Genomic DNA, 243,664 nt, shown 5'->3' on the forward strand with positions numbered 1-243,664 from the left:
AGACTCTGGCACCAATAAACAACTTCACCTGCAAGTTCACATTTCAAATGTGAGCACAGGGGCCACACTTTTAATCACAGCATTGAAGGCAGAGGCCGGCCTGGTCTGCATAGTTCAGGCGTCAGGGCCCTGTGTTAGATGATGAAAATGTTTCAGTCTCTGAACATCAGGTGTCTGGGTGGACAGTGGCCTGATTGGCTTTCTTAAAACTTTACATTGCGTCTGATTTTGTGTCCCGGTGACTCCTAGCCTTGCAGATAAAGGGCAAGTGTTACGTGTGTCCTTTTGGAAACCCATGCTTAGTGTCGTGTGCACATAGTCTGGGGTTGCTTCCTTCAGGCCTGCATGGTGGTTGGTCTCATCTAAAGAGATCCCTCTGGTCACCAGGAGTCTAGTTTCCAGACTTCCTTCGAAGGCAACGGCATGACTCCCTTACTTACCCGTACATAAGACACCCTTACTTACCCGTTCACGTTCTCCATCATTCACATCCTTGACAGTGGGGTGGGCTGGAGACACAGGCCTGTGTACTGCCTGCAGCAGCCTGGAGCACTCTAATGGAGCCTTAGCCCTGGTTGAAGTTAAGTTTGGCTCTATTTTTCGTTTGGTTTGGTTTTGGTTTTCTGGTGGGTTTTTGTTTGTTTGGGGGGAGGGGTTGGTTGATTGGTTTGGCTTGGTTTTGGTTTTCCTTTTTCAAGACAGGCTGTCCTGGAACTCTGTAAACCAGGCTGGCCTCAACTGGGATCCACCTACCTCTGCTGGAATCAAACACATGTTCCTTCACCACCCGGCTAAAGTCAAGATTCTTGAGGGGTTAGAGCAATGGCTCAGCAGTTGAGAACACTGGATATTCTTCCAGAGGACCCCAGGTTCAATTCCCAGCACCCATATGGCAGCTCCCACCTGTCTGTAACTCAAAATTCTGACACCCTCACACAGACATAAATGCAGCAAAATTCCAATGCAAATTAAATAAAAGTCATTAACACAGGAAAGAGTTTGAAGACAAACCAGTGTGAACCAGCTGGAGTTTATTAGACTTTAGCAGATTTACGCAAAGGTTCTAGGGAAAGAGCAGGGCACGTGTTGGTGTAGGTGTGACAGTGTGGTGTGATGGTGTGGTGTGATGGTATGGGTGTGAGCCTCTCAAATCAAAGCCTTGCCACACTCAAATATCGATCAAAGAGCAAATATGTGATATTGGTGTCTCCTTATTTTGGCTCTTTTAAAAATTTGTTTAAATGCATTTCATGTGCATCGGTGTGAGGGTGTCAAATCCCTTGGAACTGGAGTTACAGACAGATGTGAGCTGCCATGTAGTAGTGCTAACTGGACCCAGGTCCTCTGGAAGAGCAGGCAGTTCTAACTCAGCCGTTTCTCCAGCCCTGATAACTGGGTTACAAAAGAATCCACCCTCCATGTTATGTATGATAGCAGTTCTAGGGATGCCTTTTATAGGAGTATAGACTGAGAAAACTAAATCATAAATCACAAGAGCATTGAGACATCATTCTTTTTTAATTTTTTTCCCTTTTTGTGGCCTTTCAAGACAGTTTTCCTGTGTAGCCCTGAACTATCCTGGAATTCACTTTGTAGTCCAGGCTGGCCTGGAGCTCAGAGGTCCGCCTGCCTCTGCCTTCCCAGTGCTAGGATTAAAGGCGTGTGCGCCCACTGCCCGGCTTAGCACATGTCTTTCTTTGTAAATGAATTTCTTGTGACTGTCTTAGGAAATTACAGGTTCACAGCTGGGAAAGGAAAGCACTGTACTCTCCCCGTAGGCTTTACATTACGGTTGTAGCACACTTATTTGTATATGAGAGGAACTGCACCCTGACCTGGGTAGCCCTGGCCGTCGGGTCAGGTTCTGATGGTAGTGTTGGGAATCTGGCCTTGCGTATGAGAAACCAGGACCGAGTTAAGAGTGAAATGAAGCCGGCACAGCAATGGGCCCATCCCTGCACACGGGGTTTCATTTTGAGACAGCTGTGTGGCCCAAAGATGGCCTGGAATCCCCGGTCCGCCTCCGCCCACCTCCTGGGTGCACCACAGTGCAGGTGCCAGGTCTGTGTGTGCTGGGCTAACCCAGAGCTTCATGCATGCCAGGCAAGCAGTCTGCCAGCTGAGCCGCGCCCTGCCCCATCTGTTAGCTGTGGCTTCCTGGTCCTCGGGCTTTCCTTGAAGCAGGTTCAGAGCTCTCCCACAGGTAAGATCCTAAAGGGGAGTGGACTGGATCCGGGGAAGAAGTGCACCTATCCCCAGGAAGTGAGTGAGCGTGTGGATTCATACACCTGTCCTGTGAGCATCTGGCCCGTACTGGGCGGCTTTGCCTTTGCGAGACCTCAGGAAGGCAATGTGATAACTTCATTAACAGACAAACCCGTTTCAGACTTTTGATTTTCGAGATGAGGTTTCTCAGTAACAGCGCTGGCTGCCCTGGAACTCACAAAGATCCACCTGCCTCTGTCTACCTAGTGCTGGGTGCCACCGCCACCACCCCGCTCAGGTTTTATTGTGATTTTTTTTTTTTTTTTTTGAAACATGATCTTACAGTGTGGCAGAGTTTCAGAAGAGGGGGTGGGTTCCATGCCACATGTTTGGTAAGAAGTCCATAGTGTGGGCCTGCAGTGGAGCTGTCTTTGATTCCTAGGGGAAGGGGGAGGGTGGGAAAGGGCCCACATAGTTCATGCCTATCCATCACCATAGGTGTGTCACCAGAAGTCCCTGACACCTGTGTTTGTCAGCTGTGAAGCAGGCGCAGCTGCAGAAGGCGGGGCCTGAGCAGCAGCTGTTCTGGGTTGTAGCCGTGTGATTCCCACATGTCACCATGGGCTGTAAGTCCCAGCACAGTCTACTTGATTGGCCCAAACCCCCGTCATAGACTCGCTAGGGTGCTTGTCCAGCAGCAGTAGACTCTGGCATGGAGCCTGGAATAACAGGCAGTTCTAGAAAACAAGGTTCATTCTGATGTTCTCACTGACCTTTTCAAAATGCATGCAGGTGTATGTGTGTTGGTGTGTATTCATGAATGTGTGTATCTGTATGCCTGTGTACCTGTGTTTGCTCATATATGTGGATGCATGTGTATATGTGGGTGTGCATGTGTGTATTTCTATTCGTGTATGCATGCCTCCCCCCCCCAACACACACACACACACACAAGCATGTGGAAGCCAGAGGTCCACAAGTTTATCTTGCTCTGTCTCTATCACCCTTTATTTTTATTTACTTAGAAGCGGTCTCTCACTGAACTTGGAGCTCACTGATTTGTGCAGATTAGCCTTTTTTGAGACAGGGTCTCTCTCTGTGTAGCTCTGGTGGGCCTGAAATCTGTTGGGTAGATCTGGCAGGCCTCAAATTCACAGAGATCAGCTACTCTGCCTCCTGAGTGATGGGGTGAAAGGCGTGCACGGCCATGCTTGGCCCCATGCCTCGCCTTATGTGACTGATGGGGATTGAACACAGGTCTTCATGTTTGTATGACAAACGCTTTACCAAATGAGACTTCTCAGTCCCTCTTAGCTTCAGCTCTTCTATTCAAAGTGGATCTAAAGGGCTGGAGAAATGGCCCAATGGTTAAGAGCACTGGCCACTCTCACAGAGAACCCAAGTTCAATTCCCAGTATTCACCCAGTGGCTCACAACGTCCTGTAGTATTTCTGGAGATCCAATGCCGCCTTCTGGTACCCATGGACACCAGGCACATACATAGTGCACAGACAGACGTACATACAGGCAAAATGCCCATCCACAAAACTTACAGGGGAGGGGGAGGCCCAAGCCTAGGCAGAAAGCAACAAGCTGTCCCAACCACTCTTGACAAAAGGTCGAGAACTCCAGTCCTTTTTGCAGTTTGCTCAATGCTGAGGCCTGAGGACCATGGAGGTCGCCTCATTTTAGACAAGGAATTAAGCCCCACAGCTCCTACCAGAAAATAGCATGCTTTATTTTACTCCATACTTTCGGTTAACCTGACACCACACCATCTTTTGACAGAATGCATCAAGATCTAGGAAGACAAAAGAGCCTGTCCTAGATTATTGTCTGAGAGGCACAGGGCTGTTTGCTTCAGGGTGAGGGAGATGAACCAGGCATGAAGTTTAAAGATGTGGCCACGAGGGGTCAGTCTATCAACGTGAGATAGTGTATCAACCTTGCCCTGCCTCCGGCTTTGGAAGCAGAAAGGGCAAGGGGTGTCTAAGCCATGTAACGTATTTCCTTGGATATAGGAGCCATTGTGTGTCTGCAGCAGACTGCCTGGTTTCAGTGCCACTGTCATTTACTGGCTTGTGGTCTAGGGAAAGTAGCCCTCCTGCTTTCTCCCTGACCTTGCTTTCCCATCCTCCAGGGAAACATTGCAGTGAGCATCGAATTACAGCCACAGGGGCCATCAGTAGGGAATTGTGGCTAGAGGTGGTTCCTTGTAAATGATAAACAGTTAACAAGGGCTGGAGAGATGGCTCAATGGCTAAGAACACTAGCTGCTCTTCCATAGAACCCAGGTTCATTTCCTAGCACATGTCAGTTCACAACTGCCATAGTTCCAGTTACACGGGATCTGACACCCTTACACAGACACACATGCAATGAAATACCAATCACATAAAACATAAACCTTTAAAGAAGTAATTTTTTAAAAAAATGAACAATAGCTCTACTCCAATGGAGCTATCCAGAGAAATGAAGTGTGGCGATAGGCTGAGGAGAGTTGCCCATGTAAAGTCACACCAACTTACAAAACATAAACCCTGCAGGTGGCAGGCCACTGCGGCAAGCTGCAGCTCAGCGTGGCAGTGATCACCTACAGCCTTCCCTCCCATGAACCTGTGACTGTGACCATTTACATGGGCACTTACACTGGGCACCAACAATATGAAGATCGCAAAGCATTTTGAAGATGATTGCACATAGACTTTTAGTTAATATTGCTAATTAAAAACAGGAGGGGGGGCCTAGAGATGCTCAGAGGGTAAGATCACTGGCTGCTCTGCCAGAGGTCCTGAGTTCAATTCCCAGGAACCACATGGTGGCTCACAACTATCTATAATGAGATCTGGTGCCCTCTTCTGGCCTGCAGGCAGACATGCAGGAGATTGCTGCGTAGATGATAAATGCATCTTTTTAAAAAATGCCACCTATGGGATCTCTGACTATTTACACAGGGATTTACACTGGACACTGAGAAGAGAAAAAGTAAGAAAACAAAGCTTTCTGAGGCAGAATGGAACATACTTGTCTAATGTGTGAGGTGCCCTGGGTTCAAACTAGCTCCACAAAGCAAGCAAGCAAACAAATGCTTCCTCTCCATCCCTTCTCCTCAGCCCCTGGAGGATATGTATGTATGTATGAATGTATATGCTTTGTTTCATTTTAACTTTTAATTATGTACAAATGTGTTTGTGGGGAAGGAAGCAGGCAGGTGAGTGCAGTACTTGCGTGTGCCCGAAGAGGGCATCAGTTACCGGGGACTGAAGTTACACAAGGCTATGTATGAGCTGCCTGGCATGGGTGCTGGGGACCTCGCTGAGGTCCTAGGGAAGAGCCGTATTCAACCTTAAACACTGAGTTCTCTGCTCAGCCCCTGAATTTGCTTTGTAGTGGTTGTTGGAGCTGTGCGTTGCTCCTCCCTGGGGAGGAAATTAGTACTGACCCGTGCAGATTGCACAGCCCAACTGTGGACATGGGGTAGGATGAAACCCAAACACCTATTGCGTGTGGCCGGGGTGATGGTTCAGTGTAAGCGCACCTGCTACACAAATACGAGAACCTGAGTAGCCCCAGTGCCCTGGGGGACAGGGACAGAGAGCTCTGGGGCTTACGGGCTGCCAGCCTGACTCCGGGTTCAGTGAGAGACCCTGTCTCGGGGGCTAAGGCAGAGAGTGACAGAGCAGGACACCTGGTGTCCTCTTCTGGCCCCTCATACCTGTGCACACACACCCACATCCAACACACACACAGGTCTCAACTCAGACTTGGGGTTCATTGACGCAATGGAAGGGGAGTAGGGGAGGTGAGTCTCCACTGTAGGAAGATACAGCTGCCGCCCCACCAGACCCACTCCCAGCAGCCCCCTTGGTTTTGTAACCCCTCTGGTCAGTTTCTTAATCTAGGACCCAGTCAACCAGTTAAAAATCGTTTCAGTCCGGACAGCAGTGGCGCACCTCTTTAATCCCAGCACGCGGGACGCAGAGGCAGGCGGAGCTCTAAATTCAAGCCAGCCTGGTCTACAGAGTGAGTTCCAGGACAGCCAAGGTTATGCAGAGAGGCTTTGTCTAAAAGCAGCAACAACAAAAATCTCAGGAAATGAGAACAGCGTCGCACGCCTGTAATCTCGGCTCTGGGGGAGAGGAGGAAGGATGTGAGCTCCAGACCAGCTAGGCAGTGGTGGCACATACCTTTAATCTCAGCACAGGAGACAGAGACAGAGAGATCTGTATGGGTCTGAGGCCAGCCTGGTCTGCGTGGAGTGTTCCAGGCAAGTCAGGACCCTGTCTTAGAAACAAACAGAGCCCCTCTTAGCATTTATTTGTGTCACCATGCTGTGCACGGTTCAGGGTCCTGAAGTCACATGCTATACCCTGGTGTCTTCCTGACGCGTCTTTAAGGAAGGCGTGTGCTGCCACTGGACAGATGAGGAGAGCAGGGCTTAGAGACCTCTATGGCCCAGGGACAAGTGTCAAACACAGGCTCCTTCTGGACTGTCCCTATGATGGACTCTGGAGCTCAGGCTCAGAGCACTTCAGGTGCTACGAAGAAAGCCCACCAGAGATCAGACACTCTCAAAGCCTGAAAAGAGCTTTTATCGCCAGCTGGCAACTGTGTCCAAACCCCACAGCCCTGGGCCTTTCAGCTCTTCGTCTTTTATAAGCAAAAGCTATATCCTACTTGTCACACGTTAGTTATCAGGAAACAGAATTACAGAAGCCAAAAAGCACGGTAGTACATGTAGGGAATTTTTTTTTTTTTTTTTTTTTTTTTTGAGACAGGGTTTCTCTGTAGCTTTGGAGCCTGTCCTGGAACTCACTCTGTAGACCAGCCTGGCCTCTAACTCACAGAGATCCACCTGCCTCTACCTCCCGAGAGCTGGGATTACAGCAAACCTCCAACACCCAGGGATTTATTATTGTTATTGTTGTTGTTGTTATTATTATTATTATTATTATTATTCAGGGACAATCCTGGAACTTCGGACTAGGTCTTTGTTCTGTTTGACAGGGGTTGGGGCCGCATGCTGGGTTTTTAGGTCGGAATGGTGCATCTAACATGTCTGTCTGGGGACCTGTTGCGGGAAGCATGTCATCCTGCATTAGGATAGCCTCTTCACACCCATTACACCTCACCGGTTCTTCCCACAGCCCCTCCCTGGTTAACTGTAGACAGTGTGTGCAGCCTGGACCTCCCCTAGTGGCAAGCGAGTGCCCAGCATTCTTAGGATTGTCCCTGTCCCAACAAAGGAAAGCAGAGCTGGGGGAGGAAGGTAGAGATGAGGTGGGGGCGGGGCGACTGAAAGGGGCTCGTGTTGTCAGTTGGGCTCACTCAGCTGCTGCGGACCTGAGTCTAGTTCCCAGCACCCTCTTCGGGTGCCTCATAAAAACCTGTAAGTCCAGCTTGAGGTGATCCATGCCCTCCTCCGGCCTCTATACCCACCTCTACTCACGTGCACATCTCCACATACTTTTAAATAATGACCAAAATCCTTGTTTGCTGATCTGGCCAATGACCAATGCCCTCTTCCCTTCGAGGTGGAAAGATCCCTTTTCCTTTATTTGTGGAGTAACACTAGAGACACAAACTAGTTGAATCAGACCTGCAGCAAGCACAGACAATCTCCGGTAGCCGCGGCAGACAAAGCAATGTCTACATCTGGTTTTTAATACCACACCGCGTAAGAAGCTCTTTGAAGGTTCAATTTGCAAATCAAAATGATGACAGGCAGGTCCGCTGTGTTGCGAGACCGCAAGCTTGCAAAGAGGTGGTGCTGAGCGTGGTGCTCGCTGGCGGTGTCTGTAACGCCGGGCAGTGAGGGGCACATGCCAAGGAATCAGAGGAGCCCTGCAGGCCCCAGGGCAGGAAGCGCTCGAATTTATGAATATTCCAGACTGACTTCCAGGCCTGCGGGAGCAGAACCTGATCCTCTACAGGGCACAGCTGGGGCCTCAAGCTGGTGGGGTACAGAGGACATCCATACTGGGAGGCAGCAATCCCTCTTAGCTCAGTGCCGGGGAGGGGGCGGGGACTGAGCCTGGCAGGGGAGCGCAGCAGCCGGACACCCACCCAGCTTCTCTTAATGAGCCCCACTAGGAGCTCCAGCTGTCAATCATCCCTCCCGGCAGAGTCCAGTGAGTCTGCAGCCTTCGTCTGAGGAAAAGGCTAAATCAAAATGATGCCAGATATGGCCTGACAGACCTCGGGATGAGAGTCCTGGACTCCCAGAAGAGCTGTGGTCCCTCAACAAGCTGTTTTCTCTCCAGGGAGTCTAAGAAATCAAAGCCTGCCTCCCCTTCTCAGGGGCCCACCCAGGAGGAGCCTTTTGGGGGAAACAGAAACTGAAGGCTAAGAACAGGCTGGGCAGTAATATCACAAAAGGCAGAGAAGCTGGGCGAAGCTTGTTGAGAAGTTGTAGTCAGACTGGTAGGGGTGGGGTGTAGAGCAGAGCAGGGTCTCAGGAGCCACCGCAAAATAATTTAGTCTCTCCCTTTGGCCTCTCTCTGGTGTGTTAGTCCCTCTCTAACCGCTGGGACTAAGTCCCTGACAAAGGCAATTTAAGGAAGCTTGGTGGCGCACGCCTTTAATCCCAGCCTCGGGAGGCAGAGGCAGGTGGAGCTCTGTGAGTTTGAGGCCAGCCTGGTCTGCAGAGCGAGTTCTAGGACAGCCAGGGCTACACAGAGAAACCCGTCTCGATACGATAAACAAACAACTTACGGAAGGGGGGCTTATGTTGGCTCTTGGTTTGAGGGTCTTGGACGAAGATGTGAAAGCGCTAACAGCTGTGACTGTGGTGGGGGCGGGGTGGGGGCGGGGTGGGGGCGGGGTGGGGGAAGCTGCTCAGGAAGTATTTGTGAGGAGATGGAGAGAGGGAGAGGCATGGGGACAGAGATGAAGGAGGGAGTAGGGACAGGGAAGGGAGGGAGGGGAGAAGGGGTCAGAACCCATGGGATGGCACCACTCACATTCAGAGTGGGCTTTCTCTCCTCCATTAAACTTTTCTAGAAAATCCTTCACAGACAGGCCCATAAATGTGTCTCCTAGGTGATTCCAAATCCAGACAAGTTGACAACTAAGATCAGCTAGCCAACAGGGAACCATCTACTGATCACACAGGAACTGTCTACTGCAGAGTACGGCACTAAAACCACGGAGCCCAAGTCTGGGGTCCTTGGCATCTAGAAGTCTCTGCAGTTTCACAACTCAGTAAGAGGGGAGCATATGAGGTGTGAACCCTTAGGGTCCGGGATATTGGGGGCTACTTAAGTGAAGGCGGTCCTATCTTTGACCATCCCCCACCCATGCCCTTCTTATGTACAAAATGCATTCACTCGTTCCCAGAGAGGACCAGGGGCTCTTCAACCATGGCTACCGAGTCCCATCTTCATCAGCTCTGACTGTGGATGGGAGCCTCAGGTCCAGCTTCAACTCCAGAGTGCGGATGTGGACAGAGAAGAGCTCGTCCCCACCTGGCAAGCCGTGGTGACACTAACCTCAGCTGGGACATGTCCCACTCAAAAGCGGGGGAAACAGAGGTAAAGGAAACCCTTCATTCACAAAAGTTCTCCAAGCCAGCTGGCTAAACAATGGAGTCCCTTGATTAAGTCTGGAAGCCTGGGAATAATTTTCTGTGAGTTTTGGCTGCACCCTCGGGCTCTGGGTTCTGCCTCAGAGCACTACTTCCTGTGACGTGAGTGGCATTACATGTTCACATCTGAGCAGTTACCTCTACACACTTACACACTTCCTAAGTGAACTATGGGAAAGTCCAGCTGACAGCCCCTTTCCTTCTTCTTCCTCTCTCTCTCCCTCTTCCTTCCTTTCTCTTCCGTGTGTGTGTGTGTGTGTGTGTGTGTGTGTGTGTGTGTGTGTGTGTGTTGAGATGTGAATTTTGATTGACTTTTCAGCAGTCCTCCGGTCTCAGCTGCCCAGCTGCTGGGATCATGAATCGGCACACACTCCGTTTGCCTCTCAGTCCTGGCTGACACTGGTTCTGTTTATGTAGTTGTTCTCCGACCCTTTTCTGTTGCCATGGTAAACACCACAGCCAAGGCAGCTTGTAGGAAGAAGGGTTCTTGTGGGCTTCCAGTTACAGAAGGGTCAAATCTACCACGGCAGGTAATCTTGGCAACAGGCAGCAGACATGGCATCGAGAATCTGGGAGCTTTTAGCTTGAACCACAAGCACCAAGCAAAGAGCGATCTAGAAACGTTAGGTTCTGAAACCTCACAACCCAGCAAGGACACACTGCCCAAGCCTCCCAAAGCAACTGAGGACCAGTGGAGGACCAAACACCTGAGCCATGAGTGGGATGTGGTGGCACACACCTTCAATCCTAGCACTGGGGAGGCAGGCGGATCTCTGAGTCTGAGGCCAGCCTGGTCTACACAGCAAGTTCCAGGACAGCTAGGGCTACACAGAGAAACTTGTCTCAAGCAAATCAAACCAAAAAGAAAAGGAAAGAAATGCTTGAATCTGCAAGAGACATTCTGACTTTGTTTTGGGTTTTTTTTTTTTTTTTGTTTTTGGTTTTTTTTTTTTTTTTTTTTTTTTTTTGGTTTTGTTTTGTTTTGTTTGTTTGTTTGGTTTTTGGGTTTTTTTTTTTTTTTTTTTTTTTGGTATTTTTATAACAGGGTCTCCTTTAATCCCAGCACTCCAGGAGCAGAGACAGGTGGATCTCTGTGAGTTCAAGGCCAGCTTGGTCTACAGAGTGAGTTCCAAAACAGGCTTCAAAGCTACAGAGAAACAAACAAAACAAACAACAATAACAAAATAGCTCTCACTATGGCTAGCCTGGAATTCACAGAGATGCACCTGCCTCTGCCTTCCAAGTGCTGCGTTAAAGGTGGGCACCGCTGTGCCTGGCAGGACACTCATTCAAGCCACCATGATAGTTGTCTCTAAAACTAACTACATTTTCTGTGTGTCTTGTGGAGGCCAACAGCGTCCCCACATATTCATTTGTGATCAGCCCATCTTCGCTTGGAGCTTTGACGAGGGTAGGAGTTCTAAGTTTCATGGATGCTCTACTGTGTCCTTACAGAAGGATGCTCTACTGTGTCCTTACAGAAGGATGCTCTACTATGTCCTTACAGAAGGATGCTCTACTATGTCCTTACAGAAGGATGCTCTACTATGTCCTTACAGAAGGATGCTCTACTATGTCCTTACAGAAGGATGCTCTACTGTGTCCTTACAGAAGGATGCTCTACTATGTCCTTACAGAAGGATGCTCTACTATGTCCTTACAGAAGGATGCTCTACTGTGTCCTTACAGAAGGATGCTCTACTGTGTCCTTACAGAAGGATGCTCTACTATGTCCTTACAGAAGGATGCTCTACTGTGTCCTTACAGAAGGATGCTCTACTATGCCCTTACAGAAGGCATCCTTAGTCCATTGAAAGACATGCATGAGGCCACGCATAGTGAGAGGCAGAGGGAGGTGGACCTCTGTGAATTTGAGGCCAGCCTCGTCTGTATAGTGAGTTCCATGACAGGGCTACATGATAGAGACCCTGTCTCAAACAAACAAACAACAGCAAGATGCACAGTGGAATAGTGTGGGTGCGTCTCAATAACTAAGCATGTCTCATCTACTTGACCAGCTCAGTCTCCTTACACTTGCCTGCCTTCCACGTTCACAGGGCTCTTAAGGTAGCTCACAGTTAGGCCACAACGTATACCAAGGCGTTGAACGTTTTCCTTTTCAGTGCTGGGAAGTAACACAGACTCCATCGCTCTGGTGTATGGTGACGCAGAGTACTGTGACAGAGGGGACATGCTGGAGCAGAGACGATCAGCTCCGGGCAGTCGGAAAGCAGACGGTGGCAGACGGTCTAGGACAAGATATAGTTCCCAAGGACACAACTTCAGTGGCCTGTTTCCTCCAGTGAGGCCACACCTCCTAACGTTTTCCAGAATAGAGCCATCAGGCAAGCTTTCAACACACCAGCCTGGAGTATCATTTCATATTCAAACCGTGGCAACAGATATTACCTACTGCTGGATATTCCTTCCTAGTGTGTGTTTTTAAGCAATGTGCTTACATGCTGGGCACGGTGGTGCATGTCTTTGATCCCATCATTGAAAAGGCAGAGGGCAGGAGAGATGGGTTATGAGCACTGGCTGCTCTTACAGAGGACCCTGGCTAGGTTCCTGGCACCCACGTAGTGTCTCACAGTCATCTAGAACTCCAGTTACAGGACATCCATCGCCCTCTCCTGGCCTCGGTGGGTACTGCACACGTGTGGTGCACATGTATACCTCCCAGAACACATACACATAAAATACAATTTAAAAAAAGAAAAAAAAGCTCTCCAGCTCCTATATAGATACATTTTCACACCAAATGAGTAGAATATCTGTATCTTACTCTATGTTGAATTTTTAAGAATATTTGTTTGTTTGTATGAGTGTGTATATGTGTGTGTATGTGTATGCGTGTGCACACATGCTCTCGAGCACACTCTTACACAAATGGCACAGCATCCATAGGGCATGTGACAACTTTCAGGAGTCAGTTCTTGTCTTCTACCTGCTTTCTTCCTCTCTCTCTGTCTCTCTCTCTCTTCCTTCTTCTCTCCCTCCCTCCCTCCCTCTCTGTCTCTCCCTCCCTCCCTTTCTCCTTTCCTCCCTCCCTCCCTCCCTTTTATTTTAGATATAGTCTCATGTAACTCTGGCTGAGCCCAGTATGTGCTTCTGTCCATCTGCTTGATCCCTGTAGATGTGAGTGGTACCTCACTGTGAATTGACGCACAGTTGTTTCTGGAATAAGTGATGATGCTTTTTCTCAGACACACTTTTAAAGTGCCTTCTGCCTGATCTTATATCCCCAGATCCAGACTAGCCAGGACCAAACAGTGGGACTCTGTCTTAATAAATTAAATACGCTAAGTATTCTTCTTTCTTGTTATTTGAGACAGAGTCTCTTGCAGCCCAGGCTGCCCTTAAAATCGATAGGTGGTCAAGGATGACCTTGAACTCCTGATGCTCCTGTTTCCACCTACCAAGGGCTAGGATTCCAGGCCTGCACCCAGAGTACACTGTTCCCTGCTTATAGCGACATCCCTACGATGCTGTTTCAGGGTCACAATAGCTGTGATGAAACACCATGAAAAGCAACTTGGGGAGGAAAGGGTTTGCTTCATTCAGTTTTATATAACAGTTCATCGTCAATCGCAGTGAGGACAGGAACCGGGAGGTGGGGGCTGATCAGAGATTCAGGGAGGGATGCTGCTTCCTGGCATGCTCCCCATGGCTTGCTGAGCCTGCTTTCTTCTAGAACCCAGGACCACCAGCCCGGGGAGGGGGCCCACGATGAGCTGGGCCCTCCCCCATCAGTCCTTACTAAGAAAACGTTCTACAGACTTGCCTACAGCTCCATCTTACAGAGGTGTTTTCCAGGGTCCCTCCTCCCCAATGGAATAACTTGTGTTGTTGACATAAACTTAGCCAGCACAAATGTTCTGTTAGTCAGATTTCTGTCACTGTGGCGGAGTACCAGAGGTAACCATTGCTTTCTGTGTGGTTGCGGAGGTCTGAGCTTCTGGCCAGGTTGCTGTTGCTTTGGACTCTCTATCAGTGTAGTGCATTGCGGCAGGAGAGTCAGGAAGCAAAACTGCTTGTCTGGCAACTGCCAGGACACAAAGGCAGGAAGGGACTGAGCTCCCAATATCTCCCTCAATGACCGAATCCCCCCACACCGAGGAACAACTGATCTTCCACAGTGTAGGCGTAGTGAGTATTTTATTAGCTGCTTTTTTGTTACAGGTATCCTATGATGTACTCAGCACATTCATATAACGTTGGTTTGGTCAGACAATCTTGCCCATCTGTGAGCTGATGTGAGCATTCTGGGCATGCTTAAGTCAGGCCAGGCACTCCAGGCATATTAAATTCAATTCTTACAATATTTCACCCTACAAAGGGTTACAGAGACAGAGCCCCATCGATAACCAACTGTGCTGAACATCTAATACTGTAGACAGAGTCTAATTCCTGAGACTTCACAGCAGGGTCAACTACAACAGTTCCTGTTGAGTGGACAGGCGACACTTCCCACCTCACGACAATCTATGTGTGCCTCCTACATTTCAGGCCCTAAGAAAATCACCTGGGGTGCAAAAGAAAAGGGAACAGCCAGACATGGCGGCACATGGATGTGTAGGAGGCTGAGGCAGGGGGATGGGAGTTTGAGGCCGGTCTGAGTTACACTGGGAAACCCTGTCTCGAAAAAGAGGACAGGCTGGAGAAACGATTTGGTAATTAAGGGTGCATACTGCTCCTGCAGAGAACCTGAGTTCAGTTCCCAGAACCCAGGGGATCTGATGCCCTCTTCTGGACTCCAGAGGCACCTGCACTCACACATGCATACACCCCCAAATATATACACATACTTTTGAAAAAAAATATAGTCACTTATTAACTTATTTGTATGAATGTTTTATCTATGCCGTGCAACATGTGGGTGCCTAGTGCCCACAGAAGTCTGAAGAAGCATCGGATCCCCTGGAACTAGACTCATGGATGGTTACCGGACCTAGAACCTCTGCAAGAGCTGTAAGTGCTCTTAACTGCTGAGCTGCCTCTCCAGCCCAAAGAGGAGGAAGCAGAAACAGGGGGGAGGGGAGGAAGTGGAAGGCAAAGAAATTTGTAGATTCATAGAAATCTAGTTAGGTATCGCTTTATAAGAAACAATAGCACCTAATTCATTGGATTTTTTAAAGCCCACATAAGGGCTGGAGAGATGGCTCAGCCATTGAAGGCTAGGCTCACAACCAAAAATAGAAGAGCATTTACTGCTCTTCCAGAGGACCAGAATTCAATTCCTAGCACCCACACAGACTGTAGCTCCAGGACACCCAACACCTTCTGGCCTCCTCGGGACTGCATGTAGTGATGCTCAGCCAAGCATTGGGCAAAAACCCGCATGTTTAAAAAACCAACACATAACCAAGTAGAAAGTGCATGGACACTGGAGGATAGAGATGAGAGAGAGAGCAACAAAATCCAAAAAGTAAAAGTCACTTGTACTAGGTGGTTTTGTGCGTCAATTTTACACAAGCAATAGAGTCATCAGAGGAAGGAGCCTCAGCTGAAGAAACATCTCCATGAGATGCAGCTGTAAGACATTTTCTCAATTAGTGGTCAATGGGGAGGGCCCAGCTCATGGTGGATGGTGCCATGCCTGGGCTGCTGGTTCCGGGTTCTATAAGAAGCTGGACTGAGCAAGCCACCGGAAGCAAGCAAGCCAGTAAGTAGCTCCCTTCCATGGACTCTGCATCAGCTCCTGCCTCCAGGCTCCTGCCATGTTTCAGTTCCTATCCCGACTTCCTTCAATGATGAATAGCAATGTTGAAATGTAAGCCAAATAAACCGTTTCCTCTCCAACTTGCTTTATGGTCATGGTGTTTCGTCATAGCAATAGAAACTCTAAGAAGCCACTTTTAAAAGACTTTATTTTATTGTGTGTATGTTTTGCCTGCATGTATGTCTGTACCACCTGTGCCTGGAGGCCATGGAGGTCAAAGGAGGGCATAGGATCCTCTGAAACAGAAGTTATAGATGGTTGTGAGCTGGGGTAACCATTGGCGTGCTGGGATTTGAACCCAGTTCTCTGGAAGAACAAAAGTGCTCTTAATCGTTGAGCCCGTTGAGCATCTCTCCAGACCCAAACCATTGTTTTAAAAGAACAAGAGCAGAAATGGTGTCTGGCTGTACTTTTCACTTGTTTTTTATTACATATGTGAAGATGAGAGACAACCTGCAGGAGTGTGTGTCGCCTTCCACCTGTGGGCCCTGGGAATGAACCCCAGTCTTCTGTCTTGTCTCTAAGCCCCCTTCCCTGCTGAATCATCCGCCTTGTCCTCTGCGCTTCATCTCTCGTTCATCAGGAAATTGTTTACACCTGTGAGCCGTTCACAGACTCCTGCTCACGAATTTTAGAGCTTAAGTTTCTCAGCTCTTCCTGATCTGTGTAGTTACTGTTAACAAAACTTTCATTCTGGGCTGGTGACTTGGCACTTGCTGAGCTGGATGTGGTGGCCCACGCCTTTAGTCCCCTAGCGGCAGGCTGGTCTCTGTGCGTTCAAGGCCAGCCTGGTCTCCATAGTGTGTTCCAGGACAGCCAGGACTACATGGAGAAACCCTGTCTGGAAACAGACAGAAGGTCCAACGGTAGCTGGAGATGATGAAGTTGTGATTGCTCTCTCTCCCCCTCCCCTCTTTTCTTCCCTCCTCTCCAGAGGCAGCCACTGCTTTTATTTCGTCAATTACCATTTATTTCTATAGTTTAAAATCTGCCATCTTTTTTACTAGGTCTTATTTATTATTCGTTCAGTATTCACCAACTCCCCAGGGATGGAAAAACACTAGATCTTTCAATCCACCCCGTCTCTTGATCCCTTACCTCTAAATACATCAGTGTTTGCCAGTGGTCGGGGAATATTATTTTAAGGCATGTGACTTTTGCTTATGCTGCATATTTAACTCTGTGAAGCTGTGGTTCTTCGCCTGTCTAAAACACTCGATGGTCCTAATAAAGAGCTGGACGGTCAGCCAGTAGCCAGGCAGGAGCAAGGACAGGCGGGGCTGGCAGGCAGAGAGGATACATAGGAGAAACGAGGAGAAGATGGGGTAGGAGGCAGCCACCCGGCCATCCAAGGAGTAACAATAAGATTTACTGAAAGAAGACCAGGAAGAGCCCAGCGGCAAAAAGTAGATGGGTTAATTTATGATCAGAAAAGCTGGCTAGAAACAAGCCAAGCCATAACTAAGAATAAGCCTCCCTGTGTTTACTTTGGGTGCTGGGTTCCCTCCACCCCCACCCCAAGAAAAGCCAAAAGAGAAAAGGTCTCACTACAGCCAGTCCCATAGTCAATGTTCCCAGGATAGTACTCATCCAACACTGTTCCTAGCTAAGTGAGGTTTGTTTTGTTTTGGGATGAGGTCTCAATGTGCAACTATGTAGCCTGAATTGTCCTTACACTTGCTTTTGAAACATTTGTTTATATTTGTCTGTGTCTATGTGTGTGGGTGTGCACGCTATGCTGCAGTCTGGAGGTCAGAGGACAACTTGAAGGAGTTGGATTCTCGCTTTCTACCATGTGGCTTCTGGGGACCCAACTCCAACTTGTCAGCAATTGTCCTTACCCACTGAGCCATCAAACTTCTGGCTCAGTCTCCTGAAACCACACCTAGCCACTCAGCCTGCATTTCCTGTTTTGCTTTGTTTTGTCCTGAGACAGGGTCTCTTTCCACCGGGCGGGCAGGCCTGGAACTTGTTATGTAGACCAGGATCACCTCCAATTCACAGATATCTGCCTGCTTCTGCCTCCTGAATGCTGGGATCAAGGGCGCAGGACACATGCCACTCTGCTCCGTCTACATTTCCTTTTTAACAGAACTTTCTGTGCTTGACTCGTCATTAATTGTTTAGCTTTTACAGTCGCTAGCCAGGCCTCCCACTATGTCTCAGTCACCCAGTATAATGCCTTGGCATAGGATAAGCGTCCATCCCATTGCTCTTTTACCATAATATTCTGGGGGATTTCCTGCCTCCTGCACCCATCTGAAGTAAATAGTTTTTCTTTCTATTTTGTAGAGGTTTGGGGGGGTTGTCTTTATTTGTTTTTCTTCCTTTTTTTCCCCCTTTCTTTGGAGATAGGGTTTCTCTGTGAAATAGTCCTGGCTATACTGGAACTCACTCTGTAGACCAGGCTGGCTTCAAACTCACAGAGATTGGCTTGCCTCTGCCTCCCCAGTGCTGGGATTAAAGGTGTGAGCCACCATCCTTGGGTCTCTTGGACTTCCTCTTTTTTTTTTTTTTTTTTTTTTTTTTTTGAGTCAGGGTCTCAGTAGAGAAGGCTGTCCTCAAGCTCTGCATCCTCCCTCCTTTCTTAAGGCTGGGATTGTAGTCATGTGCCACTGTGCTTAGCAAACGGGGTAACGTCTATTTGTGACTTGTGTCATTGCTGAGAAAGAAAAGATCTATGCTGCTGTTGGTTGGCTCACTTTTTTTTTTTAATTTTGCAAAATTTAAATATATTCTTAAGTTTTGTATACACTTGGGTTAGAGTTTGGCCAAGGTTTGGGTGAGCTCTTGGATTAAAAAGCATCCTGGGGTTAGGAAAGATAGTTCTGTTAGTAAAGTACTTGCTGGGCAAGCATGAGTTTCTGAGTTCCAACCTCCAGCACCTGCATTGAACAGCCTGTAGTCTCAGTGACAAGATCTCCACAATTGCTAGCCCACCAGTGCAGCCGAATGGATGGGGGGAAATGGGCGGGTGCTGGGCAGGGTGGCACCCTTTAAACTCAGGACTTGGGAGACAAGAGGCAGGAAGATCGCTGTAATTTTAAGGCTAGCCTGGTTTACATGGTGAGACCCTGTCCAAAAAAAAAAAAAAAAAAAAAAAAACCATAAAAGGTAGGGAATGATTAAAAAGGCACATCATATATCAATGTCTGGTCTTCACATGCATCCACACACGTGTGCAAGCATACCTACGTACATACAGAGATGTGTGCACGTAAAATAATAAAATAGAATGTAAAGTTATCATGCATGAGGCTCTGAGTTACACCTCAGAAAAGAAAGTATTGTCACCTAAAACGGGGTCCGGCACATATCCATCTTTTTCAGTGTCAATTCTGTCTTCCAAATACTAATGTTAAGCTGGGAAGTGCTCTCCTGCTGGTCACAAAGCCCTGAGTTTGGTCCCCAGCACTGCAGAAAACAATGTAAACCCAGATGTGCTGGTGAATGCCTGTAATCACAGCATTTGGAAGGTAGGGACAGGGTCAGGAGTCCGAAGTCATTGGCTACATAATGAGTTTAAGGCCAGCCTGGGCTACATAAAAAAGCTGTGTCCTATAAATAAATACCAAGGTAAGTGTGACAGTATTTGCCTATGATCTCTCGTAATCTCGTAATCTATGACCTAGGAATCTATGATCTAGTAATCGAGAGGCTAAGACAAGAGTATTGCTGTGGCCCTGCAGTGGTGGCCTTTAAAGCCCGGCATTCAGGAGGCAGAGGCAGGCAGATTTCTCTGAGTTCAAGGCCAGACTGGTCTACAGAGCTAGTTCCAGGACAGCCAGGGATACACAAAGAAACTTTGTCTCAAAAAAACCCAAACCAAACAAAAAAAAACCCCACAAACAAAAAGAGTATCGCTGTGAGTTCAAGGCTAGCCTGAGCGAGACCCTGATTAAAACAAAACAAAACAAAACAGAAAAAAAAAAAAAAAAAAAAAACAAGCAAAAAATAAATAAAAAAGAAAGAAAACCAACAACAAACCAAAAATCAAAGAAAATTAAACATTGTCCTCTTGTAACTTAATGAACATAGTATTTATTTTTGTAACTTAATGAACATAGTATTTATTTTCGAAACTGTTAAACAGTTTTCACTGAGGTTTACTTCTGTCATTTTGACCTTGGTATTTTCTTCTTCCAAGATTAAAATTAGACTTTACAGAGGCAGGCAGATCTCTGTGAGTTGGAGGCCAGCCTGGCCTACAGAACAAGTTCCAAGACAGGCTCCAAAGCTACTGGGAAACCCTGTCTTGAACCCCGACTCTCTTCCCCTTCCCCCGAGAAAAAAATAGAGTTTAAGTCCAAATATTCCATAGTTATGTAGCATCCGGTAACTACAGCAGTGATATATATATGATGCCCCTCAGACTTTAGTGACCGTTTGTAAAAAAAACTGCATGTCCACACCACAGGAGCTAACATCCAGACAGGGCTGAGCTAGGCTCCTCAAACTGAGTCAACTAGAATTGTAACTCATGTGGAGCTCAGATCCCCTTTCTGCTTCCAGGCCTCAGTTTCCTTCCTGCCTCCCTTTTAGTTTATATATTTTGTGGACAGGGTCTCACTATGTAGCTTATGCTGGCCTTGACCTTTTGTTGAGCTCCTTATCCCTCCCTCCCAAGTGCTGGTGTTCAAGGCATGTGCCTGACCAACTGAGACATGTCTCCCCAGCCTCTCCCCAACCCCACCCGTGTCCTGTGCCCTCACTGATGGGGTGGCAGGGAAGTCTGGAAGCCAGCTGGCCCTCCCAGTGCCTAAGACAGGACTCTAATAGACCGGGTGCAGACTATGTCAGCCGGGACAGAACGAGCTGGGATGAGCGGCTAGTGAAATGATGGAGGGAGATGCATGATATCAACGTCTGATCTGCACATGCGGCCACGCACATGTGCAAACATACCAACACATACATCGTTCCAGTAGACAACCTGGTGGTAGGGTGTGTTCCCAGCTGAGGTCTGGAGGGAAGGTCTCCAATGTGCTGAGTGGCGCTTAGCTCGGGCCTCAACTTTCCTGATGATGTGATGCATGGTTTGGCCTAGTGGTTCTGGACCCCTGCTGGAATGGAGGTCTAGCTCTGGAGGTTCTGAGCCCATAGGCCTCAGGGCCCACAAAATTTATCTTTAAAAGCTTCTCTCTCTCTCTCTCTCTCTCCCCCTCCCTCCCTTTTTCCCTCCCTCCCTCCTGGGTCTTATGTATCTGAGGCTGGCCTCAAACTCATTATGTACCAGAGGATGACCTTGAACTTTGATCCTCTGGCCCCTGCCTCCTGAGTGTTGAGATTGCACATGTGAGCACCACCCCTAGTCTATACTGTGCTGGCAATGGAACCCAGGGCTTTGTGCATGCTAGAAAAGCATGCTGCTTACACAGCTACATTCCCACCCACCCCCTTAGAATGTTTCCTGAATGATATTCTCACTCAGCCTAGACCAAACCACGGGGTAGGTGATCTGGATGCCCCCTGGCAACGCTAGGAATAGCCTATAGCCTGCTGGGCATTGCTAGGCCACAGTCACAGATGGTGGTACCGGCTGGGCTGTGCCACTGTGGCAGTTCTGGGCCCCCCATCTCCAGCAGGACCCTCTCCCCAGCCAGCCCAGGGACCCGACTGGTAGAGACAAGAGTGACTCAGACTATAGGGTCAAGGCTGTGCACCTGTCGGGGGATTGTAGCACTGATCCACGAAGCCTTCTGAGATGATTAGTGGTGGCTATATGGTGGGGGAGGGGGGGCAGCTTTGCATGGAGGCAGCTTTGCATGGAGGAGGCATTTCCATCGAGGAAGAGTTGCATTTTCAAAGGTGTGTTTTGATTTTGTGTTTTTGTTTGCGTGTTTTTTTTTTTTTTTAAAAAAATCCGCGATTGTTATAAAAGCAGTCGAAAGCACAGAGCAAGACAAGAGAAGAGCAACAGGAAAGCACAAGCTATTTAGCGCACTGGGATAACCCTGGTGACCCTGGAATGCCGTCATGCACGGTTGATGCGGAGCATTCACAGAAGTACGCGGTTAGCGGATCTAATCACTGTGCAAACATCATAGTGTGCGTTCGCACAAAGATGATTATGACACCTGTCACGAGGCAGTAGTCTTATGGGACCACTGTCACACCTAACAGTCCACGGAGAATTGAAATGGCATTCTGTGGCCAATAACCATTTCCAAACGTGCATATGCTGACCCTGGTAGCTGTCCGGAGCTTGTTTCTGGGCAGATGAAAGCCAACTCCGGTATTTCTCACTTCTAGCATCGTCACAGAGCACAGGGAGGTAAAGAAAAACTGACAAGAACCCTGCCCATAGTCTGGTGCTGAAGTCCCATCCCAAGACTGGCTCTGATGCTGCACAACCAGCCACAAGGGTGGATGTAACCTCTGTCTTAGTCGGAATTCCTATGGCTGCAATGAAACATGATGACCAAAAGGCAAGTTGGGGAGGAAAGGGTGTGTTTGGCTTACACTTCAGCATTGCTGTTCATTACAAAACGAAGTTAGGGCAGGAACTCAAACAGAGCAGGGGCCTGGAGGCCGGAGCCCATGGAGAGGCCAAGGAGTGGATGTGCTTACTGCTTTGCTCCCCCTGGCTTGCTCATCCTGCTTTCTAATGGAAGCCAGTACTAGCAGCCTGGGAATTGGCACCACCCACCATGGGCTGGGTCCTCCCCTATTGATCACTACTTGAGAAAATGGCTTATAGCTGCATCTCATGGAGACATTTCCTCAACTGAGGCTCCTCCCTCTCTGATGACTCTAGTTTTGTCAAGTTGACAAAAACAGGCCAATACACCTCCCAGGATAAAAATTGGCCCCAGAGAGAGAGCTCAGTCTTATTTCATGACGCGTCTTTCTCTGTCTCTCTCTCTCTCTGTATTTATTATTTTATGTGCATGACTGTTTTGCTTGCATATATATGTATGTGTCCCACGTGTGTGTCTAGTACCCAGTGAAGTCATAAGGGGGCATCGACCCCCTGGGGCTGAAGTTACAGTTGACAGCCACCAGGTGGGTGCTGGGAAATGAACCTGGGTTCTCTGCAAGAGCGTCAAGTGCTATTAACCACTGAGCCAACCCCCCAGCCCCATGAAACATACCTCAACCAAAACACACTGAAGCGGAATCACCAGCAGCAAACCAGGAGAGGAATGTTTCTTTTACATATGACGTTTTAGAAACAGTGATCATTTCAACAGCGTTTCACTACATTTATCTTTTTACCTGTCAATTTGTTACGTATTTATATACCCATGTGTGCATGCCACAGTGTGTATGGAAGCCAGCTCTCCTAAACCAGATGGGCCACCTGGGATCAAGCTCAGGCCATCAGGGTTGACAGACAGCAAGCACCTTTCCCTGCTGAGCCATCCTGCCTGCCAGCATGCAACATTTTGAGATAAAATGCTATTGGGTGGCACAAGCCTACAGTTTCAACACTCAGAAAAAGTGGGTGAATTTGTGAGTTGGAGATCAGTCTGGGATAAATAGTGAAACATTGTCTCAATCATTCAATCAATGAATCAAAGTCAAGATATACAGTTACATAGAGGGAACTTTGAATGCCCAAATGGCTGGGTTCAGTAAATTTTTTTTTTTTCTGGAGACAGGGTCTTAAGTATCTCAGGCTGATCTTAAACCTCAAATTAACCTCTTAGCTGAAGATAACCTTGAATTTTTGATTCTCCTGCTTCTGCTTCCTGAACAATAGGATTCTGGGCAGCCTCCACCACACCCAGTTTACATGGTGCTAGAGTCAGAATCTAGGGTGTTAGGTGTTTTTGGCAATGACTCTACCAACAAAGCTGCATGCAAAGCCCTTGTGATCCCATTTTAAGGAGCCTGTGCTGAGGAGATAGAAAAATAGGTTTATTCACAGATACTCGCTGTGACACTGATTCAGAAGCATAAAAACCAATTTGAATGTGTAATGAGCAACTTCAGAAGCTTGGTTTAATAAATATGTTACAATATGCTTAATGGCACACAAAGATATCTAATATGTACACATACATAGCAAATAAAAGGCAGATATTAGCTCATTTGGTAAAGTTTGCACAATAAATCCATATAAAGAAACAAGTTGGTGGTGGCACATGCCTTTAATCCCAGCACTCCTGAGGCAGAGGCAGGCGGATCTCTGAGTTGATGGCCAACCTGGTCTGCATAGCCAGTTCCAGGGCAGCCAGGGCTACAGAGAGAAAGCCTGTCTCGAAAACCCAAAAACAAAAAAAAAAAAAAAACAAGCCTCACCCTAGGTTTGCTCCTGGGTGGCACAGACTGAACAAAACAATGTGTTTTCTTATTACCTGACAGTCAGAGCAGGGGAGGAGCTGAATCTCTAGAACACAGTGTCTGAGTTCCCTGGGGACTTGACTTGCTGTAGAGACAAATGAGCCAGCTATGCAAGTTATAGGAGAAGCCTGTGTGAGGGCCAAGCATCCAGGCTCTGAGTCAGGGTGAAAAACGGGCTTCAGATAAATGCTTAAAATTCACGATGCCAGGTCTGGATGGTGAACGGCACTTCTCCTTTGGGTGCCAGTGAGGTGGGGCTCCCTTGTGAGCCACAGAGCTATGTCTGCTTAACGGCGATTAGTGGCAGTCCTGAGCTATGTTGGGGAGGTAGGGAATGGGGGAAGGCAATGGAGGAAGAGCAGCCAAGACCAAGAGCTACAAATGCCAACCTGCAGAGCCTACAGCAGCCCAGTGGTGCCAGTTCTTCTCTGTATACCTAAGACCGCCCAGATGTTTTACAGTTTAATCCGCTTCTGTTGTTTTAAGTATTGTTCATACTGAATACATTCTACTTTTTAAAATTATTCTTTTTTTTTTTTTTTTTTTTTTTTTTTTTTTTGTTTTATTTTTGAGGCAGGAATTCTCTGTGTAACCCTGGCTATACTGGAATTCACTCTGAAGACCAGGCTCGCCTCAAACTCAGTGATCCACCTGCCTCTGCCTCTCCGGTGCTGGGATTAAAGAGTGTGTACCACCACCTGGGTAATTTTCAAGTTCTTAAGATAAAAGTCAATATTGAGCATGGTGATACGTCTTGGTAATTTCAACATGTAGGAGTCCGAGGCAGGAGGATCAGAAGTTTAAAGTCATCTTCAGCTAGTCTATAGCTAGCTGAAGACTGGTCTAGGCTACATGAAACCCTGCATCAAAAAAGCAAAGAGATCCAGCTGGGGATGCAGCTCAGTGGATAGAGAACCTGTCTGGTGCACACCACACGAAGCTCTGGGCACTCCATGACATCCCGATGTGTGCAGATGAGACTCCATCTGAAAAAGTCAAAAAGCAAAGAGACTTTTTAAAATGAATCCAGCTTGGGTCTCTAACTTGGTTGGAGAGCATTTGCCCAGCATGTGCAGGCCCTGGGTTGGGCCCTCTGAACCACAGGCAAAACAAAGCAAGCTTAGATCTTACACATGTAAAAGCAGGATGAATTCCACAAGCCTACCGCTGTGGAATCATTCATTCCTGGCATGTTGTTAATCATACAGCCGTAAGAGTCAGCCAGTTTCCAAACAGCATCCAGGTAGTTTGTCCCGAGAATCCCAGCCATGAATTACCTGGAGAACAAGCCACTTTCATTACAGAATTTACTGTTCTTTGGGTGCTTTAAGACAAAGTGTCACTCTCTAGCCTAGGCTGGTCTGGATTTTGTGGCAATTCTCCTGCCTCAACCTCCCAAATACTGAGAGTCCTGGTATGAGTCATCACACCTGGCTCACTTTCAGGTTTAAGTGGAGCATCACGTCTCCCTGTATATAAGTCCTGATATTGCAGGGCTGGAGCCCAATGCCGGGCGATCTCCAGTGTTTTCTCCCCTTTCCTTTTAAAAAATGCTCTCATTACATTTACTTTCCTGTTTATTTGTGTATGTGTGCAGGCACGTGCGTGCTACTGTGCCTATGGGGGTCAGAGGGTAAAGGTGATTCTCACCTTCTCCCGTGCAGATTCCAGGGATTGAACTCAGGAAGTCAAGCTTGGCAGCAAGCACCTCTACCCACTAGCCCATCTTGCTACCCTCCTTTTTATTTTTAAATTATAGGGGTTTATTGGTTTGTGTGAGTGCACAGGCATGTGTACCACAGCATGGCATGGAAGCCAGAGAGTGCCATGTGGAAGTCAATACTGTTCTTTCACCTTGTGGGCCCTGGGATTGAACTCAGGAAGTCAAGCTTGGCAGAAAGCACCTTTACCCACTGGGTTGAGCCCCACCCCCATCTTTTCTCTTATCTTTATTTATTTATTTGGTTTTTCAAGACAGGGTTTCTCTGTGTAGCCCTGGCTATCCTGGAACTTGCTTTATAGACCAGGCTGGCCTCAAACTCACAGAGATCTGCTTGGTCTGCCTCTTGAGTATTGGGGTTAAAGGTGTGTGGCACCCTCCACCCTGCACCCTGCACCCAGCAGTCTTGATAAAATAATCAAGTAAAGCTGGGCAGTGGTGGCACACGCCTTCAATCCCAGCACTCAAGAGGCAGAAGCAGGCAGATCTCTGTGAGTTCGAGTCCAGTCTGGTCTGCAGAGCGATTTCTAGGACAGGCTCCAAAGCTACATACAGAAACCCTGTCCCCCAAAACAAAACAAGCCTTGTTCTATGCAGCAGGGCTTGCTTGCAATTGGCCTTGCAGACTACTCTGGCCTAGAGAACCTGCAGCAATCTTCCTGCGTCTGCCCCCCCTAGTGCTGGAATTACATGTCTGAGTTACCACACCTGCTGGATTTTTATTTTGTTGAATGAATAGCTAAAGATTTCATTACACCGTTTGTGCTTCAGAAGAACTGAGGAGAAAGAGAGCTGATGAAGCCACAGACAACGGGGAAACAGCAATGTCCACCGAAAGCAACCAACATCTGATGAGTGCGCCAGTGGTTAAGATCGCCTACAGAGGACCTGAGTTCAATTCACAGCACCCACATGGTGGCTCACTACCATCCATAACTTCAGTTCCAGCCAACACTTTCTGACTTACATGAGCACATGTGTGTGTGTGTGTAATTTATACACATAAAATAAATCTTAAAAAGAAAATAAAAGAGATACCATGAGCAATAACTTTAGGGTTCACGAAGGATCTCTCTGTCTTTCTGAAACCCAAAAGTCATTTTAGGGGTTTCTGTGGAAAGGCTGGAGAGACATTAGTGGGTCCTGGAGTCTGAATCTCCATAGCTTATGTAAAAAGGCAGGCTTACTTGAGCATCTTTGGGAGGTGCGAGATGAACCTGGAGAGTTCGCTGACCCAGCAAGCTCTGGCTCGGTGAGAGTCTGTCTCAAGTTAACCGGTGGAGAGTGATGGGAACAGAGCAGACAGCCTGCCCTGGCCGCCTCATGCACACCCACACACTCGTGTGCACACACCACTCATGGTACACTCACACACCCCACCCCTGTGGATACAGGTATTGGGAAACAGGCTGTTAGTTATGCCTTCATTGTTCCTTTGTGCTGACGAGATATAAGCAAAATCATTGGCATTTTCGTATTTCTGTACATTGCGTTTTTGTTTTTTTCCAGACAGGGTTTCTGTGTGTAATAATCCTGGCTGTTCTGAACTCACAGAGATCTGCCTGCCTCCACCTCCTGAGTCCTGGGATTAAAGGCGTGCGCCACCACCGCCTGGCTCATTTTTTTTTTCCCCCATTGTTGGCCATGCACCCCATTGGGCAATATACCCTGCAATGACTCCCTGCCACCAGTTATATATAACACACCAGTCCCCTAGCTGCATTGGGTGGTTTGTAATCTTTTGTTGTCACAAGAAGTGTGGCCATGAATTGCCTGGATTGTGTGCCATGTGTTAAGCTCTGCCAGTGACTCACGGGGACAGATTCCTAGAAGCAACATTGCCAAATCAAAGGGTAAAGGCAGGTTCAATTCTGATGGCTATTGCCAATTTCCCTCCAGAGAGATGATGTCATTTTGCACTCCATGAATAATGTGTATAAGAGCCTGAGTCCTCACAGCATCTGGTGTCAACGGTTTGGCATTTTGCCAATCTGATAGTAGGGCAAAATGTTATCTCTGTGTGATTTTAATTTGTACATCTTCTATTATGTCAAGAGTCGAGCATCTTTGCCATTTATCACCCACTATCTATGTTCAGATCATCAGCTTATATAAACACAAGGCCCTGGGACTGGGGAGATGGCTCAGTGGGTAAAATGCTTGGGCAAGAACATGAGGATCTGTTAGATGCCCAAGGGAGGAGACAGGCCACTCCCTGGGGCTTGCTAGTTGTAGCTTGCTGCAGTAGTCTGCTGTCTTAGAAACTAAGGCTGTAGCTCAGTGGTACAGCACTTGCCTAGCACTCATGAGGTCCTAGACTACATACATATACACTGTGTGTGTGTGCGCGTGCGTGCGTGCGTGTGTGTGTGTGTATGTGTGTGTGTGTGCGTGTGTGCGTGCGTGTGTGTGTGCGCGCGCGTGCGTGCGTGCGTGTGTGTGTCTGTGTGTGTGTGTGTGCGTGTGTGTGTGTGCGTGTGTGTGTGTGTGGTGTCTGTGTGTGTGTGTGTGCGTGTGTGTGTGTGCGTGTGTGTGTGTGTGTGCGTGTGTGTGTACAGTTAAGGCACTGGACAGATGGTTTGGCAGTTAAGAGCACTTGCTATTCTTGTAGAGGACTCTGTTTGGTTCCCAGCACTCAGATGATGCCTCTCACAACTGTCTAACTCTAGTTCCAGAGGATTCAATACACCCCTCGGGCTTCTGAGGGCAGTGTTTACAGTGCTGTTACAGGATACGCATACACATGCACACACGAACACACACAGACACAGACACACACACACACACACACACACACACACACTACAATAAACAAAACACACATACAATAAGAAATAAGTCTTTTTTAAAATAAAAGAAACAGGGCTGGAGAGATGGCTCAGCCGTTAAAGGCTAGGCTCACAACCAAAAACATAAAATAAAAGAAACAATCTTAGATTTCAGTGTAACTCAGCTGGCAGAGTGCTTGCCTAGCATACAGGAAGCCCTGGGCTCAACACCTCAAAGATAAACAAGCAAGGCAGCAGGTGACAGCAGGCGAATCAGAAGTCCAGGTCATTCTTTACTACATATATTCTTGGCCCACAAGAGATGCATCCAGCATCGGACTACACGGCATGGTGTGAGCATGTGCTCAGAGCTGCTCAGTGTACACTGGATCCTGGCAGACCCTACCTAAAGTTTCCCAGGCCCAATAGCAGGTCATTATAAAGTTTAGTAGTGATAGACACAAGGATCTAGAGTAGAAAGCTAGCCTGGGCTACATAACAAAACCCTGCCTCAAAAGAAAACATACAGCAGCCAGAAAAGGGGGAGGGTTGAGAAGAAATGCCCAGTAGTTAGAACTATGGATGATACATCTTATTTTTGTTGTATAGAAAGGGAAGAGGTGAAAAATACAAATATGCACAGAATGGACAGATCTCTGTGAGTCTGAGGCTAGCTTGGTCTACAGATGGAGTTCCTGGATAGCCATGGCTACACAGAGCAACCCTATCTCAAAAAACAAAACAAAACAACAACAACAAAAAAAACCTGTACTATATATATATAGACTTACATGGGTTAATTGACTAAAGACATAAATGGAAGAACCGGTGATCAGATCAGAGACAGCGTTGGTTATACCGTCACTGAGTGCATGTGTGTGTGTGAGGTTTGTGTGTATTTGTGCAGTCATGCAGGTGCATATGTGGCGGTCAGAGGGCAGTTTGTGGGCTCTAAATGTGGGTCAATAGGATGGCTCAGTGGGTAGGGACAGCTGCTGTCAAGCCTGATAAGTCTATTCCGTCCCCAGGGTCCACAAGGTGGAAGGAGAGAGCCAACTCCAACAAGTTGTCCTCTGACCTCCACACTCATGCTGTGGGGGGTCTGAATGTGTTTGGCCCTCTTAAATTCATAGGGCAAGGCACTATTAGGAGATGTGGCCTTGTTGGAGGAAGTTTAGTCTTGCTGGAGGAGGCTGGAGGACACACGGCCTTTAATCCAGACCTTGAGGCTGGAGGACACAGCTTTCATCTGGGCCACACCTTCTGTTGGAGGCGGGTCACTGTGGGGGCGGGCTTTGAGGTCTTTCTTCTCAAGCTTACTCTGTGTGACAGTCAGTCAGCTTCCTGTTGTCTGCAAGATGTAGGACACTGGCTGTTTCTCCAGCACCGTGCCTGTTTGCACGCTGCCACGCTCCCTGCCGTGATGGATTGAACCTCTGAACTGTAAGTGACCACCATAATTAAATGTTTCCTTTATAAGAGTTGCCTTGGTCATGGTGTCTCTTCACAGTGACAATAAACCCTAAGACACATGCCATGGCACAGGACCAGCTACACACCTACACATACACACACAAAGCAATAAATGATGTACTAGTTTTTGCCAGGCAGTGGTGGCACACACTTTTGATCTCAGCACAATGGAGGCAAAAGCAGGCAGGACTCTGTGAGTTCAAGGCCAGCCTGGTCTACAGAGTGAGTTCCAGGATAGCCAGGACCACACAGTAAATAAAAAAAAAAAAAAAAAAAAAAAAAAAAAAAAAGAGTAATACTTTTAAAAAAATGAACTCTTACTCACCAAGCTTTTTGTTGTTGGTCAAGTTGCCTGTAATAGAGACTAAGATACTGCGTGCCCATTTCAGTACCTAAGCAGACATTTGGTACCAAAGTGATTACTGGGCCCCTGTTACTGGAGCAGAAGAAGTAATTCTTCATCCTCACTGGAGTTAACCTAATTTATAAGTATATTCTTATCTTTTTAGCCTACCAAGTATTGGATAATTCACAAGCCCTTTGGAGTAATCCACCAATATACAACTCTCCATAATGCTGTCTAGCCAAGAAACCAACTTATCACAAGCAAACATGACAATGACTGGGACAATAGTATCCATTGCTCTTCTTTTTTTTCCTCTTTCCAGTCTGGGTCTCTGTTGCCCTGGCTGCCTTGGAACTGGTTATATAAACAAGGCTATTCTTGAACTCACAGAGATCCTCCTGCCTCTTCCTTCTAAGTGCTGGGATTAACAGCCTGGGTCACTACACCCTGCTGGAATCCACTACTCTTAAGTTATTAGAATCCAAGGTCATATTTTGCTAAAAAGGGAATTTGTGGCCAGCCTGGGTTACATGAGACCCTGTCTCAAAATAAGTTGCAGAGTAAAATATACTATGTAGAGTAGAATGCACTTGGGTAGGTGAAGAGGGTCAGAGGGGGAAAAGAATTAGGCGAAGATGCCAAGAATGGAATTGGTAAGTTCCATCAGAACTTGGTTGTCCTTTGGATGCTCTAGAAAAACTCTTTTCCAGCCTGTGTGTGCATGTGTGTCTGCAGGATGTCCCATGTCAAAATGCTGGAGCAATTTTTACATTCTGATGGGAAGAAAGTGCTGGGGGGGGGTCACCTGCTCTTTCAAAATCAGACAGGAAAGACAAATCATGTTTGATTTTGCAAAGAACAATAACACAAATGAGTTGGAAAGTCAGAAAACCCAGAGCCCACTAAGGAAGGAAGCTTTGTTGGAAGGAAATAGTAAATAACAATTTATTTCATATTTTGTGTATCATGTTTTGCCTACACATATGCCTGCCTGTGCATCATTGACATTTACAGAGGCCAGGAGAGGGTGCCAGATCCCCTGGGACTGGAGTTTCAGAGGGCTTTGAGCCACCAGGTGGGTGTGGGAGCCACTCCAGGGTCCTCTGGAAGAGCAGCCAGTGTGCTCTTAACCACTGAGCCATCTCTCCAGTCCCCAATACCATGTCATGGATTGTCATTCCCCATTTGTACCAGGCGCTCTTCACAGCAGCCTCGTTTGTATAATGAGGACCACACAGGACGTTTACGACTCTGTCTTCTTGTCTTAAAGATGGAGAAACTAATTCCAGATGCTAAGCTGGTTTTTTTTCAGAGTCATACTGTAGTTCTCAGAACCAGAGGAGAGCTGGAATCCTCAGGACTTTCGGCTGACTTACACAGAACAGGAAAGGTGGCATATTGCTCAACTTGGTTTTTTTTTTAAAGTGTAAAGAATACTTAACATCCATTTATTGGGTGATTCGGCACAGCTCTTATAGATGGGAAAACCCTAACTCACAGCATACGCGGCTGTGTGCTCTCGCTCCAGTCTTCACCCAACCATAAAGTTAATTTGATATTTGGAAAAAGATGAAAGGACATGACTGGAAATGTTCATTGTGACCACAGTAGGTTTGTACTAAACACGTGGTCACCATACACTCCACCCTGCCTCAGCCTGGCACACATTTGGAAACATTTGCTGATACCTAGACATAGCCCTTCAGAGTTACCCCTCAAAATGCATTTGGGGGCTGCGGATGGCCCATTTGATAAAGTGCTTATCACGCAGACATTAGGACCTAAGTTTAAATCGTTAGTACAACTCATAAGAGGCATGGTTGCCAGACTTTTTAGTTCCAGCACTTGGGAGGCAGAGACAGGTAGATCTCTGGCCAACCTGATCTACAGAGCAAGTTCCAGGACAGCTGGGGCTACATAGTAACTCTGCCTGGAAAAACAAACAAACAAACAATAAGTCAGGCATGAGTGCTGGAAGGATGGCCTGGCTGATAAGAAAGTGTATCACTTTTGCATAGGACTCAAGTTCAATTCCCAGCACCTACATCAGACGACTCATAGATGCCTATAACCCCAGCTCCAGAGGATCCAAAACCTTCTCTGGCTCCCTAGAGCATCTGCATTCCTGTACACACACAAACACACACACACACACACACACACACACCTTTTTTTTTTTTTTTTTTTTTTTTTTTTAAGTCAATCATGGCAACACTAGCCTGTACTCTCCATCTCATATGTGCAGAAAGGCTAGAGACAGGCAAGTCCCTGAAGCTCACTGGCAGGCCAGCCTAGCCTAATGGATGAAATTCTGGTTATCATACATGTGTGGAGGACAGAGGAAAACATTTGGGAATCAGTTCTCTCCGTCCACTGTAGGATTCAGAAATTGAAGACTTCAGGCTTGCGCTGCAACGGTTTTCAACTGCTGAGCCATCATACTATCTCCTACTGGGTGCTGCTTTTAGTTTACTGTTGCTTATATTGTTACATTCTTCCTGAAATAAAAAAGCCATTGCTGGTGGAAGGAGAGTCCTGTTAGTTAAAGCCAGCTTCAAACAAAACAATAACAGGAATAACAAAGTAATAAAAAAATATCAAATTCAAAGATGATGGCAGAACCTCAGGGATTTCAAGCACATAGCCACACACACCACCTCAGGGTTATATATATGCGTGTTCTATAAACTTACACAAATACACATGCACACTACCACAGGTTATATGTAAGTAGACATAGTCACACACATATGCATACACATATATCCATCTATATGTAAAATCTTGGGGTTATGTATAAACTCAAAACCACATATGTGCACAGAGACATATTTCTGAATTTCTTCTTTGGTTAAAACTTACAAATTCAGAACAAGGATACTACATTGTCTTACTGAGCTTGGCTGGTCTGATGTCATCCCAGCATTCAGGATGCTGAGGTAAGATAACTACAAGCTCAAGCTCAGCCTTCATACTGTAAAACCTCAGCTCAGGAAGGACCAGAGGGAGGGAGGGAGGGACTGTGGGAGGAATTGGGTGGGAAGAGAGGGTGTGTGAGTGTGTGTGTGTGAGTGTGTGTTTGTGTGTGTGAGTGTGTGTGTGTGTGAGTGTGTGTTTGTGAGTGTGTGTGTGTGTGTTAGGCTTGACATATAACAGGCAAGCACTTTCACTGAGCTACACCCCCAGACCCTCAGTTTTTCTTTTCCGTTCCAGGGGGCTAGCCTCAGACACACAGCAACTCCCCTGCCCCAGCTGGGAGTGAGCGCACTGCCAGCCCCCTTTAAACTTTCATATTACTTGGTTTTCTAGTAAAAAAAAAAAAAAAAAAAAAAAAAAAAGTGTTGATCAACTTTATTTATTTTGGTTTTTCAAGACAGGGTTTCTCTGTGTAACAGCCCTAGCTGTCTTGGACCTTGTTTGCGGACTGGGCTCGGTTCAAACTCACAGAGCTCCACTTGCCTCTGGGTTTAAAAACCTACATGGCCAAGCCAGGTTGCCTGCTTGTTTTTTAATAAAGACAGAAAGGGGGAGGAGCTGGAAGGAGTAGAGGGAGGGAAACCAGAGTTCAGATAGATTACTCTAGGGGGAAAAAAATCTATTCTCATTGTAAGGGTTTTGTTTTGCTTTTGCTTTTGTTTTTTGAGACAGGGTTCATCTGTAGCTTTGGAACCTTTCCTAGAACTCGCTCTTTAGACCACACTGGCCTGGAACTCACAGAGATCTGCCTGTCTCTGCCTCCCGAGTGCTGGGATTAAAGGCTTGCACCACCACCTGGCTATTTTCATCATAGGGAGTAAAATAAAGTATTAAAGATGAGAAATTGGGGCTGTTGGGATCTAGAATGCAGAACAGTGATCTTGTAGGTGTTGGCCTGGGCCTCCGGGGAGCCTAGGGACATGGAGAAGGGTTGATAGACCTCAAAAGTCAAAGACTCAGAGGTAGCATGACAGGGGCAGGTGTGCTGGACAGACGGTGGCATTGGCACAGGAAGATTCATTCCAGGCCAGAGGGACTTCAGTGAATGGACTCTGTCTTGAGAAATTCCTTTGAGCTGATTTATTTCAGGGATGGAGTAGGGATAAACTCCATTGCTGATTACTGGAGCTGAGAGGCTGTGGTACTTGGGTTCAGTACACTGGAAAGTGCAAGCAGCTTTTCAGCCAGACAGAAGTTAGTTCAAACCTCATCCTTCCCCACAAGTTACTGGAGCTCTCAGGGTCACAGAAGAAACCATTTCCAGAGTTGTCAGGGACAGAGCCTGGATCCCAGGAGCCTTAACATGCTAATCCATTCACCTGTCCTCAGGACAAGAGTGAAAAGCAAATAAATAAGATTTATCCAATGTGACCACACTGGGAAGGGGAACAGGAAGGTCTGGGATTCCCCCAAGTCCATCTTTGGGGTCCTGGGATAAAATTTAGGTGCAAATAGGAGGGATCTGCATAGATCAGCAGTCAGGTCAAGGTGTCCTGGCCATCACTGGGTGGGCTCCAGTCACTCCTGCAAGGTGGTCTGGCGAGTCGTCAGCACTGCGTGAAATCTCCTGGGGGGAGACAAGTCCCTCCCCTGGCTACACCAGGCCTCTTCCTTCTCCCAGCGTGAGGTTCCTGGGGGAAATCCCCATATTATTTTTTAAATGTAGCTTTTATTATCATTCAGGTCCATGAAGGCAACTGATGAGGGTACAAAGGCCATGGAAAAGATAGTTTGTAACTAAAAGGAAGGGACAGGCAACACAACCCAGAGGCAAATGGGTGTCAGCATTGAGGTAGGAGGAGTGAGGAGAAAGCAGCGCAAAGCTTTATTGAGTTTTCAGGGCAGGAAAGGAGAGGCCAGGCAAACTGGTCCAGCAGGTTGAGTTGCTAGCCAGAGTAACTGCGGCAGCATACTCCAGTGTAGGAAGCTGTCAGGAGCGTGGTGCCTGGCTTTGCAGGGATTGGGACCGGGAGCCTTGCCTTGGGGAGTAAGAGACCAGTAAATGGGGTACTGAATGGGTTTGGGATTGCTTGTTTTGCATATGAAAGACCCCTCAGAATGCAGTCATTTGCAATCTCCCAGACCCTTAGGGCACCCTGGTTATCTCTCCCAGGTCATCAAAGATCCACACAGTTAAAAAAAGAAAGAAAGAAAGAAAGAAAGAAAGAAAGAAAGAAAGAAAGAAAGAAAGAAAGAAAAGAAAAAGTTTGCAATACACATAATTAAAAATAAATACTTAAGGTCGGGCGGTAGTGGCACAGGCAGGCCTTTAATCCCAACACTTGGGAGGCAGACGCAAGCTGATATCTGTGAGTTCGAGGCCAGCGTGGTCTACATAGTGAGTTCTTGGACAGCCGGAACAGAGAAGCCCTGCCTCAAAAAACCAAAAACTAAATAAATACAATAAAATATAAAAATTAATATTTAAAAGACCTGCAAAGTCTGCTTTTGGAATCGGCTGGTCAATACGAGCTTGCCCCCCCCCCACACGCCACACACACCTAAACCCCAAAAACAACAACAAAGAAACATCTGTGAAGTTTTTAACAGACTGAGATGTTTTCATTAACATTGTATTGTACGCATGTATCAATTTGGGGAGAACCAACATTTTGATGTCTTTCAGTTGGTGAAAATAAAACACACTACTTTGTTTTTCTTAGTTGCGGGAGTCATTAAAATCTTTTTAAAAACATATTGTACTGTGTTTTGCCTGAATGTATGTATGTGTGACAAGTGTGTGCCTGGCTTCCACAGAGGACAGAGGCTTCAGATCCCCTAGAGCTGGAGTCACAGAAGCTCTCAAAGCACCACGTGGATGTTAGGGACCAAGGACCACACCTGAGCCCTCAGCAACAGTGGCCACAGCTCTTGTTTACTGAGCCATCTCTCCAGCTCCAGGATCAGCCATCATTTGTTGATCTTATTTCTAGGAATTCTATAAATGTTTTTAACGATTAAAATTTTTTCTTTTATTTCCAGACAGGGTTTCTTTCTGTAACAGTCCTGCTGTCCTGGAACTCACAGAGATTCTCCTGCCTCTGCCTCCTGAGTGAGGGCATTAAAGGTGTCCACCATCACCAACCAGCAACAATTTAAAATTTTATTACATCTTTCTACCTACCAACCATCCATCCGTCCGTCCATCTTTATCGTCCATCTATCTATCTGTGTGTATGTGTGTGCAAATGGAGGTTGGAGGGTAACTCAAGCTCCTGGGGATTGAATTTAGGTCTCTACGCTTGCCTTCTTATCAGCCCTGATTGAACTTCTTAGTGATAAGTAAATTCTTATTCCTGGAATAGATGCAATTTATTATATTTTTTCTTTCCATAAAGAATGGAATTCAGAATGTTTTAGATAGTTACATTTGCTATCTTCCTTCCTTCCTTTCCTTCTTTTTCTTTCTTTCTTTCTTTTTTAAAGACAAGGTTTCTCTTTGTAGTCCTGGCTCTGTAGACCTGGCTGTCTTTGAAATCAGAGATCTGCCTGCCTCTGCATTCTGACAACTGGGATTAAAGTTGTGAGCCACCACACCTACCTACTCCCTCTCTCTCTTCTTCGTTTATTTTTTGAGACAGGGATTCTCTGTGTAACAATCCCGGCTGTGCTGGAACTTGCTTTGTAGATTGTAGATCAGGCTGGCCTTGAACTCACTGAGATCCACCAGCCTTTGCCTACCAAATGCTGGGATTAATGGCGTCTGTGTTCCTCTTCTTTTTTAATTCCTCTCTCATATATTGCATCCTGACCATGGTTTCCCCACTTTCCTCTCCTTCCAGCCCCTCCCCATCATACCCCCTTTCCCTCAGATCCACTCCTTTCCTTCAGAAAAGGATGGTGCCGTGGAATATTATTTGAAAGTGTGCTATATTTGTTTAAGCTGTGGAACATTTGTGTTAGTGATGCAAAGATGTGTTCCATTTGTTAACTCTGTGAAGCTGTGACTATTTGCCTGTCTAAAACACCTGATTGGTCTAATAAAGAGTTGAATGGCCAATAGAGAGGCAGGAGAAAGGATGGGCGGGGCTGGCAGGCAGAGAGAATAAATAGGAGGAGAGATCTGGGAGAAAGGAAATCAATGAGCAAGAACAAGGAGAGGAGGACAGTCAGGGCCAGCCGCCCAGGCACACAGCCAGCCACAGGGAAAGGGTGAAAGAAAGAGATATAGAAGTGACAGGAGCCTCAGACCTGGGAGCAGCGTCAGAGCCCAGAAGCGGTGTCAGAGGGAGGGCGGAGCTTAGGCCTGGAGCCGTGTCAAGGGAGCCACAAACCTCAGACCCAGGAGCAGTGGAGAGGGAGGTGCCAGCCTCAGCCCCAGGAGTGAGGAGTGATCACCGGGTGAAGCAACAGCAGCTTCCAGAAACTACCACAAAAACTTCCTCTGGGAAAGAGCACCTGTGTCCCAGCCAGCATCTACTGCCATTTCTCGGTGGGAGATACCCCTGTTACTTCATAAACTCAGCCCATCTATACCTCCAGTGGCAGGAGCGTCCACCAGAGCTGTAGTCCCACCTGTACCTCAAGGAGCGACCACCAGGGGGAGCCTTCGCTGGAAGCTCGGCTCTACCTGTGCCTGAAGGAACGGTCAATGGAGACACAGCCCCCAACTATACCAATTGGAGAAAGAGAGACCTCCTGAAGCACAAACTCCACCTACAGATTAGAGGAAGAGATGCATAGACAGCAAGGTAAGAACACACTCAACAATATAAAGAGCAATAGGACACCACCAGAAACTACAACAGCAATACCTCAGCATCCCAACACAGATGAAGTAGAAGAAAATGACCTGAAACACAACTTCATGAGGACGATTGAGGCCCTTAAAGAGGAAATGAAGAGAGAGACATAACAAGAGACACTGAGGAAACCCAGAGAATCATCAGGTCACACTTCAAAAACCTGTACTCCACAAAATTGGACAACTTTACGGAGATGGACAATTTTCTAGAGAAGTACCACATACCAAAATTAAATTAAGAACAGATAAACAAATACCTATAGCCCCTAAGGAAATAGAAATAGTTGTCAATAGTCTCCCAACCAAAAAAAAAAAAAAAAAAAGCCCAGGCCTAGATGGATTCAGCGCAGAATTCTACCAGATGTTCAAAGAAGATCTAATACCAATACTCCTCAAATTATTCCACACAATCGAAACAGAAAGAACATTGCCAAACTCTTTTTATGAGGTTACAATTACCCTGATACCCAAACCACACAAAGGCACAACTAAGAAAGAATTACTGACCAATTTCCCTCATGAACATAGATGCAAAATTACTCAACAAAATACTGGTAAACGGAATTCAAGAATACATCAGAAAAATCATCCACCATGACCAAATAGGGTTTATATCAGAGATGCAGGGATGGTTCAGCACACAAAAACCTGTCAATGTAATCCACCATATAAACAAACTGAAAGAAGAAAACCATATGATCATCTTACTAGATGCTGAAAAAGCCTTCGACAAAATTCAATACCTCTTCTTGATAAAGGTCTTGGAGAGAATAGGGATACAAGGAACATACCTAAACATAATAAAGGCAATATACAGTAACCCAACAGCCATCATCAAACTAAATGGAGAGAAACTCAAAGCAATCCCACTGAAATCAGGAACAAGACAAGGTGTCCACTCTCTCCATATTCAACATAGTACTCAAAGTCCCAGCAAGAGCAACAAGACAACAAAAGGATTGATAACATGAACAAAGAAGTCAAGACCATGATGGGGAAACCCACAGAATCAGCTGACCCAAGCTAGTGAGAGATCACTGACTCAGGTCTGACAAATGGGGAACCTGCATAAGACCAAACTAGACTCCCTGAATATAGGTGACGATGGTGTGACTGGGATAATATATGAGGCCACTGGCAGTGGGTCCAAGATCTAACGCTAATAACAGGCTGACTTAGTGGAGCCCATTCTGTATGGAGAGATACCTTGTCCAGCCTAGACACAGAGGTGTGTGAGGTGGAGAGATGCCTTGATCCTGATGGGACAGACTTAGTAGACTTCCTTGGGCAGGCCTTACCCTCTCTGAGGATCAGATGGGGGGGAGAGGGACAGGAGGAGAGGAGGAAGGGGGAACTGGGATTGGAATGTATAAAATAAATGTAAAAAGATATACAGAAGTAAGAAAAGGAAAAAGTCCAGAGGCAAAAGGTACACGAGAATAATTTAAGAAAAACAGGCAAGAAACAAGTCAAGCTAAGGTCGGGTAAGAAAGAATAAGCCACCAGGTCATGATTTGGGAGCTGGATGCCGGGCTCCCAAAAGACAAACAGTAAAAATCCAGCAACAACAGGACAGGACGTGGAAGTTAGGTCATAGACTTGATGGCAAGGGCCTTTACCTGCTGAACTATCTTGACAGCTCTTTAAATTGCTCTTTAAAATGCTCTCTCAAGGCGGTCCTTTACCCATGAAGCTGGTTGGTAATTATTTTATTATGCTTGTTGGCAGCTTCATGATCAGCTCTGGTCTGGAAACTCTGGCTGACAATTTCTCCTTGAAATGAATACCATCAAAATCCCTTTTGAGTCCAAGACAGTCGGTATTGGATTTCACATCTTTTTTCCAGCTCTAGAGAAAGTGCTCTCCGGTAGTACCTTACTTAGGACGTGATCAAAAAGAGTTTGGGGCTAGGAATGCGTTGGGACACCACAGGAGGAAGGCCGCTCAGCTTGTTTCAGGGTGTCATAAAATTCTCCAGTTTTTTTGCCTTAGGAATCCGGCTGGGCAGACGGGCCGGTGGGATGTGGGATCCCGCACTGAGGAACCGCGGGCGGAGTGGTTGTGAGCGGTGGATCTGCGAGTCCTCAGCTTTCCCGCAGGGGGCAGTGCCGTCTACCAGTGCGGTGGGAGCGGAGTGGGAACCCGCGCGGAGTTCTGGGGGTTGTTTGCAAAGAAAGTTAGGAGATGCGTTGGAGTGCGAGCCAGACTCTCGGGCTTTGCGGGAGGGCGAGAGAAGGACCTCCCAGGGTACTCTTGGGGTTCAGCCGAGGGAATCTGGATAAGTTTGGGGAGTAGGGCGGTTGCACGAGGAGGGGAGGTGCAGTCCCCGGAAGGTGCAGGCGAGCAGGACGCGAGTGTGAATGCGAATGTGCGTGCGCGCGCTGCAGTTCTCCCGGTTCCGCGAGGCGCGGGTGTCAGCTTGCAGCCGGGGCTCCTCCCTCCGGCCCCCCTGCCCCGCCGGGCGGTCCCTCCCTCCTTCCCCATCGCCCCTCCCCGGCGGGCCAGGCGCTGGGACGCCCCAGCCGAGCAGGCGGCGGTGGTGGCGGCGGCTAGCTGGGAAACCCTAGGTTCCGTGCTGCGGGACGATCGGGAGCCGAGTGTCTCCTGCCCCAGCTGGGCGGTGTTGGGCCCGCTTCCACGGAGCCACGCCCTGTCAAAACTTTGTCGCTGCCGCGGCCAAAGGATCGGAGCCCGGCCAGCGAGCGGGAGGGAGGGGCGCCGGGCCGGGCCAGGCAGGGCGCGGGGCTCGGAGCGCAGCGGCCCCGGCCCCTGGCCCCACCATGCCCCAGCTCGGTGGTGGCCGCGGTGGCGGCGCCGGCGGGGGAGGCGGCGGCTCCGGAGCTGGGGCAACCAGCGGAGGGGACGACCTGGGAGCGAACGACGAGCTGATCCCCTTCCAGGACGAGGGGGGCGAAGAGCAAGAGCCGAGCAGCGACAGCGCTTCGGCGCAGCGGGACCTGGATGAGGTCAAGTCGTCCCTGGTCAACGAATCGGAGAATCAGAGCAGCAGCTCGGACTCGGAGGTAAAGGGATTCCTAGGGTCAGCCCCTCGGGGGACCCGGGACTCGGGTCCCGCTCCCGCTCACCCGAGGCCCTCGCCTTTGTGTCTCCTCCGCAGGCGGAGAGGCGCCCGCAGCCCGCCCGGGACGCTTTCCAGAAGCCGCGCGACTATTTTGCTGAAGGTACGTGCCTTCTCCTCCAGTCTCCACACTCCGGCCGGCAGCGATCAGCGCCACGGGTCCCCATGGCCCCGGGTGGCAGAGCCCCTGATCTCCTCCCACCCCTGCAGCAGCCACTCTGGGGCTCACTCTAGGGGCACTCGGGTTCCAGATTCCCGCCTGGAGTTCCAGGTCGCTGTGCTGTCTGGGGGACCCCTGACCTCACTCCGCTTTGGTTTTTGTCCGCAGTGAGAAGGCCCCAGGACGGCGCCTTCTTTAAGGGACCTGCGTACCCTGGGTACCCCTTCCTGATGATTCCGGACCTGAGCAGCCCGTACCTCTCCAATGGACCCCTGTCTCCTGGTGGAGCGCGCACCGTAAGTGTCAGTCCAGCTGTGCCTGGACCGGTGGGCGCCGGGCCCCGGTTTGCGCCCCCAGGCTCGGCCGTGGTGTGGGGGATGGGGCCTCCTGCGCCGATCCGGGGCAGAACTTGTTTGCGGAGTTAAACTCCCCTGTGGCGGCCTAGTATGAGACTGCACTGGCCCGGGCCGGGATGAGAGTAAAGATCTTTTAACTTCTCGCCTTTGGGAGATCTCGGCCTGGTGGGTCCTCCTCCCGGCCTCCCAAATTCCTTGCTTCTTCTAAATGAAAACTTGGATTTGTGCCTACTTCTGGGGGTGCGGGTGGTGGTCTCCCTTTCCTTCCTGGAGACTGGTCAACTTTCCCCTTGGCAAGGGGGAAACTTGGGCAAAGGCCTGGAGGAGCCTGGCTTGAGATGTTGTCCACTGACCTCTGGGTTCCCTGGGTTGCTGTGAGCTGTGCAAACTCCTTATTTTGTGTGGGTTATTCACGACTCCTGTCCCCACCCTCAATCCTCACTCCAGGGTCTCAATTTTTCTGCAGAACTATGGGTTTTAAACTCCTCTGAGATGGTTTGGAGGGCGACCCAAGGCATTCTTACTTGGCTTTTTCCCCCTTTTGTTCCCGGCTTTTCTCATTTAAAGCGAGCGCTGCGACACTTTAAACCTGTTAATGGGAGCGCATTGTGTGCTGTGTGCCTGGCATTTAGAGCGGTGATTAAGCAAATTGACCCGGCCCCAGACAATGTGCAAATGAGGGCGGATTCCTTCACCCCTCTCTAGCTCTGAACTCCCGCCCCTCTTCCCCCGCGGAACGAGGGGGTGCAGTTTGGGGCTGGCAAGGCCTTGGAGCCGCTACTCCTCACCCAGGTTTCCTGTGTTGATGATGGGTCGGATGGTGGATCGTGGGTGCACACCTTCCTGCCCTGCGGCCGTTTGCGCTTCGTCTCAGCCTCCTGCAGAGCTTCCCAGAGTCAGCTAGTCTAGTTCATTCTCCGCGCTAAGCTCATGTAAAAGTTTATCTTAAATATGATTATAATCAAGGGCTGCCAGAGAAGACGTAGGTGCTCAGTGGGTCATTCCTGTTGTTATTTTAGGGTCCCTCCTTGATGGAGCCGGATGGTCTCCATAGTTGATGCAGTGTATGTGTGAATTATCTTAACTGATTGGAGTTGGGGAAAGTTCTGATGGATGAAGAAGGCCATGGAACTGGGATGGGGGGAAACCCCCACAGCTTTGGGCCTGCTGTTGCTCAGGGCACCCTAAGGAGTCCTTTTGAAAAGTGGATATTGACTTAGGCCTTTGCTTTTGTTCTTTCAAGGTGAAGGTGTGTGCAGATGTTGTGGGACCCCTCCACCCCCATCGACTTTCCCTCCCATGCTTGCAGGTGCAGGAAGTTCCCATATTTTTTTTGTGTGTGTGAGTTAGGCTACTTTAGACCTATTTTCTGTTTTCCAGCCAGGAGCCACTAATGCCCATATGTTAGCTCTGAGCCAGATGTTAGGAAGTTTTGTTACTAGAAATGTCCCAAGTAGGACTAATTTTCCTTTGGCTGAAGATTTCCTTCACACACCTATTTCTTCTTCTTTATGTATGTATGTATTTATTTTATGTGTTTATGTGTGCATCCATATGGGTGTTTTTGAAGCTTATGACAGGGTACTTGTGTGGAGGTCATAGCAGCTTTGGTAGTCAGTTGGATTCTCTCCTTCTGCCTTGTGAGTTCCCATGATCCAACTCAGGCCATCAGACTTAGCCAGCCAGTGCCTTTGCCTACGGAGCCATCTCTTAGCCCACTGGCAGGGGGACTTTGATTCTCATGTCACCCCGTGCCTGTATCTTATCTCCCTGATGAGCTGGCTGAACAGCAGAAGTTCAGCTCCTCCGCGTTTTGGAGTTCCTCACACGCCTTCCTGCTCAGTTGTGAAGTTCACTGATGTATTAGGAAAGTGTATTCATAGTTTTACTCAATCCTTGAGCATCATGGCCAATAAGCAACAAGCCAGTTAGAACACTTGTTTGGATGATGTGTCTGCAGTCACTGTTTTCTTGATAATCGTATCGATATAATTAACATGGTTTGCATGGGAGGCCAGGGGTCACCCAGTCAAAATTGGACCTCTGCTGTTTTCCAGCTGAAGTAGACAGTTGAGGGCTGACCAGGCAGGAGCTGGTCGGTTAGCAGACTCTTGGGATATGCCATTCTGTCTGTCTTTTGCTTTCCAGGTCTTTTCGGCTCTACACTATGCAGCTGCAGATCTTTGCTGTTTTATGCAGCTGCAGATCTTTGCTGTTTTAAGGCCTTTAAGTATTAAAGTGGGGGGAATCCCGTTCCCCTGCTGTTCTGATTTTATGGAAATAACCAAACCTGAAGTCCGAGTGGAGCCTGGCTGCAGTGTTTTCCAGTTACTTGTGGATCTTAGCATAGCAGGCAGGAGGCCTAAGCACCCTAACCCCCTGGCATCTTTACTGCTTGGACAGTAGGAGCCAGGCTGTCTTCTCCACTGGTCATCTCTGTTTCCACTCTGGCTAGGTTGGGATGCTGGAAAGCCATCTCTTCCTGAGACTCTTTAGGGGAGAGGTCACCTTACCCTGGGGTAAAGGCCAAGTTTTGAGACAGGGTCTCATTTGGTAGTCCAGGCTGGCCTTGAACTTGGATCCTCCTGCGTTAGCCTCTTGAGTGGTATGTTTACAGATGTGTCAGGTTCCTGGGGAACCTGAGGCTTTTGAAGAAGGGAATAACTGTCACATTTTGTACTGTTCCTAGTACTTAGAAACATTGTGAGCTAGGTCTTACTGCCTGTGCTGACCTAGAACTGCTATCTAGACCAGGCTGGCCCTGAACCTGCAGCGATCTCCTTGCCGACATCCCAGGCACACGTGTGCCACCTCAGCTGACTATACCTTCACCCTAGAGGAGACTTTGTACAGGTTTACAAGACCACGTAGGTGATGTTGGCTACAGCTGTGCTTAGAAAGTGTAAATTAAGCCAAGCGTGGTGACACTTGCCAATAATCCTAGAACACCAAAGATGAAGACAGGAGGCAAGTCTGCGGCCAGCCTGGGCTACCTAGCAAGAGCCTGTCCCCACAACAAAAACTGATGAGTGAAATAAAACAGTGTTTAAAAGAACAGGGTTGGGTGGCTCTGCAGGACAGCTTCACACTGATCGTTTGTGACTACAACGTGAGTGCTGATCACTTCTTGGAAAGGGATATGTCTAAGGAGAAGCGTTCAGGAGTCGCTGTCCTGAAGCTCACGTTTTTTTGTCAGGCTGTCCAGATCACTTCTGTATCACTGTCCTGGGTTTTAAGTGTGTGTTCACCTGAGTGTACTGTCTGTATTATGCTTCCTGAGAAGATCGATTGCCTACATCCTTGGTATGCTCACTCCTGTTCCACCAGTGGGGAGAGAAGGATGTCAGGGCCATTCACCCAGCTACCCAGCCACCCAGCCACCCAGCCACCCAGCCACCCAGCTACCCAGCTACCCAGCTACCCAGCCACCCAGCCACCCAGCCACCCAGCCACCCAGCTACCCAGCTACCCAGCTACTCAGCCACCCAGCCACCCAGCCACCCAGCTACCCAGCCATCCAGCCATCCCGCTGTGCATCAATTCATGGAGTAGAAGTAAGATTTACAGAAGTAAGAGAACAGGAAAAGCTCAGAGGCAAAAGGTGGATAGGTTAATTTAAGTTAAGGAAAGCTGGTAAGCAACAAGCCAAGCTAAGGCTGGGCACTCAACTAAGAGTAAGCCTCTGTGTGTGATTACTTGGGAACTAGGTGGCAGGCCTTTCAAAAAGAATCCTAAAAAGACAAACAGAAATAAGGTTGTTTGGAGGGAATTTATGTAACAACCAAGGAAACCCTTTTCTCTCTTTTTTAAAAGCAATTAATAATACACTGTTACATTTTATTTATTAATTTTTGGGGGGCACATGTACCATGTCAAGACAGTATGGGAGTCAGTTTTCTCCTGTTGTGCGGGTCCTGGGGATCAAACTCAGGTCATAAGGCTTGGTGGTGGGCCCCTTTAGCTCTGAGCCATCTAGCCAGCCTAAAACTCCCCTTTTTTGCAGATCAGTCTAAACATGCTGTTTTTGGTAAAATTCTTTTAAGTCATTTCATCTAAATATAACTTCTGTTCCATTTTTGCTAAATATAACTCGAGTTTAATGAGGGCTTTTCGCATAGAGTGAGCTTTTGGGAGCGCCCTGTCTGTGTTACTGAAATTTTGGCACTTGGGTTGCTGGGGTGACATTTGGTTTCAAACCCTGAGGCAGGACTTGAGTCTTGTCAGTCTTTGCTTTGGGTAGGTGGATCTGGCAGGGAATGGAGTATCTGATGACTTGTCTTGGGATAATTTTAGAAACCTATGGCTTAACCTCATTCTCCATTGATCTCATTTCTAGGGCTTCTCAAGGGGAAGGTGGTCTAATGTGTATGTGCATACACATACACATTCAGCCATATATACATGTGCACACACACATATAATCCAGTCATATACACGTGTGCGCATACACATACACATTCAGGCATATATACATGTGCACACACATGTACACATCCAGCCATATGCACATGTACAATCCAGTCATATACACGTGTGCACACATATGTACACATCCAGCCATATACACATGCATACACATATATGTGGCTATTAACAGTATTTCATCCTTACAGTAAACTAACAGAATTGCCGGGTTTTGTTTGTTGTTTGTGTTTGGTTGTTTTGCCTGCATGTATGTCTGTACCAAGTGTACAGATTGCCCTCGGATCTAGAGCTGGAGTTACAGATGCTTGTGAGCCACCATAGGTGTTGGGAATGGAACCCAGGTCCTCTGTAAGAGCATCTTAACCTCTGTAAGTGCTCTTAACCTCTAAGCCATCTCTACAGACCTGAAATGTTAACTAACAGAATCGTGGAATGAAAAAAATCAGCCCACCCGAAACCTTTTGTAATGAGAAGGTTGTACTCACAGTCCTAGTGGGAGGTGACTTTCATTTGCTACTCTGGGGATACTCAAGATTTGCATGCTTACTCTGTAACTCCTTGACTTTCCATCTGATGAGTGCTGAGTGCTTTCCTGGACAGTGCTAAGGGACTAGAGCAAGATAAGATGCATTAGACCAGATCTTTTGCCTCAAAGATGCACTTTACAAGGATACAAGAAAGTCTGTGTCAAGAGGCAATTAAATACCAAGGGGTGTTTTTTAGAATAAGAAATTTAGAAAATTTGCTTTGAATTAGGATGTTTCAAGGCAGCTTGTTTTAGTTCAAATTAATTCTTGTTATTTATAAAAATATTAAATAGCCATGATGTATTTTATTAAGGTCTTCACTCTGATTTTGAGATGAGAGCCAAAGAAGGAGAGTAGCCCATAGTTGCAATAGAACGTAACTCTGTTCTAGTTGCTTAGAATGATAAGGCCCATGTTAAGCCTTGAACGCCAAGAAAGAAATCTGTTCTTACTCAGGAGGCAGCAGAGAACCCTCAGAAGTTATTACAAGTTTACGGTAGACAACTTGCCTAGCATGCTTGAGGTCCTGGGTTTGAGCTCCAGCAACACACAGAACAGTTATGTCAGAAAGCATGGTGACTCAAACACGTCCTGCCTTAGATGATGATGAGGTGGAAGGAGCTAGACTCTGGGGGAGACTCAGAGGAGCCAGGCAGAGGCGAAAGGCTTGCACGTCCGAGGACAGGAAAGGATGCATTGGAGAGGAGGGGTATTGCTACCCAGATGGAAAGTAGCAGCTGTCACAGTTCACGGCTGGTATCTCAGACTTGAATTACTCCAGCAGGTAGGATATGGGCCTTCTGTCTGTCTTTGTTACCCTGCTGCCGGGCAGAAGCCCTGCAAATAGTTTGGCAACAGCAGAGTTGAAACAGGTTGTGAGAGGCTCTGGTTTGGAGGAACTGTTTGGTGTGGGCAGAGAGACTCAGTGGGTTCAAGGGGGGATGTTGCAGGATAAGTGGAAATAAGGGGAAGGATGTGGGAGAAGAGAGGGAAGGATGCACAGAGCAGGGCGGCATGCTCACTAGGGAGAGCCGTCACTGAAGGGGATCTCACCGGTAAGGGAGTGTGAGTAACCTTCCAGGGAAAGGAATGGCTGTCCCTTCCACACTTCACTTTAGTTTTCTTTCCCTCCCTCCCTCCCTCCCTGACCGTCTCTTAAGATTTATCTTTATTTTTATGTGTATGGATGTTTCTTGCTTGTATGTAGCTATACCATGTGCATGCCTGGTGCCCTGGGAGTGCAGAAGAGGGTGTTGGATCCCTTGGGACTAGAGTTACAGGTGCTGTCAATCAAACCCAAGGCCTCTGAAAGAGCATCCAGTGCTCTTAACTTCTGGTCCATCTCTGCGGCCCCACAATTCACTTTGTACCTAGGGTTACCTGAAAGATAACTGAAGAAGCCTGGCTGCGGAAGAAGAGGGAAGGGCAGCCTGCAGCCTGTTGGAGAAGAAAGTGTTTTGAGGCCACGGGGCAGAGCTTGTTTTAGGGTAGTCTAATAGGATGTAAAATGAGTAGAGGAGGAGAGATGGGGCACGGCGGCGGGACCCTCCCTTCATCAATGGAGGATGCTCTTTGTAGCATCCCGGTGTTACAGACTAGTTCACACTGAAGATGATGTAGAAAAATGCAGAGGGGGGGAGTCTTGCACTGTGTGGCTTTCCTAAAACAATTTAATTTGTTTTTAAATACGTGTATGTACGTATGCCCATGAATGCAGGTACCCACAGAGGTCAGAAGTGTCAGAGCCTCCAACAGCTGGAGTTTTGGGAGGTCATGAGCAATCCAACATGGATGCTGGAAAAAAACTTGTCCTCTGCAAGAGCGGCAAGGGTTATTAACCTCTGAGCCATTGTCCCAGCCCCTGGCTGGCCTTTTATACTCAGTAAAACCAATTGAAGTTAGCTGCAGGGAGGGTCCTGGAATTCAGTTGACCTGCCTGCCCGCCCGCCCGCCCACCCACCTACCTACCTACCCACCCACCTACCTACCTACCCACCCACCCACCCACCTACCTACCCACCTACCCACCCACCTACCTACCCACCCACCCACCCACCCACCTACCTACCTACCCACCCACCTACCTACCTACCCACCCACCCACCCACCCACCTACCTACCCACCCACCCACCCACCCACCTACCTACCCACCTACCTGTCTTCCTTCCTTCCTTCCTCCCTCCCTCTCTCCTTCCCTCCTTCCCTCCCTCCTTCCCTCCTTCCCTTCGTTCCTTTCTTTCTTTTAAGAACATTTTACTTTATTATTATTGTTCCACCCAATGCTACAAAACAATCTCTGGAAATTTATTCTAAAGTAAAGTGAAATCCTCTATTATTACACTAAATTTTTGGTTTGTTTGTTTGGTTGCTTTTGATTTTTCGAGACAGGGTTTCTCTGTGGCTTGGGAGCCTGTCCTGCAACTAGCCCTTGTAAACCAGGCTGGCCCTGAGCTCATGGAGATCCACCTGCCTCTGCCTCCCGAGTGCTGGGATTAAAGGCGTGCGCCACCACTGTCCCGACTAAATTTTTTTGTTTCTTTCTTTCTTTCTTTCTTTCTTTCTTTCTTTCTTTCTTTTTTTTTTTTTTTTTTTTTTTTTTTTTTGCGACAGGGTTTCTTTGTGTAACCCTGGCTATCCTAAAACTAGCTCTGTAGAGCAGGCTAGCCTCAAACTCACAGATTCACCTGCTTCTGTCTGCCAAGTGCTGGGATTAAAGGCGTGTGCTTCCACTGCCCTGCTTACACTAAAAATTATAAAAATAAATTACTGAGTGTGTGCATGAGATTTGGGAGTGGGAAGTACCACAGTGTGTATATGGAGGGCAAACAAGCAAATAAACAAATAATCAGAATAGGCAAACAAAAAAAATCATTTTGTCCCAACACTGCATCGCTGGCAAATACGCAGCAAGGGGCTGTTCTCGAAAGTGTGTAAGTGGCCTCACCCTATTTGGAAAGCGCTTGGCAATGGCTGCTAAAATCTCAGTGTTTTTCAGTTTCTGACCCTCTAGGAAGCAGGCACTTGTTCATCCCATTCTGCGGCTGTGCAAACGGGCTTGGAGAGGTCAAGTGTGTCACACGAAGCCACACTATTTATTGGCCATTCCAAGCACCAGGACTTGAACTTGGTTGGTTTCAAAGTCCAGAGCAGATTTTTCCTTTCTCCCCATGACTTCACACAAGCCTGGTGTCACTGGCCATCTCTAGGGAAGGGTGCTGGCTTGCTTCTCAGTGCAGAAACTCTGATACGGCTAACTGCTTGGGTGGAGAGAAGGTAGATACACCTCAGTCTCACAAACAGGCACTGGGCACATCTGTTGTCTAATCAGCAGTGTGTGGCCAGAAGCTGTCCGGCCAGGACTTTGCCGCCCAGGGGTCAGTAACCTTTAACCAGCTGCTCAGGGACTTCACCACCTGTGGCAAAGCCACTATCTGCTGACAATTTGGAAGCTGGAGACGGCTTTCTCCTTGCTGAAGTCAGTGAGAAATGCACACAGGTGTGTCTTCCGTGTGGGAGAGCATTGGAGGAGGCTCGTCTGCCGTCCTTGAAGTCTGGGTTACAGTATGATTGACTTAGCAAACCAAACCAGTATGATTGATTTAGCACTCCAAACCCTGAGAAACAAGCATGGAACTAGTGTTTCCTTATGGTGCCTTTTCTTTTCTTATATTTGTTATTTTTTTTCTTATTTTACATATCCATCCCAGTTCCCTCTCCCTCCTTCCGTCCCATGCCCCCTTTGCCCCCCCTCCTGTCCCATCCCCCCCCACTCTACAGGGAGGGTGATGCCTTCCAGGAGGGATCATCAAAATCTGCCAAGTCATTTGGAGTAGGGACTAGGCCCTCCGTCCTGCCTATAGGTTAAAGGAGTATCCCTCCATGGGGAATGTGCTCCCAAAGTCCTTTCGTGCACCAGGGATGCATCCTGGCTCCACAGCCAGAGGCCCCATGGTGCCTTTTCTAATGCTTGGTCAAGTCACTTGCTTCCCTTGTGCAGTCTGCGCAAATGAACCATCTGTCTCATGGGTGTATGACGGACTATTACAGCACCGATTTATTATTAAGAGATAAGTCCTGGGTATTTACACAGTGATTAATTTAGGAATTGCAGAAGAGGATGGCTCAGTGGTTAGGAGCACTGGTTGCTCTTCCAGAGGACCTGGGTTCAATTCCCAGCACCCACATGGTGGCTCACAAAGGTCTGTAACTCCAGTCCCAAGGGACCTGACATCCTTTAAGAAGAAAAGAAAGAAGCAATTACAAAGTTCCATATTTTTTTTTATCTCTCTCTCTCTCTCTCTCTCTCTCTCTCTCTGTGTGTGCGTGCGTGCGTGCGTGTGCGTGTGTGTACCCAAGTGAATCTATTATACCATGTATACAAGTGCCAGAGGAGGCCAGGGGGAGGGTTTTTAGGATTTCCTAGAGCTGGAGTCACAGGCAGATCTGTTGGTGTCGATAGTAGGTCTGGAGCTTGGAGCCTCTGGAAGATCAGGGAGACCACTGAGCACTGAGAGTCTCACCCCCAAGAGTTAGCATTTCCCCCCTCTTTCCAAACCTCCCTGGCAGGTGGCCTCCCGAAAGCCATGTGACCACGTGACGGCCTTTGAGTTACTGTTGGTAAACTGGGTTCCCTTATGAGCTGAAGACCGGACTGCTGCAAGGCACCAAATCTTATTTGTTTGTTTTTATTTTTCCAAACAAGAGTTTCCTTGTGTAGCCCTGGCTGGCCTGGAAGCTCTGTAGACCACGCTGGCCTTGAACTCAGAGATCTGATTGCCTCCTGAGTAGTAGGATTAAAAGTTATGGGCCACCATCCCCAGAATCTTAGTGAGGTTATCTTGAATCCCTCAAGGTGAATGGGGCTAGGGTTTGTAGAAATGACCACATGAAATGTGTGGAAAGCCAGGAAACAGAGGCAGGGGATTTCTGAATTCAAGCTACACAGAGAAACTTTGCCTCAAAAAGGTGTGTGTGTGTGTGTGTGTGTGTGTGTGTGTGTGTGTGTATCTGATCTGAAGCTGAAAAAAAACAAAACAAAACAGAAGAAGTAGGCATGAGCAGTGTGCACGTCAGATCTATTTACAAGCCGAGATTTGTTAGCCATAGTGAGTAAGCTCAGGCGATTATTGACCTGCCTAAAGCAAACGGAAGTGAATGAACGATAGCCACAGGCCTGGGATCAGGTGTGCTCACTGGAATGTGACCCTCTGCCACAGGGAGCCATACCCCAGAGTGTACCACGAAATCCTTGTGTATTTAAAATACAGCACCTACACATGCTAAGTGATTTGCTTGTTACATTTGGCAACACAAATATTTAAACATCAGGGTAAAAAAAAAAAAAAAAGGCTCTGTAGGCGCCTGCAGGGTTCCAGAGATCTGTTAAAACCCTTCCCACAGTGAACTCCTGTGGGTCTGATAGGATAATCTCCCTGCTATCCTCCAGGAAGCTGTAAGATGAAGCCAAGGAGCCTGCAGGTAGAGCCTTGGGGGTAGGGCAAAGGACCTTGTTCCCCAGAGGCTGCAGTTTTCCCCAAGGAAAAGTCAACTAAAAAATAAGCGTGAAAATGCCATTTGTAGCAAAATTAAAGAAATGCTTTATGCAAGCAAACCATAAGAACATCTCTGCATCCTTTCTCTGCAGTGGTGTTTCTATCCCTTTCACTTAAGGCTGACGGACGGACTGATTGGGACAGGGTCCCACTACACAGCTCCAGCTCACTTGGACCCCTGTGTAGACCTGGCTGGCCTCAAACTCACAGAGATCCACCCGCCTCTGCCTCCCAGTGCTGGGATGAAAGGAATCAAGTCCCTGGTCCCTGCTCACTTGTGCACCTTTAGTGCCTGGGGTGGTTAGAGCCTTCAAGCAGGTCCATTTACAGCCCCAGAGATGGTGTTAATTGCTACCTTAATCTTTCTTGATTCTGTGCTTTGTACTCTCTAATCTGCCTAGTCTGTTGGCTGGGTCAGTTGCCTACTTCCTACTTTGGACCAGCCTTACTTTCTTTTGTCTGTGAGCATTCTTGTGTTATGTAAATTGAATGTGATCACACTTTCTTTCTTTTCTTTGTTTTTCGGTGTCTCTTTGTAACAGCCTAGGCTGTCCTGTAAATTGCTTTGTACACCAGACTGGCCTGCAACTCAAACTCAACAGGGATCCACCTGCCTCTGCCTCCCCGATTACTGGGATTAAAGGCGCACACCATCACCCCACCACCCCAGCCTGTGGTTGCCAGTTATCTTCTTGGACTTTACCCCTTTCTAAGTGGGGTAATGAAGAGATCTACGGTGGGTTTGTTACGGTCTGTGAGGTGAAAACACTTGGCGCTGTTATTAATGTTTTCCAGCCTCAGAGCTTGTGTTATGATATGCTCGGCAGGGACAGACCATCCTGTCACAGCTTTGCAGCGGGAGAGGCTCATCCTCATTAAGGGGTTCCCAGATAACATCAGAGAGCTGCCACGGCACAGGGCTGTGATAGAGACACAAGCCTCCAACCCCAGCCTGCCTACCCACAGACAAAACCCGAGGCAATAGTATGCATCTAATCCAGGCACTTCTGTAGAGGCATAGGAGAAGGAGACAGGAAAATACCCTGAAACCCGAGGTCCAGTTAGCCTGGACTATGCAGTCACCGGAACAGTAAGAGAGGCCGTGCTTCAACAAGGAGGAAGAAGAGAACACATTCCTGAAAGCTGTTCTCAGATTTACACACACACACACACACACACGCACACGCACGCACGCACGCACACCAAACATGCATGGAGGTGTGTGTGGGAGGGGTTAAAACATGCTCTTTGGGGACAGTGCTTGCCCAGCGTGCTCAAGGCCCTGGGTCCAATCTCAGCTCTATCAGAGAACACAACCAAACGAAAAATAGAAACAACTACTGTTGATTAGGCTGCTTAAAAAGAGGAAGCCGAGCTTTCCTGGTGTGGGAGGAGCTCAGCGCCAGCTATGATTGATTATTATGGGATTTTGCCCTCTGCCACCCAAAGAGCACTTCTTGGGTCTACTTGTCCCCCTCATGCTGGAATATTCTTTCCTCTCCGGTGAGCGCTTCCGCCTGCCCCTGGGTTAGTTAGAATCGTGTGTGCCAGGGAACCGGACGCGGCATGTCCACCTCAGGGAGACCGAGGCAGGAAGAGGAAAAGTCAGTTTCACCCTGGCTCCCATCATCCCCACTCCCAAGCATGCTTGCCAAGTTTTCCCAAGAAGTCTACTGCATTTCTTTGTCTGTTTGTTTTTGCTGTTTTCTTTTTAATGAATGTGTATCTTGCCGGAAATGCAGAAGAGACCTAAGAGTCAGGTTCTCCACCAAACTTTCCCTGCTGGGTTTAACAGCCCCCTGCGATTCCTGCCACAGGAGATTGATTATTCCTGTGATAGCTGCCAGACAAATGGTCCGGTTTTTTTTTTTTAACTTGACTCTGTAGCAGGAACAATGATTTCTCAGGTCACTGGTGTAATTGTGAATCTTAAGATGAAGGGACAAGGCTGGGGTCTGGGTAGAAGTGGAGTGCTTCCCTAGCAAGCATAGTTGAAGCCTGAGTTCGATCCTCAGCACTCTAAAAAACCAAACCAGAAAACAAACAAAGCAAAACAAACAAACAAACAAACAAACCGAACAAACAAAGCAAACAACCCCCCACTCCCCCCCATCCCCCCCCCCACTCCAACCACACAGGAGGAGCCCGGCCTCTCTGTAGCTCTATCTTTGTTATATCTGGGCTGGAGTGGGCTTATCGAGGGGTCACGTAACAGTGATTTGGGAGGTTGTTTTGCCTAGTGAGACATTTGAATAGCAAAGGTGATGTTCTATTCTGCATTCAGCATGGAGTCTATCTGACATACTAGCTAGAATCCAGTTTTTATCTCGACGACTCCTATAGAATTTGTCACAGTCTAATATTCATTTTATTACTTTTGGGGGTGCAGGATCTTGCTTTTGTAGCCCATTGGGGTCTAGAACTCCACTCAGTCCTTTTGGATACTGACGGGTATTACAGGCTTGTGCCTGTGTGACCACCCAGCTCTACAGTTAATTTTGTTGTTTTTTGAGGTGGACCCTTAACTACATAGCCCCAGCTGACCTAGAACTCACAGTCCTGCTTCGGACACCTCCCACGTGTTGAAATTACAGGCAGGCTGTAAATTATATTCTCTAAAAATTTTAAGTTACATTTATTTACTTTATGTGTGTACACATGAAGGCCGGAGGGCAACTTGTAGGAGTTAGTTTACTTCTGCCACCTGGTTCCAGGTTTTGGGGCAGCGAGTGCTCTCTCTCTCTCTCTCCCCCTCCCTCCCTCCCTCTCCTCTACCTCCCTAACCTTGGCACCACACCCAGCAAGGTGAAGAAGTCCTCCCCCACCGTCAGCATCTTATTTTCAAGCTGTATTTCAAGGCTGCTTCCTACAGAGATGCTCAGGGGCTGCTCACCCGTCTCTGATTAGGTCTCACTGGCTTACTTCCTTAGCCAGCCCAAATGTCTGCAGTCTGTATTGTTTAACCTTCACTCATTACCTGTATTTTCTTTAAATGAAAGCATCTATCATCAACTATTTAGTTCTTTTAGATCAAAGGGCAATAAATTAACATCCACAGATGAAATCTAACCTGACACTCTTATAAATAAAGTTTTATTAGAACACAGCTATGCTCGTTCATTCACACAATTAGGACATCTTTGCGGTATGAGGGACCTACTCCTAGCAGAGATGGAGGCTGCATTGGCCTACAAAGTTACAAGATTGGCTCTTTATAGAGTTAGCACACCCTCACTGTGGATTATGTAAGGAGAGCAGAGTGATTTCGATGCTTGACTCTTCGCTTTATTATTCCTAGGTAGTTTCTCTTGTCCTGTGAAGTTTAATAACTTACAGTACGCTTACAGGTTTAAGCCTACCCACTCTCCTCCATTCTGCTTGCAAATGCCACCCTACTGATACTCAGATTGTCTCATCTTTGGCCAGTTGGTATTTCTTCTAAAATTGGTTACTGAATCCTTTGGACAAGTTGGGACATGGCAGGACATTCCAGGTCGGTTGTATTTATTCACTTTCTGCCCCAGACGTGGAGCCAGGCATTTCTAGAAGGAGTTGGCATCTTTTAATGGGAACAGTGTTTGCCTGCAGATACTCAAGTGCACCTGAAGAATACACAGGGCACCAGATGATACCATGGGAGTTAGAAGCGGAATAAGAGATACCCTTTGTATCTTAAAAACATCCAATAAACATCCTTTCTCTAAAAGACATCCTTTTCAGTATACTCTTTGAGAGCGGGTCTCACTTTGCAGCTCTGGATAGCCTAGCCTGGAACTTGCTGTATAGACTAAGCTGACCTCAAACTCAAGAAATCAGCCTACCTCTGTCTCCTAGGAATGCTTAGATTAAAGGTGTGCAGCACCCTGTGGGGTTTTAATATACTCTTGGTTTTTCAAGATAGGGTTTCTCTGTGTAGCTTCGGACTGTCCTGGAACTCATGCTGTAGACCAGGCTGGCCTTGAACTCACAGATCTACCTGCCTCTGCCTCACAGATGCTGGGATTAAAGATGTGGACCACCACCACCACCTGACCTTTCAATATACTCTCAATGCTGGGTCATTTTCTCTGTTTACATAATAATTGTAATTGTACATGGCAATTGTTTTGAGACAAAGTCTCTTTCTTATATTTTATTCTTTTGGTTAAAAAAAAAATTTGCTCTTTAATCCCAGCGCTTAGGAGGCAGAGGTCAGCTTGGTCTACAGATTGAGTTCCAGAACAGCCAGGGATAAATGGAGAAACCTAGTCTTGAAAAACCAAAAAGGAAGCTGGGCATTGGTGAGTTCAAGGCCAGCCTAGTCTACTCTGAGCTGCCTGTAACTTTACCTCCAAGAGATCCCACGCCCTCTTCTGGATGCCACAGGCACCTGCACTCATACATGCACATACCTGTATAGTCACACACATATGCATATAATTAATACTAATACAAAGAGAAAGGCTCACTGAAGGGGCTTCACTTATTTCCTGTAGAATGCCTACCTGGTTTTGAGAGGGCACATCCAGGTAATGAGGGTAGATCCAGTACCATGTCTCATCTCCTCATTCCTAACATCACCACCCTGACGACAAACATTTGTCAACTTAGAGAAGATCAGGTCATGGGTTAGATGGATGTTCAGTATTGAAGCTACAGCTCAGTGACAGGTTCAATGCTGAGGCCGAGGCTGTAGGACATACTCCATAGCTTTGCAGTTTGGATAAGGTTTAGGTGTGCAGAGGGTAGTGCCTGGCACACGGTAAAGAGTGGATAAGGTGAACTCTGTCAACTGAGGCAGTCCTGGGTCGTCAGGATCTCACTGGCTCTTTTTGAAATAGGCTGTCACTATGTAGTCTGGCTGTCTTGGAATTTACAAAGTAGATCAGGCTAGCCTCAAATTTACCTGCCTTGGCCTCCAGAGTGAGGGATTAAAAGTGTGCACCACCATGCCTGGCCCATGAAATTTTACTTCTGCACTGGATTTTTAGCATGTGTATTTTGGTTTTTAAATTCTTACCATATGTAATTATATGTGTATACATGTCATTTCCTGTGTGTGTGTGTGTGTGTGTAGTGTGCATGTGTGTGTACATGTTTCTGGGCACATGTATGTGTGAGGGTGCGTATATGTGCGCATGCACATGATATCTGGGATTGAAGCTGATGTCAGGAACCATCCTCCATGGTTCTTCCTCTGTGTTCTTTAAGGCAAGGCCTCTCAATCAAACCCAGACCCCACTAATATGGAGGACGACCTCTTGTCTCTATTTGAAAGACTGGATCACAGGCAGGCAGCCACTAACCCTTCTGACTCTCCCCTTCCTTCACCTCCTGCCTGGGTTATAGGCCTGAGCCTCACTGCCCAGTTTATGTGGTGCTGGGGATCAACCCAGGGTTCTATGCATGCTAGGCAAGCGCTCCGTCAACCAAGTTACATCCCAGCCCATCGAACACAGGTCTACCCCGTCCGTGATGTGCTCAGCCCCTTTTGTTTAAGTTTGGGTGGAATTTATGTTCTAAAGGACCCTGGCTATTAAATTTCGATTTTGATCAGTGTGACTCTGAGACGCTGCCTCGAATGTAAAGCCGGCCTTCAGTCTACACGTGTGGGAATGTCTGACATTGTCTATTCACATTTCTCTCTGTGCACAGCCTGTAATAAAATAAACACAAAGGCCCGTCTTCTCGCCATCTTTGGGTACCAAGAGCAATTGCTGTTTGCTTATGCTCTTTTCCACAGGGTGCTTCTGATAAGTCAATCATTGGTGGCTGATCATTTCATTTTGCTTATTATCGTAGTTTTTCTTTTCCCTCCCAGTTCTTCTCAGAGTTGAGGCTGCACAGCCTTTTAAAAACAAACAAAGCAGCGGTCTGAGCTGGAAATGGAACTTTGAACCTGGTCCTCTGGTTCATGTCTGTGGGCTTCTCTGTGACGGCGAATTTGTGAGCAGTTGTGGGGACCATATGTTTTTATAGGGCTCTGCCAATGAAAATACTTTAGAATTACATTAGCAACTCAAGGTATTTTGGCCTCCCCGAGAGGACACATGATAGTTTTCCAGTTATGTGAACAAGGGCTTTTGTTTCATACTGGATTTTTTTAAAACAGGCTTTGAGAACAATAGGCTTCTATCACTGCTTCCCAGAGGTCTTTGGGATGCTAATAGGTAGATATGGCCAGCCATCCTGTGCTTCTTCTGGGGAGGACTTCTCCAGCCTTTGACATGCCACTGTGGATTTCCTCCGGGGAGAAGTGGGCATGCGGATTGCTCTGCTCGTTCGGCCGAGGCTTTCCTTGTGTTTGAGATCTTAGCCTTCTCTGCGCCTCCTCTGCCTCTCAGCCTCAGTCACCCTGCTGCAAATCCTTCAGTACATTTCACTGTTGGTAAACACATACCCTCTTCATCCAAAACATACTTGTCTCCTGGATTCGAGACTTGCTGAAGATGCCAGGAAGTGGATCGGTTATTCCATATCTATTACAATCATAGCACCAGCCACATGGAAGGCCCTTTCTTGGTATTTGCTGAATGAATGAAGGGACCATAGAGGCTACCCGCCAAATAGCACCTAATGGGAACTGTCTCCCACAAAAGCCGTTTTCAGGGTGAGAGCCATACATGGGTTTGTTGGCTGTTCTACCGTTGGCACTTTGTGACTGGAGGCGAGAGGCCCCTGTCGCCTTTTAGTCCAGGTACTAGGCACATCCCAGCAGGAAGCGGTCAGTTATTTAAAGATGAGGCACCGTGCTTGAAATAGCTTGTGTCAGCGGTGTGCCACCGTGAGCCAGCCAGGATTAGAACCTTCATTTCCTGATACCTGTTCCGGGGCCGTTACCCAGTCGGCAGCCTGCACCCCTTTCCATGCTGTAGTTGCATCAATGGGAGCCAGTGTTTCCGACTGTGGGGAGGGGAGAAATCAGACTCTCCTTTGTACACTAATTAGCGCAGGCAGAACAAAAGGCCCAGCTTGGTTTTCGAGTTCAAGTTTGGCTCATAGGCAGTTCTCAGTGAAGATTATGATCTCGGATAAATTAAAAACAAATGTTAAAGAAGTCATAATGAGGTAGGAAGGGAATTCAGGATTCTTGTTTTTAAATAACACTGGGTAAACAGACTTCTCTCTAAGGCAGACATGCGTGTCCCCTCCTCCACCTTGACTGTCTATTTTTGAGCCTTTGGGTTCGATCTTCGTCCAGGTCATTCGCTCTTCCTGAACCTGGAGAGGAGAGGTGTTCTCTGGTCTCCCTTCAGTATGCATAAGCCGCATCCACCAAGCCATTCCTTCTTTGGGACTAGGACAATAGTCCACAGAAGAGCTGGGTCAGATCCACCAAGTCAAAGGGAATCGCACAGTTGGCAAAATGCCCCTTGCCTCAGGAATGACCGACACAGCCTGCTGTCCTGGCGTGGCTGGCTTCCTTTTCCTCCAGTCTGCTGAAGGCGAGGACCCGGCAGGGAGTACACAGAAACCCCCTGTGTTCTTTCTTCTCCTCCAGGCAGAGTTCCTGAGTACATTCTTGACCAGATGGGGGGAGCTGGGGGCCCAGCAAGCCACTGCATTCAATGGGACTCTCTATGTATATGCCAAATGGAGTCTACAGGCATCTTTACGAGCCCAGTGACCGTGCTGGCAGATGTAAAGAAACTCAGAAGGCCTGTGTGTGTGTGTGTGTGTGTGTGTGTGTATGTATGTATAGAGTCTTGATTCCTACAAAGTTTCCATGAGTACATTCATTGGCTGTGTACGTGGAAATTCATTTCCTCTACTAACCCTCACCCCCATCTCTGGAGGCCTAGAAACAGGGTCTCCTGTAGCCCAGGTTGGCCTCGAACTCACTGTGTAGCACGGGATGATCTTCTTTCCTGGTTCTCCTGCCTCCACCACGGAGTGTGCACCACCATCTCTAGTTTATGCACTGCTGGGAATTGAACCCAGGCCCCCCATGCATGTGAGGAGGGCACTCTACCTACTGAGCCACACTCCAACCTACCCCGTCCACTCTTCACTGTATCCATATTGCCGCAGGAATTAGTATGTGGGTATGCGCTTGTGTACCCACATAACTTTCAACAGACCTCAGCAGACTTTCGTCATGTCCGGAGAGATTTGGGGTGGTTAAGTCTTGAGTAGGGGACATGTTGCCAGCGTCTAGCTAGGAGAGAGACCAAGAATGCTTAGACTAAGCAAGCCTTCAAGACTGAAGGGGAAGGAAGCTCTTAACAAGAAGCCACTGAGGAAGCTTATGAGAAACCCATCGGGACCAGGACCCGAGCGTCTCTCTCTGTGTCTGTGACGCATGTGTACGTGTGTGTGCATGTATGCAGACGTCAGAGGTTGGTGTCGGGTTATCTCTCTCAGTCCCTCTCTGTCTTTCTGTTGTATGGATTTGCAAGCTGGGAATCCAAACTCAAGCCCTCATATCTGTATAGCAAGTACATCTCCAGCTGAGCCAATTGGCAGCCCTAGCCCCTGAGCACTTTTCTGCAGTGGTAATTTCATTCTCTCGTCTGTGGTGCAGAGGATTGTTGTATGTATGTATGTATGTGTATACACACAACATGTATGTATGGATGTATATGTATGTGTATATTCATCATTTCATTTCATCCTCAGACCGACCCTGGGGTGGGGACCAAGGCTATACTTGTTTTGCTCAAGACGAAATCAAGGCTCAGAGAAGCCGATATCCCTTCCTGAAGTCACACAGCAATTTAGGGGAAGGGACAGGCTTCGTTCACATTCAGATCTCCCTTACCCAGCCCCTGCTATGTGGCATCATTTCCCATGGTAACTTGTGTGAACCTGCACAGTGTGGCTTACATAGGAAAGATGCTGAACTGGAGACGGGTTATCACACTCTAAGGCTCCGTTATTGATATGGTTGTTTGTGTCTGCGCTTTGGGGGTCCCGAGCTTTAGAACTCACACACAGGGAGACTCTTGCTGAGGTTGCCGCTGGATCCTGAGGAGGAGTAGCTGGAGCAGCAGGCAGACTGCCTTCAGGTGACTGAGGGGACAAAGTGAGCTGGGCAGGATGGAGAGACCACTGTGGCTTTTCCCCTCTTGAGCCCCTCTACTCTGTGCAGGGGAGACCTTGGGGCAAGTGAAAGGTGAGGGGCAATTCGTATAATTGCTAATGACTTGGTTTGTGAGGGGAGGGAACATGAAGTTTAGAAATGACATCCGGGATAGAAAGGGCCCTGGAAACTTAGAATATCTGCAGCAAGGGGGCGAGGAGGAGGAGGCACCTGTGCCTCCCTGGAGGCTGGGCGCTCCACTGAGAACGCGGAGTCAGCCTTGGGTGTGCACCAGGGCTGTGGGGGCAGGAGGCAGACAGGACGGGGAGCAGGGTCCACCTAGAGGCCCCTCAGCATCTACCTGGAAACCCCACTTCTGCAGCCCAGAGCACAACTCGCTGCAGACAAACCCAGGGGCCTGGCCGACCAATGGTCCCTGTAACGAGCCCTGAGGAGACACTCATGCTTTTTAAAAACATGAGACGATTTAGATGTCCTCCGTCCCCACATCCGCCCTAAGGACATTCACTGTGCTTGGATCACTAAACTGTATATGGCAAAGCTTAGGGAAGCTTCCTGTTGCCTTTCCAAAAGGATTCCAGCTCTGTCTACTATTAGAGTATCTCTCACCCACCTGCTCTGCTTTTAGAAAATGATTATAGCGGGACAGTGGTAGCACACGTAACCCCAGCACCGGGGAGGTAGAGGCAGGTGGATCTCTGTGAGATTGAGGCCAGCCTGGTCTACAGAGAGTTCCAGGACAGCCAAGGCTACACAGAGAAACCCTGTTTCAAAAAAGAAAGTGATTCTGAGTCTGCTTCTCTGTAAGTGAATAACTCAACAGAGTAGCACGCTGGCTTCCCTCCCTCGGCCAGGTTTCCTCCAGTTGGCTGTGAGGCCTGTGGATGCACGATTGGGCTTCGGGGTGAGAAAGGTTTGCAGTGCCCTGGAAGGTGGGACCAGTGTTGTCTAAATAAATAGTGGTGGGCTTGGCCTCAGGAGGAGGGGGTCCCTGGAAGGTGAGAGATGGGCCCCGTTGCGGGACGCACTCCCTGGCGTTCCGGGGGCTTCTTTCAGCCTGCTCAGTTTTTTTTTTTTTTACTGTGAACACAGCAAATGTGAACACCGGATGCTCTGACAAAGGATAGACCCACATGGTTGGGATGGCTTCTACCACCTGTTACCAGCTCCAGGATGCCCCCTCCTGGCCTCCACAGACACTGCAGTTGTGTGTACACAACGTCATACACCTATACATAATTAAAAATTTAAAAAGTACAGACTGGAGAGAGATGCGTTAGTGGTCAAGAGTGCTTGCTGCTCTTCCAGAGGCTCCAGGTTCGGTTCCTGGCCTCACTCAGACAGCTCACAGCCACCTGGAACTCTAGACTCAGGGCTTGTGAACCCTCTTCAGGCCCCTGGGGACACCTGCATGCAGGCATTTCACATACGACAAGCAGACAAACACGCATGCCCATTTTTAAAAAAGTAAAATCTTTAAAAGTCCATTTGTCTTTTCAAAAATCTAAAATTAATATGTAGAAAAATGAGCATTTTTAGTATGTAGCTTTGTTTTTATCAAACACCTAGATTCATGTCACTTCCGCTGTGATTCCAAACACTCACCGCTCACCGCCATGGTGCCCAAATTCTTGTTGAAGGCACACAGATCAACGCCACGCTCCTGAAAGTGTCTCCTTCCCTTTGCCCTTTACTACTCTCTCTGCCCTGAAGCCCCTCCCAGGAGGGGACGGCCACTCTTTCAACAAAGGCAAACTGGGCTAGAGTTAAGACCCTGACCGCTCCTCCAGAAATCCTGGCTCTATCCCAGCACCCACCTAGTAGCTCTCAATGGTCAGTAACTCCAGTTCCAGGCGATTTAATGCCCTCTTCTGGCCCCTGGGAGTACTGCACACTTGTGGTGCACAGGCAAAGCAGCAGACAAACACCTGTGCACACCAAAAAAAGCAAACACAACTAACCATGGCGGGCCCCGCTGTCCACCCTGCCCACCTCTCAGCACAGCATTTTTACCAGCAGGCTTGGCTCAGACTCATTTCAAAAATGCTTCCCTTAGTTCGGCGCTTTGGAAATGTATATTATAAGAAGTAGATGGAGTGAATGCTGCTCCTAGTGGTCATTCTGAGGCTACAGAGTGCCTGAGGAGCAACAATTGTTTTAAAAAAGAAAAAGCACAGGACCCAGGTGAGGATGCACACCGGTCATCTCAGCACCTGAAAGGCAGAGGCAGGAGGATTACCATAAGTCCCAGGCTAGAGAGGGCTGCACAGGGAGGCCCTGTCTCAAAAGACCAAACAAGAACAACAAACAAACAAACAAAAATCTCCCAGTTTTGACCACAGATCTAAACCATTTATTTACTTGTTTACTCGCTCCCTGTGCGTGGCGTGGGCAAGGGTGCCCACGTGGGGGCCAGAGGCCAGCACTGAGATAGATATCTTTCTCGACTGTTCTCCGCCTTATGCTTTTTATAATTTATTATTATGGGGGCGCGCATGCCAAGGCACTCACGTAGAGGTCAGAGAACAATTTTGTGGAGACAGCTCTCTTCCTTCCCCTTTGGCAAGGTCCAGCTCACCAGACCTGAGCTACAAGTGCCTTTACTTGCTGAGCCCTCTTGCCTGCCCGTCACCTTGTTCTTGGAACAGGGTCTCTTGAGAACCTGAAGTTTGACCTGGGCAGAAAGTTCTGGGGGTCCACCTGCCTCCACCTCTCCAGTGCTGGGTTACACGCGTGTACTTCCATGCCCTGCTCTTTTGAGTCATGGGATCCAGGCTCAGGTCCTCATACTTGGGTGGTAGCCGCTTTATTGTCTGAGCTGTCTCCCCAGCCCCAGGTGAGTGAGGTGACTGCACCGTGTCCTCGGTAATTTTGCTCATCCTAATCTTCTGGGGGATTTTCAGATCTCCTGGTGCTCTGGAGCCACACATGACCTAGGATATTTCTTAAGGAAAATAAAGTCTATAAAATGTCATCTGGAAGCCTGACATATAGCTGACCTCTATAATGACAGCTCTTGGGAGGCTGAGGCAGGTGGATTGCTGTAAGTTCAAGAGCAGCTTGAGTTATATAGTGAGTTCTAGACCAGCCTGGACTATAGCCTAGCCTAGTGAAATATGACGTGTTTCAAACAAGCAAACCTGTCACCAACAGCAAAAAACGCTCCACATAAAATAAAATGTGGCTGTTTGGTTCAGTCCTTGTAGGAGGGGCTCGAAAGTCAGCCTTAGTATTCAGGCATCTGTACTGGCCTGTCCTTGGGGCTCTAAAGGATTCGCCCTCAGCTGCAGCCACTAAGAGCATCACCTGTGCACATTCACGGTTTAAAAGGCCCCGCCCACCTCCCATCCTTCTCCGTCTCTCTCCCTCTGTCTGCTCCCCTCTCTCCCTCCTTCCTCTCTTCTCTCTCCTGCTGTTCCTGTCTCAGGAGGCGGGTCTCCCCACTTCCCTGTCCCGCTTTTATGGTCCCTTTCCCTAATTAAACAACCACCACCACCTCTGCTTGAACCCTGACACAAGGCATCTTTCTCTCATCCACCGCTTTTCTTAAATTACAGCCGTCAGCCCGTGGGCTATAGTTTTCTTTAAGGTGTGGAAAGTGAGATCTGGGCTCTGAGTGAGGAGAGATGCATTGGCATGTGTGGGGCTGCTTTCCAGATCCCAGAGTTTACCTGCTGGCTTTTCCTGTCCCCTCGGGGTGGGCATGAATGCCTAAGAGGAAGGGGAAGATGTGTGGGGTGCCATGTTCTGTCTAGAGGAAGGCTGCAGGTCAGAGAGGCCGTTCCCACCTATACAAGTGTACGCATATGTATGTGCATAGATGTGTATACACGAATAAGTACTTTGTACATGCTTAGCCCGTGGTAAGAGTATGAGATTGTCCACACCGGACCCAGGCTTGGCTTTTGTTTACTTGCTACAGGGTCTGTACCATCTAGGCCAGATGACAGAGCTAGATGTAGCCGCGTCTCGAGAGGTAGAACTCAGGGTGGAGCCCAGTGGATAGCCTGGGGAACAGGCCTGGCATGGCAAGCCTGGTGTCAGGCTATGGCCTGGCTGACTGCCCTTAGGAAATAAGAGTTAGAGAGCTATGCCTTACGAGGTCCGCCTAAGGTTGAGAATTAATATTGTACAGCCCCCCCCAACTACAAGTGGCTAAATCTTATTCTCAGAATCTCTGGGTTGTGGGGCCTGGGCGCGTATTAGCTGAAATGTCTTGGGTTAGATGCCCTGTAGCTCTGAGGCTGCTCCTCACTCAGCTCAGCTAGAAGGTTGAGTGCTGGAGTGGAGGTTCTCAAGTGTTCTTGATCTTCCAAGGTGTGTGTGTGTGTGTGTGTGTGTGTGTGTGTGTGTGTGTGTGTGTGCGCGAGAGAGAGAGAGGGGGGGGGAGAAAGAAAGAGAGACAGACACACAGACAGAGACCCTTCTGTGCTCTTTGGTCCTAAGAGAGTTCTGGGCTCTCTTTTATGACTGCCTTTGGGGGTCCGTTGCTCTTTACCTCTCCGACTTTTGTGGCATTGATTGGTAATTCTTCACTTTGTTTGGCGGCATCTGCTTGTTTGAGGAATGACACCAGAGCCCTGAAATTTCTAAATGTTTGATTCTGGTTTATCTTTGAGTGTTTCTGGGCGACCAAAATTTACTGAGTTAGTGCTTTTAGTGAGTGGGGAGCAAAACTTTTTTTATTTTGCAACCAAACCTTGGGCATCAAAATTGTCCATCCAGGGGGTTGGGGGATGGCTCAGACCATAAAGAATGCTTGATGGTGTATACCTTTAATCCAAGCATTGTGGAGACAGAGGTAGGTGAGTTTCTGTGAGTTCAAGGCCAGCCTGGTTTACAGTGTGAGTTCCTGGACACCAGGGCTACACAGTGAAATCCTGTTCCCCTCCCCACAAAAGAGCAGGTGTGGTGAGAGACTTTATCTTGTCTCATAATATGAGGTGAAAGCAACTGAAGACAACACACCATGTCAACCTCTGGCCTCCACACACATGTGCATTCGTATGTACATACACACATGCATATAGGCACACACACACACACACACACACACACACAGAGAGAGAGAGAGAGAGAGAGAGAGAGAGAGAGAGAGAGAGAGAGAGAGAGAGAGGGAGAGAACTCTTCACCTACTCAGTTTCCCATAAAGGGCGCCTTGGAGTGAACCTGGAGGAAACAGACTCCAGCAGCCCTGGGGCATGCTCTGAGAACCACTAAGATAAACACGAAATGCACTCTCTCCAGATTCTGAGAAAGAAAAGCCCTCAAAGGTCAGAGGGTCCAGTGGCTCTCAACCCGGGATTGCACATTAGAATCATCTGGGGACCTTTTCAGAAATGCTCATGCCCAGCCCCCACCCCCAGAGATCATGGCTCAGCTGGGCTGGGGTGGGGCTCAGGCTTCACTGGAATTTCCTAAAAGCTCCCCAGGGGCTTCTGATACACAGCCAAGTTTGTGAGGCAAAGCCTATAGTTCAGAGTCCTCCCTGGATGTTTGAAAGACAGGATTAAAAAGATCCCCGCCTGGCAGGCTTGTACCCTTCCCAGCAGACATGGGCTGACATGGAATTGCCAGCCATTACCCCCAGATTCTCTAAAGCCCCTCCACTGTCCAGCAGGCCTTTGCCTCTTGTCATCCCTGCTGACCAGGTCCCAGAAGCATGTTCCAAACAGGCTGTCAGGTCCCTGGTACTGGAGTTAAAGATGGTTGTTGCGAGCCATCATGTGGGAGCTGGGAATTGAACCCAAGTCCTCTGGAACAGCAGCCGGTGCTCTTAACCTCTTTAGCACTGGGCAGTACTCTTAATCATGTTTAAGCTAGGGCATCAAAGAAATTCAGCATTTTTTTTTTTTTTTTTTTTTTTTTTAAGCCACTGACCTTGCGTTCATCCAGCTCCACTGTGAGGCCTAGTGATACCCACCTGCCCTTTCACTGGGATGACAAAACAGGTCCTTAGCTCTGCAGATATGCGCCCTACTGGTGGCTAGGCTCTTAAAGTGAACCCCTGTTTCATGATTTATTTTCAGGGTCAAGGAAATCCCGAAGCATTTTCACGCATCCCTGGAGGCTACCTACAGGGAGAGTTTTAAATGCCTTACTGCATTTCCCTGCGGTTCATTTCCTTCATAATGCCAAATGTTTAACTTACACATCTAACACCGGGCTTTCTTTGTGCTCCGTGGCACTGAAGACGCTGGGGCTGTCGGTGTGTGTGTGTGTGTGTGTTTGTGATAACTTGTGGCCTTGGTCAGTTCATAAGTCTAGAAGAGGTTACAGTCTTGGTGGCCACTTGATTTAGTTAACATTTATACCTTTCAATTTGAGCTCCTTAGGGCTACCTGTGTGTGCGTGCACGCATGCATGTATGTTTGCGTAGTTAACCAACACAGTCGCAACTAGAGAGTGGAACGCGTTTTTAGGGCTTGTTGTGAAACTGGAGAGGTGATTCAGTGGTTAATAGTGTATACTGCTCTTGAAGAAAAGCTGAGTTTGACTCCCAGCACCCACAGTGGGTAACTTCGGCACAGGGGATCTGACTCCCTCTTCTGAACTCTCAGGTATGGTACATACCTGCACAGAGGCATACACACATACACATAATCAAAGATAAAGTGAACCTTTAGAGAAGACCCTGTTTGTGAGGAAAATGGTACAGTGAATTCTTTTCATACCTATTAAACTGTCCTATAGCCTCCAGGTTCAGTGGGGCTGTAACATCTGCCTCCTGAGTAATCTGCCCTCAGGCTGGAGACAGTAATTTGGCAGCAGGACTGGGCGCCAGAGCCCAGCACGGAGGACAGCAGCATTTGCCCAGTGCTGAGCATGGTTGTTGAGAAGCTGTGATCTGGACCTGGCGTGCTCTATCTTAGGTGACCACTGTGATCTCACACACAGGCAGGCACTTTGGGACTTAGAGGCGGGGTCCAGAGAGATAGGAGGATATGGTGGGGGCAGCAGCAGGGCCTGGGCAGGCGTGAGGGCTGCAGAATGGTCGTAGGCTGACGGGCGCGGCAGGTACCCAGGGTTCTGCTTCGTACTTCCCATGTACTCCAGAACTTGGTGTACTGAGTACAGCGTCGGTTCAGCCGACGTGTGGCTTCCGGAAGCTGGGTGGGAATTGCATTTTGAATGAGAGTCCCCTCACAGTCTTGGGCATCTGAATATTTGGCCCCTAGTGTGCTGGGGGAAGTGTCACCGGGGATGGGCCTTTTGAGGTCTTCCCCCATGGCCACACCTTTTCCTTCACTCCCACAGTGAAAGATGTAAACTCTCAGCTTCCTGCCATGACTCCTCCCTGTTGTCGTGGTCTTTTATTTCTCTGGTCCTGCTATAGAAAATAACGGGTAGAGAAGTTGGAACCAGAGGTGGGATATTACAGGTCCGACCGTGCAGTTATGGGGAAGAATGCAGAAAATTTAGATTTTGGACTAGGAAAGCAATTACATGTTGTAAGCAGGGGTTTAATGGGCCATCCCATTAGAAGCCTGAAACAGTATTGCTGAGAGCAGTGTGGACTACGGAGGCTCAGCGGTTTTGGGGTGGGGGCAGTATTAGCAGCTGGGCTAGAGACCATTCTTGTGATATCTTAGCAAAGAATGCGGCTGCCTTTTACCCTTGACCTAAGAACTTGCTTTTAAAAGTAATGAATCAATGGATTAATTTCTTTGACAGAGGGGATTTCAAAGCAGCCTAATATTGACTCTGCCATGTGATTATTGGTAAACACTCATGTGCACAGTGAAAAATAGCAAGCAGAGCAGAAAGAAATACAAAGTGTATAGTTTGGAGAGAAAAAGGAGCCAACAGTTTAACAGTAAAGCAAGGCTTATGCTGGGGAGGTAAGGAGTCATCTTTTGCTCAGTCCTGGGATTAAGGGAATAGTGTCCTCAGGCCAGTACCCCACTCAACTAAGCTTCCAGCTTGTGAAAGAGTGGAAGGCATTTTTCTGCTCCTGAAAAGCAACTGCACCAAGCTGGCTGATGCGGCTCAAGGGACCCGGGCCATTTCAAGCTGGGAGCTGAATTTGGCTGTAGCATCAAGAAGGATGCAAGAGTTAAGGAATGCTGGAAATTTCCTCCATGGTTTCAGAAAGCCACCAAGCCCAGGCTATGAATGGCAGGGACATCCCTGTGTGAAGGCTCTATGAGGGCAGGAGGCCCGAGCGGTCATTGTATGGAGCTGTGGCTGTGTTGGAGTCGTCATGAGCAATGAGATGCTCAAGAAGAAGAAGTACACACAAGGAGTAGAACCAGCCAGAGAGAGAGAGAGAGAGAGAGAGAGAGAGAGAGAGAGAGAGAGAGAGAGAGAGGTGTAGGTTGCAGGCAGCGGAGCTGGAAGGGCCCTGGACATGGAGCTAGAGAATTTGGTGTTTGCCTTGCTGAGTTTCAATCTTGCTGTGGCCGGGTATTTCTTCTCTATGCCCGTCTTCCCCTTTTGGAATGGCAATATAACTTCAGCTCATTGTGTGTTAGAAGTATGTAAATTTTGCTTTTGTGGGGTGGGGCGATTACAATTAAGAGAGTGCCTTGAATCACAGAAGAGACTTCGGACTTTAGAAAGGGTTCAGACTGTGAATGACTATAGGGACCCAATGTTCTTTGTATTATAGTATGCAGTAGGGTCCCGGGTGAGTTCTCAGCACCCACCAGACAGTACACAATGGCCTGCAGTTCAGTTCTGGGGGATCTGGCGCCCTCTTCTGGCCTCTGTGGGCTGCTGCGTACATACACAGGGTGCATTTAAACACACTCGGGCCCACGCACAAGCATATAAATATATTTCTTAAAGTAAAAAGGGAGCTTGGCGTGCAGGTCCTGGGGCAGCCCCTGAGGGGACCTGTGAAGCCAGGGAGAAGGCACAGTCTGAAGTGAATGTCAGGGGCCGGGTGTGCCCCGCAGAGCTGGGTTTGAACACAACTGCAGGTTATCGACTGAGAGTTTGGGACTAAAATGGGCAGACAGCCAGACTTGCCACCATCATGGACAGAAGTCCGGTTTAGAACATCCCGTCTGCTCCCTCCGTTGAGCTTAACCTTGTCCATTACGATCAGATCTACCTTCCCAATTCTTCGTTTTTAGGAATCTATGGTGGCTCCTTGCTTTTTCACACCAACTCCCCCACCCGTTCTGAAGGCCCTTCCTGTCCCACCTAGCCCTTCACACCAGTCTCAGCTGCTGCCCGATCCATACCTTCATCCAGCCGCTTCCCGTCCCGCGGGTCCCACACACTCAGCGCACACCCACTTCCCCTCTGGGCCTCAGCCCCTTCCATAACAACATTGGCTCCCACGGCCTGAGTAGCGCCTGTTCTCACAGCCCACACAGCTGGTCTTCTTCTTCACCTTGTAACAAATGCGAATCGTTTATCTGTAGGTGTTGAGAAAACAAGACATGGCAGATGGTGTCCCACAGGCAGGTCTTGGTTCCCTAACCAGGCGGGAGAAGGACCTGCCCTCCCGCTACATAGCTGTGCCACCAACACCACCCCACTTGCTGCTGAGTGACAGGCAGAGCCAGCTCCCTGCCTTGAGTGTCAAGGCCACTGGCCTGGATCCTGGAGTGTCAGGCTCTTCCTGAGAGGACTGGAATTTATAATTACAGAGTCATTAGCCAGGAATGCAAGGAGCCCCAACCATCAATCAGGATGTTAGTTGGCGGTTTGGGTTTTGCTCGGGTGATAGTTAGACAATTAAACTAATTTTGAGTTTGAAAGATCAGAATTGGAAATTCTATTTGGAATCTTCTTCCCCTCACCCCCCCCACAATTAGTTTTGGGGGAGGGAAATACAAAGTGTATCTCTTACGTGTATGTGTGTACGTGTGATATGAAAGTATGCATATGTGTTCATGGGTAGGAAAGGGGTTGGCATTGGTGTCTTCCTTAAATACCATTTATACCAAAGCAGAGTTTTCAAGAGCTTGCTCTGGGGACTCCCATCTTCTCTTCTTTAGCTACAGGTAGGCCACCATTGCCAGCCTCACATTTACTCACTGAGCCATCTTCCTAGTTCCCAAAGGGTTTTTGTTGTTGTTGTTTTGTTTTTGTTTTAAACTTATTTATTAGAATTTTAGTGGCATCTCTCCCTTTGGCCTCTCTCTGGTGCGTTAGTTCCTTCTCCAAATGCTGGGACACAATCCCTAACAAAAGCAATTTAAGGAAGCGTGGTAGTGCACACCTTTAATCCCAGCACTTGACAGGCAGAGGCAGTTGGATCTCTGAGTTCGAGGCCAGCCTGATCTAAAGAGCAAGTTCCAAGACAAAGTTACACAGAGAAACTCCATCTCAAAAACCAATAAATAAATAAATACATTAAATATTTTACACGGTAACTGTATTTACACCCTTCCCTCTCCTCTAGCCCCCTCCATGTCTCCCTCACCTCAGATTCATGCTCCCTTATCCTTTAATCATCACACACACACACACCCTGCCGAATTCATTTAGTGGTGCTCACTTGTGTTTGGGGCTCACTGCTTGGCATCGGAGAACCTATCAGGGGCTCACCCTGAAAAAGAACAGCTCTTTCTCTCTCATTAGCCATTAACTCCTGTAGCTCTGCCTAGGGGTAGAGCCTCCCTTGGTGTAGCCTTACTCCTGAAACGGGGTTGTGGTTGAAAACCGACTCGATGTAGACTTGGCCCTAAGTGAGCAGAGCCAGGCTCACACCTTTAATCTGAGCACTTGGGAGGCAGAGGCAGGCCAGTCTTTGTGAGCTGGAGGCCAGCTCACTCCACAGTGGGTTCCTCGACAGCCAGGGCTATGCGGAGAGACCCCATTTCCAAAAAATAAAAAGAAGAAAGGAAGAAGGAAGAAAATTGAGCTTTGAAAACTGCTAGTTTTATTTTGTTTGTTTGCTTTGGGCTTTTTGTTTGTTTGTTTTGCTTTTGAGATACATCTCAGTATGTACCTCTGGGTGACCTGAAACTCACAGAGATCCCTCTGCCTCCCAAATGCTGGGATTGCCAGTGTGCACCCCCAAGCCCAGCCTTGTTTCTTTTCTTTTTCCTAATGACTTTGGTGTTGTGGCACATTTAATCCTGGGGGGAATCAAGCAGGGGGACCAAGAGTTCAAGGCTAGCTTGGGCAACTTGATGAGTTTAGGTCAGCCTGGGCTACCTGAGACCCTAACAAACAGATTAAGGAGTAAATGACGGGGCCTGTGGTTTGAAGTGACAAATCTTAGCTTGTTCCAGACTGCTGTGGTCCCTCGAGTGTGTTGGGTGGCTCTCCCCAGCCCCTGGGCTGCTGCAGAGATCTCGGGATCACGAAGGGAGAGTGTGCTAGCCCCTCCCCCCCCACACACTACAGTTGCCTCTTTCTCCTGTACATCTTACTTCTGAATTTCTGAAGAGATAGAAGTGGCGCCTGGAAACCCACCTAGTAGTGGCACTGTGAAAACTTGTTCTACCCACCTGGCCAGGAACCAGTGAATAGCGGGCATGGAGGTCCCTGCTGTGGCTGCTTCCCTGGAGCCCCTGCGGGAAGAGGCCAGGTGACCCCAGAGCCTGAGAACCCCCTTGGAGTTTCCTGCCTAGGGACAGGATGAGTTCTTTGTCTATTTGCTGAGGAGAAAATGGTTTTGCAGCCATTGGAAGGATTGTGTCAGAGGTGGGGGTGGCTGGGTCCTGGCTGTGATAGAGCCTTAATCCCAGCAAAGGCAGGTGCCACTGAGCCAGCCTGGTCTATAGAGCGAGTTCACTGCCAGAATACATGCTGAGACCCTGTCTCAAAAACAAAACAACCACAAAAGGCAGGCATGCCTTCCATCTTTAATGCCTGCTGGGCAGAGCTGCAGGACAGATCATTTCCTGGCTTGTCAGCCAGCCTGGCAGTAGCTAGTGAGCTCCAGGTTCAACCAGAGGCTCTGCCTAAACCTACAAGACAAGCCCCAGAGAGTGTTGTGGTGAGGGATGGTATAGCTTTTCTTCCCTCGCTCGAGGTAGAGAGTAGAGCTCTGAGACTTAACCACTCTGAGCTCACCTCTCCATGACCTTTGGCCTCTGTTCCCTCACTGGTTTTTATCTTTATTAATTATTTTCTTTTTAAGACACGATTTTGTAGCTGTGCCTGGCCTAGAGCTCACAGTGTAGATCAGACTGGCCTCAAACTCGCAGAAACCTGCCGGCTGGGCTTAATTAAGGGTGTGCACCGCCACACCCAACCTGTCACTAGTCTTTACATTTTCTGTATTTTGTTTACTTGTGGACAAGTGAATGTGTGTGTGAGTATATGTCCCACGTGTGCTGGTACCTGAACTGGCCAGAAGAGGGCGTCAAATCCCCTAGAGCTGAAACTATAGGCAGTTATGGGCTGTTCAGCATGGCTGGTGGGAACTGAACTCGGGTCCTCTGCAAGGGCAGCAAGTGTTCCTAACCACTGAGTCCCATTTCTTGTTCCCAAACCCCCTCGGCCCACGCTGGTCTTGGGCCTCTCGACTTGTTCTGTCCTTCCCCTAGAACATTCTTCTTCATAGCGGCATGCTGCCTTCCTCTGCAATTAGTCTCCTTTGGTTTATAGTCACGTTCTCAGTGGCCTCCTGTGACCACACTGCTTAAAACTGCTCCCAACCCTCTTCATCCCAGGCAGAGCAGGGGTCACCGCATTGGCGATAAAGTCACCTCCACCAACCTTGTTCACCGCCGCTCCAGCACCTGGACAGGGCCGGGCACTTAGCAGGAGCCCAACAGTCATGTAGCCCCGGCTGCTCTCGGATTCATTGTATCATTAAGGATGACTTTGAACTTTTGATCTTCCTGCCTCTACTGGGTTACAGGTGTGCCACCACCCTTGTTCTGCACTTGGAGATAGATAGGCCTAGTGCTTTCGGTGTGCTGGGCAAGCAAGCATTCTACCAGGTGAGCCATGCCCCCGCAACAGGACTTTTAAAATGCATACATGAGCATCGACAGTACACACCTCCCCCCCCCCCCCACACACACGGTCTCAGCATGTAGTCCTGCCTGTCCTGGAACTCACTGTAGACCAGGCTGGCCACGAACTCACAGAGATCCCCTACCTTTGCCTCCCCAGTGCTGGGATTAAAGAAGTGCACCACGACACCTGACTGATATTTTAAAGGCTCCAAGTGTGCTTCCTTCCCCCACATAAGCTTTGGTCCCAGAAGAGAGAATAAACTTCTGCAACAATTCTTCCTCTCAAAAGGCAAATGGAAATAACCAGTCAGTCTTCCCAGGCTAAGGGGACCAGGTGCTGGGAACTGTCCCTCAGCATGCCTGGGCTGTCTGCCTGAGTTTCCGGCCTCAGTGGGGGTGGGGAACTGGTCTTTGCTGACCCCAGAAACAGGGCAGAGAGGAACACAGGGCGCTATGAGAGCAGGTTGGGTATTGAGAAGTGCGTTTAGATGGGGCCACATACTGTTTCACTCACAAAGCACCCATTGGCTGGTGATCAAAACTACTTCCTTGAATTATTAATATAGACTAAATGGAATCCATATACACTGTAAACAAAAACAGGAAACTAGTTTGCATTTAGAAAAGTTACAAGCCAGTTTTTAAATAACAAGTTTATTGAGATTTGAGAATTCCCCCTTTTAATGGATGCATATGATTGAGTGGTTTTAACATGTCCGAGAGGCTGTGCAGCTGCTACTGCTGAGTTAATTGGTGACATTGTCCTCAACTCATTGGCAGCATCTCCCCATCCCTCCCTTCCCCCAACTCTTTCTCCCTGTTCTGTACACGTCACAAGTAGATGTGACTGTGATCGGCTTCTTTGTCTCAAGTTTCACCCATGTTGTAGCATGTATGGGCACTCTGTTCCCTTGGGTATGACCACCTATCAATCCACTGATGGATATACCACATCTTGTTTACCCAGTCTCTGGTCTATCAGTGTGCGGGTTCTTCCTGTCTTTTGAGCACCACTAACCCATCTGGAGGGAATGATGCTTAGTATTGATGGGTTTTAAGAAACGGAGGCAGCATGGCTTTCCTGGCAGCTGACGTGAAGCTTGGAGATGGTGGCTACATTGTCTTCCTGCTGGGATGTGTAATGTGTTTCTTTTTCTTTTTGGTTTTTCGAGGCAGGGTTTCTCTGCATAGCTCTGGCTGTCCTGGGACTCGCTGTGGCTGTCCTCAAACTCACACAGATCCACTTATCTCTGCTGGGATTAAAGGCATGCACCACCACTGCCTAGCGTGTGATGTGTTTCTATATGTTGACCTCCGTCTGAATCAAGTGTGAATCAAGCTTGCTCCTGAGAGCATCCTCATTTGACAACACAGTTCCCTGACCCCTCCTCTCCAGTCTGCTGTGATGTCCTGTGCACTGCCCACTGCAGCTTTCTGTGAATGCTGGCCGTTCCGCTGTGGGAGTTGGGAGCCCTTTGCCATGTAACTGGAGAGGATGCTGCTGTGAATGGCATCACCTGCTAGGGTGTGCAGTGGTCTGTGCAGGGGGATCGGGTTTAATCATTCCCAAGCTTGTTTTACTCCCATTATTGCTTCTGAAAGCACATGGCTGACCTCAGCAGGAAAAAAAAAATCCCCAAATTCTGATGAAAACATAAATCATGGACTTCCTTTCCTCTTAGAACAACAGGTGCCTGGCCCTGCTAAACAGGGCCTTTGAATATCCCCAGGCTGCCAGGAGCCCCTGGGGCAAATGCTTCCCCTCCCTGAGGGTCACAGCCTTGAGGCTTGATGAGGCTTGGCAAGGCTTGGCGGACAGGTTTTGGGGACAGGACAGGACTTGAGATAACAGGGAGGCCTCTTCGTTCTTTGTCTGCTTGTCAACCTCTGATTTCCCGATGATGATCGGGTGATCTGCCATTGGCAGGTAACTCCACCAAGTGTTTTCAGTTGCCTGTGTTTATTGTGTGCAGAGACAGTAGTGAACACAGAGAAAAGGAAATTAAAATGGGAAGCTGGGGAGGGCAGGAAGAGCAAATCCCTAAGCCCACCACACAAGAGGCAGCAGTAACTTGAACCAGGGTGACTGCTGGAGGGAGAGATTAGGCTCCATGGGGCTCTTCCCTGACATCACCAGACATGGTCAGCGGAGCCTTTTATCCACCGAAGAGAAAGAGAGATAAACAGATGGGGTCTCTTAGTTAGAGGTAAGGCTTAGAAGGCTTGGAGGCAGATTTGCCTCTCATATATCATTTATTAACACCCCACCCCTGAGCCATAAGGGGCTCCCAGGTGCTGGGATTCTAGAGCTCATCGATATACCCAGTTATTTACATTCGCTATGATGAGAGGAACTGCAGGAATGGAAACTAATGGTATTTGTAGGGACACTTGGGTGAGCCGGAAGACTGGAGGAGGCGTTAGACACCCCAGCTCATCCCAGCTCATGGTGAACCAGAGGATGCTCCACTGTGCGGGTTACCTCTCCCAGCCTGAGCCTTGAGAGATCCGGGATGGAAGTGCCCTTCCTCCCCTCACTGCTTCCCTCGTAGCCCATGAAGGTCAGAAGAGAGTTGTGGAAGGCTCTAAGCTCACCCATCCTGCGGATAGACGACCGTGTGGTTTCCCCTTTCTCTACGACGCAGATCCTGCTCAGGAGCCTGGGCCTTGGCAGTCTCTGGGCAGCTGCATTAATGGGCAACTTCTTCAGCTGTTAGCTTCTGCACTCCACCATCTGGACCCTCCCGGCCTTTCCCCGTGAGTCTGCACCCATCTCCATAGCCCAGGCGCTAGCTCCCGGAGTCTCATCCACCCTTCCCAACCCAGCAGAGTTGGGAAGTACTGTTGTTTTGCAGGTTGTAGTCTCTTGAGACCTCAGGGACTCCTGGAAGCCTCACTCACTCCATGTGACTCGCCGTGACAAGTACACAGGTGTGGTGGCTTATAAACCAGATGTTTATTTCTTATCATTTTGTCGGGTGGGTTGGGAATCTGACGGCAGGGTACCAGCACAGGATGGTTTGGATTGGTGGCAGGTTGTTGACTTTTGCTGCATTCCGGTGTGGCAGCATAGCTCTCTGGCCCCATCCGTGAGGATTTGCTTCCATAGCTTCATGTCCTCCCAGAGACTCACCTCCAGATCTCATCATCCTTGATTTCAGCCTGGGAATTTTGGGATAGGAACATGATAGAGTTACCATATGTTAATGTGTTTGGTTTGTGTGTTTCTGGGTCTCACTGTACAGATATAACTGGCCTGGAACTCACTATGTAGGCAAGGCTGGCCCTGAACTCATAGAATTCTATCTGCTGCTGTCTCCCAAGTGCTGGGATTCAAGGCGTGCTCCAACACATCTGGCTTTATTTGAAAAATTTAAATGTGAAATCAATGCCTTCACGTTACTTAGAAAAGGGGATGATGAACCTGCAGCCCAACAAGCCTGCTTTTTTGTGACCCTGGGAATTGGACACAGGGTATGGTCAGCAAGTGAGCTCCACTGAGCAACTCCACCAACCTTACATTTTTATTTCTGTGTGTGCGTTGTGTATGTGCACGTGTGTGTGTGTGGTCAGAGGATGGGTCTCTGCTGTGTGGGTCCTGGGGGTAGAACCCAAGTGAGCCTTGTTGTCTGGTGTCTTTAGCCCCTGAGCTTTCTCCCTGACCTCTTCTTACTTAAGAAGTTGGCTTTGACCTACTCCGAAGCGCAAGCTGGCCTTGAATATGTAATCCTCCTGCTTCAGCCACCTGAGTAGCCATGATTATTGGTAGACCAGACCCCACATCCGCTTTCACTGAGCACTTCCTTTGCGTGCGTATTCTGACTCGTCCATATCTTGTACAGTTATAACCATAGGACATGCACAAATTTTTGGTGGTTTTCTTTTTCCTCTTCCAGTATCTGTAATAGTTTCTTCCACGAGTCTAGGCATTGAAGGTGAAGACCGAAGGGTCCAGACACTCTGCACTCTGCTGTGTGGGAGATATATATATATATTCACTCATATTTTAACCAGTGACAGAGCATGAAGGCAGGTCCCACCCCTCAGACGGAGCAGGGGCCTGAACTAGGTTGAGGGCCGCAGAACCATCTCCACATGCCAGATAATATGCTGTTTATCAAGGAAAGGGCTGAGATTTTAATCCTTCAAAAGGGATAATAAAACGGTACGCTTACATCCTCTCTAGAACTTCCTGTGTGCTCACCTGTCGTTGGCCGGTTCTCTTAGCTTCCTCTCACGGTAGTCAATGCAGCTTGAGCCACATCCTTCCTCTCCACATAAACCCTGCTACGACCAAGGCATTAGTTCACACATCTCTTTTCTCCCTGCTTTCTGTGGAACTCTCCGGAAGTAGGGGAAGTTACACTTGGAGAAGGGATGGCGATGTGGGACTGGGGTTGGCATCTAGGAATGTTCACCGTCCCTTCCAGAGAGCTGGCTTTCCCGGGCTGGAAGCCAGCCATAAGCACTTTTTAGAAAGCTGTCTAGTTGTTTTTTTTTTAATATTTGTTTTTATTTTTAATGTGTATGTGCGTGAGAGAGAGAGAGACAGAGACCTGGGAGAGAGCCAGATCCCTTGGCTGCGTGAGAGCTGCCCGGTGGGTGCTGGGAACCAAACTTGGGTCCTCTGCAAGAGCAGTAAGTATTGTTAACTGCTGAGCCATCTCTCCAGCCCTCAGATAACTGTCCATTTGATAGACAGGAAAACTGAGGCCTGCCAGTGTTCAAGGCCTAATCATACTTCCAGAAATCTGAGGTCAGTGCAGCCTTCACTGACACCCATCTTGTGTAGCTTTGAGAGCTTTTGAGATGGTTGTCTTGGGCATCTCATGGCCGGGGTCACTTTGGGGGCCTCATCTGACCCCACTGCCACTGAGTTCAGCTCCCTAGTGTTAGACTCTGAAAGTCTTAGGATGTGACCCTAAGACTTTTTTTTTTTTTCTTTTTCTTCGAGACATAGTTTCTCTGTAGCTTTGGCTGTCCTGGCACTCACTCTGTAGACCAGGCTGGCCTCAAACTCACAGAGATCCTCCTGAGTCTGCCTCCCGAGTGCTGGGATTAAAGGCGTGGGCCACCCATTTGTTCATTTGTGTGTGTGTGAGTGTGTTGGGGGTGAGGGGTGCATGTACCGTAGCATCCGTGTGGAGGTCAGAGGGCAGCTTTCAGGAGTTCAATCTCCCCTTTCACCATGTGGGTGCCAACTGAGGGTACCAGACTGCAGGCGGGCACCTTCACCTGCAGAGCCATTTCATTGGTCCTCCCCCCTCCCCTCCCCCTCCCCCTCCCTCCCCTCCTTCCCTTTCTTTCTGTACATGTGTGGAAGCCAGAAGTCAACATGGGGTATCTCCCTCAAACGTCCCTCACCTTATCATTTGAGGCAGCGTCTATCACTGAATTCATTGCTCACTGATTGGCGAGACTGGCTGGCCAGTGAACTCTGGGGATTCCGCTGCTCACGCCTCGCCCAGTGTGTTTCATATGTGGGTCCTTGAGATCCAGGTTCAGATCTTCACAAACCGGCACTCTACCAATGGAGGGAGCCATCTCTCCAGCCCCGGCCCCACCCTTTCTGAGGCCGGCCTGGAACTCTGAGTGCAGACTGGATCCGGCTAGCCCTCACACTTGTGGGTAGCCTCCTGTCTCTGCTTCCCAAGTGCAGAAATGCTGGGCGACCGGTGGGAATGTGTGTGTGTGTGTGTGTGCGTCCTCAGGTGGTGGCGCTGCTTGCCAGAATGACTAAACCTTGGGACTGTAGCATCTTTCAGATTTGGCATTCCACCCCCACCCCACCCCCACCTTCAAAAACAGAGTGGAAAAGACTGGCTCGGAGCCTTTGTCTGAAAGGGACTTTCTTTTCAGTGTAGAACAGTGAAGTGAGGCTGACTGAAACCCCACAGCCCCCTACTCTACCCGTGAGCAGCCCTTGTCCCTTACCTGGCAGGGCAGGGTAAGAGGGTCCTGCGGGCTGTCAGGACGAGAGTGCTTTCATAGTGTTGGTTTGGCTCCTTTTAGCTTGTGGAATTTGCTGAGCTAAGCATTTTTCACGGAAAGTGAGTGAAAAAGGTTTCTCATCCTTTTCTGGAAGAAAGAGAAATGTCTGTCTGCAGTCAAAACTTGTTAGATGCTGTGTTGGAAACTGCTAGTCACGCTCTGTCCTGAACCCTTCCTCTCTGGTGACTTTCTCTGCTTCTAAAGATCTCTGGAGTTAATTTTTAATGGCTGCGTGTGTGGGGTGAGTCTGGCTGTCCCGTGTGGGTGTTACCACCCAGAACATGGCTCAGCAAGGTCCTGGGAACTGCTCCAGGGCTGAGTAGGCAGGAGGGACAGAGAGGCATTAGCTGGGGAGGGAATCAAGGAGACCCCCCCCCTTTGAGAGAGAGGGACAGAAATGTAGGTTCAGGACTTTGTGTTGTTGCCCTGAAGCTCCTGACTTGCAAAATGCTCTGCGGTTAATTTTGGGGTAGCAGTGTGCTAGCTGAGGGCACAGCTGCCTGTTGGGTGTGTCCATTTGCCTTGGTGGGACAGAACCAACTCATATATGTGGGAATACATCCACTGTGTGTGTGTGTTCACATACATGAGGAGGTCAGTTGCTTCATACCTTTTATGTGTATGTATGTATGTAGTGTATATGTTTTTAAAAGATGTTTATTTCTATTTTATGTGCATTGGTGTTTTGCCTGCATGTATGTCTGTGTGAAGGTGTCAGATCTTGTAATTACAGGCAGTTACCAGCACCCATGTAGGTTCTGGGAATAGAACCCGGGTCCTCTGGAAGAACAACCAAGTGCTCTTAACTGCTGAGCCATCTCTCCAGCCCCCATTGTGTATATTTTTATTCATATTTGAATGGGTGTGTCTGCTCCTATGTGGTGCATACGTGTGTGCAGTGGAGGCCGTGGCTGACATCAGAAGCCTTCCTTGACCACATTCCACCCAAATCCTAGAACCTAGGATTCTTGCTGCTCTGACTAGTCTGGCTCTGGGGATCTGGGGCTGGAGTTGTAAGTGGGCTGCTACATCCACCCAGCATTTGAAAAGGTCCAGGGATGCAGACTCTACTCTTCATGCTTGTTGCTTGCAAAACAAAGCACTTTAACACAGCCATCTCCCCTGCCCCTTCTCTCTCTCTCTCTCTCTCTCTCTCTCTCTCTCTCTCTCTCTCTCTCTCTCCTCTCTCTCTCTCTCCCTCTCCCTCTCCCTCTCCCTTTCCCTCTCCCTCCCCCTCTCTCTCTCTCCCTGAGACAGGGTCTCCCACTGGTCTGAAAATTACCAGGTTGGCTTGACTGACTGAGCAGCCAGCATCTCCCAGGGATCCCTCTGCCTCCACCTTTCCACTGCTGGGGTTACAAACCCACCCCGTGTGTGGGTGGATGTGGGTACGTGAATGTGAGTGCAGCGCCTGAGGAGTCCAGAAGAGGGTGTCAGATCCCTGGAGCTGGAGTTACAGGCAGCTGCAAGGCACCCAGTTTTGGTACTGAAAACTAAACTTCTGTGTCATCGTTCCCCCCCCCCCCAGGCAGATTTGCTCTTTAAAGCTGATCCCTCTCTCCAGTTGCAAGTACTGGCTTTTAAAAATGTCCGCTCTAGGGATAAGACTCATCCTCATGCCCGAAAGCAAGCACTTGATGGACTGGGCCGCCTCTCCAACACTCACGGGTTTCTAGTCACTGTCGTCTGATCAAATCTTTTCAGTTCACAGTGAAACCCTGGAATGGCTCCCAGGGGCCATCTCACGCTTGTCCTTTATATTCTTGGGGACCTCCAAAGCAGCTGCTGAGTAGGGCGTTTCCTATGCTCCAGCCACTGCCCCTGGTGTCTTCCTATCCCTGCAGTGCAGCAACCCTGGAAGGTAGACTTAAGCTCACTAGCCTCATTTTACAGATGGGAAAACCAAGATGTCATAAGGTGATGTGATTTGTCCAACATCATACAGCCAGTGAATAGCAGGCAGCCAATCAGTGGCTTCCTCCCTGCCAGTGTTAACATGATGACAAGCCACAGTCTGGAAAGATCCCTAACCTTGCCCTAGCATCTTTCATGGCTTTGCCTGAGGCTTCTCTGTGTTCTAATAGAGGGAAAGCAAGGGAGGCTGTGGGTGGTTATAGGTTCCGAAGACCTCCGGGGTCAGCTACTGATCTCTGCCAGCCAGCGATTTTGGTGGGACTAGGGCAGAACCTACCAGAAGAAGAGACTCTTGAGTCCCTGACAGAGAGGGTTGTACATTGTGATGTGAGAACTCTTGGGAATGCTTGCCTGTGCGGTCTGGCGAATGGCCAAAGACTAGGTGTAAACCAAGGAACCATAGACCAACCCAGGGAAATCTGGATGGATGGGGTTTCTCATATCTGCAGTCCTAGCTCTGGAGAGGCTGAGACAGTAGGATTGTGAATTTGAGGCCAGCCTGGGCTACAAGTGGGACCCTTTCTCCAAAAATGGGAGTGTGTGGATTGAGTAGAAGAGCTAGACATTTCAATGGGTATAGTGCCATTTGAGCATGAGGACCTGAGTTTGGATATAGAGAACAAAGCCTGGTGGTGGATTCCCAGAGCCCGCTGGGCCAACCAGCCTAGCAAAATCAGTGAGCAGCACACATGCACACACAGATGTAAGCCCTTTTCCCATACAACACACGCACGCGTGCACACACGCACACACACGCACGTGCGCACACATGCACGTGCGCGCACACACACACGCGCACGCACACATGCTCGCATGCAGCAAGCAGGTCCAGAGGGCAGCTTTGGGAGTGGAGGGGAGTGTTCCCTCTTGTGACTGGATAACCAGAGCCTGGCCGGAGAGAAGGGAAGGGTTTCTTTTTGGAGGAAGAGACCTGGAACTTGCTGGGTCCCAGCAGCCTGCTGTCTCCTTGCCAGGTCTGAGATCTATGCTCTTCGGGACACACACACAGTGTCTCCTGAGTGTGCTCTCTGTACGTCACCGGCCCGTCACTAGACGACATTTGGCAGATGAGTTTAATAGGTGTCTTAGATTCTTGCCCCAAGGCTGGGGGTATGTGGAAGGTGTCCAAACACAGGACACAGCTTCAGCAATCACGTATGGGTGAGGAGCCAAACCTGTGCAGTGGGTTAACCCCACGGACGCCATGAAACCCCAGGCCACACGGGGCAGCACTTCGGATGCAGAGTGCTGAGTCATACAGGCACAGCAGTAGGGTGCAAAGGGGAAGTTAAGGAGTAAGTGAAGTGTGCGTAGGAGAGGGCAGGGGAAGATGGTGGAGTTAGACAAGACCCGTCAGAGCTGAACTTGACTGCCGGGTGGACGGCCTCTCACACAGCCTGGGACCTGGCTGGGTCTGCAGTTCTAGCTCCTAACTCGTGGGAGCTGCAGGCCCTGGCAACCCACATTCATTCTCTGCGAGTTGAAGTCTTGATGGAAGCTCTGGGCACTCTCAGCTGACAAGTGACGGGTACCCAAACTGGTGCCAGGGATGGACGGCGGCAGGAATGTGTCAACACCAGCTGGCTGACATCTGATCCTGGCTGTTCGTGACTTCAGCTTCACCCATTGTTAACATACCAAGCAGGCTGTGAATGAATGAATGAATGAACGAATGAATGAACGAACGAACTCGTAGGGCTTGTACTGTTGGCCTTTGATGCTGGGAAACCTGTTTTGAGTAATGGCCCTGGTCAGTGGATTAGACTCAAAGCCAGTGTCATTATTGTTTTTGTTGGGACAGAATCACTGTTTTACAAAATAACTCCCCAAAAAGTCTTTCTTGAGTTTATCTGTCTTCCAGAACCCTCTTTGAGTCTCAATATTACCCAAGGATGAGGATTTCTGGGCTGGGGAGATGGCTCAGTCAGTAAAGTACTTGCTGTGTAAGCAGAAAGGTCCAAGTTCGATTCCCCAGAACTCACATGAAAATGTGAGTTTTGGCAGCATGTGTCTGTACTCACAGGGCTGCTGGAGGCATGGACAACAGAATTCTTAGGGCTTGCTAGCCAGCCAGAGCTCTGGCCTCACTGAGAGACCCTGTCAAAAACTTAAGATGGAGAGTAATTGAGGAAGACTCCTCCATTGACCTCTAGCCTCTACATGGGCACACACATGTGTACACACACACACAGACACACACACACACACACACACCACTACAACCTCATATTTCTCTGTCTCTCTGACAGTGTTTTGAAACAGGGTTTTACTGTGTAGCCCTGGCTGTCCTGGAACCTGCTCTGTAGAACAGGCTGGCCTAGAACTCAGAGATCTACCTGCCCTTCCCCTCCAAATGCTGGGATTAAATCCATGCACCACAATCACCCAGGAAAGAAAACATGCTGTTTTTAATTTTATAATGATTTATTTTTATTTTATGTGCATTAGTGTTTTGCCTACACGTGTGTCCATTGGATCCTCTGGAATTAGAGACAGTTGTGAGCTGCCATGTGGGTGCTGGGAATTGAACCTGGGTCCTTTAGAAGAGCAGCCAGTCCTCTCAATCGTTAAGCCATCTCTCCAGCCCTTAAAACCTCTATACTTCGCTTCTTTAATTTTTAGATTTTATTTATTTATTTTAAAATTTCTATATTTCTAAAGTCCTATTTCACTGTAGAAAGCCTGAGAATTGCTTAGCCTGGAGGTTCCCAGCAGCTGCCGCTGGCCTGGGGAACACCCTTTGAGAACCCTGCTCTAAGGTTTTACAGTTCCCCTTGAAGGGCTGCTTCCAGCTGAGAGACGATGGATGCGAGCAGATGGAAGCTGGGTGCAGTGACCCCACTGTTCACCCCAAGGGAACTGGACAGTGTAGCCCTTCCATGTGCCCGGGAGGAACATGGCGTGGCCGCTGCTACACTTAGATGGCAGAGCCCAGTTTAAACCCGGTCTCTACCTCATAGTTCATCTCCAACTGGATTCCAACCGAGAGTCAGGTGATGGGGCCGGATATGGCTCCTTGTCCCTGCGAGCCTAGTGCTGGAGAGGAAGACCTCAGTTCCCAGCGCCATCGTGGAGCGGTGGGGCAGCTCACGATTGCCTGGAACTGGAGCTCCAGGGAACCCGAGTGTGCAAATACTCACGCGCAGAGCTATAGAACACACAGATTAAAACAGGTTCCTCAGCCAGAGGAAGAAAGTCATATTGTTCTTCTGTATTATGGACTTGGCTTCTTAGTATCATTTTTCATCACCGCCTCGTGACTCTGAGACCCTCACAACCCCACTTGCCCAAACAGGGTTTATTTTTTATTCATGTCGTAGGTCGGTCCTGATTTGAGGCATTGTCGCTGGGTGGCGGGGCCAACAGTTGTTCTGTGTTCTATCCCGGCGCTCCTAAGGTTGAGAGCCTAAATGAAGCATCTTCAACAAAATAAGGGAAGGTTTGGCTTGGTGTGGATGTGGGTGTCAGTGGCTGAATTACAGAGCTCAGATCAAGGCAGAGAAAGCTCCCACAAGTACTGCTCAGGTCCCTTTGGGAGCTTCAGGCCTATCTGTCTGTGGGGACCACAGCTTGAGCAAAGCTAAAGGAGGCGGTGTGTGTGTGTGTGTGTGTGAGAGAGAGAGAGTCGGGGTGTGGGGAGCACCGAGCATCACCCATTGAGACCTCCGTAACGATGAGCTGCAGGTTTGGCAGTAGAGTTGGTGTTGAGTGTAGTTCTGCAGGGGAGGGGGAGTTAGGGTTTGACTTGGGATGCATACCGGAGCTACTTGTATGGCGCTTGCTAGGTTCTGTGTCGAAGAAATGTCTTTGGGAAAGAAATTAGGTTAAAAGAGTGAGGAAGGGACAAGACTGGAAATCCATTCCGTGTCCAGCCAAGTCTCAAGCCCCAGGAAGGATTTGAGTGTCAGAGCAGGAAAGGGCTTTGACAGCCGGGAAGAAAGTCTCCGGTCTCCAGCTGAGGATGAACGGGAGGCTGGCAGAGATGTGGTGTTCTGGAAAACACGCTGTCGGACAGGACTGTGGGATCACCCTCGCCAAAGGTGACCCAGCAGCTCTCGCTGACTGCATGTGAGGGAAAGTCAGACGACAAGGGCACACGTAAGAGTCAGTTCACAGGACAAGGCCAGTCGCCCCCAGGGCCCAGGTGTGTATGCCGTGGTGATTACAGGAGCCAGCCACTGTGGCCCTCCCCGCATGGGTGTTGGAGGCCATCTTCCTCACACAGCAGAGAGCATGGTGGGAGATGACCTCAGGCCACTCTTGTCCCTTTCTCAGTGTGCGGAGGCACAGGGCCTGGGCTGCCCTTTCTGAGCCCACCGGGCAGGAAACCAGGTCCTTTCTGTTTGGTTTGGCCTGTGACCTCCTCTTAGGGCCAGGTGTGCTGAGCATGCACTCACAGGGTTATCTCTTCCCATCCTCCCAGCACCCCTGTGAGGCAAAGACTCTCACCATCTGCTCCGGTATTTCAGAAATGAGGAAACAAGCTCCCAGGCTTACAGAGGTCACGGCCCGCCTTGAGTTCTCTCAGCAAAGTTCAGCAGCAGGTCCTGCTCCATCTGGGTGCCTCGGCTCCACCCCCGGCGTACATGATCTCCATTGTTCAGGACCTTCGAGGGCCTCGTGAAGAATTCTGCGTTCCTTAGGACATGGAGCTTGGCGTCTCTAGGCAGGGCCGGAGTCGAGACTAAGCGAGACACCAGTGTCCGGCTAGTATGCACTGGTGACAGCTACAGGGTTCACCAGCTTGTGCAACGTACCAACACAGGCACTCGGGAACCCTCAGTGAAGAGTCGTCCTGCTGGGCAAAGTGGGGACCCAGCAGCAGTGCCATGTGTTCACAGTGGCCACCAGCTGCAGACAGGGCCATCTTGACATTTTCACTCCCCAGGTTCCCTACAGAGGTGCATCTGAGTGACAGGGGCAAAGGGCCTTCACCTGAGGTCTCACAATGGCACTGAAGTTCTCGCTGGCCCTGGCTTGGGGTCAGAGAGTATTACAAAGCTGAAGTTCCTGGCCTGTGCTGGTTTTGTGTCTTGAGTGTGGGTGTGTGTTCGCGTGTGTACAGGTTGCTGGGGAGTCAGAGGACAACCTTGGGTGTTGGTCCTCAGGGAGTCTTTCCATCACTCACTGGCGAGAACTTCAAGTAGGCTAGACTAGCAGGCCAGTGAGCTTGGGGATCTGTCTGCTAAGCCCTCCCATCCCTGGGATTACATGCAAGTACCACCGTGGCCAGGTTCTTATGTGGGTTCTGGTGATGGAACTTGGGTTCTTAAGAGAGCAAGGCAGATGCTTTAACAACGAAACCATTTCCTCGGCTCTGTGGTACGTCTTTGTGACTCGTTCATAGGGTGACATTGAGAGTTAGGTGGTCGCTGGGATGACGGATCTCCGCTGCCCTATGGAGCACGGCAGGGCGCGCATCCTCTCATGCTACGAGATTTCTTAGTCATCAGTGAATGTGAGGGATATCTACCTTCCCTTCTTCTCCAAAGAGCTGCTGTGGTTTTTCCTCACCATGCAGAGTTGGAGCTCTGATTCCCTTTCCCTTGGATGGAACAAGAGAGTGTTGGTAGCTGTTTGACTCATGGGACCCCACACTTGCTCGACTTAAATTTCCGCTCTCATTCTTTCTGTGCTGCGTATTCCTCATATTACAGGACACAAATTCACGGCCTGGGAAGTGTCGTCACCCCACCCTTTGGCTCCCATTGTGTTTTCTGAATCAGCAGAGATGATAAGCTATTTCTCAAAAGTTTTAGGGTCAAAAGGAAATCCCTACCACAAAATGCTGAAACAGTGGTAGAATTCAAAAGGAGGTCCCTTGTGTGGGCTAGTAGGTGTAAGTTGTCACAATGTCATCTTTTTCTGTGACCTCTCTCACCCTCTCGTCCCAAGTGCAGGCTTTCCGTTTCACTTCCTTTCACAGCTTCCACGGCGGCCAGCTGGAGGGGACTCGATACTCTGAGTCCTCCCGAGATTAAGTGCGCTCACTTCTTATCTCCCCCCAAAGAAATGTTCTGCATGATTCCTTAAGCCAAAGATATGACTGTCTAATATGGAATTTCAGTCATCTGGGACAGGCTGGAGGGGAGGGGAGGCAGCAGAAAGACTCTTCTTGTGATTGCAACTCCACTCTTCCTACGTAATTGTGATATTTATGCTTTGTGGTGATCCGTGTGTGTGTGTGTGTCTGTCTGTCTGTCTGTCTGTAAGTACTGGTGCCTGCAGAAGCCCGAAGAGGGTGTTGGAGCCACCTGTCCTGGCTGCTGGGAACTGGACTTGGGTCCTCTGCAAGAGCAGCAAGCACTCTTAAAGGACAGAACAATCTCACCAGCTCCCATGAGACAGGGTCTCCCATTAGTCTGAATTTGCCAAGAAGGCTAGGCTGGCTGTTCAGGAAGCCACACCAAGCCCCCCCCCCCCCCTGCCTTCCCAGTGCTGGGATAACAAGCATACATCATCACACCATGCTTTGTTTTTGTTTTTTTATGTAGATTTTGGGAGATTGAATTCAGGTCATTACAACTCCAGGGCAAGCATTTTACCAACTGAGTGGTTGCCTTAGGCCCACATTGACCCATTTTGAGTGAGTTTTTATGTGTGTTATTAAGGGTGAAATGGATTACCTCCTCTCTGTATGGATGTCCTGTGCTTTGGCACACTTAGATTCACCTGAGCTTACTGTGCTGTGGGGGAGGGGTGGGGTATTTCTGTGTTCTTTGTTGTGTGTTATTGATCTATATATCCAATCCTTCACCAATACCATGCTGTCGTGATTAATGTTGTATACAGCAGGTCCTTTGTGGAAAGAATTTTCCCTTTATTCTTTTTCAAATGTTTTCCTCTTCTGTGGAGAATCCATAGGAAGCCTACCTAGATAGTTTATAAAATGAGAATTATAACTGTCCAGACCTGAAAAACTAAGTTTTCTCTTGTATGCTCACATAGAATCTTATAGCCGTGCGTGAGCATAACACCTTCTTTCAAAATAACTACAGCCTGGGAAAGATCTAGATGATCATTTATGAAATGACCTCATCAGTAGAAAGCCATACAGCAACATGAAAAAGCCAGTCTCCAGGGGCTACATATTACATTGCTCCTTGCATTTCTAATGCAGATTTCAAGGCAGCCCAGGTTGGCTTCAGACTCACGACCTTCCTGTCTCAAGCTCCTGTGTGCTGTGACTATAGGTTTGGGCCATCGTGTTCTGCTCTCGCATAAACAACAGTTTTGAAATAACAAAATTAAAAAGAGATCAGACTTTGTCAGGGGCTAGAAATGGGAGCCTTAGGGGTGAATATCCCATAAAGGGTAGTGAATGTGAGGGTGTTTGTGTTGATATAGTTTAGTGTCCTGTCCTACTACTACCTATTATCTGTCTATATAGTATCTACTATCTACGTAGTGTCTATATATAGTATCTACTATCTATGTAGTGTCTACTATCTCCTGACAAAAGCAACTTAAAGGTAACAGGTTTGTTTTGGCTCACGGTTAGAGGCTTCACAGTCCCTTTCCGTGGGGAAGTCAAGGCAGCCAGTGCTTGGAGCAGCTGATTACATCCAAGCACAATCAGGAAGCAGAGGCCCATGCATGCCTGTGCTCAGCTCCCTTTCTCCTTCCTATACAGTCCATGGTCTGAGCCCAAGGGATGCTGTCACCATGGTGGGTAGGTCTTCCCACCCCTATTAACTGATTCTGTGTGACCCCCCCCCCCCAGGCATGCCTGGAAGCCCATTTTCCAGTGATTCTACGTCTTGTCAAGTTGACAATTGAGATTAACCATCACAAGTCACTACTGTGTTGTTGACCCAAAGCTACACATGATAATATTACACTGAATTGCACACATAGGTAGAAGTGTTCTTTAAAAAAAAAGTTTCTGCGCTGGGCAGTGGTGGTGCACACCTCTCGTCCCAGCACTCGGGAGGCAGAGGCAGGCGGATCTCTGTGAGTTCGAGGCCAGCCTCGACTGTTACGCCGAGAAACCCTGTGTCCAAAAAACAAAACAAAAAGTTTGTGAAATCTGAGCAAGCTTCATGGATGTACCCGCATCACCATTCTGGGATTCTGCGGAGGGTTATGTTTCCATGTTCATGTATGTGCAGGGCGTGTGTGTGCACATGGGTCCATGTGGAGGCAGTCCATCTTGCATTTTGAGATAGGAGCTCTCTCCAGCTGGGACCTGTGCTTACTTCTTAGGCTTGGCTGACTGCTAGTGTCTCTGTGTGTCCAGTTCTGAGACACACTGACACACCTGGCTTTTTCTTCTTTTAACTTTTTATTTTATGTGTTTTGCCTTCAGGCACATCTGTGCAAGAGTCGGATCTTGGAGTTGCAGACAGTTGTTAGCTGTCATGTGGGTCCTGGGATTTCAACCCAGGTTCTCTGGAAGAGCAGTCAGTGGTCTTAACCACTGAGCCATCTCTCCAGCCCCCCCCCATACCTGGCTTTTCTTCTTTTATGTGGGTTTGGGGACTTGAACTCAGGTACACCAAGCACTTTCCTGACTGAGCCATCTCCTCACCCAGTATCCTGTTTTTCATTGTGTGCTGAAGTCTGTTATGCTAGGTCTAGCCCTTGGGGAGCCTGTGTAAGGGATACATAGGACTTCCCTGTATGCGTCTTTTAAATTTCCCCGCGAATGTGCAATTACTTCAAGTCAGGAAGACAAAGACAAGACAAAGCAGCATTACGTCGTCCGACAACAATGTCAAACCTATAAAACTCAGATGTGTGGTGGTTTGTGCAGAAGGAGGGGAGGAGGCTTCATCTGATGTCGTTAACGCCTTTTGTCTTAAAAACAAAACACTCTGGGCTTGGAGCAAACATAGCCAAGTGTTAACATTTGTGAATCAGGACGATCTGATTTATTGCTACGTGTTCCCCTGCCCTCTTAAATCTGTTTGGATCGTTCAGTTACTCTGAAAATAAACTGAATGTAAACAGAAGCAGGGGCGATGATGCTCAAGTATCCCGTGTTCTCCGGTTCACAGGACCGGTCCTGTCCCTGCAGACATCAGCCGCCCCCTCCGTGAGTTACCGACTCAGGCTGCAGAGGCTAAGAATGCCATGCATCTTTTTTATTATGACACACTAATTTCATTTTAATTGCTCATTATAGTATTGCATTATAAGGAGGCACTGTCTTTAATTACCTGGGGGGCGCTGTTTCTAAAGCAGTGTGGTCTCTGAGGCTACAGCCTTTCCCTAGTAGTCACCTGTCTGAACTTTCAGTATTGGCCTGAATTAGTCTTCTCGGCTTCTCAGAGTGGAGTGGCTCCCTCCCCCAGCAGTGAAAGGAATTCCAGGTGGGTGGTTCTCCCCTTCCTGGCTTATTTAAAAATATAAGTGTCATCTCAGGGAACACACACACACACACACACACACACACACACACACACACACACACACACAGCAATGACTGACACAAGAATGGGCCGTCTCTCCAGTCTTCATTTAAATATTAGCCGTGCCCTTTGAAGATCATTTTTCTTGGTGACATGTTAAACAATTTCAGGTCAGCTGCAGTCCTTAAAGGTCACTGTGGGTGTGAGGAATGCTGCAGACGAATGTACACGATGGCGTCCTTCAGCACAGGCCTTCAACTCGCACTTAAAGAGCAACGCCTTTTGACTTGTCTGTTGGATGTAAATTTCTGCAGTTTCTCCATGGAATGCCCTAGGCCTATGGTTGCCACCGTGGGGGGAGGGGCGCCCCTCTCCAGTTGGCGGCTGGCGGCGGGAGGGGGGGGGGATGTCATTGAAAACCCGCAGAGACAGCTTCACACTGCTCTTTGTGGTAGGGTGGCCTCCCTTCCCGTGGGCAAAGCCCAGGCTGGAGCCCTCCCGGCTGCCCAGTGGGTTTTGTGTGCTCGCGGCTTTCAGCTCCTGTCCATCAGACTGAATGGGCCCATTCAGGGGCATTCATGCGCCTCCGAGACCCTGGCTGCCAGGACACAATCAGCTGAGAGGGCTCTGTGGGCTCCACACAGACACGAGAATGTGCCTGCCCTGCCTGCCTCCAGGGACCCCCGATTGTTCGGAGGAGCCAGTGTACAGGAGGGGTCCAGAAGGGTACCACCACTCAGCCATGTGGGGTGCAGTCATGCAGTGCCTTGCCCTCCACCCCCAGAATGGAAGGGATGGAGGGGTGACAAGCCCAGGCCTGCCTGGGAAGTTCATCTTTGGCGCTGACCTTAACCTTGCATCTTTGTATACACCCACGGGTCTTCCGCTAAGAGTGGAACCCTTTATAGACCTCATACCAGAAGCAGTTAGTGCCTGTTGAATGAACGGACCGAGTCACTGCTGCTTCCGGGTAGCCCAGGAACACTGCTGTCTTCTTACTGGTCTTGAAAGAGCAGGGGATGTAGAGCCTTGTGTGTTAAGGGCAGCAGAATTTGGACATGTTAGAGTTAGAGCGTGGCCATGGAGTCCAGTCCCTTGGAGGCTTGGGGTTTGTGCTGGCAATCCAGAGCCTTCCTAAGGAGCACCCAGGGAGGTGCCCTACTCTGAGCTGACTTGGGAGCAGCGAGTTGGACAAGTGAATTAGAGGCCGCTGGCTTAAGTGACTCCATGTGTCTTGTACCATTTGGTAGCCAACATCCTTGTTCCAGCTTGTATCTGGTCTGTGGGTCAGGCATCCTCGAGCCATGCCGAGGACATGGGCATTTTTGGAAAGCACAGGCCAAGGTGGGAAAGAATCATGGGAAAACTGTGAGGACCACAGCCACGCCCACGGCCGTCTCAGGAATTAATGAAACAAACCTTCATTAAGACTGTCTTTGTTTTTTTATTCATTTAAAAAGTTCTTCTGAAGAAGGGTCTCTCCCCCTTGGCAGCCCAAGGCTGACTTGGTAGCCCAGGCTGCCCTCAAATTTACAACTGTCCTCACAGAGCTGACATTGCAGACTTGAGTATCACTCACACCCACGTTGGTGATAGATGCTTTAAAACATTATTTTTAAGATTTTTATTCTTTTTGGGGGGGTCTCCTGGGGCTGTGTACACGTGTGTGCAGGTACCCTCAGATGTCAGAGGTCCCAGCTTCTCATGGTATTGCAATTACAGGCAGTTGTGAACTACTGATGTGTGTGCTAGGAACCAAACTCTGGTCCTTATCAGGAGAAAGTGCTCTTAACTGCCAAGCCCACCTTAAAAAACAATCTGTAAGAGTCCTCTTCTCCTCCCCAAGGCTGGGAAGATGTCTTAGTGATGTAACGCTTGCTGTTCAAATAAGGAGCTGAGTTTGGATCGGCAGAGCCCACACAAAGTACACACATATCTGTAAGCCTGACCGTCCTGTAGTGATATGGGGGGCAGAGACAGGAGAATGCCTGTTAGCATGGTGGATGCAGCAATGAACAGGAGACTGTCTCAAGCAAGGTAGAAGATGAGGTCCTGTGTCTGCGACCATCCTCTGATCTCCATGCAAATGGTGGCACATGTTCCAGGTCTGTCTGTCTGTCTGTGTCTTTCTCTCTCTGAGACACACAACACACACACACACACACACACACACACACACACACACACACACACACACAGCCTTACAATTTAGTCAAGGAAACTTAAAGCATAGCATGGAACACTTTACAAACAGCTGGGGTGTCAGGTTGAGGGCAAGCAGATGAAAAAATGAGCCCCTGCCATGCACCCTGAGAGCCGGTCACAGGCCCACGAAAGCTGCCATTCTTTCCAAGGAAGCAGTTAATCTGCTCAGTGTCGAGCAGAGAGGTATGGGTCTGCTTAACACGGTGCTGGTGTTAAACCATCTGGTCCCAGTAGCTCATCCGGTAAGATACGGACACTGCTGGTCCTCACGGACCCTGATCCTGTGTTGGCTCAGCCTCTGAGCCCACCTGGCTTCTGCTTACTCAGCTGTGGGATGGGAAACACCCTCACCAGGATTAGCCAGCACTGTGTGTACTTACTTAGCTCATTCTTCATTGGAAGTAACCAATTTCCCACAGGGGGAGGTTACTTCATATTCTGGTCTGGGGTTGGGGTTACTTTTCCCTGGGAGAGGACGAGCAGTTTTGGGGCATGGACACAGTGTTGTGGTCTTATTTTCTCCGGGGTTTGAGTCCATTCTCCGCTGCCTGGGACTGCGTTCACGCTGCGTATGACCAAGCAGTTGTGCGGCCCCATACCCATCTAGTTGTGCAGCCACAGCTGGCTGGGGGGACAGTGGTCACTGCAGCTTCAGTTTCCTTTAATCTCAGCCTGGAAAAGATGCCTCATCTTGCAAATGACAGTAGCATTTCCTCATTCCTAATCCTGAGTTCACACATTGGGAAGACAGAGCAAGCCCCCCCCCCCCCCAGTCTCCCCATGCTTCTATTCCAAGTGGAGGTTGAATGGCATGGTTTATACGAAGCAGGGACAGCCCTGGCAGATCCAATTGATTATTGATCGATCGTTTCTAATTTCTCCACTCAAACGGATTGTATCCCTGCCCCAGAACAGTCAGAGGTTGCTATGGTAGCTGTGAGCCCATTGGTTGATGAGTCTGAGTAAAAACGCTCGTAGTCCCTCTGTCCTTTATCCTTACAGGCGGTAGAGGATGAAGCATTGAGAGGAAAGCTCTTGTCTAGTTTGTACAGACAGCGGCAAGTCTCTATTCACCGCTCTTTGCACAGATGGGCAGCCAAGGTCTTACTCAGGTTCGGAAGCCGGCAAGGTCAGCAGGCAGAGTCAGGTGACGGCGGCACATGCTTTCATCCCAGTACTCTGGAGGCAGAGGCGGTTTGAGACTAGCTTGGTCTATAGAGATGAGTTCTAGGACAGCCGGGACTACATAGGGAAACTCTGCCTCAGGAAAACAAATCACAACAAACAAAACCAGCAAAAACAGGGAAGGTTTTTGAAGATTCCCCTCATGTAGGCTGGGATGTGTAGGTGGTAGAGTACCTGCCTGGCCTGGGTTTGAGTCCTCAGCACCTGGCAAATTGGTTGTTTGTATACCTGTCGTTCTAGCACGTGGTGGGTGGAGAACAGAGGACCTGAAGTCCATTGTCATTCTTGGCTATATGAAACCCTGTCTCCAAAAAAAAAAAAAAAAAAAAAAAAAAAAAACACAACAAATAAATAACCCTCATGTGTTTAGGGCCTCATCTGTAGAGGGTTGGGGAGTCCAGCATGGGGACCCTCAAATGGAGAGAGGATTGGGAGATGTGAGTGAAGAAAGTCCCTGGTATGAAGATTTCTTGAACACATGCTTTTCCATCCAAAAAGTAGGACCACTTTTAAGAAGCGATGTGGGGTGATGTCAGGACTTGACAATGTGGGAATTGAGGAGGCGGTGCCTCAGCAAAGCAAGGAGGCAGAGAGGGTGCCCAAGCAAATAGTTCTAACTTGGACCCTGAGGAAGGAAAAAACTCGAACAGGAAACTGAGCTGAAAGCTCACGCTCGGAGTTCTGGCACTCAGGAGGCTGAGGAAGACCCTTGAGTTCAAAGCCACCCAGGGCGACAAAGCGTTAAGGTGGGTGGACAGGGACTCAAGTGTGATGAGGAGACCTTTGAGTGTAGCCACTATCCTGTAAGGCCAGTCAAATTTGAGGAATGCACAGAATTAGTCTGTGAATATCACATATGTATGTATTCATGTGAGCGTGAACACGTGTGTATGACTGTTGTAACGTGCATGTACTCGTGTGTGTGTGCAGGCCAGAAGCTGAAGTTGGGTGTTTACCAGCTCCCTTTTCTAAAATTTTAAGTGTGTGTGTGTGTGTGTGTGTGTGTGTGTGTGTGTGTGTGTGTGTGTAGCATGCTGGGGACCCAGCCCAGGTCCTGTGCAAGAGCAGTAAGGGCTCTTATTGGCTGAACTGTCTGCCTCTCCAGCACCAGCCTCCCTGCCAACCCCCGTCCCCAGGGCCTTTGGAAATAATCTCTCACTGGACCTGGAGCTCATGAATGTGGCCAGACTACGGGGCCAGTGAGTTCCGCAGCCCAGGATTACAGATGTGCCCACACTGTGCCCAGCTTTTACGAGGGTGCGGGGATCCCAGCACAGGTCCTTATGCCTGCACAGCTGAGCGCCAGCTCCCCATGCTTGTGTTTCCCCGTCTGTAAAGTGAGGATCACAGCGTGAAGACAACAAAGGAGAGGGCGGAGCTGTGGGCACACCGGAAGCTCCGTGGGCACACCGGAAGCTCTGTGTATCAGCGTCCATGGACGGGAAGGCACATCCATCGTCCCATCCGGTCCTTCCTATACTGCTTTTGCTTCTGGCTGTCTTGGGGCTGACGTGGAGCCCGAGGCAGAGTATTGGGCCAGCGCTACCACTGAGTTCCATCTCTACCCCATTTTGTTTTCATTTTGAAACAAGATTTTGCTAACTTGCCTAGGCTGGCCTTGACTTTGTAACCTGTCTCAGCCTCCTAAGTGTTAGGATATTTTGCCCCATAAGTTTACACCATGGCTGCCTTTGTTTATTCCTTGTAGCTCAAGTTGGAATTTTCTTATCCCCCCACCCCATCCACCCTAGTGCTGCAATTACCAATGTGTATTACCGTGCCTCATCTTACCTCTCATTAAAAAGGGGGGTGGGGGAGTGGGGTTTTACTATGTAGCCCAAGTTGGCAGAAACACTGGGATTCCAGTATAACACCATTCCTGGCTGCCCACTTTCTTTTCTTTTTATAGAAACCAGGAAAAAAAAAAAAAAGAATTTATTTACAGTTTTAGTTAAAATTGGAGATTCTTGATTTGTCTTGGTTTTGATTATAGGATTATTGCAACTTATAGAAAAATGAAACACAGGCCTGGATGTGTGTGTGTGCATATGCGCGTGCATGTATGCATGTACATATGCACGCACACACAGATTTGGTGGAGAGCTCCAGTTACAGGAACTGGACAATAATCTTTCTCTGGTGAGACAGAACCAGGGCTGTTTCCATCAAGGATCCTAACTTCTAGGGCCCTTATTACAAAACCACTTGTCTAAAAATCATGTTGTCTGGAACTTTGTGCATATTTCCATCTTCAAAACTTTAACTTCAGTGAAATTTCTCTAAAACCGTCATCTCAGTAAGAAGCAATGCTGGGTCCCCTGCAAAAGCAACAAGCGCTTTAGCCTCTGAGCCATCTGTGCCCTCCTTTCTAGCTTCATCTCTCCTTTTCGTTTTTTAGAGACAGGGTTTCTCTGTGTAGCCCTGGCTGTCCTAGAAGTCACTCTGTAGACCAGGCTGGTCTCGAACTCAGAGATTCTCCTGCCTCTGCCTCCTGAGTGCTGGGATTAAATGCATGTGCCACCATTCCTGGGTTTGGAAGTGTTTCTTGATTTGCTTTCCCCGTTACTCATTGAGGTATAGGGCCTCTTGATTGACACCAGAGCCTTCCCATGCAGGTAGCCCCCTCTGCCTTCTGAGCATAACCAAACGTCTGCTTCAAACTTGTACAGCGAAAGCTCCTTCCTTCCTTCCTTCCTTCCTTCCTTCCTTCCTTCCTTCCTTCATTCATTCCTTCCTCAACAGGCTCTAACATAGCCAGTCTTTTCCTCAATGTCCGTAAATAGCCCAGTCTGACCCTGTTGCCTCTGCCTCCTGTGTGCTGGGATTGCAGGGTACACCTCCATTCTTGGTTTGTACAATACTGGGGGATAGAACTCAAGGTCTTGGGTGTGGTAGGCAAACACACCATCAATTGAGGGACATAGTCAGCCCTTTTGTTTCCATTTATAAGGTTTGTTATGATGATTCAAATTTTAATTACATGTATTCATTGTACAGGGTGCTGACAGCATCTTACAAATTGATTTATTCTAATGTTATGTGTATGGGTGTTGTGCCTGCATGTCTGAACACCGCATACATGCACTGTGCCCATGGAGGCTAGAAGAGGGTGTCGGATCCCCTAGGCCCTCTCAGGTGGGTGCTGGGAACCGAACCTGGGTCATGAGGGAGAGGAGAGAGCAGCAAGGGCTGTTGACTGCTGGACCATAACACTTCCCACCTTTGCCACTTTAGTTGTAGTCCAGGGACACTGGGTGCAATTAAGCCGTGCAACCACGGGCTCTCTGGACCCCGCTTTAAGATACCCCCTCCCCCCCACCACTCTGTACCCGTGAGTAACATCCACTATCCCTCCTGCTAACAGCCATGCTCAGCTTCCTGTTTCTTTGAGTTTGAGCATCACACAGATTTTATCATTTCCTCAGCAAAGTCATCTGCAGCCATGGCTGACAAGCAAAGAGATCATTTTGATTGGGAACACCAGTGTCCCTTAAAAAAAAAAAAAAAAAAAAAGAGGGCCAGGTGGGAGGGAGGGGTAGAAGCCCTGCAATGGGGGCACTGGAGGTGCACCAGGTGTTCTGTGACGCCGCGCCCACCCTTCCTCACAGCAGAGACCCGCACAGGGAGTTTCAACAATTCAGGATGCCCACGGTCGGTCCCATGCCTTGGGACTTTGTAATGGCTTTCAGACGACTCCCATGTATAGTTGCAGTCGAGGGCTGTGGCTTCTCTAGGACAGCCGTGTTTGTAACCTCTGCCACCTGTGGAGGGTGACAGCACTCTTGACATTCAGGAAGGAACCAAGCCTAGTAGGCTGTCCTGTTAAGGAGTGTGGTCCCAGCCTCGGCCATACTCAGAAGCACAGTGAGCCCTGTTCCTCCCTGGGCAGCCCTGCAGGCTCCCCAGCCCCAGCTCCTCCCCTCTCTCCTCACTCGGAGCTTCCACTCTGCTCCCTGCCCCGCTCTGTGCTAGCGCCCTCTATTCGTGAGATGCTGTTTGTTTTGCTTCCCAGGCTGCTAGCTCTAGTAGGGTACTCTGTAAATAAGAGGTGATGGATGAGAGGAAAGCAGGCAAGAACGTGCATGTCTGCTCAGGGGAGAAGGCTCGGAGCCTGTAAGCTGGTGCTCCCTGGGGCCTCGCTTGGATAGGTGTGGTGCCTGGTTTGAGTATTTGGTGGGAGGAGATGGTAAAAGCTGGGAAGGGAGGGAGGGGCAGGAGCTGGCCCTAGCCCAACTGTGTGAGTGCTGTCAGGGAGACCCTCCCCAGCTCTCGCTACCCTGCGGAGGAGCTGGACTTCATCTGCACTGCTGTGGGTCCCGGGCTCGGGGGAGAATTCTCGAACACTGGAATGGATTATTTTTTAAAGTCCTATTCTTGACATCTACAAATGGGGGACAAAAATAAAACCCACAGGATGAAGTATTCATGAGATGTCAGCATTCCAGAGACCACCGGTGCTCAAAGCGGCGCTGCCAGGGAGGCACACATAGTGCATATGTATCCCTGCCCGCCACTAAGTCCCTGGTGGACTAGCTTGTAAATGTGGCATTGGTTAGGGAGCTTGGAGCTGAGCGCTGGCTCTGTTAGATATTTAGGCACACGGCTCCTCAGTGTCAGCCGGATGCTTATGTGTGCCCCTGCCGGGCTTGGCTCAGCATGTCATAACTCAGTCTCGGGTGCATTTTCACATTTTTTAAATGCTCTTGTATGCTTTTGATAAGGCAACGGGAACTGTTGTTTAGTCATGTGGGAAGGCAGTGGGATCTTGGCTGGACCCCCAACTCCATCGAGTGGCTCCTAAACGACCTTGGCCAGGCCATCTAGTCCCACCCAGAGCATTTTCCTCGAGATCCAAATAGTGACTGTGGGGCAGGGGAGAATCTCCTAGTTTGTGCGAGGCCCCAGGTTCATGCCACCAAGAGAGGAGAGGACAGCAGAGGGGGGACGAGGCGGGGGCTGTGAGAACAATGGGATCGAAAGACTTAAAGGTGTAAAATTGGTCACATGTTTAAAGCAAGATCTAGTCAAAAGTTACCAGGTAGGTCTCGTGTCCCACAACTGGCCTTCGGATTGCTTTGTATGGACAGAGCATCTTGAGCCTTTGCGTCCTGAGAGTTGGGATTACAGGCATGTACCAAGCATCCTTGGTTGTGGTGGTTTGGAAGGAGTGTCACTGTTAGGAGGTGTGGCCTTGGTGGAGTAGCCATGGCCTTGTTGTTGTGTGTCACTGTGGGGCTGGTCTTTGAGGTCTCATACATGCTCAAGTCACACCCAGTGTCTTGTCTGCAAGATGAAGAGCTCTCAGCTGCCTCTCCAGCGTCATGTCTGCCTGCACCCCACCATGGCGATAATGGACCACCTCAAATAAACGCTTTCCATATAAGAGTTGCCGTGGTCATGGCGGCTATTCCCAACAGTAGAAACCTAAGACATCGGGGCGGGGGCACTCAGTGCTTTCTAGGCAGTTGTTCTACTAACTGAGCCCTATCCCCCAGACCCGCTGTATTGCAGTTTTAAAGGTTCTAACCTGAAACAAAGCGTTCTACCACTTTTTCAAGGCCTGAACCCATTAAATTAATGAATTCTCAACTGGAAGGGTGTCAAGCTGTGGCAATGGCATGTGGCCTTCAAGGACCTTTGTTCCCAAACATAGGCAATGTATCTGTGATAGTGTGATTTTTAGGGGAGAAGTACAAAATCCATAAAATGTTTACAGTGCTTCTTGGAGGGCAGCGATGAGAGAAAGGGACCAAACATCACTGTAAGATCAAAAACTAGTCTGCCTGCTCTTTCTACTGCCATTTATCTGGGAACCAAGCATTTTCTTTTTTAGCTCTCTGCAATCAAAACTAAATTCTAGAATAAATCCTTAGGTAATGTGGCTACATGGAAACCATTTAAACATGACAAGGGCTCTTGAAATGTGGTGGAATGCCGTCACTATTTTCTTTGCTAGATCTGATTTTTTTTCTTTTAAATTGGGGATTTTTGTGAGACTTTTGCTTATAGCAAAACTGTTTCCTCCACTGAGAATTTAAATAGCCTCCTGAGTGTGCAGAGAGCCCTACCGCCTGGCCAGGTAGCTTGCCCAAGGCCAGGGTGATAGTCGCCCTGGTCCTTGGGGGAGCAGAGCTAGGGGCCATGCCCAGCACAGTAAGCGCAGGGTTGTGGAGGGGCAAAGGCAGACAGATGGATGCTTTGGTCTTTTGCTGTGTGTGCACTGCTTGCAGGCACCCCTAGAAAAGTTGGGACTCGTGTTCTTGCACCGAGAGACAAAGACCTTCTTTATTGCTGCAAATGTGGGTGAGGGGCCGAAGCCCTGGGGGTTGGGGGGGGGAGACATGCATGAAAACCAAGTCCGGCTGACCAATAGACTTCAGCTACAGTCACGTGACATTGCTACTACTCCTGAATTTCCTGTTTAGGGTTTTATTAGCTTTTCGTGAAAGGAGACATTGTGAAGAAACTTGGATTAAAATTCAACTTCTGAAGCAGCTGAGTAAGTGAGAAAGAGGGACGGAGGAGCCAGGGAGCCTAGAAAGAAAGTCAGAGTGATTACCCAACAAAGTTAAGACCCCAAAGACGCGGAGCTGGGCAAGGAATGCAGAGCAGAAGCCCTAGGGAGATAGACCGTGGTGGCTCCTTCATTCCCAGCCTCAGGGACCCGGAGAGCCTTCTGATTGGGGCAGAATTTCTCACAGGCTCGGGTTGGGTTAGGGCCGAGTCAGCTTCCCACCAACATACTAATGGACAGCCCACACTAGCCCGACTCTGCCAATTGGAAACAGCTTTGGGGCTCCAGAATAAATGGGGACCTAATGAAGACCTTACGCGGGTTTTACCTCTGTATGAGAAATGGTAAATGATGGGGATGAGACCAGCAGAGTCCCTCTAAGTGAGGGCTTGACTTACCTGAGATGAGGAAGTAGTTCAAACCTCATCTTCCCAGTGGAGACGCGCTTTCCTGCCAGGCATGGCCACACATGCCTATAACCCCAGCACTTGGGATGTGCAAACAGAATGACCAAGAGTTCAAGGCCAGCCTGAGTAATGTGAGACCCTGTCTCAAACGAAAGATGACAAATTCCTTTCTTGAGCAGTGGGGGCTGAGGAAGAGATTGTATGTTGCTCAGTCAGAAGGTAGATGTGGAGGCAGGGGCAAGAATATCTCTATGAGTTCAAGGCCAGCCTGACGTACATAGCAAATTCCAGGTATGCCAGGGTTCTAGGCTATTGCCTTTTTGTCGTTGTTGTTTGCCGCCCCCCCCCCCGCCCCCTTGAGACAGGGTTTTTCTGTGTAACAGCCCTGGCTGTCATGGAACTCGCTTTATAGACCAGGCTGGGCTCAAACTCACAGAGATCCGCCTGCCTCTGTCTCCTGAGTGCTGGGATTAAAGGCGTGCGCCACCACTGCCTGGTGCTATTGCCTTTCTTGCCACCTGTGTGGAGAGGGTTTTCTCAGGGTGAGCGAGCGGAAAAAGAGCTAGATAAGTTCCCAAGGCTGAAATTGGTAATTGTGCTGGATAGTTTTTATGTCAACTTGACTCTCGATATAGTCATCGGAGAGAAAGGAGCCTCAGCTGAGCAAACCCCTCTGTAAGATTGAGCTGTTGGCAAGCCTGTAGAGCATTTTCTTAATTAGCAATTGGCGGTAGAGGAGGGCCCAGGTCATGGTGGGCTGGGCCACCCCTGGGCTCTTGGTCCAATGAGAAAGAAGTCCTGGCATAGCAGAGCACGCCTTTAATCTCAGCACTTGGGGGAGGCAGAGGCAGATTTCTGTGAGTTCCAGGGCAGCTTGGGCAGTTAGTTACACAGAGAAACCCTGGGGGGCGGGTACAGTGGAGGAGCAGGTTGAGCAAGCCAGTAGGTAGCACCCCTCTATGGCCTCTGCAGGTCCCTGCTCTGTTTTGGAGATTCTGTCCTGACTTTGTTCACCACTGTGTGGAAGGTAAAAGCCAAATACACCTTATCCTCCCCTGGCCATGACGTTTCAGCACAGCTGCAAGAGCTCTGTATGCACTTCACATCTTCTCTCCCAAAGTCTTGCTCTATAAAATAGTCATTTCCTGTGGTTTTTTTTTTTTTTTATTAACGTGGACAAAACAATAAAATCTTCTCCTGAGTTCTAACAGCCAGGAATAGGGAAGCATTCACACTTTTGTTTGCTTCGTGTTTATGAGAAAGGATAAAATAACTCACATTGAAACCAGCCTCAGGGGCTCCCTCAGCAGCTCAAGTTCTAGGACCTTAGTTCTCTCTCCCGGCTGCACACTAGCATTAACTTAGAATCCCTGAAAAACGCTGTCCCAGAACTCTACCCGGGACCTATCAGATGCTTAGCTCTTGGAAGGAAGAGCCCAGCATCTGTGTTTTTTAAAGGTCCCTGAGTGATTCTACTGAACAGCCAAGGTGGGGCCGTTGTTTAGGGTCTACCTATTGGATATGAAAACTGAGCCTCATTTTCAGGAATATTATGCATGACAATTTTTTTTTCTAAATGGATTTTAAAATTGTGCCCTACTGGTTTCTTTTGATGTAACTAACGTGCTATAAAAATCCAGCCTTGTGCCACGAAGTGGTGGCGCACACCTTTAATCCCAGCACTCGGGAGGCAGAGGCAGGCAGAGCTCTGTGAGTTTGAGATCAGCCTGGTCTACAAGAGCTAGTTCCAGGACAGGCTCCAAAACTACAGAGAAATCCTGTCTCCAAAACAAAACAACCCAACCTTGTACTAAAGGCTCCAATTCAAGCAGTTTTAGTGTATATTCACAGAGTTGTGTGACCATCATCTTTATCCTACAAAGAAACCTGTATTCATTAACAGTCTTTATTTCCTCCCTCCAATGCCTGGTAACCAATAATCTCATCTCTGTGGAGCTGTCCTGGACTTCCATATAAACTGGGTAATTTTGTCAACTGGCATCATCTTTCACTTAACACAATGCTCTCAAGGTTTATTTTGTTTTGTATTTTTTGGGACAGGGTTTCTCTGTGTAGCTTTGGAGCCTGTCCTGGAGCTCTGTAAACGAAGCTGGCCTCAAACTTACAAAGATCTGCCTGCCTCTGCCTCTGCCTCCCGAGAGCTGGGGTTTAGAGCATGTACCGCCACCACCAGCCAGCTTCTCAAGGTTTGTTTATATTATACTGTGAAACGGCACACATTCCTTCTTAGGGCTGGGTGATGTTCCATTGTAAGTCATCAGCTCATAGACATCTATGTCCACTTGAAGGCTATTATGAAGAATGCTGCCATGTACTTTCCTAGACAAGTTTAGTCTGTGCGTGTGGGAGGGCACATGGTACCTTGGCTATGTACCTAGAAGACAACTTGGAGACTCCGTTCTCATCTTCCACCACATGAGTCCTGGGAATCAAACTCAGGCCATCAGGCTTGATGCCAGGCTCCGTTACCTTCTGAACCAGTGGCTCTGAACCTTCCCAACGGGCCGACCCATCACTAACAATTCCTCCTGTTGTGCTGACCCTCCAACCAGAAAACGATTTGTTGCCATTTCCTAACTGTAATGTTGCTACTGTTATGAATCATAACGTAAATATCTGTGCTTTCCAGTGGTCTTAAGTGATCCCTGTGAGAGGTTCACCCCACCCCCCACCCCTCACCCCTCACCCCTCACTCCTCACCCCCACCCTCGCCAAGGAGGTGCCACCCAGGGGTTCAGAACCACTGCTCTGAGCCATTTTATTTCTCAGCCCCAGAAGAGGCTTTATGAACTCTGGAGCGTGATCTTTATTAAATATACGATATTTATTTATTTATTTTTCTTATTTTACATATTGATCCCAGTTCCCTCTCCCTCCCCCCCCCCCACTCCACAGGTAGGTGATGCCATCCAGGAGGGGTCAACAAAATCTGTCAAGTCCTTTGGAGTAAGGTCTAGGCCCTCCCTCCTGCCTCTAGGTTAAGGGAGTATCCCTCCATGGGGAATGTGCTCCCAAAGTCCTTTTGTGCTTAAATATATGACTTACAAATCCCCCTCCCCATCTGAGGTCTTTGCCTTTTTTTTTTTTTTTAAACTTTATTGATAGTGTCTTTTGGGACACAAAAGTTTTAAATTACACACTTCTGGTAGTCATTCCAGGACAAGTAAGTGGCAGGTGCAGATGGATAGGTGGACTGGAGTTTCCACTGAATACCGTGACAAACTAGATTTCTAGTGCTGCCACCTAGCAGAATGTACCATGCTGTCCCTACAGGCACTTACTGTGTGGTCGGGGAGAGCATCAGGGACCAATGAGTGCTTGGGGGGAAGCCAGAGGGCAGCAGAAGGGGTGTGCTGTTAGGTTTCTCCTGGGTGCCAGAAGGCCCCAAGGAGAAGCAGATTCCTGACGGACACAGGAGATGCCATATGCAACTCCCAGTACAAATACCGGATCCTTCCCATTCCCTGACTCCAGAGTATTTCTGGCTGTGTGCTGACTGTGGCTATTACCACAAAGTTCTGTGGCACAGTGGGACCTCCTTTTTTGTGGAACGGACAGCTCAAGGGGGAGGAGAGACGTTTGCGGGCCACATATTTTTTTATCTTCAGATCATGTTTTATTATCTTGAGGAAGTGATGAATCATAAAAAATGTGATTCCCCCCTCCCTCCTCTCAAGAGTCAATATGAATTTAATAAGAACAAGATTACTTTTTAAAATATGCCGGTCTTGGCAGGTTCGACTCCCATTTGTGTGCCTTCTCCAAGGGCTGGAGAATTTTACAGTGCCCTTGTACTAGAGAGCGGCATATACCTCTTAATCTGAAAGGCATCCGGCTCTGCGTTTCCTCCACGTGGTACACATAAACACCACACACCCAGGTCCATAAGAAGCAAGCAAGTCATTTCTGAGTACCCGCAAGGGCCTCAGAACTAGCTAGCCTGATCTCTGGTGTGTGTGTGTGTGTGTGTGTGTGTGTGAGAGAGAGAGAGAGAGAGAGAGAGAGAGAGAGAGAGAGAGAGAGAGAGAGAGAGAGAGAGAGAGAGAACCCTCAGGCAAGAAGCTGGAGGAAAAGGTACTGACATCTCCATATAAAGATGGCAACAGCTGGGAAGCCCAGATAACATCTGTCCTGGTTTCATTTCTGTTGTTGTGACAAAATATCCCTGCAGAAAGCAAGTTAAGGAAGAAAGGGTTTGTTTTGGTCCACAGTTCCAGGTAAAGGGAGCAGGAACTTAAAACACAGAGTCAGGGACCATAGAGCTGGCTCCGTACGTAAGAGCACTTTTGCTCCTGTACAGGAGTGGGGTTCAGTTCCCACTCCCACGTCAGATGGCTCACAACTGCCTGTAAATCTAGTTCCAGACTTTCCTTGGCACTTTATGTTGCACATAAAAACGTATGTGGGCGCACACACGTACATAAGAAAATCTTACGGAGTCACATCCCACCCACAGTCAAGAACAGAAAACGATTTATGGCACGTGCTCACTGGCTTACTTTTTTCCAGCTTACTTTCCTCACTTGTAGTTTAAGACTTTCTAACTAGGGAATGATCCTGCCCACAGTGGTCAGGAACCTTCCATATCAACTAACTTAATCAGGTCAATTCCCCCAAAGTTCTGTCTACAGCCAACCCTGCTAGCCAGTCCCTCATTAAGACTTTTCAGGTAATTCTAGATGTGTCAAGTGGACAACTAGAGCCAACCACCACCCTGAATTATCTTCCTTTACGTGAAGCAATAAGCCCAGCCATGCTGGGGGCCACTGAACTTCTTTGATTACCTATGGGCACAGGGCGAGCTACTTAGCTTGCCATTCTTTTTTTTTTTTTTTTTTTTTTTTTTTTTTAATCTCTTCTCACACTGGGTAGTGTAGGGGTTATTGCTGGGAAGCAGCTTCAATTGCTCATGCTCCCGGGAGGCACTGCCTGAGCCCTGGGTGAGCTGAGCAGCCTCTTTGGATCAGATGAGGGAATGGGGGGCTACAGAGAGAGTGTTCAGCAGCTTCCAACGAAGTGAAAGGCTGGCACAGTAACGGAGTGCATGCAGTCTACTGATCCCTGCTTTAATAGTCATAGGTTACAAGGAACAGAAGGTACAGCGTCGCACTGCATGGAAATGGCTGTCACAAGCATGGACCCTGGTCGTGAGAGCAACATTGCACACATGACCCGCTTCGGGGACCACTACACTTCCAGATGATGGCCTGAATTTCCCATTTGAGGGGGGTCTCATTAGCAGGTGTAGGATGCTTCCAGGCAGGTGATCAGACAGTATACCAATGGTGACCTTGATAGTTTGAGACACAAGTATTTCCCAGTAAAATATATGGGCGTTTTATTTTAAAGTCATGGAGACAGGGAGGACCCAGGAAGGCCTGACTTTTTGACCTGTAATCTTTGTAGGTCAATGCTGATTCAACAGTACTTTCTTTAAATGATTTACTTATTTATTTTATATGAATTGGTGTTTTTCATGCATGTATGTCTGAGTGAGGGTGTCGGATCCCCTGGAGCTGGAGTTACTGATGGTTGTGAGCTGTCATTTGGGTGCTGGGTGCTGAGAATCGAAACCAAGTCCTCTGGAAGAGCAGCCAGTGCTCTTAACCGCTGAGCCATCTCTCTAGCCCCCCAGTTAAAGTTCTTGCTGCACAGCATCAGGACCAGAATTTGGATCCCCACAGCCTGAGTAAATGCCGGATGGGTGTGGTGATCTGCAGTAATTCCAGCTGTAAGAAGGTGGGATGGGGATTCCCAGAATATACTTGTTAGCTAGAGCAGCCATTATAGATGAGTTTGGGTTCAAAGGAGAGACCCTGCCTCAATGAATAAGGTTGAGAGTGATTTAGGAAGACCCTCGACATTAACCCTGAGTGTCCACATGAACCCTCACACAAGTAAACACTGATACACACAGGCATTTATACTCATATGCATGAGAGAGAGAGAAAAAAAAATATGTGATTTACGTAAGAGAATTTCACACTCCCCATTTGTTAAATTGAAGTGAGACAACATTCTTGACCTCAGAGATTACTGTGAGAGTTAAATGAAGGGATATATGGGAGGGATCTCAAGTGCTAGCTTGAGACAGGGACAGGCAAGCCTCTGTCTTCCCAAGAACAGTCCAGATTGCATGTAGGATTCCACAAAGCCTAATGAACCTGGCCTCTCAGCTTATATAGCTTTGGAGCAAAGACTATGAAAACACAAAGCTAAAGTCACAACTCCAGACTGTGGACTGGAAGACCTAACCTCCAACCCCCACGGTTGTGCCTGGTCAGCTGCACGATGTCCCTTACGGTAGGCAAGGCTTGTGGTCACTGACTTAGTCCCCTTTCGGATGTGCCTTGGGATGGGACCAGTGATTGTACAATATTAGAAAGTGTGTAGCTGGACATGGTGGTGGGTGCTAGCGTTGCAAGTGAGTCCCAACTGGCCCTGCTTTGGGAGGGGCTAATGTTTGGCTCTGCATTTCCAGTAGTCTTCATCACTGTTGGTACTGTGTTCATACCCAAATGACGCCTCTTCAGCTGTCTGTCTCTGGCGGAGAAGCGGCGCTCCCCAGCAGCCTTGGAGGAGCCTGTGTCTCACTGCTTTATTTGGGTGTAAGATCACTGTGTTCATGTGTCACCCGGAAATACTTGGATGAGAGTTTGAGAGCCTACGGATTTGCCACTTCCGGCTGGGAGCATCACATCCTTTGGAAGTGTCCTATGTCATACTGTGCCAACAGCTGTGGAATTTTAAACAGCCATGGCAACAAACGGGTGCTAAGCACAGCTAAAAATAGCCACTCTGGGAAGTGAGGCTGGGGTGATGCCAGGGGTAAAAGGTGGGTGGGTGGCTCCGTACCCTAGAGGGAAGGCAAAGGTAACCGCGCCTCTCCCAGCACCCAGGGTTGACATCTGTTTGCTTGGAATCTGTTTGTGCCATCCCAGGCAAGGAGTCGTACGGCCCCGCCCTGCCACACACATCTTACCTAGCAATTCTGCCCAGCTTTCCAAAAGAAGGGGCTGGGTGTAGACGGTGGGTGCTCGCACCTCTGTCCTCGCCCTTGGCCACCCCGGCTTAGTCCCTCAGGACCCTGGGCAATGAAAGATGTGAGGGTTAATGAATCGGCTTTGCCTCAGCGGCCCGCACTGTTTTGTCACAGAGGGAGCCCAGGCATCCCAGCCCCATTAATCCTCCTCCTCCCTCAAGTGGCCAAGCATATCTTCCATGCCCCGCTGCACTTCCTGAGCAGGGAAACATGGTGGCTGTCAGGGTGATGGGTGGCGAGTGAGGTAAACATAGCTTGTTACTACGAGATTCGATTACGCGGGCACGGCTTGAAGACAAATGGCTAAGGGCCTCTCCGCCACTCAAAGGCAAGGGGGCCTCGGCCACTGGGATGGGGTCTCCTGAAGAGGAGTCACAGATGTTGTGCGGTGGCCTCACAGACCTGATGGGGGTGGGCAGGGCTAATTGTGTTATCTCAGGTTTTTCACTGTTGGTGGTTTGGAATTGGGGGCCCTGGTTTAGCCCCGGGATTAACCGAAACCGATTCAGGACGCACAGAAAAATGCTCCAGAGCACACAAAACTGACGGTGCCGATAAGGTCGGAGCTGTGGTTGCCTCGAGGTCAGAGGCAAGCAAGAACCTTCTAAAATGGTCTCTAGAATGTTCCAGATCTTTTTATTTTTCCTTTTTATTTTTGTTCAAGGCATGTGTGTGCAGGGGTCATCAGAGGTCACACAGTCCTTAGAACTCCGGGGTTAAAAGTCATTGTGGTCTACCAAATGCAGGTACTAGGAACTGAACCCTGGTCCTCAGGGAGAGCTCCACGAACACTTAGCTGCCGTAGAATCTCTCCAGCCCTAGAATGTTCCACATTTTGATCTGGTGGTGTTGACATTAGTTTATATGTGTGCAAAAATTGATTAAACTATGCAGTTTTTAAGACGTGTGTACCCGAGCCAGGTCTGGTGGCAAAGGCTGCAATTCTAACTGTTTGGGAGGTAGCAGCAGGAAGATTGAGAATTCAAGGCCTGCTGTGTTACACAGGGAACTAGAAATAAAAAGAGCCAGGGATACAGCAGAGCGCTTGCCTATCAAACACGAGACTCTGGGGTCCGTCCCAGAGCTGCAGAAACAGGGTGTACTTTATTTCACATGGTGGGGGTGGGTGGGGTGGGGGTGCATTTTTCTTCATGTACATGGGCCTTGGTGTACACGTCGAAGTCAGAAGACAACCTTCATGTGTCGGTTCATGCCTTTCCACCTTGTGTAAAAGAGTCTCTTTCCGTGTGGTGGTACAAGTCTTTAGTTCCGTCGCTCGGGAGGCAGAAGCACACACATGTCTGCAAAGCAGGTTCCAGGACCGTTACACAGAGAAAACAAAAACAAAACAAAGACAGTCTCTTTAGTACTGCATTGCAGGCTCTTGAGACTTCCTCTCCCTCCACACGCCATCTCCCTATAGCTGCACACTGGGATTCCAGATGTTTGTGATACTGTACCAGGCTTTTACACGGGTACTAAGGATCAGAACTCAGTTTGTCAAGCATATAAGGTGTCTTAGGGTTTTATTGCTGTGAAGAAACACCATGACCACAGCAACTCTAACAAAGCGACATTTAACTGGGTCTCACAGTTTCAGAGGTCCGGTCCGTGATCATCATGCCTGGGTACCTGGTAGAGTGCAGGCAGACAGATGTGCTACAGTAGATGAGAATCCTACATCTTGACTCAGGCAACAGGAAGTTGACTAGCAGTCACACTGAGGGAACTGAGCAAAAGAGACCTCAAGGTCTGCCCCCCCCCCCCCCCCCCCCCCCCGCAGTGACACACTCCTCCAACAAGGCCACGCCTCCTAATTATGTCACTCTTTTTGGGGGCGATTTTCTTCTAAACCATCACATATGGCAAGTGCACTTAGCCACTGAGCCTCATCCCTTAAAATTAAAAGGGGATATGTATGTATGTATGTATGTATGTTTGTGTGGGTGTGGGTGTGCGCACACATGTGTGTGTATGAGAGCGTGTGTGTTTGTGTGTATTATATTTTAGGAAATTAAAATGAAGAAAATTGTATTAAACAGGTCTGTGAATAAAAATCCCTGGCCACACCTGAATAATTTAGCTATGACCACACTTGGAACTTGCAATTCCATGGCCCTAGGTCATCAAATGCTGGCTGGCAAGGTGGCTCATCAGGAGAGTAAATTCCAGGACAGATAAGAGTTACACAGTGAAACCCTATGTCAAAAAAATAAAAAAATAAAAGTAAAATAAACTTGTCCTCTGGCCCCCACATGCACTCCAGATGGGTTCATGTCACTCACACTACATAAACAAGCGAATAAATAAATGCAACAGGGCGCTGAAACAGTCATCTGTGGAGAAGTAAGACAGTGGCGAGCCTCTTCATTTTCATGGTCCAGAGACAAATTTGCAAAGCCCATCTCTCCATTCTTCTCCTACTGAATAAGGTTGTTGGGGGGTGGGGTAGCAAAGTCAAGCACACATTGAGTTGTTTTCCTGCCGCTTACCAGCAGTGAGTCATTCTAGAATACCCTTGGCTTCTCTGAGAGTAATCTTCTTCATATATGAATTGGGTAAATAACTTTTATTTTTAATTTCATTTGTGATCATGTATGTATAGTGTGTGTGTGTGTGTGTGTGTGTGTGTGTGTGTGTGTGTGTAGGTCAGAGGTTGTCATCAAGTGTCTTCAATGGATTCCTGCCTTTTCTTTTGAGGCAAGGTCTGTCTCCAAACCTGGAGCTCATTGGCTAGACTTGCTAGCCAGCAGGCTCCAAGGGTGAAGACCTCCACTTTCCTAGTGCTGGAATTCCCACATGTGCACTAACATGCCCTCCCTTTATGTGGATACTGAGGATCCAAACTCAGGTCCTCATGCACAAGAGCGATCCATTTCCACAGCCCCAAATTGGGTGAACAATCGAAGAGCATTCATCAATAGCCATGCCTTCAGAAGGTTTCATCCAGCCCCTTGCAAGAGATGCTGAAGACGCGGCTGCAGCTGGTTGCCATGATCACCACCATCACAGGTTTGCAGGAGCTTGCAAGCCACAGGTCCTCACCAGAAAGGAGCCTGTACCTCCATGATTGCTCCAGCAAACAGTTCCCACATGCCCCAACCTTTCCTACAGTTGGGCAGGCTCCAGGGTGCAGAGGCCCCCTCTGACTTGGCTGGACTGTTTGGCTCAGAGCAGGAGTGTGGTCAGGTTGGCCAACAGTGTACCCACGTTGAAGCAGCTGTGGTGAACATCTGGCTCTGATTATCTGGCCGGGAATGGCTGGGGGTGGGAGCTCTGTGATTTATAGATTGCCCCTTTGGCTGTAAATCCCATCTGTAATTGTGACTTCTCTGTCCCTAATTGTTTGCAGAGAAGAGAGGCGCTCAATGGCTTACAATCCCTGGCAGAGCCCACAGCCTTCCTGGGGGGGGGGGAGGGAGGTGAGGTTTGTTGCTAGGATACAGCCGTCTTTGTTTTGGTCCCTGCTCAGCAGTGTTTTTAAGGCCCTGTATACATTTCTCTGTATTGTTAATGTAATTTGTTCAGGCAGTGAACAGCCAAGTTCAGCTGAAGGAATCCGATACTCATAACAGAAACACCAGAGGCCAGGTTTTTGTGGTCAAATTAGGGTTTTGAGGCCTCGAAGAGAATGAGATGTTGAGCTTTGCAAAAGGGACAATCCCTCTTTCTCTTCTTAGACTAACGCTGGCCTGGGCTCAGCTTCCTCGAGGAGCTTGGCTTTGAGGGCACAGAGTCCACTACACTCAGGGTTGTTAGTGGAGACCTGCCCTTCTCCCAGAAAGTGAATGCAGATTTTATTCAGAAGGGATGAAAGGAGGTTCTCAGAATAAGCCAGCCTTGGTCCACCCAGCCCAGCCCAGCCTTGCCTGGACCCTGGCTCCAGGCACCTTGATCAGCCCCTCCTCCACTCCGAAGGACTCGACTGCTGTGGAAATAATAGTCAACTTCTGTCTGGGAGTTATGTGACTGTGCAAAATGCAATTTGCCCATTTCCGTTGCCCGTGAAGATCTGACAGCCCCCTCCCTAGCCGTCTGGAGACCCCATGTCCCACTGTGCTTAGGATTTTCGGAAACCATGGATTCCAAACAAATCCCTGTTAGCCAGCAGTGAGTTGCTTCAGTGCAAAGCAAAGAAACACAAGAACAAGCATTCTAGCCCACAGACATGTCCCATGCCTTGTTTTGCTCATGGAATACATGTATGTTGTGAAATTAATCGGCTCAACTTTGTTAGCACACACACACACCGGTGTGCACGGATGCATTTCCCCTCTAACAGCTGCTGCATACCTTCCGTGGTTTTAAGTAGACTGAGATAAGGTCCCCCGCCTCTAGAGCTTAGGGGGAGATGCTAGAAAACAAGCCCTTACCATCGTATGAGGAGTGGCTGGCAGGGCAGAATTAAACATCACCCGGACACCTGAGAAAGGATAGTTCATGCAGGGAGTGTCCTCTTGTGAAAGAGGACCTTAATAGTGACATAAGATGCTCCATCGAGAGTTTCTGTTAAAAAAGAAAAGTCAGGCGGAAGAGACGGTTAGGGGTTAAGGGCACAGGCTGCTCTTGCAAAGGTTCCAGGCTCAATTCCTAGCATCAGCACAGCTGTCCATAACCTCTGTAACGCTAATCTCAGGGGTCTAATGCCCTTTTCTGCCTTCCTCAGGTGTCAGGCACATGTGTGGTACACAGAAAATTCTCATGCACATGAAAAAATTATAAAAAGTAAAACAGAAATAGGGCCATACAAATACAAAGGAAAACAGCAGGATTGCAAACACCGAAGCTTGAGATGAAACAGATGTTTGCAAGGCTAGTAAACGAGTCTTCAATAGGATCATTGCTGAGAAGAATGATTTGGCAGCGGGTAGTATGTATGCGTATCTTAGCCCCAGCAAGTCCTATACACAAAGGACATGAACAAGAGCGTCCCTTGTCGATTGCCTGCTCATCAATATAATCACAATATAATCGATACACACATGCAGACACATAGCAGAATCAACCAGGTCTACACATAAACAGAGTTGAATGCTGGTTGGAAAGAACTGTGAAAGGATGCATAAAATATGATGTGGCTCACAAATGCCTCAGGACACCCACCCCACCTCGGGCTGGGTGTGTAGCTCAGTGCTGGGATTTCATACAGGGTCCCAGATGCAACTCACAACTCAAAACAGACCTCCCAAGGGAGCGAAAATGGCAGTGAGTCCTGCAGGAGAATCACGTGTGCTTGGAAGATGGAGGCTGGGCATTCAAGGTGATGTACTTATTGGTGACAGCATCTACAGTTGATTTAGACAAGACAGAAATATGTGTGGCTATACATAGAGACAGACAGAGGGGGTGAAAAGGAAATTAGGGTGCATGCTAACCATGGAGAGACTACTTCAAGTCCACGGTGTTCCACAGCTTTCTTGTGCATTTGGAGCTAGCTGTTCAAGGGGAAGGGGCGAGGAAGACACTCTGTTGGAGTCTGTGCACGGTTCGTGGGTAATGCAATTGTAATTATAGGAACAGGTAGAGACCTGACAAACAGTACCCTGGAGACAGTAATTACATCTGGGCACTATGGGGGAAAGGGTGGCTAAAGCTGAGGACTCCAGCTGTATCCAGGCTACTTTATTTCTTAAGGGGGGGGGGAGCAGGAAAGAAAGGAAGGAAGGTGAGAGAAGGTAAGAAGTTTTAGGTGATAGGGAATGTCTTCAGTCTAGATAATAGAACATTAGCATGGCTAGTTATTTGCTTTGCATTTTGAAATTACGTGTGCAGAATTTTATACAGAGATGTTATCCCATTAGTTTTACAGCTAAAAATAATGTGCTTGCACAAGTGTGCATGTGGGTGTGGGGGGGTGTGCACGCGTGTGAGTGTGTGTGCATGTGGGGGTGAGTGCACATGCATGCGTGTGAGTGTGTGTGCGTGCACGCGTGTTTAAGTGTGTGTGGGGTGTGTGAGTGTGGGGGGTGAGTGTGCATGTGTGCGCGTGCATGCATGTGTGTGTGCGTGCGTGTGTGGGGGTGAGTGTACATGTGCGTGTGTGTGGGATGAGTGTGCGTGTGTGCGCGTGTGTGCATGTATGTGTAAGTGTGTGCGTGCCTGCGTGTGTGTGTGTGTGTGTGTGTGTGTGTGTGTGTGTGTGTGTGTGTGTAGCCCAGAGGTAAGCTCTGTCTGGTGTCACCCTCAGCAACACTATTCACGGCTTTGAGACCCAGGGGCGTGGCTGTCAGGCTGTCGAGCTCCAGGGATTCTCCTGTCTCCGCCTTAGCAGTGCCGGGCTTGCAAACATACATACTTGACATTTTGACGTGAGTTCAGAGGATAAAACTCAGGGCTGTATAATTGCCAGGCAAGTATCATTCACCAGTCCTAAAAATAACATTTAAAATAATTGCATTTTAAAAAATTTACGGGCCAGATGTGGTGCAGGCCTTTAATTCCCAGCACTTTGGAGGCAGAAGCAAATGAATCTTTGAGTTTGAAGTCAGCCTGGTCTATGTAGTAAGATCCTGCCTGTCTCATTTTTTAGAAAAGGCTGGACTGGGCGTGGTGGTGTACACTTTTAGTTCCAGCACTTGGGAGGCAGAGGCAGGTAGATAGGCAGATCTCTGAGTTCATGGCCTCCCTGGTTAACAAAGCAAGTTTCAGGACAGCTGCACAGGAAAAAGCTGTCTTGAAAAAGCCAAGGGAAAGAAATTAACTAGAAAGGATTTTGTCTTCAAAAGTCATTTTTAGGGGTTAGGGGATGGCTCAGTGGGTAAAGGGAGAACCAGAGTTCATACAGAACCTCCAGAAGAGCTGGGTGAGGGCATGCAGTCCTGTATCACAGGAGGCATAGACAAGGGATGGCGGAAACACGCTAGCCAGCTAGACTAGCTCTGGGTTTCGCTGATAGACGGTGCCTTGGTATGTAAGGCAGAGCAGGAAAACACCTGGAGTTAACCTCTGACCGCCACATGTATGCACACCACACATATACACGTGACCAAAAAAAAAAAAAAAAAAACCTATTTTTAGAAAGAATTTTGACAGAATATTGTGGTAAGTGTCTATAATCTCAGACACTTGAGGCTGAGAAGGAAGGAAATCATGAATTCAAGACCAGCCTGGGCAACTTATTGGCACCCTATCTCAAAAGGGGACGAGGGCTAGGGATGTAGTTCAGTCAGTGGTAACATGCTTGCTTAGTAGGCTCAATGCCATGGGTTCAGTTATCAGAACTGAAAACACACAGAGACAGAGGCAGACAGTGTGTGGAACGCTAGATTCTCGCCCCATAGATTCTGGCCAGTCACCTGTGAGGGAGTTATGGCAAGGTTTGAACATTGCCTGTGTAAAAATGGAGGCCTGCTCTGGGTTCCCTCTGGAGAGCAACACTGGTCCATATGTCTGTCTGTAGTTCTGTGGGAGGCATTTAGCTTTGCAAGGAACAGAGCACCAAGTCAGGTGTCTGTTGTGACTGATCTCTGCTCCAGTTTGCTCTGGGGTGGGGCAAGCAAAGAGAAGGCAGGATGTCACAGCTCCACTGAAAGTTCCCAAGGACTGAGTCAGGCTGGAAACCAGTGACCCATGCCAATCCTACTTGTACAAACACAGGAGTCTGTGTCTCCCTAGTGGGATGGAGAATAAGAATTAAAAGACGCCCCCCAACCCCTTAAAGTGTTTCCATGAGCCGAATTGTCGATGAGGTATTAAGTGGCACCCTGTGCTGTTGTATGCATTTTGAGTGGCGTAAGTGATTTTGCTGGTGTTACAGAAAAGAATGATTTCTCAAGCTGGAAGGAAGGTTTGAAACTCATCATAGAATCTTGAAGTTCTGACTGAGAAAACGAAAGGATGGGTATAAGCATTATATATAAATATATGAGAAAGCGAGTTTTTTCTAGCTTTGCTGCTGCAGAGGCCTAGAAATAATGATCACTCCAGGAAGGCTGCTGCTCATGTGTGTCCTTCAGATTCTATTTCCCACTAACCGTAAACAGGACAAGGCATCTGGGAGGAATCGTTCTTAAAGACAACGCCTATAAGCTGGGTCGAAACCACCAGCTGTGCTGTACTCTGTGCATCTGTCCCTAACAGATTTTAAGGGAAGTCTGTAACTGCAGAATCTCCTCCGGGTACCATTGTCTGGGCCCCCTCTCCCTTCGGTCCCTTGCTAGTCACTTGATCCTATGGCCTGGTCATTCTCCATTGCACTCCTTAACCCTATGGGTCATGGTTTGTGGACTTTAAGTCTAGGCTACAGTACCGGTGCTCGGATATATTTCTTTCTTTCTTTCTTTCTTTCTTTCTTTCTTTCTTTCTTTCTTTCTTTCTTTCTTCCTTCTTTCCTTCCTTCCTTCCTTTCTCCCTTTCTCCCTTTCTCCCTTTCTCCCTTTCTCCCTTTCTTTCTTCTTGCCGTTCCCTTTCTATGTAACCCCCCACAAATAAATATGTGTGTGTGTGTGTGTGTTTGCTTTACTTAGGAAAAAATGACATTTTAAAATTATTTGTATGTGTATGTGCATGCAAGTTCAGGTGCCCACAGAAGCCAGAACTGGGTACTGAGCTTGAGTCGTAAGTGATCTGTCAATGAGCCACTTCTGACCTCTACTCTCTCCACTTTCTTGGTGACCTTGTCTAAGCATCCTCACCGGACACAGAATGAGCGCAGGGTCTCATTTCTTAGGCAGTGCTTAGGAAGGTTATGGCCTTGTGCAGATCACCCCCCCTCCCCCCCCCACAGATAGCAGCCTCGTCCCCACCATGTGTGGCTGCTTGTCTGCTTATCGAGAGTGTTGTTAGTGCTAGGGAGACTTTGCCATGTGTCCGTGCAGTCACACACACAGCGCTTCCGCCCCAGGCTGTGCTGGTCTGACCTGTTCTTCTGTCGGCTTCTAGACCACTTGCTTCTGGCTTTACTGTGGATTTCCTGATCCACACAAATTTCAGAATGCTTGCAGCATGCTGGGGTGAGAGCTTAGCAGGGTCGTGTGTGTGTGTGTGCGTGCGTGCGTGCTCACATGTGTACATGTGAAGTGCAGATGACAGTTCTCCCACCATGTGTGTCCTGAGGGTCAAACTCAGATGGTCAGGCTTGACAGCAAGCGCTTTTACACTAAGCTGTTTTATGGGCATCCCTCTTACACACAGAAGGGAAAGGTCTTCCAAGAGGGGACACACACTTACACTCTTTCTAATTTCATTCCCAAAAGAAGATTGGAACAATGGCAAAAGGGAGGAGCCACCCCATCCCCGAGTAACGGACAGTAGTAAAAGCTTACCTCTGGGTCTTTGTTTCAGCCATTTAGTCATAAGCCACTGGTCTTATTTCCCATCCTTTGTTTGTGAGTTGGGATTTGCTGTGAGATATGCATAGCCCAGGCTGGTCTCCAATTCCAGATCCTCCTGAGCTCTGGGATTAGAAGTGTGTGCCACCACACCTAGCTCTCACCCATTATATATGTGCTTTGCCCTCTGTGAGCCCGTCTTTATGGACAGGTTTCCAAGTAAATATTTGAATTTTCATTTATAAATTTTTTTTTTGTGGTATTCTGCTATTTGTTTTTCACTCAACAAATAATGGCCGAGCGGCTCCCAGCAGTCTGGAGGTCTCTGAGGAGCCGAGATGCAGAAATGATAAGGCCCGTCCATCACAGATGGGGACTCTTTGAGAGACCTGGAAAGCGAGCGCTGGCGCCCGACATGGCATGAGGCCCCTGAGGTATCTTCAAGGAGTTCACAAAGATAGGCGTTTGTGATTGGCATGGAGAGGAGCAAGGGGAGGTGGACCAGCTTCTGAGGTCGTTATGTCACACACCCCCATCCCAGCGCCCTTCCACAAGCGCGTGCGCGCGCACTCTGTGATGGCTCAGCAAGTTAAGCACCTGCTATGGAAGTTTGAGGACTTAAAACCCAGTGAAGGTGGTTTCACAAAGCTGTCCCTCTGACCTCCACACACCTGCTCTGTGCGCCCCCACCCACCCCAAGAACGAGAATGATAAACGAGTTTTTAAAAGGGAAGAAATCGAGCCTATCTATCTACCTACCTACCTTTTGGGGGGCCACTTGAAGAGGGTTTGTAAAACACCCATGAATCCCTGATCTAGGATATTCCTGTAATCCCAAGCACTGAAGAAACAGACAAGAGTCTATCTTGAGTTTAAGTCCTGCCTGGCTCTAGCGAGTTGCAGTCAGCAGCCTGGACTGCATAGTAAGATCATCTCTCAACACTGCATAGAAAAAGTGCGGCAGGGCAGGAAGAAGAAATGTGAGCGTGGGCATACGCATTTATATGTAGCTAGATGTTGCTCATGAATGAAAAGCCTGAGAATTTTCACGACCTCCAGGGGAAGGAGGGACAGTAGATGGAATATTACCTGGTCTTACTTGAGCTTCCTTTGAGGGAAGTTGGAGGTTTTTAATGTCACTCAGGGATGCTGACACCCACCACTAGCTCTGTCCTGCACCATATGCTTAGTTCTCTGCCCTTTTGAACACTGGCTGCTTCTCGTCGAGGCTTAGCTGACGACCTGCTTCCTTCATGGTGTCCAAAAGATTCACCTAGCTAGCAGTTCCCGTTTTTAGAAACGACAGTCTTTCTGGTATTTTATTTCCATAAATAGTGCAAGCATGTATAAATAAAGCATTTCCTCTCTGTGCCTGCCCCCACCCCACGCCGCCTCTGTCTCCTCTCCTCCCTTGCATGACCATGCCAGGTACCATGTGTGGAGGTCAAAAGACATCCTTGGGGGTCCCTGCTCTCCTTTGCAGGTTTGAGACAAGGTCTCTTGTTTACTGAGTACTCTCCTAGCTGGCCCGTGATCTTCATGGATGCTGTTGTCTCTACGTCCCATCCTGCGGCGTGGACATGAGCAGTCACACCCAACTTACACGGGTTCTGAGGGTTCAAACTCAGCTCTTACGCACAGCAAGCCTCTCCAGTCCTGTGTCAAGCATTTGAGAATCGTTACCCTAGATAGCGTCCCAGGCTTGGGCTCATCAAATGTGTAACTAGGGACATCTTAATGCTCTGTCCTGTGGCCAGATGTCTTTGCAAGGGGCGGGATGAGGCTCTCTGTTTTCAGGACAACTGTGGGAAACCTATTCCTCTTTTACCCCCACATGGCACTATTTTTTTGTGGGCAGCCCTTTACTAGGAACAGCCAGTCTGATTAGAAGTCCATAAAAGAAAACAAAAAACAATCAGACTAAAAGGTCCAAGTGTCTGTTTCTCTTCTGCATACAGCGTCGCCAAGGGGAAAGCCTGGGGGGGTGGCTGTTGTATATCACTGTTTAATTTACTGCCCCATCTTTCATGAAGGAACACATGTCCAAAGCTTTGAAAATACTCAGCCTGCACTTGGGCAGATCCCTTGCGTTTTGGTCCCCCCAGAATTGATGCTGACGGGGGAAAGACCATAGAAATGTTCCCGGAAATGGTACGGGGTGCGTGGAGGACCCTATGAAACATCTGTAGCGACCTCGCAGATAGGAGTTGCTGAGCTAGCCAGCAGGAGCACCCTGCAAGGGAAGTCTCTTGCTGGGGATGGGTGGGGGTGCATTGACCCAGCACCCAAGCATGTCTCCGGTGCCCTCAAGTACCTTGTTGGCGGTTCTTCTCTAAGTTAGAAGTGTGCTTCCTCCCTCCCATGTCCTTCCAGGAGGCCCGAGGAGCAGTTGTTTGCATCTGAGAGTAATTAATCTTGAGCTGAGATCTCAGGGTTATCTGGCCCAACAATTTGCAGTCTGGGGTCTGTTTGAACAGCTGCAGTGGCACAGCAGCCCAGAGCATGTCTTCAAGTTTCCTCTCTCCTCTCCCTCCCTGCGGCAGTCCTCCCCCTCCCTGCGGCAGTCCTCCCTCCCTCCCTGTGAGTCCTCCCCGTCCCTGTTAGTCCTCCCTCCCGTCCCTGTGAGTCCTCCCTCCCTGCGGCAGTCCTCCCTCCCTGTGAGTCCTCCCTCCCGTCCCTGTGAGTCCTCCCTCCCTGCGGCAGTCCTCCCTCCCTGTGAGTCCTCCCTCCCTCCCTGCAGCAGTCCTCTGTCCTCACCGATGGCCTCTGGTCAATGTTTTGAATATGTGCAGCCTAATTCTCCTCCACATTTTCAGGAATGGTGTGTTCCAGACCAGAGTGCTCACGGAAAACGTCAGCCATGAGGCAGCCTCCTTGTTGGGCACGCACATGGTTAACTCTCCTGATGTTTCTGTCCGTTCATGCATGTGCTGCCGGTTCAGCCACATGCGGCTTCCGTGTTCGCATTCACCTGAACAGTGGAAAGCTGTGCACTAGAATCCACCTCTGCTAACCTTCACCTCTGTGTCTTTATAATTTTCCTAGAGACGTGTCGGTGTTAGCTGTGAGGACTCCAGTCAAGGGCAGTTCAAATCCTGCTGTGGGCTAGACAGAGTGTCCTTGTACTCCAGTTTCCTTATCCATAAATTGGGACTCATAGTAGACCTCACCTGTTACTTTTCATTCACATTCAGTGAGCTAAAGCTAATAAATAGTGTTGAGAATAGCTTCTGTCATCCTATAACGGGAAATGTGGGCTGTCACTTATGACCATCACATTGATGAGTTTTCTCAAAACCTTTTTCTTTTCTTCCTTCCTTCCTTCCTTCCTTCCTTCCTTCCTTCCTTCCTTCCTCTTTTTTTTTGAGACAGTATCTCACTATGTAGCCCTGGCCGGCCTTGAACCCACAGGTACCTGCCTGCTTCTGCCTTTTTAGTGCTGGGATTAAAGATGTGTGCCAATAGATCAAGCTCAGACTTGGAATCTTCTTTATAGACTCTCAGAATTTTATTAGCAGCACCCTGCCACCATCAGCAGGCAACTTGGAGAGCTGGCCTCACCCATTAATTTTTATCTCTAATTACCTTCTGTCTTTGGAGGAGATTATTTATTTATCTATCCAAACACGCTTCTATTTATTTTGTGTGTGTGTGTGTGTGTGTGTGTGTGTGTGTGTGTGTGTGTGTGTGCTCGCGCGCATGTATGGGCGTTAGGAGGACTTAGTTGTGGGAGTGAGTTTTTCCTTCCATCGTAGGTATTCCTGGAATGGATGGATCTCTGGTCATCAGGCTTGATGGCAAGTGCCATTTGTCACTGTGCGGTTTACTTTTATGTCCACTTGACACAAGCTAGAGTCATCTGAGAAGGAACCTCGGTTGAGAAGATGACTCAGTCAGACTGGCCTATAGGCAGGTGGTCCTGGGTTATTTACAAAGAAAAAGTAGTCTGAGCAAGCAAGTCATGACTACCAAACGGGCCAGCAGGGTTGTCCCGTGGCCTCTGCTCCAGGTCCACGGAGCGAGTTCCTACCCTTCCTTCCCTCATGGATGGTCTTTATCATGGCAACAGGAATCAACTAAGACCCACTCCACTAGCCCTATTTGCTTGTTTGTTTGTTTGCTGTGTTCTACTGGGTGTGGAACCCAGAGCCTCAAGCATCCAGACAGGTGCGCAAACGCGGAGCTGTTTGTCTCCAGCCATTGATGCTATTTTAAATCTTTTGATGCTCGGCCTAGATGGACAGTCTGTATAGATCTTCCCCGTGTATTTATTCTCCATTTCTCTCTAGTCCATTTTTCTACGCGTTTCTGCCCTCAGGCACTTCTTGCTTATCAAATACTGATTGTACACTTCTTCAGGTCTGATGATCTTCTGGACACTGCACACAAAAGGGACCTGAGTCTCCCGGTGAGACCGGCCATCTCTGCCTGCTCCTTATATGTCTGAGAGCTCCTGGGAGGCTGTGTGGACCCCTCTGCATGGCGAATGTGTTCTCTACAGTCCAACGCAGGGGTGTCAGCCCTTGATCCTAACTGCTGGGTTCACACTGTCCTTTCTGCTAACGCTTTACACTTATTATTATAGTGTGTGTGTGTGTGCGTGTGTGTGTGTGCGCGCACACAGTTCACAGTTAGACGGGTGTGTGCCACGGCACCAGTGTGGCAGTCAGAGACCAACTTTGTGGGATCTGTTCTACCCTTCACTGCATGTGGGCTCCAGGGATTGAACACAGGCTGTCAGGCTTGTACAGCAAGTGCCATTTGCTTTCGAGCCTTCCTATCGGCCCGCCCTTTCTGCTGTTTTCTCTCGTTAAGGCAAACCTTCACGTAGCATACTTAGCAGAAAGCTTCAGAACTGCAGGTCCTGGTGTCATCTACCCAGCCTTGGCAGACATTAGAGTGAGTGTTTGTGTGCATCAGCACCTCATTCTTTTCGTTTTTAATATTCCTTTTTACCGTTGCCTGGCTGAAGAGAGCAGTCCAGAGTTGCTTCACGGGGTGGCAGCTGATGCTTGGGGCACACGGCAGATGATGTCTGTTTTATCCCAGCCTGAAGTCTCATCACTATTTCCTCCGTGTTCTTTGAAGAGCTCAAGTTAAAGCATTTATAAATGATTCCTAGCTGGGCTGTGGTGGCCCACGCCTTTAGTCCCAGCAATCGGGAGGCAGAGTCAGGAGGGTCTCTGTGAGTTCGAGGCCAGCCTGGTCTACAAGAGCAAGTTCTAGGACATGCTCCAAAGCTACAGAGAAACCCTGTTTTACACCTCCCCCAATGATTCATAGAGGCTGAGGAGATATGAAATATCAATAAAATGCTTGCCTTGAAGTCATGAAAGTCAGAGTTCAGTGCCTTGAGACCAATTTGGTTTTTGTTTTGTTTTATTGTGTTTTGTTTTTAAGACAGGCATTACAAGTGATGTCTCACACACTTGTAATGCCTGTGTTGGGGAGGTGGGGTCAGCCGTACCTAGCCTCTTTGGTGAGCTCTAGGCCAGTGAAAAACCTTGTTTCAAAAACAAGATGGACAGCACCTGAAGTTGACCTCAGGCCTTAAAAAACATGCATGAACATGCGTACACATCCTTATACATATGTGCACTCACAAACATGCACGAACACACACATACACACACACAAAAACATATCATAAAATTCACTTTTGGAGTCTTACCAAATTATACAACAGTTGTTTGCTTTTAGAGTTTCGGTTTTGTTTTAGTTTCGTTTGGTTTAGTTTTGAGTCAGAGCCTCACTATGAAGCTCTGGTTGTCTTAGAACTCACTATGTAGACCAAACTGGCCTCAGACTCACAGAGATCTGCCTGCCTCTGCCTCCCAGGTTATTTAATCCCAAGGAATTTAAAGGCATGCTCCATTACACTCAGCTTCAAAATATACAGTAGTATGTATTTAAAAACAGTGGTTCTCAGCCTTCTTATCCGAGACCATTTAGTACATTTCCTCATGCTGTGCCGATCCCCCCCCACACACACACACCATAAAATTGTTTCATTGCTACTTCATAACTGTAACTTGGCTATGTTGTGAATCGTAATGTAAATATCTGATACACAGGATATCTGATAATCCATCCCCAAAGGGGCTGTGAATCACAGGTTGAGAACTGCCAGTCCTGAATTCTGGCAGGCACTGATCTGACCTTTATCCCTATCATTTGGGCTTTCCCAGAAGACATCTAAGGGGTTTATATCAGTGCAGCCTTGGGAGCCTGGCTTCCTTCATTCAGGAAAATGTGTTTGACATCTGTCCATGTGGCTGCCAAAGCTGTGGTTCCTCATTACTTAGTAGTGTGTGGATGAAGTCATGCTTGTCTATCCATCCATCCATCCATCCAGTTACTGAGGGAGATAGGGATTGTTTCTCATTTCACACCCATGTACACTTTTCTGTGTTGGAGAATCATCTTTTAACAAGGCATTTCACCTTCCTTGTTCTACTCCGATGTGTAAAGGCGGTGGTGCTGTTGATAGAACCCTGCAAAGTCCATGTGACAACACATCTTTTGAGGGGTTCCCACATTGTTTCAAGAACCCCAAGCAAACACCTACGCATCCCCTCCCTTGAGAAGCCACATCGTCCATCCACAGAATTTATCTTATGCCTGAAGTAGATCATCACCTCCTTAACTTGTAAATCTTTGAGTTGTTTATCTGTGATGGTTAGCCCTGTCAACTTGACACAACCCAGAGTCACCTGGGGAAAAAGTCTCATGAGGAATTGCCTACATTGGGCTGGCCTTGCGGGCATATCTGTGAGGGGTTGTCTTAAGTAACTGATGAGACGACCCAGTCCACTGTGGGTGGCATCATTACCGAGGCGCAAGCAAGCAAGCAAGTGCATGCATTTGTTTCTCTAATGTTTTGGTTGTGCCTGTTGTGTGGCTAGCTGTTTGAAGCTTCTGTCTAGATTTTTTCCATAATGGTGGACGATAGCCTAGAATTGTAAGCTGGGCTAAATTCCTTTTTCTTCTCCTAAATTCATTCATTCACACACACCCCTTCCAGGATATGGTATCACAATAACAGAAATGAAACTAGAACACTATTTTCTGTAAGGCTGTCTCCGGTTACCTAGGCTGCTCTCAAACTCCCCCTGTAGCCAAGGCTAACCTTGAACTTGTGATCTTCCTGCCTCTTCCCTCTGAATGCTGGGATTACTCCTGCACTATCATGTCTCATTTATATGCTGTTAAAGCAAGCACTGTATCAACTGAGCTCTATTATATCCTCAGCTTTGAGCTGATACCTCTCTGGTTAATAATAATACCACAGTAAGCCGGTATAATACTACCTGCCTGCAGTCCCAGCTACTGGGGAGACAGAGATAACAAGGGCCTTGAAGCTCAGTAGTTTGAGTTCTGCCTGGGCTATATATCTAGACAACCCCACCCCGCCCTACCCCGCCCCACCCCGCAAGGGTTTCTCTGTGTAAGAACCCTGACTGTCCTGAATTTGCTCTGTAAACCAGGCTGGCCTCGAACTCACAGAGATCCTCCTGCGTCTGCCTAAAGGTGAGCAACTAGACTCTTATCCCAGTCACAGTCAGCACAAGTACGTAATAAACAAACCGCACAGCTCTGAGGACAGGGTAAAGATGCTAAAAGGCAGGACAGTCAACGTGCAGGGTCTCAGACTGGGTTTGTCCTCTCAGCCTTAGGCATTTGGGAAGAAGCTGAAATAAATACGCTGTAGCGTGCAGACACTGGCACTGTCCTACACAGGGGACACTGGCTGTGGACACTGTCCAAGGGAGTTTTGGGGGGAGGTGAGACTTGGGGATTTAACTTGTTTCTGAAGGGTATTCCTAAATCCTGCTCTGGGTAATTCCCTGACTACCATTTAATCAGCTCCATTAAACGCTGCCCTGTCTAGTGCACTGTGGTCCAGACACAGCTCTCCTGGGCTCCCGGTAATAGCTCAATTGTGTGTAAGTGGCTGTGAAGAGGCTCTGTGTGCGCCATGAATAGGACTCATCTCCATGGAAACCAGCCCTGGCTGAAGGGCTGACCTCTGACCCACCTGTTGCCACCATACTGTTAACCACTGGTGCCTATTGGATGGGGAGAGAAGGCGAGGAAATGGCTGTCAGAGTTGTTTTCGTTTGCCTTTAGTTTAAGGCTAGGTACATACCAAGTAGAAATAACACAGCAACATTAGCCCAACGCCCCACCCCCGCCCCGCCCCGCCCCCTAGGTTTACTTTGATTATAGATTCTGTTCCTCTCTCCCTGGCCTTTCTTTTCCTTGTCCCACAAGGTGGAACACACCCAAGGGATGAGTTGGTTTCTGTCATCCTTTGGGCATCAAAGGGTCAAGGCAGGAGGGAGGAGGGTTCTGTGCCATTAATATAGGCCTTGTGATGTGGCCATGGGCCATGATGCTTCCTCCGTTTCGTGACCAAGAGGCCACTAGGCCTTCCACCTGTGGTATGCTCCACCAGCCAGGTGTTAGTCATGCTTCCTTTGGAGATGACATCAGGAAAACATGGCTGCCTAGCAACTATATAGGTCAGGGCAAGATGACTTTAGCAACCCCCCCCCCCCAGGGGAGTAATTAGCTCAGCCCGGTGCCTGCCGGTGGCCCTGTGTTGCCCTGTAGCACCCTGCCTGAAGCAGAGCTTTCCTGACTCCATTCTTTGATTTGGGTCTGTCACGGACCCCTGCACACATTCTTCTGTAGAGGGGTCTCTGGCCTGGGTCAGGGTCCTGCTTACTTACTCCGTCAGTGCATCCCTAGGGACCCATAACATTTGATTGTCTGTCTGTTTATTTGACTCAGGGTCTTACTGTGGTGCCCTGGCAGGCTGATACTTGCCTTTTAGCAATTCTCCTGCCTCAGCCTCCCCAGTGTCAACACTACAGGCATGTATCCTCACTACTGTCTGTAACTCCTGTTCCAGAGCATCCAACACCCTCACACAGACACACATGCAGGTAAAACACCAATGCACATACATGCAATACACAAATAAATAAGTTTTGGGTTTTTGTGTTTTGTTTTTGAAGAGGGATTTCAGGAACATTTGCAGTGACTGAGATGACCAAATCCAAATCCCATTGGCAGCCACAGCATCAAGGCATTCCAGCATGTGCTCTGCCGTGTTCTTGAGACCTTAGGGCAGTGTCTCAGCTTCTTCCTTTAACTCTCTCCATCAGAGGACCCGAATGGCTAAGGTCGTACTTTCTAGAACTGTATGGCTTGTTTTTTTGTATCTGCTCTGTGTTGTGGACCCAGAAATGGCCATTTAGAATACTTTATGGGACTGCGGACACCCCAGATACTCCAGGAACCCCAGATACTCACTCCAGGAACTCCTGGACAGTTTGGCTATGTGCCCACAACACTTGACCACCCGAGTCTCGGATTCCAGGTTCTAACTGCTTTCTGGCTGCAACTTTGGTGACCCTGAGGTCTGCAGTGTGACTGTCTCTATGGCTGTCACTTGTTTCACCGAGGCTTCGTGTGTGGGGCAGCAGCCCCCTCTTTGGGCTACGGGAAAATCTGTGCCAGCCTCCTCCATAGGGTCATGCACAGTAAGTGGCTCAATATGCTTTCCCGTCCCTAGAAAGTGCCATTAGCAGCGCGTGGTCCATTTACAGGAGGTTGTGTCCCTGGGTAGCATTCCCACTGCCTGAGTAGCGGGGAGCCGGAAACACACGTGCATTTAACCCTGGGCTTACCAAGGGGAGAAGCTTCATCCCCTCATTCTGCAGCTGTGTAAACATGGGGGGGCAGGGGACAAAGTGAAAGATAATGCTGAGACAGGGAGGGGGTGAGACATGGGGTACAGGGTGTGCAGGGTGGGGAGGGACAGGAGCATGGGACACAGAGGAGAGCACACAGGTTCCCAGATTTCTCACATACCTGCGTCCTTATTCGCCAACGCAGGGGTGATGGCATGGGGATGAAAAAATGCTAAGAGCTTGGGCTGACAGGGGCAGATGAGCAGGCAGGCCGGGGCAGGTGGTGGCATTCCAGATGAGAGACACTTCCGCCCTGGACAGCTCCCGGCCTCCGGGGTCAACAGGAGGGAAGTCTCTCCGCCTGTCTTAGTTCAGGCAGAGACCTAAGTAATGCTGCTGAGCTCCCAGCTGTGTTCCCGGGAGAGTTCCAGCACGGGGCAGCAAGTGAGGGCTTAGAGACTAGACACATCCTACCCTAAGCTAGCGTGGAAGAACGGGCAACACATAAATTGCCCAGTTTCACCCTTTGAGTCCTGTGAGGGGTTTGAGAGGAAGGGGAGGAGATGCCAACTCAGAACCAGTATCTTCCATACCCGAAGCCAGAGGAGGGGGCTCTCCAGCCTCAGCTTGGGTGTGGACGCTTGCATTGCAGGATTCTGTCACTGACTCTGGCCACCCAGAGCCAGCATCTTCCCTGGTGCGCCTCACATGGAGTTGGACCTCAGTGAAGGTGGCTGGTAGAGGAAATTTCAGTTTATGCCTGTACTCATGTTAAATTTTTACCACCCAGCGCTGTTCTAGGAAGATCAGTGAGAAAAATCAGTGTGTGAAAGAAGAACCTGGGCCCAATCCTGCCTCCATACTGGGGCACTGTGGCGCTTTCATAGGGGACAAATCAGGAGTGGTAGGTGCACATCTTTAATCCCAGCACCCCAGAAACAGAGACAGGTGAACCTCAGTGAGTTCCAGGACAGCCAGGGCTGTTACATAGAGAGACCCTGGCTCAAAAAAAAAAAAAAAAAAAAAAAAAAAAAACAAATGAACAAACAAAACAACAACAACAAAAACTGGTCTGCAATATGCCCAGGGCATAGAGAAGGATGCTGCCTGTCTGTCTGTCTGTGGCCACATCAGGGTGTGAGGACCTCACAGCAGCTGAGAAAAGAGTATGGGTACCATAAGGGGTCCCCAAGTATATGGGCAGAGCCCACATGCATCACCACATGGGGAACCTCAATCTGACAGTTGAGTCCAAAGAGGAAAGGGGTCCAACATCTGCCCACCCTCTGCCAGTTCGTTTCTGTTAGCTAGACACAACTGGGAAGGGGTAACTTCGATTTAAGAACTGTTTCGTCAGACTGGACTGTGGGAATGTCGGTGGGACAGTCTCGTGATTAATGGTCCATGTGGGAGGAAGGGCCCAGGGCTGTGGCCACTGCCTTCCATGGCCTCTGCTTCAGTCCCAGCCTCAGCTTCCCTCAGTGATGGAGTGTACCCTTTCCTTCCTGACCCTTTTGCTTTTTGAAGACAGGGTTTCTCTGTGTAGTCCTGGCTGTCCCAGAACTCAACACACAGAGATCCGCCTGCCTCTGCCTCCCAAGTGCTGGGATTAAAGGCGAGCACCACCACGACCTGACCCTAAGTTCCTTTTGATTAATGCTTTTATCACAGCATCAGAAGAGAAAAATAAAAGCAGCCTTTTACACACTCTCTCTCGGCATGGCAATCAGATAATTATTTTTAAGTGGCTGTCAGTGCTGGAGGTCGTGTAGCTCAATGGTAGTGTTTGCCTAGCATTATGTGAGGCTCTGGGTTGGATATCTAGCTCTACAAAGCAAGCAAACAGCAGCCTGTGTGAACAGGCTTGTGTGAGACCAGCTCCACCCGCAGATCTGTCCCTGTCAAGTGTCACCTCAGCAGTAACTCCATGCAGCCAGCCTGTCAGAACGCTATGGGATTGGTTCCGTTCTACATCTTTCTCCCTACAGTAGGCTTGGATGTTGCTGAGGCACAGACCAAGTCTGTCTGAGTTTCTGTCCTCTCAGGCCCCCCCCCCCTGCATCCCCAGTTACAGAAACACTACCAATGTCCCTATTCCTTATGAGAGCTCAACGGCACACCAGTACATTCACATAGAAGGCAGAGGAAGGCATCCAGTGCCCCGAGCTATCACTCTGCCTAATTCCTCGCGGTCTCTTTCTGACACTTGCCTGCTGAGCCCTTCCTAGGAAGATCTGGATGTGTATACAAGTGTTACATCATCTTAAGTACGCAGCAGCCACACGTGTTAGTAGCCCTGGGATGGTCCCTTTCTCCTAGAGGTTCCAGAGGCAGCAGAGGATGGAAGTTCTTGCCGTGGACTTACTGTCCCAGAAGGTGCAGTGCTGAGGCCAGAGGTCATCAAGGGTGTGATGTGGACGTCTCCCTCCTGAGCCCTTACAGTTGCCATCTGAGATGCCTGCAGAACACCCCCAGACAATGACAGTGACATTCGGCAAATAGTGATTCTAGTCTAAGTCGTGTAGGACACAGCTCAGTGCCTGTCAGTACCAGAAAAGGAGAACCTTGCAAGTGTGGGGAGAGGCGGAAGGGAGGGAGAGATTCTTCTTCCTAGACCACAGTAACAGTAAAAGCCAGTGATAACTTTTGGGGCAAGTTGGCTCTTAGTGGATATGTGAAATCTGTGTCTTTTGTTTTTGTTTTTGAGGAAATGGAGAAGGGAAGGAAGCTGGAGTGTTTGAATTTGTTCTGCTAGCTTTGGAATTCTGCAAAATCAGGAAATCAGAACGTACCAGTTCTCAGAGCAGTGACATTTAACTTGATTGGGAAAGGCACACCCAAGGTCACCCTTTAAAAGGGCTTGTCTTCCTTTGCAACATTTTGTTTTACCCAGCCGGGGTTTGGGAGCACAGGACTTTTGGCTTTTTCTCCCAGTTAGGAAAACAAAGTTGGAAGTGACTGCTGCCTGGCTTGACTCTTAGAATGCTTTGTCTGGCTCCAGAGCCTTCTCCAGGGTGGAACTCTATAGAAGTTCGCTGATTGACTTACAGATGGAGTCTACAGGAAAGGATTGGAAGGAACGGGGATGGGAGTGGGGGGGCGGGGTTTCCTTCCACTCTTTGGCCCAGAGAACTGGATGTGTTTTTATGCAGCCCTTGTTCATGTGAGATAATTTAGGCTCCAGGTATATTTTTGGTGTATTGGTTTAGAACTTAAAAATAATAATAATTTGAATGTAGCCACCACTTATTTTTAGTGTCGTAAGTAAAGTCTGTTAAGACACTGTTATTTGTACTCTCGTAGGACCTGGATATCTGCACGAGTCCAGGAATAGCCTGCTCTTGTTGCTCAGTGAATATTCCTTTTAGAACTGCCCTGTGCCCTGCCTGCTGTGAAAACATCTCTAAGTCTAGGACACTCATAAGAAGGCAATGGGAATTTCTTCCACCTGGGCCCAAGTTAAAACTGAAGCGTATTTCCTGCAAGGCCCCAGAAGGGAGGGAGTTACAGATGTCACTCAGAAGGTCTTTCTTTCTCAAGCCCCGTACTTACCTCATTTCTGTTCACATCCTTCTTCCCCTGGACCATGAGGCTGGCAACGTCATGGCCAGCTTTTCCCGGCTTCACCTGGGGCCAGCGACACGGACGCCACTTAGATGAAGTCTGGGGTCTCTCTGTACTTTTTCACATGTAGACACATTGTGCTTAAGAATCCAACCCCTCCTGAAGCTGGAGAGTGATTCAGTGGGCAAAAACACTTGAACTGTGAGGCTGGGTTCCCGGCACCCGCTCAAAACCCAGGCCACACCCGCCTGGAACACCAGCATTGGGGACCAAGACAGGTGAATTCGGAAAGATCACTGACTAGCCACCAGCCTATCCGGTGAGCTTCCAGTTCTCAATGCCACAGAGTAGAGGATACAGAAGACACCAGATGTCCTGCTCCGGCCTCATAGGCGTGCATGCCCAGACACGTATGTAATACACACAAACGCACACATTCACACTTCATCTGTGGCGACCCCGTGTACACAGCCTAGGCTCTGTCAGCTAAACTTCCCCTCCACCCTGACCGAGGGTGGGTCCCCGTGGGTCCCTCGGTCTTTGCTCTGAGGCTCAGTCACCGGGGCCTGTTGGGTCCTCCCTCCCCGTCCTGGGAGAAGGCGGATATTTGTGGTGGATTGCTTGAGTGCCATCCTGAGGGCATTTCCCACCTGCTAGCAGCCATCTCTGCTCCAGACCGGCAGTGGGCGATGTGTTCCATTTCTCCTCTTTTCGAACTTCATTCTCTGGCTCATTCAAGAAGTCTCCTCCCCCCCCCAACCCCCCACCACTCCGAGACCCCAGCCTCCCCTCATTTCTGCCTCCCTGTTGTTAGATGAGGCTGTTTTACTCAGACTTTCCTCACGGTCTGCAATTTCAACGGTCTTAAACGAAAGGGCATGTTTTTCCTGCCTTTCCTCATTTGGATTACAGTTCTGTCACAGCGGGGCTAACCCACCCATCTGCAGAGAAGGTGTCAGCAGTGAGTAACTGCTAAATTGTCCTCTAGCCAAGGCTCTTCTCACTCTGCTAGCATTCCAAGTTAGTGTTAATTCACTTCTGGTCACCCCCCCCACACACACACACACAGTTTATTAATACTCAGTTGTCCTGCGGTCTGAAATGTTAATTCTAGAACTGGGCATGGTGACACATGCTTGTAATCCCAGCACTTAGGAAGCAGAAGAAGAGGGAATTACTGCAAGTTCAAACCCAGGGTAGTCTACAGAGTGAGACTCTTAGCCTGCCCCCAGTCTAGTCTTGGAGTGTATACAGCTCAGTGGTCGAGCACTTACCCAGAGTGCACGTGGCCCTGGGACCTGAGCATGAACATAAAAAAGAACCTATCACATAGGTGTTACAGCCCTTTAGAACCTTAAGTGTTTAAGGTCACCTGGAATATCAGGTCATCAACCCAGAGGCTGTAGGGAAGAGTACTCACTATAGCCTGTAGATGGGTGAGGGGACTTTGTTAGTAAGGAAGGTGGTCAGGGGCTTCTGGGCCTTGTTTGGAGTTGCTACAGGGTTATTTTGGTACCTTATCCATGAAGAGCCTCATATGGCGTAGTGCCCGCCGCCTCCGTATCTAGGAGCTGGGGGCGTGTCCAGCAGCTCTGCATGAGAAAGTTGTGTCTATACATAATTCCCAGAGTTCTCAGGGTTTTGAAATTATCTGGGGCTGAAATAGCCAGGTGGTGGTGGCGCACGCCTTTAATCCCAGCACTTGGGAGGCAGAGGCAGGAGGATCTCTGTGAGTTCGAGACCAGCCTGTCTACAGAGCTAGTTCCAGGACAGCCTCCAAAGCCACAGAGAAACCCTGTCTCCAAAAACGGGGGTGGGGTGGGGGAGACAGAGAGAGAGAAGAGGCCCAGGAGGGACAGGCTGGAGCGTGAGCGAAAGCAGCTACCTGGTCAGAGGAAAGCTCAAGGCACAGGGGTGGCAATCTGAAAGGCAAGAAAGATGCAGTTCTTGGTGAAAGCTGAGGCCCTATTGGCTGCACCTATTGAGTGACTAGATAGATGTTGTATTGCTCCTCACATACCAGGAGCGCCCTAAGAAGCCAAATACATGTTTTGTGTTGCATGTGTTTCTTCAGACTTGTTAATCGAGCTTTGAGAGACGTTGCTGCAGATCAGGGACCATAATGTGAACGGCGCCCTCTAGAGGTGGGAGGAGCACCACCCCCCCCCAGAACTCACAATGCAAATTGTGGTGTCCCAGTCATCAGTGAGGGTTCAGGGAAATGCCTCAGTTCACCTGTTCATTCATTTAATGGATGTTTATTAAAGGCCTTGTTGAAAGTGATTTTTAAATAAAGAGCAGTGGCAGAAAGGCACCCCAGGAAAAGCAGAAACATCCTGAGGGTGGCCTCGCGCCGGGCAGGTTGAGAAGCAGAGTAGATGGGCTTCAGGGGCGGCACCGGGGAGGGTGCAATCAGAAAAAAAGGATGCGGTGGTAGAAACCGGACGTGTAAAATAGAAATGGGATGGGAAGAGTCAGATCATGGATCTGTTTTGAAGGGAGAGAGAGCTACAGGGCTTGAGGGAAGATAACTTAGGGTACAAGAGAAAAAGTCAGGAATACCCCTGGAGTCGCAGGAAGTAAGGAGCCATTGCTGCGAGTAGGGGAGGCTGTGAAGGATCAGGGTCCTGAGGAAATGGTCAGAAGTGGTTGAGATGCTTTAGGGACATCCAGTGAGGGTGGTGATTGGGTCCAGGAGTCAGGAAGTCACGAACTAGCAGATCCCTGGGGAATGAGCGAAGAGAAAAGGCAAAGTAGCATGCTCGGCACTGTAGTCTTCTCTCTTGCTAGAAGAAAGCCGGCACCGTGGAGGGGCTGGCATCTAACAGCCGGGGAGCAGGACTGGACTCGCTGGCTCCCAGGAGAAATATACGATGAAAAAGGAGAAAAAAATCATCAGTCAGAAGCTGCAGAGGGTGACTTCACCTAGGACAGTATTGCAGCAAAAGGAGGTATTGCTGCCCACAAAGATGTACTTAGTGTCCCCATAGAGCGGAAGGGGAGGGGGAGGGGAGCAGAGACACATGCCAGGCACTGGTGGCTGCTCTCCAAAGTCCCAGGCACACACACCTTACTGTCCTAGAACACTGGAAATCCGATCTGGAGACACCAATGCAGGCAACTGGCTTCAGGCTCAGGTTCCCATGGGCAGGCTGGCTATGGTCGATCACTGGCGTACAGGCAGGGGCACCAGGAGCTTCTCTTCTGGGAGGCAGTGCCGGACGGAAGGCGGTTTCTATGCCAGGCATCACAGCATCCCCTCTTCCGTGTGGGGAAGGGTGTTCGTTGCCTAAACAGGCTTCAGGTAGGCTAGACAATGGCCATACGGTGGATTTTGAGTTATACCATGAGGCCCAAGGGTCTCTTTAAAATGGACCAATGAACTTCCATCCCCTGAAAGGGTGTGGTCAAGTGGAAGCCACCAGCAAAAGTCAACGCCCCTTCCTCTGCCCCAGGCAGGAGGCCTTGAGGTGGTATTGGGAGGGAGATCATCATCCTAATGGCAAGCTGCTGTTTCTTCCGACTATCGGCTCCAGCTTGGATGGCACACAGGGCAGAGTTAGTGCCACAGATGCCACAGTGTTATTTATTGCTGCAGGCGGTAGCACGGGTCTGGCCTCCAGATGTGGCAGAGCTCCCGGCGGCGTAGTCCTGCACCGGCAGAAGACTGAAATGGATGTCTCACCATGCGAGAGCGCTCAAGGCGTGGGTGTGTGCAGTGTCTCAGCTTCCAGTGTTTCCCAAGCTTTCAGGCTTAGTGGAGACTTGAGCCGCCCTCAGAGGAAAAAACTCAATTAGATCACAATGGTCTGTTGTGTTTGTAAAGGCAAGAGCTGGGCACGGTGGCTCTCACCTTTAATCCCAGCACTCGGGAGGCAGAGACGGGCAGATCTCGAGGAGATTGAGGCCAGCCTATTCTGCATAGTGAGTATCTGGACAGCTAGAGCCACATAATGAGGACCTCCCTGCCTCAAAAATAAACAAACAAATAATAAAAAGGCAAGCTTGTTGGAGGGCGGGAACATTGGAGAGGCCGCACACCATCTTTGATGCTGGGACCAGCACATAGGAGGCACACACACCACCTTACCCAATACTCCAGACGGGCACACAGAGGACTCACCCCGTCGTCTCACTAGACCTGAATGTAGGGTGGACCTGGTGTAGCAACCGCTGTTGTGTAGACCTGGGCTCCCCTGACTTCCTCATCTAAATGTTGAAGGCTGAGGCAGAGGAAGTAGTCTCTTTGATAAGGGCACCCCCGGCATTTATTACTAACACATGAGTCAAGGACCCTGGCAGAGCTACAATCCTCGGGGTTCCCAAGCATGTAACTCGTGAAAAATTTCCCCTTATCTCACGAAATCATGCTGTCTGGTCATTATCTGACACATGGAACCCCCTCAAGAGGTTGGCCAGCATCTTACTTGGTAGAAGGTGCTGAGTCACAAACAGGTTTCATTACACACGTTCTACTCCAGCAGGAGCGTTTGGTGGCTTTTTCCTTCAAAACTGAAAGAAGCCATCATAATTTCCATGTCCCGTTTAATTCCCCTACTGAGTTGGTACCCATACCAGAGGCCCCTTCTGTCTTTAGCAATGTTTGAGCAAGTATACTCAGAAGACTTCATCGGTGCTGATGGATGGAGAAACTGGCCTAGTTAGTGGCAGCTGTCAATCTGTAGAACCACCGGAAAAGCCTCTTTGAGTGGGTAACCATCACCCTCAGGCTGCTCTGTGGGCATTGTCTGGATTGTCTTGGTAGATATAGGAGGGCCAAAGCACCAGGCACAGAGCCATTTCCGCAATAGAAGGCCCTGAGCTGTACAGGGAAACTTGCTGAGCATGCGCCTAAGAGAGCCAGGGAGCGGGCGGACATGCAGTATTCTTCCGTGGTTTCTGCTTCAGGTGCCTGCCTTGAGCTCCCGCCCTGCTCTCCTTCAGCAGTGGGCCGTGGCCTGGAAGTGTAGGCGGAAGTGATCCCTTTCCTCCCGATTTGCTCTCGGTTGTGCTATTTGTCAGAAAGAAAACTGGAGCAGAATTCGAGTTTACCAGGCTAACAGAAATGCCCAAACTAGTACATAGCATGTTATGATTATGTTGGCCAATGTTTCCACTGATGTCTATTGTACATATACATAAGGAGAGCCATTCATATAAGGCCATCTCAGAAGTTCGGTCTGTCGTCGTCGTCATCGTCTTCACATTTGTGTAATGAGGTGTTTTGCGTTCGTGTGTGTCAGTGAACCACATATGTTCCCACAGAAGCCAAAAAGACTGCTGAGCCCACTGGGACTGGACGGTTGGAAGCTATCGTGTAGGTGCTGGGACTCAAACCTGGGTCCTTTGCAGGCACGGCCAACAAGCTACCTCTCCAGCCTGAAGTCCTGTTTTCTGAAGCACTGTCTCATTTTGTAGACCAGACTAGCCTTGAACTCAGAGATCAGTCTGCCTCTGCCCTTTGTGAACTGGGATTACAGGTGTGAGCCACCTCATCAGAAGAAGGCATCAGATCTCATTACAGATGGTGTGGGGCATCGTGGGGTTGCTGGGAATCAAACTCAGGACCTCTGGAGGTGCTCTTAACTGCTGAACCATCTCTTCAACCCCCCTTGCTTTTTGCTTTGTGTTTTGAGACAGTGTCTCTGTTGACCACAGGTTGCCTCCTACCTCAGCCTCCCAGTGTTTGGATTATAGACGGACGTGTTAGCAACCCAGTGAGTTTATGAACACAGTTTTCCCTTTTTATTTCAAATGCTGGAACAAGTCTAGGAAACAAGAAAGCGTCAGGAAGCTATGCTAGAGCCTGGTCCTTAAATCCCCAAATCTCTTCCTGTTCGGGTGGGAGAGGGTCCTGCCCCCAGGTGAGTAGTTTTGAGAAACTTTGCTTCGAATCGATGTAGACATTTTTTATTTAATTTGCAAAATCTATCTACATGAACTTTTTTCCTATTCACACTGTTTTAGGATTCACAGAACAATCAAACCCATTCTTCCAGCAGTAGAATTTGAGGTTTTTGGTTTTTTTTTTTTTTTGCCAAAATTTTGAGGGTTTAAAAATAAGCTTTAAATGTAGAGCATGTCCATGTGTCCTGTGGCCCCACAGAGTTAGGCTTGAATGCTGCAGCTGGATTCGATTCCTTTGTGAACATGCAAATGAACATCTTCGGTGGCTCCCTCTGCCAGCATACTTATCCCCAACCTCCGAATGTGTTATTTGTTATTAAAATCACCATATTCACATGTGGAGGGTTTGCGGTGACGTCCCCAGATGCTGAGATCCTAACTGTAACCATGCAGGTTATCCAAACATCCCTTGGGGCTTTAAGAAAGCTCGCGTCCATAGCGTAGACGTGAAAGGCAGCTGTGTGGTGAGCAGTGTTTGGTTCTGTTAGCCCACGCCGGAGGGGCGGCTGGCTGGGCGGGTGAAGGTGCCCGCTAAGCAGGCACGGTGACCTGAGGATGAACTAACTCGACAGAGTTGCCCTCTGGCCTCCACATGTGTACTAGGGCATGAGTGTGTGCACGTGCAGTCACTTGAGGATGGAGACGAGGGCCAGTAGCTCAAGGCCAGCCTGGGCTATGTGAAAGCCTGTCTCTAAAACAAGCACTCCTTTGATCCCAGCCCCGGGAGGCACAGGCAGGCGGAGCTCTGTGAGTTCCAGGCCAGCCGGTCTACATGGGACGCTCCAGGACCCTACCTCAAACAAAACAAAGCAGTTTGAAAACCAATGGCAACAAAGTATGATGACCAGGCCCTTCCCGGTCCCGTTTTCAGATCATTAGGCTTTTTGTGAATCGAAGATACAGGGAGCCCATTAACTTCTTCCCAACGATGGGCAAGACGGGTGTACCCAGATGTGCCCCGTCAACCTCTTCTGCTAATGGGGACACCTCTTGGCTACCTGGCCATGCTTCATTACAAGGGACTGTAGGTTGGAGCTCCACACTCCACCCCTCCCGAGTCTGTCTGTCTGTCTGTCTATGTGTGGGCTGTTTTGACTGCAGGTGTATGTCTGCGCATTTACTATGTGCACCCTTGGCCCTCAGAGGGTAGACGAGACCGTCAGATTCCCTGGGACTACAGTTACAGGCAGTTAGGAGTTGTCATGTGGGTGCTGAGAATTGGACCTGGGTCCTCTGGAAGAGCAGCCAGTGGCCCTTAACCACTTGAGAGATGCTCAGGTTGATGGCACACGCTGTGAGCAATGGGCCATAAAGCCAGGTAACCCAGTTTCTAAGTGTGAGAGGGTCAGGACCTGCAGAGGCTGTTTCCATGGACCCTGGAATTTCCTAGCCTCTCCCCGCCAGCGGCTGAGCATTTACATCTGCAGAGGAGAAAATGGTGAACATCTGACAACATTTGCTTAGCTGATTTTGATTGTTCTGGAAGTCCTTTCCCCATCCCCCCCCCCCCACACTTTGGGGATCAGGAGAGGAGACTCTCAGCCAGCCTCCATTCCTCCAACTACTAAGATCGCTAGTGTTGTTGTGCTTGTCTTTCTCCAAAAATGTGACAGACACAGCTGATCCGCCCACACTGGCCTTTCCGATAACAGAGGCAGCTCAGCCAGAAACCAGAGGTTGATCCAGAATAAACCCACCCAGGGTGGCTGTCGGCTCTTTGCGGCCCCTGTTCAGACCTGGCCTGCGGACAGACATTTCCTTTAACTGTCTCAGTGAGAGCTGGCCTGGGCTTCTTCCAGCAGCCCCTGGCTCCCCTTCCCCGCCTCTGCGATACGTGGGCGCTACATAAATACTTGTTGACTGACTTGATTCATTCCCCGAGAAGCAAATCCAAAGAAAGTAGGGAAAGGGGAAGTGAATTCAAGTCTTTCTCAAGTATCAGAAGGAAAGGCCCGGCCTCGCGTCTGACTGCTGGCGGGGTATGGCTGTTTGAGAGCATCTGTTACTGGCTCTTACAGGCTGCGTCCCTGAAGGCTGAAGGCGAAAGTTTCTCAGGGATGTGTGTGCATGTCCGTGGGTGTACCTGGGAATGAATGGACACCAAAGGTCCATTGTCTTCCACAGTCACCCTCTACCTCCCCAGCCACCCCCTAGTGTCTCCCCCTCCCTGGCCCTGCAGTATGTGGGCAGGCCTCATTCTTTGTTTGCTATTGCAAGGGTGAGAGGTGAGACCTTGGGGCCTGCCATGGCAGTAGCCCGCCTTGGTGGACTAAGGGATGGGTCTTTCTGTAGTTCTGCTGTGAGGATGTAAGGCCGTTTCTCCTATGCCCCTGTGGAGGAAGGCTAGGTGAGGACGACTCGATGAGGGGTGGCTGTATGCCCACTCTAGCTGACCTCGCCTCTACTCGGCTGCTTTTTTTTTTTTTTTTTTTTTTTTTAAGAGTTTCTCTACTTACCTCTGGCTGTTCTGAACTAGCTCTGTAGAGCAGGTTGGCCCGGACTCAGAGATCCACCTGCCTCTACCTCCCCCCGAGTGCTGGGACTAAAGGCGTGCACCACCATGCCAGGCCTTCAGCTGCTTTTATTGTCTCTTGAGCTATCCTCAGAACCCAAATACCTTTTGTCACCTCCAAGCACCCTTTCTTGGAGAGATGCTCAGTGATTGAAAGCACTGACTGCTCTTCCAGAGGACCCAGGTTCAATTCCAGCAGCCATGTGTCAGCACACAGCTGTAGCTCTGGTTCCAGGGGATCTGACACCTTCATACCATTGCATATAAAGTTAAATAATTAAAAAAAAAAAGAACCCTTTCTGGTACAAAGCCTCCATAAAATCCATTTGCTCTTGAGGTTTGAACTTGGATTTCCATCCTTTTGTGAGAGAGAAATCCTATAGACTCTTAGGGGTGCAGGCTTGGTTCTGTATCTGCAAACAGCAATTCCCAGTTGTGACCAGGAGTGGTCCCCGCACGCTCCCTTTTCTGTATCTTTGAAGATGCTGATAACGCTTCCATGTCCACTCTGTCATAAAGACTGAGAGGGTTTGCAGATGTGAAGACAGAGCCGGGCACAGTGCAGGAGGCCACTGTCCCTTCAGGGTGCGCACAAGTTTGCATTTCATAGGAGGGATGGACTCTAGAGCTGGAGAGGTGGTTTAGCAGTTAGAAACACTTGCTGATCTTCCAGAGGACTCAAGTTCGGTTCCCAGCATCTGCATTGGGCTGTTCACAATTGCCTATAACTCCAGTTAGATCCAGGAGATCTGATGCCCCCTTCAGGCCTCTTGTGTCCATGAGATAAATAAGTTACAAGCTTCCAGGGTCTGAGATCTTACCACTAGGCTGTGTGGTCAGTAAATGTATCTTTTACTAATGACAGGAAGAGAAGGCAGGGGTGATTGACAAGCTGAGAGGTTCTGGTGTGTGCTTTACCACCAAGTCTTATGGTAGAAGAGGATGCCCTGATTCCTCTTTGCCAGCTTCCTTGTCGGAAACGCTCTTGTTGTGGTTGCTTTCAAACTACTAACACAATGTGGCTGCGTTTGGGAGAGATGCCAGCAACCACCATGGGAAGATACTTGTGACACCTACCTAAAGTTAGAAGGCTCCCCCACCCAAACCGTCTACCCCACCACACACAACAATTGATAATGTGGCCCTTTTAAAGAGAAATCAGCGGCGATCTCTTAACTATACCTAGCCCAGTGGTGCAGCTTTTAATAGGCCATGCTCACTTCCTGTTGCAATTCATGTTCTGCCCATGTGTTAAAAGCTCTGGCCAGTCTCATCAGTGCCTGCCCGTCCCCCGTTCCCCCTCCACCCCCGCAAGAACACTAAATGACTTCGGGGGTACAACTTAAATAAAGAAAAGGAGAGACTAAGGTCTGTAGGGGATGCTTAGTTACAGGCTGAGCAAATGGGCGGGCGATACAGAAGTGGTTAACAGCTGTTTCTAAGCAGTTTGTTAGTGGCCAGATGCTGAAAACGGTAGCCCAGAGCCATGGGGGTCAGAGAGAAAGCAGCCTGGAGTAAAGGGAGCAGGGTCCTAATTCCTGCCGGAATGTTTGCGTTACTTTTCCTTTCTTCTCCTTTCTAACTAATGTAATGATTTAGGAGTGGAAAGAAAAATTAACCCATTTATCTTGCTGTCTAAATAATGTTTTGGAATAAGCAAGAACAGGTCAGCGTACCAAGTGGGTAGGTCATTGCCCTGTTTAATGACCTGTATCCGGATTTTATTGTGTCTGGATGATAATCGGCACTCATTTCCACCGTGCACAAAGAGAAGCTTGTGAGGAAGGAATAAAAACTCTCTGCTTTTTAATGGACACAGGAGAGGCTGCAAACCATAGGTGCTTAATACATGTTAATTACCACAAAAGCCTCTCCTAGCCGCTGGCCGCCAGCAAGAAGGACTGAGGAGGTTCTGGGTCTGGGAGTCAGCTCAGAGCTCAGCCTGCTACCTTTCTCGGCTCTGAGAGGGATCACCAGCAGGCTGTGACAGACATGAGGTTCAGCTAAAAGCTTCCTACCAGAAACTACATCTTTGGGGTCACTCCAGAGTCCAACATCTGGTTCAGAAAAATATAATCAGCATCTTCCTTCCTCGTGCTCCTTAGACCAGCAGGCATTCCTCATTCACCCTCGGGCTGCAGTTGGTCCATGTCTAGATGCTTCTCTTCCGAAAGTATCACTCACATGCCCGTTGTAGGCGGCGCATTGTGAGGAGTGGGGTGCTGAGGGGGAGAAAGGGCTAGAAGGAGTTGGGCACACAGAAAAGGGTCTGAGTGTGGCCTCCTCTCCTCCCTCCCCACAGCAGCTGGAGCCTCTGGATTCCCGTAGTTTTCACCTGAGGGTCCCTGCTCCTACGCTGGCGGCGGCAGCAGGAACCTATGCTTCTAGTTGTGATTGCTACACAAAATGAGCAGTGTTCTGCTGCTTCCCGACCCAAACTCAATGTGACCGACCCCTCAGTGGCCCCCTCCAAAAATCCCTGGCTCCCAGGAGAGGATAGCAGGATAGAGGCGAACAGGGGAGGGAAAAGCTCCGTGTAAGAGCCGTGTAGGTGGTGGAGCAAATGTTCTCTAGAGCCCAGTTCCAAAGAAGAATCTAGAAATGTCTTTAGGTAAAGAGTGTCATCCATGTAAATGGGCAGCTTCCAGCAGTGCCCATCACCAGCATATCCCTGCCCTGGGAACCCTGCCCATTCCTATTTGGACTTTCCTAAGAAACCTCCTGAGTGAGACCCATCCTTGTAGCCCCGAGGGCCGGCTGCAGCCACCAGTGGCTGACATCTCAAGGAAACCGAAGGGCTTCATGATTCTGAAGCCCAGAAATGCAGAGCACGTGACCCCCCCCCCCATTGCCCACCGTAGGCACAAGGCTGGGTGTGGGGAGGTAAGGGCCCTGCGCTGTCTCAGGAGGCCTAAAATTAGACCCTTGTCACTCCCGACCAAAGCGTGTTTCATCCTGGACGACCCATATCTGTAAAATAAGGCCGGGTATGGGGACAGTGTGGGGTGACACTGAACAATTCACTCAGAGCTCATGTCACATTGAGTGGGAATGTCGGGTGTTTGTCCATGTCTCCGAAGATGGGAAACCCCCTGGACTACTTGGTTTGTAATTATTCATTGTGTGGCAGACCTCTGGCTTACTGTGTGAATAAAAAGTAGATGTTGGCGGTGGTTACCATGGAGACTTTGGCACCAGGTCAGAGTGCTGTCCTGTTTCACCAAAATGTCGTCCCTGCCGCTCCAAATCCAGAAGTGGGCCCTGCGCACTGTGAGCAGGGGTCTGACGTGGGTCATTTGATCACGGTGGCATTCTTGCATTGTCCTGGGCCGGCTGGCCTATGCTGGAAGGTCAGCACGGAGCCTTGGCCTCAGCACTGCAGAAAATGACAGAGAGACCAACCTTGTGCGTAAACCCGGCTGCTCAGAGCAAGAAGACAATGCTTGAACTCTAGTGATGGCGGCTGAGAAAGGCCGTGTCACACAGGCGAGCAGTTAGCCTTGGGCCCTCAGAGAAGCAAGGGCCCTAGACAGCACACCTTCCCCTCAGACCCTCGCCTCCCCCAGACCCACGCCCTTCCTACTTTTTATTACCATTATAAGAGCTTACCCTGTCTAAGCCCATGTTTGCTCAGTTAAACTGCCGCAACCTTAACCAGATGATACTAACCTTTTTGGGGGAGTGGGCGAGGTCCTCTAGCTCAGGCTGGCCGCAAACTGTTGTACCTGGGTTACAGGTGTGTGTCTCACCCTGCTTCATGTAGTGCTGGGGATAGAGCCTGAGCCTCGTATGTTCTAGGCAAGCACTCTATAACCGAGCTACACGAGCTCAACACGAGCATCTTCATCTACGCTTGGGTGCTGCTGAGGAGGGAGCTCACCATGGCATGCATGTGGCGATCATAGGACAACTCGTGGGGGTCGGTTTTCTCCTTCTACCATGTGGGTCCTGGGCATAGAGCTCAGGTTGCCAGTTTGGGTGGCGAGTGCCGAAGCACGCTGAGCCTATGTCATTATCACATGTGGGAACTGAGTACCAGGAAGGTTAACTGCAGGTCAGAGGAACTAGAGAAGGGTACAGCCAGGAGTCAGCTCAGCCAGACTCCATGGTCTGAGTGGGACCCTGGGGTCTTCGGGGCCCTGCAGCATTTAGGAGCTCCCGTTTCTGTGCTCCCGCCTGGACCAGGTGGGAGAGCAGGAATCCCGTCTGGGCGTGGGCAGCTAGCTAGGCAGAGCTCCATTTAGAATGCTGCAGACTTGCTGCCACAAACCCTGCTCAAATGGTCCCTGCAGCCAGGACACCTTAGCCGTGTGCCAGGCCCTGGCAGCTCTGTCTGCTTCATTCACACTTAGGTGGATGTCGGTATGAATGGGCCGGCTAGTTTATGAAGCCTTCCAAAGCAGGAGTTCCTTGCCATTGTTTGGTAGTGCTGGGGATGGGGCCAGGGCCTTGTGCGTGCTAGACAGGATTTCACCAGTTGGGTGTCCTTAGCTCAGGGGCAAGGTTTTTCTGTTGTTGCTGTGTTTTCTTTCTGTCGTCTTCTTTTTCTCTTTTCCTTTTTCTTTCTTTTCTTTTTTTTTTTTTTTTTTTTTTTTTTTCTTTAATGCTGTTTTGGTCTGTTTTCAACACACTGGCCTCAAACTCTCAGAGATCTGCCTGTCTCTGCCTCCTGAGTGCTGGGATTAATGGGCAGGGTTTTGGCATCTGTGTTTTGCCAGGCTCGCAGCTGGCTCCCTCTGTGCATCCATTTTAGGTCAGGAGTCTCTGCCCTTCGCCGGAGGGCTCAAAGCTTGTTTCATAGCGCACATTCCCCTGGAGTCTCGTTACAGTTAATGTGCACTGTCTCTAAAGGAAGAGTTTGCCCGGCCAAGGTAAAATGGAGCACCCCAACCCACACTTAACGAGTTTTGCCTGAGTAAACCATATTAATTGTGCTTGTTGCTTTTTAATTGTGCTTAAGTTTCTTGCAGCCTAACTGCCGTAGGGCGGGAGATCTGGTTTCTGCTTGCACTGTGGACCTCTACCCCCACCCTCTACCCAGCGGTCCCATCCGCCCGCCCTGAACTTTGCTCCCCACTCCCACCATCTGGCACTGGAACTACGTGGTTCAGAAAAACAAAAAAACAAACGTTTAAAAAAAAAAAAAAAGAAAGAAAAAAACTTTTGGAAAAGTCCCCGTAGCCTAGACTGGGAGGCAGAGGTGTATGTGGAAAAACAGAAATAGGGGCTTTGAGATTTCCTTGCGGTTCCCTCCCGAGCATCTTGACCGAGCGTAGGAGGTGGGATGTCTCCTGTCTGCAGACAGAACTGGGTGATTCAAGAGGTGCCTTTCCCCAGCAGGTGGAAACTAGAGCCAGGCACCCGATGAGGGACCAGAGCCTCACTCTGACACCGGGCAATGCATGGTGTTAAAGACTTCCATGAAGTCCGCTCAAACCCTCTGTTGATGGCGAGTGAACGTGACTCACCTGGCTGACACCATCACAGCAGCCTCCTGTGGAGATGCACAGACACAGATGCCAGCTCTCCTGCAGCCAGGCCTTCCCCACCAACACTCTGCCTCCTTTCTTGGTTCATGGACGTGTATGCGCCTGCATGCAAGGGCAGAGCATGAAAGGCGCTGATCTGTGGGTTTATGTCTACAAGCTGTTTTTACAGGAAGCTCTAGAGCAGGGGCCAGAGCCCCCTGCTGCTGGATCCCCTGGGAGCAGACTAGCAGAGTGGGTTGAGTGTTCCAGACTTTTGCTCCTCCTAGGCCAGAACCTCCCAGGTTAGGCTGGGACAGGGTTCTGGGTTTCTACAGACCTGAGTTTGGGAGACTCTCCCAATGCTCCCCACCCCAGTTCCACATACGGTAGATAGATGCCTGGAGCCGGTAACGAGCCACTGGGCTGATTCTTGTTGCCCCCGTCTGGGGTCCTGAAAGAGTCCCTGCACTTTTGCCTGATGGTCACTGTGTAGTGATTGACTAGGCCCGATGTCTGGAGCCTTTGTCTGGGCCCCTGGCATCCCTCCCCAGGGACTATTGTCTGGGTCGGTGGGTGTTAATCCGCAGCCTCTGAGAAGCTGCCTGGCAAATGGGAGGTTAATGTGCAAACAGCAGGGAGCGTTGTCAGTGTGTGGGGCTGGACAGCAAGTGGGAGGGAAATAGTTAAAAATCCTATTCAAGGCTTGGAGGGGAGGAGGGGTGGGCGAGGGAGCAGGCCCAGCCTTGTGTTAATCTTACTGGAATGTAACCAGTTCGGGCAGTTTCTGGCTTTGGTATTGCCCGGTTGCTCAGGGGCCCAGGGCCTTGCCTCTGCCTCCTAAGCCGCCCAAAGGTTTATATGTCCTGGGTCTCTTCTACCTTGGCATCTTAAAGGAATCTGACTATAGACCATCATTAGGCTGCGCTACAGATGACCCCACGGCCCGCGCCACTGAGGAATCTCCAAGGGGTGGTTGTATGGGGGAACTGGAGGGGCGAGCGGAGGGAATGTTCCAGGGAAAAGCCCCCAAACCTGTTTGGTCAGGCGTGTGTGGCTGCATGGGAGCCTGGGAATGCATGCCTAAGGAAAGCGCCACTGCTGGATGCTAACTGCGTACAGCCTGTGTGTGTCGAGGGCGGGTGCCAGCAGGGGTCAGCTTTATCAGGAGAGTGTGTTCCCGTCTGCCGCAATTTACAGCCACACTCTAAAGCAGCCTGTTGCGTGGATCTGGGCTGTGCCTCCATAATCTGTGCATATTAAAAGTCCATCGAGCTGTACACAGGATTGTGGGCCGTTGTTGAGGACATTTAAGAAGTAAAGTTTAGGTTGAGGCAGTAGCTCTGCAGGTCCAAGCATTGGCTGCACGGTTAGGAGGACCTGACCTCACCCCCAGAGAACACGCAGAAACGCTGGGAAGTGTTGAGGGGCCCGACTTCAGATCCCAGCACCCAGCTGGGTTGGGTGTGAAGGTTGGGATGGCAGGGGCAGGATCGCTGAAGCTTCTGGACTAACTCCAGGGTCAGTGAGAGGCCGCTTCTCTAAGGATTAAAGCTGGGGTGATAGAGTGCCCTGGCCTCCAAGCACAGCCGCACACACATGCATTCGTATGTACCACACTCACCTCGGGCACACAAGCCTGGTGAGCGCTAGGGAAGGTAAGAGCATCCTTGGAGCTCACTGCCAGCCAGCCTAGCCTGCTAGGTGAGCTTCAGCCAAGTGAGACTTTGTCTCAAAAGAAAGAAAGGAAGAAAAAGGTGAGGGACTAGAGAGATGGCTCACGGGTTAAGAGCCCCTGCTGCCCTTGTGACTGACCTGCTTCTGTCCCTAGCACCAGTATCAGGCAGCTTACAACCACACGCACTCCAGTTCCTGGGGAATAATGCCCTCTTCTGGCTCCTGTGGACAATGCCTGAGAAATGACACCTGAAGTTGACTTCTGGCTCCCAGTGTCGATACGCACACACAAATGCATTAAAGAAAGAAAGAAAGAAAGAAAGAAAGAAAGAAAGAAAGAAAGAAAGAAAGAAAGAAAGAAAGAAAGAAAGGAAGGAAGAAAGAAAGAAAGGAAGAAAGAGAGAAAGAACTTAACCCCAACACTCTAGAGGCAGTGACAGGCAGATCTCTGTGAGGCCAAACTAGTCTGCATAGCAAGTTCTAGGCCAGCCAGGGCTACATAGTGAAACCCTGTGTCCTCCCACTTCCCAGAACAAACGAGAACGAAAGATAGTTTTTGGAAACCTCTTTCCTAATTGTGAAGACCCTTTCTGACCGGTTCAGCAACAGGGAATCGGGACTGGGGCCACCATGGAGTGTTGGTGTCCAAGTGGCCGCTCTGCTGTGGGGAAACATAACGCAGTTGCGCAGCAGCCAAACCCAGGGGCCTCCTTGTCCCAGGCCACCACTTTCCTCACAAAATCTGAAGAAAGAATCCAGAGCAGCAACTACAGAAAGGTCTCCAACTCCCCGCTCAGCATTAGGTACCTCCCCAGCTCACAGGGAACCACAAGGTCACTGCTGAGCTGTCCTGACCCCACCCCCACCCCCAGCTTGTGTATTCAAGGGAGCCTAGATCCAGAGCGCAGGTTCTGCTGTGCCCCAACTGTGTAGGGACACCCTTCTGCCCCCACAGGGACTTCCAGCAGACGGGACCCTGGATTCCTTCTCTGCTGTGACCCACGAGCCATCCTGAGTTCAACATAATGAATTTCATTTCCTTCCCACTCTTGATTTTTTTTCCATGATTCAGGATTGGGAAATGATTTTCCTCTGAGTATTTTTAGGCCACAACACGTAGCATCTAACATTTAAAATCCTGGCTCCGCCATATCTAGCTGTGTGGCCTTAGATAAATTGAAATTTCTGGGATCTCAATTCCCTTGTATGTGAGGTAACAGGAGTAGAAATGTTATTAAGCTCTCTGTGGGGGGCTAAGTACAAATCGTACTGTGGTATTTGTGAGGATGATAGCAGATTGACTCCCGTCGCCATCCTAACAGGAACTGTGCCGCACACTGTACCTGCCCCACGGTGCAGGACACCGGACCCCTCCCTGAAGGCAGCATCACCCCTAGACCTAAGAAGTAGGGCCCCCACTTTGGGAGTCTGCCACCCCACCCCCTCTTGGCACTGCCCTCCCGAAGAGCAGCTGTGGTGTTTAGGAGACGGGGATAGAAGCAGGCATGGGGAGACTAAGGACCAGGCTCGCTACACCCCCATCTTATGTGAAAGGGAAAATCTGGGGTGTTCTAGATTCGGACCTCGTCTTTTTGCGTCACAGCAAGGTTTGTTTGCTAGGCTGGGGGTCACTGTATTCAACAGCTTGTTGGCTCGAGGTAAACTCAAGTTATAACTCGTGTGTGGACATCCTCTTCCCCAACTTGTGGACACTAGTGGTGGGCCTGCCTCTGTGCCCTCCTTCCCAGCAGGGCCTCTACCATCTTGACCTCTGAGGCCAATGTCAGTTTTTCTTATTTTGTGTATGTGTGTGTGTGTGCACGCACACACACACACACACACACACACACACATTGGTGTTTTGCCTTCATGACTGTGTCAAGGTGTCAGATCCTGGAGTTACAGACAGTTGCAACCTGCCATATGGGTGCTGGGGATTGAACCTGAGTCCTCTGGGAGAGCAGTCAATACGCTTTAACCCCTGAGCCATCTCTCTGGCCTCACCAACGGCAGTTTTAATGATGGCCTCATTTAGGGAAACAGTACCTACCATGGATCTTTTTAATTATTCAAAGTGTTCCTTACTAATACTGCTTCTAAGGCTGGGAAGACAGCTCAGTCTATATGTAAAGTGTTGTCATGCTTTACAGATGAAGACCTGAGTTCGAGCCCCAGAACCAATTTTTTTGTTTTGTTTTGTTTTGTTTTGTTTTTTTTAAAGGCAGGCAACATAACACGCTGTAATCCCAGACTGGGGAGGAGATGGGGGAGTCCCTGATTCCTCCTGGCCAGGCAGCCTGGTCTACTCTGTGAACCCCATTAATGAGAGAAATGTCTCAGAAAAAAAAGTGGACAGATCCCAACTACCAACAGCCAAGGATCTCTATCCTCTGCCCTCCAAGCACAGATGTGTGTCCTCACGCATGCATGTGTGTGCACACGTGTATACGTGCACCCCCTAAAAAAGACAACAAAGAAAAAACTGTGGGTTTGAGGATTTGGCTCAGTGGTAGAGCGCTTGCCTAGCAAGCTCAAAGCCCTGGGTTCAGTGTTCAGCTCCGGGAATAAAAAAAAGAAATAAGAAATAAAAGAAAAAAGTACTTTGAATCTAGCACAGACCTGTGTGAGTGGTCACCTAGATTCAGAGTCTGTCTCAAATCTCACCACCCACTCTAACTCTCAGTCACATTTACCATTTGTGCATACGCTTTGTCCCGCCTTACTAGGTGGAGGCTACCCGCCTAGCCATGCTGTCCTTCCGTCCCCCCACAGCACACCCCCATTCAGAGCTGCAGCAGGGTGGGTGCACCATGAGTATTTGTGGAATGTCAGGGGAGCACGTTACAAATGGACCCATGTTTCATGGGCTTGCTTTGGTTTTTCTAAAACTGCCCTGAAAGTACCACACCATCACCCGAATAAACAGATTGAGATCCTAAAGAAAATCAGGCAGCCGGCCCTTAACAAGCCAATAAAGGCAGCCTTCATTTGGATTATCTTTGGGCTAGGTTTGCTTGGGAATTTGTATCTGTAGGGAAAAAAATCTTAGTGTTCAATGCTGTGAGGCAAATTTTTTGCATTCATTTATTCTTTCAGTGGTTTGGCCCCATAGAGCAGCGGGCTGGCCTGAGGGGAAACTGCCTGAAAGAATCCGAGTTTGTCTTTAGTGGTAGAAATTAAACAACCTCTCTGGGCCATGCCCTCAAACTTCAGCCCCGTTTACTATTGAAAATTGTGTCTCAAGGGGTACAGGGTGGCGTGGGATAACAGCGACTGAGAAACGTTTGAGATTTGGACATTTTGTTTTCTTTTTCCCTTGGAGAATAATCTTTTGGGAAAAACTTGGATGGAGACCCTTAGAGCCACACAGTTTTAACTTCAGTTCAAGCCCTATGTTGTAGCTCGATTCACTTTTGTGAACAATGGACTGGAGTGCCAGCTGAGGGCCCAAGAGGTCAGGATGCTGAATCAACTGAACAGAGCAGGGGGCAGAGAATGCCCGTGCGCTGCGTGGACTGCCCAGAAGCCCCCAGTCTTCAGAACTTGGTGGCTGAAGCACCAGGCACTGTATAGGTGTCAAGAGAGAGTTTCCAGAAACTTCCGGGAGATGCCCAGTGTCTCCAGCAGATCTGTGAGGGTCCGCATCTAGTTGCAGTAACTGGAACTAAGGCATGCTGGGAGCCAGGCCCTGCCTGCAAACCGGTCCTCGCTGGTCCAGGCCAGCTGCCACCGTCATGATGTGGCAGTCGCCTGATAAGAGGCTGATGGGAGGTGAGATGATACCATCGGTGGCGTGCGCTGTGCAAGCCTGAGGACCCCGGTTCGACCCCTTGGACCTGCAGTCTCAGGGCTGGGGAGGTAGAGCTCAGAGGACCCCTGGGGCTTGCTGGCCAGGCAGTGCAGCCCAACTGCTGGTCTGTGTTCATGGAGACACCTATCTCAAAATATAAGGCAGTTGGGAGAGCTGCCACCCCCATTCTACCAGGAACGGACTACAATCTATTTTTTTAAATGTGCTTGCATGCTTTGCCTGCCATGTGTGTCTGTGTACCTCATGCATACCGGACCACAGGGAAGCCTTAGGTCCCCTGACACTACAAAAGGTTATGAGAGAGTGCATGTGTGCTGGAAGCCAAACCTGGTTCTTCAGAAGAGCAGCCAGTATGGCATCTGCTCATGAGAGGCCCTGCACATCTTGTCTGAGATCCTATCTGTCAATAACCTCTGTGCCTCCCCTCCAACCTCACCCCAAGAGAGCCCTGGCCGTCCTGGAACTCACTCTGTAGACCAGGCTGGCCTCAAACTCACAGAGATCCGCCTGCCTCTGCCTCCCAAGTGCTGGGATTAAAGGCGTGCGCCACCACCGCCCGATTCCTTTGTGCCATTTCTAATTAGCAATCTTTGTGATCTGAGTAGATGCTTAAGCGTTAATGTAGTCATCATCTGCTTCCAGAGGTGGTTTTGTGTGTGTGTATGTGTGTGAGTGTGCATGTGTGTGGTATTTCAAAGCCCAAGCTATCAAAATTCTATTCAATGATACAGCCCACCGCACAATAAACTATAATAGCAGAAACTTCAGGCCTGTATTGGGGATGTTTGGTTTCTATCTAGCATTCGTCACACAGGCCAAACCTCTGACTCCCCACCTCCACTGGCCAGCCACTGTATACATTTATACAAGAACAGAAACTGGGCATGGTGGCACTTTTTCAATACCAGAACTTGGGAGGGAGAGGCAGCAGGATCTCTGTGAGTTCAAGGCCAACCTTATCTACATAGAGAGTTCAAGAACAGTCAAGGCTATGTAGAGAATCCCCCCCCCCAAAAAAAAAAAGCCAGGAAGGGCATTTTGGGTGGAGTTTGGGTGATTATCAAGCAAGTGACCCTTGGGTCCAGGGAGCCAACTTGCTGAAGATCTGTTATCGGCAGTTCCCGGGGTGGCGAAATGGAGGAGTGCTCCCCAAAGTATGCTAGGGACAATTCTGCCGGCACCTGTGCGTCTTGACAGAGGTTGTCAGGACAGGAAGGCATGCTTTAACTATAACCCAAAGCCAGCCTCTGCCTCGGGTAGTGGAAGTGGATGTTGTTACAGCCAAAAAGAACAGGATGTAGGCTTAGGGCTTCCTCTCCTGAGGAGTTCCCTCTAGTCCCTGGGGCTCCGACTAGCCAAGTGCAATAAGGGGGAAAGCGCCTGCCGGGTGCAGAGGCTGCCAGCATGGAAGAAAGCTGCCGGACGAAGGTAAAGGAGGAGGAGGCTCCCAGTGTCTCAGTAAGAACCTGTTAAAGATCTGGACCTGAAGTCTCCCAGGGAGACGTGTTCTCAGGATGTTACCAACAAGAAAAAGATGCAGCCGCATGGAAGAATGAGCTATTATCTAATTAGGGATTCCTGAGAACCACGGGACCTCTTGAGAAATCTGAAAGTAATCGGAGAGCAGAAGTATGGGCTGTGGCTGATGCCTAGCACCACCTTTGAGTAGCCTTGCATCTGATTACTGTAGGATACTCTGCACGGACAATAGGAGCAATGAGGGCAAGTCAGGGAAGTAGAGAGTGGCACCGATGCCAGCTACTGCTATGGTTTCTCTTGCCTTCCCAAGGTCAGTGGCTGGAACTCTAGAAAACAGACATGCCTCCTGCTGTACAAGAAGGGCGTGTGTGTGGGGGGGGCGTGTGTGTGTGTGGGGGGGTGTGCACGCATTCGCACACGTGGGTAATGATGGCTGCATACCTTCCCAATGCACCTAGAGACAGTCATGGTCTCCCATAAGCCCACCACTTTCACTTGGCCCAGGGACCAAATAGTACCCAGGGTCCAGCCCCCCGAAAGTGCATGGCAATCTTTTGGCAAGCCTTTCGGCACATGAGGACATTGGGATGACCAGAACAAGGTTAAAGGGCGTGCTGGTTAGGCAGCTGGAGGTAGGATGAGTAGGCTGGGGTCTTAATGCCCACGGGGTAGCTGGGTCCTTGTCTGCCGCATCAGGGAACTGAATAGAGCGTCTGGCAGGCTGGGGTCACAGTCAGTAGTAGAAAGCACTGGGTGACTTGGGCAGGAGCTGTAGACGATGGCCAGCTGGGAGTCTGATGAAGAGTTTCGGGGTGACCCTGAGCAGATGACTCACCTAACACTCCAGGGTTTCCCGTGGTAGGACTCGGTCCTCTGTCAGATGTGGGTGAGGAAACGAAAGGAGCCAACACGTCCCCAGTATTTGTTCAGTCGTCACTGTGGCCTCGAATCCTGCTTCCTGTCAGCGTTCCCTTCGCTTTCAGAAGAGCCTGGGTCAGCGTTAAGAATCTGGACCCAGGGGCTAGAGAGATGGCTCAGCGGTTAAGAGCATTTGCTGCTCTCGCAGAGGTCCTGAGTTCAATTCCCAGCAACCACATGTTGGCTCACAACCATCTGTAATGAGATCTAGCGTCCTCTTCTGGTCTGCAGGAATGCATGCAGGCAGAACACTATACGCATATTAAATAATTTTTTAAAAAAGAAACTGGGTCAGCGCTGGCTTTTGATGCATCTGTAGGATTGAGCTGCTTGTGGCCATGGGCAGAGGAAGCAACTGGAAACGATAGGAGAGGTCAAGATCACCCACCGTTACATGATTTTTTTCCTTACGAGACGTGAACAATGGTGTGCTCATCCCAGATACTACACCAAGGAATGACCCATCCAGGTGCAGCGTGGTGAGCTGATGTGGCTGAGTCTAAGACAGCTGTGTCACAGCTTGCGGGCAGTTCCACTGAAGGGTCTCCGTGTCTCCAGCAACTGTCTGTTTGCTTCTCTTCTAGCCTTTGGGGAGGGGCTTTGTGAATCCTGTAACTTTTTGAACTTCCTGCTTCTTGTGAATTTCATTTTCTTACCTTTCTGGATCTCCGCCTTCCCTCATCCCTCCAGGAGAGAATGTTTCACCTTGCAGAGATTAGGATCACTGTGTGGGTACCGGCCAGAATGGACGGATTCACAAAAAAAACGTACTTCCAGGAGCACACGAAGGCCGTGCATGTGTGTGTGTGCGCACACACACACGCACGTAAAACCACTGACCAGCGTCTCACAAGGTAGAGGCGGTGAGTTCTCAGGGCAGAGACGTGGGAAAAGACAGTGACTTCAGTAATTAGGAGGTCAGTGGTAGCCTGAGTGACAACGATGGATCGGAAAGAGAGAAGGGTGCTATTGTTGTTATTATGTATTAACTTTGTGGATGGGTGGTGCATGCCACGAGCTTGTGGAGGAGGCCAGAGGACAGTGCCGGAGTCAGTTCCCTCCTACCATGTGGGTCCTAGGGGTCCAGCTCAGGTCGCCGGGCTTGGTGGCAAGTGGCTGAGCCATGCCAGCAGCCTTTGCCCTTGTTTGGTTGTATAAAGAGTCCAGCAGGGGGAATGGCAGCCACACAGCAGCCCGCCTGCCCCACTGTGCGACTGACTGAGAGCATCTGTTCACCTTGAGTTCAAAACTTCTGGAAAATGGGAATCGAGGAAGGAGAAATCAGTGACCCATTTGACTGGGCTTCCCTTTCTTTAATTCAGCAAACACTTACATGACAAAGACTTAATGGAACGTGAAAAATCAAAGTAGATCACATGGAGAAGTTGATCAGTGACCTTCAAACCTCCAGTGTGGTACTGATGGAGTTGCCACCCACGTCAGTAGATAGGAACTGTAGCCCCATGAAGGAGGTGGCAGAGAGATAGAGCATCCTTGGATGAACAGATGTGGTGGTACCTGGACAAGACCTGGCCACTTTTCAGGCTTGGTTCCCCATAGCTGCCTATAAAATTTAGCTCCATACCTGATCTCCTGTGTGGGCTCTACCTAGCCCGATGTGCTACCAGAGTCGCTCGGGAAATGACGTGAAATTTGAGATGTGTTTTTTAGACAGCATTCAGAAATGCACCCTCCTAGCTGATCCAGGATGCCTAGAATTCCATAAAGATCAAGCCTTGTAATTTGGCTGGAGAGCTTGGAAGAGGCTCTGCCACCCATCTCTCAACCCAGAAATAAAATGGAATGTGTTGACACTATTAGGAATGTCCAAGAAATATTGGTTTTAATGGTCTTGTCTAGTATGCCACCAGGAATCCCAGTGTGGATGGATGTCTACTTCCTGATCTTCTGGTGGTTTATTTATAAGATCCTGTGAGGGCTGCTCTGAGGCTATGGATTTTCCATATGTACCAGAAACTTCCACAGTGAGCCTTCTAATGAATCCCCTGTATTGCAGATAAATATTCTGGGAGGATTTACACAGATTAAGATCATAGTAGCTGGCATCCTGTTGCACTGAAAACGCCTGATGCTCTGGGGTATAAAAGAAGGGCATAAACTGAGTACGGGATAGGGATGGGTGGGGTAGGGGGTAGGGAAGCTCAGTGGTGATGGCACACATGCCAAGGGTGTGTGAGGCCCAACGGAAAGAAAAGGCAGAACATTAGCGGACTGGATTCCTGGAGCTACCTTTAAATTAGACGCCCAAGCAGCAGGTAGAAACTGCAGTGTAATGGGTGCTTGTTTAGGGGCAGCTCTGCCTTCATGCTGACATCACCTGGGGAACAATTAAATGAGGCAGACTGTGAGGGCCCCGCCCTGGAACCATTGCAAGGCCAGGGGAGGAGGGAGGGGAGTCAGTGGCTTCATAACTCCTCCAGGCAGCCCTGATGTCTAGGGAGGACCGACAAACTGACTCTACTACAGAGCTTTCTCTCTGGTCAGCTGGAACCCAGATCTTCCTGTCTGTCCATAAAACTCTTCCACTCACCTATAAAGATGCCTGCTTTACAAAAGCAAATTCTCTACTCACTTGGTGTCCTGCTTTTCCCCTAGTAAGTGTCTTTGCATGTCTTTAACTGTTCACCTGCTCCTTGTTTAATAGCTTTCGGCCCCAGTGAGCATTCTTTCAGCTGTATTTTGCTCACATCTTTAATTATTTCCTCGGGATACATTCCTTGAGGTGGTACACCTTTCTTTGCAAGACTTGATACATGCCTCCAAATTGCACAAGAAAGGGCTTACTAATTCATTTTCCCACCAACAGGGCATCAAAAAGAGGAGTCAAAAAGGCCCTTGACAGCTCAACAGACTAAAAGTAGTTAACTCATTACTGAATTCATAGCTTCTTTATCTCAGGTTCTGCAAACAAATGGGAGTGGAACCTAGAGATTTTTCCAGATGGCTTGGTGCCTGGTCCAGAACATCTCTGCAGTCTCACAGACCAAGTTGGATGATCTGAGGCCTTTGTTCCCCATAGTTATTAGCTAGCATGCTCCCAGCGGGTACCCGGGGTTCGCCAGGGGGCAATGTGGAGCCATCATGCATCTTGAGAAGGCCTTCTGGTTTAGCCATAAGAAAATTTTGAATGACACAATGATTCTTTTGTTGAGTGTTTTATGACTTCTGCAGATTGGTGCTCATAACACTGATTTGCCTGCATTAGGAGTTCATCCTCCTCCAGTTGTTTTTATGTTCACCTTTGCGGGTTCTGGGAAATATCATGATCCCACCATAGCGGTTCCACAGTGGGGGCTCAGGACACCTGGGTTGTTCGTTCTCATTTCCTCTAGGCGGGTGGTCTCTGTGACCATGGTGGGGTAGCTCACCCTTTTTGTCTGAGGAAGGCCAGGATGGGCTGCAGGGGAGAGGGTATGCTCTGCTCTCTTCAGCACTAGCATACTGAAAGGGTTAAAGTTGGTCTTTGGATGAGATAGGACCGGGCTTGGTTACTCAGCTGTGCCATGTTCTTCCTATCACCGTGGGTGAGATGCCTGAAAGTAGCTTGGTGGTCTGCAGATTTTCTAAACAAAACAATCTACATCTCTCTATGCAGCCGCCGTGATGTCCTTCCCTTGACTCCTTAAATTTATGAATACATGTATGTACCAACTTACCTGTGTGAACACCACATACTTGCAGGTGCCCTGAGAGTCCAGAAGAGAGTGTCAGATCCACAGTAGTTACTTGAGAGACCCTGCTGTGCGATTGCTACACATTAATTAATTAATTAATTAATTGGTGTTTGTATATTCCTAGGCAATCCTCCCCTATACTTTAAATTATTTCTAGATTACTTTAAATACTTAAGAAAACAGTTAATTAACAATACAGAAAGTGGTATGTATGTGTGTTTGGTATAGATATAATCACTGAAGGAATTTGTCTTAGGGTTTCTATTGCTGTGAAGAGACACCGTGACCATGGTAACTTTTGCTTTATTTATTTACATTAGAAACAATCTTATTCCCCATGTCAATCCCGGTTACCCCTCCCTCCCATGCTCCCTGCCCCCCACTAACCCCCCATCGCACTCCCAGTCCACTCCCCAGGGAGAGTGAGGCTTTCCATGGGGGTCATCGACTCTTATAAAGGAAAACGTTTAATTGGGACTGGCTTACAGTTTGGAGGTTTAGTTGGTTGTCATCATGGTGGGTCGTGACGGCATGCAGGCAGACATGGTGCTGGAGAAGGAGCTGGAAATTGTATTTGGAAACAGATTATGATACCATTAACTGGAGATGGAAAGAGAGAGCCTCCCACGTGCTATGCGAATGCTCTGCCACTGAGCTCTACGCCATACAGCACAGGGAGCACAAACTTGTGAGCTCCCTGCTTTACCCAAATTCTGGAACTAAAGGCGTTCACATGGTTTCTGGCTCAATAAGTGGTGCTTGTTGTTTTTGTTTTTCTGAGACAGGGGCTAGCCTGGAAGTTGCTACGCAGACACGGCTAGCCTCAAATTCACAGAAAGCCTCTGCCTGAATGCTGGGATTAAAGTTGGGTACCACCACTCCCAGCCCCTCAGTAAATATTTAATGGAGGCTTACGCAGCTGCAGTGTTGACTGCTGATAGTGAAGCCGCCCGCCCGTTCCCCCAGCTTTCACTGGGAACCAACCAGGCCAGGGACAACCCCGGGAGTAGCCACTGATTGCTTTTGGAATGTGTTTCACCTAGGCTGGCGGAAACCTTTCCAGGAAGGAGTACTTAGGCCTCTCATTCCGTTACTCCTGAAATGCCCTCCTCTGGTCACTAAGCACTGATCACAGACAATGTGCAATGTCAAGTGCTGTGGTGAGCAGAGCACATACAAGCTTCCTGTCCCCAAAAAGCTTAGCGGGGGGGAAAGAGAAGAAACGCAAGCCTAGGAGGGACAGAGGCAAGAACACTAGGAAGCAAGTCATCCCAAGGTCAAGGCCAGAGATGGAAAAGATGCTTGAGCAGCCAGTAGACAGGACTTCCTGGCTAGCTACATGATAAACAGCGAGGAAGCCGGTGGAGGGCGGTGGCTTGGCCTTTAGGTGAGAAACAGTAGTCTCTGGGGGCTTTGTGTGAGCTTCTCTCAGTGCCTCAGGTTATCCTTACCAAGAATGTGCTGCCTGAACTCCGCCAGCCGACTCCAGTGTTATTTATTTGTACGATTTTCCCTCCCCCCTATACTATTGTGTTTCCCTTTAAACAAAGTCACTTTTCCTTACTTTTAAAGGCGGGGGAGCTGGCTGCCCTGGTGGTACTTACTGTAATCCCAGGTCTCAGAAGGTGAAGGTAGATTGGCAAGTTCAAGGCCAGCCTGGGCTACATAGTGAATTCCAGGTCAGTCTATGTGACTATGAAAACCCTAGCTCTAAACAAACATACATACATATATATGGCCAGCAAGGTGGCTCAGGGGATAAAGGTATTTGCCACCAAACCTGAGGACCCAGGTTCGATACCAGGACCTACGTGGTTGGAGGAAATAATTCCCACAAGTTATGCTCTGATGACCACATGGAGACTGTGACACATGTCTGTACATGTGGACATGCATACACAATAAAATGCAATTTAATTTTTAATAGGAATTATTAAGATATATATGTCCGACACACGCTCTGTGCCGGTGCCCTCAGAACCAGAATGGGGTGTTGGATCCCTGGAACTGGAGTTACAGATGGTTCTCAGCTGCCATGTAGGTACTGGAAAGTGAATATGAATTTGCAAGAGCGAGTGCTCTTAACCACTGAGCCATCTCTCCAGTCCTTAAAATATTTTACTTTCCTTGGGTGTTTTGCCTGCATGTATGTTTATCCGCCAGTGCGTGCCTGGTGCCCATAAAACCACAACAAAATTATATGGGTGCTGGGAATTGAACCTGGGTCCTCTAGAAAAGCAGTCAGTGCTCTTAACCACTGAGCCATCTCTTCAGCCCTTCTTAATTTTTAATTAAAAAAGTCATGTGTGTGTATGTGTGTGTGTGTGTGTGTGTGTTGGAACTTCGTTATAAGTAACCGTTTCCGGGAAATTAGAATTTTAGAATAATGTGCACACATATACTTCAGTAATTATTTCTGTTGGCTAGCTTCAGTCCTGGGGCCCAAACCCAGATCCTTGAGCATGCTGGACACTCCAGGGACTCACCGCGATGAGCATTCATTTCATGCAGTAAGAAGGCAATAGTGGTATATGTTGGATATACTGCACATGGAGTCTGATTTACAGCCTGGCCACCATCGATGTCCATTCCTTAGCCTTCTAGCTAGCCATCCTCTTTCCCGTGGCTCTCTTCAGGGGGAGTGCAGGAAGCTGTACTTCAGGCCCCTTTCTCAGGGGCCATGGCCCTGTGTAGAAGTCAGTGTTTTCTGGCCTATCGATAGAGACCTTTACCAGGACCGCGCACCTATGGAGGGATACCTTGGCACCAGGGGCAGGCTTTGCCGACAGTGTGGAGGGGACGGCCCCAGGAGCGCTGTTCGCTAGGAGCCAGCCCTCTGCTGCCTGGTGTTCTTTTGTGTTGTGTATTTTACTGGCCCCAGATAACTACTTCCTGTCCCCTATTGATTTTACACAGACCCTGCTTCCTTTCTCCTCAATACCTGGGATGTTTTCCAGCTCCTCCTCCCACAAGGGAAAATCCATAAACTTCAGAATTCCCAGGCCTGCTTTTGGTCACTGGACTCTGCAAGTTAGGACTGGTGTTTTTTTTTTTTTTTTTGCTTCTCTGTGAACACTTGCCCCCTTCCAAGAATGTTTCTGATTGTGCCAGCCAGGAAGGAAAGGTTCGTGGGGCCTGGTTCTCCCTCCTGCTTCTTTCCAGGTAGGGTGTCTATCGTCCACCATCAATTCGAAGTTGGAGAAAATGACTGAATCTCACAATGACTTTTTTCACCCGCTGTTAGAAAGCCACCTGGTATACTATGCTGAGCACCCCGAGGCCACATCAGGCAGAACTGGGAAGTATTTGCTAATCTGTTAGCAGCAGTGTCTAGCATGGACATGGAAAGATGGAAAGGGGTAGACCGTACCTGCGTCCTTGGTCAGTGCTGCAAGAATCAGGGTTAGGTTGACACTTCTAGAAAGCAAAAATGAGGTCCAGTACCCTTCAAGATAATCCCTAAAAGGGCAAGGCCCTGTACCCACCTGCTGTCTGTCACACACAGTTAGCAATGAGATTACAGACACCCATCATCACACCTGACTTTCTGCTGAGTTTCCTGCATCGTGACTGGTGATGTTTACTCCTGAACCACCAGGCCCATTTGTTTGGTTGTGTAGCTTGGAAGGGCGTTTCTAAAGGAAAAGTGGAAGAGGGCTGGCCGGTGTGGGCTGGTGCTTAAACTAGAAGTGTAGCCCAGTGGGTAGAATGTTTGCCTAGCATGCGCGCGCGTGTGCACACACACACACACACACACACACACACACACACACACACCCCGTCCTGGGTCCAATCCCCAGTACCACATAAACCAGGCCTGACTGCACATGTTTGCAATCCCTGGGAGGGGAGGAAAGAGGTTTGGGAACTCAGGCAATCTGCAGCTAGTAGCAAATATGAAAAAAATAAAACCAGAAAAGAGACTGGAGAGATGGCCCAGGGATGAAGCGAATCGCTGCGTGTGCAGAGGGACCCAAGTTCAGTTTGCAGGACCTGCACTGGGCAACTACAACACCCTATAGCTCCAGCATCAGAGGCCCAGTGTCCCTCTGTGATCTGTGAGGTACCTGGGCACACACTCACACACACACACACTCATACACACTCACACACACTCACATACTCACACACTCACATGCACTCGCACACACTCATATACACGCATACTCACACACTCATATACACGCATACTCACACTCACACACACATACTCATACACGTGTACTCACACACTCATACACGCATACTCACACTCACACACACACTCATATACACGTGTACTCACACACTCATACTCACACTCACACACACTCATATACACGCATACTCACACACACTCACATACTCACACACTCACATGCACGCGCACACACTCATATACACGCATACTCACACTCACACACACATACTCATACACGTGTACTCTCACACACACTCATATACACGCGTGCTCACACACATGCACGCACATAATTCAAATTCAACTTTTAAAGAGAAAATACAAAAACAGCCAACAACAAAAACAGGTTGCCACCCCAAGGTTCTTCATAGTCAGGCAACTGCTGCAATGGCCGCCCAGCACCAGACAGGGCACGCACGCTTCCAGAAGTGTCCAGAACCCAGAGGGAGGTGTCTGCTGCCAGAAAGAATCAGTACGATGTGTTAAAGTAGATTTTGAGGTTTCTGATTGAGCAAGCTAAGGGCACAAATCTGGGGGTGAAAATTATTAGCCGAAGATTACTTTTTATAGCTCCATTTCCTGCCATGACTGTGTAATATGTGGTCCTTTTTTAAGGGGAGGGGAGAGTAGCTGAAGCAAAGTATAAAGACAAAACAGATTGCCTGAGATGCTGAAAACTCGGTGCTGGCATTTTAGTGAGTGTCCGTTCAGCTTTTGTTAACTGGCTTTTCTCCTGAGCATTTCGTCCAGGACACTTAGTTAGGTCAGCTGGTGGAGCAGAAGGCATTCAGAACCTGCAAACACCCGCAGGGGGCGGAGGGCGGGGCACTTCCGGCGGGAGGCGTGTCTCCGCAGAGCTACCTGGTGAGCAGGGGCCTGGCAGCTGCCCATGCTAGCCTTCATTAGGGCTGTAAAGTCATCCAAGGCCTTGCAAAGATGCAGTGTCTACACGGCTGCAGTGTCTGGCGTGCAGGGAGCCGCGGCCCGTGTAAATCCCTCTCCTCCGCTGCCTCCTCCTCCTCCGTTTTCCTCTCTCCTCCGGACTCTTGTTTTCCGTATTCTTCCTCTTCTTTTTCATTTCATCTCCAACTCCTCCCCTTCCCCTTCCCTTCTTTCTCTCGTCCTCTCCTTTTCTCTTCCTCTGTTTTCTTCCTCTCTCGTACCCCACAGTCCAAGCCCGAGTGTTGGCAAATCCACCCTCTTCTCCCTAAGTGAGGGTCAGCCAGTGAGGAAGCCACGCAGACCCCTCCTGAGGAGTCCGCCCGCTGTGCCCACACTCCCCGTTCAGCCTGTGAAGTCCTCCGCCTGCACCGCCTGTGCAGTGCTAAGTCCCAGCCTCACTTACTATACCGAGAGAGATACTCAGCACAATGCCGGCTCCGTGCTGGTTTTGCCTACAGTTTGGCAAAGGCCAGAACATTTCGCGCCCCGCCCCGTGTGGATGGAAGTGTGGAGAGAGAAACGTTGCCGAGGGTGCTTTCCTGAAGCCTTCCTGAGTCTACACACGCATACATTGTTCTAATTCCCCTCTCGACTAGAAATATGTCCCGCGACCCCTGTACTCACAGGGGTCAAGTGATGGTGCTCATCAAGACAGGGGGCGTTCCCTGCAGGAAAGGAGCAAGAACACAGTGACTTAGCTGTCGTCCTCAACCCCTGGGCAAGAGCACACATGGACCAGTTCTCCCCTGTGTGGCTAGAAGAAAAAGGCGAGGGCCGTATGTGAAGGCAAGGGCTGACGGTGAAGGGCGGGAGCCGGCCGACGGGCTCTACACCTAGGGGCCAAGGCAGCTGTCCTCACCTGAGGAAAGAGGTGTGGACAGTGACAGAGTGTGGACCACAGGACAGCTGGTGTGAGGGGCGGTCAGCATAAGGAAAAGGAAGGCCGACGCTCTGTGCTTCTCTATTGCACATTCATGGTCAAGCGCCCAGTGCAGAAGTTGCTCGGGTCCGGAAGCCCCAGGTCAAAGCCAGGCAAAGGCGGGTGAAACCCAGAGAGAGAGCCGTAGGCTACAGAAATAAGGACACGGAAGCAGGCTCAACATTGGCGGATTCATCCATTCACTTTGAAACAGGGTCTCAGTATACAACAGTGGTGTTGAACTTGGATTCTTCGAGGCCTCCATACTGTCACCACACCCAATGGGCTTTGCTCCAAGGGCTCCCTGGTCTAGGCAATCAGAGCATCCATGCCTGGTGCTCAAAGGAGGAGACAGCTGCAGAAAGATGTACCTGCAGCTGTTCAAGTCTCCATGACTACCTCAGGCCCAGTCACCCAGGTACCACATGTACAGCTTTCTAGCCAGCTATGAATGGAGTCAATAATTCTCCAAGTCAGAACAGGCCAAAGAGCTCCGCACCCCTGCCTACCAGCAGTGGTGTGTGGCCAGCCAGTTGGTACCAGGCCAACTAATAGCATCTTTTCCTGCTGCTTACCGTGACTCACTACGGTCCCTCCAGACCAGCTGTGGTGGGGATGTTCACACCACAGGTCCCACAGACGATACACGGCAACTTCGGTGTTGGACTTGAGCTTTTGCTTAGGAGGCAGCAGTAAGAGTTTACTGGGGCACCACTGAATGGGAGCTCTTCCCCAAGAGGTCGAGGGACAACTTGGGGCATATTTACTTCCTCCTACCACACAGATTCCTGATACCTAACTCACGCCATCAGGCTTGGAGTAGACATGTCTACCCGCAGAGCCACCTCGCCAGTCCATTTCCTACATTTTCTTAAATACCCAGCAATCTCTTGGTCCTCTCCACTGTGACTGCCCCGTGTTATGAGTTGTTTTCCTGCAGATCTAGTCCCACCACCATCAGCCCCGCTGGAGCGGTTGATCCACCAGCCTAGTGGCTGATCTCTGTAGGCGAGAACACTTTTTTGTCCTGAGACGTAAGCTTCCCCCGGATCAGGTTGTGAGCGGTGTTCAGCCGGCATACCTGATTTACTGAGCACCTTGACATGCCTTTGTTTGTTTTGAGCTGTTTTTCCTTCTCCGGGAGGCCATCTGGCCCAGGCCTTGTCTTTAGATTGATAGAATAGAACACTGCTGGTCTGTAGGTGAGGTGGGGGCCTAGGCCTCTGGAGCTCCCCCTTTTCCCAAGAGAGCAGCTTTCCAAAGCAAACCGTAGCTCAAGTTGTGGTAGGAGAAAGCGCAAGATGGTCTGGAATGGGGGACACAAATAATTGCAGGTCACTTGGGACAAGGTGGAGCGTGCCCGGTTGTACCAGAAAAGTGAACCCTACTGGCCCACGTGCATGCGTGCGTGCACGTTGCTCCATTCGGAGGCCCGAAGAAGGGTCGAATGCCCTGGAATTGAAGTTAGGGAGATTATAAGCTGCCTGACACGTGTGCTGACATCCAAACTCAGGTCCTCTGGAAGGACAGACAGCAAGTTCGCTCTCTGCTGAGCCATCTCTCCAGCCCCAGAGTGTGATTTTATTGTATTTTTTTAAAAAAAGCAACTTTTCCACAGAAAATTATCTATTGTATCAACTATAGAAGTAGCTTATTATAAATCCCGATGGACTTACAAATACAAACTGAATTTATTTTGGGGGACCTCAGGAAGGACGGTGGCCTTCTGCACTGAGGTGTAGAACAAAGAGGTTGTGTTTGGGACTTAATGCCGTCCAGTATGTTTGTGCAAATGTTTAAAGCCACTGTGCAAAGAAAATACGAGGTATGGGACTGCAAGTATGAGGTCTGATTTTTCTTTTCTTCTTTCCTTCATTACCCTTCTTCAGTTGTTGCTGGAAATTAAATATTTTTTTCCACTTGGGGAGCTATTTTTGTCTTCTTGCTGCTGAGACTGATTGTTCAGGGTTGGTGTATTTTCCTTTGTAAAATATTTACTTATTCTTGGTGTGTGTGAGTGTATGTATACCACATGCATACATAAGGTCAGTGAGGGCATAGGATCTCCTGGAACTGGAATTCTAAGTGTTGTGAGACCATGCAGGTACTAGGAACTGAACACAGGTCTTCCGCAAAAACAGCAAGTGCTTTTAACCACGGAGGCATCTCTCCAGCTCCCAGAATTGGTGCATTTTTAACCATAATCTGTGTGTGACAGATAAAGGACCATTCTCCCAGACCCTGGGGGGGGGGGAGGGCTGGAGTTACAGGTGTGAGCCACTAGCCCTGATTAGATAATGGGTCTTAAGCAGACTTCTAGGAATCAGCAGGGTTGGGCAAATAGACTCCATGCAGCCCCTCCAAATCCTAGCAGTACGAAACCAGTCATTGAGTAGCAAAGGTCAAGTGCTCAAAAGCGAATCGAACAATAGTGGGCCATACTTCTAATGCCAGCAGCTTGGAGAACATAGTGAGACACTGTCTCCCTCACCCCCCAACCCCGACCCTCAGAAAAAAGGTGAAACCATTTCTTCAAAGGGCACTGCACCAGACTGGCCATCCCAGTCTGTTGGGTTGACAAACGGACTTAACACAATTGTCATGATGAAGTGGGTTAGGGTTTATGATTGCTGTCGTGGCTTGAAAGTGAAATGTCTCCCCACAGACTCCTGCATTTGAACACTTAGGCCCCAGCTGGTGGCGAAGGGACCTTTGTGATGTGGCGTCTACCTGGTAGAGGTCTATCACCTAGGGTGGCCTTGAAGGGTGTACCCACCTCTGGGTCCAGTACCTCCTGCTGCCCAGGACTCTGCCATACCTTCCCCACCCATGAAGAACCCAAACAGCCCTGTAACTGAGCCCAAATGTCTCCCCTGTTGCAGACGTGAGACACATAACTGAACAGGCATGACCCATGAGGAGCCCAGAAGACGAAGTCTTCAAACAATACCCATCCCTCATTGTGAGTTCTAGGGACATTCCAAGCGCACCTGGGCCAGTGCGGGTAACTGGGTTGTTAGAAGGTAGCCTTGGGTCTGGGATTTGAGCGAAGTTAGTTTCTCACAGGTAAAAGATGCCATATTGCGGGACCAGCAGAACAAAACAGGATACTCAATTCCAGCAAGAGGTTACAGATAGCTGGTGTTGAGACAGTGAAGGTTGGCTGGCTTGTTGATTTTATCCCTGGACCACTGAATACAGCTGGTGTGGAGTCTTAGCAAGGGACAGACTGTTGATGTTTTGATGTTTTGTAGGTAGTACAGGTACAGTGGTTTGATGAGGGGCAGTTAGCTCATCCACTGCGGAGAAATTATTCCTTGCTCCACATTATCCAAATGTTGAACAACTTCACATGGACAACTGCCTTTAAAAAGAAGAGGAAGGGCTAGGGCGGGACGGCGGCTCGCTGGGGGCCGTGTCTGCCATGCATGAGGGCCAGACTTCAGAACCCATGAGGCTTAGCGTGGTAACTGGTGTATATATTAACTGGGGAAGAGCAGAGACAAGAGCTCACCAGTCAGAACACTGGCTCAGTAGACCAGCTCCACATCTCAGGGAGGACCCATGTCTCAAAAAGTCAAGGCCATCTGCTCCCGAAAACAGCACCCAGCGCGCGCGCGCACACACACACACACACACACACACAGCTGGGTGTGGCAGAGCATACCTGTAATACCAACACCGGTCCTCAAGAGACGGAGCCACGTGGGTTATTCGGAGCTGGAGACAAACCTAGGCTACATAGTAAAACCCGTGTTTTGAGAGATCTCACTGTGCTTGGAGCCATATTTGGTGTGTGTGGGGGGGTGCCTCGGTCTTGTCTCCTAGTGACAGCATCTGTGGTATCCTTTGAGGCAGCCTTAGCAATCCTTGGACTTTACTCAAGAGAGCCCTCGTTTAAGGTCACAGGAGTCACTGTTACTAATGGGGACCAGAGAGGTTTGCAGGGTCGCTCTCACCCGGAAAGCTGGGACAGACTCTGTCCTCTGCCTGTGTCCACAGAAGTGGAGGGCTTCCGGGAACCGTAGTTCAGGGTATGAGAGTTTCCCTTTTCCTCCCACTTGGAGTGCTCTCCTGGGAGCCTTGCTGTGGGTTCTTTCTGTGACAAGAAGCCTTGGTTTTTCTCTAGTGCTCAGACCTAGAGAAAGGGTTTTTTCAGAGAGCATTGAACAGACACTGGACATGTCTGCGAGTTCCGTGTACATGGAGGGAGGGGGAGGGGGCCTGCCCGGCATAGGGGCCCTGGCTACTTTCTGGGAGCCTGAGGGTTAATCTCCATAGCTCATTGGCAGCTCTGCCTCTGTCCAGGGCATGCTGGGATTTCCTCCCAGCTGTTTTACATCATGAAGATTTGTGTGTTGGGGAAATTCCAGGGCACAGCTGCAATTAATCTGCTGCAGGGTCTCGAGCAGAGTGGGGATTGTGTAGGACAGGTCTCCGCCCCACTGCAGGAAAAAGGGCTCTAGCCTCTAGGGAACATCCTTCAGAGGGACCCTTCCCCAGGCCCAAGTCCAGCGGAAACAGTCCACCTGGCCGAGTACTTAGCCCAGGAAAGCACTCTGGGAAGGACTGAGAATCAAAAAAAAAAAAAAAAAAAAAAGACAGCAGAACATTGAGAAAAAGAGCAACCCTTGTTAGAAATATCACCCAGGGGAGAACGGCTTTTGTCCGCCTTTACTTAGGAATGTGACACCCAGTTCAGCATTCCACAGAAAAGTACAAGAAAAAGCAAACCCCGGTGGCCTCTTAGGGTTTGCCCGGGGAATGCAGAAGTGCTCCCAGGTAGGAGAATCAGTCACTATGGATGCTTCTCACGAATGAGTCAAATCAGAAACCCCATGACCATTTTTGGTGGATGCTGAGTGAGTTCAATGTCTGTTCCAATGAGAACAATGTTAACAAGGTGAAGGCGTTTGCCAGGGCTGGGAGGTAGATCTGTCGTTAAGCGAGCTTGCTGCAGAGCCATGAGGAGGAGAGTTCAAATCAGCAGCATCCATGTTAACAACAACAAAAACATCTGGAGTCTGGGGCTGTGGCTCAGCGCATAGAGGCACTTACAAGCCTGGGGACCCAGCCCAGAGCCCGTGTATGGAAGAAGGGAGCCAATTCCACAAAGTTGACCTCTGGCCTTCACATGCAGCACACATACAGACCTGGTCTCTCTGGGTAGCCTTAGCTGTCCTGTAGACCAGGCTGGCCTGAAACTCACACAGAGATCCGACTGCCTCTGCCTCTTGAGTACTGGGATTAAAGGTGTGTGTTACCACCACCCGGCTGATAAATAAATACATTTTTAAAAATTTAAGTTGAGCGCGGCCACATGTGCCTCCGTGGCCTGAGTGCTGTGATGGGCTGAGTTAGGGAGATCCCTAGGGCTTGTTGGTTGCTAATCTAGCTCTAGTGTAGTAAGCAATCCTGTCTCAAGAGAATAAGAAGGCAAGATACCAGACACATCCCCCTCTGGCCTCTATGCACGGTGCACACCCATTCACACATGCACACGTAAATGTAAACATAAGTTTGTATTGCATTTATTTATTTAGTGCGAGTCTGGCGTGTGGGTGGGAGACTGTGGAGCATGTGTGTGGAGGTCAGAGGACAGCTTTCAGGGACCAGTTCTGTCCTTCCACCATGTAGGTCCCAGGGATCAAACTCTAAGTTGTCAGGCTTGGTGACAAGGGCCATTACCTACTGAAACTACTTGATGCATCCCTCCCCCCTTTAAAAAAAAAAAAAAAGATGCATTCTAAACCTCAGACTCACTGTACTTAACCACAAACCAGAACAGCAGAAGGCTAGGTCCTCCAGCACTTTCCAAGGTTCTGTGACAAAGGGAACTCTCTAGGCCCTTCATATGTGTGGCGAAACACGGTAGCAGATTGGAGCAGCGTGTGTAAGCTGGCGGGGGGCATGCGTGGCCCTTCCTGTCGCTGCATTTGGAAGAGGCCCTTTTGTCATAGACAGCTCTCTAGAGTAGCTGGCACTGTTGCTCAGCCCAACAGTTGCATTGATGTTTTGAAAACCCGGAGCTTTGCCTTTTCAATGGCCATCCCGGGGGGAGGGAGGGTAGACGAACCAGGCTATGAGCACATCAGCTACACTCATGCCCAGCTGTGATACGCTAGTCATAAGCTTGAGCCTCCGGCAGCTTTGTTGAATAGAGCTTAGATAGGGCTTGGCGAAACCTGTTTTAATTTGTCCACACACCATTATTGTGCCCAGAGCCTAAGCTCAGCTACACGTCACTTAATCCCCACAGACATGCTCCACCCATGTGCAATGACCCCCAGGATAATTGTGGGGCCGACCTCTCATGGGAAACACTGCCAGCAAGCGCTTTCTTGGCGCTGGAGAGACGTCTCAGTCTTAAGAGGCTGCGTCTCTCGCACAGGACATGAGTTTACCTCCAGCACCCACAGGATCATGGCTCACACAACCGCATGTAATCGCAGCCCCAAGGGACCAACACCCTGACTGCTGGGGTACACCCACACACATGTGCACAACACACAGAGACACAATTAAAATTAAAAGTAAGCAAACCTTTTTTTTTTTTTTTTTTTTTTTTAAATAAAAGAGCGTTCTTTCCACGGGTCATGATCTGGGCATTCAGAACTATGCAGACGCCTGCGTATTCCTGGTGCTGATGTGGGCACTACAATGCTCTTGCGTCCTCTTGCCCTGATTCACAGGAGGCATTTTAGAATTCCCTGTGCCGCAATCTAAGTCCTTCTGCTCTTCAGTGAGCCTTAAAGTTCAGCCATGCATCATCCTCATAACTATCTTCAAAATCCTAGAAAGGAGACCAGGGAGATAAATAGCTCAGGCTTAAAACACGTGCTACCCAAGTATGAGAACCAGAGTTTGGAATCCCGGCATCCATGCAAAAGCTGTGCCTATGTAGTGGCCCAGCTGCAACCCCAGCCTTTAGGAGGCAGAGATGGGATCCAGCAAGCTCTGGGTTCAGTTGTGAGAGCCGACCTCAGCAAATATATTAGGTGACGAGCAATCGAGGGCGCCTGATATCACGAGACTCAGACAAAGAGCGATCGTGCAGGACAGTCTGGCTTTCTACACAAGCACACACATGCATGCACATCCATAGAAACACACATGTACACCACATACAAGGAAAAAAATTTAAGTTGAAAAAAGAGAACTAATGTAGTACTCCCTTCCAAAACAATTCTCTGCCAAAATGGTTCTCTGCCGTCTTTCCCCAGGCATGGACTCAAGACTGTTACCAGCTAAGCTTCTCAGTTAAAATTAGCATGTGAGCGGCATAATGGCACATGCCTGTGACCCCTGCATGGGGCACTAAGGCACTGGAAGCCCTAGGCGGATACCTCATCAGTCAGATAAAGCGCCCGGAAGTCAGAGCTCTTACTCTGTCAATGTGTGGTGAGGTGGAACTCTTTACCAGGAATGTATGTGTGGTAATGGGTAATGACTTGCATATACAGACCTCCACATCCTCACTGGCAAGTGAGATGAGCCTTCGAGAAAATTTAGTGACTGCAGGTTTCCTCCTCGGTCGCTAGAATAGAGGCAGCCCCACCCCTGGCCCACCCTGGGCACATTTGGCAAAGTCTGAAATATTTCTGTTCTTTTCTTAATGCCTATAAGCTGTGTGTGTGTGTGTGTGTGTGTGTGTGTGTGTGTGTGTGTGTGTGTGTGTACATCATCTACATTCAGTGCCTGTATCAGGCAGAAGAGGGCATCAGATCCCCTAGGTCTGAGGTACTGGCCGTCATAAGCTGCCATGTAAGCGTCTGGATCTGAATTTGGGTCTTCTGCGAGAGCAGCACATGTTCTGAATGGCTGAGACATCTCTTCATACCTGACGCTGAAACATTTCTGGCTGTCAGGAGAGGGTGGGGGGCTGCGGAGGCCGGTGTGGTGCTGGTGTGTGAGGGCAGCGCCCTCCTCAACAGACTCATACATCTCAGTGTGTCAGCCGTTCGCCAGTGGGGAACAACAGAAGCCAGCTGTGCGAGACAACCCCAAAGGCCGCCCAAACATTGCCCCAGACAAAATTCAGATTGTTTTGACCCACCCCAGTATGATTTTAAAGCTATCTCTGGGACAGCCAACAAGCTCGTGTGTTTTTGTGGCTCAATGGGAAAGCAGGCCGTGGTAGACCTGATGGATGTTGAGAGTCCCCAATCGCAGTTCATGTTAAGGTGATATAACGAGGCATTTCCCTTTAGCATCAGATATTTCTTATTCCAGTTTTGTGAACTGGAAGATGTTTGGTACTCGGTACTGGCTTCCTCAAGCCACCACCATAGCACATCGGTGTCCTTATTTCCATTCAGCCTCTGGGGGTGGGGGCGGCAGATGGCAAAGGACTGGGCAAGTCCCTCAGAACAGAGGAGTACTGGACGCTGGGACAGTGGAAGGGGTCATGATGGGCTGAGGGCATCCCACTGGATGAAATGTTTGCCATGCGAGCATTAAGGACCAGCGTTCAGATCCCTGGCACCCATGTAAATAACAGGTAAGCATAGATGGCCCACCTTTGACTGCAGGGCTGGGAAGGTGAGCCCAGGAACAAGCTAGTTAGCTAGTCTGGACAGCTCCAGCTTATCTCCATGAATAAAATAGAGTGTGACTGAGGAAGACTCTGCCCTGAGGTCAGCCTCATGCTCTCCCACGTGCACGCACACACACAGAAAATATGTTCCTGGTCATAGAATAGTGAAAGCAATGGGTCTTAAACTAAAAGGGAATAATAAAAATCCTAGGCTCAAGTGTTGATGCAGTTGGCCTGTATCTTTAGCCTATGCTTACAGCTGCTGACTCACCCAAGATCCTAGGCTCGTGCCCTTCCTGCTACTAGAAGGGCTGGGTTCTTTGAGTGGGTGTGTTTTGGTTTGTTTTATTTTTTTCAGTAGTGGGTTCTCACCTTCCACTCGCTGGGGCGGAATCTTTCTTGTTTCTGCTGCTGCTCTGAGGACTATAGGCTGACCGGCCATTCAAGCTTCCAGGAAATTCTCTCTGTGCTTCCCATATTACAGCAGGAATGCTGGAGTTATTTGTGTGTGCTTCTCAATGCCTTTCCAGCTCTATTTGCTTTTTTTTTTTTTTTTTTTTTTTTTTGAGACAAGGTCTCATGTAGCCCAGACTGGCTCCAAACTTTCTTAGGTGATGCCCTTGAACATCTGGTCCTCCTGGCTCCAACTCCCCAGAGCTGGGATTACAGGCATGCATTACCACTGTCAGTTTGTGTATGGAGGAGCCAACCCAGGGCCTCATGTATGCTAGGAAAGCACTTTGCCAGCCTCAGCTACATCCATAAACCTTGTAGATAGGTTTCTGAAAACTTGGCCCTACCCAATTCCTTCCCGCCTGTAGGCAACTGCTGCTCCCTCCCCTGTGAAATCCAAGAACAATGCTGACCTAAAAGCTCCCTTCAGCCTCTGCACATCCTTCTGAGCCTCCCCTCCCTTGCAGAACTCTAGTCCCAAACTAGTGTCAAGAATTCTGCGCAGACGCCGAGTCGCTGGTCGGGTGCCCAGAAGCACCTTGTCAATGTTGACTCTAGGACAACATGCTTGCTTTTGCTCCTGGCAAAGACTAATGGTTTGCTTATGAACATAATAGCTGCCATTTATCAAACATCTCCCACGTGCAAGACAGCGTTCAGTCCCCGACGTGATTCCGTTCCTGTTAACAGTCTGTAAAGTTAGTCAGAATAGCATGCCCTACAGGTGACAAAACAAGACTCCAAACTGTTAAGTCATTTGTCTTGGGTCACAACCTACATTGGTTGAGTGAGAGACACCTTCCTGTCAACTGTGCCATGCCGATGCTAAGGAGCATGTGTGCATGACTGTGTGTACATGGGTCTGCAGAGATTCCTCCCGTCCACCAATAATGCATGGCAGACGGTGGGGTGCCAGGTGATCATACTTTCCAAGGTTAAGAGACATCAGTGAAAGGCCAGCGTCCATGAGTGTAGTACACACCTATAATCTGAGTACACCAGTTTTATAAGCAAGGAGATCGCCGCAAATCCAAGGCCCAGCCTGGTCTAAATTGTGAGTTCCAGGCCAGCCATGATTATATAACAAGACTCCACTTCAAACAAACAAAAATAATTACTTATGACCCATGATTGTGGGGCAGGTGAGATTTTTTTGGTGGACAGATCTTATATATGCTAGACTGGCTTCAAACTTGTTATGTAGCTGGGGATGACCTTGAACTTCTGATCCTCCCAAGTGCTGAGATTTCAGGTACCAACATGGGCCACGTATGTGGCGCTGAGGGCTTTGTGGATGTCCTGCCCAGTCCCGTGCTTTATCGATTGTTTACCACTCCCGCAAGTGTGTTGCTAAGGGAACGTCATCATTGATGCTGCAGGGGATGGACCAGGCAGGCTCTCCCTTTGGGAATCTGCTCTAGGATGATTTGGATGATTTGCTGTATTCCATACGGAGAGTAAAGAAAGCTTGGGCCTCGGGGATAGGTTCTTTGAAGGTGGTGGTCATGTTGGAATGTATCCATCCCCTCCCTCACTTAAAGTCCAGCTGTGTTGCTTGTTGTCTTGTCTCTGGTTATGGGATGGTGGTAGGGGAGTGGCTTTACGGCTGTGCCGTATTAGAATCCCGTGGCAAGAGAGGTATGCCCCGTCCAGGGCCTGTGGGCCTGTAGCTGCAGGCCTTGCACTTAGCTGGTGACCTCCCTGCCGGCCCTTTCTATGCTTGTCTTGGTGCTTGAGAGATGTCATCTCAACCTGCATCATGTTTTCTGTCCCCCGTGCAGTACCTGCAGATGAAATGGCCCCTCCTCGATGTCCCCACCAGTGCTACAGTCAAGGACACAAGGTCACCGTCTCCAGCACACTTGGTGAGTCTGTCTTACCAGCCCGGGCCCCCGCCCCTGCAGAAGCTTCCTAAGTCTGCCGAGCTAAGATTGCTGACGAGGGCGACTTAACGGAGGAAGGGTTTGTCAGGCTCACAGTTTGGTGGGAGTGGCTATCTGGTGGGGAAGCAGGAGGCCGGTTACTCTGCTTCCGCTATCAGGGAGCGGAGAGTGCTGGATGCTGGTGCTCAGCTCACTTTCTCCTTTCCGTTCAGTCTGGGGATCCTGCTCGTTGGATGGTGCCTCCCACATTCCGGGTGAGTCTTCCCTCCTCGGTTAAATCTTTCTGGAAACACTCTCACAGACACACCTGGAGGGCGTTTCCATGGTGATTGTAAATCCAGGCAAATTGACAATGAAGATTAACCCTCACACTGTGTGGGCACAGACAGGGGTTAACAAAGACGTTATGTCTTAGACAGCCTCACCTTTCTGCCCACCTCTGTGCACGTAGGCGTGCGCGCCACCTGGAATGCTTGATTGAAGACACGTGGCCCTGACCATTAACCCCACTTCCTCCTGGACACCTGCTCCAAAGCCTTCTCCACTTCCTACGAACAAGGAGTCCTTTCTGTCCAGTTGGTGTTCATTTCAGAACACCTCCTCTTCTCCCCGGAGCTGCAAGGCTGTAGTTAAAGAGGCTGTTCTCCACCAGCTGTTTCAGGGAAGCATCCATTAAAACACGCACAGTGGCCCCTCAGCACAGCTGTGCTGACCTTGGCCTTCGGAGGAAAGGGAGCAAGTCCCGGGAGACAAGAACAGTGGGTTCCCAGCAGGGCTCCTCACCTCCTGCTGACACAGGACTGAAGTCCAAAGCATATAAAAAATGATGCTGGAATAGAACCGTTGCTTTCCATCTTCCAGGCAGCAACTAAGGCTCTAAGTGGTTGCCTGCCACAGTATCTGGTGACTGTCCTGTCCAGTGAGTCTCAGGGTCATAGAGGACCGTTAGCTGTCTCAACCTGTCCGTTTTACAGACGGGAGGCTAGGGCTTCCTCACTGCAGCCATGATAGCAGTAAAGCCTGAGGAATCCTTAGTGAATTTTAAAATGAGCTCCCATGTTGCCCTCACGTTCCCCTCTCTCCACTCTTGTTTTACAGCAAATCCCAGACATTACTTTCTCACACCGGCTGTTTTAAGATAGACTCATAACCCTTGCTCATTAAAAGCTTAGGGGGGTAGCTGTGAGGAAGAAGAGCATAGAGGTGCGGTGGACTTGTGTGGTTTTCAGCAGTCACGGGACCAGCTTAGAGTGGTAGAGCCCTTGGTGGTTTGCAGCGTGACGTCATGTGCGCCTCTCAGATGACTGCCACAGCCTTCTGAGCTGTGGGACAGGAGTAACATGTAGGGCAGAACCAGCCACCCAGGGTAGGCTGTCCTACCACACGCAAGGACCTGGTGGCAGGTTCTGCATCTTGTCACCAAAGCACTGAACAGTTGTGTCGTGAATGGGCCCTTGTGGTTGTTCTGGTCCCCGAGGTCCTATCTGGGATGGTGAGCATGAGGTACAGGTGCCCTCTAGTGGCGTGAATCAGTCAACACAGCGACGGACCTTCAGTCCTAATCCACTTAGCTCTCTTTCAGCTGCTTCCTCTCTGCTTACCCTCGCCCATTCTGTGGTGCCCTGGAGCCCCCTGCAGCCGACCCCAAAATGTAGGGGCTTGCCACCCTCTCTCCTGTCCAGAGACCTAGCTTTTCACAGATTCCTTTTCAGGGACATGGTTTCCCTTTCTAACCTAACACGCATTTCCGGATGTCCCGTCCCCCCGAGAGCATCACCTACTTGCCTTCTGACGTCCCAGCTTCCCATTCTTGCTGTCACACCTTCCCTGTGACCCCGTGCAGCCTGGCTCAGCTCTGACAGCTCAGCTCCTCGCTCTCTAGGCACCTCCGAGGTGACAGGTGACGTTTGCCAATGGCGGCCACCTCTCACCTCACCTCCTTCGTTCCAGGACACAATCACTGTAATACTGGCTCTTGGCCTTTCTCTCCCTAGTCCCTTTCCCCCAAATAAACCGGCTGCTCGTGGCCTTCTTGGGGTGACAGAAAATTGTATGAAGTTTCCTAAACTCTCGGGGAGCGTCTTGCAGTTGCAGCTGCCAATCATCTATCCACTGCAGACGAGTGTCTGGATATCATATCACTGCACGGGAGGGAAGCAGACAGCCCTTGCTTTGTCTGAGAGCAGAGAAGCATGGATTGTTGGGACATACCGCTTTGTAGATGGCGTACTGGACTATTTTCCCAGCAGATTCCATATTATCATACTCAATCATCTAATATTGCAAAGCATAAGCAGACTTCAGTCACAAGGAAGCCAGAGATATGGCTCTGCCGATGCAGGGGAACTGACCCCTGCAAGTTACCCTGCAACCTTCACAAGCAAGAAGAGAGAATAAATGTAATTTTTAAAAACCTGGATGGACTGGGCGTAAACACGCAGATCCCGGTAAATTTTAAGCCAGCCTGGTCTACATAGCAAGGCCAGCCAGGGCTACCAAGGGAGAGCGTGAAATAAATTAAACTAGGTAGAAGTAATAAATGGAAGTAAAAATCAAAACCTGAATGTTTAAAAAAGAAAGAAAAGGTTAAGGCACCCAAGGGGAAATCCCTTAACACGAACTGGAACCCAGCAACTCATCCAAACTCCTGAGGGACCGTGAAACACTGCAGATTTAGACCCCGGTGTTGCTTCCTTTTCAAAGCTTCGGGCCAATTACCTCATCTGGCTTTGCCTCGGTTTCCTCATCTATTAAATGGGGATTAGAGGGACGCTGACGTCATAGAGGGGTCCGAAACCAGGCAGTGTGTTGTAATGAGTTCAGCATTGTGCCCAACACAAAGTAACTCTGCACTAACGGGTAGCTTTCCAAACCATCACCACGCTACACCATCATCGCCACCGCTATTGCCGACATCGCTATTGTTAGGAAATTAAGAGAGGGAGTGAACAATTAACATCCCGTTTAATTAGCAGAGCTAAGAGGTAATGAGGGCCTGAATCAGGTGCCAAAACAAATGGACAGATTGCGAAGGTAATAGAGATAATGAGCCCATAGAATTTAACATCTTAATCCCCCAGGGATATGATTTAATTGGGCTGGGGTGGGGCTGGTATCTTCAATTTTTAAGCTCCCCAGGGCGACTCTCAGGGGCAGCCAGAGTTGAGAATCATTCCCATAATTGCAAATCAAAGACAGGAGGCAAGGAAAGCAGCTCCCAACATCCCTGCTGCCTGACCGTGACCCCTGGTCAAGCCAGAGGGTGTGAGCCCAACCTGAAGCTTCCTAGATCGCAGTCACAGAAGTTGGGGCATTGTTTTTTTTTTTTTTTTTTTTTTTTTCTTTTTAATTAGAGAAATGAAAACACTGTAGATTATGAACATTTAGCTTAGATCAGAAGTAAAATATTTGAAGACGTTTGCCCACGGAGAAGGGCCAATGAAGAAAACAGGCTCCATACTTGCAGACATTTGGTGAGTCATGCGGAGTCTGTCAGGGAAGGGTGTCCAAACAAGTCATAACCGGGCTGCCATGAGCGGGGGCCGGGCTGAGCGGTACAGTTACTTCCATTCACACCTTTAAAGCAAGCTGGGGGCCAAAAACTGGAAAACCGCCTCTGTTGCTGTTTGGTTTTCCCGCTTTGGTTTGTTATGAAGATTTTATTTTGTGTGCATAAGTGCTTCCCTCCCTGCCTGCCTGCCTGCCTGCCTGCCTGCCTGCCTGCCTGCCTGCCTGCCTGCCTGCGCTCCATGTACATGCTTGGTGCCTGAGGAAGATGTAAGAGGAGGTCAGATCCACTAAAGAGTGGGTCTCAACCTGTGAGCCACACCCCCTTTGGGATCAAATGACACTTTCCTAGGAGTCGACCAAGACCATTAGAAAACCCAAAACTTGCCACACAGTGGTGGTGCATGCCTTTAATCCCAGCACTTGAGTGGCAGAGGCAGGCGGATCTCAGTGAGTTCGAGGTCAGCCTGGTCTACGAAGCAAGTCCCAAGACAGCCAGGACTGTTACACAGAGAAACCCTGTCTTGAAAAACCAAAAAGGAGGAGGAGGAAGAGAAAAGAAAGAAAGAAAAGAAAACACGGATATTTACGTTGCAAGGAAGTAATTTTATGGTTGGGGGCCCCACAACATGAGGAACTGTGTTAAAGGCTTGCAGCAGTAGGAAGGCGGAAAACCACTGCCCTGGAAATAGAGTTACAGGTGCGTGGATGTAAGCCACCATGTGGGCTCTGGGAACTGAACCCAAGTCCCTTGCAAGAGCAGCCTGTGCGCTTAACCACTGAGCCACCTCTCCAGTCCCTATGTAACTATGGTGTTTGATTACCATGATCTCACTCCATGGGGACGATTGCACTGACCCCACACTGACGGGTCTTCCAGCCCCGACGCTGTCTTTCACCATTCTCTTCCCGGGGTGCTGAGCAAAGAGAAAGGAAAATCTGCTTTGTTCATAAGCATTTACCCTGCATGTCCCATGTGCACAAGGGGATTCACTGAGTGGCGAATGGTCTGTGAGAAGCTGGGTGGTCCTTCTATATGTCTCCTCACTCCAGGGCATCTCCTTCTTCTCATTCAGGAATGGTAAATGTAATGCATGAGTTAGGTGTGGGAGCATATGCCTACTGTAACCCCAGCACCTGAGAAGCTTGAGGCAGGAGACTCGGGTGTTCAAGCCAGCCTGGACTACATAGCAAGGCCTTGTCTCAAAAATATAAAGGTATAAGAAGGTATTATATACACTGAGTGGCTTGAGAAAGTGCCAAGGGGCATAGAGAAAGACAGCTGACATATATATAGCGTGTGTGTGGGTGGGTGGGTGTGTAGGCACCATGCTTGGTTTTGAGGGTCTGAGGATTCAATTCAGAACCCCTTCGTGCTCAGCTAGCTGGTAAAGGCGCCTGCCACCAAGCCTGACAGCCGCAATCCATATGCTGGAGGGAGAGGAAGTGTTCCTGCAAGTTTGCCTCTGGCTTCCACACACATGCACTTTCTCACAAACAGTAAATAAATAAAAATGTAATAACACGTTTAAAAGAGCAATATTACTAATGGAGCAAGGAGAAAGAGGCTCATGAGTAAAAAAAGATGAAAGGCTGCAGCCCACGGCCACTACTATGCTCATATTTCAGTAGTGAATGCCCTGTTTTATTATGCTCCGAGTCATTCTCAGAAGCAAATCGGAGAGCTTCGAGTCAAATGAGTGGTGGCTGAGTCAGTCCCCGTATGCTTCCCTTCTAAGGACAGTCTGGAAGCCAAGCCCCGAGCCCGGAGCAGGCGAATGCTCTCCAAACCACTTGCTAGAATTTCCCTCTTCGTATCAAACACCGCAATGGCCTGTGGCAGTCCACGGGACGGCCAAGAGGAGCTTAATGTCATTCTCAGCTACACAGGCAGTCCAAGGCCAGCCTGGGCTCTGTGAGGCCCTGTTTATTTACCTATAAATAAACACATAGATAAGTAAATAATTGGATGAGATTCGTGTGTGGTTGTGTGCAACCCTACCTATCTATTCACAAACAAATAAGTTAGTAAATAAATAAATGAAATTCACTTGCTGCTTGTCCATCTCGCCAGCTCACCTGTGTAAACCCAGAAGTCTCTGGAACCCATAGCATTCTGTGGCTCTCTCCCTCCAGTCACTCTCCCATACTGGTTTGCTTACTGTTACTTTTTTATTTGGATATAGCGGAAGCTCCCACATGCTTTCCATCCGGGTCTACAGATGCGGCTCCTGTGGTTTCTCTCTGTTCCTCCCTCTGTGTATATTTTCCCCTTTTCCATTTCTGATAAGTTGAGAGTAACTTAGAAATGTGACCTGAACACTAGGTTTCTTAAGAACAAAAATGTTTGCTTCGGTAACCACAATAGAGCTAACAAAACATCAAGCACATTAGGGCTGGAGAGATGCCTCAGTTGGTGTACAGACATGCCAACCTGAGTTCAAATCCCAGCCCCCACATTAAAAGGGGGAAGGATGCCAAGGAAAACAAGATGGTGGCGCACACCTTTAATCCCAGCACTCGGGAGGCAGAGACAGGCTAATCTCTGAGTTCCAGGCCAGCCTGGTCTACTGAGTGAGTTCCAAGACAGACTCCAAAGCTACAGAGAAACCCTGTCTTCTTGAAAAACTAAAACAAAACAAAACGGGGGGGGGGGTATGGGGCCAATGGGGCCATGCACATGGTCCTGGAACCCCAATTTACAGCCTAGCTCCAGCTCCAGTAAGAGGGAATAAGGTGGGAAGTGATGGATTAGAACACCCCAAGAACTCTTCCGGCCTTGGTGCACAATGGCCTTCTGCATATAACCAAAGAAAGGGAATACAATTAACATTCACACGGATCCGAATCTGTCTTAATTAGGGTTTCTATTGCTGCGAAGAGACACCATGACCTCAGCACCTCTTAAAAAAGAAAACATTTAGTTGGGGTGGCGGCTTGCAGTTTCAGAGGGTCAGTCCATTATCGTCACATGCTGGCTGTGTCTTGATCAGAAGGCAGCAGGAAGTCATCTGTCAGTCACACTGAGTGAAGCTTGAGCAAATGAAACCTCAGAGCCCACTTCAACAGTGACACGCCTACTCCAACAAGGCCACGCCTCCTAATAGTGCCACTCCTTTGGTGGGGGAGGGGGCATTTTCTTTCAAACCACCACACTGGGCCACAGTAACACGGCAATAATGGCCGTGTCTTCCATCCTGAGTGCCATCTGCGCTCATCCATTGCATTCAGTTGCTGTGACTTCAGTTTCCGGTCAGAACGGGCCTCACGGCTGCTCTGTTTTCCTTGACTCTCACAGGCAAGCCAGCCGTTTCGTTGTGGGGCTTTTCTGTTTCTCTTTTGTTGAGTCACATAGCTCAGGCCGGCCTCGGACTTGGTGTTTCCCCGAGGATTGCCTTGAATTTCTGACCGTCCTTCCTCTGCCTCCCAAGTGCTAGGAATGCAAGCATAGGCCGCCATGCTCAGTGGTCACGGTGGGGCCTGGGACTTGATGTGAGACAGCCCAGCATCCCGCCTGCTGCTCTCTGTCACCGGCCACACCATCTGTGTGTAGGATGCCCTTGGGTTTGAGTTTGTCCGACATTCCCTCAGTTACGGTTGTGCGCTTTAGGCCAGAGGAACTGTGCTGGTGCTCTCTCTCTGTGTCCTATCAGTAGACCCACCATGTCAACACAGCCCCGTGGTAGAGGTGTTGCTTTGGGATCAGCTGGTGTTTGGGCCAGGTGTTTCCACGGTAGGGTTGCTGTGTCCCCGGTCACTAATGAGCGCTTTCTGGGGATTTGAAGTTGTACTTAGCTCTTTCACCAAGCATTTACCACTGATGATTTTACAGTGGTGGTGCAGGCCTTTAATTCCAGCCCTTGGAAGACAGATTTCTGTGAGTTTGAGGCCAGCTGCTCTACAGAGCAAGTTCCAGGACAGCAGTTATACAGAGGAAGCCATGTCTCAAAACAACAGTTTTCCCTCAAATGCACACAGAACGGAACGGCAGCACCAACTGAACACAAATAAAGTAACCGTCAGTATTCACCTCCCCTACTACCAAGAACGGGAAAGCGAGAGCCCTGGCTAGGGAGGGTTCGTCCAAAGGATTATATTAGTGACCAGACTTGCAAAGCCTTCAAGGTAGGCCATTGCACAAAGGACCTGAAGGCGCATTCCAGTCCCCAGAGCATCTTATCTTTGCATCTTTGCTGACCTGCACCATGGTCCTTGTCAGGTCTTAGGAGTTGGAAAGTTTCCTTTGGGATTTTGGTGTTGTGTTGTTTAGAGACCAACCAGATTGGTCTCGACTTCATTTCTTTTTAAAAGTGGGGGGAAGAGAGAGGGATGGAGAGAGAATGTGTTATGGCACATGTGCGCAGGTCAGAGGGCAACTTGAGGGAGTCAGCTCTCTCCTACCACGAGGGTCCCAGGAATCAAGCCAGGCCATCGGGCCTGGAGACCTTTGCCTGCTGAGCTATCTTCTCGTCCCGCCCTCCGCTTCTCCACGCTTCAGGGTTCCAGGTTGACTCATCGTGCCCAGCCTATTTGAGTGTTTTGTTCTTGAGGCACTAGAGCTGGAAGCAGGGCCTCCCCAGTGTCCGGCTGTTCTCGTAGACACTTCACTTCTGCTCTTGTCCAGTCCACTGGCCTCGGTTACTTCTCAGACGCACGGGGGCCCTGCCCACCTCAGCCGCTGTACCAGGGTCCCTGTGCCAGAAGACCCCCCCCCCAGCTTTTCTTCGTCTCTAACTTGTTCCTGCCTTCAGTCCTTAAACCATTGTCTCTTTTTGCAGTTAGAGTGGGCATTTTTATTGATTTGCAAGGTTTTTTAAATAATAAAGTTCATTAATTTTTTTTATTATTTTTTACATTCCAGTCCAGCTCCCCCTCCCTCTCGTCTCCCTCCCTCCACCACCGCCCCTCCCCAGCTCTCATCTCCCCTCGGAGAGGGTGAGGCCTCCCTTAGGAAGTCTACTAAGTCTGTCCTTGAGCCAGGACCAAGCACCTCTCCACCCCCACACCCGTGTGTCTAGGCTGGGCAAGGTTATCTCTCCATATAGAATGGGCTCCACTCAGTCAGTTTAAGTCAGTTTCGTAGGGACCTTTTCTGTGGCCTCCCTGTCTAGACTAACACGCACCTGCACTTCCTGTCTGCCTTCCCAATTTACTTCTTCTCCTTGGTGTTTATCTTACTACACACTGTCTGGTTAGACCATGAGCACAGGTACTGTTTTCTGAATAGATCAGGTTCTCTTTTTTGGTAAGATTTATTTGTGTATGAGTGTGTGTGTGTCTGCGTGAGTTTATGTACCCTGCGTGTGTACAGATGCCCTTGGAGGCCAGAAGGCATCGGATGCCTTGTAGGTGTACATTACAGACAGATGTGGGACATCATGTGGGTGCTGGGAACTGAATTCAGGGCTTCCGCAAGGAGCAGTGAGTGCTGTTGACCACTGAGTCATTTTTCCGGCCCCACAAGACCCTCTCTTGCTGCCCCCACTCTGTCCTCACAGAGAGACAATAAAGGCACTTCCTGTTTATTTTTGTGACCCCCGAATCTTTTGCTTTTGTTTTTTCTAAACAGGGTCTCTCTTTGTAGCTTTGGAGTTATTCTGGCACTCGCTCTTTAGACCAGGCTGGCCTTGAACTCACAGAGATCTGCCTGCCTCTGCTTCCCGAGTGTTGACATCAAACGCATGGGCCACCAGCACCCAGCGCCCCTTAATTTTCTATGAGGCCACTTGTCAGTTCTCTACCTGTGACTGTCCAGATCAGTGCCTGTCCCATAGAGTCTTCACAGTCATGGAGCCTATCAATAAAGTGGCATTGCATTGGTCACAGTACAGAAAGATTCTGTGTGGAATCACGTTTCCTCTGCTTGACATGGTAAGGGGATTGCTAAAGAGCTTACAGTGTGATTTGAGAGCATTTTTGTTGGGCTGAGGGTGTGGCTCAGTTGGTAGTATTTGCCTAACATACACAAAGCCCTGGGACCTAACCCTAGCATTACATAAAACCAGACGTAATGATGCACACCTGTAGTTGAAGAACTCAGGAGGTGGAGGCAAGAGGGTCAGAAGTTCAAGGTCATCCTCGACTACATAGTGAATTTGAAGCCATTCTGGGCTACACTGAGATCCTGTTTCAAAACATGAAATGAAGGAAGACAGAAAAATCATTAAAGTTTGAGAGGTGTTTGCCTATGGAGGAAGATGTCCAATTTTGGATTTTTAAAGTTTGTTTTGGGTTTGGTTGGTTTTGTGTGTTTGTTTTTGAGACAGGGTCTCTCTCCATAGCCCTGGCTATGTAGACCTCATTGTATAGCCCAGGCTAGCCTTCAACTTTCAGAGATCCACCAACTTACCCCTCCAGGGTGCTGAGATCAAGGCGTGCGGCATCAGTGCTGGCCTGGTTTGGTTTGTTTTGTTACAGGCATTTATTTATTTACGGGGGACAAAGGGGAGCACATGCCTTGTGATGTGTTTGTGTGGGTCAGAGGGCAACTTCCAGGCATCATTTTGTTCTCCCATCTTGTGAGTGCCTATGACTGAACTCATGTTGTCAAGCTTGGTGACACAAACGTCACCAGCTGAGCCATCTCACTAGTCCCTCTTGTCCAAATTGTAGGCTCCTCTCTGCCTCCGTCCTTGTTGTATATAAATCTTTCACCCTTATTTTCTGCGCCAGCTGGCCTCTTCTGGAATATTTTGCTAATTTTAAGATAGACTTGGGAGTAGTTTAGAAACAGGCGGCCAGAAATTGGTAAGGAATCCAGAAACAGGAAAATACTCATACACACAAAACAAAGTTTAAAAATCTAAAACAAAATTTGTTCATTAAGGGGAGATAAAACCAGTGTGATTGCACACACCTTCGATCCCAGCACTTGGGAAGCAGGGGCAGGTGGATTTGAGTTTGGATGAGTCCAGCCTGGTCTACGTACTGGGCTTTGGGACAGCCAGGGGTACATAGAAAAACCTTGTATCACAGAGATGGGGGGGATGCACATATGCAGAGTTAGAAAAGAGACATCTCACAAATTTGCATAAGAACTTTGAACGTATCTGATGGGATGCATGTGGAGAAGGTTGCTCTCTATTGTAAAACTTTAAGCAGTGAGTAAAAAAAAAAAAAAAAAACAGAAGATCTGGGCATGTGGTGGACAGTAGGGGATGCTCATTGTCATGGACACGTTTACTCTAAAACCTATGTATGGGGTCCAGCAAAAGAGCTCAGTGTTAGAGGTGCTTCCTCTAAGCCTGATGATCTGAGGTTCTAGCCCAGAAACCCCTATGGTAGGAGAGAATCAATTCACTGACCTCACAAGCACACTGAGGCATGTGTGTGCATGCACTTGCACAACAAAGATGTTTAAAATAATCTTAAACTAGGGTCAGGCACGGTGGCGCAGGTCTTTAGTCCCACTGCTCGGGAGGCAGAAGCAGGTGGACCTCTATGAGTCTGAAGCCAGCCAGATCTACAGAGTGAGTTAGTTCCAGGACAGCCAGGGCTACACAGAGAAACCGTGTCTCAAAAAAGCAAAACAAATAAGGAATGAGTCCTTATCATGGAATGTGAGGTTTGCTGGAAGAAAATTGTGTGTAACAACACACTTGCTATTCCTTCGTCTTGTAACACATCTCAGTTTAGCTGAGCACAGCTAAGCAAGCAGCCACGCAGGTCTTAGGAAGACACTTAAGAAACACTAAGAGCTTAGGGCTATTCCTGCAACAACCCTGAGGTTAAAAGTCAAGGGACACAGCAAAACTGATACTTTGTTGCCTGGGTTGGAGGACAGAAGAAATGGCTTAGCTGATCACCTGGGACAGATAGAAGAATAGGAGTATGGGGGGGTGCTGCACCCTGGGTCCTCGGAGCTCTTCTTCCAGCTCCACATTTTCCCATCTCAGCAGATTGTGCCTGGAGGGACAAGGTCTGCAGGAGCCTCTCCCCGACTGCTTCCTGTCCTGCTCCCTCTCACGGGCTTTGATGTTTCAAAAAGCTGATGTCATTGCAAACATTTTTGGTGTTCCTTCTTTCCTGGGCCTTGCTTTTCTGCCTAGTCTCTCACGAACAGCCATACACACACACACACACACACACACACACACACACACACACACACACACACACACGAAGGTCCTATTGGCAAATAGATCATTGATGGTTGGAAGTCACATTTTGAATACCGTTAGTTGCCTACTGAAGTGTTGGGTGGCTCCCCGGGCAGCCATTGTCAAGTCCATGACTCCTTCATGAGTGATGGCGAAAGGGAAGGGTCTATTCTCCTGAGCCATAAACTTCCATGCATCTGATTTCTGATCAGTTTGGGGGGGGGCATACAGTGGGGAGGGGACTCTGGTGGAGGGTTTTCCATGGGGAAGACATTTGGGATGCCTTTTACTTTGGGCATGGAATATACTCTGAAGTGGGAGGGGGGGTGCTTCCCTAAGAGCTGGAAGTGTGAGGAGATTTAAACTTGGAAAACACTGAAGCAGATTGTGTAGGTCACAAGCCAGCCTCTATTACAGTTAGACCCATGCCCTAGAAAGGTAAAGAAAGGGGCTAGGAAGTTGGCTCTGTAGATAAAGTGCCCGCTCTGGAAGTGTGGGGACCACAGGGAATCGGGATCCTCCGAACTCCTGTAATCAGAAAGAGAATGATTTAAAAAAGACACCCGGATGTCAACTCGGGCCTCCGTGTGTACGCGCGGGCGCACACAGCTTTAAGATGGATGGGGAGAATGGGTTGGCAAGACGCTGGGCTCAGAAGGTGCTGGGGTGTGCAGCTTGCAGGGAGGACTGCACCGGGCTCTGATTTGGATGGGTGTGCTCCTTGCTGAGCAAGCACCTGCATCCTCTGCGTCATGTGCTGAGGTTGTCCACTGGGGCTCGTGCATTTCCTGATCCATGACCTCACCTGATGCTGTGATCGCCAAGCTCCTGAGGGCAGCTGCAGATCCAGAAGAGCCTCCTAAAAGAGGCCAGCAATACTGGCTGGCCCCTCAAAGTCCATTTTCTGAACAACGTCGCCCTCTGGTGGCAGACAGTAGCAACCTGCAGGGTATTTAGGTCGGTTTATACCTAGATTTGCAAATTGAACTCAGGTTTCCTTGCTCTGTGTTCTTTGGCTTCGAGGTACATGGGCAACTGAGACTTTTTACTGGAGGGGGAGGGGTGGGGAGGGGGAGGGAGCAAAGAATGGCCTTTGACTGTTGATCTTTCTACTTCCACTTCCTGAGTGCAAGTGCCTGGGTTACAGGAATGTGCCAACCACCACACCCAGGTCATGCAGTGCTGGGGATCAAACTCAGGCCTTCAGTCATGCGGGACAACTGAGCTACATGCCTCAGCCCACGACTTCTTACTATGAAGTGACAAAGTGATCCAAGTAAATATAAATTTAAAAACTGAGGCATGAAGGCTAGAACAGGTGATCATGAGTTCGAGACTAGCCTGGATCATATAATGAGATGATGTCAAAAGTAAATAAGTGACATGTGAGAAGTTGATGGCAGGGGCTGGCTTAGATGGTGTGATTGCGTAGCAGCCACTTCTTAAAACGGTAGTTTATGCGTGTAACTCTAATTTTTCCTTATATTTCTCTGTGTGTATGTGTGTGGGCATCCTTGTTCCATGGCATTTTCATGGAGGTCAGTGGGCCTACCATGTGGATCTAGGAATAGGACGCAGGTTGCTGTCAGGTACGGCAGAAAACGCTTTTACCTTTCAGGGCAGTGATGGGCATGCCTTTAATCCCGGCTCTTGGGAGGCAGAGGCAGGTGGACTCTGTGAGCTCCAAGACAGCCTCAAAAGCTACAGAGAAACCCTGTCTTGAAAAACCAAAAGGGAAAAAGAAAAAAAGAAAGGAGGGAAGGAAGGGAACACCCCAACCCACCGAACCTTCTGGCCATTCTCCATATTCTCCCCTCATTTCCCTTTGGTAGTTGTCCTATTACGTCTGTGGTGCCAAAAACCACCCTTTGACAAACGGTCCCCAAGAAACCCAAGTACATCGTTTGGGTGTACTGGGTTCTTGGCAACCTGATGTCAGGACTGGCCATTGTTTATGCTTTTAGTTGGGCTGTACATGCCTGGATATAGAGCCACTGGTGATGGCCAGTAAATAAAGGGAAAATAGTAGGAGGATATGCTATCTAACCAGCGCGGAGGGCTGGGAAGTTGCTCAGTGTGCAGCATAGCCCGTGCCCACCACCCAGGCCAGCAGCAGGACCCATGATCAGATGGATTTCCCATCCCTTGCTCTGCTCGCAGAAAGAGCTGTGAACCTAGGGAGCTCCAGGTACCGAGCCGATCGGCGTTTGTGGTGTGAGCAAATGAAAGGAAGGGCTTTGGGAAGGAGCATCGAGCTCCTTCTGAACCTGGTGACGAACCTTGATCTCCTGCTTCTGTGGAAGTGGCCTGCAAAGTGTGCCAAGCCCTCTCCCACCCACAGAGCTCACACAACCCATTAGAACTATGCAGCCGTCAGCCGCCTCACAGCGTTTCCTCTCCTTCTCTCTAGGCCTGTTACGAGGGCTGGATAGGGCGTTGCACAGAAAAGAGCCGGCACTCAGGCCACCAGCGAGTGACGGCGGCTGTGCACACCGCCTGCCTGGCCTCTGTGCCTAGTCCATCCTCTCTCTCTTGCAGTCCAACAAAGTCCCTGTTGTTCAGCACCCGCATCACATGCACCCGTTGACACCCCTCATCACCTACAGCAACGACCACTTCTCCCCGGCTTCCCCTCCCACGCATCTCTCCCCGGAGATCGATCCAAAGACAGGTGAGCGGTCCCCGGAGCCGGCGGTGCTCCCGTGGGATGGGGTGAAGAAGAGTCCTTGAGTGGGTAAGATCTGTGCAGATCTCAAAAGGCTGGTCGCCTTGCCGGTTCGCTTGAGGAGTGTTTTGTTCTTGGTCTGATGGGGTTTTTTGTTTGTTTTGGTTTTGGTTTGGTTTGGTTGGTTTTAATCTGTGCCTCCCACCTCGCCATTCTAAAAGGCTAGTGTGAGGACTAAAAGCAATGAAACAGGTTAGGTACAGAGCCTGGTTCCCTTGAAAATTCAGAGTGCCGTCCAGGTCATCGGGAGCTGCGCCTCCATAAACCGCAATGTGTGCCCTACACCGTACATTTCAAATAAGGGCCTTCTGGACAGACTTTAACATAGCCATAACACAGAGGCGGGACTGGCTTTATGTGTTGTTGGTGGTAATTAACTGCCCACCTTACTGTCCATACCTGGGAGCCAAGGTCTTCATAACATTCCTCCGGAGTCGCTGTGGTTCTAGAAATCTTCAGAGCCCTTGTTTAAAGAAATAATGATTATTGCGGTGGGAGGGATAAAGGTAGAGTGAAAATTCAGAGTTTAGAGGCAGGGTGTTTATTGTGCTGGGTGCGTCCTGGACCGTGTATGGATCCCTGTCCAGAAAACAAAAGAAAGTTACAACCACAGAGATAGCCTCTGGGTCGTTAGAGAGAAGGTGAAGAGGTCCTCCCTCCCTTTAGATACCCTTGAGTGGCAGCCCAGAGCTGCTGGAAGGTGGAAAGGGCGGAAATGATGAGAGACAGGGGCTTTCCAGGGTGTGGACAACAGGGGAAGGAGCCTCCTATTGGACGGTCTATGAGTTACGGAGGTAGGATGAGGGAAGTATTTGACACATCTCTCTTTGGAAGCAGGAATCCCCCGGCCCCCTCATCCATCTGAGCTGTCACCGTATTACCCACTCTCTCCGGGAGCTGTCGGACAAATCCCCCATCCCCTCGGCTGGCTTGTCCCACAGTAAGGAAACCCCCAGCCTTTCTTACCCTCCTTCCTTCCTCTGCTGAGCTCTGCTTTCTGGACCCCAGGACTTGGACATCCTCGCTCCTACCTTGGACAGCTTCCTCCCAGCTCCTCTGACTCCCTGCCCCTTTTTCTCATCATTTTTTGCCAGCCCCCCCCCCAGTCCCCTACACACCCTGAAGTCTGACTAGACCATGTTTCTCCTTCCTCACCCTCACAGGCAAGGACAGCCCATGTACTCACTCCCTCCTGGTGGTTTCCGGCACCCCTATCCTGCCCTTGCCATGAATGCCTCAGTGTCCAGGTTAGTCCTAGGGCGGGGTCTGTCAACGTGGAGCGTTGGGGTATTTGTCTATTAGTGATTGTGCCACTTCTGGCCACAAAGCAGCCTGTCCCCTGTAAGTCAGTGAGCGGGTATGGGGTTCCCTGATCCTCACTTCCTCTAGCCCAACGCTCCTTACACCACAGCCCGGTGGAATAGGGACCCTAGAACTCCCATGCACATCTGCGCACGCGCGCATGCACGCACGCACGCGCACACACACACGCCCACGCGCATGCACACACACACATACGCACGCGCACGCACACAGCTACAACCTCAGAGCCCTAGCCTGTTAGCCTCCTTCCACACACTCGCGTACCAGGCTCTGTGGAGCAGAGTCATTTTGAACACCTCACACTGAAGCCAGAGACTAGGTGAGAGTGTGTATCTTCTGTGATGACATCAGGTAAGGAAACGGTGTGTGGAAATTTCTCCCAAGGGCGCCTCTACCTGACAATGGGACCTGCCAGGAATTCCCCTGCTTTCTGACAAACACCTCCCATGTTTGTCATTCCGCCTGCGTCCAGCACCAGCCGTGGGTACCTTGTGTGTGCTAGGGGGAGGGAATAGCATCGTTAGGCGTTCCCCAAGCCGGTAGGCTAATTCTGGGGATGGTATCCGCCTGGGTGGCACGCAGCCCTTGCCTCTCTGCTCTCATTTGCTTCCATTTGTTACGCAGCCTGGTCTCAAGTCGGTTCTCCCCACACATGGTGGCTTCTGCCCACCCTGGCCTGCCCACCTCAGGAATCCCCCACCCTGCCATCGTCTCCCCCATTGTGAAGCAGGAGCCAGCGCCCCCCAGCCTGAGCCCTGCAGTGAGTGCGTAAGTAAGAGACCTCTGGGTGGAGGGGATGCGAGCCACTGGCCAGGCTCTGCACAGCCCGTGCCATTGGTTTTCTCTCCTGGTGTCAGCCTGTAGCCCTAGCCCTGCCTTCTGTCCAGGAGGCTGTTCCTTTGATTCTCTGCATCCCTTCCTTTAAGACTTGCTGCATCTGTTCTCATAGTCAGGTTCTGGTGGCTGCGAGGAACTAAGGATGCGTTTGGCTTCCCTCCCTGCCATCCCAATAAAATATGAGGCCAGGAAAGGAGAAAGTAGTTCATTCTCTCAAGGCTCGGGATAGCTGATGCCAGAGCAAAGACCCAGACGTTATCCTCCCTGCTGGAGGGACAGCAGAGAGGCCTACACCACTGACACCGTAGCCAGAGAGACATACCCTGCCTGCTCCTACTTTCTCTCCTTCCCCTCCTTTCCTCCATCTTTTCCCTCCCTCCTCCCTCCCTCCCTCTCTCCGCTCCTTCCCTCTCTCTCTCCCCCTTCCTCCCTGTCCTTCCCTCCCTTCTGTCCTCCCTCCCTCTCCCTCTCTCCCTCTCCCTCCACCTTTAAAGCAGTCACACATGGCCACCCAGCCAGCCTCTCCTCCCAGCATTGGTCAGCTGCCGCAGTGAAGGCCGGGATGGGGCAGCCGGATGGTGGCGACGCCTAACCGACAGCCACGTGCCCCCACAGAAAATCCCCAGTTCCCGTGAAAAAGGAGGAGGAGAAGAAGCCTCATGTGAAAAAGCCTCTAAATGCCTTCATGTTGTATATGAAGGAGATGAGGGCCAAGGTGGTGGCTGAGTGCACCCTGAAGGAGAGTGCCGCCATTAACCAAATCCTGGGAAGAAAGGTAAGGCCTCCCCGCCCTCCTGGTGACTCGTCCTGGCATCGGGCCTCGATGTCCCCCACCCTGATTGCTCTGTGTGCCTTAACCCTCTCTCCCTCAGTGGCACAACTTGTCTAGAGAAGAACAGGCCAAATACTATGAGCTTGCCCGGAAAGAACGGCAGCTTCACGCACAGCTCTACCCAACCTGGTCAGCCCGGGACAACTATGTAAGTGTTCATGCTATGTGGGAACTCAGACAGACGCACGCGCACGCACGCACGCAACTATGTGTGTGTGTTCATTTGTGTGGGAACTCAGACCCCACCCACCCACCCACCCGCATCCCCCCCAGGAGCTGCACGTTTTCAGAATGAAGAGGAGAGGAAGCAAACAACTTCAGCTTGATTTTAGAGGAGAAGCCACCTTCTCTAGAAACAAGGAAGCCAAGTTTGAATTCTTAGGGGCCATGTCTAGAAATTCTTTGATACAGACTTTTGAATATGATTTCTTTTTCTTTTTTTCCCCTGGTAAGAGGGTTCATAGCTGCATCAAATTTTCAGAGGGACCTGGGCCATCTCAGATCAACAACCAGGCCAGGGTGATAGCGAAGTAGGTAAAATACTTACTTTGCAAGAAGACGAGTATTAATCTTTGACGCCTAATGCACAAAGCCAGGTGTGGGTGGTGTCGTTAGACTCTCAGCACTGGAGAGGGGGAGGCAAACCCTTGGGGTTCGCTAACCAGCCTAGCCTGCATGGCGTGTTCCAGGCCACTGAAGAGACCACGTCTCCAAAAAAGGTATACAGTGCCTGAGAAATGACCTCCGGTCCTCTGGTCCCCATGTGTGTTACATACATACATACATACATACATACACACACACACGCACACACACACACACACGCGCGCACACGCACGCACGCACACACGCACACACACACACACACACACACCAAACTTGGTTTAGTCTGCCCCTATTCATCTCGTCCTGTGGCCATGTTTCAGGGGAAGAAGAAGAAGAGGAAGAGGGAGAAGCAGCTGTCACAGACGCAGTCACAGCAGCAGATCCAAGAGGCAGAGGGTAAGTCCTGGGCTGGGGCCTCCAGAAGAATACGGCCTGCCAGCCCTGGGTGTGATCCCAGCCCCCTCATATAAAACTTTGGAGGTTTGGGGGTCTCCCCGGTTACTCTCCTTAAGATAATAAGTTTCTTATTTGTTTGTTTGTTTAGTTGGTTTTTTTGAGACAGGGTTTCTCCGTGTAACTTTGGAGCCTGTCCTGACACTTGTTCTGTAGACCAGGCTGGCCTTGAACTCACAGAGATCCACCTGCCTCTGCCTCCCAGGTGCTGGGATTAAAGGCGTGCCCCCTCCCACCTTGATAATCAATGTGTTAAAGGAAGAGGAACAGACTTTTCAAAGCCAAGCACGTCTCAGTCCCGCCCGGTTGCCCCTAGGGGGTTATGTCCTGCATACGGTAAAAACAGGAATTGGCTGGAATTATTTCTGAGAGTTCCTTCCAAAGGTGGCTCCGTAGAGAGAAACACCGCTCCTGGATTAGGTCCTTTTCTCATTGCCTTGACAAAATACCTGACACCTGACCAAAACAACTTAAGGAAGGGTTTGTTTTGTCTCAGAACTCGAGCATGCAGCCCCTCATGGTGGGAGGGCTTCACAGCTGATCTCAGTGTAACCTTGATCAGGAGGCAGGAAGGCGAATGTGGGTCTAAGCTCCACCTGCGCTCAGGGTGGATTTCCCCTGGCTCTGTTAACTTCATGGAAGCATTTTATGGACACAGAGGTGTGTTTTCATGGAGATGGTGAAGACTGACCATCACTTATCTATGACTTCACCGGAATTATATTTCCCTCAGTTGCACACGGGAAGAACAGTGTTTGCCTCTGTTCAGGGACCACATCGCACAAGAAGCTGTGGTAGATGACAGCTAGCACAGGGCATTGCTCAGCGTGACAGGTTTTTAGGCCGTGGGCTTCGTCTCAGGGTCATCTCAGTACGAAGCTGATATGTAACATGTGTGCAAACGCGTGTGCTGTTGTGGTACATTAGGCTCCTTTCTTCCACGTGATCTATTGTTGCAGTTTCTTGTCCCACCCCCCCTCAGCCCCAAATGAACACACAAAGACTTATATAAATTATAAAACTGTTGACCAATGGCTAGGGCTTCTTGCTGGCTAGCTCTGTCTTAATTATTAACCCATTTCTGTTAATCTACGTATTGCCATGAAGCTGTGGCTTACCCGAAATCCCGCATGTTACTCCTTGGGCAGTATGGCGTCTCTTTGAGGTCTCCCTTTGCCTACCTTTGCCAGAATTTTCCTCGTCTCCAAGTCCCACCTATCTTTCTGCCTCTTGGCCAAATAGTGTTTCATTCATCAACCAGTAAGAGAAACATATATGCAGAAAGCCATCCCCCATCAATCTGTATGTTCCTATTTAGCAACACGCGGTAGTAAAATACAGAGATGGTGCGAAATCTGTTACATGCCACAATGCTCGTGTGTCATTACCCAAGGACTTCAAAGCAAACAGTAGCGATTCCTCTCTCAAGAGTTAAGAGACCCAAGGAAGGGGATGAAGAGGCCGGAGACTTTGAGCTGTTTCTGATCAGATTCTGAGTGGGTCTTTGTCAGTTTGGACATCTGGTCTTTGGATAGTGCCCTCTCCGGGTGTTCTTATGTATAGTTTCCTAACCTTGGAATCTTTGAAAAGCCTGGAGACGCAGCTCAGGTGATGGAGTGCTTGTCCAAGGATGAATGGAGCTCTGAGCCTGGTAGCCCGCACCACATAAAACAGGGGTGGTACTGTGTGTCTATCCCAACACTCCAGAGAAATAGATCTCCAAGGTCTAAGGCCAGCCCAGGGTACACGAGAGTCTGTCTCAAACAAACAAATAAACCAAGGACTAGAGATCCAACTTAGTAGATAGTCTGTGCTAGCAAGAGGGCCTGCACTCAGATGCCCAGTATCCGTGTAAAAGTCGCCATGGCAACCTGGTCATCTAGTGTACCAAAAACAACAGGCGTTATGTCCAGTGAGAGAGACTGTCTCAGAAAAATGGAGGGTCTGGACAGCTGGCTCAGCAGTGAAGAGCGCGTGTGCCCGTTTGTAACTCCAGTTATGGTTCTGGCCTGCAGGAACCAGGCACACACCTAGTACACAGACATACATGCAGGTAAAATACGTTTTTTTTTAAAAAATTAAGGTGTAGCACAATAGAAGATAACCCCGACTTGACCTCTGCCCTCCACACAAGCACACACACCATACGATACAATTTTTTCAAGTACTTTAAAAGCAATCTCCCCAAACATTGTCTATAAATGTTTGTTTTCATTTAAATGGACTTGGTTATAAAATAAATAAATAAAGAGCAGCCTCAATGTTTCCAATGTGCAGTCATCCCTCAATATGCTTCCGATTGCTTCTAGGGCCCCGCCGTACCCCACTTCTCAGACAGCTGATTCACCGGTGTTCAAGGCCCCTGAGTGAGGTGGCCTTGTTTTTATGTATATAGCATATGCATATCTTCCATCTACCGTATACCAACTCTAGATGCCTTATAACAACCTACACAACGAACGCTGTGGAAATGGCTCTTAGGTTCTATTTGCTTAGTGAATAAATAGCAAGGAAAATAAAATGCATGTGTTTAGTGCAGACAAGGTTTTTTCCCCCGGGGTATTTTTCATTGGCTCTGAGTTGAATCCACAGAATGGGAACCACAGATCCACAAGGATAACTACTGTATCTGTGTCTAATCACTGCCTTTCCCTTGCCCCGACCCCTACCACACACACACACACACACACACACACACACACACACAGCCTGCTATCTGCTGATCATTTCTCCTTGTGTTTTTACCTTTAGGTGCTCTGGCCTCTAAGAGCAAGAAGCCATGCATTCAGTACCTGCCCCCTGAGAAGCCCTGCGATAGCCCTGCCTCCTCCCATGGCAGCACGCTGGACTCCCCTGCAACTCCCTCTGCAGCCTTGGCCTCGCCAGCTGCCCCTGCAGCCACCCACTCCGAGCAAGCCCAGCCCCTGTCCCTCACCACCAAACCGGAGACCCGAGCTCAGCTGGCTCTCCATTCAGCTGCCTTCCTGTCAGCTAAGGCCACGGCCAGCAACTCCAGCCAGATGGGCAGCCAGCCCCCACTCCTATCCAGGCCTTTGCCCCTGGGCTCCGTGCCCGCGGCTCTGCTGACCTCTCCCCCTTCCTTCCCAGCCACCCTCCATGCCCATCAGGCTCTCCCCGTGCTACAGGCCCAGCCTCTCTCCTTGGTCACCAAGCCTGCCCACTAAGCGCCCCCTGATCTATGCAGGCTGTCTCGGGACTCCAAGTAGTAACGGTTCAGACGAGAGGAGGGGGAAAGGAAACATTATTGGTCAATATTTGACCACTCTGGACTGTTCTGTAAAGTGTCTGGTAACGACAGTGCTTTACACGTGTAGATGTAACCAGTAGCTGATCTTCAGGCTTTTTTTTTTTTTTTTTAAAAAAGGAAAAAGAAAAGAAAAAAGCAAAACCTTCCTCACAGCCCCCCTTACCCCCAAAATAAGTCCTCACAAGAAAACCCTGGAAAGCAGTGTGCTGCGCCCTCCCCGTGCGCCGCCGTGGGTTTACCTGGGCGGAAGGTGCCTCTCTACCTCTTCTCTTCCTGACTTGCGGCCCCCTTTGTCCTCGCCAGCCCCCGCCTGCACCAGCTCCGCACCGCATCTGCGGCATTGCCTGGCCAGGAGTCCCAGCCTGGCTCCCCTTGCCTTGCGCAGGCTTTTGTTATGTGTTCAACGCCAGTTCTTGTGTGCTGACATCTTGGCCTGGTCGTTCCCACCAGCATCCCCCCCCCCTCTCTCTCTCTCTGGGCCCCAAGGGGCCAGCTCCAGCTTGTGGTGGGGGAAGAGGTCCTTCCTCTAAAACGCCCCTCCCCCACCCCTGCATTTAAAGGGACTCAAGGTGCCTCCAAGAAACCTATGTTCCTCCCTGGCGCCCAGTTGAATTTTCCCGCCTCGCAGTCTCAGAGTGGCAGGCAGGACCCAGTCCCCCATGTCTGGCTCCTGTCACCTCAGTCATGCTAGTACAATCTGCGGAAGTTGTAAGACCCTCTGCCCCTCCCCCCCACCACCTCACAAGCTTCTTCTGTGTGTAATTCATTTTGTTTTTATGGTTTCTTTGGAACAATTTAAACTCCCAGTTTATTTTCACAAAAGAGAATAAAATTACAGTTGCAAGACTGTTTCTGGATGTTTCTTTAGACCTTGTTTTGAGTAAAGCCATTGCCTTCTTGCCAAGCCCTGGGTTAAATTTTTGCAGGCCGCTTATTATAGATAGAATCATACCAGCTGAGCTTAGAAAAACCCAAGCAATTTCGAATCCTCCCCACCCCCCCCAATCATTTTACTTTATTTATGTGTGTGAACATTTTGCCTGCATGTGTGTGTCCCATGTGTGTGTCTGGTGCCCTCAGGTGAGAAGAAGGTCTTGAAACCCCTGAAACTGAAGTGTTGGAGGAATATAAACCACTGTGAGGATACTGGGAACCAAACCCAGGTCCTTTGCAAGAGCAAATGCCCTTAGCCACTGAATAACCTCTCTAGCCCCAGCTTCAGCCTTGAAGGAGCTTAATCCAGTCAGTGTTGACCATTGAGACCCCTGAAATATGAATCCCATAATTTATAATTGATTTAAAGAGGCTTCTAGGGGCTGGAGAGATGGCTCCACGGTTAAGAACACTAACTGCACCTCCAGACATTCTGAGTTCAGTTCCCTGCATCCACATGGTGGCTCACAATCATCCATAATGAGATCTGGTGCCCTCTTCTGGCATGCAGGCAGAAACTGTTTATATAATAAATAAATACATCTTTACAAAAAAGAGAGAGAGACTTCTAATCTGAAGGTCTTCTGCTTATGCTTCTGACCCTCTTTTATTATTAGAGTTGCCAAGGATTACCGGACAGCTATCTATGGTTTCCAGCCCTGTGGCTAGTGTTATTCATAATGACTTCCTTGAGATATAATTTACTAATTTAGACTTACATGGGGCTAAGGGGCTAAGGGATACACCTCAGTGACCTCTGTAAGATGCTTTGAGTTTGATACCAAAACTGCCTATTAAAAATGACATGCTAGGGGTGGTGATGGTGCAAGTCTTTAATCCTAACACTTGGGAGGCAGAGGCAACCAGATCTCTGAGTTCTAGGCCAGCCTGGTCTACAGAGCTAGTTACAGGACAACCAGGGCTACATAGAAAAACCCTGTCTGGAAAAAAGAAGTAAGTATGTAGTGAGATATTCACTTTGTCTCCTTCTGTGGCACTGACCACACCCATTGGGGGTGGAGTCAGGGGCGGAAGTGACCTGGGGAACTAAGTCGGAGGAGGCGGGAGAGCATGCTCTTGCAAGCCGCACAGGGACAGGAGGACTTCCGGAGGAATTCTTGGAAGCAGGAACCTGTTGGTGTTCACCTGTCTATGTTGTGAGTTATTTCTCCCTGAATAAACAACTGTTCCGCCTAATTGCTTATCCTGATCCTTATTAAACTGTGATATAAGTAAATTAAGTGACATGCTATTTATTAGCATGTTTATGACGGGGAGCTCTTAGGATGGTCAGAGGACTTTGAGATCAGTTCCATCTTACAGGGATAAAACCCAGGACTTCAGCCTTGTGTGGCAAGTGCCTTTACCCATGGAGCCATCTTGATTTTTAAAGAAGACAATCTTGGATTTTAGTATGATAAACTGTGTATTTGTGTATCCATTGCTACCGTCAATTATAGAGAGTGTAAGTTTTTCCCAAGAGAACCTATGTTCTTGGAAGGTCACTTCCCATTCTCTCCACTCCAACACTAGCCAGCCAGCAATCTATTTTGTCTGTATAAATTTGTTTATCCTGGTATTTTTTCAAAATAACATGAAGTCTTCTGTCACCAAGTTGCCTCGGTGTCATGTCTTCAGGTTTATCCATGTTGTACCTTGTTACCATTATCTCGATACTTTCTAACAGTAGTAAATTCAATAACATGAGTAACGTTGTTATATTTTGGAGCTGGGGACATGGCCCAATTGCTATAGTACTTGGCTAGTGTGCATATCACCCAAGTTGCAGTTCCCAGCTCTCCATAAAAGCAGGTGTGTGGTGATGCTGTTGTCCCAGCACTTGGATAGTACAGGCAAGAATATCAGAAGTTTATTGTCATCTTTGGCTACATACTGAGTTTGAGGCCAGCATAGGTAACATGAGCTCCTGCTTTTTTTTTTTTTTTTTTTTTTTTTTTCCTCAGCCCTTTTTAGGTAGCATTCAGTACCTTTACAACACTGCAATCATGACCACTATTTGCTTCTCCAGCTGAGCTACAAAGATGGTTCAGTACTTAAGGGCACTTGCTGTACAATCATGGGGGTCAGAGCTTAGATCCCAGCACCCACGTTAACAACACAGCTGGCCCTCACACACCTTTCAGCCTAGCTTAGAAAACTCAAGCTCCAAGCTTAGGGAGAGACATTGCTTCAAAGAATTAAGCAGAGGATGACTGGAGAATGCTGGACACACTTTTCTGATATACACACATGCACACAGACACAAAGGCACGTACAGCCATACACATAGACACACAGATGCATCTTTTTATTTATTTGAGTTTGTTTTGGTTTTATTTATTTATTTGTTTGTTTGTTTATTTATTTATTTATTTAGGACAGGGTTTCTCTGTGTAGCTTTGTAGACCAGGCTGGCTTCAAACTCACAAAGATTGGCCTAAAGGTGTGCTAAGAAAAAGAGCGGCGTGGGGGGGGGCGGGGCGTGTGTTTTCCTTAATTGCTATCACACTCTGAGCAATGACTAAGGGCCGGGCCGGTTAGGTTCTGATGCTCTTAAACAGTTTCTGTTGACTGGACTTCAATTTGTTTGCTGTTTGCCTCATAAGGAAATGGTTACCAGGAGAGGTCGTATTTGGCAGCTATAAGGTAGTTCACATTGAGGAACTAGGAACTGTGTAAACGGTGACTAATCCCTGATTCTAACGAGCAGCTGAATGGCTAGGCGTGTGGCTTGGTCAGTAGAGTGCCTGTCCAGCATGCACACCATAAACTGAGCACGGCACCCCATTACTCAGGGAGGTACAGGCAAGAGAATCAGAGGTTCAAGGTCATCCTCAGCTACATAAGGAGTTGGAGGCCAGCTGGGATACTTGAGACACTGTCTCCAAAAAACAAAAATCACAAGGCCTTTAAACTCAGCACTCAGAAGGCAGAGGCAGGTGGCTCTCTGTGAGTTCTAGACCAGCCTGGTCTACAGGCTAGCCAGGGCCACATAGTGAGACCCTGTTTTTTAAAAAATTGAAAATAATTGTTGCAGAAACATAGAATTGTAATCATGTATTACAGACACACACACAAACAGTGATCCTGGGAATTAAACCCTGACCTTTGTATGAAGAAAGCTAACAATCTATCACTGACTACCTTCCCTCCCTGCCCACTATGTATGCATAAACCACCTTGTGCTAATTCAGTCATTTGATGACAAATATTTATTGCAACCATGTTATAGAAGACCTGGGTTCGATTCCCAGAACCCCCTGACTTTCATGAATAATGCTGTTATGTACAGTCACATACAAGTACTCCAGGCATCGGTGGCTCACACCTTTAACCCCAGCACTCTGTGGAGCAAAGGCTACACAGAGAAACCCTGTCAAAGCAAAAACAAAGGAAACTCACATACAAGTAAATGTTGAGTTTTTCATTATTCTTTTTTACTTCTTGGGGATACATAACTAGGGGTGTGGTTGCTATGTCACGGAAGTAGCTATTTTAGTTTCTTAAGGAAGCCACAGACATTCTAGCAGCTGTCCAGTGTAACCTGCTCCTTAAGAGCTCTGGCCCTCCTTTGTCTCAGCAATATTTATTTTCTAGTTTTTCTGAAATAGTGTTTCATTGATTTTGATTGATACCCACCCCCAACACTAATGATACATAGAATCTTTTCGTGTACTTGTGGGGCTAGCCGCCCTGGTGTTTACCCCAGAGTGAGCCATCCTGGTACCCTCATCAGAAATGACAAATGGGCAAGCTTGTTTCTAAACTCAGCTCTGGCCTGTGTACCCCCAAGTCCTGAGGCCAGTAGCATCTACTGAGTATTACAGTAGCTTTAAGGTTGAGGCTGGAGAGACAGCTTATGGGTTGAGAGTACACTTGCTGCTTTTTCGGAGGAGGACTAATGGTTGATTGCCAGCACAGTCATCTGACAGCTCACAACTTTCTGTAACTCCAGTCCAGGGGACCCAAAACCCTCTTGTGGCCTCTGTGGGCCCCTAAAGCATGCGCACACATAGAGACCCATGTAAAAACTATAAAATGTGCCTTTAAGACGCCTCACATTAGTAAGTGTGAGTCCTCTGGCGGTTGTTTTGTTTTTACAGCACGTTTGGTCCTTCAGAGTCTCTTGCATTTCCATGTGAATTGTAGGATGGGTTACATTGTAGGATAGATTCAGCAAAGAAGCCAAGTTAGATTTTTTTTTTTTTTTTTTTTTTTTTTTGCCAAAGACTGTGTTGGTGCGTCAATTTGGGAACCATATTAGCTACTTTTTCCATTGCTGTGACAAAATGCCCCACAGAAGCACATGAAGATAGGATGCGTTTTGCCTCTCCTGAGAAGGGACAGAAGGCCATCATGGTGGCAGGATTGTGAAGTTGCTGTTCACATTATGTCTGCAGGCAGGAAGCTGATGCATGCTGGTGCTCAGTTCACTTTCTCCGTTTTGTTCAACCCAAGACCCCAACCGATGGGATTGTGGTGCCCACGGTCAGAACTGGTCTTCCCATCACTTGGCTGAAGCATCTGTCTTAGTTAGGGTTTCTGTTGCTGCAATGAAACACCATGGCCAAAAAGCAAATTAGGGTGGAAAGGGTTTATTTGGCTTACACTTGCACACATTGTAGTCCATTACTGAGGGAAGCCAGGAAAGGAACTCAAACAGAGCAGGAACCTGGAGGCAGGAGCTGGTGCAGAGGCTATGGAGGGGTGCTGCTTACTGGCTTGCTCCCTGTCTGTTCAGCCTGCAACCACCAGTCCAGGGATGGACAGCCCCACCCACAACGGGCTGGGCCCTCCTCCATTGATCACTAACTAAGATAATCCCCTGCAGTCAGATCTTAGGGAGCCATTTTCTCGATTGAGGTTCCCTCCTTTCAGATAACTCCAGCTTATAGCAAGTTGATGTAAACCCAGACAGCACAACATCTAATCTGAAATCTTATTTCAACCCTGTGTCATTCGATACTGCTCATTTCACTTTCCTTCTAGAGGCACTACATTCTGTGACTAATCACAGACTTCTAAGGATGCAGAGAGAAAAAGTTAGTGGAAATCAAGGACATGTTGACATGACTCACTGTAGCAGTAATAGTCCCATGGAGACCTATACGGTAGATATAACTTGCTGTATTTTCTGTTAACTATCACGTGTACATATATGACTTGAAAAATGTTTATAACTGTGGGTAAAAAAAAATTATTTTCTGCCTTTAATCACAGCACTTAGGAGGCAGAGGAAGGCCGATGATCTTTGTAAGTTTGAGACCAGCCTGGTCTACAGAGCTAGCTCCAGGATTCCAGGACAGGCTCCATAGCCCTGTCTTGAAAAACAACAAAAAAAAAAAAAAAAAAAAAAAAAAAAAACTTATTTTCTTATTTTGGTTTATCTTTGTTTTCCAACTTTTCTATATTATTTACAGCAATAACTTTAGGACTTTAACTATAGGCTACGAACTCCTCGAACTCACAGAGATCTGCCAACCTCTGCCTCTGGGATTAAAGGTGTGCACCACCAATTCCCACCTAAGTGCTTTTATTTTTATTTTGTATGTATGGGTATTTTGCCTGCATGTATATGCATGCCTGGTACCCACAGAAGATGGTGTTGAGTTGGAACTGGAGTTACAGTTAGCTGTGAGCCATTATGTGCTTGGTGTGGGGAGTTGAAACCAGGTCCTCTGTAATAGCAACACATGCTCTTATTGTTGAGCCATTTCTCCAGCCTTAACAGTCAACGTTTTTGCCTCTAAGTCATAATGAAGAAACTGACACTTAAAGTGCTTAAGGAATTACCCACATTCGTGTGAACTATTTGTGCCGGAATCAATACTAGAGAACAACAGTCAGGAGGCTGAGTCAGGGAGATCATGAGGCCAGTATGAGCGACTTAAAAGACCTAGTTTCAAGAAACAGGCTGAAGAGATGGCTCCGCAGCTAAGAGCACTTATTGCTCTTCCAAAAACCCAACTGCAATTCCCATCGCCCACGTGGTGACTCACAACCCTCTGTTACTCCAGTCCCAGGGGATTGGATGCCCTCTTCTGGCCACCACAGCACCAGGCATGCTCTCTGTAGTCACTGCTACTCAGGAAGCTGGGTGGAGCATCACCTGGGCCCGGAGTGTGAGCGACTTAATGAGATGAAGGGAAAGCATGAGAGGGGGGGAAGGAAGGACGATTGAAAGGGAAAAGAAAGGCTCCCTGTTATCAGAAGTTTGGTAACCTCGCCTTGAGCAAATTGCTCAGCCTTTCCGTGTATCTGACTTGTCTTAGAAGGCATGCAATCTAACCATGACATGATAATAAATGGTGGAGAGGTGAGAAAAATCCAGGTGTCCAATAGTAAGACAACTGTCACAGTTGTGATGAACATGTACATTACTTTGTAACGAAACCATTAGCAAGCATATTTTAACAATACTGAGGTGGGACTAGGGGGTACATACACCTCAGTGACCTCTGTAAGAGGCTTTGGGTTTGATACCAAAACTGCCAATTAAAAATGACATGCTAGGGGCAGTGGAGGCGCACGCCTTTCATCCCAGCACTTGGGAGGCAGAGGCAGGAGGATCTCTGTGAGGCCAGCCTGGTCTACAGAGCGAGTTCCAGGACAGACAGAACAACAAAGAGAAACTCTTTCTCAAAATACGGTACCGAGGAATGGTTCCTATATTTGCTTTCAACTCCATGCTCACATTTCCAATTACCATGCCTACGTCTCTCCTCTTGGGTCAAGTGAAGATAAACCAGAGTAGTAGTAAGTAATGGGCCAGCAGCAAATTCATTTCCTGTGCCCACTCTACCACACCTGGTTCTCCAGCAGTGGCTCCTGCCTCAGGGAGAAAGTGCCTTCCTTCCTCCCTCTCCATCTCTCCTCTGCTTCCTTTCCACTCAGTCTCGGAAGCATGTTGGTACTGCCTCCCAATTTCATCTCCAGTCTGATCCCTTCCCATCATGCTTTCTGGGCCTGTGCACAACTTAGGACTATTGCAACAGTCTCCTAAATGATTAACACCCAATTCCCTTTCCCCTACTAACCAAGTCTCTTTGTAATACAAACAGAGTAATGGGCAAACATTCTGCACTCTGATCACACTTGCCCCTGCTTAAACCTCTTCAGGGGCTTCTTTTGCTACTTAAATAAAAATACAAATGCCCAAGAGCTCTGTGTGATCAGAGAGTTTTTCCCCCCCTACCTAGTGATGTGGCCACCAGGTCAGGTTTAATAATTTGCCACTACCCCACCCACACCCTCACTAAGCCAATATCCTTAAATGTTAGTCAAACATTTATCTTAAAGCAGGCGGGCAGAATTTTCTTTTAGATTCCTTTACCAGTTCACTTCCTCTAGCCAAGACAGAGTCAATATTCTAAAGATTTTTTTTTTTTTTTTTTTTTTTAATTCTGGAGACTGAACTCAGGTCCTTTCACGTGTCAGGCAAGCAGCACTTCTCACTGAGCTATAGTCCAGTTCCTGAAATAATCTGGTAGGCTTCTCACGTCTCTGACTTTTATTCTCTCATCAGTAATGTAAAAAGAGGGGAGAGGGAAAGGCAGGGAAGGGGTGAGGAGCTCGTTAAAGGGGTTTTTTATTCAAATAACAGAAAAAGCCCTTGTTTCTAAAACTGTAGTTGTATCATGTACTAGTTCTTGAGATCTTGAAAAAGTTCAGTCATCCAGAACTACAAATCATATCACATGACATTCGGTTCTCTTGAAGAGCGTTACTATCCTATGGCTGGCCTCGAACTCAAAGAACCTCCTGCCTCTGCCTCCTGAGGGCTGTCAATTAAGGCATGTGCCACACTGATGGGCTTCCCTAAAAGAATTTTTAAGGTTTTTTTTTCCTGCCTCATTTGAATTATTTGAATTATTAAGAATGTATTGTTGCCTGGCGGTGGTGACACACGTCCTCGTCTGGCCTCCAAGGCCACCCGCGCAAAGGTGGTACACACAAATTAAATCTTTGGAATCTTATGTGTTAAATAAAATAAATAAATAGCCCGAGAGGGGGCGTGGTGAGACACATCAATCCTACGCACCCAGGAGGCACCAGCTTGAGGCTAGCCAGTCCACAGAGCAGTACAGTCTCAAATACATACATATTCAGAAAGAAAGAAAAGGAAAAAATCCGTGGTAATTTCACAGGGCCCTAGATACCGTCAAGAAAGAGATTACGACCAGGAACGAGAGTGCTGAAGTGTTTGTTTCTAGACGGGAAAGACCCGCGCGGAACACGTTTTCGTGCGGAGTGGGAAAAGCACCGCCAGCAACGGAGAAGTTCGAAAACCCGGCGGGCGACGCAGCGAAGCGGCTCCGGGCCGCCAGGGGCGACGCAGCGCCAGCCGGTCGGGACAAGCTCCGCCGCACGAGGGCGAGGGGACGGGGAAGACGCGCGGCACGCCGCCGGAGCTCCGCCGCGGACAGCACGCACGCGCTGGCCCCTCCCCGGGGGCGGGGCTGCGCCGGAAGAGGAGCGGCCCGCCGGAAGGGGAGGGCCCGCGCGCTCGAAAGTCGCTGGCGCCGCTCTCATGTCAGCAGAAGAGGGCGGAAGCGCGGGCTACAGGATGCGGTTCCTGGTGGCGTTGCTGCTGCTAAGTGTCGCAGTGGACAGTAAGACCCCCCGGCCCCGGCCCTCTCTCCCCCGGGCTCCCCCGTCGTCGCCGAGGCGGGGTCACCGCCGGAGCCGGCCCCGACCCTCTGACATCTCCATCCACCCTCCTCCCGTTCGGCCCTCGCCGCCGGCGTCTTCCAGCTCTGAGAAGTCAAGCCCCCTCTCTTCTCTCGGCCTTTCCTCCCGAGGACTTAACAGCTTTCTCTGTTTCAGGAGCTGCGCCGCTGCCTCGTAAGCCAAACGGCAACCCGGGTGACGATCATCCTCCGGCTCAGCCTTCGATGGAAAAAGACTCCAGCCAGACTCCCTCGTCCCCGCCTCCAAAGAAGGAAGCGGCTTCTAAGCCGGGAGAGCCTGGCGGCCCGACGGGGCAGGAGCAGCAGCCCACTAAGGTAGAACCAGACCAGCCGCTGGGGTCGACTACGGCAGCAGTTGCCAGTTCGGCGGGATCTGGACAGCAGGTCGCTGCAGCCAATCCCCCCAACGGAGGGTTGGATAATCCCCCAAATCATCCCGAGACAGCAAACACCAAGTCAACGGGAACTGTACAGCAGCCCCCGCCACCCGATCCCAAACCGGAGGAATCTGGTCAGAAGCCCACAAAAGATGATTCGGACAAGCACACAGAAGATTCGGACAAGCACACAAAAGATGATTCGGACAAGCACACAGAAGATGATTCGGACAAGCACACAGAAGATGATTCGGACAAGCACACAGAAGATGATTCGGACAAGCACACAAAAGATGATTCGGACAAGCACACAAAAGAAGATTCGGACAAGCACACAAAAGATTCGGACAAGCACACAGAAGATTCGGACAAGCACAAAGAAGATTCGGACAAGCTCATCTCCAAACCTTCAGATAAGGAGACCGAGCTAGCTGGAAAAGGACAGAAACCGACTATTACTTCCAAAGCTGAGTCTGGGGAGAGACCAGCAGGGGACTCTGACTTCTCTTTAAAGCCAGGGAAGTCTTCAGAGCCTCCTGAAGCTGTGGAAACCAAGGACACTGAAGAGGGTGATACGGAGCCGGAAGAGGGATCGCCGCTTGAAGAAGACAATGAAAAGGCGTTGGACCCTTCCTCCAGTGAGAACCGAGAGGGGACGCTTAGGGAGTCTTTGAATGACGAGAAGGGTGACTCTTATAAGGACAGTTCCGGAAGCACCGGTGCGGAGAGCAGCCACTTCTTTGCATATCTGGTGACCGGAGCTGTTGTTGTTGCTGTCCTCTATATTGCTTACCACAACAAACGGAAGGTAAGAGGAGACTGGGGTGCCCTAGCTCTGAGAGCTTGGTGTATGAGCAGAGCTATCTGTCATTCATTCATCTGCTTGTGAGCTCTTGAGGACTTTAAGATCAACTTCAGTTTTTCCTCAGACCCTGCTAAGGCTTACAAAACCCTAGTTTTGTAACTCATGTGTTTTCGTCATGTGACCTGTTTCCTTGTGTCCTACTGTGAAAGTGCCAAGTTGGACATGAATCATGACCTGACCTAATTGAGTTCTCCTCCCATGGCTTGGAGCTCAGTTCTTACACAGCCACTGTGGACCAGAGCTCTCGACATGTAGACCTCTTCCCTTTTTTCCGTGCTTGAGACAGTTTACCATTTCTAGCTTCTGTCCCAACTGTCTTGCATCTGTGGGCAGGAAGAATATTTTCAGTTACACAGTCTCTAATACCAGTAGCATAAAGCCCAAGGGTAGTTCTTCTGACACCAACAAGAGTTAGAGGCAAACCTAGAAGTTGCATTAATGTACACGTGTTTGGGGTTAGAGTGGCACCCATGTCCTTTAGAAACAACTCTGATGACAAAATGGTTGTATTTCCTAATGAGCCGTGAGATCTAGAAGATAATTTCAGTAGCCAGCTTCATGGGAGAGTTCAGTATGTGATGGCCATTGGCCACATGGCTGTGAAGAACAAGCAAAGGCCAGGAAAAACGTGCATTCTTTATCCTACACCCAAATGTTTGTGATGAGAGCGATAAGTCAGAGTGAATTGTTGAAGAAAGGTGTGAGTGCAAAGCATATATTTGTAGGTAGGAAACAATCAGTGGTTTCTTTTTTTCTTTCCTTAAAGCCTTGACCTAGAGCTCTTTGGCAAGGGAACTGGCGGACCTTTGATTCTATCCCCACAATTAAATCATACAGATCCCACAGGCTACACCCTCCATCTGTTGTTCTCTTAGATAGTATATAGGACTTTCTCGTAACCAAGCCCCTTTTAAAATCTTTACAGTTTTACTACTTTTGTGGTGCTGGAGGCTGAACTCAGGTTATGTGCATGTTAGGCAAACATTCCACTACAGTGCTGTATCTCATGCTTGATACAGTGTTTACCTCGTATGCCTTATTTGAACCCAGCACTGAAAAGACAGGGAGGGAGGGTAACATTTAAGTAGGCCTCTCTGTGAACCAGGACTGAAGTTCTGTTTCCCTTTGTCTTCCCTCAGATTATTGCTTTCGCCCTCGAAGGAAAAAGATCCAAAGTTACTCGGAGGCCAAAGGCCAGTGACTACCAGCGTTTGAACCTAAAGGTAAGGAAGGAGGAGTCAGGTCTTGGGGTGATGTGAAACGTCAGTTGGGCCCAGCAGTTGTCATTGTCCCCAGCCCTTGGAGACTGCAGATAGGGCCATCTATAGACATACATGTATCTACAGAGTTAGAGCTAGAAGAGGCCTTTCAGATAAACAGATCTGCCTGGAAATGTGACTTTGTTTGTTTGTTTTTGTCCTAAGTTTCCACTCAAAGGCAACACCAGTACCTAATGGTAACTCCATACACTTTTAAATACTTTTTGTTCTGTTTCAGCTCTTGATACATGAACGTTGTGATAAACATTGAACATTATGATAAAAAGCCAAATTTGGGGCTAGAGGGATAGCTCAGTGGTTAAGAACACTGGCTACTCTTACAGAAGTCCAGAGTTCAGGTCCCAGCAACCACATGGTGGCTCACAACCATCTATAATGAGATCTGGTGCCCTCTTTTGGTATGCAAACATACTTGTAGGCAGAACACTTATACATAATAAATAAATCTAAAAAAAAACCCAAAAAGCCGAATCTGATTCACTAAGTGTGGGGTAGAACCTGTGTCCTCATTTCTGGGGAATCACCAAATGCTGCCAGACCACACTTTGCCAGCAAAGTCCTATATCATACCTCTCTCAAAGCAGATGAGCCCAGAAGCACTTAGACCTCAGTAACCCACAGGTCAGCACTGCAGTCTGCACCTCCTTATTGTGGTCAGTCTGTCTCTGCCAGGGAGAGGAGCCTTCCTTCTGTCCCACAACAGCAGAAGCTGAGGAAGCCTCTCCTCACAGGCAACTGTGTAGTCACATTAGGTGCTACACCAGGCACCTGCCCTGTTCTGTTAGCAACAGGAAGGTCATTGGCAAAGAACAGTTGGTAACCCAGATGGGAATGATTCCCAGACTTCCTGCAGGGAACAAACAAGCCACCTGTACATTTCACAGCACTATAGACTAAGCCACTCAGCTCAGAACATATGTCATAAATAGGTCAACTTCACAGTTAGCTCTAGCCTGCTGCTTTCTTTGATAATTGACTTTTAAGGATTTTCTTTCCTTCCTAATTTTGTTTTAGTTGGAAAGAAAACAATATACATGAAAATTACTCAGAATAAAAGGAGAGTGTAAAGTAGAAGCCAGTAATTCTATGTGCCATCATTATTTCTTTATTTGCAGGTATTTATTACACATAATTTCACTACATGTTTTCATGTGTGTGTTAGTGTGTGTGTGTGTGTGTGTGTGTGTGTGGTGTGTGTGTGTGTAGTTTGGGTAATATTTACCACCCCTCCTTGTCCCCCTCTCCTGTTTAAAACATTTTTAGTTTACTTTATGTTGTTTTACGTGTGTAAGTGTTTTGCCTGCATGGACATAAGTGCACCGCTTATGTGTTTGGTGCCAGTAGAAGCCAGAAGAGATCATTGGATCCCCGGGAACTGGAGTTAAGGACAGTTGTGAACCATGTGTGGGTGCTGGGAAACAAACCCTGCTTCTTTGCAAGAGCAGCATGAAGTCCTAGAGAGTTTCATTGGGGGTTTTTCACAGGAGCATGGGCATGTTGCCATTGGCTATCCCCACTGTCAGCCATTAGCTTATTTTGTTTTTGTGGGGATTTGGGGTTTTTGTTTGTTTGCTTGTTCTGAGGCAGTCTCTCACTGTAACTCAGGACTCATGATGTAATCTATGCTGGCCTCAAATTCAAAATCCTGCCTCAGCCTCCTAAGTGCTGGCATTACAGGTATGAACCACCTCATTAGCAAATGTCTGACTTTCTAATACATGTTTTATTTCCAGTTGTCTTTAATATTCAGTGTGACCCATGCACTTTCATTAAGTGCTGTTGTGTGGTGGTGGATGAGTTTGTGCCAACCCTGACATTTGGTGGATGAGTTTGTGCTAACCCTGACATTTGGTGGATGAGTTTGTGCTAACCCTGACATTTGGTGGATGAGTTTGTGCCAACCCTGACATCTCACCTGAACTTCAGTTTCAGAGTCACAGCACTAGTATATTCCTCTGAAAAAGGTGGCCGTTACCAACAGAATGTGTTGTTCTCATTTCAGCTTTGATTATTTTTTTTTTTGTCTGCAAGAACCTTGTCCTCCCTGCTGATTTGTTCTGAATCAAGAGAAATGAAAAGACTGGCGTCCTCTGAGGTTTGGTGGCAAGTCTGTGCTGGCCCAGACAGGATTGCTTCAGGGTTTGCTGCACCTGCACTTTGGTGACATGGTGACATTGTACTCTGGTGATGTTTTATTTACCTTTGTGTTCTCTTTATGCTGGTGTGTTCCATCATCCTTTCTTCTTTGAAGTGTGAGGAGGGAAATGTGGAAACATTACTGTGACCAAAGGAAGACCCCACCCTAGGCAGGCCACATGATGGACCACCCTCCGGTAGCATCTTTATCTTTGCAACTCTAGGAGGAAGCTGCAGAGAGGGGCTTTCTAGACAGGAGGTAGAAGATGGTGGTGGGATGCTGATGGTCAGAGAGAGATTTGAACACATACTCTACAGAGGCTTCAGCAGCAAACTAGAATAGCAAGTTTAAAGAGTGTTAAAGTCTGATCTCTCTGACAGTCTATGTTTTTCTGAAAGTGTGCACTCTTTGGTTGTACCTAACATAAAAGGGAACTGAGTTTCTGAAAGTAAAATCACTGTTCCATGGGCTTTGCTTGGTTTTGCTTACTATGGTGATTGTTGAACCAGTGTGACCTTGCATACAGTCTTCCCGATGGGGAGGAACTCCTTGGAAAGGGCAGGTCCATACTTTGTGGAGAAAGCACAAGCACATAGAAAGGATTTGGTCTGCACGAACGAGGGTTTCCACAGACTCCCATTTTGTCTTTATTGCCTACAGCTAGGTAGGCATTTATGAACTAACTACACTCTCCACGTTTTTCCTTGCGGTTTAATGGTCCTCTCATCCAAGATGCCAAAGTAATGAGTAAAGTCTTTTCTATCCTATGACAGCTGGCCATGAAACTGTAAGAAACCAAGTGGGTTCCCTGGCATAACTGAGTTTGTCTTGGGCTGTGCTGTCTGAAGTTTTATTCCAGTCTGTGTGGTCACACAGCTAATCTCAGTGCAAAGACTCGGGAGAGGGAGGACACAATGGGAGAAGTCAGTCTGAAGAAACAGTGTGGAGTTCTTTGCCTGTGCTGACTGCAGCCTGTGCTTGAAATGTGTCTTCTTTGCGGATTGTCTTCTGGAAATACGATCATTGCTACTGTTCTCTCAACTGTGCCCAGGTCCTCTGTGGCCTTTTCCCAAGCTGAGGAAGCCTTTCTCTAACAACGCCTCTTTACGCCTCTTTAGCTCCCTTCCCATTTTCTCTTCCTCTGTAGACCTGCTTGTGCGCCCTGCATGCTTCCCTCTAGCCTGCATGCGTGCCCATGCCTATCCTGTTCTAGTTGCTATTGCTTCCACTACCTTGCCTCCTCTTCCTGACGTTTACAAACTCGCCTTGGTCTGTTTGCCTCCTGTTTCTCAAGGTCACTCAGTTAATCAGAATCTCCAAATTCAACAGCTCATTCACACACCTTGTTCTTAACTTGGTAATAGTGGATGCTGGGGTCCATGCATGTTCCCAAATTTTCCTTTGCCTTATGGTGGGAGGGGAAGAAGGTGCCCAAGCCAGATCCCTATTGCTTTCACTGTCTACTCAACAAATCCACCTGTTCTTTATCCTCTCTGTGACTCTACCTTTGGCAAGAAACCACTTCTACTATTTGCTAAATAATTCAGCCACATTGTCCGGTTGTCAACCAGATTTCCCCCTTGTATCTTTCAAGGTACCCTCTTGTTCAGTTTCTTTAATTATTTGAAAACTCCACACTGCAAACTAATAACATTTTTCTAATTGCAGAGGTCTTCCCCGCTCCTCCTCACTTTTAAGAAACTAATACTAAGTATACTCTCCGTTAATTTTCAGGAACCACCTGAAAAGGTTCTCCTGACCTTTTCTCATACCAGCTTTGGAAACATTTATCTTTCCAAAATGTGTGCCCTGGTCTGAAGCTTCTGGCTGAGGTTGTAATCTAGACTAAATTCCTTGGTTTCATCATTCAAGGCGACACTCCCTCTCTGCCTCTGCCCTCATGTCCTCTGTATTCCAGCTTTGGGTGGTGGTTCTGGGGTTAGACTTTCCCTCCTTTCAACTTAGCAGGCCAGCGTGTGTGAAGGACTCAGCTCACATGTTCTGTTGTTTCCTGGCTTTTCCCATTCCACACAGTTAGCTCTTTTTCACCCTCCTCTGTAACTTCAGCATGACTAGTTCTGGTGTCTCTGTGATCTCCCCAAAATAACTAAGCCCGAGACAGCCATTGGTGTTGTTATACCTGCCCAGTGTTGTGAGTGCCCCAGGGACTTGTTGGAGGTAACTGAAACCAGGGCTCACACAGCTCCTCCTGGCTACTGGCTCTATGACTTAATACTTGTTGACTTTTGCTCTTGAAGGGCAGGAAAAAAGATTGATTTTTGGGAATCAAGATTGACAGCGAGTAGACAGACACATGAAATATTACCAGTCTACAAAGCCTCACCCCTTTGGATTGCTGACAAATGTGTTTTTGTGCTGACAGAGTACAGTGGAATGTTTTACCTGAAAAGTTGCATTGTAAGGAGAGGGCTCCCACCAAAGAAAAGTCATTTTCAGGGTTATTTTTTAAAGGTAGACTACTTGAAGCATATTTTCCTCGAGTGTGTTGATCGATGGTGATGACCCAGCTGAGGCATCCACACTAGGCGCTGGCTGGCATGTAGGAAGCACAGGAAGCCACGAGTAGCACTTCTGTAGACTGTCCTGAGCTTGCTGTCCTGCTCAGCTTTTGGCTGAAGGACAGTTTCTTAAGGGGAACCTGTTTGTCGTGGATGTTAATAGTTTGTTTTCCTGCTATGGATTATAGAAGCCACTTCTGGACCAAACAACTAACTAAATGTGCAAACATGTTTCTCCCTGGAGACAGAGCTCTGTGCCCTTCAGAATTCCCCTGGTAGTAGTGATGCTTGCTTTTCTTTCTTCTCTGGGGGTGTGTTGTGCTTTGCTCATGTTCTGAGCCATTTGAGCATAGATAAGGGTTTCCCTGGGCACCAAGCCCTCTGATACAGTTTTCTCTTAAAAACTTGCCAGGAAGCTTCAGTTTGGCATTGCCTTAAAAGCTGTAAAGAGTCAGGACTGGTGAAGGAAGCCTTTAAACCCAGCACTCAGGAGGCAGAGGCAGGAGGACTCTGAGTATGAGGCCAGCCTGGTCTAGAGTAGCAAGTTCCAAACGGCCAGAGTTACACAGTGAGAGCCTGTCTCAAAAAAACAAAAGAAAGCTGTGAAGAGGTGTTGAGGTTTAATCTAACTACATCAGGATGACTCTTAGTTCATTTAGTTTCCTGCTCAGGTGTGACTCTCCTAAGTATTTTGGCTTAGAAACTCTAGTTTGAGAAACCCCTCAGCTTACATAGCATAGCAAACTACTCATGAAGGTGGCCTCCTCACACTGTGATAGGAATTTAATTCAGACTACCGTGTTAAGTGAGTGAATGAATGTCGAAATTATTTTCCTTGTTTTGTTTACCCAATTAGTAGATTGCCACTGTTAGTCATGTTTTGTATTTTCACCTATTTTTTTTTTTTGTAATTTAACTATAATGGCTTAATTTTATTTTTTTAAAGCTTATTGTGGTATAATAAGTATTTTTTAGTATATTTTACTGAGCTTCTGTAAATGGCATCTCAGTGTAGTTTCATGTCATTGGACAGAAACCAAAATAAACTTCAGATATCAAACACATTGAAACATTACTATATTTAAATGAACTAAAGTTGGTACCTGTTTAATGTAAGTAAAAGGTTTAAACTTTTACCCACTTACCAGTTTATTCATATAGGTTGAGAATCCCTATTCTAAAACCCAAAGCAAACTTTTTAGTACCATGAACTCATGTGACAGGTCATAGAATGCTCAGTTTTTCAAAATATCACCTAAGATGGTATGCCTGCTCTATGTATATGAAAAAAATGAATCTGAGATTTAGTCCTGGATCTCATTCCTAAGTTATATGCACGTAGGTTCTACAAAATCTGAAGGAATTCTGATTCCAAGCATTTTGGAAAACAATACTGGGCTTTCAGTATGGGCCAACACCCACGAATGCCGCCCCTAGGCTCTGTGCACACTGGGCTTCCTGTGTCCGGGCCCGGTGGCTCTCCATTGTCATCTCCTCGCTGCCGGGCTGACCATTCCCACTGTAGTCAACATCTCAGCTGGCTGGCGTATGGGACATTTTGTTGGCACAGTGGTGACTTTTGGTATGTCTTTGATTGGAATGCTACTTCAGCCTGCTTCTATCAGAGGACAAAACTTAAGCTGAGAGTTTCTTGCCTCACTTTTAAAGTTGCTACCCCAAACGCACGCTAGTCATTCTTCCCTTTGACAGTACAGAACAGCACAACACTAGAGCGGGTAGAAGCAAAAGGCTTCAGGGCAGGACTGGACCAACCTACTGCAATAGCCAGTACCCTCAGGGGTTCTGGGTGCCTGACTGTTGCTCAGTGTTGGGTGTAGGGAAGGCATGGGACCATTCTTCAACGGTGAGTCATCAAGGCTATGTAGCCCACACGAGGCCTTAAGTAGAAGTGCAAGGTACAAGGAGAAGAGCTCCAGGGGAAGAGCTCAATGCACAGCCGTTACTAGAAACGAAGTGCTTCTGGCTATAGTGCAAGTAATCAGTGCAGGGGGACACCTTGAGGAACGCTGGGGAAGGTGCCGTTCCTCCAGCTTATCTCCGAATGACGGATTACTTCTTCTTCTTCTGTGCCTGGACCTTTGAGCCAAGAGCCTGCAGATCTGAGTACAAGTTCCGCTTCAGGATGGCGCTGCTGCACAGCAAGGCCCCTTGTAGAGCCCCCATCAGCCCACAGGTAAAGATATCTTGGCCTAGAAGGCAAAAGCAATGGCCTGCGAATGTCTGTCCACACGAGGATGGGAGAGCAAGGGTTCTTGAGTTCATCCCTCTATATCAGGGCCACCCAAAGAGAGAGAGCTTCAGACAGACTCCAGGACTAGGCAGCCCACCCAGTTCCTGGTATGGGAGCTGAAGGGGACAGCAGGGCCTGAGGACGGGAACAAAAGACGGTGACAGGCAAGCCCGGATTCTGGCAGTGTACCTGTCAGGTAGAGGTTGGGGATGGGGGTTTGGGCTCTTAGAGAAGCCATTGTATGAGGATGCAGACGAGCCAGGTCATGGTCAGCCCCATAGGCAGCACCTCGGGGAGCAGCCAGATAGTACTGGTTGGTGAGTGGGGACCCTGCAGTCACACTCTCCACCTGAGGAGGTAAAAGGGCAGGGCAAAGGTGAGCAAGGGGATCTGCAAGGGCCTGACCCTCCCTTGGGACTCTGTCACCTCAGCCTTTATCCCTGAACCCAAGAAAAGACAAGCAGTTAAGGGGTGTGTCCTAACCTCCAGCATTTCAGATGCCAGCCCCTACCTTGCCCTCCAGCTGTGGGAACAGTGTCATGACCACGGACATGGAGGCTTCCAAGAAGGCATGTTTCAGGGTCTCATAGTCAGCACCCCGCTCGCCCTTTGGCTCCTCCTGCCACTCCTCAAACCACTCGAAGGCCATGGGTACCAGCACAGTCACTGTGGATCGCTCTGCAGGTGGACGGCAGTGTCACTGCTGCCTGGCCCTGCCTTGCCCACACCCACCTCCCTGGACCTGGAGCCCTACCTGGGAACCGGTCCTCCCAGGTCGGGTCCTTGGTTGAAGGGAAGGCAATGAAAAGAAGGGGGATGTGTCCCGGAGCCTTTTCCTTGGGCATCGAGACATAGCGCTGCATCCTGTGGATGAGGGAATTGTGACTGCCAACCTCTAGGCCACCCCCTACCCCAAGCCACCAACATCACCCAAAAGGTGGTTCACTTCCAGGAACTGCCCACGGGTGAAGCGGACACAGCTCTGATACGAAAAGCCTTTCTAGGAGTACACTGGGGGGGGGGGGGGGGACGACACGGGACTGTGCACCTCCCTCTACACACACATCTAACTGCTTATTCCTAGAACCATGTCGAGGGTAGAGACAGGGTCTTGTGGGTTAAAGCCCAATACCATCGGTCTACCCCTCACATCTTACGCTTTGTCCATGTCTGTGTCAAAATAAACATAGTAGTTGGTGGACTGAAGCTTCAGGTCCTCCTTGGTGCCTCTCAGGCAGACGAAAACTGAGAGCATGCTCATTCCTGGCCGCACCATCGCCAGCTGCTGCTTCACATCTGTAGAGAGAGCCAGTGGGGACTGCCTTGCAGGAGCTGCGGCCAGAGAGCTACTCCCTGCCAGGATAGCCGCAGGAGGCTCCCTTTTCTGGTCTGCAGCTTGCTGCTCAGCAGCCAGCTAGGATAGAGATCTAGCCCTTTTTACAACTGTTTCTACAGGATCCTGGCAGGGCCCTGCTCTTCTGTCTCTTCCTGGCTTCGGCAAACACATCCTCACCCTTTCCTCCTCTACCACGCTTCTGCAACGTGTACCTTTGACATAGCACAGCCGACTCACAGCACCTTTGGACCATCAGGCTGTCTGGATCCTCACCTTCAGATGTTTAGATTTTTCTTTTTTAATTGTGGGTGTGTGTGGACGAGTGCATGTCTGGATAAGCAGGGAGAAGGCAGGACAACTTGGTTGTCTTCTACTCTGGGGATCTAACTCACATCATCAGACTTAGCAGCAAGTACTTTTTTATCCTTTGAGCCATTCAGTGGTCCTTGTTTGTTGAGGCAAGGTCTCATGGCCATGGATGACCTTGAATTTACCTTCCTGCCTCAACCTCTAAGGTGCTGGGATTACAGACAAAGCCACCACAGCTGCCCTGCCTGGTTCTGGGGATCGATCCAGGGTTTGATGCATGCTAAGCAAGTACTCTACCAACTGAATTTCTATTAAGATTAAAGTCCCAGTTTTTCCGGCAAAGGAAGGCTTTGGTTTCTCAGCTTGAAGTACAAAGCCTAGACATTTGCATCTGACACGACAGGGTCCTCAGAGCGCTGCCATTGCCTCTGTGAAGGGCCTATTCACCTGTGTGGTCCTAGGTTTCCCAAATGTAAATGTTACAGAGCTGGTACCACAGACCAGAGATAGACAACCAAGAAGAGGGAGAGCATCACCCAGGCTGAGTTATAAGCTCCACAGATAAACGTCAGTTCAGAAGACCAGCCTTTTACCTGGCAGACAACGGACACTCGCCGGCACTAAGTGCTGGTAGGTATTGAACATTCCTGCATTGGAGATGACGACGGGACAATAGATGTTCACCAGCTCTTGTCCCTTCTTCACACTGACACCTGTAAGCACAAGAATTTGGCTGAGCTTCTGTGAGCTCTAGGAAGACGAGAAGGGCCTTTAACCTCCAGATCTCTTGAGTGCAGTGGGATATTTGATCACACTGTGAACCCCCAGTTTGCATTTGCATTCATTAAGTAAAATCAACCTTGGGTCAGGAGGCTGAGTTAGCAACTAGTTGACAGTAATCACAGAGAGTGATAGGGTGTCTATAAGATGGTAGAGGCACAGGAAGTCGTAGGGAGGGACTCAGTGTAGCATGGACTCTTGGCGGTTCAGCTGGCTGCTCCTCAGCCCCTCTGAGCTAGCAGGTTGTCACCCCAGCCTCTGACTCCTGAGTCTCACTGATAAGCAGAGCAGTAGATTTAATTAAAAGCCATAGGTGGCGGCAGCCAGATAGCCAGCGCCTGCAGGGACAGAATGCCCACCTGAATGGCCTGGCTGCTGCCAGAGAAGCCGGCCAATAACTGCGGAGCACATTTGCTGGCCAAAACAGCAGCAGATTAAAACACAGCCCCTGTGCTCATGGGAAAACAACCCTGGAGGGCTGGGGATGTAGCTCAGTGGTATAACACTTGTCTAGGTTCGGTGCACCCCCTCCCCCAGTAAAACAGATAAAGTCCAGGAAAGTGTGAAATACATTTCAGCCAAGGCTTTAGTCCTGGGATGGTGACATGCCTGTAATCCTTGCATTTAGGAGCTAGAAATGGGGCAGTCAGGAGTGCTAAGGAGTGCCTCAGCTAGCTAGTGAATTTGAGGCTAGCCTGGACCACATGAGACCTTGACTCAAAAGATTAGTTCTGTCTATAGCCACACTACCCAGATGTCTTCCAGGGTAGGCCCTACTTTCTCAGACCTTCGAAATCCCTCTAATCAAAGCAAGGCACACTCAGAGTCACTCAGCCCTTGTGCAGATGCTGCTGTGCTCGCCTTATCTAGCTCTTCTCACCCACCCATATGGACTTGATTTACCTTGCCATGTCCTACTGTCCCAAGAACACTGGCTTATGGAGTCCCAGACCCTCCTGCTGCCAAGTTCTACGTTCACAATACTCCCCAGATGACTCGACCTTCACCAAACACCAGAGTTTCTGTGCTCTGCTGTAGCCTTAGCCTGTGTGTGCAACCACATCTCTGGCCATTCTCACAAAACCATTATGTCAAACCTGACCTTTTGTAACAACTGTATTTTTCTTCCTTAATTTTGAGTGTGGGTGAGGGAGCTGCAGCCCACTTGTGGAAGTCAGAGGACAACTCGAAGGGTCTGTTCTCTCTTTCCAACATGTAGGCTGTGGGAATCAGACTAAGGTCATTGGGTCTAGTGGCTGGGACACTTGTCCACCGAGCCATCTCAGCAGCCTCTCACTTTGCATGGGCCGGCTGCTTCGTTTACAGGGACCCCCCCCCCCAGGTCCCTTTCATCCCAGCCCACTGACCCTAAAGCTCAGTCGGGTCTCTTACCACAGGCTCTCCCAGCAGAGTCCAGTAGCACACTCTCTACAGTGGCCCTGGTGAGGACAGCACCCCCGGCCCGCTGAATCAAAGGGATGATATGGAAGGCAATCTCACTGGAACCTCCTCGTGGATAATATGCTCCTTGTATGTAGTGGTCAACCAGCAGTGCATGCATGGAAAAGGTGGTGTAGCTAGGCGTTACTCCTACAGAATAAAGAAAGAAAAGATAAGCTCCAGAGTGAGTGCCAGGAGAGGCTCCAAAGCTACACAGAGAAACCCTGTCTCAAAAAGCAAAACAAAGCTTGCCCGGAAGACCCTGTCTCCAAAAAAGAAGAGGGGGGGGGGGAAAGGAGAGAAAAAGATAAAAGGGAGGAAAAACTAGAAAGTGGATTTAAAAAGAGTCTCTACCAGACTTCTCAGTCCTTCTCCACAAACTCCAGCAGGCCTGGGGTCTGCTTTGGCTTGTCAGCTAGGTAGATGGGAAAGAAAGACCAAAGGTTGGAAGGGCAGTGGCTTAGAAGAGCCTGGGCCAGCAGCCACCCACCGTAAGTGGGGAAGATGTAGCTGAGAACGGCCTGGAGCTCATGGGAAGCCCCGAGCTTCTGCAGGACCTCCGCCAGGCTCTGGGTGGATGCTCGGCAGAAGGGAGAGAAACGAGTCAGCAGCCCAGACTTGCTGAGGAGCTGAGTCAAGGGCAGTGGGAGGAACTTCAGGAGGATGGCATGAGAGGCTCCACCGGCTACCACCTGGGGGGGGAAAGGGGAAGTGAGTCTCCGGAAGTGCTATAGCCCAGTCAGCACTCCAACAGCCAGCAACACTCACTCATGTCTGGAGTTTTGGACTTAAAAACACCTGAGCTGGGCAGGCATGGTGGCTCAGGCTTGTGATGCTAAGGAGGGCGGGCCACTAGGAGTTGGAGGGCAACCGGAACTATACCCGGACACCCAAGCCAGGGTTACATAGCAAGGCTGTCTCCCTCGCCACAAAACAACAACAACAAAGGCCCCGGAACTTCTCTCGCTCTTCACTCAAGTGAAACTGTATTTGCTCTTCCAGCTCCTACTCAAAATTATTTTTTACATAGAGTCCCACACTTCCCAGTGACCTTCAATTCCTAACCCTACTTCTACCTCCTGAGTGCTAGGATTACAGGACACACTGCCATGCTCAGCTTTTGGGGCACTTGGGATCTAATTCGGAGTTTCGTGCATTCTAAACATGAGCCTCATCTCCAGCCCTCAGCTTCGGACATCCCAGTCCAGACGCCAGGTACGATGGCGCACACCCAGCAGAGGCAGGTGGGTCTCTGTGAGTCCCAGGCCAACCAGGGCTACACTGTGAGCATTTATCTCAAAAATCACAAAACAACAAAAAGTCTGGTTCATCCCAGAGGCCATCTCACATCCTCAAAGCCTGACTTCCCAAGGGTATCACTAGAGGCCAGAGTAAGGTAAGGGTACCAGCTGAAGAGCCAGGTAGGGCACAGGCATATTACAAGTGTACCCTAGATTCAGGACAGACATGACCAGACCACCCTGCCTGCCTCCCCAACTCAGTCCCTCCTAACCAGTGACTTCACCAATGAAAAAGTCAGTCTTGCTGTAAATAAATGGAGGATGCTGATCACCGGGGCGGGGGGGGGACCCGACACACGCTACCTTAACTAGCTCCATGTACTTGTCAATGACAGCTTCTTCCTTGGGGAACTTCTCCTTAAGGCCCTGGATGTACTGCTTCCTCCCACTGTACATGGGGAATTCCGTTCGGCCATCGGGCCCTTCTAGTATCATCAGGTCAAAGGGGGAGGCCATGGGGGCCCAGTCCAGCTGCCCTTCAGTGATCTGGTCCAAGATAAAACGGCCAACGTTGCCCTCCTGCATGCGTCCGATATAATGGATTCCTGTTGGGAATTGAAAGGAAAGGGGGTACAAAGATAAGGGGATTGGGCCCTGGAAACGTGCCAAGTAAGGAAGAGGTTGTGCTGCCTGGCCAAGTTCATGCCCATAGAGGGCTACCCGCCCTTTCTGTAGGGATGTGCCAGAACATACACCACTCAATACTTGCCAGTCAGACAGAAATGGAGATGCCCAAAAATATTGTTGGGACCAAAATAGAGGTGCCTCCATATTACCTCATAGTGCCCATAACACACTACAGTGCCCATTCCTAGCCTCCCAAAGACAAAGCCATGCTCCCGACCTTTTACCACATAAGCCTTACCAGTGTCAAATTCAAGGCCATTTTCCCCGAAGGTATGACAGCAGCCCCCTGCCTTGGTATGTTGTTCCAGTACAAGGACTCTTTTGCCAGCTTTGGCCAGAATCGCAGCTGAGGCCAGCCCCCCAATGCCACTGCCAATCACCACGGCATCCAGCTTCTCTGGTACTCGGCTGACTGAGAACGCTGTAGAAGGGAGAAGAGAGAGGGTGGGCTTCTCAGACAAGAGCCGGAAGGCAGCGAAGCCAGAGAAGCCAGACGGGACTTGTGTACCCTGTACTAAGTAAGAGCTCTCTGAAGCAAGCTGGGAATGGTGGTGCACTCCTGTGATCCCTGCACTTGGAAGGCGGATTTGGAGTTCAAGGTCATCTTCAGCCACATAGCTGGCTCATTAGACCCAGTCTCAAAACAGGACAGAAAGAGAGACAGACCCCCGTCTAGGGCAGTTTGGCACAGGACTCTCGTCTAAGATGTCTAAGCATTTTACCAGGGAATACTCAGGACCAGGCAGACAGATTTAAAAGTGATGAGTTAGGTCTTGACGCCTACTATGCTCTTGGGGATTTTCATCCCTTTCCTACTAGGAATCAGCTAACTACTGTAGAACAAACCCGGAAAGAGGGCAACAGAACAGGTATTGTAAGTGCAGACGTTTCTGGGAATGCAAGCAAGGAAAGAAAACAATGGGGATCTGGGGTATGCTGGTGGCTCAGGGAACTGGGCTTCTTCAGAAGAGGCAAGGTCTGTGAATGCCAATGGAGGTGACTTCTCAATGACTCTGAGAAGTCACAGCACCAACCTCACGAAAGGACGACACTGGTTCGACAGGACAACTAACAGAACCAAACGAAAGCACATTCAGCACAAGACTCCGGTTTTGTTTTCTCCTGCTCTTTTCCTTCATTTCCTCTTTCATTTATTTACTTTCCTTGATTTATTGATTTGGACTTTCTGGAGACAGGGTTTCACTGTGTAGTCCTAACTGGCCTGGAATTCCCTTTCCTCCTTTCCTGCCTTTCCTCCCCAGCATGGGATTACAGGAATGTGTCCAGCAAAATCTGTTCATTAAAAATCACTGCTCAAGGCCAGGTGTAGGGGCTCACAGCTTTAGTCCCCCTGTACTCAGGAGGCAGAACAAGAATCTCTCAGTGAGTTCAAGGTCAGCCTGGTCTATATACAGAACTACATAGAGAGAGACACTATCTCTAAGTAAACAGATAGATAGGTAAATAAAATAAATAAATAACCACTCAAGCCATGGGGGCTCATAGCTGTAATCCCACCATCTGTAATCCCTTGTGGAAGGCAGGAGATCACTCAGTTTGAAGTACAGTTGACCTCCATAGCAAGTGCTAAACTAGCCTGGGCTACAGTATGAGATCTTCTCCCCTCCCCAAATCCACAAAAAATAACAATAAAATAAATAGGTGTGGTACACCTTAGAATTAGACACACAAGGGTCAGGAGTTCAAGGTCAATCCCCAATAAATGGAGGGTTGAGGCTAGCCTAGGCTAAAATTTACAAGCAAGAGACCACTAGAGGCCCAACAAGAGATCCTTGTTTGTTTTTTGAAGGTTTTACATTTGAGGGTTTCAATGTCAATGTTTGTGTAGTGCAGGCTGGGATGCCCAACTCCAAAACTTCCTTTTTTAAAACCTTGCTTCTAATCCCATCATCCTGTAGGCAAAAGCAGGACTGTCTGAGTTTGAACCGGCTTCATGGTGTGTTTGAAGTCAGGTCCGGTGTAAAAGTGAGACCTGTTTCAAAAACAAAAAACTTGGGGACTAGAGAGATGGCTCAGGGATTAAGAGCATTGGCTGCTCTTCCAGAGGACCCACATGGCAGTTTACAACTGTAACTCAAGTTCCAGGGGAAATCTGGCATCCTCACACAGACAGATACTCAGGCAAAACACCAGTTGTTTTACACACACACACACACACACACACACACACCCACCAAAAACCTTAGAAGCAACTCTGCATGTGTTTGTGTTTTAAATATGGCTGGTTGACTGGAGAGCAGGGTTCTTATCCCGAAGCAGTAGCGAAACTTCCAAGTTTTTTATCAAGTTTCAATCCTATGAACTGGGATTACACTTTGCCTGTCAAACCGCTTGTTGAGAAAATTTTCTGTGCTGCTCTCCCATACCCCTGATCGAGGAGAGGAGCATAGGAAAAGTTGGTTCTAGCCCTAAGTAGGGGAAAGGTCTCTCATCCCGTGTGAGCTGTTAGCTGAACAGATTCCAACTGGAAGGGCTGGGACTAGGTTACGCCAACATCTTGGCGTGCCGAGGGTGGCGCGCGCACCCAAACCTTCAGGAGCAAAGAACACAACACTAAGACGTGGAGCCTCCCCGTACACGTGAGTTTCCCCAGCACTTTTCCAATGCGGAGTCAGAGGTCCGTGCCCTGCATGAATAGAAGGCTCGAGAGCAGTCCTGGAACTCGGTCCCTGCAGCTCACCTTGTTTGAGAACCTTCCTCCTAGCCTCCTTGTCGGTCACCAGGGGTTCAGGTGGCCGCTTGACATCCTCGGCGAAGGGGTTCGGGGAGCTTCCGCCGAAGAGACCCACGTAAACCCTGCGGAGGACCGCCAGCAGCAGCACGGCCAGCAGCAGCACGGAGACCCACATCTCGCTGTCCCGGCTGGAAAGAACGCGCGCGTCCTTTGCTTCTGAGCTCGGCGTTTATGGCTGAAGCTCCGCCCCACCAGGAAAGGCGAGAACCTTTGACCAGTGCCCGCGCAAAGCTGATGAACATTGTCCTTCCTGGCTCTCCGTAGGACGTTTGAGGCGCGGATTTCCATTGCTTGCTGGGAAATATAGTTCTAGCGCGGGACAGAAGGCGCTGAGCGCCTGCGCGATGAGGCCCCGCCGGGGATGCGGACCCCTACCGGAACGCTGGGGACGCGTCCGGTGAGCCGGCGGTGGGGTGAGGGAGGGGGGCTGAGGGGGCGGTGTGGGATGGGAAGGGTCACCGCGGGGCCACACAGGGCTGGCAGCTGGAGGTCGGGAGAGATCCCGCCTGGGAGGCAGAGAAGACCTGGGCTCTGGTGCCGGTTCTGCCGTGGGTCGCCGAAACCTCGGGGGCAATTCTTTGCTCGCCTCCACTTCCCTTTGCGAGCAGTGGAAAGTTTCTGTCCCGAGTCCCCACACAGCCTGCCTGTCTGCGTTTCCTGATGAGTTGAGGACCCCCTCCCCCTGTTGAGAACTGCGCAGGCGCTCTCCTGATTCTGCCTGACCCCCGGGACTGGAGCCCGAACCCTGCTCGTCCCCAGCTGGACCCCCTAATGCAATCACTCTGCTGGGGCCTCTAAATACGGAATCACCTAGGGACAAGCCTCGAGAATGGCCGTCAAGGTTAATGTATGTGTGTGCTTGCATTTAAGGATAAATCCGCTTCTAAATCACCCTGGAGGTTAGCTCCAGCAGGCAGTCTAGATAGCCTACTTCTTAACGTTGCCCTTTGAAGAAAGTAGATCTGAAATAAGTACTTGATTTGAGACCGACTGTTTTTATAGGCAGCCCATTTCCTCAGATAACAACCAGCAGGAGTAGTGACTTCATAACTTTGAGTATTTTGTCCCTTTTACAAAAAAGCCCCGGCAGTGCTCCCATACAGTAACAGGAAAGGCTTCCTGAGACTGCCGCTGACATATCTACCTGTTGCCTGCCAGGTTAGGTTAGCTCGTGTGGTGTGTGTGTGTGTGAGAGACAGAGAGAGAGACAGAGAGAGAGACAGAGATCCTGTGCTGTCATCCGGAGAGAGGCAGAGACAGAGAGAGACAGAGATCCTGTGCTATCATCCAGAGAGAGGAAGACAGAGAAAGACAGAGACAGAGATCCTGTGCTGTCATCCAGAGAAAGGGAGAGACAGACAGAGACAGAGATCCTGTGCTATCATCCAGGCCAAGATGGGAAGAAAGGAAAAGAGAGGTGGATACTGAGGTTCCAGGGAGAGAAAGCTAGTTCTTGGGTGTTGCAGGTTAAAGATTACCACATCCTTCCTAGATCACAGCCCAAAATCTGACAATGATCCCATTTTGTTAGTGGCAGCCAGTCCTTGGGAAATGTAGATTATATTCCCCATGTCCCGTGTTGAGAGTTGACTCCATGGAGAGACCTGCCTCCTGCCTTAGTCCTCTGAGCCTGTGAAGCATGCTTGTCAGTTGTGTGAGAACCCTTCATCTTTATTTTCTTCCCTTCAGTATTAAGGGTTGAACCTAGTGCCTTACCACTATGCTACAATACCAGGCTTTCACCCAGCTCTTTGGTGTGTGGGTGTGTGCGTGCGCATATAGGAACAGAAAGACCAGAGGATTGCCTAGGATTGCCAATTGCCCTGTTCTGTGCCTTATACCTTTGAGGTTGGGCTCTGACTGACCCTGGAACTAGGCCCAGCAACCAGCAATGGTTTTATCTTCATCTCCCATAGTGCTAAACTCAGGTCCGCACACCTGAAGCAAGCTCTCTCACCAACTGAGCCACCCTCCCAGCCCCTGGTTTTGTTTTTAAATTTTATTTAGTTGGGGATGAGTGGAATGGTGTGTGTCACCGTGCATGTGTGGAGGCCAGAAGACAACTTGTTTGTTTCTCTCCTTCTACCGTCCCCCCTGGGGATTGAACCCAGGTCCTCAAACTTGCTGGGAAGCACCTTTACCCACTGAGCTATTTCACTTGCCCTTATTATGTTTTTTATTGAGACAGAGTCTTGCTATGGCCTCAGCTTGCCTGGAACTCTGTGTAACTCAAACTTACAGTGATTCTCCTGCCTCTGCCTCTAGGGGCATGCACCACCATACTGAGGATGATCTCTGATCTTTTCCTTTCCTTTCTTTTTCCTTTTTACCCCCTTCAGGGTTGGAGATTGAACCCACACCTTCACACATAATAAGCAATAGCTTTACCTCTGATCTATATCCCAGGCCAGGAGAGAGCATCAGACCTCATCACAGATTACAGATGGTTGTGAACCACCATGTGGTTACGGGGAATTGCACTCAGGACCTCTGGAAGAGCAGTCAATGCTCTTAACCTCTGAGCCACCTCTCCAGCCCCACCCCCACCCCACCCCCAGGCCTCCTGTTCTTGTCTTCACCTGCACACTTCAATCCCTGCCACTACAATCTTGGAAATTCTTGTCCATGAGAAGACTGTCTCCGCTTGACACATACATCTGATGTGATAGGTGTTCATGATGCCTGGTTCCCTCGTGATTAAGATGTGATCTTTACCGGGCCCTCTTCCTGGCAGACATCATGAGATAAAAGGCATAAAATAGGGCGTTTTCACAGCATTTTGTCCCAGCCCTTGAGAAGTAGAAGCGAGCCTCAGGCATAGCAAGTAATGGGGCCAGACTGAAGTACATCTATATACCCTGTTGTGTATATCTATATCCCTAGCTCAGAGAGAGAGAGAGAGAGCGCGCAATATTCATCAGTTAAGAACATTTGTTGCTGCTGCAAAGGACAACTCTGGCTCTCAACAACTACATGGCAACTTAACAACCATCTGTAATTCCAGCTCCAGGGGATCCAATACCCTGTGGACATCTGTACACACCTCCGCATGAACAAAAATAATTTCTTTTTAAAAATTGAGTGTGGTAGTGTGATAGCACATACGTGTAATCCCAGCATTAGGACAGTGGAGACAGGCAGATCTCTAAAGCTCATCGGCCCACCTGTTTGTTGGGTTCCAGGCAATTGAGACCTCCTGTCTGAACAGACCCCGAGGGACAATAGCTGAGGTCGTCCTCTTGCCCATCTCTCACACAGATGCACTCCTGCACACAAGGGAGCATGCATGCATGCATGTGTGTCCACACGTAAGGAGAGCTGGCCATGTAGCTCAGTGCTAGAACACTCACCTGGGATGCATAAAGGCCTGGATGTGATCCCCAGCACCAAAACTACACACACACTCACACACTCACACACACACACACAACTTTCACACACACACAGAAACACACTCACACACACACTCACATACCCCCACACACACTCATATACACAGAGTTGACCATTTTGGCTTGGCAAGGATAGGACATTGTCTTGCATTTTGAGTTTTTCTGTCACTCTAGGAAACAAGTCCAGGGTCATAAGCCCCAGAGCTCTACCTGTGTCTGGGATCTGAACAAAGCCAGAGCTCTTCAGGAAAACGCAACCACCAGTCGACTTGACCCCCATAAGCCAGCTAGGTCTCAGTGACATCATGGCCAGAAACAGACCCCACTACTTAGAATAGTGCCACCACCTTCCAGACACTGGCAGTTGCCCCCACCCTCACCCCAGTCCCCTGTTTGTCCCATCCAATCCTGTGGCGTGGGCAGTAAGCGGTAGACATCTGGCTAAGCATCGTGCTTGTTTAGAATAAATTCACGATTGAATGATGAAGCCCGCTTTTCTTCTCCCTGCCCCAACCCATCTCTGTTTTTCCAGACTGAGGCTTCACAGTCCCCGGGGGCTCCTTCAGGACTCACAGGGACCTTCTGCACCTTGGTGATGGCACAAAGGGCCTGTTTTCTTACTTGTAGCCTGAATGGCTGCCAAGAAGGAAGGCAAAGGTAGAGGACGTGGACCTGCTCTCCTGTGGCTTTGGCCCTCAGACCATCGTATCAAACCCCTTTCAGAGCCCAAGGACAAGGCTCATCTGAACCAGTGGCCTTGAGGCATGAATGAGAAACCTTGCTGTCTTGGGACCGAGAATGAAATACGAGATGGACAGGTGAGCGCTCCTACTCGGAAAAGAAGGTGCTGTTTGGGGCTATCCTGTTAATGAGACAGATATTTGGGGGAGATGATCGTATACCCTCATGCTAGGAGATTCTGGGCTGAAGGTGTAGCAGTAAGAAAGCGCTTGCCCAGTGTGCCTGCAGCTGCTGGGTCCCCTGTCCAGGACCAGGCAGGCCAGGAGACTCTAAGCCATCGTGGTGTCTGAGATACCCTAAGAAATCAGCATTGCTTGGACTCACATCAGTTAACTTATTCTCTTCCCTGTCAATCACTGGCTTTGGCTGACTGTCTTAGCTTTTAAGAATGTGTTTGTTTGTTTGTTTGTTTAGTGTGCATTGATGTTTTGTCTGAATGTCTGTCTGTGTGACAGTGTCAGATCTTGGAGTTACAGACAGTTGTGAGCTGCCACGTGGGTGCTGGGCATGGATCTGAGTCTGCTGGAAAAGCTGTCAATACTCTTAACTGCTGAGCCATGTCTTCAGCTCCCTAACTTCGTTTTATTATTATTATTGCTGTGATAGATACCATGGCCAAAAGCACCTTGGAGAGGAAGGGATTTATTTCATCTTACAGCTTACAGCCCATCCCTGAGGGAACCTGGGCAGGAACCTGCAGGCAGGACCTGAAACAACCATGGAGGAACTCTGCTTAGTGACTGCTCTCATTCAGCCTGCTTTCTTATACCTGCCAGGGTCACCTGGCCAGGCGTGGCATTGCCCACCGTGGCTGGGCCCTCCCTCATCAGTTGTTCGTCAGGCAGGCAGAGGGGCACACACATCTAATCCCAGCACTTAGGCACATCTCTGTGAGTTCAAAGTCACCTGGGTCTGCATAGTGAATTCCAGTCTAGCTGGGCCTACAAAGTGAGATCCTGTTTCAAAACAACAACAAAAACAACAGACTTGTGTGAAGGCCAATACAACAGAGGCATTTTCTCAGAGGAGGTGTCTTTTCCAGATGGCACTAGCTTTATGTCAAGTTGACAAAAACAGAAGTAGCTCCCTGACCGCCACCCTGAGGCCACCTGCTTCCACACAGTCTCAGAGTATGTCCGTGTGAGCCTGGCAGCTAGCCAAATCCTGGACCTTCTGCTCTGTCTTCTGGCCAGAAATGAGATTCAGAGGCCGGAATACCAAGCATTTGCTGAGCTCTCCAGGGAGGTTTCCTCATTCTCAAAAGAGGACAAACTGTTCTTCCAAAGGGAAGTATCCGGAAGGGGGCTGAAGTGTAGACAGAGAAGAATGAAGTGAACCTTTTGCAGGAAAATTTGGTTTGCATGCAAGCACTTAAGAGGGGGCTAGAGAGACTGCTCAATGGGTAATAACAGTGGCTGCTCTTGTGGAGGACCCATGTCAGGTGGCTTATAGCCAGCGATAACTATAGCTCCAGGGATCAGTGTCCTTTCTGGCCTCTACACACACATGGACGCACTGGCACAGATACGCACTTAATTTAAAAACCAAGATAGAACCCTATAGTCCTAGCACTTGGAAGGCAGGGATAGGTGGATGGATCTCTGTGTGTTAGAGGCCAGCCTGGTCTCCTTAATAAGTTCCATGCCAGCCAGTGCAGTGCTCAGATCCTGTATCAGAATAAAATGAGGGGCTGGAGAGGTAGCTGAGTGGTTAAGAGCACTTGCTGCCCTTGCAGAGGAGCCAGAGTCAGTGCCTGCACCACGTGGTGGGTCGTAACCTTTTGTAGGTCCAGTTCCAGGGGACCTGATGCCTTCTGGCCTCTGTACAGGCATCCATGCAGGCAAAACACTCATGTGCTCATACACACAAAATAAGTCTTAATTTTTTAAAAAAAAAAATTGTTTTCAAGAAAGGGTTTCTCTGGGTAGTCTCAGCTGTCCTAGAACTCACTCTCTAGATTAGGCTGGCCTCGAACTCACAGAGCTCTGCCTGCCTCTGCCTCCCAAGTGCTGGGATCAAAGGTGTTTGCCACCACCTTCTGGCAACCCTACATTTTTCAAGAAGACATTTACAGCATTTGAACATCTTTCTTGCATTTCTCTTTTTTTATAACTCAATTGTGTGGTTCTTGAGTGCGAATTTTATAGATGACAGTGTGTGTTGCAAGGTTAAAAGGTTAGACACACCTGCATCTGGTGAATTGTAACCCGAACCACTAGCAAAAAATATTTATCACATTTTTTGACCTTTGGTAATGTAACTACTGAAGCAGTATCTCAGAATAGTTCATATGCCATTTGTTCTTATGCACTAGTCAGGGTTCTAGAGGACAGAACTGGGGTGTGTGTGTGTATATGTGTGTGTCCATCTATTAGAGTGGCTTTCGAGTCTAACAGAAAGTCTCAAGTCCAGTAGTTGATTAGTCCATGAGTCAGGATAAGGCTGGATGTCTCTGAAAAAGCAGGCTCTAATGCCAGTGGAGGATGGACTTGCCAGTAAGAGCCAGGGCCAACAGGCAGAGCCAAAGCTTCCTTCTTCAAGTCCTTTATGTAGGCTGCCAGCTGCAGATGTGGGCCAGATTTAAGATGGGTCTTCCCACTTCAGATCGTCTAGTCAAGGAAAATCTCTCACAGGTGTGTGGTGAAATATTGTTTATAATCTAACAAAGCTTGCCTAAAGATCAGAGAAGCAAAGAGGCCAGACAGCAGAGAGCTCTCGCCTCTACCAATGCTCAGACGGAAGGGGTGATCCACCCAACCTCAGACTGTACTGCTCCAGAGACCACACTGAGGTCCTTATATTCCCTAGTGCTGGGATAAAGGGCATGAGCTCTGTTTCTCTTCTAGACTGATCCACCCTCATGTAGCCCAGGGTGGGTTTGAACTCACAGAGATCCATCTGCCTTTGTCGCCTGAGTCCTGGGATTAAAGGTGTGGCCACCACTGCCCAGCTTCTATGACTGTGGCTATCTTTGCAGATTTAGTGAGAAGCAGTACAATCTAGAGATGCAATCTGAGGGTCGTCCCTTCAGTCTGAGCATTGGTAGAGGTGAGAGCTCTCTGGTGAATTTGGCTGCTTTACTCCTCTGATCGTCAGCTTGAACCCCAATATCTGTCTCTTGGTTTTTATCCAGCAGCTTAGATATAGTCAAGTGGACCAAGAATAGTCATCACATCCATGTTTTTTTGTTTTTGTTTTGTTTTTTTAATGCTGGGGCCTGGAGAGACAGCTCTGAGTTTAAGAGTACTTACTGCTCCCAAGGACCTGGGTGCAGCTCCCAGTACCCATGTGAGAGGCTTGTAACGGAGGGATCAGAGCCCTCTCCTGGCCTCCTTGAGCACCGGAACACATGGCAGACTCTCGTACACAGAAAGGCGCACACAGTACAAACAAGATAAAAATTTAAATAATGCACTGTGCTTTTGAGCCAGGCAGATGACCCAGGGTGAAGCGCCTGCTGTGCAACATGAATCTGTGTCCCCAGCACCCAGGAAACGCATGGGGTGCCTGTGCCTGTAACCCCCATGGCGAGATGGGAGGTGGAGATGGAATCGCTCGAGGGCCCTGCTCGCCTGTGCCTGAGACCCTGCCTCAGAGCAAAGGGGGAGCCAGGACAGACAATGACAGTGGCAGCAGGGTGTGTCCTCACTGTCACTCACACTTGAGATCACTTAAAGTGATCTCTCTCTTGTGTAAGTCACGTGCACTCATGTGTGTATGTGCCAGTCTTGCTTTGTAGCCTAGGCTAGCCTCCAAATCGGCTTCCTCCAGTCTCCGCCTCTTGTGTGTTGGGATTGAAGGCTGTACTACCACTGTTTTCTTTGTGGAAATGATGGAGTGGTTGGTTTGAGACAAAAATCTCCTGTGTGTGTTTTAAATTTTATTTTATTGATTCCTCAAGAATTTTGTGCATACGTACAGTATATACATTTGATCATATTTGGTCCCTAATTCTGCTGGGATGTGAGTGGCAAATGGTTGAGCAAAGGCTTTGTGCTGCCATTTGGTTTTTCTTCTGTGTTTGTTTGTTTGTTTGTTTGTTTTTTGAGACAGGGTTTCTCTGTGTAGCCCTGGCTGTCCTGGCACTCACTCTGTAGACCACCTGGCCTCAAACTCACAGACCCACCTGCCTCTGCCTCCCAAGTGCTGGGATTAAAGGCATGCATCACCACTACTTAGCTGTTTTGTTTTTTAAAACACTATGAGGGGAAAGGTTTGCGGAGTTAAAGGGCCGGGCAAAGCGCCTGAGTTCCAAGACTTGTAATGGTGGAGAAACCAACAGAAGATTCGTAGGGGCTGGTGAGATGGCTCAGCAGCGAAGATGCTGCCTGGCCGAATGGCACAAGTTCAGTTCCCCAGACTCACACGGTAGGAGAGACCCAACTCCTACAGATTGCCCTTTGACCTGCATATGCAGGCTGCGGCACACATGCTCCCCCATACATATGTACAAGCATACACATATACATATACACATAAAATGGCTCCTTAAATAACAGTAATCCGTTTATAGTTTTTCCCACCCCTCTTCTACCCTTTCCCCTCCCTTCCTTTCTCTTTTGGAGAGTCCCCTGGCCATATTCATGATACACAGTGTGGTACCTACAGTTCTACATGTACAGGGCTACACGCTTATCTTAAAACATGTGAACCCATTATCTCAAGCAAAAGCCTTCACCACCATGCCGTCTGTGGGAGGCGAGTGTTGAGATGGGCCCTTCTGTAGCCCACGCTGGCCTCAGACTCTTGATCTGTAGGCAGAGTTCCTCCAGGTCCCGTAGCCCTTTAGCCCCAAATAAACACACAGAGGCTTATGTTAATTATGAAGTGTTTGGCCGATGGCTCAGGCTTCCTATCGGCTAGCTCTCTCTTAATTATTAACCCATTTCTATTAGTCTGTGTATCTCCGTGTGGCTTTGGCTTACAGGAGAATGCCTGGTGTCCTGTCTTCCGGGTAGCTCCGTGGCATCTCTCTGGCAGCTTCTCTCTGCCTTCCTCTCCCCAGACTTCTGCTAGCCCTGCCTGTACTTCCTGCTCGGCTACTGGACAATCAGCATTTATTCATCAGCCAATAAGAGAAACATATACTATACTCATACATACAGGACATCCCCCTGCCTCTACCCCCTGCCTCTTCCTCCCAAGTGCACCACCATGCCCAGTGGTTTGTCTTCACAGTGTTGAGCTGATTTCTAGGGAAAAAATGAGAAAATTAAACTATGGCCTGTGGGAGATTACTGCAGGAAGCTGACCCTGGTCTGTCTGTCTGTCTGTCTGTCTTGCAGGTGGAAAGTGTCTCTACGGAGCATCCCTCATTGTACAAGGACAGTGGTGCACTCATGGCTTTCAGAGGGATGTCTGTAGGTATCACTCCTCTGCAGAATCCTTCCTGCCCTTGTGTGCTGGGGTACGGCAGGGCATGAACTCCAGGAGCTTACATCAGGGAAAGTGCGCACCTGCCACACAGCGTCCGTCTGATCAGATCACACCACCCAGAGGATGAGCATAGGATGCACTAGGGATAGCAGAGGCATACCACAGTCTCAAAGGAGTTGTGTGCGTTTGTGTTTATTTATCATTCAGCAAGGGCATTCGCTTGTCCCAAATATCAACAAATTGCAACTTCACAAAGTTTTCTGGGCGCTCCACTTTAAGAATAACTTTTAGGCTGGAGGAGGTGATATAGGCCTGGAAGTCCCAGCAGGAAGACAAGAGTTCAAGGCCTGCCTGCACTACGTAGCTATACTGTGTCTTGAAGAGAAACAAGATTGAATTTAGAACTGGGACATAACTCAGTGTAGAATGAGCGCTTCGTATGCATTAGGCTTTGAGTTCAGTTCCCAGCATGCACTCATGTGAGTGAGTGAGTGAGTGAGTGAGTGAGTGAGTGAGTTAGGACTGAGGAGATAGTAAAGTGGTGTCTTGCCCGCATGAGGGCCTGGCTTTGATCCCTAGAATGCACAGAAAAGGCCAGGCATGGCGGCATGTGCTTGTAGTCGTAGTGCTGTGGAGGCAGAGGCAGAAGTGTCTTGGGGCTCACTAGGCAGCTAGTCTAGCTGCATGGGGAGCCTCAGGCACCAGTGAGGACCCTGTTGCAAAAAAAGCAAAGTGGAAGTCCCCTGAGAAGCAACACCCCAGGTTGACCTCTGTTCTACATGAGTGCACGGTTGCAAGCATGCGCACACACGGGCAAAGTTTTAACCAGCCCATCAGAGTAGACTGTATTCTTCCAGGATATTTCGTATACAGTGGGTGGGTAAGAGCCGTGGGGGGGGGGGGGAGGAGTGCACCCTCACTGTGAAGGTCGCCTGCCCCTACAGATCTCAGAGCTGAAGAACCATGGCATTCTGCAAGCCCTAACCACCGAAACCAATGGATGGCAGCTGGGTGGTAAGGACTCCGAGGGCCCTCGGGTTTGGGTGGGACCCAGGCCAGAGCCACCTGGGAGCCACTTTCCTTTTGTCTGGGTCACCCGTGCTCCTACGCTTTCAGGATTTTGTATGTACCATTCCCCAACAAAAATCAGAAGCAATGCTGCTCAGGAGCCAGTTTGTCTGTTGGTGGTTTGCTGTGTGCTTCTGAGCAAGCCATGCAATGTGAAAATTTTTAACTACATGTATTTGTTGAGGGGAGGTGCAAGCCAGACGACGACTTGCTGGAGTCAGCCCCTTCTTCCACGTTCACATCCCAGAGATGAACTCCGGCCACCAGCCTTGGAGGCACTGAGCCATCTCACGGACCCAGCAGTGACGATGTAAACACCTCTCATCCTCACGAATGTCTGAAAATAAAAGACAGTACAGGGCTGGGCAGTGGTGGTGCACACCTTTAATGCCAGCAGCACTCAGGAAGCAGAGGCAGGCCTGGTCTACAGAGCAAATTCCAGGACAGCTACGGCTGTTACATGATGAACCCCTTTCTTGATACACCCTCCCCCCTAAAAAAGTAATGCTTTTGGCTAATTCCCATTTAGAGGATTACTAAATTGGTGCTATTTAGTTGATGGGTAAATGGGAGAAGCAAAATAAAGTAGTCAATTAAATAGTAAAAGAAAGAAAAAGAAACATGTGAGCTACATGAGTTACCCTAGAGATGTTTGCTTCACACACGCATGCGCGTGTACGCGCACACACACACACACACACATACACACACTCCTGTGGGTCCCTATGTCAGGATCATCTTCAGAGCCAGGAGGATTGGCCTGGCTCCAAGAAGGCAGGGACAGTGCATACATGGTTTGGCCATCTCTCTCTAGATTTTAGGCACCAGCTGGTTAAGGCTAGATTAGACCTTGAACTTCCTGTTGTATAGCTGTTGTAAAAACTAATTCCGTCACCCTCTGGCCAGCGTTTCTTCTGCCTCTGGCTCACAGATGTGGTCAGATTGCTTGAAGGTAAGAGAGCGTGAGAGAGAGATAGGTCTGTTAATGATGAAGACGCTTGGAGGCCAGAGTCTCAGGAAGATGTGTTCAGCCCTACTACTTTCCCTGTCCCACACTCCTTGCTTGTTTTCTGTTTCCTGAGACAATGTTTTAAGTAGCTTTTCTGTCCTAGACTTCACTCTGTAGACCAGGCTGGCCTTGAAGTGCTGTGATCCTCCTGCCTCTGCCTCTGTAGTGCTGGGATTGTAGTTCACCACCTGCCTTGCTCTCGCTGGCTCTCTCTCTCTCTCTGGTGAGTGTGTGTGTGTGTGTGTGTGTGTGTGTGTGTGTGTGTGTTACTGGGTGTTTGTGGAGGCCAGAAGTGGGTATTGGATGCCTTGAAGCTAGAGTTACTGTCAGCTGTGAGCTCCTAGTATTGGTGCTAGGAACAAAACTCAGATCCTTTGGATGAGCAACAAGTGCTCTTAACTATTCCTCTCTTGGCTTGGAGGGCGAGCTGAGGACCAAACCCATGCCCTTTTGCTTGCTAGATAGATGCTCTGAGACAAATCCCCAACCCCCATTTGTCTCTTTTTGTTCAGCCACTTTGTCCCTCATGTCGTGCATGCTAAAGATTGGACTTGATTTTCTCTATCCATGTAAGGCCAAGTTCTGTGGACATTATGTAGCTAAGTCTTCCTGAGTCTCAATGTCTGCTACCCCATCTGGAAGTAGCAAGATGGAATTTCCTAGCAGTCCATTGCTTAGGACCCTGAATCCATTTCCCCTGATCCCACTAGCTTGCTGGCTCAAGGCCATAGGGAACACTTTTTAACCCCTCCCTTCTGGGCTGCATCCCATGTAAGAAGCTGGAGAATTGCTTCATGCTTACAACAATCCTAGAGGACTCACAAATGGTTAAGTACTTTGGTCAAACTAATACAATGGTTAAGTACTTTGGTCAAACTAATACAACTAGTAAGCAGCAATGAGCCCTCTCCTCTTCCAGCCTCTTTCTACTCAGTTCCATTAGCATTTGGTAGTGTCTTACTTAATCTGCAAGTCTGTTCTGCAAATCCACCCTACATTACTACTACAGAGTACCAGAGGCTGGGTAGTTTATATGGAATAAGGGTTTAAGCAGGCATGGTGGCACATGCCTGTGTCTCCAGCAGCACTTGGGAAGTAGAGGTAGAAAATTCAGAAGTTTAAAGTTATCCTTGGCTAGATTGTGAGTTCAAGACCATCCAGGGCTATGTCAGACCTAAAAAAAAAAAAAAAACAAAAGCAAAATGAAACAAACAACAGAAAAAACCAAGTTCATTGAAGTTCAGAAGGGGCTGCATCTGGTGTCCTGCCTGATGTTGGAGTCCCAAATAGGTGCAGGGTTTCATATGGCAAAAGAAAGGTTACATACACAGTGTCTCCTCTAGTTCCTGTCCTTCCTGTTTTATTTTGAGACAGAGACTAAGTAGACCAGGCTGGCCTCAAACTCATAGAGATCTGCCTGCCTCTGCCTCTGCCTCCCAGAGGCTGAGATTTAAAGATATGTAACACCATACCTGGCATTTTTTTAATTGTATGAATTGTAATTTTTATAAAAGTCAAAGTGAAGTCTCCTGGAGAAGACAAAAGATATACCCAAGCAACAGACCCTGTTTACACAAGATGATTGCCAGTCATGAGTACTCACGACAAACTAAAAGGTTTGACTATGGCAGACCGAGCAATGACTTGTTTATTATTCTTTTCAATCTTTTTGTTTGGTTTGGTTTTTCAAGACAGGGATTCTCTGTGTAGCCCTGGTTGTCCTGGAACTTACCCTGTAGACCAGGCTGGCTTCGAACTCACAGAGATCTGCCTGTCTGTGTCCCCCAAGTGCTGGGATTAAAGATGTGCACCACCACTACCCAGTGAAATAGCGTATTTTTATTTTATTAGTATTTTAAAGACAGGGTGTCCTGTACCCTCAGTTGGCTTCTGATTCTCTACCTGTCACATGCCGGGATTCCAGGCATTCACCACTGTGCCTGGTGTATGCAGTATTAGGGACTGAACCAAGGGCCTTATGCGTGATAAGCAAGCATTCTACTGACTGAGCCACACCCCAAGCCAGAAACCTGACTTTTAAGAGTGTTCCTTCAGCTTTCTCTGGACTACTCAGTTTCCCATCGCCCTTTGCTCCTGTGCCGAGGCCTCCCTGGGATCCCTGTGGCCATGGTGCTCCCCATGCCCTTTGACCTCCCTGGGATCCCTGTGGCCATGGTGCTCCCCATGCCCTTTGACCTTCCTGGGATCCCTGTGGCCATGGTGCTCCCCATGCCCTTTGACCTCCCTGGGATCCCTGTGGCCATGGTGCTCCCCATGCCCTTTGACCTCCCTGGGATCCCTGTGGCCATGGTGCTCCCCATGCCCTTTTTCTCTGGCTCTGCAGTGTCTGCTCACTTCCCTTTCTCTTCCTGGTCTCCAGTGAAGCCTCGTCTAACCTTATGACGGCCATCTGACCAGGACAGCTGCGGTTTGGAGGGGAGGGCTATGTGAGAGTGGCCTCACAGACCCAGACCTCACAGAAACTCCTTTCTCGCTGTTGCAGTTGTAAACTCAGAGGTGCTCAGAGCCCAGGAAGAATGGGACGTGGTGGACACCATCCATCCAGACCCAGGTAAGTGTGGCCATGGTGCTGTCCAGCACAGCTGCCAGCAGAGCCCTCGTGCACGGCCAGTCCTGAAGTGGTCTCATCTAGTTATGTGACATGTAAAGTCTCTCCCACAGACCCTGAAGTGGGAAAGGGGCAGCACAGAGCAAGCCTGCCGTGGCTGCACCCTCCATCAGTGCTGAGGGAAGAAGACAAGAGAGCCTTGTTAGGCCCCGATGGGGGCGGGGATGGAGTCAGGTAGTGAGGGTCCCTTGGTGCCCTCTGCTGGCAGTCTCTGAAAGCCAGGGAGAGTTACCTCAAGTAACTTTTCGGACAGATTTAGATGGAGCTGTAGAAGGGTGGAGACTTGGGTCTCACCCGAGCTCAGGAGAGGTGTCACGGTGAAGTGGCACCAGCCACCACCGTATTGTTGGTGACAAGTTGGTAGCCAGTGCTTGGTTTAGAGGTGACAACCAGCCGGCCATCAGTGGATGTTTGCTGTCAGGACAACTACTATCCCAAGCCCTCAGGTGTCTTTTTTTACCTAGTGAGTGGGGTCAGCTCCCAGCAGCCTGGCCAGCTCATCTCCTTCAGCGAGGCCCTGCAGCACTTCCAGACCCTGGACCTCTCCTCCTTCAAGGTAAGGCTGTAGGGAAGTATAGGTATCCAGGGTGCTCAGCTTCCGCAGCTTGCTGGGTACTGATTCTCTGTCATCTAAGATCTAAGGTGGCCAAAGGACCAGGGTGGCTGGCACACACCTATAATCCCAGCATTAGGGATAGAGGCAAGAGGGTTGCCCCATGCTTAAGGCCAGCTGCAGCGTATGCTCCACGCTAAGAACCCACGCCTGAAGATGGAGGTTTCTGTCCTGCCTTTCCCATGGCTGATTTCCCCAAATAAACACACAGACTCTGTATTAATTATAAAACTGTTGGCCCATGGCTAGGGCTTCTTACTGGCTAGCTCTCTCATAATTATTAACCCATAACTACTAATCTGTGTATTTCTACGTGGCCTTATCAAAGAATGCCTGGTGCATCTTATCTTCCCGGTGTCTACATGGCGTCTCTTCCCGGCTGCCTCTCTCCACCTCCTCTCCCCAGAATTCTCCTCATCTCATAGCCCTGCCTATACTTCCTGTCTGGCTGTTGGCCAATCAGTGTTTTTATTCATCAACCAACAAGAGAAACATATATACAGAAGGACACCCCCATCACGTGACTGACTGACTGATAATGTGTGTGCAAGTGTCTTGTGGTGGCCACAGGCTCTTAGGTCCTCTGACACAGGTGGTTGTGAGCTGGTGTGATGTGGGAACCAAACCCAGGACTTTTGGAAGAACATCAAATGCCCTTATTAAACCATGAGCCATCTCGGAAAACCACGTAGGGCCCTGCTAGCCATTGTGGGGCTGAGCCTGAGGAGCTCTTGCAGCCCTGTGATTCAGAGCATGTGCAGCGATCTTCTGGGTTTCTCTCTTAGAGATGGGAAGTATTGAGTCCAGATCAGGTAACTCCTTGGGGAAGCAAGACAGATTGTCTAGGGAAGGGGGTACTAATGATTCGTTGCAAGTGAAGGAGATTCCCCTGTAGGAGCCAGGAACTGTTTGGGATTTTAATTAAATTTGTGTATTTTTGAAACTGAGTCTTTTATGTAGCCCTGACTGAACTGGTACTCACCATGTTGCCAGGGCTGGCGATAACTCAAGGTAACCACCTTCTTGCCTGTCAAGTATTGGCGTTATAAGCATGCACCACCACACCTGATATAATTTTGGAAAGATGTTGGGCCTAGAAAGATAGATAGATAGATGGCTTAGCGGTTGAGAGCACTTGTTTTTACAGAGGACTTGAGTTTGATTCCCAAAACCTACATATCAGCTCACAGCCATCCATTACTTCAGGGCCAGGGATTTGACACCCTCTTCTGACTACCTCAGGCATCAGGCATACACAAGGTGCATAGATACACATTCAAGAAAAACACTCAAACACACAAATAAATTAAAAAAAGGTGTGGGTGCTAAGTATGATGGCACACATCTGTTATTCTAGCACTTGGGAGGCTGAGGCAGGAAGATCATAAGTTCAAGGCCAGCCTGAGCTACGTCGAGAAACCTTGTCTCAAAAAGGCTGTGTGAGAGCTGGGCAGTGTTGGTGCACACCTTTAATCCCAGCACTCAGGAAGCAGAGGCAAACAGATCTCTGAGTTCGAGGCCATCCTGGTCTACAGAGAGAGTTCTGGGACAGCTGGAACTACACAGAGAAACTCTGTCTTGAAAAACAAAACAAAGAAAAAAGTTTTATGGGGCAGTAAGATGACTCAGTGGGTAAAGCTCTTGCTATACAAGCTTCATGGCCTGAGTTTGATCCTCAGAATCCTTGGGAAGATGGGAAGAGAGAACTGACCTCTACACATGAGTCATGACATGTATGTCCCTCACACACACACTAATAATAAAATGGGATTGGGAAAGAGTATTAGGGGAATAAGCACACCAAGGGTTTTCTGGGATGTCTTAAGTGAACTGTGGTACATTTAGCAGAATGTGGTTTCGGGTATTCGCCCTAAAACCTGGATCATGAGAGAGGCCAAAGAGACAGACACTGAGACAGAAGGCCAGAAGATGGCAACAGCCAGAACCTTGTAAGGCAGGCAGAGGCGACCCTGACTTGGGAGGAGCCAGCATGGTGTAATTTAGAAGGTACATCTGACTCATGAATGCCCAGTGGCCCTGGCATGATGGAGTGGGGAAGGAGCTGAATTTTGGAATTCATATCCTCAGAGAATCAGACTGCCATGTGAAGGACAGATACAGCCTTGCTGAGGATACTAGCCTGCCCTATCTGAGATTCCTGGACGTCAATAGCTAGTCCTAGAAAAGTCCAAGAGATCAAATGCAGAGAATTGGCAGCGAGTGTCTGTACCTAAGGACCCTTGCACAGAATCTGGGAGCTGGAAGTGCCTGCCTCTGCCATCTTAACTGCTGCCTCCCTCGTGGCTTCTGACTCCTTTTCCTGACCCAAACACTAGCTGTGGGGACAGTCCTTGCTTGATAAAAGTTTTAGTAGATTGTCTGTGCTTTTCTTCCCAGAAAAGAATCCAGCCAACTATTCAAAGGACCGGGTTCGCTGCCCTCCGGCATTGCCTCTTCGGGCCGCCCAAGCTGCACCAGGGCCTTCGGGAAGAAAGAGACTTAGTCCTCACCATAGCTCAGTGTGAGTGCTGGGGCAGCCCCGGGCACATGCTGAGGCTCTTGCCTGTTTGGATTGCCATGACAGCAGGAATGATGGTAGCATGGCTCCACATCTCGTCCAGCTTCCCATTCTCTGGGAAGCACGGGTTTCTACCTGGGGACAGCCTAGCAGAAAGTGTATGTGTGTTTTGGGGCAGGTGGCCTGGACAGCCAAGACCCGATGCATGGCCGAGTGCTCCAGACCATCTATAAGAAGCTGACCGGCTCCAAGTTCGACTGTGCCCTTCATGGAGACCATTGGGAAGACCTGGGCTTCCAGGGTGAGAGAAAGTGCCTGCCTTCTTTCCTTGTCTGATTGATTCCAGATTCCAGAGGGAGAAACCGTCTTGAGTGAGGAGGGACATCTAGGAAGAATCAGGGGACCTAGGGGCAGCACACAGGAGTGTGCCAAGCACGGCTGAGGGGAAGAGAGGGCAGAGGGTGGCTGCTGTGAAGCCCGGCCTCCAGCAGCTCAGGGTCTGAGGGGGAGCCAGCAGAGTCGACAGACTAAGTCTCAGGGGCTGGTGAGGGAGGCTGGACTTAACTCGCTGGGTCAGGCAAAAAAGGAAAAAAAAAAAAAAACACACACACACACACACACACTCTTAGGGTCTTTCTCTGTTTTCTCTCTTTTATGTCTTTATTTTCCTTTGCAGCTTCAGGCAATACAGTGAGGTTACATTCTATTTTTTAAGTATAAAGAACTTGTTTTTCATTTCCCTTACAAGATTAAATATCCTATGTGTTATAGATGAGAAACAAATTATCCCAAGAACCCACATATATTCATATCTAAGCAATTTGTATAGAGTAACAGAGTAAGCAAGCAAGATACTTTCCTCAGGGTGTGTACTCATCAATAGTGTCTATATCAGGAAGCTGAGGGCAGAAATGGGTACAAGGAATTAATCATCACCTTTGATTACCAACCCACCCTAGCAAGAAGGGCATATCAGGCAATAATAATTGGGCTGCTCTGCTCTTGTTCCCTGACCTGGACAGGTCCCTCACTCAACTATGTGCCTTTCTAAACTTAGTTTCCCAGGGTCTTTTACCTCAAAGCTATTAACAAAAGCATCTTAATTTTTCCTTAAGTCATAGCTGAAGCGTTGTTTTAGCTATGATGCACACCGAAACCTGTGAACACACCTCTCAACGTTAAGATTAAAAGAGCTTGAGCTACCTTAGCTTCTGGGACTCAGTTGTTTCTCATAATCATTAACCTAAGTCACAGCCCGTATGACTCCTCAAGAGAAACTCGTGTTCTAGCTGTGTGACGCTGCCTTGTTCTTATGTCTGTCCTCTGCAGCCAGCCCTGCTTTATCAGGGGCGGGGCAACACTATCCCCTGCGTTTACCTTACTATACTTACTATATTCTATTATGTTTATTAAAGGCCCCAATCATCAACATTCTATTTAAACTAACACTATTATGGTATAAAATCATTACTCCGGTTAAACAGTACAGCTTAGGAGGAAATCGTCTTCATAATAATCCACAGGTAAAAATGCCAGTAGAACAGGGTATTTCTATGAGATAACCACACTACACTAAAGGTAGCGTGGATCCTCCCACATCCATTCACGCCGTTGCTGATACCAGAGAAAAATGGCAGCAGCAAACATGGAAAGGCACAGCGGCAGCAGGGGACATTCTGGAGCCGGAGCCCTGGGGGCCTGGCCCATCTGAGACTCACCCATCCGAGCTTTGCTGCCGCTGGGCTGACTTCCCAAACCCCAGCTGCAACTTGCTGCTCATCTGACGTGGCCAGCAGCCATGGAGCGCATGTCACTTGGAGCTCTGCCATCTGTTAGGAAGCACTTCTGTGGTGTGAGATGGGACATGCAGAGTGATGTCCTTTGGGTCTGGTTTGCTTGCGTTCTTAACTCTTTTTAAATGAAAACTGTAGCTATTTTCAGTTGAAGCAATTACTTCACTTGCTTTTGGATTATACTTTTTTTTTTTGGAGACAGGGTCTCCTATCGCCTAGGAGATGATAGCTGAGCGTGACCTTGAATTTTGACCCCCCTGCTCCCCCTCCCTAGCTGGTAGTCCCACCATACCCACTTTATACAGTACTGGACATCCAGCCCAGGGCATTTTAATGCCAGGTAAGTGGTCTATCCACTGAGCTGCATCCTCAGCCCGGTACTATTTCCCCACAGTCCTATCATTACATCTGTGAAGGCTAAGAAACTATGCAGAACGGCACACACCTTTAACCCCAGCACCCAGGAGGCATAAGCAGGCAGATCTCGTGAGTTTGAGTTCTGTGTGGAGTTCCAGGCTAACCAGGCCCGCCGTAGTTTTCTATAGTCGCAGTAACAGATTTCCACTGGCCAAGAGATGTGTAGTTCAGTTACTAGAGTGTTCAATCCCCAGGACCCCATAAAATGACAGTTTCTCAGGGTGGAGGTGGTTCATGCCTTTGGTCTCAGTGCTTGGAGGCAGAGGCAAGTGGATCTCTGTGAGTTCAAGGCCAGACTGGTCTACAGAGTGAGTTCCAGGACATCAAAAAAAAAAAAAAAAAAAAAAAAAAAAAAGAAAGAAAGAAAGAAAGGAAGGAAGGAAGAAAGAAAGAAAGAAAGAAAAAGAGTTTCATATACCTTCACTTCCAGCACTGGAAAAATGGAGGCCGTGGATCAGAATTTAAGGCTCATGCTCAGCCACATAGCAGGTTGGCAGCCAGCCTGGACTCCAGGAAACCCTGTCTCAGCCATGAGGAGAGAGAGTGACTTAGAACTGTTGTCTTCTCGCTCTGAGGCCCAGTCTGACAGGACTCAGTGAGAAGACCAGGAGGTGGGCAGTGCTGACTTCACTGCCGCTGGGGTGGTGGTGGGGGGGGGGTGACACCTGGGAGGAAAATCATTTCATTGACCTTTTGAGCTTCTAGAAACTTCCTGCAGACCTTCGTCACGGGCAGAAGCAGCATCCCTGAGCTTGCTCCTCCTGTCTTTCTCTACCCGTGTTTTCTCCTTCTGCTTTCATGGGGCCCTGTCATGTGTACCAGACACTCCCTCCCTGCTAACAGGAGCCTTGCCTTTGCCTGCGTCTTCATCCTGTGCCGTGTAGGAGTTCCTACATTCTGAGGGTTAGTGTGGACTCTTTGGAAGAGGGGATTGTTCCGACCACCAGAGCTGCTCTCTAGTCTGTCTCACCTCGGGTGCTGTCCAGGTTGAGATTACCCTTGTTCTTGCCACAGTGTGTGTCCAGTTGCACCCTGGACATTCTGGGCATTAAGACATCGTAAGTCTCTGAGCCTTTTTAATCTCCTCTCTTCCAGCAGGCCTCCTCCAATAGGCCAGGGAGTAAGGACTGGCATCACCCACTGGGCGACAGGCCAGATATTGCATTCAGCTTCCACAAATACCACTGGCTGGGAGCAATGGCAGGACTCTACTACTGTTCTCCTGTGTCCCTCCACTGAAGGGATGGGGGCAGGGACAGGGACCTCCTCACACGGTAAATGCCAGGCTTCACACTTGGCTTTCTCTAATCCAGCCCAGGGCTCCTGGGTCCAGTGGGTTAGATGCCCTCTCAATCGGACTGACTCACCAGCTGCCCTTCTCCTACCCCTTTGGCTAGAGAGAGCCAGCGCCCCTGGGGCCTTTTTGATCTGCTCTTAGTCTATTTTCTGCTGCTATCACAAAATCCTTAAGGCCAGGTAATGTATAGGCA

General features: G+C 49.0%; 4 protein-coding genes across 5 annotated transcripts in view; 3 read left to right on the forward strand and 1 right to left on the reverse strand.

Moving 5' to 3' along the window:
* Window positions 1-40,067: 40,067 nt before the first annotated feature.
* Tcf7l1 (transcription factor 7 like 1) lies at window positions 40,068-195,119 on the forward strand. 2 transcript variants are annotated; one of them, XM_051202857.1, is made up of 13 exons: window positions 40,068-40,851; window positions 40,947-41,010; window positions 41,236-41,363; window positions 173,267-173,350; window positions 173,581-173,622; window positions 187,513-187,645; window positions 188,537-188,639; window positions 188,863-188,946; window positions 189,647-189,790; window positions 190,475-190,634; window positions 190,732-190,839; window positions 191,618-191,693; window positions 194,502-195,119. In XM_051202857.1, exons 1-13 carry the CDS (start codon window positions 40,609-40,611, stop codon window positions 194,933-194,935), a joined length of 1,803 nt encoding a protein of 600 aa, XP_051058814.1. In that variant the 5' UTR covers window positions 40,068-40,608; the 3' UTR covers window positions 194,936-195,119. The 2 variants fall into 2 exon arrangements, with proteins under 2 accessions (XP_051058814.1, XP_051058815.1); XM_051202858.1 differs by lacking the exon at window positions 173,581-173,622 and having other exon boundaries at window positions 40,073-40,851.
* Window positions 195,120-202,658: 7,539 nt separating this feature from the next.
* Window positions 202,659-207,176, forward strand: Tgoln2 (trans-golgi network protein 2). The gene is made up of 4 exons (XM_051203259.1): window positions 202,659-202,707; window positions 204,165-204,563; window positions 204,778-205,826; window positions 207,023-207,176. Exons 1-4 carry the CDS (start codon window positions 202,659-202,661, stop codon window positions 207,140-207,142), a joined length of 1,617 nt encoding a protein of 538 aa, XP_051059216.1. The 3' UTR covers window positions 207,143-207,176.
* A 5,696-nt stretch (window positions 207,177-212,872) lies between these two features.
* Window positions 212,873-222,947, reverse strand: Retsat (retinol saturase). The gene is made up of 11 exons (XM_051202799.1): window positions 222,565-222,947; window positions 220,102-220,284; window positions 219,540-219,781; window positions 218,426-218,627; window positions 217,888-218,085; window positions 216,309-216,428; window positions 215,228-215,366; window positions 214,825-214,934; window positions 214,582-214,748; window positions 214,260-214,419; window positions 212,873-214,029 (listed from the first exon to the last, which is right to left on the reverse strand). The coding sequence occupies exons 1-11, from the start codon at window positions 222,731-222,733 to the stop codon at window positions 213,890-213,892; spliced, it is 1,830 nt and encodes a 609-aa protein (XP_051058756.1). The 5' UTR covers window positions 222,734-222,947; the 3' UTR covers window positions 212,873-213,889.
* Window positions 222,948-226,531: 3,584 nt separating this feature from the next.
* The window catches only part of Elmod3 (ELMO domain containing 3), a 26,576-nt gene continuing 9,443 nt past the window's right edge, over window positions 226,532-243,664 (forward strand). Inside the window, exons 1-7 of the mRNA XM_051203007.1 lie at window positions 226,532-226,828; window positions 232,037-232,111; window positions 233,072-233,141; window positions 236,708-236,776; window positions 237,298-237,389; window positions 239,844-239,967; window positions 240,143-240,265. Coding sequence (XP_051058964.1) covers window positions 226,775-226,828; window positions 232,037-232,111; window positions 233,072-233,141; window positions 236,708-236,776; window positions 237,298-237,389; window positions 239,844-239,967; window positions 240,143-240,265 — 607 coding nt within the window. The 5' untranslated portion in view covers window positions 226,532-226,774. The remainder of the gene's footprint in view (window positions 226,829-232,036; window positions 232,112-233,071; window positions 233,142-236,707; window positions 236,777-237,297; window positions 237,390-239,843; window positions 239,968-240,142; window positions 240,266-243,664) is intronic.

This window comes from Phodopus roborovskii, unplaced genomic scaffold, assembly GCF_943737965.1.
Source record: "Phodopus roborovskii unplaced genomic scaffold, PHOROB, whole genome shotgun sequence".
NCBI classification, from domain to species: domain Eukaryota; kingdom Metazoa; phylum Chordata; class Mammalia; order Rodentia; family Cricetidae; genus Phodopus; species Phodopus roborovskii.

What these genes read in the sequence shown, in the direction of transcription:
- Tcf7l1 (XM_051202857.1), top strand. Translation starts at nt 40,609, where the DNA reads ATGCCCCAGCTCGGTGGTGGCCGCGGTGGCGGCGCCGGCGGGGGAGGC. An exon ending in GCAGCAGCTCGGACTCGGAG is followed by an intron (nt 40,852 to 40,946) that starts GTAAAGGGATTC and finishes TCTCCTCCGCAG; the next exon opens with GCGGAGAGGCGCCCGCAGCC. An exon ending in GGTCAGCCCGGGACAACTAT is followed by an intron (nt 190,840 to 191,617) that starts GTAAGTGTTCAT and finishes GCCATGTTTCAG; the next exon opens with GGGAAGAAGAAGAAGAGGAA.
- Tgoln2 (XM_051203259.1), top strand. Translation starts at nt 202,659, where the DNA reads ATGCCTACGTCTCTCCTCTTGGGTCAAGTGAAGATAAACCAGAGTAGT. An exon ending in GAAGATAAACCAGAGTAGTA is followed by an intron (nt 202,708 to 204,164) that starts GTAAGTAATGGG and finishes GTTTGTTTCTAG; the next exon opens with ACGGGAAAGACCCGCGCGGA. An exon ending in GCTAAGTGTCGCAGTGGACA is followed by an intron (nt 204,564 to 204,777) that starts GTAAGACCCCCC and finishes TCTCTGTTTCAG; the next exon opens with GAGCTGCGCCGCTGCCTCGT.
- Retsat (XM_051202799.1), bottom strand. Translation starts at nt 222,733, where the DNA reads ATGTGGGTCTCCGTGCTGCTGCTGGCCGTGCTGCTGCTGGCGGTCCTC. An exon ending in CTGGGAGGACCGGTTCCCAG is followed by an intron (nt 214,749 to 214,824) that starts GTAGGGCTCCAG and finishes GTCCACCTGCAG; the next exon opens with AGCGATCCACAGTGACTGTG. An exon ending in CCCCAACCTCTACCTGACAG is followed by an intron (nt 214,030 to 214,259) that starts GTACACTGCCAG and finishes TTTGCCTTCTAG; the next exon opens with GCCAAGATATCTTTACCTGT.